The sequence below is a fragment of the Vicia villosa genome, linkage group LG4 (genome assembly GCF_029867415.1).
Source record: "Vicia villosa cultivar HV-30 ecotype Madison, WI linkage group LG4, Vvil1.0, whole genome shotgun sequence".
In the NCBI taxonomy this organism is placed as follows: Eukaryota; Viridiplantae; Streptophyta; class Magnoliopsida; order Fabales; family Fabaceae; genus Vicia; species Vicia villosa.
The window spans coordinates 180,246,680-180,533,767 of record NC_081183.1 but is presented as its reverse complement, the minus strand read 5'-3'; the positions used below and the strand labels follow the sequence as shown (position 1 = coordinate 180,533,767).

General features: G+C 33.5%; 27 protein-coding genes and 2 long non-coding RNA genes across 52 annotated transcripts; 7 read left to right on the top strand and 22 right to left on the bottom strand.

The window, feature by feature from the left end:
- Window positions 1-16,669: 16,669 nt before the first annotated feature.
- On the bottom strand, window positions 16,670-18,407 carry LOC131600448 (uncharacterized). The gene is made up of 5 exons (XM_058872610.1): window positions 18,275-18,407; window positions 17,762-17,884; window positions 17,165-17,235; window positions 16,999-17,085; window positions 16,670-16,906 (listed from the first exon to the last, which is right to left on the bottom strand). The coding sequence occupies exons 2-5, from the start codon at window positions 17,880-17,882 to the stop codon at window positions 16,670-16,672; spliced, it is 516 nt and encodes a 171-aa protein (XP_058728593.1). The 5' UTR covers window positions 17,883-17,884; window positions 18,275-18,407.
- Window positions 18,408-29,708: 11,301 nt separating this feature from the next.
- LOC131596222 (probable E3 ubiquitin-protein ligase RZFP34) lies at window positions 29,709-35,134 on the bottom strand. Of its 3 annotated transcripts, none has more exons than XM_058868827.1 (13): window positions 34,963-35,133; window positions 33,484-33,978; window positions 32,797-33,387; window positions 32,619-32,706; window positions 31,908-31,967; window positions 31,769-31,801; window positions 31,243-31,320; window positions 31,038-31,081; window positions 30,875-30,915; window positions 30,700-30,782; window positions 30,429-30,520; window positions 30,226-30,337; window positions 29,709-30,134 (listed from the first exon to the last, which is right to left on the bottom strand). In XM_058868827.1, exons 3-13 carry the CDS (start codon window positions 32,970-32,972, stop codon window positions 30,024-30,026), a joined length of 918 nt encoding a protein of 305 aa, XP_058724810.1. In that variant the 5' UTR covers window positions 32,973-33,387; window positions 33,484-33,978; window positions 34,963-35,133; the 3' UTR covers window positions 29,709-30,023. The 3 variants fall into 3 exon arrangements, with proteins under 3 accessions (XP_058724810.1, XP_058724811.1, XP_058724812.1); XM_058868828.1 differs by lacking the exon at window positions 34,963-35,133 and having other exon boundaries at window positions 32,797-33,036; window positions 33,117-33,387; window positions 33,484-34,843; XM_058868829.1 differs by lacking the exon at window positions 33,484-33,978 and having other exon boundaries at window positions 32,797-33,036; window positions 34,963-35,134.
- Window positions 35,135-41,409: 6,275 nt separating this feature from the next.
- On the top strand, window positions 41,410-43,465 carry LOC131600447 (uncharacterized). Of its 6 annotated transcripts, none has more exons than XR_009283143.1 (5): window positions 41,410-41,683; window positions 41,940-42,065; window positions 42,177-42,237; window positions 42,963-43,077; window positions 43,248-43,465. It is a non-coding gene; the product is annotated as an uncharacterized LOC131600447 (long non-coding RNA). The 6 variants fall into 6 exon arrangements; XR_009283147.1 differs by having other exon boundaries at window positions 41,940-42,087; XR_009283146.1 differs by having other exon boundaries at window positions 41,860-41,996.
- Window positions 43,466-44,265: 800 nt separating this feature from the next.
- Window positions 44,266-51,641, bottom strand: LOC131598437 (F-box protein PP2-B13-like). Its single transcript, XM_058871038.1, has 2 exons — window positions 51,499-51,641; window positions 44,266-44,731 (listed from the first exon to the last, which is right to left on the bottom strand). Exons 1-2 carry the CDS (start codon window positions 51,639-51,641, stop codon window positions 44,266-44,268), a joined length of 609 nt encoding a protein of 202 aa, XP_058727021.1.
- A 9,863-nt stretch (window positions 51,642-61,504) lies between these two features.
- Window positions 61,505-62,648, bottom strand: LOC131598436 (uncharacterized). Its single transcript, XM_058871037.1, has 5 exons — window positions 62,554-62,648; window positions 62,340-62,433; window positions 62,043-62,176; window positions 61,810-61,930; window positions 61,505-61,708 (listed from the first exon to the last, which is right to left on the bottom strand). Exons 1-5 carry the CDS (start codon window positions 62,646-62,648, stop codon window positions 61,505-61,507), a joined length of 648 nt encoding a protein of 215 aa, XP_058727020.1.
- An 18,658-nt stretch (window positions 62,649-81,306) lies between these two features.
- Window positions 81,307-83,760, bottom strand: LOC131600446 (uncharacterized). Its single transcript, XM_058872609.1, has 4 exons — window positions 83,411-83,760; window positions 82,709-82,805; window positions 81,905-81,967; window positions 81,307-81,659 (listed from the first exon to the last, which is right to left on the bottom strand). The coding sequence occupies exons 1-4, from the start codon at window positions 83,680-83,682 to the stop codon at window positions 81,570-81,572; spliced, it is 522 nt and encodes a 173-aa protein (XP_058728592.1). The 5' UTR covers window positions 83,683-83,760; the 3' UTR covers window positions 81,307-81,569.
- An 8,037-nt stretch (window positions 83,761-91,797) lies between these two features.
- Window positions 91,798-92,826, bottom strand: LOC131598435 (protein IQ-DOMAIN 28-like). Its single transcript, XM_058871035.1, has one exon. It carries the CDS (start codon window positions 92,824-92,826, stop codon window positions 91,798-91,800), a length of 1,029 nt encoding a protein of 342 aa, XP_058727018.1.
- Window positions 92,827-95,464: 2,638 nt separating this feature from the next.
- Window positions 95,465-99,683, bottom strand: LOC131596221 (small RNA degrading nuclease 1-like). 2 transcript variants are annotated; one of them, XM_058868826.1, is made up of 13 exons: window positions 98,992-99,683; window positions 98,833-98,896; window positions 98,513-98,695; window positions 98,363-98,446; window positions 97,975-98,043; window positions 97,377-97,517; window positions 97,147-97,263; window positions 96,997-97,066; window positions 96,793-96,893; window positions 96,488-96,625; window positions 96,294-96,401; window positions 96,097-96,201; window positions 95,465-95,966 (listed from the first exon to the last, which is right to left on the bottom strand). In XM_058868826.1, the coding sequence occupies exons 2-13, from the start codon at window positions 98,863-98,865 to the stop codon at window positions 95,802-95,804; spliced, it is 1,314 nt and encodes a 437-aa protein (XP_058724809.1). In that variant the 5' UTR covers window positions 98,866-98,896; window positions 98,992-99,683; the 3' UTR covers window positions 95,465-95,801. The 2 variants fall into 2 exon arrangements, with proteins under 2 accessions (XP_058724809.1, XP_058724808.1); XM_058868825.1 differs by having other exon boundaries at window positions 99,034-99,682.
- Window positions 99,684-100,587: 904 nt separating this feature from the next.
- On the bottom strand, window positions 100,588-101,250 carry LOC131598434 (uncharacterized). The gene has a single exon (XM_058871034.1). It carries the CDS (start codon window positions 101,248-101,250, stop codon window positions 100,588-100,590), a length of 663 nt encoding a protein of 220 aa, XP_058727017.1.
- Window positions 101,251-101,435: 185 nt separating this feature from the next.
- LOC131598433 (uncharacterized) lies at window positions 101,436-101,768 on the bottom strand. Its single transcript, XM_058871033.1, has one exon. It carries the CDS (start codon window positions 101,766-101,768, stop codon window positions 101,436-101,438), a length of 333 nt encoding a protein of 110 aa, XP_058727016.1.
- A 620-nt stretch (window positions 101,769-102,388) lies between these two features.
- LOC131596220 (pentatricopeptide repeat-containing protein At5g24830) lies at window positions 102,389-108,110 on the bottom strand. Its single transcript, XM_058868824.1, has 7 exons — window positions 107,689-108,110; window positions 107,370-107,585; window positions 106,482-106,643; window positions 104,804-106,391; window positions 103,510-103,796; window positions 103,002-103,150; window positions 102,389-102,758 (listed from the first exon to the last, which is right to left on the bottom strand). The coding sequence occupies exons 2-4, from the start codon at window positions 107,540-107,542 to the stop codon at window positions 104,954-104,956; spliced, it is 1,773 nt and encodes a 590-aa protein (XP_058724807.1). The 5' UTR covers window positions 107,543-107,585; window positions 107,689-108,110; the 3' UTR covers window positions 102,389-102,758; window positions 103,002-103,150; window positions 103,510-103,796; window positions 104,804-104,953.
- A 6,230-nt stretch (window positions 108,111-114,340) lies between these two features.
- Window positions 114,341-123,834, bottom strand: LOC131596219 (uncharacterized protein At2g24330-like). Its single transcript, XM_058868823.1, has 5 exons — window positions 123,285-123,834; window positions 122,385-122,529; window positions 121,380-121,489; window positions 120,517-120,943; window positions 114,341-114,795 (listed from the first exon to the last, which is right to left on the bottom strand). The coding sequence occupies exons 1-5, from the start codon at window positions 123,570-123,572 to the stop codon at window positions 114,530-114,532; spliced, it is 1,236 nt and encodes a 411-aa protein (XP_058724806.1). The 5' UTR covers window positions 123,573-123,834; the 3' UTR covers window positions 114,341-114,529.
- A 7,251-nt stretch (window positions 123,835-131,085) lies between these two features.
- Window positions 131,086-156,186, bottom strand: LOC131596218 (putative RNA methyltransferase At5g10620). 5 transcript variants are annotated; one of them, XM_058868820.1, is made up of 7 exons: window positions 156,029-156,186; window positions 155,896-155,933; window positions 155,634-155,776; window positions 155,454-155,520; window positions 154,529-154,606; window positions 131,630-131,775; window positions 131,086-131,240 (listed from the first exon to the last, which is right to left on the bottom strand). In XM_058868820.1, exons 1-7 carry the CDS (start codon window positions 156,093-156,095, stop codon window positions 131,201-131,203), a joined length of 579 nt encoding a protein of 192 aa, XP_058724803.1. In that variant the 5' UTR covers window positions 156,096-156,186; the 3' UTR covers window positions 131,086-131,200. The 5 variants fall into 5 exon arrangements, 3 of the variants coding, with proteins under 3 accessions (XP_058724803.1, XP_058724804.1, XP_058724805.1); XR_009282179.1 differs by lacking the exon at window positions 131,086-131,240 and adding an exon at window positions 153,826-153,966 and having other exon boundaries at window positions 131,643-131,775; XM_058868821.1 differs by lacking the exons at window positions 131,086-131,240; window positions 131,630-131,775 and adding an exon at window positions 150,404-153,985.
- Window positions 156,187-159,009: 2,823 nt separating this feature from the next.
- On the bottom strand, window positions 159,010-162,404 carry LOC131596217 (probable plastid-lipid-associated protein 8, chloroplastic). The gene is made up of 4 exons (XM_058868819.1): window positions 162,096-162,404; window positions 160,130-160,253; window positions 159,606-159,785; window positions 159,010-159,335 (listed from the first exon to the last, which is right to left on the bottom strand). The coding sequence occupies exons 1-4, from the start codon at window positions 162,288-162,290 to the stop codon at window positions 159,148-159,150; spliced, it is 687 nt and encodes a 228-aa protein (XP_058724802.1). The 5' UTR covers window positions 162,291-162,404; the 3' UTR covers window positions 159,010-159,147.
- A 6,554-nt stretch (window positions 162,405-168,958) lies between these two features.
- On the bottom strand, window positions 168,959-170,701 carry LOC131598431 (uncharacterized). The gene is made up of 3 exons (XM_058871032.1): window positions 170,612-170,701; window positions 169,658-170,521; window positions 168,959-169,536 (listed from the first exon to the last, which is right to left on the bottom strand). Exons 2-3 carry the CDS (start codon window positions 170,490-170,492, stop codon window positions 168,959-168,961), a joined length of 1,413 nt encoding a protein of 470 aa, XP_058727015.1. The 5' UTR covers window positions 170,493-170,521; window positions 170,612-170,701.
- Window positions 170,702-171,269: 568 nt separating this feature from the next.
- On the bottom strand, window positions 171,270-173,328 carry LOC131598430 (uncharacterized). Its single transcript, XM_058871031.1, has 4 exons — window positions 172,894-173,328; window positions 172,227-172,724; window positions 171,522-172,157; window positions 171,270-171,283 (listed from the first exon to the last, which is right to left on the bottom strand). The coding sequence occupies exons 1-4, from the start codon at window positions 173,288-173,290 to the stop codon at window positions 171,270-171,272; spliced, it is 1,545 nt and encodes a 514-aa protein (XP_058727014.1). The 5' UTR covers window positions 173,291-173,328.
- Window positions 173,329-180,152: 6,824 nt separating this feature from the next.
- LOC131598429 (uncharacterized) lies at window positions 180,153-181,758 on the bottom strand. The gene is made up of 6 exons (XM_058871030.1): window positions 181,618-181,758; window positions 181,191-181,458; window positions 180,821-181,078; window positions 180,649-180,739; window positions 180,433-180,559; window positions 180,153-180,260 (listed from the first exon to the last, which is right to left on the bottom strand). The coding sequence occupies exons 1-6, from the start codon at window positions 181,756-181,758 to the stop codon at window positions 180,153-180,155; spliced, it is 993 nt and encodes a 330-aa protein (XP_058727013.1).
- Window positions 181,759-182,735: 977 nt separating this feature from the next.
- Window positions 182,736-186,069, top strand: LOC131596216 (glycosyltransferase BC10-like). Of its 2 annotated transcripts, none has more exons than XM_058868817.1 (11): window positions 182,736-183,032; window positions 183,457-183,929; window positions 184,035-184,133; window positions 184,227-184,327; window positions 184,421-184,492; window positions 184,625-184,715; window positions 184,793-184,873; window positions 185,030-185,092; window positions 185,174-185,296; window positions 185,397-185,435; window positions 185,515-186,069. In XM_058868817.1, exons 2-11 carry the CDS (start codon window positions 183,525-183,527, stop codon window positions 185,635-185,637), a joined length of 1,197 nt encoding a protein of 398 aa, XP_058724800.1. In that variant the 5' UTR covers window positions 182,736-183,032; window positions 183,457-183,524; the 3' UTR covers window positions 185,638-186,069. The 2 variants fall into 2 exon arrangements, with proteins under 2 accessions (XP_058724800.1, XP_058724801.1); XM_058868818.1 differs by having other exon boundaries at window positions 183,453-183,929.
- Window positions 186,070-194,226: 8,157 nt separating this feature from the next.
- Window positions 194,227-204,319, top strand: LOC131596214 (ubiquitin carboxyl-terminal hydrolase 26-like). Of its 2 annotated transcripts, XM_058868815.1 has the most exons (15): window positions 194,227-194,245; window positions 194,385-194,422; window positions 195,079-195,182; window positions 195,290-195,886; window positions 196,524-196,779; window positions 197,489-198,225; window positions 198,408-198,516; window positions 199,924-200,102; window positions 200,864-201,148; window positions 201,228-201,426; window positions 201,734-201,805; window positions 201,919-202,149; window positions 202,726-202,986; window positions 203,728-203,875; window positions 203,955-204,319. In XM_058868815.1, exons 3-15 carry the CDS (start codon window positions 195,100-195,102, stop codon window positions 204,044-204,046), a joined length of 3,249 nt encoding a protein of 1,082 aa, XP_058724798.1. In that variant the 5' UTR covers window positions 194,227-194,245; window positions 194,385-194,422; window positions 195,079-195,099; the 3' UTR covers window positions 204,047-204,319. The 2 variants fall into 2 exon arrangements, with proteins under 2 accessions (XP_058724798.1, XP_058724797.1); XM_058868814.1 differs by lacking the exon at window positions 194,227-194,245 and having other exon boundaries at window positions 194,304-194,422.
- A 116-nt stretch (window positions 204,320-204,435) lies between these two features.
- Window positions 204,436-205,719, bottom strand: LOC131596215 (guanine nucleotide-binding protein subunit gamma 2-like). The gene is made up of 4 exons (XM_058868816.1): window positions 205,369-205,719; window positions 205,220-205,272; window positions 205,086-205,130; window positions 204,436-205,010 (listed from the first exon to the last, which is right to left on the bottom strand). The coding sequence occupies exons 1-4, from the start codon at window positions 205,579-205,581 to the stop codon at window positions 204,923-204,925; spliced, it is 399 nt and encodes a 132-aa protein (XP_058724799.1). The 5' UTR covers window positions 205,582-205,719; the 3' UTR covers window positions 204,436-204,922.
- A 7,706-nt stretch (window positions 205,720-213,425) lies between these two features.
- Window positions 213,426-216,677, top strand: LOC131596212 (uncharacterized). Its single transcript, XM_058868812.1, has 6 exons — window positions 213,426-213,836; window positions 214,107-214,349; window positions 214,562-214,630; window positions 215,115-215,307; window positions 215,428-216,461; window positions 216,592-216,677. The coding sequence occupies exons 1-5, from the start codon at window positions 213,486-213,488 to the stop codon at window positions 215,838-215,840; spliced, it is 1,269 nt and encodes a 422-aa protein (XP_058724795.1). The 5' UTR covers window positions 213,426-213,485; the 3' UTR covers window positions 215,841-216,461; window positions 216,592-216,677.
- LOC131596213 (uncharacterized) lies at window positions 216,319-218,824 on the top strand. Its single transcript, XM_058868813.1, has 8 exons — window positions 216,319-216,461; window positions 216,592-216,676; window positions 216,833-217,063; window positions 217,343-217,451; window positions 217,756-217,801; window positions 217,877-217,962; window positions 218,152-218,210; window positions 218,350-218,824. The coding sequence occupies exons 1-8, from the start codon at window positions 216,458-216,460 to the stop codon at window positions 218,477-218,479; spliced, it is 750 nt and encodes a 249-aa protein (XP_058724796.1). The 5' UTR covers window positions 216,319-216,457; the 3' UTR covers window positions 218,480-218,824.
- A 685-nt stretch (window positions 218,825-219,509) lies between these two features.
- LOC131596211 (uncharacterized) lies at window positions 219,510-223,775 on the bottom strand. Of its 2 annotated transcripts, none has more exons than XM_058868810.1 (3): window positions 223,612-223,775; window positions 223,015-223,377; window positions 219,510-222,213 (listed from the first exon to the last, which is right to left on the bottom strand). In XM_058868810.1, exons 2-3 carry the CDS (start codon window positions 223,350-223,352, stop codon window positions 219,879-219,881), a joined length of 2,673 nt encoding a protein of 890 aa, XP_058724793.1. In that variant the 5' UTR covers window positions 223,353-223,377; window positions 223,612-223,775; the 3' UTR covers window positions 219,510-219,878. The 2 variants fall into 2 exon arrangements, with proteins under 2 accessions (XP_058724793.1, XP_058724794.1); XM_058868811.1 differs by having other exon boundaries at window positions 223,015-223,353.
- Window positions 223,776-226,444: 2,669 nt separating this feature from the next.
- LOC131596209 (pentatricopeptide repeat-containing protein At5g55840) lies at window positions 226,445-233,013 on the top strand. 8 transcript variants are annotated; one of them, XM_058868802.1, is made up of 6 exons: window positions 226,445-229,962; window positions 230,054-230,091; window positions 230,195-230,514; window positions 230,606-231,046; window positions 231,134-231,766; window positions 231,854-233,013. In XM_058868802.1, exons 1-2 carry the CDS (start codon window positions 226,713-226,715, stop codon window positions 230,086-230,088), a joined length of 3,285 nt encoding a protein of 1,094 aa, XP_058724785.1. In that variant the 5' UTR covers window positions 226,445-226,712; the 3' UTR covers window positions 230,089-230,091; window positions 230,195-230,514; window positions 230,606-231,046; window positions 231,134-231,766; window positions 231,854-233,013. The 8 variants fall into 8 exon arrangements, with proteins under 8 accessions (XP_058724785.1, XP_058724787.1, XP_058724789.1 ...); XM_058868804.1 differs by having other exon boundaries at window positions 230,195-230,740; window positions 230,979-231,046; XM_058868806.1 differs by having other exon boundaries at window positions 230,979-231,046; window positions 231,854-233,012.
- Window positions 233,003-234,152, bottom strand: LOC131596210 (uncharacterized). Its single transcript, XM_058868809.1, has 4 exons — window positions 233,998-234,152; window positions 233,807-233,901; window positions 233,484-233,704; window positions 233,003-233,395 (listed from the first exon to the last, which is right to left on the bottom strand). The coding sequence occupies exons 2-4, from the start codon at window positions 233,894-233,896 to the stop codon at window positions 233,137-233,139; spliced, it is 570 nt and encodes a 189-aa protein (XP_058724792.1). The 5' UTR covers window positions 233,897-233,901; window positions 233,998-234,152; the 3' UTR covers window positions 233,003-233,136.
- A 4,174-nt stretch (window positions 234,153-238,326) lies between these two features.
- On the bottom strand, window positions 238,327-240,666 carry LOC131600445 (uncharacterized). Of its 2 annotated transcripts, XR_009283141.1 has the most exons (5): window positions 240,246-240,666; window positions 239,971-240,036; window positions 239,568-239,680; window positions 239,135-239,476; window positions 238,327-239,031 (listed from the first exon to the last, which is right to left on the bottom strand). It is a non-coding gene; the product is annotated as an uncharacterized LOC131600445 (long non-coding RNA). The 2 variants fall into 2 exon arrangements; XR_009283140.1 differs by having other exon boundaries at window positions 239,568-240,036.
- Window positions 240,667-241,352: 686 nt separating this feature from the next.
- LOC131598428 (uncharacterized) lies at window positions 241,353-242,537 on the top strand. The gene is made up of 4 exons (XM_058871029.1): window positions 241,353-241,387; window positions 241,487-241,615; window positions 241,757-241,841; window positions 242,065-242,537. The coding sequence occupies exons 1-4, from the start codon at window positions 241,353-241,355 to the stop codon at window positions 242,329-242,331; spliced, it is 516 nt and encodes a 171-aa protein (XP_058727012.1). The 3' UTR covers window positions 242,332-242,537.
- A 5,419-nt stretch (window positions 242,538-247,956) lies between these two features.
- On the bottom strand, window positions 247,957-253,417 carry LOC131598427 (uncharacterized). Its single transcript, XM_058871028.1, has 6 exons — window positions 252,177-253,417; window positions 251,177-252,093; window positions 249,858-251,078; window positions 249,572-249,778; window positions 248,616-249,473; window positions 247,957-248,534 (listed from the first exon to the last, which is right to left on the bottom strand). Exons 1-6 carry the CDS (start codon window positions 253,415-253,417, stop codon window positions 247,957-247,959), a joined length of 5,022 nt encoding a protein of 1,673 aa, XP_058727011.1.
- Window positions 253,418-254,705: 1,288 nt separating this feature from the next.
- LOC131598426 (uncharacterized) lies at window positions 254,706-257,019 on the bottom strand. Its single transcript, XM_058871027.1, has 11 exons — window positions 256,746-257,019; window positions 256,575-256,665; window positions 256,366-256,490; window positions 256,178-256,268; window positions 255,938-256,097; window positions 255,702-255,859; window positions 255,507-255,627; window positions 255,246-255,416; window positions 255,123-255,161; window positions 254,969-255,022; window positions 254,706-254,873 (listed from the first exon to the last, which is right to left on the bottom strand). Exons 1-11 carry the CDS (start codon window positions 257,017-257,019, stop codon window positions 254,706-254,708), a joined length of 1,452 nt encoding a protein of 483 aa, XP_058727010.1.
- Window positions 257,020-287,088: the final 30,069 nt, after the last annotated feature.

Genomic DNA, 287,088 nt, shown 5'->3' with positions numbered 1-287,088 from the left:
CACACTTCAATTCATTATTCTTTTTAATCGAATCAATCGATTGCGAGGGATAATGATACAAACTAATTATAAAAATTATTAAAAAAATACCTTAATTCATTATTAGTGATAATCGAATCAATCGATTAAAATTGGTAGTGATGTAATTTCAATCTTTTAACTATGGTGATCCAATCTATTGATCATTGCGGTTAATAGTACAAAATTAGGGTTGTACGCCCACATCCTAAAACACTTCTCAAAACCTTTCAAAACCACAATACTAAACTATGGATTTTCATCCTCATCAATTAGACAATTCAAAAACGCTTTTCAAAGCACAAACAATTTCAAACACCTTCAATTCAAATTCTAAGGGCGTACAACCCTTCCCCGAACTACGTAGACTCTGATCCTCCCTAAGGAGGTACGTAGGCACTTGGCAACAAGGCGAGTCCCCCTCTTCTAAACTCTAATCATGTTCAAATAATTAGCCTTTAACTCTATTTACTATCTGTCATCTTTCTTTATGTTTTGCCATAACCCTTATCTTTGCAATGTTAACCTTTAGGAAAGGGTTGAGGGTGCCTAACACCTTCCCTCGACCTGAATATAGTATCTTACCCTGATCTCTTAACTACGTGAGGTTTCCTATTCGCCTTGGTAGAATAGGTGGCGACTCTAAAATCAATATTTTTAGGGCAGGTTGCTACAGCTGGGGACAACTATAATGGTGAATACTATGCTCCTATAGGTTTTAGGTTTTTGCAGGGTTTAGGTTTTGGCGAACTATTTAAGTTTTTGGCAAAATTTTTAGGGTTTGACTAATTCGCCATTTTTATGGTTTGTGTTTCGTTTTATTTTTATTTATTTCTGCCTAAAATTATTTAATTATATATGTTTATATATTTGCATTTAATTGCATAAATGTTATATTATATGCACTGTTGTGTTATTATGTTGTGTTAAAACCCTAAGTGTGGGAGTTAACTTTGAGATCAATAGGGGAGTATGAATCGCCTACGAGTCTCATTGATAACTCCACTCGGAGTGGGTTGAGTATTCGGAAATGTCCAAAACGAGGCTTGACTTTGTTGAGGGCAGGACTGGATACTTGGCTGATCTCTCCGAGAACCTACCCCAAAAATTCGAACCTCATGGATAAAATGAGTTGTTCTAAAATCCGAAGAGACAAAAAGTCTCGGAGGCTACGAACGACCCCATGAGACCTTCTAGAACCCCCCTATAAAAAGGTTGGCTCCCAAGAGCCGCTACGTCGAACCTATGAACTTATATGATTATGTGCAATATGTATATATATGTGTTGATCATTATTTTTTTTATTTATTATTCCTTTTTCCATCCATCATACATCATGGGCATTCTTGCATCATATTTTATTCAAAAAGAAAGAAAAAAGGATATCATGCATATCATGCATGGCATACACATCATTTTCATGGCATTAAGAGAAGATTTCTCTTCTATCTCCAGAACAAGTGACCATTAGGAAGGATAACCTAACTTCCCGACCGTCTTATCAAACAAGATTTCAGTAAAAGAAATCAATGGATCAGCTAGAACAGAATCAAACTGCCCTTCGTGAAGACGTGGATCAACTGAAGGTTAGTATGGAAGAAGTTAAAGGAGGTATGACCCAGATGCTAGGATTCATGAAGGCCCTCCTGGATAAACAAGAAAAAGCAAAAGAGGTTCAGTCTAGGGATACCCTGGTTCAGGATGAGATCCCCAATGACGAAAACCCGCCGCTAGGATTTGTTTCAGGCTTTGGCCCGGCTAAGGACAGACCTCAGGCCCGCTCTGTTAGGAGAGCTATCCAATTCCAAGAGAAAGGAGAAACTTCCCAAGAAGGATTTGTCCCCACTCTACAAACGAAAGGGACAACCCACACAGTTCGCATTCCTGCTGACAATGTCCCTAAGGACGAAGGTTACCTGGACCTACAATACGGAGTACAAGAGGTGGACGATACAAACCAAGCACCTCATACACAACAGTCTATCCCTAACTCTGGGGAAGACTCCAAGGACAGTGAACAAATCAAGGTGGTTAGAAGAAGGATTTCTTAGATCATTAGTTGTGTTTTCATTCGCAATTTCTTTCCGTTTGTTTAAACATTAGTCTTATGACATATGTTATGTACTTTTCAAAAATCATTAATGCATTGCTTACGTTTGTCTTGATTTACTCCTAGTGTTCTCACTATATTTAAAACTGTGTTTTTACTCGGTTTTCTCATTTGTGATATTCAACTCTCGTTAAAAGTCGTACACCTTTAGAGGGAGAATGACGAAAACGATACCATAATTTCATACACTACGCTTTCGAACAGACCGTGTTGACGATGTACAGGCATTTGTTCAATTCCTAAATAATGGAGATATAAGGATGTTAATCCCTCATCAACCCCTTTGAGCCTAAAGAAGTAGGAGTTTTCCTTCATATAAAATAAAACCCTTCATATATAACCTGGGGTAGGGTAGCTGCTCAGTTAACTTAATCATTCCAAATTGTTCCTTTGAACATAATCGCTGATGGTTCTCCATCATCAATTAAGTTCGGCAGTCAATGTCCGCAAAGAAAAAGAAAGCAATACAAGGGCCTGCTAAGTCAAAACCTATTAAGGATACTTAGGCAAAATTGGGGCATCCCGCTGACTGTAGTTTTAAAACGAACAGTTCAGGCAAAGTTGAAAAGAGGTCACTACATACCCTCACCAAAGAAAAGAAAGGAGGATGACTGCCTTTGCAAAGTAAACTTCTGTTTTTTGAACCATCATAAATGTTAACGTCATAATTCCCAAATTCTTTTGGAGACTAAATCCATAGTTAACTGAGCATAGGACTGGAGAACATCACGAAGATGGGGATGGGTACAAATGAACTTTGAGCCTCTATCTTTTGTTTCTTTAAACCGTGAACCAGGCCACGTTACAACCCTTAAAAGTCCTAACTGAAACATGGTTAGTTCGAAAGCATGTCGTTACTAAAGGTATCCCGACTCCTTAAGGTCTACTATAACTCTTGAGTTGATATCACTTTCTTACAAAAAAAAAACTTTGTGTTACTCAAAAATGTTTTCAAACTTTCAAGACAGACGTATGCATTTGCATTTCATTATAAAGTACACTTGTCTATATAGATTTAAATGTTAACATCAGTGAGAAGTTGCATGGGGCATGGCTAATGGTTAAAAATCCTACTGACTGATGAAGTAGCTTTTAAAAGGCTTGTCAAAAAAAAAAAGAAACATCTCTTACGCATGACTAGGATGGCTAACGTGTACACATGGCATAACTCGTCATCATCCCATTTACATGGGGCAATCTATAATCAAGATCCATAGAATCTCTCAAAGATGCTGGATAGCCCATGGGGCAAGCCCATTATCTGGGGGCACGTTGCAAAGGTCACTCAGTATCAGATGGTGTTAATACCACTCTCACATCCTTTCCAGGAACCTTTATAGGATATTTCTCATTCTATCCATGCAGTCTTCTTTAAGACATGTTCAAATACTTTTTACCCTTTCTAGGAGCCTCGTTCAGACAGTCTTTTAAAGACCCGCCTTCTTATCCTTTCTATTTTCAAACCCTTTCAGACAGTCTTCTCTAAGACATATTCCTTTCTAAGAGCCTTTTCTAGGTAGTCTTATGTAAGACATCTTTTAACTTTTTCAGTTAGTCTTTTAAAGACATATTCAAACTTCTCTTACGCTTCCAAGAACCTTGTCAAACTTTGTTTAAAGTACAGAGTCTTTTCTAAGACAGTTCACCATTCTTTCTAGAGTGATCTTCTTCAAATCCATTCCAGAAACCTCTTCAGGTAGTCTTATGTAAGACGTTACTTCTTCTCTCCGCAAATACAATCAAATGATCAAGGTCAGAAAAGCATATGCTTTAGACAAGTATCCTGCCAGACAAATGGGTGGCATCTATAAGCCCATCTCCCACAGAGCTCTTTCCCTACGCAAGCAAATTTCAGGGCATTTCAGTGTCCAATCATCTTCTACCTCTTCAGGTTCAAGAAGATTGAACAGGGGCAGCTGTCATACCCCAAAATTTGCCCTCCATATTCCATTTACAATGATTCAAAGTTCAAGGTTCAGTTCCAAAGATTACTCACTCAAAAGTCCAGATGATCCACAGTCAACTGATTCAAACCTGAAGGTCAACTACAATCAAAGCATGATTCAAACCTATGATCATTGGTCAAACATCAAGCACAGAAGAATAACCATCATTTGATCAAGGATTGATCATGATTCCATTAATAGAAACTCAGAGATGAACAAATACAAAAAGGTTCAAATTAGGGTTTCTTAGGAGAAAGTCAACCCAACTTTGACTGGGCATAACTTTCACATGGAACATCAAAAATTCCCCACTCAAAGCCTATGTTGAAGGAAATTGGATTCCCTACAACGTTGTCTCTCACAAGCCAGGGCTAGAAATGGTTCATTTGAGAGATACAGTGCAAAAGATTACAGGTGATTTTCAGGCGTCCTCCAAAAGCAGTTTTTTCCCGAAGAGAATATGATCAAGATAAAAGCTCCAAATGAAAAATATATTCCAAAGTGGCTTATAGAGGACATCTTGAGGTTTCCAAAAAGTCTTAGAATTCCCTCATAGCTTAAAAATTGAGTGAGATATGTTTGATCAAAGTTGAGCAATTTTTTGAGGCAAAATGTGAAATAAAAGAGGTTTAAATTGGGTTTTCTTGCAAATGGGCCTAAATTTTAAAGTTCTAACCTTGGCCCACAAGTTATACAAGTTGCTAAAATCACTTACCATGAATTTTAGAGTTTTATTTGATTTTATATGATTTTTATTCATTTAAATGGTGATTAAAAGTCAAATAAATCAAGAGATAATCCAAGATATGATTTAAAGGCTTATTCCAATCAAATTTAATTAGCAATTACACCATATTTCCTATACAAATTCGTGCATGATGTAATTGGAAAGGTTTGGAGCAAATTTGATCAAAAAAGAAAGTTTCAATTCAAAGAATAAATTCAATTTTCACAAGATTGCAAGAAGGGATTCAAGGATCTTTTTGGTCCTCTCACTTGACCTAATTTGTTCCCCTATAAGTAGTAAATACAAGGTAAGGGACTAGGGGACGCAAAAACTCTGCAGAGAAGCATATTCAAGAACAAAAAAATTCACCAAGAACTTGATTTCAGTTTTGGGGAATTTGGAACTTTCAAGGAGATTTGAGGATTGCAAAGGGTTCGTGGGATCATTCTGAAGCTGTGTGGATCGTCCCTCTGCATCAATAACCCCAGAATTGTCTCAATTTTGCCAAAGTAAGTCGCTTTAAACATTGACTCGATTAGCATGTTATAGGTACTTTCATGAGGCTTTGATCATATATTCTGGCTTGTGTTGATGCACTGATTGTTTCTGGATTGATTGTGTGGAGTTTGCTTGCTTTAATCACGCGTCGCCATTAGAGGTCATTTTCAAGTTCTAGGGTTTCGAATTAGGGCTTTGCATTAAGCGTAAAATTAAGGTACAATGATAGCATGACTGAGTTCGTATGATTCATACGAGTAAAGGGAGGGTATCGCGAAATATTTATACGTATCTAGGTGGTAATCGCTATTTTTCAAGCATACATGCTACGAAATAATTCGCAGCAGATTCGTAGCAAAACTTCTTAGGAAGTTGCAGGTCCTCTTGGAACGATGATGATGTGTCATCATGGTGTTGGGTGGTTCAAACGCGCGCGCCTTTTTTCTGGATTAGCTGGCAGTTATCATATATGTATCTTATTATCCATGCTATGAACAACTAACCACGTTAGTTGAGTTGGTGGAGGCGCGTTGGTGTTTGCCCCAGGGTCCAGGGTTCGATCCCTGGCCCTTCCTATGTTTTTTTCACAAATTATCTCCTGGTTATCCCATGCGTACACAGTATGAGGGTGCTCCATACGCCCTCAGATCTAACCCTTAGCTCATTAGCCCTCTTTAATCCAACAGTTCAGACTTGATCCCCATGCCATGAGCCATCAAAACTGTCACACTAAATCAAAGCCCTGATAAACATTTAATTTTAATTAATATAATTGTTTTAATTAAATTATTTTAATATATTTATTAATAATAATAATTATTATTTTTATAAATAAATTATTATATGATATTTATATTAAATGTTCTAATTTGTTGTTCGTGCCGATTAAATCGATTAATCGCTATGGGCAATAATAATTTTAATTAAAATATTATTTAATTAAAATACAAATTAATTTCTATTCGGTTAAATGGTTTCGACTATCTTATTAGTCGCAATGATTGACCTTTCTATTTTCCACACTTCAATTCATTATTCTTTTTAATCGAATCAATCGATTGCGAGGGATAATGATACAAACTAATTATAAAAATTATTAAAAAAATACCTTAATTCATTATTAGTGATAATCGAATCAATCGATTAAAATTGGTAGTGATGCAATTTCAATCTTTTAACTATGGTGATCAAATTTATTGATCATTGCGGTTAATAGTACAAAATCAGGATTGTACGCCCACATCCTAAAACACTTCTCAAAACCTTTCAAAACCACAATACTAAACTATGGATTTCCATCCTCATCAATTAGACAATTCAAAAACGCTTTTCAAAGCACAAACAATTTCAAACACCTTCAATTCAAATTCTAAGGGCGTACAACCCTTCCCCGAACTACGTAGACTCTGATCCTCCCTAAGGAGGTACGTAGGCACTTGGCAACAAGGCGAGTCCCCCTCTTCTAAACTCTAATCATGTTCAAATAATTAGCCTTTAACTCTATTTACTATCTGTCATCTTTCTTTATGTTTTGCCATAACCCTTATCTTTGCAATGTTAACCTTTAGGAAAGGGTTGAGGGTGCCTAACACCTTCCCTCGACCTGAATATAGTATCTTACCCTGATCTCTTAACTACGTGAGGTTTCCTATTCGCCTTGGTAGAATAGGTGGCGACTCTAAAATCAATATTTTTAGGGCAGGTTGCTACAGCTGGGGACAACTATAATGGTGAATACTATGCTCCTATAGGTTTTAGGTTTTTGCACGGTTTAGGTTTTGGCGAACTATTTAAGTTTTTGGCAAACTTTTTAGGGTTTGACTAATTCGCCATTTTTATGGTTTGTGTTTCGTTTTATTTTTATTTATTTCTGCCTAAAATTATTTAATTATATATGTTTATATATTTGCATTTAATTGCATAAATGTTATATTATATGCACTGTTGTGTTATTATGTTGTGTTAAAACCCTAAGTGTGGGAGTTAACTTTGAGATCAATAGGGGAGTATGAATCGCCTACGAGTCTCATTGATAACTCCACTCGGAGTGGGTTGAGTATTCGGAAATGTCCAAAACGAGGTTTGACTTTGTTGAGGGTAGGACTGGATACTTGGCTGATCTCTCCGAGAACCTACCCCAAAAATTCGAACCTCATGGATAAAATGAGTTGTTCTAAAATCCGAAGAGACAAAAAGTCTCGGAGGCTACGAACGACCCCATGAGACCTTCTAGAACCCCCCTATAAAAAGGTTGGCTCCCAAGAGCCGCTACGTCGAACCTATGAACTTATATGATTATGTGCAATATGTATATATATGTGTTGATCATTATTTTTTTTATTTATTATTCCTTTTTCCATCCATCATACATCATGGGCATTCTTGCATCATATTTTATTCAAAAAGAAAGAAAAAAGGATATCATGCATATCATGCATGGCATACACATCATTTTCATGGCATTAAGAGAAGATTTCTCTTCTATCTCCAGAACAAGTGACCATTAGGAAGGATAACCTAACTTCCCGACCGTCTTATCAAACAAGATTTCAGTAAAAGAAATCAATGGATCAGCTAGAACAGAATCAAACTGCCCTTCGTGAAGACGTGGATCAACTGAAGGTTAGTATGGAAGAAGTTAAAGGAGGTATGACCCAGATGCTAGGATTCATGAAGGCCCTCCTGGATAAACAAGAAAAAGCAAAAGAGGTTCAGTCTAGGGATACCCTGGTTCAGGATGAGATCCCCAATGACGAAAACCCGCCGCTAGGATTTGTTTCAGGCTTTGGCCCGGCTAAGGACAGACCTCAGGCCCGCTCTGTTAGGAGAGCTATCCAATTCCAAGAGAAAGGAGAAACTTCCCAAGAAGGATTTGTCCCCACTCTACAAACGAAAGGGACAACCCACACAGTTCGCATTCCTGCTGACAATGTCCCTAAGGACGAAGGTTACCTGGACCTACAATACGGAGTACAAGAGGTGGACGATACAAACCAAGCACCTCATACACAACAGTCTATCCCTAACTCTGGGGAAGACTCCAAGGACAGTGAACAAATCAAGGTGGTTAGAAGAAGGATTTCTTAGATCATTAGTTGTGTTTTCATTCGCAATTTCTTTCCGTTTGTTTAAACATTAGTCTTATGACATATGTTATGTACTTTTCAAAAATCATTAATGCATTGCTTACGTTTGTCTTGATTTACTCCTAGTGTTCTCACTATATTTAAAACTGTGTTTTTACTCGGTTTTCTCATTTGTGATATTCAACTCTCGTTAAAAGTCGTACACCTTTAGAGGGAGAATGACGAAAACGATACCATAATTTCATACACTACGCTTTCGAACAGACCGTGTTGACGATGTACAGGCATTTGTTCAATTCCTAAATAATGGAGATATAAGGATGTTAATCCCTCATCAACCCCTTTGAGCCTAAAGAAGTAGGAGTTTTCCTTCATATAAAATAAAACCCTTCATATATAACCTGGGGTAGGGTAGCTGCTCAGTTAACTTAATCATTCCAAATTGTTCCTTTGAACATAATCGCTGATGGTTCTCCATCATCAATTAAGTTCGGCAGTCAATGTCCGCAAAGAAAAAGAAAGCAATACAAGGGCCTGCTAAGTCAAAACCTATTAAGGATACTTAGGCAAAATTGGGGCATCCCGCTGACTGTAGTTTTAAAACGAACAGTTCAGGCAAAGTTGAAAAGAGGTCACTACATACCCTCACCAAAGAAAAGAAAGGAGGATGACTGCCTTTGCAAAGTAAACTTCTGTTTTTTGAACCATCATAAATGTTAACGTCATAATTCCCAAATTCTTTTGGAGACTAAATCCATAGTTAACTGAGCATAGGACTGGAGAACATCACGAAGATGGGGATGGGTACAAATGAACTTTGAGCCTCTATCTTTTGTTTCTTTAAACCGTGAACCAGGCCACGTTACAACCCTTAAAAGTCCTAACTGAAACATGGTTAGTTCGAAAGCATGTCGTTACTAAAGGTATCCCGACTCCTTAAGGTCTACTATAACTCTTGAGTTGATATCACTTTCTTACAAAAAAAAACTTTGTGTTACTCAAAAATGTTTTCAAACTTTCAAGACAGACGTATGCATTTGCATTTCATTATAAAGTACACTTGTCTATATAGATTTAAATGTTAACATCAGTGAGAAGTTGCATGGGGCATGGCTAATGGTTAAAAATCCTACTGACTGATGAAGTAGCTTTTAAAAGGCTTGTCAAAAAAAAAAAGAAACATCTCTTACGCATGACTAGGATGGCTAACGTGTACACATGGCATAACTCGTCATCATCCCATTTACATGGGGCAATCTATAATCAAGATCCATAGAATCTCTCAAAGATGCTGGATAGCCCATGGGGCAAGCCCATTATCTGGGGGCACGTTGCAAAGGTCACTCAGTATCAGATGGTGTTAATACCACTCTCACATCCTTTCCAGGAACCTTTATAGGATATTTCTCATTCTATCCATGCAGTCTTCTTTAAGACATGTTCAAATACTTTTTACCCTTTCTAGGAGCCTCGTTCAGACAGTCTTTTAAAGACCCGCCTTCTTATCCTTTCTATTTTCAAACCCTTTCAGACAGTCTTCTCTAAGACATATTCCTTTCTAAGAGCCTTTTCTAGGTAGTCTTATGTAAGACATCTTTTAACTTTTTCAGTTAGTCTTTTAAAGACATATTCAAACTTCTCTTACGCTTCCAAGAACCTTGTCAAACTTTGTTTAAAGTACAGAGTCTTTTCTAAGACAGTTCACCATTCTTTCTAGAGTGATCTTCTTCAACATGTTTTTCCTAAGTTTTGTTTAAAACCCCACATTCCGTAAAACGGTCTTTATCCTTCATAGGAATATTTTGACCCTCTGCACAAACATATCCTTTGAGTTTTGTTTAAAGCACAGTCTTATTTAAGACAATTTCCCATTTCTTTCCAAGGACTTCTTCAGGTAATCTTATAAAAGACATCATCTCTGAGTACTCAGCAAATCACTATCCGGCAGGCGTGACCGAAGCGCATGACTCACTCAGAAAAGCAGCCGCTTCACATTCAAATCAATACTTACAATCAAGAATCCTATTGACTAGGGGCATTCTTTTTCAAGAATTCAAACACTGGGGCAATGCATATCAGGCAAGACGTGGTGGAACTCGAGTTCTCTCTAAAGGTTCCTCCTTCAAATTAAAGGGCATGTCTCTCAAAATTTCTGATATTCGGGAGGTCACACTGGCATCATACAAAGAGCATTGTTGCATAATTGATCTTCCCACGCTTGTACTATTTACATCCCGCAGTGTGGGATAGGCATACATGCATAATTCTCATTTATTTTGAGAATCTCATTACATGACACATGCATCATGACATTGCATAAAACTAACACTGCCTTTTCAGGTCACTTCATAACCAAGAGGATGTTATCATCACATTACAGAGTCATACGATCGTATCAACGATTCAATCTCAACATATACAAGTCTAATACCTCATTCCAAGTCTTTCTTCAAAGACAATCCAGAAACAACCAAAGAATTTCTTACCTCTCCAGGTAGTCTTGTCCAAGACAACTATCCTAATCTTTCCAAGTAGTCTTGTTTAAGACATATCACAACCTTTCTAGGCAGTTTTGTTTAAAATATTACACAGCCTTTATAGGAACCTTTCTAGGTAGTTTTGTTTAAAATGCTTCGTATCCTTTATAGGAACCTTTCTAGGTAGTTTTGTTTAAACATTCCACGCCCTCTATAGGAATCTTCCTAGATAGTTTTGTTTAAAACGTATTGTATCCTTTATAGGAATCTTTCTAGATAGTTTTGTTTAAAACATGTTGTGCCCTTTATAGGAACCTTTATAGGTAGTTTTGTTTAAAACATATCGTTCCCTTTATAGGAATCTTTCTAGATTAGTTTTGTTTAAAACGTATCGTGTCCTTTATAGTAATCTTTCTAGATAGTTTTGTTTAAAACATACTATGTCTTTTCTAGGAGCCTTTCCAGGTAAGTCTTGTTTAAGGTATCCTGTATCCTGTTTAAGAGCCTCTCCAGGTAAGTCTTGTCTAAGACATATCACATCCTTTCCAAGAATTTTTATAGGTTAGTCTTGTTTAAGACGTATCATACCTCTTTAGGTAATCTTTTCAAAAACATGTATCCAATCCCTCCTCATCCTCTCTAGGAGCCTTTCTAGGTCGGTCTTGTTTGAGACATATCTAAGTTAACCTTCTAGTCTTGTTTAAGGCACGTTATATCATTCCCAGTAACCTCTCTAGGATAGTCTTGTTTAAGACGTTTCATACCCTTTTTAGGAACCTTTCTAGGCAATCTTGTTTAAGACGTATCATAATCTTCCTAGGCAATCTTGTTTAAGACGTATCATAATCTTCCTAGGCAATCTTGTTTAAGACGTGTTATAACCTGTATAGGTAATCTTGTTCAAAACGTTTTCAAATCCTCTCTAAAAACCTCTTCAGGTAGTCTTCTTTAAGACATTCTTTTCCAAAAAAACCTCTTCAGGTAGTCTTCTTCAAGACATTCTTTTTCTGAGGACCTTTCTAGGTAGTCTTTTCTGAGACAAGCATCGTCATTTCCAAAAACCTTGCCAGGTGGTCTTCTTTAAGACAAATTTTCATATCCATTCCAGAAACCTCTTCAGGTAGTCTTATGTAAGACGTTACTTCTTCTCTCCGCAAATACAATCAAATGATCAAGGTCAGAAAAGCATATGCTTTAGACAAGTATCCTGCCAGACAAATGGGTGGCATCTATAAGCCCATCTCCCACAGAGCTCTTTCCCTACGCAAGCAAATTTCAGGGCATTTCAGTGTCCAATCATCTTCTACCTCTTCAGGTTCAAGAAGATTGAACAGGGGCAGCTGTCATACCCCAAAATTTGCCCTCCATATTCCATTTACAATGATTCAAAGTTCAAGGTTCAGTTCCAAAGATTACTCACTCAAAAGTCCAGATGATCCACAGTCAACTGATTCAAACCTGAAGGTCAACTACAATCAAAGCATGATTCAAACCTATGATCATTGGTCAAACATCAAGCACAGAAGAATAACCATCATTTGATCAAGGATTGATCATGATTCCATTAATAGAAACTCAGAGATGAACAAATACAAAAAGGTTCAAATTAGGGTTTCTTAGGAGAAAGTCAACCCAACTTTGACTGGGCATAACTTTCACATGGAACATCAAAAATTCCCCACTCAAAGCCTATGTTGAAGGAAATTGGATTCCCTACAACTTTGTCTCTCACAAGCCAGGGCTAGAAATGGTTCATTTGAGAGATACAGTGCAAAAGATTACAGGTGATTTTCAGGCGTCCTCCAAAAGCAGTTTTTTCCCGAAGAGAATATGATCAAGATAAAAGCTCCAAATGAAAAATATATTCCAAAGTGGATTATAGAGGACATCTTGAGGTTTCCAAAAAGTCTTAGAATTCCCTCATAGCTTAAAAATTGAGTGAGATATGTTTGATCAAAGTTGAGCAATTTTTTGAGGCAAAATGTGAAATAAAAGAGGTTTAAATTGGGTTTTCTTGCAAATGGGCCTAAATTTTAAAGTTCTAACCTTGGCCCACAAGTTATACAAGTTGCTAAAATCACTTACCATGAATTTTAGAGTTTTATTTGATTTTATATGATTTTTATTCATTTAAATGGTGATTAAAAGTCAAATAAATCAAGAGATAATCCAAGATATGATTTAAAGGCTTATTCCAATCAAATTTAATTAGCAATTACACCATATTTCCTATACAAATTCGTGCATGATGTAATTGGAAAGGTTTGGAGCAAATTTGATCAAAAAAGAAAGTTTCAATTCAAAGAATAAATTCAATTTTCACAAGATTGCAAGAAGGGATTCAAGGATCTTTTTGGGCCTCTCACTTGACCTAATTTGTTCCCCTATAAGTAGTAAATACAAGGTAAGGGACTAGGGGACGCAAAAACTCTGCAGAGAAGCATATTCAAGAACAAAAAAATTCACCAAGAACTTGATTTCAGTTTTGGGGAATTTGGAACTTTCAAGGAGATTTGAGGATTGCAAAGGGTTCGTGGGATCATTCTGAAGCTGTGTGGATCGTCCCTCTGCATCAATAACCCCAGAATTGTCTCAATTTTGCCAAAGTAAGTCGCTTTAAACATTGACTCGATTAGCATGTTATAGGTACTTTCATGAGGCTTTGATCATATATTCTGGCTTGTGTTGATGCACTGATTGTTTCTGGATTGATTGTGTGGAGTTTGCTTGCTTTAATCACGCGTCGCCATTAGAGGCCATTTTCAAGTTCTAGGGTTTCGAATTAGGGCTTTGCATTAAGCGTAAAATTAAGGTACAATGATAGCATGACTGAGTTCGTATGATTCATACGAGTAAAGGGAGGGTATCGCGAAATATTTATACGTATCTAGGTGGTAATCGCTATTTTTCAAGCATACATGCTACGAAATAATTCGCAGCAGATTCGTAGCAAAACTTCTTAGGAAGTTGCAGGTCCTCTTGGGACGATGATGATGTGTCATCATGGTGTTGGGTGGTTCAAACGCGCGCGCCTTTTTTCTGGATTAGCTGGCAGTTATCATATATGTATCTTATTATCCACGCTATGAACAACTAACCACGTTAGTTGAGTTGGTGGAGGCGCGTTGGTGTTTGCCCCAGGGTCCAGGGTTCGATCCCTGGCCCTTCCTATGTTTTTTTCACAAATTATCTCCTGGTTATCCCATGCGTACACAGTATGAGGGTGCTCCATACGCCCTCAGATCTAACCCTTAGCTCATTAGCCCTCTTTAATCCAACAGTTCAGACTTGATCCCCATGCCATGAGCCATCAAAACTGTCACACTAAATCAAAGCCCTGATAAACATTTAATTTTAATTAATATAATTGTTTTAATTAAATTATTTTAATATATTTATTAATAATAATAATTATTATTTTTATAAATAAATTATTATATGATATTTATATTAAAAGTTCTAATTTGTTGTTCGTGCCGATTAAATCGATTAATCGCTATGGGCAATAATAATTTTAATTAAAATATTATTTAATTAAAATACAAATTAATTTCTATTCGGTTAAATGGTTTCGACTATCTTATTAGTCGCAATGATTGACCTTTCTATTTTCCACACTTCAATTCATTATTCTTTTTAATCGAATCAATCGATTGCGAGGGATAATGATACAAACTAATTATAAAAATTATTAAAAAAATACCTTAATTCATTATTAGTGATAATCGAATCAATCGATTAAAATTGGTAGTGATGCAATTTCAATCTTTTAACTATGGTGATCAAATTTATTGATCATTGCGGTTAATAGTACAAAATCAGGATTGTACGCCCACATCCTAAAACACTTCTCAAAACCTTTCAAAACCACAATACTAAACTATGGATTTCCATCCTCATCAATTAGACAATTCAAAAACGCTTTTCAAAGCACAAACAATTTCAAACACCTTCAATTCAAATTCTAAGGGCGTACAACCCTTCCCCGAACTACGTAGACTCTGATCCTCCCTAAGGAGGTACGTAGGCACTTGGCAACAAGGCGAGTCCCCCTCTTCCAAACTCTAATCATGTTCAAATAATTAGCCTTTAACTCTATTTACTGTCTGTCATCTTTCTTTATGTTTTGCCATAACCCTTATCTTTGCAATGTTAACCTTTATGAAAGGGTTGAGGGTGCCTAACACCTTCCCTCGACCTGAATATAGTATCTTACCCTGATCTCTTAACTACGTGAGGTTTCCTATTCGCCTTGGTAGAATAGGTGGCGACTCTAAAATCAATATTTTTAGGGCAGGTTGCTACAGCTGGCATTCTGTTTCCTGCAGCTGATGAGGGAAAAGAATGCAAACTAGTGGGTTACACCGACTCAAGTTGTTGTAGTGATGCTGAGGATCGAAAATCCATAGCTGGTTATGTGTTTATGCTAGGTGGTGCACCAGTTGCTTGGAGTTCGAGAAAAGAACCAGTAGTGGCACTATCATCGTGCGAAGCAGAGTACATAGTTGCTTCTCTTTGTGCATGTCAAGCAACATGGATGGTGAACTTGGTCGAAGAGATAACGGGTAAAGATCATGGAGTAATTACCATGAAGATCGACAACATGTCAGCTATTAATCTGGCGAAGAACCCGATAGCACATGGTCGAAGCAAGCCCATCGAAATGAGGTTCCACTATCTTCGAGAGCAGGTAGCTAGAGGGAAGATGAATTTGAAACACAGCAGAACTGAGAATCAGATTGCAGATATCATGACAAAGGGAGTGCTGGTTGAAATATTCAGAAGACTAAGAGCTATGATGAATGTAGATAGCTTAGACACAATGAATTAGGTGGTGTGTTAATTTGTAATTCCTTGTGTCGAAGCAGGTTGTTGCTCGAACACAAGGTGTGTCGAAGTGTGTAACAGTTTGTTACACATAAGTTTGTTTTATTAAATCTAGATAGATTTGATTTAGATTTAAAATAGATTAGATTTGATTTAGCTCCAAAATAGGTATTTTGAGCTTTTATAGTTTTGAACTTTGGCTTAAGGAGAAAACTAACCTAAATCTATAAATAGGGAGTAAGCCTCATTATTTGTAATCAAGTCATTAACCTGTATTCACAGAAGTTGCAGTTGCAAATGAATAACAAAATTTCCACAATTTGTGGGCAGAGAGAAACTCTGCAGAAAATACTTTCTTCTTCTCTTTTAATTTCCTCAAACCCTAATCCTACTTTTATTCTTATTTTCTTCATTGTCATCTTTAATAATAAGGAATTACTCAAAGGTTTTAGAGTCTAATTCCAACAATATTTGTATAGTTGATTCAATGAAAAAAATGTGTTAACAAATGCTACTTGCAAAACAAAGATTTCTTGAATAAACCGAATCTCCATCTCCTTTCATGTGTCGGTTTATTAGTGTAATCTTTATATGTTGGGTATATAATGATGTCTTTGTGTGTTTTCTAGTTTGGGCTGGATAGATTGATCGACTCGTTTATGAACATTTAACTAACCCTAACACATAAACAATCAAATAAAATGAATACTTCAATTATGTAAAATGAAATGGAAAACAAATAACTGGAATCATAAAAATTATTCTACAATTTGATCAAAATTATTTTCACTTCTCCATATAAACATCTTCAAAATTGATTAACTTCCCATAAAGAAGTTGAACAGCATAAGAATGACATATTAATAAAAATCATACACATTGAATACCCTAAGAATAATGTCAGATTTATAAAAATCAGACACATGAATAAAAAAAACTGATTTCATTTTCTAAAACATTTCGTGCTTTTCACCACCACCCTACTTATCATGTTTCCCATTGCCTCCTTTTCCTTTCCCTATATTGGACATATTTTTACCTTTGTCATGACCTCTTGTGGGTGTTGACTTCAACAAATGCTTCACGTCAAGTATACCATTTCTAAAACGGCCTTCGCTTAACTTCAAACCCCTGTCCTCAGGCTTGTGTTTTCCAACTGGCTTTTTACTCTTGATACTACCACCAACCTTTCCCCCAAACCGTCCTAGAATCATACGCTACAAACCACAAATGGGACAAATATAAGGAATAATAAGGGAAGTAAGAGTTTTACAAACCAATAAAGATAGGAATGATAGAAATTAATTACCTCTTGGAGCATTTTTTCTTCTCTCTGCTTTTGTTTCTTCATCATTGGCCGTGCCACACTTAAAGGTAATCTCTGATTCTTGAGGGGCTGCATTGGGCATCCTGATATTATTACCATTTTTACCAAACATAGTATAGAAAATAGAGCATCAACAAATAGACCTCACCTTCCCACCAAGGGAAACAACCTTCCTATCTTCAATCTTTTTGCGCTCTTTCCATGTCATATGTGAGTTGCCTAAGATATATCGCAATAATTATCCATTATAACAAAGAAGGTAACAAACCAAGTGAATATGCTTACTTGCTTATCAAAATTTATTTACCTCAAAACACACCAATTTAAAATAATGAAAGGACAAGGTAAGTTTGGATTTTTAAGAACAAAGCGAAATGGGAAGAAGCCGAACCGAGCAGAATGGAATGTAATGGAACAGAGCGGACTACAGATTTCATTCCATTGTTTGGATATTTTAAAATGGTTGTAAGTGATGGAATGCATTCCATCATGTTCCGCTCCATTCCATGCTCTGCTCCACTCCATGCTCTTTTAAAGAGTCCAATGGATTTCATTCTGCTCCATTCCATCGTATTTCATCAATCCAAACACAGCCTAACGTTTTTCTTATCATTCAAAGATCCAAATCAAATTATTTCTTATAACAACACTTAAACACTTCAATGCAATCGAAAATAGAAAGCAGAATGAATGAGAAGATAGACAACATTGAATAAACTCAAAACACAAAAGGATGAGAATATACTGAAGGTTTCAACATCTTTCATAATCGTCCTTAAGTCCAATTTTAAGTCCATTCCGTTTTCCTGCTTATTGGAATGTTCCCTGGAAGGAACATGTTGTTTCTTCTTGTACATCTTTCCCATCCCTGCTTGAAGATTGAAAGAGAGAAGATTTAAGGAAAAAAGCTTCAAACTAAAACAAAATTTGAAACTACAAACACAATCAGAATAGAAAATAAAATAGTTCAAATGGATGATTTAAAAGTTGAACCTATTCACAGAAATACTGCCACAAAAAGGATAATAATGACAAAATAGAAATAAACAACTATAGATAGATAAAATCCAATCGCAGCCAATAGTGGCACGATCGTGGCCTCCGGACAGCACGCATCACTGTTGCGGCTGTCTCAGACATTTCAGGAGGAGGAGTGCATATGGAAAATTACGCCCCCTTTACACCTTCATTTAGCTCATAAATCAAATAAGAACCCAAATAAAACACAAAACTTAGAAAATCAAAAAGCTACTATTACCTTGCAAACAAAAGTGTGCAAAAGTGAGGAAAGTGAGTGGTTGTGGTGAGTGATGAACGATGGCGGCGTCGGTGATGGGTGATAAGAATTTGCTTGAAGGCGAGGAGAGAGTGAGTGGCGGTGGTGAGGGATGAATGGCTAGAGAGAACGTAGAGACAGAGAGGGAATGAGGGGCTTGCCTGGTATTACCCCTCAACCTAATGAAACGATAGCGTTTCAAATATTTATCACGGGCGAGTCTTGCTACCCGTGGTCCAATAACTTGTACCCGGTCCCCCACTTTAAACCATGTTAAACCGCAAAACATATCTGTTGAACCCGTTGGGCCGTTTGGACCCGCCCAATTCCTTTTCTGTCCTTCCAATTTTATGAAAATTATACCTTGTATCTCTATTATTATCCCTCTCCCTTAATTTTTTTAAATATTTTAATTTTATCTTTTTAATTTATAAAATAACTTTATTATTTAACATATATATATATATATATATATATTTTGTCAGTCACTCTCAATTAAAAATAATAAATAAAATAGAGAGGTAGAATTATGAAATTAGAATAAAAAATTCTAAATAATAGAAAGTAAAAAAATAAATTTTATATATTTCATTTAAGTTGTTATTCTTTTGCATATGAAATTTTGATTAAGTATTAAAGCAATTTATAAACTTATTTATTAACAAATGCATACATGGTCATCACATATGAAGAACTAGTGTCTTACCCGTGCGTTCGCACGGGTACCCGTCGTTTTCGCGCATTGTGATTGAGAAAAATAAAAGATATTAGTAAAAGATTAAGTTTTGGGTAAAATTGAAAAAGTTATAAAAATAGTAATATTTTATTTAACAAATTATAATGAAGGAAAAATTTTAAAATCGCAAATTCACGAATTATAATACAGAAATATTCAATCAAATTATATAATTCAATTAGTGATAACTATTAGCCCAATCTCAAACTATCAGCTAAGGAGAATCGATTATTTTTTTCTAGCTAAGGAGAAAATTAATTATTTTGGCTCAGTTATAACTACAAACTATCAGCCCATTCTCAAACTACCAGCTCTGTCTTGTAGGCCAATGAGAAACCACTACAAACTCCATTTATAATAATGATTCATTCAAAATGCATAATTAATAGAAAAATACTTTGACCAGTTACTTCATGTTCCCGTTAATATTCATTATTTTGATAAGTAACTTCGTATTCCCGTTAATATTTCAAATTTCTTCCCGTTAATTTTCAAAATTTTGATCAGTAACTTCATGTTCTTGTTAATATTCATTATTTTGATCAGTAACTCCTTGTTCCCGTTAATATTCATTATTTTGATCAATAAGTTCGTGTTCCCGTTAATATTCCAAATTCGTTTTCGTTAATATTCAAAAAAATTATCAGTAACTTAATGTTCCTGTTAATATTCAATATTTTGTCAATAACTCCGTGTTCCCGACTCCCGTCAACATTTATTAGTTTGATTAGTAACTTTGTGTTCCCTATAATATTTAAAATTTGTTCCTGTTAATTTTTAAAATTTGGATAGTAACTTAATGTTTTCGATAATATTCAAAATTTTGATCATTAACTTTGTGCTCCCGTTAATATTTAATATTTTAATCAATAACTTCGTGCTCCCGTTAATATTCAATATTTTGATCAGTAACTCCGTGTTCCCACTAATATTCAATATTTTGATCAATAAACTTCATTTCACATTAATATTCAATATTTTGACCAGTAACTTCATGTTCCCCTTAATATTTAATATTTTGATCAGTAACTTCGTGTTCTCGTTGATATTCAATATTTTGTTCAGTAACTTCATGTTCCCGTTAAAATTCAATATTTTGATCAATAACTTCAAGTTCCCATTAATATTCATTATTTTGATCACTAATTTCGTGTTTCTGTTATTGCTTCAAATTTGTTCCTGTTAATATTCAATAGTTTGATTAATAACGCCATGTTTCCGTTATTATTCAATATTTTTAGCAGTAACTCCATGTTTCCGTTAATATTATATACTTTGCTCTGTAATTTAATACTCACGTTAATATTCAATATTTTGATTACTAACTTCATGTTCTCGTTAATATTCAATATTTTGATTAATAACTTCATGTTCCCGTTAATATTCAATATAGTTTGATCAATAACTTTGTTTTCCCGTTAATATTCAATAGTTTGATCAATAACTTCGTGTTCTCGTTAATATTCAATATTTTGATCAGTAACTTTATGCTCTCGTTAACATGCCATTTTTTATCAGTAACTTCATGTTTCCGTTAATATTCAATACATTTAATATTTTGATCAGTAATTTAATATTATCTTTAATATTCAATATTTTGATTAGTAACTTCATGTACCCATTAATATTAAAAAAAATCTATTAATATTCAATATTTTGATTAATAACTACATGTTCCCGTTAATATTCAATTTTTTTATCAGTAACTTCATGTTTCTATTAATATTCAATATTTTGATGATATTTTTGATACAAAAATAAATTAATTTTTACATTGTTTAAAAATATTTGATGATAATTAAATTTTTTTATAATAACAAAAATCTTAAATTGACAAATTATAATGAAGAGATATTCTATCAAATTATATAATACAATTAATAATAAATATTTAATATAATTGATTAAACTCAATTTACAAATCAAATATATTATTCCATATATAAAATATTTGAATCAATAGTTAATTATTCCTATATATAAATATTTTTGTTTTGGAGTTATTTATAAAACTATTTAGGATTAATTGCAACTTTAATCCTCCTATTTTGTCTTTTTCTTGATTTTGATCCCTCTATTTTAAAAATCACTATTTTAGTCCCTTTTTTAAGTTTTCTGTGCAATTTTCGTCCCTCTATTTTGTTTTTTTCTGCAAAATTAGTCCCTATTCCTGTCTCTTTTTCATTAGAAAACTCAAAAAGGGACCAAAATCGTGGTTTTAAAAATGGGGGGACTAAAATTGAGAAAAAGACAAAATAGGGGGACCAAAGTTGCAATTAAGCCAACTATTTAAATCAATTGTAAACTTATTCTCGTTATTACATTTAATTAAATGTGTTAATATCAGTACCATATGTGCGTACCATATAATTACCCGTGTGTATCCGTAATATATTATTTTGTATTTGGATAGAATTGACCCATTAAAGTTTTAATGGTAATATTTCAATTATATTATATTATATATATATATAAATATATATATTAATTATTGATGAACTTGTTCAATTAAATTTTAAATTTTATAAATGACAAACAAATTGTATGATTAATAAAAAATATAATACAATTTTGATATTATTTACTCATATATTACTTATGTTTCATTCTATTACTACTTATTCATACATTACTTATGTTTCATTCTATTACTATTTATTCATACAATACTTATGTTTCATTCGATTACTTATGCTTATTAACACCCATAGTTATTTTTAAATATTTTTTTAAAAAAAAGTCAATAGATCTAATATATTTATTTTATTTAATAATCTCTAAAAAATTTCATTTATATATATATATATATATATATATATATATATATATATATATATATATATATATATATATATATAACTTTCATATTTTATATTTTAAATAATTTAGTAGTATTAGTAAGAAATCTTATTAAAGTGAAAATAGAAAATAGTAGTTAGTTTTTCTATACAGAGAATGACGATGACACATGTTGTATTTTAAATATTTTGAAAATATACTTTATTTTTATAATAATATCTATGAATTTTTTATCAAAAAAACTCCATACAATATATAAAAGCAATGATATGCCTAAAACATTTTATTAAAATATGTATCTAATAATATTTATCCTTTTGTTAAATGAGAGGTTAAAAATCTTCTAACCATATGAAATTTGGTTTCAAAATTATGTTGATCAATTCATTATTTTGGAAAGTTTCTATTAAATAATTTTGAAGGAAATCAAGTGAGATAAATTATATTTATTAATTTTTAATGATAGTATGATTCACTCAATTTTTGGTGATACAACATCAATATAATTGGAGTACTAAATATATTTGTAATGTATTTATTTTATACCAATTAAGATATTGGTAAGTAATTGATATGATTTTAATGTATTGATTCTATATCAATTAAATTATTCCAACGTACTGATTTTAAGGTATGGGTCGTTAAAAAGGCTTTTATATCTTACAAAGTTAGATAATTTTAGGTAAATCATACAAAAGTACAATATTTACTCAAAATTATATTATTTTTAGGTAAATCATACAATATTGTAAAAACAATATAATTTTGTAAGATATAAAAGTACAATATTTTCTCAAATCTAATAATTTAAATATACATATGGTAAGTACTAAAAGAATAAGAAATCAAAAGTTGCAATCGCATGCATTAAATCATAAATTAAAAGTTGCAATCAATTCATCAATGATCACTAAAGATAATTATGATATTTAACTTTTTTATAAGTAAATGATTTATGTCTTTTCATTCTAAACTCTTTATTTACCTAAAAAAATATACTGTTTTTTTCTTTATTCTTTGATTCTATTTTCTTATACATTTCAAAATTATGTATATGTTTTGAATTTGTAATATTTTATTATATTCTATATTTATTTATTTTTTCGACCTTAGAATATAAATATCAATAATATTTTATAAAACTAACTTTATAAATTATATATATATATATATATATATATATATATATATATATATATATATATATATTGATAAACTTAATTTTTTTAATTTGACCTAACTAAAATATTCTTTAGTTATATGAATTAATATACAATATTATGTTATTTATATATTATAATATCTATAATTTTTATAGCTACTAAGATTTAATATAAATATCACTCAAAGATAAAAACAATAGCACAATGAAATTTATTTATTAAAATTTGCAATAATATACCAATTATTTCTATATCAAGAAAATAGGTGTGCTGCTTCATTATTTCAATAAACCATTTTTTAAAATCACGTTCAAATCGACCATAATGCTTGGATTATTATGGATAAGAAGTTAAAAATTGTAATCACATTAAATCAAAAAATTAAAAATACTAAATCAAAAGTTGCAATCAGATTAAATCAAAAATTAAAGTTACAATCAAGTAAAATGATTATGATATTTAATTTTTTTATAGGTAAATGATTTATATCTTTTCATTTCAAAACTATTTATTTACCTAAACAAATATAATGTTTTTTTCTTTACTCTTTGATTCTATTTTTTTATAAATTTCAAAATTATGTATACATTTTTAATTTGTAATATTTTATCTTTATTTTTTGTTTTGTTCGATCTTATAATAAATAAATATCAATAATATTTTATAAAACTAACTTTGTTAATTTGACCTAACTAAAATATTCTTTAGTTCTATGAATTAATATAAAATATTATCTTATTTACATATTATAATATCTACAATTTCTATAATTACTAAGATTTAATATAAATATCACTCAAACATAAAATCAATCAATTAAGATTTATTTATTAATATTTGCACTTAAAATATAAAAAATTAAAGTTCATTCTATGAATTAATATAAAATATCATGTTATTTACATAGTATAATATCTACATTTTTGACAAAACTTGCGCAAGCATAACCAAGTAATTTCAAGCAGATTCTCCATTGTATATTGACACCAGCCAACTTGATTTCTACTTGCTCAAACTTTTGGGACAATCAAAGAAGAATATTTATTTCAAACGAATCGTATAGACGATGTTTTCTACTGTCTGCACCAGAAAAAAAATCCAAAACACATATTAGGACAATATTTAAATTGTTACTAAAAAAATAGAAAATAGGGATTGGAAACAACCCATGTAAAAAACGAATCATATACTATGGAGTGACACCAATTGGTACTTCAGAATGATACATTACATATTCAACCTGCAAATAACATGAAACGCCAATTAGTATTTCAGAATGATACACTACAAATTCAACCTGCAAATAACATGAAAGATATTTTCTATCAAGAAAAGAAAGAAAAAAATGTTAAATTCCGGTTTGTCCATGAATAGTAAATTCCGGTTTGTCCATGAATAGTCGTGGGAATGGCTGTAATTGCAAAAATAGTATAAACCAAAATTTTCCACATGAATAGTCGTGGGAATGACTGTAATTGCAAAAATAGTATAAACCAAAACCAAAATTTTCCACGATTAGGTTTGATGAACATGATAGATTGTGAAAGTATGATGGTTATATATAGTAATGATAAAAGTGTTTTGGAATGTGGAAGGTGGAGGGCTGAAAGGCAGTTGGGGCTTGGAAGGCAGAAGCATTATATGAGGTCATTAGTGCTGTAAGCAGTTGTGAATGTGAATGGCCAGAGAAAGTAAATAATTTGTAACTGCGAGATCATGAGAGGTTGGAGGTTTAAAGTTCAATCCTACAATGGGAAAGAAATGATGTGGAATTTTGTGAGAAGAGAGGCTGATGTGGCATAGCTAAGAGATGAGGAAATGGTAGACTTTTCTTATATGATAGATTGTTAATGAAAAAAAGATATCTTTGAATGGAAAATTAAAACTTTCAATTGAGTTCTGAAAAAAAAATCTCGGTTTCGTTAAAAAAAAAAATGGTGGACGAGTGAATATAAAATGAGTTACTGTGGCGGTTGATAGAGAGAAAATGAGAAAAATAAAATGAATAATGACGGTAAAATTTAATATTTATGTTTTCTTAACGATTAGCATTTTTCAATTTAATAATATTAAATTAATGTTGTACATATAACTTTTTTAACTCTTTTTATCGGAAAATTTGCTGTGGATTTTAATATTAGAAGCGAATACCAATTTTTTTTTTAACATTCAAGAGTTACTTTAAAACAAAAAAAAAAAACATGAAAATGAAAAACTAGATAATAAACTAAGCCTATTAAATTTACTTTTAAAAATTTGTAGGAATTTTTTTAAATTCATTTACTATAGTATAATTGCATTTTAATTTCTATTTTTAGTAAATTGAATTCTAATTAATAGTCAAGTAAGTAAAATCATTTTATAAAAATATTATTTGTACTTCGTTATATCCTAGCCGTGAAAAGAAAATAACATATCTTTCATCAAATGTCTAATGTTTTATAATATAATATTATTTGAATTTTCGACTATTATTTAAAGTAAAATAGATCAAAATTTTGAAAAATAAGCATAGTAGAAAAGTCATAGAATTTTGAAGTTAAAATATAAAATAAAATCCTAAAAAAAGATGATTAAAAATAAATTTTATAGAGTTCATTTTGACTCTGGATATAAAAAAATTGTAAATAAGAAATTTTATTTTTAATAATTTCCATTAATTATTTCTGATTAAAATAATAATTGTGCATGATAATGTATATTATATTAGATTAAAAATATTTTTTTAATTAAATTTTAAAGTTCATAATGAAATTACTAAGTTTTAAGATAATTTTAATCGGAAAAATAATATACTGTTAAAAAAAATAATAAAGTTGAAAAATAAAATGAGTTTGTACTAGTGTAGAGAGATAAAAAGAATTGAGAACGTTATAAAATTACTGTAGATACTATATATAATTATGAAATATTTAACTTAAGGCAAACTTAACCCCGTGGTCCTTTAAGTTATTTAATTGTAACACTTTGGTCCTTTATGTTGATTTCGCTACAACTAAATCCTTTAAGTTGACTAATGCCTTCAACGTTGCCCTTGTTCACATATTATGTTCCAAAAAACATGATGTGGCACAAACGGTGCTTAGGTGTCACTTAACTTTGCTGACTGTGTTTGTTAACTCACTTAAACGGAAAGATAAATGGTTGCGGCTTACAATTAGAGGATCAAAACGTGAAACCCCAAATTCAAGAACCCTAATTTTGAAATTCATCATCAATGGCTCAATACAGTGGCAGTGGAACAAATGTGAGAGCTGAGAACTCGTTTTCGCTAATTTCGAGTGGATCCCAATCAAGAATCGAATCAACATGCATGTGTGGATCCATAGATGTGATACGTTCAGTTAAGAAGAAAGGAAGGAACTTAGGTAAGCTTTTTTGGGGCTGCAGATACTTTAAGGTACGTACGTATGTTCTTGCATCTTTTGTTCAATTTCCTTCGTATTCTTGAGTTGGGTCAGTTAAGAAGTTTAATGGGAGTTGACATCATATCCTGATGTTCTTCCACCCCCAACAAGAAGAGCACCTGGAAGGCCAAAGAAAAGAAGGAACAAAGATGCTGATGAAAAAAGGAAAGACATAACAAATGTATCCGAAAAAGGGTTGCCAAAAAATGTTCGGTTTGTGGCATTTCCGGCCATAACAAGTCATCATGTCCTTCTGCACCAAGACAATCAACAACAACTCAGGCCCAAACAAGCCAAGCCCAAACACCTACCACTGCAGTCCCAACTGTTCAATCTCAGTCAATCTAGAGGGTTTAGACCAGGCAGTCTCAAGATTCCAACAATCAAACTTAACCATCTCAGAGGGTTCAGACTAGGCAATCTCAAAATGTCACTAGCAGTTCCAAACCAACTCAGAGGGTTCAGACAAGACAATCAGCACAAAGTGCAAACACCTCATTCCATCACAGTTTCTCAGCTGCTTGCCATGAGAAGGGCTACACAAAGACCAACAGCAGCATTTCAGCTACCAACATCTCAGAGACCAAAGATGCCTTATAAGAGAAAGTCCACATAGAAAGTTTGCAAGAATTCTATTTTTTTTTGAACTACTGATCATGTACTTTGGGATATGATGTATCTATGCTTATTTTGAATCTTTGGGAGTATTATGTATTTTGGAGCTATATTTTGTAGCTATAACAATATTGTTGTGAATTCAATGGCAAAAACAAAGTATAAACCAAGGAAGAATAAAGGACAAGGAAGAAGAAGAAGAACACAAGAATTGGTTATAACTGCTATTTTTTTACTTTCTCTTAAAACAAGATTACAAGTTTACAAGAATAACAAATAACCTCTCTCACCCTAAATTAGGATTTGCAGCTTAACAATGATGAGAGACTAGTATGCTATTTATAATAAAACCTAACATACTAACTAATGGGCTTTTTCAGCAAGGCCCATTACACAAGCCAACTAAATACACAAGCTAACTTAACAAATTAGGGTTTAAACACTAAAACTTAATTTAACATGCTAACAACCCTAGCATCTTCGACATCTGCATGCTAGACCCATCTTCGACTACAACATGCACACTTCGACACCAGCATGTGAACAACCTTCGACTTCATGCTTAACTCTGTCGAACTAAGAAGCTACCCTTCGACCATACTAGAGTTCGATCCAATATCTCACAAATCTCCACCTTGGACCTAACTCTACAACGTCAAGGGAACAAACTAGCTTTCTTCATGCAGCTTTATCAACTGCATACAGTGGAAAAACTTGCAACTTGGCAATGTCTTCTCCGCTGCCGCCAATTCTGCATTCATGGCTGCCTCTTCCTTCAACGCTTCCAAGCAACCTTGCTGAACCAGTAGGGCTTTCATCTTCAAGCGCCACAGACCAAAATCATTCACTCCGGTGAACTTTTTAATCTCATACTTTGTTGAAGGCATCTTCTCCACGCTCACCGCACCAATTTGTTGTGAATTCAATGCCAAAAACAAAGTATAAACCAAGGAAGAATAAAGGACAAGGAAGAAGAAGAAGAACACAAGAATTGGTTATAACTGCTATTCTTTTACTTTCTCTTAAAACAAGATTACAAGTTTACAAGAATAAGAAATAACCTCTCTCACCCTAAATTAGGATTTGCAGCTTAACAATGATGAGAGACTAGTATGCTATTTATAATAAAACCTAACATACTAACTAATGGGCTTTTTCAGCAAGGCCCATTACACAAGTCAACTAAATACACAAGCTAACTTAACAAATTAGGGTTTAAACATTAAAACCTAATTTAACATGCTAACAACCCTAGCATCTTCGACATCTGCATGCTAGACCCATCTTCGACTACAGCATGCACACTTCGACACCAGCATGTGAACAACCTTCGACTTCATGCTTAACTCTGTCGAACTAAGAAGCTACCCTTCGACCATACTAGAGTTCGATCCAATATCTCACAAATATTTTGGATGCTATATTCTGAATGTTGTACTACTAATGCTATATTCTGCTGTTAAACCAGAAATTTGAATGTTATACTATTAATGTTATATTTTGTTGCTATCTTATAACATGTAGGTCCTCCTTCATTTTAGCTTGAATCAACCAGGACCTATTTCTTATTAAAATGTATCAAAGTTGTCCTTAACCTATTTATTAATTGCATATGGTATTAAATTATAGAAACAAAACTAGAAGGCAGATATATCCAAAAGTAACCAAAACTGATATTAATCTGCAATTGTCATCAAAAGATTACATCAAAGTACCATATTCCATGTCTTACAACTTTAACCTTAACATAAACTAAGATTACCTATTTTTAAACAACATACAAATCAACACTACAATAATCAGAATTAAACATATCATGACATAAAAAAGCATCTTCAACATCTTCAAGACATTCTTTATCATCTGCTTATTGTATGGGTCATCCTTCATAAACATCTTAATTTGTACCTCCTTTTCATCACATTTGGAACACCTTAAGAATGCATTTGGTGGTGTCTCTGGTTTGATTTCATCACTTTGTTGGTTTTCATACCACATAAAGAAATTGCATCCAACTTTCTCATGTTCATTCTGCAACCAAAATCATTAAACTTCTTAACTGACCCAACTCAGGAATACGAAGGAGAATTGACCCAAATATGCAAGAACATACGTACGTATCTTAAAGTATCTGCAACCTTAAAAAAGCTTACCCAAGGTCCTTCCTTTCTTTTTAACTGAACGTATCACAGCTATGGATCCACACATGCATGTTGGTTCGATTCTTGATTGGAATCCACTCGAAATTAGCGAAAACGAGTTCTCAGCTCTCACATTTGTTCCACTGCCACTGTATTAAGCCATTGATGATGAATTTCAAAATTAGAGTTCTTGAATTTAGGGTTTCACGTTTTGATCCTTTAATTACAAGCCTCAGCCATTTATCTTTCTCTTTAAGTGAGTTAACAGACACAGTCAGCAAAGTTAAGTGACACCTAAGCACCGTTTGTGCCACATCACATTTTTTGGAGCAGAATCTGTGAACAAGGGCAACGTTGAAGGCGTTAGTAAAACTTAAAGGATTTAGTTGTAGCGAAACCAACATAAGGGACCAAAGTATTACAATTAAATAACTTAAAAGACCACGGGGTAATTTTGCCTTAATTTAATCTCAAGTTTTAGAGGAAAAAAAAATAAGAGTCATTGTATGATGGCATAGAAAATAAATATATAGAAGTATATATAAATAGTGGAAATAAAGGAATACCCCCATTAGTACCTCATTTTATTAAAGAAAGCTAGCTCACATAGTTAAATAATAAAAAAAATTACACATTAATACAAGAATGAAACAACTACGCGTCCCAAAGTCTCCATGAAACAACAAATTAATACAATGAGAACGAAGAATCATTCATTATTCCAATATTGAAATTTCCACAAGTGTATATCATCCTTTGTAAAGAGACGACAGCATTGAGAGCCACTGCCTTCAAAATAAATCAATTGAAATGAAATGGAAACTTTCATTTCATTATGAATAAACTAATCCATAATTGAATGCCATTTGCTCAACCTCTCGTCTGTCGCGTATTGTATGACTTGCAGTTGAGGCATTTTTGAGCCACAAAATGGAACTTAACATGACAAGTTTTTCCGCAGTCATTGCACAGAATCCAAACCTGCATGTTAAGGGTAATGCGATTAGTCCTCGCCAATTAAACAAACCATAATTCTCTGCTTCTCAATACTGAAGGAGCAATGAAAACTGACCATTTTATTTTGATATGACTCTGGCATTGCCGTGGCAGCAATCTCCATGTCCAATTTCTCCCAAACTTTTGACATATCACAGACAGACTTTGAACAGAGAGGGCATGCATACCTGATATGATACAGAATCAAATACAAGAATAAGGGCAATATTAAAAGAGATATGGAGAAGTAAGGAGACCACAAGCTCTGTGAGCACTTACTGGTAATGTTCTCTCATTTCATTCAGACAGCTTTTATGGATTGTATGTCCACACGGCATAACAATGACATCATTTCTTGAATCAAACAAATACTGCAGTCATCAATTTTGGCATGCATGAATCAGCCTCCAGCAATCTTAAAAGTAATTATAATGATATTTGAGATCCAATTTAAATTCAATGATATATTAATCATTACTTAGAAAGTTAAAAAATTCATAATTATTACAAGTTTAAACTGGTTCTAAACCATGAAAGTTGTAAATGTCACCTCAAAACAAACAGGGCAATCATGATGCATTGCTCCTTCCACACAGGGGTGACTGTTTTTCAGCAGAGTTGAGTAGCAACAACCTATGCAAACAAGTAGTAGTACATTTTAAAATTTTGGCACTGTTACATAATATACTAAGCAAAAAGCAAAGGGAAAAACATGATATACTTACCACACTTATTACAATGGAAGAAATTCTCATGTCCACCAGTTCTGTGCAACAATATATCAAAATCAATCAGTTTGAGTTTTGACACAAAGCCAAGGTAATAAATAAGAAAATTACAGTGCCTAAAGCTTCAAGATGGACTATGAAACCAAATATCAATTCACACCTGCAAATTCCACAGCCATTACAATGGTACTGCTGCTTAGATATCTGCATCATATAAAAGAAATAAGATAGTATACTATTAATTAAAAATTATATTTATGGATCCCAGCCTATTCTAACAAGCAATCGTTTATAATACAAAATAAAAACATGCGTACAACATAAATAGAAAAAAGAATCACATCATTTCTAGGATTAATACTCACATCATCGTCAAAGAGCTTGCATGTCTGACAGAAGTACTTGCCCATACAAACACCACAATTAGTACAGTTTTGCTGAACCTGAAAGTAGTAAAATAAGCACAATAAAATAACTTAGCTTCCGGCGTTCAAAGCAGATTGTATATGATAAATTTTAGATGTCATAAATGATTATTCATTGACTTATTGAACAAACAAATATTGGAGTTATCAAAAAGTTTCAAGCAGCATATAGTCTGGTGCTCTAGACAATATCTTAACCGACGACATTCACAAATCAACTTTTTCCGCAAAACATTTGGAAGAATACATGTATTTTATGCATGTGCAGAATACAATGTTTCCACCTTTTAATTTTGTTATGCATGTGCTTAAATGTATATAATCATATGCAGAGAGATCTTCTTTCTTAATTATAGATAACAAAGATTCAACTTATCTCAAACTAATATTTACATCCTCCTTTATATATTCTATATCACTATATCACTAATAAAATATTTAAAATATAGAAGAAATTCTAACTCACCTCTTGTTCAGTGCCACAAAGTGAACATATCACCTGAATATGTCAAAATTGTTTTGTTAGCATTAAGGACCACCTTTGGCAATGAAATAACATGAAAATATGGATATTAAAATTGAGGACGTCCAATAAATAAGAATACCTGTTTAACTTGGTGTCGGGGCATGTCATGTCTATGCTTCAAATCTATGTTGATATCATTCTGTAAAAAAACATGATAATAAAAGTAAGTTCCCCCAAAAAAAAATTAATACTGCAACCCAAGAATTGATCATCATAGTAGATTCTAAAGTCATAAAACATAAGTGATGAAACTAATTTGCATAGACCGCTAAGGCCCATTTAAGAGTTGAGCCATTAAACAGAAGTAAGGCAGAATACATATTTCTGAAGTGAAAACTCAAGTTGAAAGTGACAAGATCACATCACGATAAAAAATGGAGGACTGTCATACTAATAAGATCAGGAGAAATAGAAGGCAACTATAATTAAAATTAGACTGTAACTAATATGGTGGTCAGTGGTCATCAGTGTTGTTAAATAATGGTGGAATTTGATCACACCTTTATTTTTCAGCAATACATTTTTTAGTTCAAAATATTATCAAATAGTGGCACTAAAGCAATGTTGCATAGAGGAATTTGAACAACCCACTATTTTCGCAATCCACAATTGACAACACCAGTGATCTCCTCCATGCTGTCTATGCGACATGAAACCAAAGAATGCCAGTGGCATTTAGGGAAAGGACTAGCTAGAAATATGAAATAAAATGGAAACATATCATTTAAGCAACAATCATACGCTAAATATATGAAACATATTATAACAAAATATATTAGCATTTACTCACTTTTGCCTCATTGTGACAATGGCGGCAATCAAAAATCTCATTGCAACCGGGGGCCCTGATTCGACATCTTCTCCTGTAGTGTTGGCATCTGCAAATGAAGTATAACTTTATATATAAAACGAGAGCAAGAAATTCAATAATTTGAAGAGTAGAAATGAGCATGTAAGCAAGAAATTACCCATGTTCCATATATCCTTTATCTTGTAAATCATTTGTGTTTATAGATTGACTTGATTCTTCTCCGGGCAAGGATTCTGGATTTGAATTTGGAGGATAGACATCTTCTGTCATAGGTTTGGTGTCATTGCATTCAAAGTGCAAAGGCTCAGAGTGCAACACTGCCACCTCACCCATGATACAAGCTCTCCTCAAATAAGAGTATCAACTATATCTAGAAATAGGCAGTAAGCTTAATGACCTGCAAGTAGGAACAGATTTAGAACTAATCCTAAAACTTCTAAAGGCATATTTAGTCACCCCATCAAGCCAGGTAAACACCAAATGCATTGTTGATTTCTTGTAAACTTCTGCAGACCAATTGTAATCAGCAACACAAAATTGTATTATGTAGCTCCAATCACCACTACTCCAAGAGAGGAACACATCAAAAAAGTGTATACAAAAGAATTCCATATATTTCGAGGTAGCACTGGGGTTCTTCACAGCTTCTAGCAATAACTACAATTAGCATTGAACGATCACTTGATTCCTTGAAGAACTCACATAACCAAATCCAAATATAGTGGAGCCAACCAATAGAAACTTCGACCTATTTTGAAAGCAATAAATCACTCAATCAAATGCATCTAAGATAATAAAATATAGTATTTGTGTTGATTTTGTTATCTACAAAGGGCTGACCTACCTTAAAATGATGTTCAACATTGATTCCTCCAAAACCGAAACTTACCAAAACCAAATATATAATTTCCTCCATATCATGTGCATCATGATAAATTCCTTGGGGACACTTATAACACTTTTCTTATTAATAACTAAGTCACTTGAAAGCGAACTATGTTCACTAACAAATTGAACATTCATACTACTTAGGTTAAAATATCCTTATCTCATAGAAGGTTTGCAGCAGGGTAGGTTTGCAGCAGGGTTGTTTTCCAACGTAGACAAAAAGACGGTTGCTAATACAAGAGAGTGATTGTATGCAAGCCAAACTAGCTTCAAAGCCATTCTTTTTGGTTCATCAAAATTCTGCCACCATTAGAACTCAAACCTTCTCTTCTTTGAACATTCACTTATACAGTCAACAACTTTCTCTCATCCAACACAGTTGGACAGAGTGGACTAACCATAAATTAAAAATTGTCTTTACATTTGAAATGGTGTGAAGTAGACTGAAAATCTAATAAATAGACAGAAAAAGTTATTACAACAAAAGTATATGAGCTACAAAGAAAGAACTCAACATAGCAACCAAACAAACTCAAATATCTCTTATTAAAAGCAAAAAGCTTGATACATAACATGGAGTTGATCATAACATTAATAACTAATAATGATCATATTATTTTAATTAACACTTAAATATTAGAACTTAAACTCATTCAATTTTGGCTCTTAGAGTTTGAGTCTCTAGAAGCATAGTACTTAGCTATAAACTCAGAAGCCTTCCTATCTATATCAGGATCTCCAATCCAAGTACCTTTGTCTTCATCACTAATAAAAACCCTATTTTCTCTTCCACTTTCTTCCAACTTATCATAAGTGGTTCTACTAGAAAAACACCACTTAAACAATGTTGTAACTGAATTTGAAGGTGATTTCTTAGCTCCCCCCATGTTTAGTGTGGACTCTTGGTATTAGTTACTAACTAAACACTCTATTTAAGCTCTCTTATAAGCTATAATGCTCACAACAAACTCTATTTAAGCTCTCTTTAATGCATTAAACACTCTACTTAAGCTCTATTTATAGTTTTCATTTACTAAACACAAATAGCAAGCAAAGTGATATGTAGACATTTTAGTTGAAACATTTAAAAAGAAAATAAGCCAAAACAAGGCAATTAAACATCCATATTTTAAAATAGATTTTCATTTCTCAAAATGGAGTGATTTTGATTATGAAGATTTTAGTTGAATGAAAAGCAAAAACAGCAAAAACAGCAAATAAGCATATTAAACTAGAATAGGATACTATACATTGTATGTGAAACTTGCAAAAGTTGCACAATCAATGTATAATCAACCTAAACCTAAAAGACAAATATACTTGATCTAAATAACTTGTTCTGTGTCTGTGTATTCTACCATTCTTTGCCCAGAGAACAGAATTAATGAGTCAAACAAACTGACAATCAATCACATGAAAGAATATATCCTCATACCTTTATTTTATTTCAGAACTTCTCACAACCGACTGACCGGTCACGATGCTGCATCCGTAGATTCCGACCGCCGCTGCTCCATTGCACGATTTCAATCGGAGAAGAGAATGCATTTTACAACTACTGAAAAAGGCAGAGAAATAATCGATTGAAGAAGGAGAAGAGGTCTGTGTTTTCTCTCTCTTTGTGTCAATGCTATTTTATTTTATTTTTTATGTTATAATTAAACCTGCCACGTGTCATTAATCAATTGGTTGAGCCTGAATGTTGAAAAGTCAAACAAGTTACAATTGTTTCTTTTATTTTTGTCATGATGCTGATGGTGCAAAACGGGCTGCGCCCCATTTGAGGTATTTCTATGACTTCTTCTTTATTATTACACCCCACGTGTGCTGATACTACCCGCATGTGATTTAATCTTTGGGCCAGATTGTTGTTGGGCCTTTATTTTTCAGATTTAACCCCATGTTTTTCAGTGCACTAATGGTTTCATTTGTTTGATTACACAAAAAAGGAAAACATCAAATGTTTTTACTATTTAGATTTATCAGATTTCTTCTCATATTAATATATAAAAATCCAAAAATATGGTTATTTGTTTAGTTTAATGTTTATTCTCTTTTTAAAATTTGGTTTTGTCTTTATTCAAATTTCTTCTTTTATTCAAGTTTTTATCAATAATTATTTATAACTTTACTATTTTCTCGTATGTTATTACTAACATTTTTATTTTGATTGCGAGGTACCACTTCATACTAAGGACTCTCGCACTTTATGGACATTTATAATTTGTAATTTTAATTAATTTAGGTCTGTAATAGTTAATTAGGTAAATTTACTTTTTCGCACCTCCTATTATGTAACTACCCCAAAGCCCTGTAATAGCGTAGGAACCTTTACTTTTCCGCAATTTATTTTCTGTAAATATATTAACTGCTAGTAATTAGGATTGTATGGCAAAACTAATAAATCAAACGCTAGCTCACTAACTTCAAGATAATTCAAATATTTTGATTCCAAAATGATATACGAGAAAATAATCTACTATTGATCTAAATATTTTTATATACGAAATTTACTATCGCTCCAAATATTTTTGTAAATATTTGCCTAAACAAAACTGAGGTCTGTATTTGGGAAAAAATCTATTATTGATCTATATATTTTTATATACGAGAAATAGTATTTATGATCAAATATTTTTGTAAATATTTTCCTAAACAAAAATGAGGTTTGTATACGGGAAAAAATCTATTATTGATCTAAATATTTTTATATACGAGAAATAGTATTTATGATCAAATATTTTTGATCCAAAAATGGTATACGAGGAAAAATCTATTATTCATCTAAATATTTTATATACGAAAATTTAATATTGATCCAAATATTTTTGTAAATGATACATAAATAAAAATAATATTTGTATTATTACTTACGAAAATATTGTTTATGATCCAAATATTTTTTATTAAAAAATGGTATACGGAAAAAAAATCTACTATTGATGTAAATATTTTTATATACGAAATTATTATGGATCCAAATATTTTTTAAAATGATACCTAAACAAAAATGAAGTCACTATACGGGAAAAATATATTATTGACCTAAATATTTTTATATACGAGAAATGGTATTTATGATCAAATATTTCTGAACTAAAAATCGTATACGGGAAAAACTATTGTATTTTGATCTAAATATTTTATGATACGAAAATTTAATATTGATCCAAATAATTTTGTAAATGATACCTAAACAAAAATAATATTTGTATACGAAAAAAATCTATTATTTACGAAAAATAGTATATATGACCCAAATATCTTTTATTCAAAAATGATATACGGGGAAAAAATTATTATTGAGTAAATATTTTTATATACGAAATTTACTATTGATATAAATATTTTTGTAAATGTTACCTAAACAAAAATGAAGTGTGTATACGGAAAAAAAATCTATTACTGATCTAAATATTTTCACATACGAGAAATGGTATTTATGGTTAAATATTTTTAATCCAAAAATGGTATACGGGAAAAAACCTATTATTGATCTAAATATTTTTATATACGAAATAATCTGAAGTTACTGATTAAAATATTTTTTATTAACAAGAACATGAAGTTACGTATCACAATATTGAATATTAACGGAACATGAAGTTACTTATCATAATATTGAATATGAAGTTACTAATCACAATATTGATTATTGACAGGAACATGAAGCTACTGATTAAAATATTTTTTATTAACGGGGACATTAAGTTACTGATCACAATATTGAATATTACGGGAACATGAAGTTACTGATTAAAATATTTTTTATTAACGGGGACATGAAGTTACTGATCACAATATTGAATATTAACGGAAACGTGAAGTTACTGATTAAAATATTGAATATTAACGGGAACATGAAGTTACTGATCACATTATTGAATATTAATGGGAACCTAAAGTTACTGATTAAAATATTGAATATTAAGGGAACATGAAAGTTTCTGATCAAAATAGTGAATATTAACGAGAACATGAAGTTATTAATCACAATATTGAATATTAACGAGAACCTGAAGTTACTGATTAAAATATTGAATATTAACGGGAACATGAAGTTATTTATCTCAATATTGAATATTAACGGGAACATGAAGTTACTGGTCACAATATTGAATATTAACGGAAACTTGAAGTTACTAACTAAAATATTTAATATTAATATGAACACGAAGTTACTGATCAAAATATTGAATATTAACGGAAACATGAAGTTACCGATCAAAATATTTTGAAATTAATGGGAACGGATTTACTGAGCAAAATATTAAATATTAACGGGAACATGAAGTTACTGATCAAAATATTGATTATTAACAGAAATGTGAAGTTACAAAAGGCTATTTAGACACAATTTAATTTTGGTGATTTCAATTTGGTTTCTGATTTTTTTTAGACACAACTTAATATTAATTATTCTTATTTTTTTCACAAAATGTTAATTACTTTTAATATAATTTTTTCTATTAAAAATTATATATCTGAAACAAATGTGCGTCCCGTACCAGAACCCGTGCGAACGCACAGGTTTGTTACTAGTAATTTAGTATGATAATGATATATGGTTGCAAAAGCGTTTCAATTAATTAAATTATAAATTAATTCTATTAAAAACGTATAAAAATTGAAAATTCGGGAATTATAATCCATATATGCAAAAGTGTTTCATATAATTAAATTAAAAATGTCTAAAAATTGAATAGACAACGATTATAATACATATATACAATACTCTCTATGACCATTATTATAAACAAATATTTTCTTTTTAAGTTCATTGAATAATTAATGTATCTGTTCTTTTATAAAGACTAGATACATTCATTATTTAATGAACTTAAAAAAGAAATATTTGCTTATACTTCAGGCCAGAGGGAGTAATATATTATGTATTTAATATATCTATCATATATGAAAATAAGGTGTTCTTTAAAAACCTAAAATACCCTTCTTGCTCCATATTATGTAAAGTGGATGCCTCTAACTTCAAGCAGTTAAATAAGATTAATAATAAATTAATAATTAACAATAATAATAATAGTAATAATAATAATAATAATTACTAATTAATTTTCCCCACAAATTTTCCCCACTTACAAAAACCACCTTTAAATCCACTACTTCATTAACTTCTTCCATCATCCATAAACCGCCTTTTTTTTTGGAAATGATAATACTTTATTTCAAAACCAAAAACAGTACAAGCAAGGCGATCAAACGATCCAGCCGCAAACTAACCCCTAAGGTAACATAAGCCTGGCAACATAAGGTCTCAAGTTTGACTTCATCCAGCATCTACTAATAACAGTTTCCACTATCTTATCCTCTATGCTAGGACTACTATTTATTTCCCCAAAGCAAACACCATTTCGAAACTTCCACAGTTCATACACAGTTTCCGTAAAAGCTGTCTTAAGGAGAATAGCTTTATTACCCTGACCTTAATTGCAATTAACGATCCAATTTAACTCCTCGCTCCAATCTTGCGGTTGATGATCACAATGCAGCCACTGCAACACAGAACGCCAAATCCTAGCAAGTTTCATACACTTGAAAAAAAGATGTTGTGACATTTCTTGTTCTCTACAGAAGCAGCAAGTCTCGTTGCCAATCATCAAGAATCTGTGAAGCCTCTCTTTTGTTGCAAGGCTATTGTGGCAGGCCATCCATACCGTAAATTTCGCTCGCGGACGAGCAAAATTGTTAAAGAACAAGCTTTTCCAACTGACATTGGGGCGACAATTCTGCAGCGCTAGGTAGATAGTTTTAGGCTTGAATTTACCATTCAGCATCATAGTATTCCAATCTTGTAATCCATCTGCCACCTGCCGACTCAACAGAATAGTTTTGAGGATCCTGGAACAGTTAGTTTTAACCGGCACATTCATGATAGATTCATGCTTCGTATAATAGGCGTGAATCCATTTCACCCACAAACTATCCTCTTTCATGTTAATTTTCCACAAAAGTTTAAGGATACTAACCATTCTCCAAGTCTCCAAACAGATAATGTTCAAACCACCTTGATTCTTGGGCTTGCAAATTTTATCCCAAGCAATCGGAGACTTGCGCGTAATCTTATCCACACCAGACCACAGAAAGGAGCGACACACTGCTTCCACCTTATGAATCACCAATTTAGGGAGCGGTATGCACTGAAGTCAGGAGTTTGCAATCGGAAACAAGGTACTTTTCACAAGCTGAAGCCTCCCCGCAAGACTAAGAAGCCTAGAACTCCAATGGCGAATTCTATGAACAAGCTTGTCAACCAAAATGCTGCACTGTGCAACTGATAACTTTTTGCTAGTTAGCGATATACCAAGATATCGGAACGGAAGAACACCTTTTTGGAAGGAAGTAATTTTCTGAATTTCTTCTCTATCTTGATGGGGCACATTACCAAAGTAAATCTTGCATTTCAAGGGGTTTGCACTGAGACCAGTGGACATCACAAACTTATTGAATACCTGCATCAAAAGCTCAACAGATCTAGGGTCACCTCTAGAAAACAAGAGCAAATTGACAGCGAAACTAAGATTAATGATTCCCAATTTATCACTCTTCGCATGAAATTTAAAATCAGGAGCATCCTACAGTCTTTGGAGGATACGGTGCAAATACTCCCTTACAAGCACAAAGATCATGGGAGAGAGCGGGTCTCCTTGCCTGAGACCCCTCTTAGCCACTAATAGGTTCGTGTATTCTCCATTAACATTATACCGGTAAGCTATTTAATAGCGTTTTTTTGTTTTTGATAGCGCTATTAACCGCACCGCTATTGTAAACATTTTTATTTTAATAGCACTTTTAAAGTGCTATTAAAGTACCTGTTTTTAATAGCGTGTTTCCTTAAGTGCTATCGAAGTTGGCATTTTGCATGTTTTTTTATTTGATTTTGATAGCACTTTCAAATTAAGCGCTATTATAGGGCACATGTTTGATAGCACTTTCAAAGAAAGCGCTAATATATGGCACATGTTTGATAGCATTTTTAAAGAAAGTGCTAATATATGACACATGTTTGATAGCGCTCTCTATTAAAAGTGTTATTATGATGTTTCAATAATAGCACTTTCTACTAAATGCTATTGTTGTATACGTTATTTTTTTTTACACAATTATTTTTTTGGTGTGCAAATATAAAAAACAAGATACATTTAATTCAATATCAAATAACGCTTTAAGTTACTCATTTCATACATACTATGATCTATAAATACACAATAACATTTTAAACCAAATCCCCTTGTTTACAAATATCATACCATATATAGAGGGCATTTGCATAGCCAAATTTGAAGATGCATGCATTCCAATTTAGAGTACTTCAATCCAAATCTCAAAGTAAACAATTATATTGTCTAAACAAAACACCTAAAAAACAAGAAAAGACAACAAAACAACACCGAGTATAGTAACCACACTTCACGAACCAAAAGCGCCGAACCACAAATACAATCACTTAGCTAGGCAAAATAATTGCTTCTTGTTTTCCTGTATCATAAAATAAATATTGATTATGTATTGTACAATAAATATCAATTCAAGATATATAGAGTAATCAAACATTCACTACAATCAAACCAAAAAAAGAAAACAACATGTATAAAAACTGATTAAACTTGTATCACGATGCAAGATGATGCCACTAGGGGTGGACAGGTATCGAACACCTGGTCCGACCCAGAAAAAACCGAAATAAATAATGTAAATGGGCGGGTTCAAATGGTCCAACGGGTCTAACGGGTGAGAGCTGCGGGTTAAGTTGGTTTTAGATGGGCGAGCCGGGTAGCATTTCCTAGACCGCGGGTACCCTGACCCGCCCGAAGCCTATACGCCAAAACGTCGTCGTCTTCACTATTAGGGGTAATACTCAGCGCAATGCTCTCATTTCCCTCTTTCCATATGCCAAACTTTCTCTCTCTCTCTCTCTCTCTCACTAATGAAATGAAACCCTAGCAGATGGAGTTTCCTCTTTGCCGTTTCTATTCTCCTCTCATCAATCACCACCGGTCACCATCACCGCCATAACTACTCCACAACGACGAAACTCTTGTCCACCATCGCTGACGCTTACTCACCTTCACCACCACTACTCGAACACGAAGAACATCATCTCCTTTTCTCACCGACCTTGACGAACACTATTTAAGGTTGTGATCCTTGTTCTACCATTTTTCTACTTTCTTTGCAAGGTTATTAGTTTTGAACAGTTTTAGTGTTTCGTTTTGTTAGATTTTGCTATTTAGGATTTTGAACTGAGTTTTGTTTTATTAGATTTTGCTATTTAGGATTTTGAACTGAGTTTTGTTTTTGTTAGATTTTGCAGGGATTGTTGCGACAAACCTATCTGTGATTCTTTGAGATTTGTGGTTTTTATTTGCTGATATGTTGTTTTGATATGGACAGAGGGGTCAAGGTGAAAGTGGTATGGAAAGAGTCATATAGAGCATGGGCGGTGTAAGTGTAAGAAACTTCTGAATTGTTGCAAGAAACCCTATTCAAATTGTTTTAAGCATTCTCAAGAATAACAAAGTGAGAGAGCTTAATTAAAAATGTTAGACAAATGAAGTTTATGAGTAATATTTAGTTTTTTCGGTAATATTGTCTAAAAAAATATTTGGTTTTTTCCATAATATTGTTAAGGTTGATTGCTGTTGCCATGGCGTTCGTTCACCGTCGGTGTACTAATTATGTTCGAATTCAGGTATGATCATATGCTTTACCATATTATTATTTGATTGTTACAGTTTTTGGTTGATGTTGAATTGATAAAAGTTAGAGAATTAAATTGAGTCAACTTCATACCAGCAAGAGAGTAAAGGGGTGTGGGGCTTGCATCATAGGGATATCACATGGTGCTCATTCCTTGATCACTTCTCTGTGCTTGAATTGGTGGATCTTAACTTGTCAGGCATTTGCTTTATGGGGCTTTCACATGGTGCTTCGGCATACCATGGTACTAAAACACGGGGTTTAGTTGGTTTATAAGAGATTTGAAGCCATTGGACTATGTTGAACACTTCTTGTCCATAATGGCTTAGGTTACAATTGATGCACCTCGAGGGATAGTGCAAATAGTGCAAACAGAACAAAGTGTAAGTAGTTGAGTTAGAGCACAACTTTTTGGTTTTGTGTGCTATGTGGTAATCAATACACGATATAAATAAGTATTGAGAAGGAAATAAAGGATTTAAAAGAGAACCATTAAGAAGTTCATTTTTTATTTTTGGAGGATGGTATGGTTTGATGAATAACATATTTTAAGGCATTTTTCTATGCTTTAGAGTTTATTTTGTTTTCCATGACTGTTTCTAACAGTATTTGGAATTTTTTGTACTTTTAAGTTCTTATGCTTTTTCTAAATGAATTTATTTGTGTTTGGTATAAACTTTACATTTGTTTTGTTTCTTGTGTCCTTTCAAACTTTAGGCAAGACAAGCCAAAGGCTGTGGAGATATTAAGTGGTGATTTAGATGTGTTCCCCCACCTTCAATTAGGAGTTATACAAAGAAATCACCCAGATGTTAATTCTTAATGATTTAAGGTAATATCTATAATAAATAATTTAATGTTTGTTTCTATCTGTTGGGTACATGAGAATGTGCATCTGAATCACTACTCAGATTGCTGGGAAATTGTGAATTTGAGTTTATTATGCATGAATTGATATATAGCTTAAGTACTTACTACTTCATTGTTACATGAACATGACAGACAAAATGATTCAAGTCAAATGATTCAAGTATGGGGCAATGTGGACCTAGTGGGGATAGAGATGCAAGTCCTACCAATGTTGTTGATGGGAATAGCAGAGGAAATGTTGAAGCAGGATAGATTTTGTTTGTCCAAGTTAATGTTAGGTTCATTATTGAATTTGAAAATTTTATAATGTAAAAATTGTAACAAGTTTTGTGAAAAAGTTAGAAATTTTATTTGGGACTTTAAATATTAGCAGCTCAATAAACCGATCAACCCGTCCATTTTAACCCGCAACCCGCTCGGACCCAAACCGCATAAACCGATGTTAAAATTGGGCGGAAATGAGCCATATTAATGAATCTGCGGGTTGGGATGGGTGTTGCTTTTGGGCCCGAACCCGCCCAACCCGGCCCGTTGTCCAGCCCTAGATGCCACACTGCCAAAATACCATGACACGTGCAATTGATAAAGAATATAGGGGACACACAGATAATACTTACTTTTGTACAAAGAATTTCGTAGGCACTTTCCAAATCAACAACTCCCTAAATTTGACAATCAACGCAATTTCGCAGAACCTGTAGCAATGAAAGGAAACCCCAAACCAATCAACAAATATAAGAATGGCAAATAGAGATGGATGGGCGGAAATTTCAACTGTGAATGTTAGATAAAAAATAAAAAATAAAGAAACTATGCATGATTTCCTTTTCGCACCTAACTCGGCTCAATATGTAATGCCGGCGGCCTCACTGGACAGCAGGTATGTACCTTTTGAATTCCATCATTAACGTGACAATCATAAAAACAATACATTAATTGGTGGATTTTCTTTCAATACTAAATATGTGTTCATGTTTTTATCTAATATTATTATTTTTCAATTTAAATTTACTATAATAAAATAACACAAAAGTTAAAAGACTAATTTAATGAAATATTCTTTTAGTTATCATATTCTTTTTAATATATACGAAACTATCAAACATACACAATATTATTTTCCCCTTCTAAACTATACACACATTCAATATTATGCATGTTTAGGCCTCACTTCAATGCCTTCAGGAATAAGTCCTCCCTTCAACTGATGACCAACTTCAGCAACACTCGTTTCAATCTCTTCTTCATCACCTTCACCACTCAAAAATTCACTTATCTCAATTTCCATCCACCCATCTTCTCTTTTACATGGCACTCCAACATTCTCTCCATCTTCTTGTCCTTGAACCATTCTGTTTCTTCTATTTCCATAAAACAATGTCTCCAAATTAGACTTATTCTCATCTTTAGTACACAGATATGCTTTCCCTCTCTTTACCTTCTTTCCTTTCCTAATTGATATTTCTGAAGGATCAGAGTCAAGTCCATAAGCTCGATGAGAAACTTTCATTACTAAATATGCTCCATATAACTTGTTTGGAGTTAGAATATTCGTTCTGATTCTGCCTTGTATTTCTAACCAGTTCATTGTTCTCAACTCAGCAACCACCGAAAATCTACAAAATAATTTATATATGCAGTAGCTTTTCTTAAAGAAAGTGTGGATCCTCAAATTCTCAATCGGACGGAATAGTTTGATTGGTTCAATTGTGAACCGGACCTGGTTCTGGTACAAACAGCCTTACGAAAATTAGGAAAACCAGCTCTATCCAGAAATCGGAGAACCGGTTTCAGTTTATTCCACCTAAGACAACACTAACGAAGAACAATATTTCCCTCGGGATGTTTAAGATTATAATCAATTAGGCATTTCAACAAACAAGTGATGTGCACATTCCAAATAAAAAATAAAACAAGTAAAAATTTAGCTTACGCATGAATTTGAGACAAAATTGTCAACAATACTCTTTTGCAGATCAAGTTTGAGCTTTCAAAGAACTGACAGTATCCTACAAAATATTAAAAGCATATAATCAACTTTTCAATGAACTAACTTCAGCCAATCAAAACAAATACAAAGTTGTAAGTATACAACACAACCATTACACCTTCATTCTAAATTTTCACATAACACAAATTGTATCACTCATAACCATCAATTCCACAACAAATACAAAATAAAAATCAAAAGGTGGAAAGCAAAAGAAAAAGCAAATCGGAGCAGAGGATCGAAATTGCCGATACTGACGCAAACGAAACACGCACGTACATATCGAAGAAATCTCAGTTCAAAATCCCTATGTTTCTAATCTTCTGGTTCAAACAAAAGAAATAAGTGAAAAAAACTCAAAATAATAAAGAATTTGTATACCTACCTTCAAAGATTCCGACGAAGACTTGAACTTCGGTACAGTCTCAGGTAGTTTCCTCTTTTTGGTGATGAATCTGGGTTCGTTCTTTATTTCTGGTGGAGAATCGATGACTGACGAGGAAAAATCAAAGGCTAACGAGAGAGAATCGACGATACAATGGTGTATCGATGGGTGACGGTGGTGAATCAATGGTGGGGTTACCGGAACTGTGCGCCTATTGATGGGTGACGGTGGTGTATCGATGGCAGACGGTGGTGTATCGATGGGTGATGGCAAAGATGAAGAAGAGTCCGTCAGTTTTTGCGATGAATGACCAAAATTGAAGTGGAAGATTAGGGGTTTTTGGTGGTGAATGACCAAAATGAAAAGTATCCGCCAAAGTGTTTTTGTTTTCTTTAATTTAATTAATTATTTTAATATTTTATTAATTATCATACATCTATCATATAAGAAAATTGTATGTTCTGGAAAATACCTCAATACCCTTCTGTTTTCTTAAGCTTCCACGTGGCATGTTTTTTAACACTTCCTTCCTTTAATGTTTGACACTCAACATAACAATTTCAAAATTCTAACTATTATTTAATTAATTTATTTCCTTTCCCCTTCTTACTATTTTTCTTTTTGAAATCAAAGAGAAACAACTCTGACATCAGATCTGAATTTTTTTTGTATTCTTTTGTGCAAAAACAAAATCTGGAAATGACTATGAGATGTTGATTCCACATACTAAAGTGGTTATTGTTGAAAGCCCCAAATCTATGGAAGGTACTTTGTTTTTTTCCAGTTTTTGAATCATGCATTTTGAATATTTATTTTTCATGTTTAGAGTTCAGTTTTTATTTTATTTATTTTATGGGTTGGATGAATAATCATTGAAGTTGTTCAAGATGTCAACTTTTTATTAAAGTTCTCTTTAGTAAAAAAATGTTCATTTTTTAGGGTTGTGTTGTGATGTTTATAGTTCTTAATATTTTTGATGTGATTTACATGTAAAATGTGTTTGTTTTTTTTTTAATTTAAAAAGTATATTCCTCTTGTGATGTAACTTAGGAACTCTTTTGATGTCTTCATATATTTTGCATTTAAATTTTTTTAGTTAAATCATTTATATTTTTCTATTTATTTTATTAAATGTTCTTATTATTTATTTTATTTTATTAATTGCTTATTCAAATTTTATTATTGAGAGAACACATATTTGTTGTCTTATTGTTTTTTCATAGTAGATGATATAAATTGTTCATGTGTTACAGGAATTTATTAAATATATGTGTTCTTTAGGTTAATCATGAAGTTTATCTCATCTACTTTTTCCATCTAAAAAAGAAATAACATATATTTGTATCTATTAAATAAAAATAAAAATAAAAATTGATAATAATAAAAATTTGTATCTATAAGTATAATTAAATATGTGACACATATTTATTACTATTATATAAAAATAAAATTTGATATAATATAACAAATATATATATATATATATTGTACTATTTTAAAATTGATAACAATTTTAAATTTAACTCAAAAAAATTACATGGGATTGGTTGATTTTGGATATATAAGTTTAACTTCTTTTTTTTCAAGTTTCATAATTTTTTTATATGATATTTGTTTTTTTTTCAAGTTTCTGTGTTTTCATATTTCTCGTATTGAAATACATTTTTAATGTTTAATGTGATATTAGTTATTTATTATTATTATTATTATGTATTTTTTTTATCTATTTTATGATTTGTATTTTAAACTGCATTAAATTATTGCAGGTGAGAGTTTATGAGCAAGATGCAAGAAGAGGAGAAGTGAGAGGATTGTGTTGTTGTGTTTTAGTATTGTAATGTTTTGAACATTTATTATACCTTAACTGCAATATATTTCTTTTACTAGCGCATTTAATAGTTAATAAAATTTTAAAAATTTCATTATCCCATTGTAATTATGTCTTGAGCCAAACAATTTTTTATGTCACATCTAATAGACAACTTTTATATTTGTTACCTATTCTTTAATTATAGTGTTGATAGTTTTTTTTTTTCATAACATTGCATTTATTTTTATTGTAAATAAATATTTGATCTAATTAAAAAGTAATTATTAAATTATCTATTAATTTTAGTAAAATATTTTTAATCCAATCTCTTAAATAGTTATATTTTTTTTTTCCGGGAGATTTGAAATATGCCAAAATAGGTTGGCGTTTACAACAGTTGCTAGGTTTGTTACGGAAAAAATCTATTATTCATCTAAATAATTTTATATACTAAAATTTACTATGGATCCAGATATTTTTTATAATGATATCTAAACAAAAAATAATATTTGTATACGGGAACTTGTAATTATTTATCAAAATATTGATTATTAACGGGACATGAAGTTATTGATCAATTTTTTTTTATTAATTATACATTCAATTATTATTTTTTCACGAATAACCAGATATTTTTCTATTAAAAAATATATATCTGAAATAAATGCGCGTCCCGTGCCAGAACCCGTGCGAACGCACGGGTTTGTTACTAGTACATAATAATAAAGCAAAATGAATTTATTGGCAATTTTGACAAGTGGCACATTTCTAGACTCCTTACTATTTTAATTGTTTCTACTTAAAAAAATATTTCTATATTTGTTAATTAATTATTTATTATTTAAATAATTCAATTTTTTTTCAAATTATTATTGATTCCCTATTCCCTATATTCTTGGACGTTGTTTTATGACTACACAATTCCCATTATCCTTTCCCAAAATATTATTGTTAATTTATTAATTAAATTATTCAATTTTATTTTTTAATTTATACCTATTCTCTTGGATAACACCCTTTTAGTTGGTTTATGACCAGACATCTCCCATTAGCTTTTCCCTACTCTTTTCTTTTTGTTATTGTTTTAAATTTATTATTTATTAATTATAATTAATTAAATTAAGCATTGAAAACAAACAAAAATTCTCCCGTTTCACTTTTTTTTTTTTGGTATCTCAAAAAATAGGTGCTTCATTTGGTTTCTCAATACAAACCCTTTAAATTTAATTTCTCTTCTCCCAATTCCCAATCATCAATGTCATTTCTTCAATTTTCCAAAAAAATTATTTCGATTTCTGTTGATTTTTCTTATATAAATAAAAACAATTTCTTCTCCCATTGATGAAATAGTGGTGAAAGAGGAGAAGAACAGAGGGAATTAGGTGAAACAACGATGTCAAGAGTTGTTAGAAACTTTGATGTTGAAACAAAATTAGGGCCTAGAGTTGTTTGTAACTTCGATTTGAATGAGTCCCCAACCAATCATGTGCTAATGAAATCATTCACCATGGATGTTTATGTTGAAAGAGAATGAATTATATTCTACTTCTGATGATTATAAATTTTCATCTTTTGAATTTGTGTTAATCTTGTTTGTGTGAAACTATATATGGATTATTTGCATTAAAGTAGGGTGGAGTTGAGAGTTTGAATTGATGGAAGAATGTCTACCAGTGAGTTTACCACTTTACTGTCAAAGACTATCTTTTCTTATGTAATTAAATAAAATGAATGTATATGATTTGATCTTATCTTGATTAGTTTTGTTTGACACTTTCAATGGTGGACTTTATCATATATTCTCTTTCTACTTGTGTTATTCTTCATTGTTAACGTGGTGTTATTCTGCATTGTTTTTGAGATTGTGGGATTTAAGGAATCTTTGCATATAGCTGACAGAAAAACAAATTTAAAACTTTGTATAAAATTGATTTTATTAAACCAGACACTTAACCAAGTGTCATATTTTATTGGATTTATTTTACTCTATATTGGCTCACTCCATTGTTGTGCACCACAGATCATAAAAGTAGATTCATTCAAATATTATGTTTTACGGTGAGATAGATTATTGGTTACTACAAGAAATGGCAAGGAGAAAGTGTTTGAGTTGGAGAGGCTCTATCTAGAGATAGTCATTCAAGCTAGAAAGCGCACATTTGAAGTTTTGTTAGATATAAATCCAATGACAAAACATAAAAGGCATGTTTTACATGATCTTTGAATAAAATGTGTTCAAAATGTCAATGCAGGATTTTGTAATCCAATTATTATATATAGAACCTCTCTTTATCCTCCTGTTTTATTTCTACTCATCATAATAACCAAACAAGCCCTCTCTTCGTCGTTTTAGATTCTTTGGACACTATTCCTTTTACTCATACTAATGGATACTTTCAAAACTTGTGCTTCCTGCAAACAAAAGTGTTGAAAGTACTCTATGAAAGAATCTTTGAGACAACCTTTTAGGACAATTGTTTTTTATGTTGCCAAGATGTAGGCTACACATGAAGGATGGGAGGCTTTGGAGAATGCAATATTAATTAACTAATATTAGGCTTACATTACATTATTTGTCTATACTGATTTTAATAATATAACTTTCAAATACTTTTTCATATATATTTTTTAATTTTAGATAATAAGGGTGAATTAAAGATTTAACAAAGAATATTGAAATTCCCTCTCTCTCTCTTCTATACTTCAAGTTCAAAATATTTAAATTTAGTTTAGAATTTATAAAATCTTTTAAAATTTTGTATAATTAATCTCACAAAATTTTAATTTTCTTTATTTATTTGATGTCACAAATATGATTTCTTAAGATTTTATGCCTTTAATAGTATTTATAACGTGATTAAAGTTAAAACCGATTTTATAAATTTTCATACTTATTTAATAATAATAATGATAATGTAACTTCCAAATACTTTTTTAATTTTATATAATAAAAATGAATTAATTTTTTTATGCACTTCCATATTTACTTAATAATAATAATAGTAACAATAGTAATAGAAATAGTAATAGTAATTGTAATAATAATAATAGTAATAATAATAATAATAATAATAATAATAATAATAATAATTATATTAATAATAATTATATTAATAATATAAATTTTAAATAATTTTTCATGTATTTTTTTAATTTTATATAATAAAAATGGATTAAAGATTCTAATCGAGAATATAAAAATCCCCTTTTTTCTAATAATTAAATTTTTATATAGTTTTTCATGTATTTTTTTGTTTGTTTTATATAATATGAATGAAGAGGTTGTTTTGTATATTCCAACAATATGTATCAATTCAACTCTTAACATGTCTTTTGAGTTATCTATGCATAGAGTAGAATGAAAAATTGAATTTTTATTAAAAATTGAAAGTGTCTATTCATTTTTTTATGGAGAACGTGAATCGGTTTTAATTGGTATAATAAAGAGAAATGTAAGTAATAATTATTAGATTAGTTTAACAATAAAAAAATATATAATAGAAAATAGCAAACTTGCTAAAGAATTACTTTTGCTTTAGTATATTTAATAATTTTATTATATTTAATAATGATAATTTTAAGAAATAATTATAAATTATTATTTTTACATAAATTTTTTTATCCCGTGCCACGTACGGGTAGACAGACTAGTATATTATATAAACAATAGAGATTTCATCAAATGCTAACATTGAAACGTGTTTTGTTTTTTTAATTTTATTAGTTATATATTTATAAAATCGATAGCGCTTTTCGTATAAACGCTAATATAGGCTAGTGTAATATTAGCGCCTCCTAAAAGTGCTATCTTATTAAATAAAAGTAATAGCGATTTTTCAAAAAGTGCTATCTTATTGGATAATATTAATAGCGTTTTGAGAAAAGCGCTATCTTACTGAAGTATAATAATAGTGTTTTTCCATAAAATGCTATTAAAATCACATTGATCGTATTTTATAATAGCGTCTGATTATAAAGTGTTATTATAAATGTGTTTTTTCCTTTTTAATAGCATTTTCTATAAAAGTGCTATTAAATTAGGCGATACGAAATATCAATTTTGGCGTAGTCAGTATTGATGGTTAGCATGATCCAGCGAATAAACTTATGCGGAAAATTCATCTCTCGTAAGATGTTCTCCATAGCACCCCACTCTACCGAGTCATACGCCTTCTGAAGATCCATCTGGATCATACACCTTGGAGGGCCGCTGTTACGACTGTAATCTCTAATAAGCTCGTACCCCAACAACACATGGTCCTGCATATGTTTCCCAAGTACAAAAGTCGTTTGGCTACTGCGAACCACCTGGCCAATTACCTTGCCAAGCCTGTTAGCCATAATTTTGGAAATTATTTTATAGACTATGGTGCAGCAAGATATGGTGGCTAGCTATATATTAACTTTCTTTGATGTTGTTTTAAATGTTTACTTGAATTTGGATTGAAGGTTTTGTGATTAAGAAGAGAATCAACATATTAAGGATAAAGGATTTGCAAATAAAATTAAGGTATTTTTCATTATTGAATTATTTTATTTTACCATTTATTACATTATTTATAACTATTTAATCCTAAAAAATTATAATAAATAATAACAACTAAAATTAAATAAATACAAATATTTAATTGAGGTTCTATTTCTAATAAGTTGCATTTCTACACAAAACATGTCAAATTGAGGTAAAACGAGGAAATAACAAAAATTGAAAGAAAACGCAATCTTCTTCAAATTTGAGAATCATTTTGCATTTCTAGTTCAGATTAAAGAGAAAAAACAATAGTGGCCAACTATAAAAAAAAAAAAATTAACATTTAACTCTACTAATTTTTTTTATAGTTTTGTTCGTTTCTTCTTTCTGTTATGATATATTATCTCTTTTTTTCTTTATTTTTATTTACTCATAAGTTATTTATATGTTGAATGTTGAAGAAATAATTTTTATTATTTGTTATTATTTATATGTTGAATGGTGAAGAAATTGCTTCCTCATGTGTAGCAATATAAATAAGAATTTACATAAAGAAGAAGAGATTTCTTTGTAGGTTTTATTATCTCAATTTTCGTCTTCTATTTAATATTTATTTGTAATTAAATCATTTATTATTGGTTTATAATAAATCATCTATTATCTTAATATGTTATCATGCAATCTATAACAATAGAGAAAAAATTTCAATGCCACAATTAATATAGCAAATAATTAATAATAACATATTGAAAATTATTTTTAACTGAACAGATTTATATTGAAAATATAGAAAAGAAAATCATACACTATTATTTAAGTAGTATGATTTGTAGTTAAATCTCACTACCTCTTATTCTTCTTCTTCTTTCTTCCTCTATTTCTTTGTATTTTATATTCTTCTTCGTAATGGTTATCGTAGACGGGGTTTTGTTGTGATTTAGGTTTTATTTTTTTGTGTTTTAATTAAAGTTTTATATTCTTTCCGTTGGTATATTTATTTTTAAGTTGAGAGTTAGAGTTTGTTACTAATTTTTATAGTTATTATTTGTTACTCATAAGTTATTTATATGTTGAATGTTGAAGAAATAATTTTTATTATTTATAAGAAGAGATTTCTTTGTAGGTTTTATTATCTCAATTTCGGTCTTCTATTTAATATTTATTTGTAATTAAATCATTTATTATTGGTTTATAATAAATCATCTATTATCTTAGAAAGTTATCATGCAATCTATAACAATAGAGAAAAAATTCCAATGTCGCAATTAATATAGTAAATAATTAATAATAAAATATTGAAAATTATTTTTAATTGAGCACATTTATATTGAAAATATAGAAAAGAAAATCATACGCTATTATTTAAGTAGTATGATTTGTAGTTAAATCTCAATACCTCTTAGTATTCTTTTTCTTTCTTCCTCTTTTTTTTTTGTGTTTTATATTCTTCTTCGTAATGGTTACCGTAGACGGGGTTTTGTTGTGATTTAGGTTTTTTTTTTTGTGTTTTAATTAAAGTTTTATATTCTTTCCATTGGTATATTTACTTTTAAGTTGAGAGTTAGAGTTTGTTATTAATTTTCATAGTTATAAACGTTTACATGAACCGTGCCGAGGATGATGCAACGTTTTCTGGTGACGGTGAATGTGACTATCTAAAGGGGTTTCGCGTTTCTGGATGACATATGATTTTGGCGATGTGAAAGGCATGGGTTAATCAGTTGTGCACGGTAAGAAAATATTTAGTTTCTAATAACATAAACTTAGGCAAAAAGTGAAACAAGGAAATAACTAATGATGCTTTTGTTGAATTTTATAATAATAAATACTTTATAAATTAAAAAATTACATGAATGGAAATACAAATAATAATATTTATAAACGGGAAAATAATTTTTTGATCCAAATATTTGTATATTTGAAAATATTATATTTATGCTTCAAATATAAATAAAAATATGTTTTACTTTTAAAAATATTAAACTTTCTTAGTTAAATAATTTTGTCTTTTAGTTTTTTCATTCATATTACATTTAAGAAACATATAAGAAACATATGCGCGTATTACACCAGTACCCATACGAATGCACGGGTATCCATATCAGAATTGTATGAATCTGACCACGAGTAAAATGTATTTATTTATGGTACTAATATTTATTTATATAATTAAAATAATATTTTTAAATATTATGTTGTTATTTATTTATACAATTAAATGGTTGACCCAAATATTTTGATATATGGAAAAACTATATTTATGCTCCAAATATATTTAGTTTTTTAAGGCATATTTATATTATTGTTTATATACTTAAAACAATATACGAGTTCAAATATAGAAAAAAGTGTGTTTTTTTTAATTATTAATGTTACTAATATTTTTAATTTAAGATACAATATTTTTTAAAAAACTAATATACGTGAAAATACAAAAATGTGTGTTAGCTATCACTAATTTTAATTTATACATTCAAAACATTATTATCAAGTTTTCTATCCGACCCTAACATCTAGGGATGGCAATTGGACTCATCCCAAATGAGCACCCGTAAAAATTACCATTAACGAGTAGGGTAAAAACCCGTAAAATGGGTACAGATAATTACCCACTAAAATAAACGAGTATGGGTGCAGGCACGGGTACCTTAGGTCTCACCCCGCCTCATACCTGCATAATGTACATTTATATATTTAGTATTATTATATATACATATATGCTTATCAATTTTATTAAATACATCACTATTAGATATACATGCATTTTAATACAAACGTTTGTTAATTTCTTAACTCAACAATAACATCTTTAATTTTTTTATGAATGTTGTTAAAAAAAAAGGGTTAAATAAGTTTTTGGTCCCTATAAATATTCCAGTTTTCATTTTTAGTCCCTCACTGCCTTTAGGCAACAGTTTTTACAAGAAAATCGTTGCCAAAACCAACTAAAACCGTTGCCTAAAGGTAGGGAGGGACTAAAAAGGAAACTGCAATATTTATAGGGACCAAAAACTTATTTAACCCTAAAAAAACTTAAAATCACATGATAAATTATAATTGATCATGAGTTTTTAATAGAAATGCGGGTAAATAGAAATGCGGGTAAATGGGTATGGGTACTTAGGTACCCATATGGCATGGGAACAAGCTCAAATGTTTTGGGAACGAGTACTATAGTACCTTATCCATACCCTACCAATTGTTATCCCTACTAGCCCTTTTATTAAATAAAATATTTAAATCTTTTCAATGTATTAAATATAACCAAAAATAAATCACAATTTATATTATTAATAAATTAAATATAACATCAGACGACTACTACTATCTATCAGCAACATAAATGTGTTTTTTTATTATTTATATTGTTAATAAATACAGAGGTTTTTCACTGATTTATAATAATTAATAATAACACGAACATCAATATACTGAACAATATTTTTGTAAATAATGCAAAACAAAAATTATGTTTATATTAAAAAAAAAATATTCATTTAAAAATTTATTTATACAAAAAATATAAGCACCAATTTATTATTTTTTAAAAATAAAATAAAATTTGTTGGTTAAATTAATTTGACTTTCTTTTATTACATTTTGAAAACAAATATGAGTACCGTACCAATACCCGTGCGAACGCACGGGTATCCCGCTAGTTCACCATTAAAATAAAATAATAAACTAGTGTGTATACCCGTGCGTGGCACGGGAAACTGTAACACCCCAAATCTACCCTGCAATCAACAGGAATATCAGAGTACAAAATTTCAAGCGAATAGAACATAACAATTTGGAGCGTCACATTTTAAACAACAAAATCACATACGTATATCATGCTCAATTACTTAGATACATAACATGTAACAGCCCGAATTTTATTATTTGGCTAATTAAATTAAATAAGGATTTATTTACTTAATTTGGACGGAGTTTGATAATTAATTGGATCGACGGTGTTATTGAGAAACGTGTTCAAATTATTAAGTGAAGTTAGAATTTATTCGGTTAATCGAAGAATTAATAAAGTGGAGTATGTAGAGAAATAATATTAGAAATAATATTATTATTGAATTTTACTTATTTGAGATAAAGTCGGATTTAATTGGATTAATTGGAAAAAGGAACACATGAAATCACCAATACACTTATTGGATAGAAAAAGGATGATGCTATTAGCCATTGACCCAATTAAAACGTGAACCACATCTTAATTATGAATGGAAAGTGCTACCACTATTAGCTATTTATTCAATTTAAAAGAAAGAAAGGAAAACTACAAATGTTTGGTGCTCACGATTGAAATGTGTTTAGTCCATTCCCCTTTAATTCAATTGCTACTGTAGCTACTTCCTTGACCAATTAAAAGGCACAATGAGCATGTGAATCTTTGCCTAGGTTGATAGAACACACACTATAACATCTAATTTAATTAGGAACCGTGGAATCACCAATATATTTATAAGATGGGACATATCACTGTTACTAAATATTGCACAGAGAAGGAAACGTGAACCACTTAATTTTCTTATGGATAGAACACATTCATTGCTGACTAGCTTTTGGCCAAAAAGGAAAATATGCTTGCTTCATTTAATTGTCCCCTTTATTCATTGGGCTGATGATGCTAGCTTGCTGAACATCAACACGTGAAACCCTACGTTGATTTATTAAATGAAGTAACAATTAAATAATAGCCACCATAAGTGTAATTAAATATGAAACAAACCGTGTTGTTCCTGCTGCCATAGCTTTTGACGACGGTATCACATGTGAAGGAGAAAAGGGAGCCGTACGGTAACCTCCCTTTGTAGTACATAGGTCCCATTTTAATATGTTTATGTATATTATGTGTGTGGTTGTAATACATATCATGTTGCATTTATTCATTGGCTACTACTTGTTCAACTTTTGTCAATGAAAACAGGAGATAATATTTACTTGATTACTAGAAATATATAATTGATAGATTTTATAGGTTAATTAGTAAATAATTATAGTTTGGTGAAATTAATTGCTATATTAAAACAGTAGACCCCTAATAGAAATGAAACATGAATATGGTTCTATTATTGTCCTAATGTAGAATCTTTTATGAATAATTAAGTAGCATAAATCCTAATGGCTTATTGGTTTAATATGAAGGTGAGTAAATTCTATATAATTGACAAGTTGTGAATTAGCATGTGATAGTGTTAATTACTAGTGTTAATTGGAATGCGGATTGGAATTGTGTGTTGATTATTATATGAGAATAATGCTTATATGATGAGAATGTGGTGTACAATATTGTGGGTAATTCATAGAATGGATTATTGTGATATGGTAAATATTAAGATGGTAGAGATGATCTTAATTGTATATGTTTGTTAACATTGTACATACATTCATATCATGGTGTGCCTTGAAACAAAGGTGGTTTGCTTTGAAACAAAAGCGAGGCTTAGATTCTAGAGTGAATCGGAAGCGGTAAACTATATGTTTACATTTTGGTGGGCTTTGGTCTTGTCCGGATCGGAAGCGTGGCTTGGAATCTAGATATTGAATCGGAAAATGGTGAAACCTTGGGTTCATAATTCGGTACCACATGCATAGCATCACATATCTTGCATTGAGTCACATTAAAATTATGCGATAATTGAGTAGGTGAAGTTGAGGTAGTTGTGATATGTGTATGAGTTTGATAATTGAATCGAGTGAAGTTTGAATACTTATTTGATTTAATGTGTGGATATGTGAGAATTATGATTGTGCACTTAATTGAGAATATAATGGTAGAATTGAAATATTATACTCTTTAAGCTTGTTGTATACTTGATAACATGTGAAATATGAGTTGATTACTATTATCTACATGGTTATACATAGTATGATTAATTACTTGAAGTGTTGATTTAGCCATTGTTTTCCGTTATACTTTCTTCATAATGGTTCGTATTCTCACCCTTCTGTTTTAATGTTGCCCTCGTTTGGCGACATGCAGGTTTGACGATTAGTAGCTTGCGTGTGACCTAGTCGGAGTTTATTCTGAGTTTGCTTGGTAATTAAGTAGCGAGTCAATGCTCTGGTCATGTAACACTGGGTAGCTTAGACGTTGAACTCATGTTCTAATTGTTTATGGATTTTGTTATAACTTGTGAACCTGTTTAATTGGATACTTGTTGTTGAGAGGCTTTAAGCCAAATATTATGATTATGGTTATCTTATGAGTTGTTTATGGAGATATGATCATGGTATGGGACATGTATCATTTATATGAAACACATGAGTATTACTTTCCGCTGTTAATGCATATTCTGGATGAATTATGATTATATGCCAGGTGTTATTTGAAATGACCAGGTGTATTGTATTTTGTGGATAAATGTTGTCGGTTTTTAAAAGCTTTTAGTTTTTGAAAACGTAGATGTGACGCCCTTTCTAATTATATGCATGCTTATTCTCTGATTATATGCGTAGTATTTATGGGTTAAAAAGGGGTGTTACATAACACACGTTTAGGGGAACAATATCGAAATCGTTAATCATTGTCAGCCAATCAAGTACTTGCATCGTAGCGGAAAATCATATGTCAACAACAATACAACTCATAATATCACGGCCAAACACGGCACGATACATCTAAAAAGTCTCAGCATAATATAAGGACAAAGTTTAACAAGGATAAACACAAGAAGCCAAAACGTAAACAAGTAATCCATTGTTCCCCGAGTGCTACGTATCAGAGCATCAACACACACCGACTCGAGCTATAGGTACACGACTACTCCGCGTCATTACCTGCACGTTACCAACGGAGGATAACATTCAAAACAGAAGGGGTGAGATATCATTCATTATAAAGAAGTGTATGATAATATTCAAAGCGGAGAAATAATCATACATCGGTCATCACTTCTCAACGTATATCACTTACTACTATTCACATCATTCAACACCTTACCGACAACAATAATATCAATCTCAATTAAGGCATACCTAGTCAATTATCACATATGATCAACGAAACAACCATCAAATCGACACAAGATAACATTCATGTTATGTACACACAAATATTCAAATACGACTCATCATACAACTTTACTTATGCAACTCAAACAATGCAAATGCATGTGGTACCATTGGAGTAAAACTCCCGTCTCAAACAATTGTCATTGGGCCGTCTCATACATCCGCCACGGGGGCCGTCTCAAACATTTGCCACAAGGGCCGTCTCAAACAATGCAATGAATGTGACTCAATGATGCACATTCACAATCACACTTAACGACATAATCAACTTGAACAACATAATCTACGTAAACGACATGATCAACTTAAACGACATAATCAATTCCGGATCTCCAAAGTCAATAAAATCCAAATAAAGTTAGATTCCAAGAGTATTAAAAGTTATACTAAGCATATTCAATGGAAAGACATCAATTAGGGCTTCATGTAGGTCCAAACGGCACTTGAAAAGAAGTTACGGTTCAAAAGTTACATCATTTCAAAGTTTGGAAAAAGTTTTGTAAAACAGGGTTCGCGGCGCTAACAAAGTTTGCGGCGCGAACTGAGTGAATCAATTATTTCTGAGTTTCTGCCAAGCAATTCGCGACGCCAATAAAGTTCGCGGCGCGAACCGAATGAATCTGATTATTCCTAAGTTTCTGCCAAGCAGTTCGCGGCGCTAAGAATGTTCGCGGCGCAAACTGGCGATTTTCAGAAAATCCCAAACACAGAAAACAGCATACGAATCTCATCTCAAATCCCCTAAACTCGACCCAATCAAGTTGGAAAACACCAACCATCACGAACAACAATAGAATACATGTTATAAACACAAATATAACACCTATTATGGATCTTCTAACATCATAACATCATCAAACATCGATTAAAACACATTTCAAATCATAAATTCATGCATTTGTTCATAAACCCTAACATCTCTACACACAACTTCCATGGATACAAACATACAATCAAATTCCACCCAAAACATCATCATACATCCCTTTAGCATGAAAGAATCCCACCCTTACCTTAGGTTTGGATTGAAGACAACTCTAGCTTCAATATTGAGATTCCCCTCTTTCTATCCACTCTACTCTTCTCTTCTTTCACAACTTTGTCAAAATGAGCTTCTAAGTCTAAAATCCATAAAACCCTTGTTTTGTTTAACTTACTATCTTTCTCATTACTAATGGGCCTTAAATCACACCCTATACTTACTAATGCTACCTTAAGCCCAATAACTCTCCTAATTTATTAACTTATATTATTTACGATAAAACCCCACAATAATGCCAATATCGCACAAGCACTTAATTAACACATAATTTAGTAAAACAAAACACACATCATAACACGACATAATTAAATAAAACATGCAAACTAAAAACGGGCGTTACAGAAACAATTGCTTACGCATAAAAAACTATTTTATAACTATTAACGGTTTATAAAGGAAATAATAAATTTTCACCAGCATAGCAAAATAATAAAATAGCCGAATTTTATATCAGAACTTAATAAAGAAAGTTTCTTCATAAGTATGACATGTTATTAGTATTACAACAAAAACACCAAACGTAAAACCAACCATGAAGAGTTTTTTTTTCATAAATCCTTGCAAAGGCACAAAAGAGAGCACATGACTTGATTCATAGATCAGCGTGAAAACTAATGGTACAGAGGTTTCTAGAGTACACAAGATGCATTCCAACATACTACAAAATGAAGTTCATTCAAGTCTTACAGCCATTCAAGGTTGATGCTTCAACCATCATATATGTGATTGCATCTCTATCCATTTCCCTCAATTATGTCAATCTTTCTGCATAAGATATTCATGACAAAACAACATCATCAGCATCATTATAATTTAAAATTTAATTAAAACATTCAACAATTCATAAGTGCATAGCAAATAATCAATTTGCCACGATTTCTAAAAGATTAAGTATTGTATCCAATTCAACATAATCATGATACTATTGTTGCATAAACACTTTAACCACCGGCATAAACACCTAATTCAATTAACACTAATTTTTTTCATTCAATTTTCTTCAAAAACCATGTTTAAATAACAATGGAACCTAACAGTAGTAAAAATCGGAACACACATTTGACCTTTGTCATAAACAGAGCTGTGCTTTTTTCACAGGTTTTTAATAAGGATTCAAAAGTAAAATTAATCATAAATAATAACCAACATCAAAAATCCATTACTCAAAATGAAATTAATCCAAACAAAACATATGAGAGTAGCAACGTAAACATAAACCAATTCTAAAAACTCAAAGTTGGGCGAAACACATGACCCAAAAATCCAAAATAGAAAACGTTTAGGCCACGGAAGGTGCCTTCCATTTTAATAAAATAAAAACAAAGCAACAAACAAAATACTAGTGAAATTTACGAAGCACGTCCATCATTCCTTCTTAATCTTTATGTTTTTCAGAATTCTTGAATTGGTTCCATCACTTTCATCAGCAGATTCCACAAAACTTCCTTTAACAGGAGTGCAATCTTCATCTTCAACTTTAACAGGTTTGGACAATGACCAATTATCTTCATATTTCTCCTCAGCGACAACATTTTAAATTTTTGAATTCAAATCCTGAATGACAACAAAAGCCGTCTCACTCTAAATAACACCATCAGCCAAATCATCCTCAAAATTTGCAGAATTCTAAACAACGTAAACAAACATAAACATACATGTCAGTATACAACAAAAAAATCAGCGTCGAAGATGTAAGAGATTATAAAACTCCTTCACAACAGATTTGAACTTAGTGACAATATCTTTCTCGGCACAAGCTTTTCTATCGCGAAATGAATGGTCAAATGTTGAATTCACATCATTCTTTACATATATCTTAAATGGAATAGTTTGTTTAACTAAATCACCAATAACTCTAGGCACACTAGTTGGCTCAAGTTCCTAATCCACGCATTTATTTAACAAAGTTTCTGTCAGAAATGAAATCAATTTTAATAAAACAAAAAAATTATTTAACAAATGAATATAATAAAATTACTCACATGATGCATTTCCTTAAACAAATCAGGACATGTCTTCTTTGTTAGCAAACAACAATCACGATCAAAAAGCACGAAAGTAGCAAAGTCATTTTCATCAATCACTCTAAATTTGACACGGTACCTATATAATTAAGAAAGTAATCAAATTAGATAAAACTATGCAGCAAATTATACATTTGCTCATGAACAATAGAATAATTTTAGGACAATTACCTTGGCACAATGGTCCAAACATGCTTATTACAGTTAGAGTAGAACAACCTTTTGGAATCTGCAACAACCCCTTGTTGCATACCCATGCAGCATACCACCAATCATTCCCGCCAATAACATGTTTGATTATGCCTAAAACAACACAAACCATTTCCTACACACACAGAAAAGTAATAATTATGTTAAATAAACAATATATATATATATATATATATATATATATATATATATATATATATATATATATATATATATATATATATATATAAAGCATGTGTTGTAAAATAAGTATGAAATAGAAATATAATTAAGATTACATTTTGACAGTCTTTTAGTTCCTCAATTATTTTGCATTGACTCAGATTTAAGAACTCTTCTTCTAAACTCAAATCAGAAGAATCCTTCATATAACTGAATGGTTGAGTGGGTGATCCAATGTTATTATTGATAAGCAAGAAATAAAAGTAATCATCAATAATGAATGAAAAAAGTCACATATCAAAATTGATCAAATTATTAGTAACTACTTACTTGAGTTTGAAACTATTTGCCTTAGGAATTTCTGGGTTGAATAATAGCTTGGTACAATTCATTGCATTTTGCAACTGAATTTTTCCATTATACATTTTGACTTTCAAATATTGTGCAAGCACAACAACATTTCCCGTGTTGCCCGATTAGAGGTATGCATCAAGGTCAGCAGCATATGGCTTAAAAAATGTGCATTCAAGCTTCATACTAAGTGTCAGAAAAAAAATGAAATCAATTATTATAAGATTTTTAAGTTACATAGAAATGACATATGAAATTAAAAATGTTATAACAGATAAAATAGTTTACCCATTAGACTCTAACTCAATAACTTTATACTTAGTAGTTACACGATTTCTCTCATAGACCCTTTCATGTCCAACCTAGAATTCCCACAACATCTATTACTAAATAAAGCCACCAAGCAAAAATAAAAATATCAGAATATACAAAATTTTAATACATCGCCGAAATTTAAACAAAAATGAGATTTAAATGATTTTACCAATCAAGTAGTCCATGTCTATTTTCCCAACAACCTTTGGGAAAGATACAAGTTAGTAAGGGGACATTGTTATCTGTCTAGTTCCAACATCTGTAACCAACGTGCCATTCTGCAAATTCAACTTGAATTGATGTTTTGTGGTCCTAGATCCTCCCGTATTAGCGGCGACCCCAAAAAACAAATAAAACTATACAATGTTCCCTCACGTATCTTATTTTCAAATAGATCCTCCCGTATTAGCGGCGACCCCAAAAAAATTAAAACTATACAATGTTCCCTCACGTATCTTATTTTCAAATCGAGACAGCAGAGCTTTTCTAACTGAAGCTTGAATTTTGTCACCCTATAAATTTATAGATAAAACGAATTAGAATAAAACTATATAATATAATCGACAGAGAATACGAAAAAGGAAACAATAGTAACAACTACAACCTTCTCATCCATTAGAACCATCTCCATCGGGAAAAAAAACTTTCAAATTCATATCTGGTACAAACCATAAGCGAGACATTGTCCCATGATTCCTTGGAGGGATTGATTTACTTAACAAAATAGCTTTTAACGGCAGCCATTGCAACAACCTGATACAGAGTCGAGATATCAAAAGAATAAAATATGCAGGAGGAGTGTGATTGAGAATCAATGAAATTGTTCCTATTTATATGCTTAAGCAAAAGAAATTGATATTGAGTACTTGGAAAATTGTAGCGACAATTCCATGTTACAAAATGAATTGGGAGAAAAAATTTATGATGAAATAATTAGGTACATGAAAAGAGAATTACATTAGAAAGAGAGATAGGGTTTAGGATTTCAAGCGGCGCCGAATAGTTGTATTAGAATGGGCTTGTTATTTTCTGATAAAGTTTGGAACCCCAATGTGTAAAATACATATATATATATATATATATATATATATATATATATATATATATATATATATATATATATATATATATATATATATATATATATATATATATATATATATATATATATATATATTTTGAAAGGTTTTGAATAACTATTTATTTGGTTATTTAGATTTAGATTTATGAGAAACAATATTGACTATAGTTTTATGAAAGCCTATAAATGTATAAAAATTAATCAATATCTTTTGAAATATTAATGATTAATTACTGAGTGATTAAGAAATAACAAATTTTAAAATTTTAAAAATATACAAAAATAATTTTAGTAAATATACTATTAATAAAAAATATAAAAATAAGAAGACTTCTAAGAACATGACAAGTGACAAACTTCGCAAAACACTCATTTATTATATTATATGATAACTGATCTTACCGAGCAGATCAGATGGCCAGCAACAATGAAGGCTTGAAGTTCGGGATGATGGATATGAGAAAAATGGGTTGTACCTGCAAGGCACTCCGATGCCAAAGTAAGTATGTATTCCACAAGGTACAACAAAGTGATAGGATTTTGGGGTAAGAAAAGATTACCTTGCCCTCTGTATATAGAGGGCTATTTATATGTTGTTTTTGAGCGGATTAGACTCCTCCTTCTGGGGCAGATATCTAGGAGATGCGTAAGCTGGTTGTTTGCCGGGCACGAGGGGCCCTCATGGTCAATTACTTGGCAAGTTTGCTCGGTCTGGTCGGACGGAAACAACCACGTGTGATTGATCAGTGGTTTTTACAAGTTTGATCAGTGGTTTTTACACGTTTATTTACCGTTGATTTTAGTCGTCTTTGCTTTATATTGTCAGTTGTTTTACTTTATTCTCCTATATTTTATGCTTTGGTTGTGTATTTTACTGTTTGCAGGCTCAAAGGAATAAATCGAGACAAATCAATGCGATAAAGTACAAAAAGGGGAGTTTCGAAGGAAGTGAGAAATCAAGCTACATGAGGTCTAACACGACCACCAGTGCAACCTGAAACTGGTCGTGTTAGGATGAAGCGTGGCCAAGAAAATTAAAAAAGAGATAAAAGTCACGGGGCTGACACGACTCGTGTTAGCAAGTGTGAGATTAAGAAATTTTCAGCATGTTTCTCATCGTGACAGGCATGTAGTATTTTGATCATAACTAGAGCTTCGTAACTCGGAATGACGCGGTTCCGGTGGCAAAATTTTGCTAACGAAAAGGGCTACAACTTTGCTGAAGAACTCAAAGACAAATTCTGAAGTTAAGGGCTAACACGGGCACCCGTGTCAACAGTGCTAGGAGTGATTTTGAAAATTTAAGTTCAGAGGGCCAACACGGCCACCCGTGTTGCCTGACACGGGCAGTGTTGGCTAAAACGCTGATTTTTCTGTATTTTTATGATTTTTATTAAGTGTTGACCCAAGGGGGTATTTTGGGTACTTCCAACCAACCTAAGTGAGTTTGCACTATTTAGAGGAGTTTTAACGATGAATTAGAGGATTTTTGGCAAGGAGAAGACACGATTGAAGATTGGAGAAAACAAGGGTTTGGGAGAGAAGAAGGTCTTCATGAACGGAAGCGATTGAAGATCAACTTTCATCTCAATTCTTGTAATGTATCTATTTTATATTTTGTTTTCTTTGAACAATATGAGTAACTAAACCCTAATGCTAGGGGGTGTCCCTGATTTGATTCTGTAATGATTTTGAATTCCTGAGTTCATCAATAGATTTGTTTTCTTATTTAATTTAATCGTACAAGGTTTTTATGCTTTCTTTGTCGTACCAACAAGATTGATTTACGGTTAACAACCAGCTGGACAGCGGTTGTTAAGGTTTTTGTACGATTAGACTATAGTAGATATCACCTAGGATTAGGGATACCCTATAGTTACCAATAAACTCTTGATAACATAAAGGCTTGATTTCATCATAATTCTCTAAGGACTTAGGATTTAGGATAAATGTTCAAAGGTTTTCCTACTAAGGACTTAGGGAAAAATAATCTAAAGGGCGGTAATTAAAGGTTATGAACTTGTTGAAGAGATCTAAATCCAAGGTTATTACAGGAACAATCACACACTTTACCCTAGCATAATACTCATATTTTTCAAAAAGCAAAATTACTTTTCTGCTTATTTTAATTATTTTTAGTCACAATTTGCAAACAAAACTCCAAATATAGTTTTTGTTTAATTGAACCATTATTTAAACTCGATATTAACGTGCAGTCCTTGAGATCGACATTCGGGGAATTTCCCTATTATTACTACAGTGGCAAAATAGTACACTTGCTATTTTACCGATCAGTGATTTTGACGCCCATTGGGTCGAAGGCGGGATTGGCCCAATTCACTAGATTGAACCGGTCCAGAACAGGAGCCCCCCAAGTCGTTGCTTCCGGTCAGAGGAGTGACGACTTATAGGAATTCGATCCATGGGTCTTTCCGGGGTCTGAGCCTAAGATATCCGAGGGAGGTAGGTCGTGTGTTTTCGGGGAGAAGAAGGGTCAGGTCGGGAGTAGGGAAGTGTGTTCTTTTAGAAAAGTTGGTAGGGGGCATGTCGCATTTAATGCGAAATGATGGCTAATTTATTCCCTAGGTTGTAGGGTTAATGATGGTCATTCTTGTGTACAGTACGACACATGCGGCACGTGTGGTGCCTTTGGTAGCCTAAAAATAGAAGAACCCCTCATTTTTCCAAACTTTTCAAATTTAGTTGCTTCGTTCTTCTTCCTCCTCCGTCGGCCGTTCTCTCTTGCAGTGGTGTTTGTTACAGATTCTTCAACCTTTCATCAAAACCGTACCTATAAGTCAACCTTTGATCCTTATTTTTTGTATTTCATGCTTAGATCGTTGTTTAAAACTGATTGCATGAGGTTAGGGTAGGTTTTTAGGAAGACTTTGATGAAAATAGGTGATGAATGTGGTGGCATATGGCGGAGATAGGAGGTTTCTCCGCCGTCCACGACTGCGTCTTGTTGAGTTTATCTTTAGATTCTAGCTTTTTGTATCATTGATAGTCGTTTGACTATGCTTTTGGTGTTTCTCTTTGTATGTGTGCGTTGTAGTTAGAAGTTTTGCGTTTTTGCTCTTTTCCCGGGCGCGAACTTTGTCTAGCTCGGAATTTGTGATTATGGAAGGGGGCAAGGACGTGGTTCATCTGGTCTATGGGCCGTTGACGTGCCCTTTCACTTTGGACGATGGTGGAAGGGTGGATTTGATTTAATTGTCGAATTCACTATTCTCTCCTTTGTTTCAAGTGAAAAATGAACGATGAAATTCGTCCGATGGCGTCGGACTCGTCGTCCTCTACCACTCTAAACCGTCAAGAGGCGCCTCAGCTGGCCTGGGTGCATCAGGAAGCACTAGACATAGAGAGTTATTTTGTGGAGGATGACTCTGATATTTTTACCGAGGTGGGAGAAGGGTGGTCGGTTCTGATTCCAGACGAAGATGACCGAATTTGTGATGTGTACTCCCCGGATTTAATTCCCATGTATGAAGTGGTGTTTCGGGATATGGGTTTTCGTACCCCTTTCACTGAGTTTCAAGTGGCGGTGCTCAACCATTTGGAGGTGGCTCCTGGGCAGCTTCACCCAAACTCAATCGCTTTTATCCGGGCCTTTGAGTTGGTCTGTACGCATTTAAAGATAGGGGCAACGATCTCTCTGTTCTTTTATATCTTCTGTGTTCAGCGTACGGTGAAGGACGACTGTTATGGATGGGTGTCTTTAAAGCAGTCCAAGAAAATTTTTAAGTCTTATTCTGACTCTTTGAAGGGTTATAAGCCTCGCTTCTTCCTCATTCGTCCTCATTCTCGGGAAGCTCGGGAGAGTGTCTTTGATCGCGTGTCGACTTTGGATGTCCATGGTCGTCCGGTTCTCACTGAGATTGGGGAGCCTGTCACCTCCCGTCGGTATAAGTTTAGGTTTTTCTGGTCGCGGGACCACTTCAGGTATGGGACCGATCAATATATCACCAGGCTTTCGGATTTGTACGATGATGCTCGAGGGGATTATGCTGCTCTCCAGCGGTTCGTGCAGGGTCTTCCCGTCGTTGCCAAAGCTGATCGCTCGTGGATACCTATCCTTGGCGATGAAGGGGATCCGATCAGGGACCCTGGGGTGATTAATATTAAGGAGCTTCTAGCCGAGGGAACCGATGAGAGGGCGTTTGCCTATTTGGGTATCTGCTCCTTCTTTTTCTTCTCGTCTTTTATTTTGGCCTTGCTGTTTTAATAGCTTTCTTTCTTAGTGGTTTTATGAGGGGTCGATTTCTCACGTTTTTCTTTTCCTTTTGTAGAGTCGATGGATCGTGTCCATCATGACCGGATGCTTAGCCAGGCCAGCAAGTTAAAAGGGGTTGTTAAGAAGAGCGTTGGTCCTCGATTGGTTGTTACGCAAAGATCCTCCGGTGCCTCCTACTCCGGTGCTGCTACTGCTATTGGTTCCCCCTTGAGGAACTGTGATCAAGACGAGTCTTTGAGGCCAGTTACGGTGCTCCCTTCTCCTCTTCGCCCACAGCTCGATCCGGAAGCCTTGGTCCGCCGCAAGCGCCAGAGAACCGAAGCCGTGGACCTCACTCAAGAGGAGGAGGCTGCTGACATTTTCACCCTCCCTTCGTGCTTTCTTCAGCCCAGATTCTTCGAAGGTGGGCCTTCCTTGACCATTCCGCGTGCTGAATCTCTGCACATTGAGGGTTTGGAGCCTTCTGTTCGTCAAAGGTTCCTTGTGCAGGATGCTTCGGCCATGCTTCGGCTCCTGGAGATGGCCACTCTCTATGCTCGCTCGACGCCTTTGTCAGCGGAGGCAGCGAGGTTGCTTCAGGAGCAGGTCAAGATGAAGGCCTCTGCCTAGAAAGAACAGGGCGAGGAACTGGACACTATGAAGGCTCGGCTGAACAAAAAGGAGGCTGCTCTGGTGGACATGCAAGGTCAATACACCTTGCTCTCCTGGACTTTGTATGGAACAATGTTTTCTTCCTCGGTTAGGGAGGCCTCTCTTCGTCGTTCTCAGGCTCCTGCTGAGGATGAGTCGGAAGAGGAGAAGGCTCTTTTAACCCGGACAGACTTGATTCAATATATCAGAGTCTTGGGGAGCGACTGTGTGGCGGCTGCCGAGGATACCTATCATTCCACTGTGGCCCAGCTCAAATTGAAGAATCCGGGGGTGGAGTTGGTGATCGAAGGTACCGGGTCTTACCATCGTATGGAGGGATACCAGATTGTCTCTCCGGCCTTCGGGGAGGAGCCTGTGACGCAGGAAGCCGAGGAGGTCCCAGTCGAGGAAGGTGTTTGAAGATTTTCTGTTTATGTTTCCAAGTGTGGGGCCTGTGCGCCTGTATTTTGTAATGCTGTTTTCTGGGGGGTATGTCCCCTATTTTGATTTTGTATGCACATTCACCAGCTCGGTCTAGATGGCCGCAGTTGGGCACATATTCGGGTTTTTTGCCCGTTTTTATTTAAACTTACTTAGTTTTTAATATTTATGTTAGTTTCTTTGGAACTTGTGCGCGTGCGTTATGCGTTTTTGGGAGATGTGTTATCGGTTCCCAACGTATTTACTTCTTAATTGCTTTTTTTGTTTCCCTATGTTGTTGTTCCCCCTTCTTTCTCTATAAAGGGAGGTCTTATGGACCTCTATTTCTTTATTTCTCGCGGGGATGGGTGGAGCTAACATGAAGAAGGTGTCTTCAACCTCGTGTTCACGTGGAGTGAAAAAGGTGAAGGAGAAGAAAAAGGCTTTGACCGGCTCTGCTTCTCGTTCTCATGGCTCTCTTAGTTCAAATGCTCGTTCTTGGGAGACTGGTGTGAGAGTCGTGGTTGACACGAATGGTTCTGAGACCGAGTGGGATGAAGATTGGTATCAGTATATTCACTCGGAGGAATTTTCCAATCGGGAGGAGTGAAGCGTTTTCCTTTCAATTGATGTTTGATTTGTAATTTTTATGAATAATAAAGTAATCTTGTTGTGTTTTGTGGTTTATTTTTCATTTTTTGGGAGTTTTTTGCTCGACTATAAGGTGTTGATCGTCAAGTGTGTGGAACTGTGGTTGATTACCGGGGACATGTGCCCGGCCTATGGTGAGTCTCGGATTTCGTTGTATTGAGCTCCGGGGCTCATGGCGTGAACGGTCCCTTCGCGAGCGGGGCGCTCTGCCATCATGGTACGTGTTTAGGACGGGGATACTCTGTATTTAGGGCTCCTCGAAGAACAAGGAGTCTGCTCGATTAAAAGAGCGGACTCCCGTTGTTTTGTTTTAGTCAGAGGTGCTCGGCGCGTACCAGGCCGCACCTGTGTTTTTAACTGTAATATTGCTTAAGTTTTTCAGCGTTCCAAGGTCGAGCGAGTTCTTCTCCTTGCAAATTCTCTAGGTAGTATGCCCCATTTTCTGTCCTCGCTCGGACACGATAGGGGCCTTCCCAATTCGCGGCCAGTTTGCCTTCTCGGGAATCTTTGTGGTTTCTTTTGAGCACTAAGTTGTCCACTTTAAATTCTCGTTTAATGACTTTCGTGTCGTGTCTTAGGGCGATCTTTTGCTTGAGTGAGGCTTCGCGGAGGGCAACTCCTGTTCGTATTTCTTCGACGAGGTCGAGCTCCTCTCTAATCGCCTCATCGTTGCCCTCTGTTTCGATTGGTTCTTCGACGCGCCTCGAGCACGTGTATCTCGACGGGGATCACGGCCTCTTTTCCGTATGTTAGTCGGAAAGGAGTCTCTCCTGTTGTTGAGTGTGGTGTGGTGCGGTAGGCCCATAAGACGCTGTGTAGCTCTTTGACCCACCCCCTTTTTATTTCGTCCAGTCTTCTTTTGAGGCCTCTCAGAATTACTTTGTTGGCAGCTTCTGCTTGCCCGTTCGTTTGTAGGTGCTCGACTGACGCGAAATGTTGCTTCGTTTCTAGTTTCGTGACGAACTCTTGGAAGCGCCCGTCAATGAATTGGGTACCGCTGTCGATGATGATAGCCAATGGTACCCCGAACCGAGCGAGGATGTTTCTTTTGTAGAAGCGGAGGACATTCAAGGACGTGATTTTGGACAGTGGCTCGGCCTCGATCCACTTGGTGAAATAGTCGACCGCAATTATAAGGTACTTGTTCTGATTGCTTTCGGTCTCGAACGGACCGAGGAGATCCATCCCCCACCACGCGAACGGCCAGGGAGATGATAAGGACTTGAGTTCGTTGGGAGGTGCGAGGTGCATGTCCCCGAAACGTTGGCATTTGTCGCATTTCTTCACGTATTCTTTGGCGACGTCTTGCATCGTCGGCCAGTAGTAGCCTGCTCGGAGGGCTTTCCGAGTGAGTGATCTTCCTCCTAGATGTTGGGAGTTGATTCCTTCGTGTATCTCTCGTAGTATGTGGCAAATTGTACCCTCGTCTATACATTTGAGGAGGGGTATGGAAAATCCTCGCCGGTAGAGGCGATTTTCGACTAAGACGTACGAGCAGGCTCTCCTTCGGATGGTGGAGGACTCTTTCGGATCAGTGGGCAGGATGTCACTTGTTAGGTAATTGTATACGGGGGTCATCCAACCGAACGTGTCCCCAATTGCGCTTACAGGTGATAGTGAAGAGGGGGTCTCGGTACTGGGTTTTGGCAATATTTCCTGGATTACGGATTTGTTACCTCCCTTCTTTCTCGTGCTCGCCAATTTTGATAGGACGTCTGCCCGAGAGTTCTGTTCCCTTGGGATGTGTTTTACTTTGGCGCTCCTGAATCAGGCTAGTCTTTCTTTCACGAGGGTCAAGTATTTTGCGAGGGATTCGCTTTTGAACTGATATTCGCCTGAGATGTGGGATGCGACCAGTTGAGAGTCGGTGAACACCTCAATATCTTCGACTTCTAAGTCGTTTGTGAGGCGTAGTCCGACAAGCAGGGCCTTATATTCGGCTTGGTTGTTGGACGTTGGGAATGATAGTGAGAGGGATACCTCTATGAGGGTTCCTTCTTCATTTTCAAGAATGATCCCTGCTCCGCTGCCAGTTGAGCTTGAAGCACCGTCCACGTATAAGGTCCATCTTCGGGCGTTGTTGTTTGTTGTTTCGGGGAAGGCCATTTTGGCCACGAAATCTACTAAGACCTGTGTTTTAAGGGATTTTCTTCCTTCGTATTTGATGTCGAACTCCGCAAGTTCCAACGACCACCGGAGCATCCTTCCGGCCATGTCAGGGCGTGCGAGCAATTGTTTCACGGGTTGCTCGGTTCGCACGACTATGGTATGTGCTAGGAAGTAGTGTCTGAGTCTTCGGGCCGCAGTTATTAACGCAAGTTCGACCTTTTAGATCTGTTGATATCTGATCTTGGGGCCTTGGAGTGCTTTGCTTGTGAAGTAAATGGGTTTATGGGCTTTCGGGATTTCTCGTATCAAGGCCATGCTGACGGCCTCGGTGGATACGGCGAGATAGAGGTATAAGATTTCTCCGGCTTCTGGCCTAGATAAAACTGGTGGGCTGGATAGTGCCTGCTTGAGGTAGGAGAGGGCGCGTTCGCACTCTTCCGTCCATTCGAAGGCGGTCTCTTTACGCAAGAGTTTGAATAGTGGCAGAGCATGCTGGGCGGACTTGGCCACGAACCTGGATAGTGACATGAGCATGCCGTTCAAGGTTTGGATTGACTTCTTCGAATTTGGAATGGGCAAGTCCGAGAAGGCTCTGCATTTATCCGGGTTGGCTTTGATTCCTCTTTCTGTTATGTAAAAGCCGAGGAATTTCCCCGCGTGGACGCCGAATGTGCATTTTTCCAGATTGAATCTCATTTTACACTTTCGGGCTTGCTCGAAAACCTTTTTAAGATGGGCGGCGTGATCGGTTTCCTTTTGAGATTTGACGATCATATCGTCCATATAGACTTCGAGCATATCGCTTATTTCTGCTCGGAATACTTTGTTCATCATGCACTGGTATGTCGCGCCAGCGTTCTTCAGACCGAAGGGCATTACGTTGTAGTAATAATTGCCTGATTCGGTCATGAAGGCCGTGTATTTCTTGTCAGTTTTAGCCATGGGTATTTGATTGTACCCGGAATACGCGTCCATAAAGGAAAGTAATTTAAAACCGGCGGAATTAGCCATGGGTATATGTATATCAATCACTAGTTACAACCACGACATCATAACAGATAAAACATTCACCAATGTACCTGTACGCATAAACCATCACAACCAAATAAAATCGAGTGTTTTAAAATAAAATCAAGTCACTACTCAAAACACCATTTTATTAAATAAAACACTTAATTAGCTTCGTCGTGCTCGAAACGGCACTAAAATCTGACTTACAGTTTAAAAGATATGGGTTTTAGAAAATAAAACAATTTTTCAAAATGCATCAGTGGTAACCGGTTACTGAAACCAGGGTAATCAATTACTGACTCACAAAAATAACCCTCACGCTGTTTTTAGTATGGATAATCGGTTACTGCCCTTTCGATAACCGATTACCGACTTACAAAATGTCATTTTTGCTATTTTTACTACGAGTAATCGATTACCCACCCTATGGTAACCGATTACTTCGAGTCTGCAACCCAAAACCACCATTTTTACAGCACCTGCATCACTTCCAATCCATACCAGAACGTACCACAACGTATTGTAACATCAAACACCATCAACAAACACAATTTGGCATATTTATAACACATTTCAAACATCCAATTACTACCATAGATGATCAATACAACAATTCAACAATTCTCCCAACCCTAACATCCTAAAACCTAAACATAACCCAATTGATACAAACAACATGCTCAATCTATCCTACTATCTATAATCCCATAATAGAAGTTAAACGGAAGAGTCCCCCCTTACCTGAAGGTTGATTCTTCGTTCTTTCTCTCTTCGCACTTTCTCGCTTCTCTGCTCTTTCACGTTCAGACTTCTCTTCTCTTTTGGTTCTATCAATTATACCTCAATTGATGCAAGGTGAGTTCCATTAAATAGAAACCTTGGGTAGGATTTGGGGAAAATGCATGTCAAGGGTTTAGATTGAGATAAACATATTGCATGCTTGATTGAATGATAGAAATATGTTTCCATGATGATAATGTATGTCTTGGATCATTTTAATATGTTGGAATTTTGATTGAGATGCTATAAAATGTTTGGTGTTGCTTAGAAATGAATTGGAATGGATTTAGAAGCTTTAAAATACAGAATTTTGGGTTCTGTCAGTGAACTGTAACACCCCATAGATATACAAGAATAATATGTAGCGATGCTAAAATGATAAAAAAAAACATACATAAGCGGAAAAATGACAAGAATTAAAAATCATATATGATACGATTGCATTCTTGAACATAATGTATACAATTAGCTTGTCAATAATAATAGACAACGGAAAGATAAGATATGATGAGGTCATGTACTCATGTAACCTACCCAATAGCGTATAAAAATCCACACCAGTATCCTATAGCCACGACCGACAATAACTGGACAGTCCCTACTAAGGTCCTCACTCCTCAAGGTATTCCAACCACACTCCTTAGGATGCTAAAACCTAAGATTGTCACATGTTTAAGATTTACTCCCTCTAATTGCAACAAGCTAGATCTCACTTGATAAGAATCACATTCGATTTCCCATGCTAATGATGTACTCGATCACCCAAGGCACACTCGAAAGACTCCCAAAGATAACTCTCACCATATAGTAATACCATGGTTACAACAACAATCACTTACTGCGGCCAGCCCGACAATGATGTAGATAACCACTAGTTTATTTCTCCTAAGTACCCAACACCTAATGTAGTTCTACGGCATCACTTGGGACTAGATGAATCACAACTAGCAAGGAACATGGATTACTATACTATGCACATCCATCCATTCATTTCCCACCTAGCGTAGTTCTATGACTCACGCATGTCAGAATAACAAGGAGATGCAGTAGTTCCTTTCACCAATTTAGGTGTCCCAGATTTCCCAAATGGAGATCACCACTTCCACTCGTTCTACCAACTCTTCACCTCAAGGTGCACCAGAACGAGCTGGAGTGTAACACCTTGTCCGTCCGAGTACTGCCCAGGCCAGAATAATTAGAAAGATCCAATATCTTTGTCCAACCCCCTAAAAGTCGTCCATCTTATCGGTTCTATAGCCTTATTATCCAATGGTACCATGATCGCGTAGCGAAACCATAACTGCTTTAAACTTATCTCTATCGCAAAACTCCCTTACTACATTCCTACTCAGGCGCTTCGTGAATTTCCTCCATTACTACAAGGATCCCAAGACGGTCCACTCCGTCCAATCGAATCTTGCAGCTTCCAGTCGTCTTAGAACATACCACGACAATTGGGTTGTCAACTATTCCATGACAATTTCTTCTCTTACTCGTGACATCCCCAACATCCTCCTAACTTAACCGACGTCGACCACTTCAACTCGAGTCGCTTCGGATCTTACGCATCCTCGTGATGTCTCCGCCGTGATCCTGTCTATCACATACATAGTTAATGAGGTGATCAGGCTCAATAACTGCGTATTATGATAGTAGAATTCAGGCTAGCAACACACGCATGTGAGGGAGAAGAGAATTGCTAACGATGTTTCATGGCAGGGACAAGAATCGATATGCTCTGATACCAACTGTAACACCCCGTACATATACGTCTAGAATAATATGTAGCGATGCTAAAATGGTAAAAGAAACATACATAAGCGGGAAAATGACAAGAATTAAAAATCATATACGATTGCATTCTTGAACATAATGTATACAATTAGCTTGTCAACAATCAATTAGCATTACTCTTAAATTTAGATAATTTATTATATGTATTTATAGATTTTGATGATCTCAAATGAGAACAATGTAATTTATCCTAAACATCATCAAAGAATGAAGAAAGAATAACTTAAATAAAAAAAGTTTATAATGATTAGCTAAAAAGATCAATTACAATCTAATCATAGTAAATTGCTAAAAGTTCACAATCTAATCATGTGTTCAAGTTGTCTTATTCTTTTAGGATCAAGTGTGCAATATAAGTGTAATACGGTGAACTGACTTTATTGAAATGTTGCGGATAGCAAGAGTCGCCACCGACTTTTATTTTATCCAAATAAATAGAAAGGCTAAAAGAACAGAAAAAAAACCTTTTAAATAAAAAAACTGAGTTCGGGGGGTAATTTATGCAAAGGGAAGGTGTAAGGCACCCTTTGCATCCATGATTATTCATGGGCTCTTAATTGCTTTGCTCTTTGCTTTCAGAAATGTAGAAGAAAAAGGATATGGACTTTAGCTCGTAAATGAGCGTAGCCATTTTGAAGAGTTATGAGAAAGAATATAAAAAAATTTTAGAGCAAGGCAAAGCAACTAGGGGCAATTACCTTATAATTTGAAAAAGAGGTTCTTTTAGCCTTTCAGGGTGAAACGGTCTATCCTTGCCATAAGAGGGCAGGAAGCCTTTCATTTGGAGGTTGAAGGGTCGTCGAGTCATCGTTCGCCACAAGACTGACCCATGCCATAGAGTGGCAGGTAGTCTAAGGGAAGGATCAGAATAGCCTTTTCATAGGCAACCAGAGGATACCTCATCCTTTTTCGTAGGCAGCTTCCGAGGGTCAAGGTCATATTAGTGTATCGAAGGCAGCATCATTAGGGTCGTATGACCTTTGTACTTATCGAGGTAGCATGGCTGAGGTATCCTCGTATTCGAGGGACATGGCTATTCTGCAAAAAAACACAAGGCAGCAAGGCAACAGGCAACAAGGCAACAGGCAACTGAGAGGTTACCCCAAAAGTGTGTGTGGGTGCAACAATCACGTGATTATATTCAGATATTTATCTTATAGTTAGGTGATTCTAATCGAATTAACAAGTTGCACTCCCTAAGGTTACTAACCATAACAATTAATATTAACAATTATGGGAAAGGGAAAATGAAACCAGCGGAGGAGAGGGGAATTGAAACCAGCGGGATAATAACATTATAGATTTAACACAAGTAATAATCAATATCAGGGTTTAGGGTTATCGATGTTCGTAGCTTTGGCAATTTGACAAACCCTGAAAAGGTGGGAAAAATAAACAAGAATAGGGTGAGTGCATTTATTGGTTCGGAGTCAAACAAAGCTAACCCTAAAAAAATAAAAAAAAATAAAGAAATTAAAAATAGATAAAATAAATAAATAGGCACTTAGCTTTGAATTTGATCTGACATGGTTGGCGGTCGGAGGAAGCCTCGGGGTTAACCCTGAAAATGGCAAATGCAAGGCAGAACGGTAGGAGTGAGTGTATGCACAGTTCAAAAAAGTATAAAGGGGTAAACCCTAAAAAGGGAACAAAATAGACTAAAAAACAATAACAATGAAGCTGAATACGTAGCTTCGTAATAGGCGTGGCGCATAGTTGGAAGATGTCTGATAATGATTCTGAAAAGAAATGCACAAAGAAAATATTTTTCAGTGTATGGATAATTCTCGTAAATCCTGAATCGGGCATAAATTAAATAAAATTGGATATAATTAATTATTGGTTTTCAACCTAATTAATTAAATCAATCAAAAATAAAATTTCGATTTTTTAAAATGCCAAGATTTATTTTTAATCAATTAATCAAAATTAATTCGCTATTTAAAACAATTTAAACAAAATAAACTATTTTACAAGCAATTAAAATAAAATCGAATAATCGATGATTGAAATTAAATAAAAAAAATTATTAAGATAAAAAAGTTTTTAAAGTTTTGTAGAAAAATGGAACTTTTTATATGAAATTTATATATATAAATAACATTTAAATAAATAAAAAGGATTTTATGTAATTAAAAAGAAAAAAAATTTAGAAAAACTTATCTTGTGATTCAGTGTGGTGAGGCTGCAAAGGCCTATGATACGCCAGCGTCCTGTGATGCGTTGGATCAACTGGGAAAGAGATCTGAGGGTTTGTAACGTAGAGGCACATGGTATACGTCATCCAGAGAAGCATCGGATCTTGGGTCCATCAGATTCCCTTCGCGCGCCAAAAACATTTGAAAGCAACCAATCAGCGAGCGACACATCCTCGTCTTCTTCGCCAAACAGCCTGCAGAATTAGCTATGGTTTTGCTGCGAATTGTGTTCGTAGCCTATTCACCTGCAAATAACGAATGCATCCTAGAGTGCAAATAAATTTTTCGCGGTGCCTTGGTTACCATCGTCCAAGCATCACGAACCTGATAGTACCTATTAATAACTTTAATTTTGCCTAAACAGAAAAACCCCAATTGGAGCTCTTTAACCCTAGCAATGGCATATCACTTAAATCAACATATAAATGCAATACACTTTCCAGAATTCATCAAAACGACAAACTAAACACATATATGCAATTAAAATCCATGGATGATGCGTATAATGGTAGAATCGGGTTTGAAAAATATGGAACAAACCGCGAGTTATGGAGGATGATCCTTGATGTTCAAAGCCTCGAATTCGATTGGAAAAGCTTCCTTGAGGTTCCTGGAACGTGCTGCAATCAACGAAACCACTTGAATCGACCTGCAATTCAGAATTGGAATTTGGATTTTCCTTTATTTTGAAGGCTCGGATTAGGGTTCTTCTTGCAGAAAATTTGTCACCCTTGCACCTTGGACTTGTTCAAATACTTATAGAGAGGAGATTAGGTCAACAAAGTTGAAAGAAATCTCCTTGAATCAATGATTTGCAATCTTTGGAAATTTGATTGAGAGTTTTATTAAAACTTGCTAAAATTGGCCAATATTTGATTTTTTGTACCTTCAATCATGTGAACGAAATTTGGTTGTCTTAATGAGAAAATTTGATTGGTACTTGGCTTAGAATCAAAGCAATAACCATATCTATTACCAATTTATTATTTTATATAACTAAATCATGATTTAAATGTATAAAAATCATAAAATAATTAATAAAAATAATATAAAATTAAGAGATATAATTTTGGGTCGTTTATGGGCTTAATGTGAAGATTGGATTAATAGAACATAGGCCCATTTGGAAAATTTTGGATTTTGGGACCTTTTCTTTTCACATTTTCCCTTAAAATTGCTCATCTTTGACAAGGCCTAGATCTCTCAAGTTTTGAGATATGGAAGTGTTCTAGGACTTTTTAGAAACCTTAGAGAGTCCTCTAACCAGTGTCTTTGGTCTCATATCAAAATGATTTTCCATGCTCCTTTTATGTCCTTTTGAAAAAAGTGTTTTTGTTGACTTTTGAAAAGGACCAATAATGTTTTGGTCCATATCTCTCAAATGAAGCATTTTTAGACTTGGCATGTGGGACACAATTTTGTAGAGAATCAAATTTACTTTAAAATGAGCTTTGTATGGAAAATTTCTGATGTTCCATGTGAGAGTTATGGCTGGTCAAAATTCAGTTGACTTTTCCTATAAGAAACCCTAATTTAGAAATCTTTTGATTTGTTGATTTTTTTTATCTTTCCTTGATGAACCATGATCAATTCTTGATTAAATGGTGAATGATACTTCAATATGAGGATCTTGACAAAAAATCAGGAGTTTTGACTTTACTTTGACCACAGTTGACTTCTAGGTTAACTTAGTCGACTATTGACTTTCTGAACAAGTGAGTGACCAATCCTTTGAATTGAGACTTGACATTTGTCATAGAGATAATGTGAGATATATTGAGCCATATAGGATGCCTTGGAGCCATTGATTCATTGAGTTTCCTTTGAATAAGCCAAACCCTAATTTATGAGCCTTGTATAGGAGAGTATGCCTAGGAGCTTTGTGTATTGCTTTGAATTTGTGTGAGAGAAATAGTGTGGGCAAATTTTGGGGTATGACAATAAGTATGATATTTTTTAGGCCTAAATTCTTGTAAGTTAGCGAATTTATTAACTTGGTCCATATATCTTTTTCTTTGTCTGAGTCCTTATATCTTATTTTTTGTTGGCATTGATCTCTGACGTTAAAATTCTATTACAAAATGCTAACATGACAAACGGAGTTGATGTGGCAGCCATTTTTTTTATTTTCTATTTTTTTATCTCTAAAATTCCACGCCTTTTTTGGTTTTTTCTTTCTTTTTGATCTTAAATATGCAAACTTCCAAACTTATTTTTTTCAAACTCTTTAGAAAAAAATCCAAACCTCAGAGGTGTGTGAATTATGATTTTCAAATTTTAAAAATCGGTTTATAAAAACACTTAATTAAAAATTAAGTAAGTTAGAAAACATAGGTTAAATGCAGAAATAATAAAAAAGAATAGACATTGAAATAAATAGCAAAATAAAAATAAATAGTTGAAAATAAAAGAGATCAGGATAGCAATATCACAAAAGAGAATTATCATGATTCGTCGTAAACTATTTTGTATACTCCAGTCTCCAAGAGTTTTTTCTTAAAATTTCAACTATAATAACCTTGAGTTTTCTGTACAAGATCAATTTAAAAACCTTCCACAAGTAAACTGAGCTCTAACTCGACTCAATATTAATAACAATCAAATATGTTATACATGATTAGCTCAATATACATAAGAATGAGAGCATTTACATAAATTTATATCAATAACCTCAAACAACTAGTATTTTTCCAGAGGTTCGGCTCAATAACAGTTGTCTAAATTTTTTAGAGGTTTAGCTTTTAACCTGAGATCACAAGAGAACTGCATTCTTTAATAAACAATTTTAGCACAACTTTAATATAACACAACTTTCAGATGAAAATTTTCACTCTCTTGTTATTAAGAAAACGCTAATAAAAAATGATATAAGAGAATGACAAAAATAAGAATAGTAGAAAATTTATATTCTTAAATTCATAAAATTGCTATATTTTGAAATAAGGAGAAATATCATTTATGTAAGAAAATAATTGGCTCAAAGAAAAAATTCATAGGTTTTTGAAAAATTGCAATCAATTAGTTTCACCATAAAAGAAAATTTTGTATTATGATATTACTTAATGGTTAAAGGCTTTCTTAATCAATTAGGATATATCATTGATTTTTAATCGATTAAAAGCAACGCGTAATCAATTAAAAAACATATTTTGCCTTTCTAATTGATTAAACAAACTTCTCAATTGTTTAAGCACTAGTTTGATTTGGTTTTAATAAGTTTTATCAAAAGTATAAGAGACTTGGAATTATTTGTGTGTGTATATTGTGTTAGTACCTAAAGACTTAAGGCAACTACAACAATGATGTAAGAGCTTGCAAAAAGAAAGAGTAAACACAAATGAGCATATGCAAAAGACCGTGGGAGATAACTATGATCATAATAGATCAAAATATGTTGGTAAAGAGATTCTGAGGGAATACTCGTTGGCTGGACATTCACAATCTGATTCTCATTGCCTGGAATAGTCATATTTACCATATACTTACTTTCTCAACCAGTGAGACAAACGTTGAAGTGACAAAATAATAAAATCAGTATTGCTAATAAGTACGTGATGTGCAGGTTTCTAATCCCAAAAAAGTTGAATTCTTTTAACCATATAGTTGAGGCGAATTACCCCCAACACTCAAAAAGAACAAAATATTCATGGAACCATTGGAAATTGTAGACATAAGCAATAGAAAATTACAAAAATAATATTCAGGAATTTAATCTGAATATGCAATTCGACCTGAATATGAATCCCTAAAACCTGAATATGAAACAACTAGATCAGCTATCATTAGATAACTCCTCAATGATATCAGAGACGACCTTGTCCATGTCAAGATCTTTCATGGGCTTAAATGGCCGTTTCATGTCCTACAGTTAAGAATACATTTAAAAATAGCATCAGTTGAGCAGATTGAAATTTTGATACATAGTGGAGTCCAAAAAATCTTAATTCAACGAGTAGCAGCAAAAATTACTTAATACATATCCAAAATAATAAACAACTTTATAATATAGCACATGAACAGAAGGATATATATTAAAACTTAGTAGCAGGTAAAGACATAAAGTAACATAAGAACATGAAGTGTACGTAACTGAAATGTAAGACTTACCAAAAGGCTGATGAAAGTTTTGTCTCCATCTTCCAAACGGATTTCAAAACAGCCTCTCCTTGGCTGTTAATTGAAAGATAACAAATGAAAAACTGTTATAAATAATACTTACACAACAAATAAAAACATATGCATATCATATCATATGAATCCAATAATTATTAAGTCACGGTTAAGGGCATGAGTAAGAATCATCATCATCAACAAGCAATCATTGAGAATAACGCATTAAAAAGAACAGTAGTTGGCTTCTGAGTTAGAGGGTGAGGATAGGATGTAGGGTGATAAACATGGTAGAGGAAGTGTGTGGAAGAAGATAGAGTGGGAATTCAGCAGATGTAACCTGAAGTGCAGCAGATATCATATATGATTACATTCATGAAACATATGAAATTAATTTGTCAATCTACTCTTCATAATAACTTGTGAAAATTGTCAATGAAAAACTGAAACCACTAGTTCACAAATTTGTAAATAAATCCTTACTTTACATGTTCAAATCTATTTTCACCCATTGAATACAAGATAAAGAGACTGTACTGCATATTCTTCCATTTTCTAGGTTCTACTTCTATACTAAGCACAATATCAGATCAAAAGACATCACATGGCATTTCCACATTAGAACCAAAACAATCATTACAGGATTGGCTAATCTTTTCATTCAAACACATTTACACATATAATGTAAGGTTGTAAAAAAGTCCATGGCAGAACAAACAATAAAAAAAAAATTAACACAGTGGATAAGAAGTCGTAATAAAAACAGCTAAGTAAGCAAAATGAAAAAAACATAAACAATACCTTCTCAGGATTCAGCTTCACAACAACATCAAGATCACTACTCTCCAATCCATCCTTCACCTGAGTAGCTCTCGTCTTGAACGAGTTGCACTGCTTGCTGAAACAAATTAAGCAAAACACAGGCACAAAATCTTTCAGAATAATAATAATAATAATTAACAACACTATCTATTAATCTCTAAAGTCTTTCCATTATCAAGAATCTAGGTTGAAAATTTCCTTGTTTATAAAAAATCTTTTAAAAAAGCCAAAGTAGCATATAAATTGTCAAGATTTTTTATTGATCAACTAAGATTTTTTATAAATAATCAACCTATTTTCCAATTTTCCAATTATTACACGATGCTCAATAACAACAAATAGCATAACAAAGATTCAACACCAAAACAGAACCTGTCAATATGCAATCCAGAATACGGTATTCTAGTTTGATTTCCTGAAAGCTAGGGTTTCATCTCATATTCCTAAAAATTAGGGTTTCATGTCACATAAAAAAAGCTTCATCTCGAAAGAAACTAAACGCTATAGCCATAAAAAGCTTCAGATCAAATATAAATAAAAACTACTTTACCCATAAAAACAAACAGATAGAGATAAACGAGTGCATTCATCAAGGAAAAACCGCATATCATTCTCTTCTTCATTTCTAAGCACTATAACGAAAGCAAGAAACTGATAAAACGGTAAAAAAGAGTGAAATACCAATGCTCAACCACAACGACAGTCTTGGCGGCATCTCCATTAACAGCTCCAGAGCCTTCACCTTCTTCTTTCACTTTACCTTTCCCCTTCCCTTTAACCTCAGCTTTCTTCGCCTTCGCCGGCGATTTCCTAGTCGTGTTTGGTAACTCGATAAAGTTAGCGACGGAAGAACTCCTGGCACCGGAACGAGTGAGTCTCGTGGCGGAGCGAGTGACTCTTCCCGACTTCGCCGCCGGTTCGGCAGCTTTCTCGGCCTTGCGTTTTGGTGCCATTTCTTCGGAATGCTCTCTGTGTTTTTTTCTCTTGATGATTTCTTTCTCTCTCTCAATGCGTGCGTGTTGTTTTCGCTTCTGTGTTTTTTCTTTTTATTACAACGTTTTGGATTTTCCCGCGCTTTTGGATTCGAATGAACGGTTTAGATTGTTTGTGAGATGGATGGATCGACGGTCGTTTGTTTGCGTTGAAAGTAAGCGGAAAAAGGCTCGAAATTCTAGAACTTCCCAAACGGATGGAGTGATGAGGAATAGTGAGAGTTTAATAGAAAAAGACAAAAAAACGCATCAATTCTGAAATAGTGTGATACAGAGTAGTTTATCTTAAATTATTTTGATAACATTTCTACTATCAATTCAATTTTGTAATAAAGTGAGCTAATTAATTCCAATACACCTATTAATTGAAATTTAAATGATTTTTTCACTAGTACCGAGTCTACAAAATTTTACAAAATTATTGGGATGTGTGTGAATAGTATTAAAAATGGCAATAAAAATTAGATTTGTACGTTGAAAGGGAATTTTTTTTAAATAGTCAGTATTTCAAAAAAAAAAATTCAAAAAAAATTATACTAATAGTCTATTTTTGGGGTGTCTTAAGTTTAAGCGTCATCTCAAATATGTATATTTTTTATATGTACAGGGCTACACGCCACCCAGTCTATGTATGAGAGATGTAGGATTAGTCATATGAGAAGTTTCCTTAGTGTATTTTTTGGTTTTTTTTTGAAATAATAATAAATATTTCATATAATAAAAAAATCACCACATATGTTTGTCTGGTTCGGTTCACCGTAACAGTCTGGCTTCCGCACTTAGGCGCTCTCCTAACTCATTAAACTCTTTTTCTTTGAGATTTGTGTTGTATTTGGCTAGATGGCCCTTGTAATAAATATCTTTCCAGTGCGCTCATCGTCAATATAATTCGCCAGGTTACCAAATTATCTAGAATACCCGCTAGCAACAAGTCAGTTGCACATGCCGTCAAAGTTTTGTCATGGTGAGGGTGGTTGGGGATCGATGGTTGGTTGGTAGCACTGGACACTTGAATCGGCTTGGAAAAAAGACAATGTTTCTTGTTGCAATAGGGTTGGTATCCTCCTTGGAGTTTCTAGTGAAGGAGTGTTCTTGGATTGTAATGCATTCTTAGGATTCTTGTTGTGATATCCATGTGGGAAACCATGTCTGAAATAACAAGTTTCAACTGTGTGATTTGTTTTATTGCAGTTCGTGCAAAACGTTGTATTCTTGGAAGTAGGTTATCTTTACCATGGTTGTTGGTGTTAACATAGAGGATAATGGCTTTAGGTGCAAAAATAGATAAGAGAATGACTTGATGTCGAGCAATCAAAGAGTAAACGCGACTGGTGCTAGGAATGGATCAAGATGCAATATGTGTGTGTTGATATTGTGATAGTTATCATTCAACCACTTCAGAAAACATATGACATACTCCATGTGTTTGTAATTTCGCACAGCTTTGGCCAAATCACACGTACAAGGAGTAAGGCAAGAACAAGATGGGGTTGGCCATAAGTTTTCTAACTCATCCCAAAGGATGGTCGGTGAAATAGGTGGACAAAGATCGATCAATTTGTTGGATATAATGCAGTTAAAGGAGAAGATCGTAATAATGAAAGTGATTACCTTTGGTAAATCGTTCGCGGAGATCTTCCCATAGATTAAATGAAGAATCGAAACAAATGTTACTTTGTATGATGTGAGGTGAAAGTGTGCGGTTGATCCAAGATATAACCATGTTGTTCGCGTGATCACAAAGCTCAAAGTTAGGGTCAGAGAAAGAAGGTTTTAGAAGACCGTCATTGATGAAAGAGAGCTTGTACTTGTATGTTAAAGTGCGACACATTGACTTTCTCCATTTTTTATAATTGTTATCATCAAGAGAGAGTGCAACAATGGTGGCACCGAGATTCTTACCAAGATGAAGGTAATAAGGGTTTCTTTTGGGTTTAATGTTGGATTTGTGGAAGGGTCATTGCTAATGGTTGTGTTCTTGGGGCTTTCGTAGTTTGTGAATTTATCCTTTGAATCATCGTTAGAAGCCAGGAAAATAAGATGAAAAAAGGTTATGCAGGGGAAGATGTTGAAGTGGGATGGATGGATTTATTCACTAAAACCATATTACACAAATGTGAAAATGAAGAAGATGGCCATTGGCGCCAAGATTCAATACGAAAAATCAAAATGGAAAATTATTGTTGTTGTTATCTCATAAACAAGTTGGACCAATATATATATACAACCATCATGGGTCAGCCACTATACAAAAGGAGATAGGTCCAATACAAAACAAAGAAAGTCCAAAAGAGAACATTCTTATACTATATAAAACACCTCTTTAATCTTGGGGTATATGGAATGTAAGTCAAGCTTAGAAATTTTGGAAGAAAAAGGTTTGAAGTCTAAAAGTTTGGTGAAAACATCTGCAAGCTAATGCGAAGAAGGCATATGAAAAAATGAAAAAGATGTTTTTGGAGCTTCTCACGCACAAGGTGACATTCCAATTCTTGGGGTATATGGAATGTAAGTCAAGCTTAGAAATTTTGGAAGAAAAAGGTTTGAAGTCTAAAAGTTTGGTGAAAACATCTGCAAGCTAATGCGAAGAAGGCATATGAAAAAATGAAAAAGATGTTTTTGGAGCTTCTCACGCACAAGGTGACATTCCAATTCAACGTGCTTAGTGTGTTCATGGAATGACGAGTTATTAGCGATGTCCAGTGGCGGAGCCAAGAAAATAAAAATGGGATGGCCGCTAAAATAAAATAAAATTTATGAATAAAAATATATATCATATTTTATATAAAAATTTAAAATTAAAATAAAATAAAATTGATTATCAAAAAATTAATGATAAACTCATAACTAACACTTGCACAAATCTCACTTAAATATAAATTGTCATACTATCTCAGAAAAAATTACTATAAATTACTAGTCAGAGACCCGTGCTGTCGCACGGGTGCATTATTTATGGTGTAGTATTTTTTGAATGATATGAAAAAAATATGAAATAAAAAGTTTGACCAAATTGTATATATAAAATAAAAATTAACTATTAAAAAAATTTATAAATAAGATTTTCATAGTCAATTTCACAATGCTTTGCAATTTCAACAACATATATTTTGAGGATTGGTAATTTAATTATGATATTGTGTAAATAACTAAAAAAAATGTAGTAATTTAGAATCTTCAAATAATAATCATGAATATATTTGGGGGCGACCGTTGTTGAAATGTCGCAAATTTCTTTTAAGGGCAGTTGGGTCTACAACCGTCGTAAAATATTTCAGATTTTTAAAAAATTATGTCCTAAAACTTTTTTTTCTTGTAGTGTGAGATGGAGAAAAAATTAATATTTAAAAATAAAGATTTTGTCTCTTGAATTAAAATAATGATTGATTAACTAAAATAAATATTGTCTTGTTAGTGACCCGTGAGATAAATACATTTTTCATCATGCTAATTAAATTAAAAAAATACATTATACAAATAAATCTAAAATGAATTATTTAATTATTAAATGATTATACAAAGAAAAATTGATCCATGAGACGGAAAGAGAATAAAAAGAATTTTAACATTTGAAAAAATAAATAAAATATGTATTATGTTGATAGTGACCTGTAAACTACAACATAATATCATGTAAATTTATTTAATATTGTATCATATATATTTACAAACATGTAAATTTAAAATGAATGATTCAATTATAAATTAATAATAATCATAAATATGCAACTATATTATATTTTCAATTGAAATTGTACTTTATAAAGAGAAAGAGAATGAGGTAGTGTCTTATGTTTTTAAAATTAAAAAAATACATTATACAAATAAATTTAAAATAAATTACTTAATTATTAAATAATTAAGCAAAGAAAAAAATTAATCCATGAGACGGAAAAAAAAAAGAATTTTAACATTTGAAAAAATAAATAAAATTGCTTTGGTTGTCTTTACAAATCTAAATTTAGTATAAACTTGCAAGACATGGCTAAAATTAAAACATAAAATTTCAATAATACTTTGTCCCACAAAGAAAAAAGAACTTTAACAAAATGCTTCACCAACAGAAAGCAAATTATATTCTGAATTTTTTTCTTCTTTAATCCTCTCAGATGCTGCTTCATAAACAGGTTACCGAAAGAAAATTGCAACTAAATTCTAATCTTATTTCTTTGCATTTCCTTCCTGAAAGAAAACATAATTTTGTTTCATATCACTATTTAAAAATCACAAAATCACAAAATGCACAATCTACCAAATATTTAACTACACAAATCTACCAGCATCACTAAAATCCTAAGAACTTTAGTCAATCTTAAACTTTTAGGAAGAAGAAGAAGAAAACCCTAAAATCGGAAAATACATAAAGGAAGAAAAACAAGTTACCGAACATGAAGATCGCAAAATCTAAAGATAGAGAACTCAAGGTTCCGGTAGTAACTATTGCGGCCACGAAGAAAAATTCTGATTCTATAGAAAGAGAGCATTTGTTTTTTTAGAGAGAGAAGAACATGAGGCTAAATCAAAAAAATGAAATGGTTGAAGAATGAAATACAACACAAATTTTGATCATATATGAAGGACAATTTAGTATTTTCCATATATAAATTAATAAAAAATAATAATTAAAGGGGTGGCCATGGCCTTCCCCTGTCCCCCCCTTGCCTCCGCCACTGGCGATGTCTATAGCAGAGGAATTTTCAAAATAAAGCAGAGCTGATGTCTTGAAATGGATGAGAAGTTCGTTGAGGATGTTAGCCAACCATTGAAGTTTACAAACCGTGAAAGCCATGGATTGATACTTTGCTTCAGTGGATCTTCTGGACAAATTATGCTGCTTCTTAGGTTTCCACGGAATTAAAGAGTCTCCAAGATAAATGCAATAGCCTGTGACTGACTTGCGAGTTTCAAGACATGTGGCCCAGTTGTAGTCTGAGAATGCCTTGATTTACATAGCTGAATTGCTTGGAAAAAGAAGACCTTAAGCATGTGAAGATTTAAGGTAACACAACACTCATAAGGCGACATTATAATGAAGATCAACAGGATTACTCATATGTTAACTTAGTTGTTGCACTGAGTATGACATATTTGGCCTGATGTTTAGCAGATAAATAAGCTGGCCTACTAATCCTCTGTATTTGGTAGGATCTTGTAAGGGTGTTCCATCAATAAATTACAGTCTAATATCACGAGCCATTTGAGTGGAGGAAGGCTTGAAACCGAGTAAGGTTGATCCGTCAGCATATGCACAACTGGAATAAATGGTACTTTGAGCAATGTAAGGTGAAAGTGTGTGGTTGATCCAAGATAGAACCATATTGTTTGTCTTATCTCAAAGCTCAAATTTAGGGTCAGAGAAAGAATGTTTTAGAAGATCGTTATTGATGAAAGATAGTTTGTTCTTTGATGTTAAAGTGTGACAGATTAATTTGCTCCAGTTGTGATAATTGTTATCATCAAGAGGGTGCAACAATGGTGGCACCAGGATTCTCTCCAAAATGAAGGTAGTAAATATTTCTTGGGTTCAAGATTGGATTTGTGAAAGGGTCATAGATAATGGTAGTGTTCTTGGCGTTTATGTTGTTGGTGGATTTATCCTCTAGATTGTCGTCAGAAGCCATGACAAGAAGATGAAAAAGGTTATGCAAAGGAAGATGTTGAAGTGAAATGATGGATATATTCACTTACAACATATTACACAAATGTAAACATGAAGATGGCCATTGGCGCCAAGTTTCAATATGAAAATGAAAATGAAAATTTTGTTTATCTCATAAATAAGTTGGACCAAGATACATATACAACCATCATGGGCCAGCCACTATACAAAAGGAGATAGGCCTAATACAAAATAAAGAAAGTCCAAAGGAGAACAATCTAATATTTGAGTGAGAATCTCTTAATGCACCCTTATGCGTTTTTAGAGGACCTTGGCGAAAACTCCAAAATACCCCCAGATTTTAGATATGCATTTTCGAATTCACTTTAGAGGAGATTTCGGATATGCATAACCGAAACAACATTTTTTCCAAAATCAGGGGGATTTCGGATATGCATCTCCGAATTCACCTCATAATTTAAGTTCAGGGTTTCTTATGGAGACGGGACGAAGAGCAGGGAAATATTCTCCGAACATTCTCTGCCCCGTTGACATCCCTACATGCCACTGATGTCTTGTTGATTTGTCAGTGCATACAGTAGCATGGGCAAGAAGCTTTGGAGTTAGGCGTGATTGAGAGAGTCGGTCCTGAAGTGGTGGCCATAATAGAAAGGATGCTTAGAGTGTTATCGAGTGCTGCAGGATAGAGGAGGTAGAGGAGGGATCAGGGGGTCAGGATACAACATACGCAATAGGCTATCTGTCTTTCATTTTTTATTTGCCGATGTATTGATATTATATTCCGTACTTCATGAACAACATTTGTATTTTATTTTGATGTATCAGAATAATATTACTGATCTTCATTGTGTTTGTTTTATTATTATTTTTATTTGTGTGTTTATTCACGGTTTAACCAAATTACGGCAAACTGACATTGTTCATTTTTAAAGAATGTCAAAATCAATTATAAGCATGTTTGAATTAGCTTTTGAAATGGCCAAAAGCAATTCTATATGCGTAGAATTGATTCTGGGTGATATTGAGATGTTTGGTTTATCAAGAGTTGAACTGATTCTACTCGAAGCTAGAATTTGTAGCTTCTACCTCCAGAAGTGATTCTGGATAATTTTTACAATGAAATATTTTTCAAATCACTTTTACATAAATGTATTCAAACATAAAACAATTATGCTAAATTCAATTATATTATAATCAATTTTACCAAATTCAATTCTGCTAGAATCAATTATTTTCACCGCTAATCCAAACACATCCTATATTTCAGTCAATTATTCTGTCTAACCATATTTTCAGATATTTATTTTCAAAATGTCTCTAGATTTTTTCGATTAACCATATCCGAACTTTTTAATTTTTTTTTTTGTGATTTGTTTCAAGATGCCTATAAAAAAATAATTTAAATTTTTCATAGGTGTTTTTTCCTCCCTATCCTTATGTTACATTAAAAAGTTCTCTATTTGAGTTTGTATCCAAAGTCCAAACAAGGTATTACATGTCCGTCCAAAGTCTTTAACCCTCCTTTGCAATAATTTGAAATTACATGTCCGTCTAAGTTTGTCACCTTAAATTTCTTGTAGAAACATTTTGTCCGATATGGTTTGAATAGTTGCACCATATTATTCTAAAAAGAGACTTCTCTTTATCGGGACTCATTTTTCATAAATAGAAACTTCATTGAATAGTCAAATCAAATCTTGTTTTTGTTCCATTAAGATCTTTAACTTTTAAAACTCAAATAAGTAACCAATAACCTATCCATGAAATAAAAAAGAAGTACAAAATGCAGGGTGCTATAAATACAAGTTGGTAATACTAGGATTTATTGTCAAGTCTTTGTCTTGAACAACTTGAATTAAGACGACTTCAGAAATAATCCCAGACACAGCATCACAGTGTAATGCTGAAGCAGTTATTCATCGGGAGAGGTATTGTCAAATTCAACTGTAGCATATGCATTGTCAACAATATATGTCACATTTCCATTATATATTTCGTCCTCCCGGTCACTTGGCTATATGGTAGTACATTGAGTTTACCTTGTGAATTCCTATTGAATTTTAACATCATGCGTACTCCATCTAACGCTAACAATGAAGCAGTTATGTATACAGTATACACAGCTTATCAGTTCGTTTGTGCATCCTAAAAGCTACCACAAAATCAAATGTGATCAACAGCAACCAACCATGAAAATCAATTATAGCTCAAGTGAAAGAAATCCATAAGATGAAACACAATACAAGTATAAAATATACCCTGATTCTTCTAAGATGATAGTTAATCACTAACAAAACACTAGTAGCAAAAAAGAGAAACTAAATGTAGTTAAAGATTAAAGTCAGAATGTTCCATCTTTTCCAATCTAACAACAAAATGCAGCCAAGAATTCTAAACATTGATGGAACATAACATTGCATACTTCTAGAATCAGTTACTTCATTAGAGTTTTCAATCTAAGGCTTCAAATTGGCGTCCTTCCTAAAATCTTCCATTTTCTCTTCCAATACCCCCAAAGCAGGCCTAGCTTCATTCCCAGCCCCTTCGTTTTCAAACAAAGTTTCTACAACGTTCTGGAATGTTTCTTTTTCAGCAGCAAAAGCTTCTGGAACGCTCTTTGAGGCTCCTGCTTCCACTTTCTCACTTTCAGCCATAGAAGTTTCTGGAACTTTACTAGAGGTTTCTTTTTCAGCAGAAAAACCTTCCGGAACGTACTTAGATTCTTCTCCTACGGTTTTCTCAGTTTCAGTCGTAATAGCTTCTGGAAAGGTCTTAGATGTTTCTTTTTCAGCAGCAGAAGCTTCTGGAACGTTATTAGATGCATCTCCTTCCGCTTTCTCAACTTCGGACGCAGAAGCTTCTGGAATGTTCTTGGAGGTTTCTCCTTCCGCATTCACTTCTTCAGACGCAGAAAATTCCAGAACGTTCTTGGAGGTTTCCCCTTCAGGTTGATCACCTTTCACGATTTCTACTTCCGATTTCATTTCTTCAACCGCAGAAGCTTCTGGAACATTCTTCGAAGTTCCTCCTTCTGCATTTTCACCTTCAGCCGTAGAAACTTCTGGATCTTCTTTGAATGATTCCGCTTCCGCTTTCACTCCTTCAATAGCAGAAGGTTCTTGAACGCTCTTGGAAGTTTCTCCTTCCGCTTTCTCACCTTCAGACATAGAACCTTCTGGATCGTTCTTGGAAATTCCTCCTTCTGCTTTCTCACCTTCAGCCGGAGAAGGTTCTGGAACGATCTTGGAAGTTTCTCCTTTCGCTTTCTCACCTTCAGCCGCAGAAGCTTCATTACCTTCAGCTCTTTTCACCTTCTTCTTCTTCTTCGTCTTACTCGATGACTTTCTCAGATCTGGTAACTCAACTAAATTGGATCGTGATCGCTTCGCCGACGAACGAGTTTTTCTCGTCGCCGAGCGAGTTACTCTTCCCGGCGTCATCGTAGCCGCTGCAGTTTCCTCAGCCTTGCGTTTTCTTGGTGCCATTGTTGAAAAATGCTCTCAAATGTTCTCTCTCAAAATTCTCTCTATGAGAAATGCATGCAAATTACTTTCTCTGTGTGCTCTCTTCATACTCTAGCGTTTCATGTTTTCCCGCGCTTTGCGATTTGAACGGACGGCTTAGATTAGTTTTGGCATAAATTGACTGTTGATTACCTAACCCCTCAATTAATTTACACTTTTTTTTTTGTTGAGAATTCTTGGTTTCTCAACTAAAAAGAATTGAATTGAATACGAGCAATAAATATAAATGAATACTTTTTAACCAGGAATTATTTTTATTGTATTAAATTAAATATTTAATAGTGTGTTGAATTCGACCTATAATAGGTGTCACATTTAGAAAAAAGATTTGTCTTTATTCTATATTATTAATATATTTTTATATTTAATCGTCAAATTGTACACTCTTATCTCTAATAAATACTAAGAGTGTGTTTGAATGAGGTAATTGAAATTTTTTAAGGAATTCAAAATTCAAAGTAATTCAAATGGAATTTATTAGTTTGAATGAAGTATTAATATGATTCATTGTTAAATTTATAGAGTCATTTTCATAAATTTTAAAATTTTTTGGGCCAAATTTAAAATATGAAAAAAATCAATTTGAAAATTTCAAGGGAGCAATTTGTAAAATTTGAAAATTATTTAGGGACTTATTTGCAATTTTTTGAAAATTTTGGGAATAAATTTATAATTTTCATAAAATATAAGGACCATTTTTTAAATTTTGAAAAATTAATAATAAACAATTTACCATTCAAATTATGGAGTAATTTCAAACTCTTTACTTTTTTGTGCCATTTGAAATTTCTTAAATTTGATTGAATAAAATACTTTATAAATTTATATCATTTTAATAATTCTTCATTTTTTTAATCCAAACAACGGATTTTAGTCAAGTCATTTTAGATTTCCTCAAAAATTTACATTCCCTCATTAAAATTCTTCTTCCAAACACACTCTTAGTAAAATCATTATTATCTATCTTTCATTTATTACTGTTTCTTAATTTATGCGAAATGATAAAAAATGTAACAAATGATATGGGATGGAGGGAGTATTATTTAATATCATATTAATTTTTAATATAATTTTATTTTAAAATAAATTAAAAAATTTAAACTAATTTTCATTGAAGACCCTAATACTTACTAAAAATTAAAAAATATATTAATGTCTTAGCTTCAAATAAAAATTAAAAATATCATATTCAACTCTGTTAATTATTATTACTAGTAAAATATTTGTGTTATCGCACGTGTTCTGTTAGGTTGATGTACTGAATGTCATGGTGTAAGTTTGTAATATCTAATTTTTCAGCTGAAAAAATGTACTTGTTCCGTGCTAGAAAAAGAAATATATGTAGTCACCAAAGTTGTGATGGTGGAGAGCTTATGATGCGATAGAGCGGGAGGTATACATGTAAAGTTAACACTCTAACGCTCAAGTCAGTATGTGAATGAGAGAGAAAGTATTCAAACTGTGTTTGTCCTCCAAGATCTTTGATATATTTGGGGGTTTGTACAAGACTCTCAAAAGCGGATTGTGGTAAAGTAAAAGCTTTGGAGTTAGGGGAATCCAAAGGAGTTGTGCGAGAACGGCGAATAAAATTGGAAGTTCTTGGGTTTAATAGTCACTATTAATCGTACACGAAAACTTTAGAGTTAGGAGAACCCAAAGGAGTACCTAAGATTCGATAAATCAATTGAAAGCTATTTTGTCTTGGTCTTTCTAAAGATCAAATAAAGAGAAAGGGTTGAATCAACAACAAACAGTTAAGGGTTTGTGGGATTGCTCTTGGAACACTTCTATTGTAATACTTTTTGCAAAGTAAGAAGTGATTTCTCAATTTCATTTGAAATTGAGGGCAAGCGTAGCCACTAGCGAGGACGAAGTGATGAACTGCCTTAACAAATTCTATAATACACTGCATTCCTCTCTCATTTAATAAACACAACATATCAAAGACGTGTATTTTATAGTATTTAATACTATATAAAAGATAAAATTGAATTTTTAGTATGTTCACCCTTATTCTAGGAGTGGATAAAACAATCCCTTAATAGAACAAATTATACTGAAAATAATTTTGGTTATCCAAGTTTTATGTTTGTTTTGATTGGGTTTTTTTTCTAAATTCTAGTTAGAGTTGGAGTCCCTCTCCATCTCTTTCTTTGCTTAGAAAATAAAATAAAAATAAGATGGTTATATAATTAATTTAGATTTAATAAAATATATATTTTCTCTATCATGTTTACTATTCAAAATAAGTTGTTAATTTAGTAAAAAATTGGTTAAAAAATATATAGTTGTTATCATAATTATTTTAATCTAAATTGTTATATTATTAAACAATGTATTCCAAAAACAAACAGCAGTTGGAATGATGAAAAAAATAATTGAAAGTAAATAATTTGTTTGATAAGTACAATTAATTTGAATGATTTATTTTCACTGAGAGTGTAAAATAGTTTTACACGTCATCCAATAGAAAGCTATCAATTAGCCATATTATTACATTATTTTTTAAATAAAAGACTGATTTAATTGGATACATGATGGTGATTGGTTGACGTGCAAAAATCAGTGCATCACACCTTTTCTCTTGTATTAATCCATTACTTACACAAATTATAATCCATTACTTACACAAATTAGTGTTCTAACGAATATAAAAGAATTTAAGTGAAATATTTTATTTTATTTTATTTTTAGTAGAACTAAGAATACATACATATACATATTATATAATTTGGGCATATTTATTTAAAAATAAATATTGGTGGAATTCTATATGATTAAACTTGAATTTATGGAAAACATATATCATTTTATGCATACCTCTTCAAAAAAGAAAAAATATGAAAAACGTGAAACAAATTTCAAGTGGTGCTTCAATCTCTCCTTCAAGTGGGCCTTCTTCTTCTTTTCAATTTCATGTTTCAGTTGTAAATCTTTCATAACAATTTGAATTTCTTGTTCTTGTTAGTGGCAAGTGTATCATCTTCTGGCAGCAATTTTTTGCGGTGATTATCAATTCTCATTTTCCGAACAAATACACAGACATTTATACCCGTACTCAGCTGACATGTTACACGTTTCTGTTGAAGCCCATTTGAATCCTAACAATAATAAATTTATTATAAGAATTTTCATATAATGTATATCCATTTTGTTGAACAGACATTTAGAAAGAGATTTACATAACATTTAAGCATTTATATTAGAAAAAATGAATAGTACTATATGTACCTCTCTTTGCATGCCTTGCACATTTTCATATGCCTCATGTGCTTCTCGTTGACTCTTAAAGATAGCTAAGGCAGAATACTTGTCTGCGGCACCACTCCGGGTAGACTGCAGCAAATTTTACCATGGATCAGAACTAAAACAAGGAAAACAGTCTGGTGATTCAATTTCAACTGATAAGGCATACTAATATACTATACCTTTTCTTCTATTGTGAAGTCTCCAGGAACAATTTCGTGTAGCGTTTCACAGGTCACAGTGGTTGGTATTCTGTGAATAAGCAGCTTCGACATCTCACTTTCTGAAACCTAAAATGTGTTAAAAATAGTAACTAACTAACCACCGTGAGTATAATAACAACACCTCTGAAAATGTATACAATACGATGACTTACAAGCTCTTGAACCGTTAACGGAAATGGCTTATCAATATCATGTTTGATCTTTGCAAGAACAAGTTTCATTGTTGCACATGCATCATCTTGACAATCATGTGAAGCACCCTTTTTCCGAACTTCGTGGCCTAACACAGCCTGTCACAACAAACTATGATAAGTCGTTAATCCTAGATTAATATTTGCGGCATTTCTTTTTCATTAATCTTCATTCAAAACACCAAAGTCTTACGGAAATTCTTCCAAAGGAGTAAATATGGACACAACTCGTAATAATATTTCATAACATAGATGGTGTTACTTGCCTGACACAAACTATTTAATGAAGGTCTCCTGTGAGTAGCTCCATCCATGGGTTGGAAAATGTATGCAGTGTCGATCACTCTATCATAATATAGCTTCAGCACTGCAAATGACTGCATTTAGTAAAATGATGCAGCACTTCATATACATAGAAACTAGGAGTAGGTCATTCAAGGACACAGATAAATAAAATGTACATCACTTACCGCGTAGATCATTATGCAAACTGTGTCCAACTAATATGGCTCCACTGGATAACCACTTCTTCATCAATTTCTATGAAAGCACAACACGTTTCTTCATTAAGCATTTGAAAGGACGATAAAGGAAAACCACAAAATGAACCATAAAATTACTTGTATATCAGCTAAGGAGCGAGTCACGGTCTCTAGATCTTTAGAAGAGACGCCGGTAATCTCTGTTCTGTAGTCTTTGATTGCTTTCTCCGGTTTAACAAGTTCGCGTAGTTTGACCTGAAAAGTTCTAAAATTATTAATCTTACAGAAGCTCAATCTTTGGGTAGGTAGGGAAGAAGGGGACTGACGAGAGTGACCAAGTAAAAGGAGGAACTGGCACAAATTATCACCTCTAAATTGTGATCTACAACACAAACTTCGACTAATGCTTCAGTCCCATCTTCGCAAAGAACCATTTCACAATCAACAGCAAGCATTGCAGTAGATTTTATCCCCTTGGACTTCTCTTTAATGTTTATCACTAACCATCCCTTCATTTTCCACAAAAAAGCCAACATAGATAATGAATAACTGCCTTGTTTGACTAAAATCTAACATAACCCATATGTTTATAAATTGTAGAAGACCATTGCTGAATAAACTAAACTAAAGCAAATGGTAAAAAGGTGTAAGGATGATAAAAAAAAAAACTCAATTCTAAACATGATCAATTGATAAAACAAGGACAACGACCGTAGCATATTGCAAAGTAAAATTAAGCATTGCCTTGCACACACGGACCTTAATAAACTACGCACTTTGTTCCATATTTATTTATATTTAAGGGGACACACAGATCAAGAAATAATGAATTGTAAATCTTTGGACTCAAATTTCCTTATTTCGTTTCCTATTTTCCCTAATATTTGTTGTTAATTGCATTCTAGATTAGCATTTCGAATTGCGTGAATTGACCAGAAATTTCAAGAACAGATAATCATAACAGACCTTGTCAGTGGATGGCAATGAATAATCCTTTGCGTGCCGAGGGTGCTGGCGAGTTGCTTGGACTAGACTCTGCACTCCAACGTTTAAGGTTAGAAAAACATAGAAGAATCATGAATAAAAAAAAGACTAATTACTATTTGACTTTGAAATTGAAAATCATGTAAATCCAATCATCTGTCACAAAACACAATCAGACAATGTCATTGCTAAGTTTAAGAGATTATATGCATCAGGCAATTATCAGTTGTGGTCTCTTGAACTTTAGATTTTGCGTTCAAATTCGGTTACAGCAACAAGACAAATTCAACTTGAAAGTCAATGTTTAAATGGGAAGAAAGCAACAATGTATAAAAGCTATCCTGATCTTGTGCAAAGTGAATGAACATACCTGCTCAGGGAAATCATGAGATCTATCTTTCAGTCGCTCTATCGTGCGTTGATTTGAAGGATAGCGCATGATGTTATCAAAAAACTGAGCACAAGAAGAACGGTAAGATTCATGATATGGGCTATTAACTTTATTTTAGGAAAAGATTACCTTTAAATCCTCTTGAGTTGAGAATGTCTTGAGAAATTGAGCCAAAAGCTGATGGGACCTCTTTGATGGATCACTCAAAGATGCCCCAAATTTCTTATCATGACTGTTCAAGAATTCTTTCCAGCCTCCCATTTTACCCTTCATGCCTTTTTGTTGTACCAATTTTACAATATCAACCAGCAGCTACAGACATGAAAGAATGAACTCGCCGGATTGAGAAGAAAGAAAGACGGAAAGATTCTCTTGATTGAATTTCAAAAACAAGACAAAAAGTTTCAATGCAGAACATTCATTGATTGCTGATCATTTAAAAAAGTTACCTTCTTTTCTGCTGTGTCTATCTTGGCATCCATTGGGAGTTAAGGAATAGTTGCTCAACAAAACCTGATTATCATATAAGTAAAGCAGTTAATAGTAGAAACGAGATTGGCGTCAAACCACTCATCACCAGTGTAAGTAGAAACGAGATTGGTTGTTACCAAAAAAAAAAAAAAAAAAAGAAACGAGATTGGTGTGCTGACTCGGTGTTAAACTCGGAAGGCAAAAATCAGTAAAATCGTCCGTTCCAATTTATGGGCGCTTCAGTTTTTAAGGGTTTTTTTCTTTAAAGAACCCTAATTATGTGAAAACGGGCCTGGGTCGAGTCATTAAATAGTACTTATTTCCACAAACAACTGAGAAGCAGAAAATAGCGCTGAGCGCGAGGATCTTGAGGAACTGTTTCTTGGAATGGATTTGCTGAAACGGAACGATTAATGGCAGCGCAGGATAGCATGTGGAGCATTGTGAGAAAAATGGGGTAACGGTAACCGTAGAAGCTGAGAAGAAGAACACCCGGTGTTGGAGAAGTACAGTGAGGCGATTATGAAACATGTTGTTAGAAAATTGTTGGATTCGATTACGTTGTTGTTGTTTCTTTGATCACTTGGTGGTGTTGATGGAATGTCTAGAAGTTGATCGTTTGAGTCTAGTGATAGTAATCTTGGATTGCTCATTCTTCTTGTCGTCCATGTTTGTGTCTCCATCATTGCCAATGAAGATGTTCATGTTGTTGTTTGGATGTTGTTGTTGTAATTGGATAACAATAACATGGAGATGGATTTGTTTTGCTTTGATTTTTGTGAGGAGGAGCATTAGTCGATTAGAGCACCCACATCTTCCTATTCATGTATGTAGACTGATTTATTTAGAATAAAATAATGTTATAATAAGAATGATTTATTTTAATTTTTAATATATTTTTTACAATTCTATCTTTTAATTGAGATAAATTTCTTCATTCCCAATATAAAACAAGGGTATTATTGTAAAAACAACATTCTCTCTTATCTTTATATCTTTTTCTTCATCTTATGTGAAATAGTGTGTTGAGTCACTCATTGTAAAATGGAGAGAAACAGAGAGATGGAGAAAAACAGTAAGATAAATGGATCTCGTCTAATATACTTCACACTTTTCAATTATTTAAACTACGTAATTATATTTTCTAAATATTTATACTACTCATTTAAAACTTTAACATGTTACACAAAATTTACATTATATTTTAAATTTATATTTTATATTAATATATATAGTAATATATAATTAAAATAAATTAAATCCATTATATCAAAATTTATAAATGTATATCTATATATAATAAAAATATTCAAAAAGTAAATAATTAAAAAATTAAAAAATATATTAAATAACATATTACATGACACATAAGTTATGCAAAAATAAAAAATAAAATAAAATCATAAATATTAAAATAAACTATTAGCATAACATATAATAAATGTTTAAAATAACTTCTAATTCTAGTTATTCTCATGTCCAAAATATTCCCATATATGTTCTATTAAGTCCCGTTGAAGGTGTCGATGAATTTGCTTATCGCGAACATTATGTCTTCTACGTAAGAACTCTTAAAAATCATTATTAGAATCGTTTGGTGGTGTAGTCGGGTCATTGCCCAAATGATCATAAGAATAATCAAAATTGTCATCATGTGTGGCACGTTCATCTTCAACAATCATGTTGTGCTATATGATGCACGTGTTCATTATACGTTTAAGTGCATCCAAGTGTCAAGGTCGAGTTGGGTTACGTATGATCGCAAAACAAGATTTTAGAACTCCGAATGCTCGTTCGATATCCTTTCTTGCACCTTCTTCATGTTTAGCAAACAATTTTCTCTTATCCCCTTGTGGCATTGGGATGCTTTTCACAAATGTAATCCATTCAGGATAAATGTCATTTGATAGATAATAACCCATGTCGTATTCGTGTCGATTTATTGAATAATGGACCTCAGGAGTTCTCCCTTGCATAACATTGTTGAAGACATTCGATTGGTTCAGCACATTGATATCATTGTTTGAACCTGCTACCCCAAAGAAAGCATGCCAAATCCATAAGTCTTGTGAAGCAACTGCTTCAAGCATAACCGTGGGTTTACCATGATCACCTCGAACATACTGCCCTTTCAATGCAACTAGGCAATTTTTCCATACCCAATGCATACAATCAATACTCCCTAACATACCTGGAAAACCGCGTGTCTCCCCCATCTGTAGCAAGCATTCAATGTCTTCAATTATTTGCTTTCGCAAATACTGTGGCCCAAATAAACTAATCACACCCCTTGTAAACTTATCAACACATTTTAGTGTCGTGGTTTCACCGATTCTTAAATAGTCACCCACCCTATCAACAGATGTTCCATATGTTCCAATGAACCTCCAAGCCATTTGGATTCATCTGTAAATCATTTCTATGCACTCTGAAATGTGAACTTTTCATGTCCGTCTTGGTAATAAATATCGCATGCCGCAGAAATGATGTCACTCTCAGAGCTACCGCTTCTCTTTACAGCGACAACTTATTTGTAGCACCCAGCAAACTTTTGTACAAAAGGATTAATTTTTTTATGCCATCAACCTTTTAATGCCGACGAATTCCTCTCTGGAAAATTCTTGTGGCGGTGGTTGTTATAAGCTTTACCAATCCTCTTCCAGAAACTATCTCCCTTTTGATCAATCCCAACAATTGGATCCCTTGAAATGTTGAGCCATGATTGAATGAGAAGTTCATTCTCCTTTGGTTGAAATCTTATTTTTGACATATTCATAACCGATATAGTTTTGACTTCTTCCCCAAGGTTTATTGTTTCCAACTCATCTTGAGCTTGAGTGCAAAATTGTGGTGTTTCGGGCTCTTGATTATTTACTTCCTCATGACTATAATCCATTTGAACACCATGAAACATAGTAGGACTAGTTGATTGAGATGGAAAGTGTTGATAATAATATGGGTAATTTCTAAAGTGTGGATTATTTTGTTGATTTGAGATAAAAGTGGAATTTTGAAAATTTGAGTTATGATGTGGGTTCGGATTATTGAATGCATTTTGTTGATTTTTGATAAATGATAGAATGCCAAAATTTTGCATGAAATTGGACCAAGAATTAGGGTGGTTGAGGTTTATTAGCAAATAAAATGTGTAGAAAAAAAAGATGAAAGAAATGATTTAAATTTAGACTAAATATAGATGAAAAATTGTGATAGATTGAAATGGTTGATCACTTATTTATCTTCAAACTACTTTTTAATAACAAATTAAAAATTGTAAAAAAAAATTAAATATGAAATGCAACGGTAAAAAGAATGAGAGGATTTTTGGCTTTGGATGTAGAAGAAAAACAATGAGAGTAGAAGAAAAACAATGAGAGGATTTTTGGCTTTGGATGTCAGATACGACTTACTCAAAGGCATTCAACCTGAGAGGGGCGTGTTGTTGTCTTGTTGAGGTCAAAAGAAAGCAATGAAAGTACCAAATTGATAGATTTAAGATCCTGTATTCGAGGTCAAGGCTCATACCTCCGGAAATTAAATGAAGAAAATAGTTTGTGATTAAGGGTCTGCCTTTTTCAGGTACGAAAGGTACACACCATATGTAGCAATATACACTTAACATACTAATCATACTCAGTAAATGGCAACATGACAACACATACATGTAAATAACATAATTAATAAAAGATAACATATTCCTTCGGTGGACATAGTGGTCCCATCCCAGTGTCCTTGAAACGTTTCTTTTGGGCTTCCCGTGTGTTGGTTGCTAGGCCCAATTGGTTCTTTGATTGGCAATGTAAAGTTGCTATCAGCTAGAGTGTGGTGTAGCATACTTCATCTAAATTATATTGTTTTCACCTGAATTGTGCTGTTGAGTAACAATTATTTGCAATCCGGCTACCTAAAAGGAACCAATGGTATGCATGAGTAACAAACAAAGTAAATAAAAAAGTAGAGAACATAACACACCAAAAACTGTATCCTAACTCTTCGATTAATAAAAACTACAAATAGATATGCATGCTTACAAATACGTGCAACTGCAAACAACAAAAAATTTAGAACCATGCAAATTTGCAAAATGGGTCATTCAACATAATGCAGTTAAAAAAATTATGTTTTCGTGCATCAGTTTTGTAATTACCTCTTAGTAACAAATAGCCTTTTTCTTCAATCGGCTTTTTGTTACGTCAAATTGGCCAACGCCTGGCAGTGGTACATATGATAGTTTACTGTCATTTCTTACATTATCTCCATGTAGTAGTGAAGCATCACTTTTTCCAATTGCTCCTTCTAAACAATATAAAATGGTTATGACTACTGGGATTAATGCAAATATGAATAAATTAAATGTTTTCTTAGACAGAAACGAAGCATGGAGCATGAAGCACAAACAAATCCATAACTTCCATTCCTCATTAAGTTGAGAGAATAAGAAAAAACAAGATACAACAAAATGATAGCTTTGAAAATTGAATTAGCAAATTCCATTATGTTTCTTAAAAAAATAATAATTCAAAGTAGGTACTACTCTACATTCCAACGGGACTAACTGTCATTGTTGAGGCGGTGCCTGACAAATGAAGTGAAAGCTAACCTAACATAATGATGGTTTGATGTTAAAGGTTTAAGTAAAAGAAAGATAAACTTACATATTTGGGTGCATGGTTAATGCACTTCTTTCTATTCCTCTTTTAAGGAATAAGCACACTTTGCCCCAAAAACTTGATTTTGCATAGGATTAAGCTTATGAGAGTGTCCTCTCTGCTGTTTTGCTCATGGTTGCTTCAATGATGTTACCTCCCCTGTTCTGACATGCGTAGACGTGCCAGCCTGGCGGTATTTTGAACATTTCATGTTTCTTGTCGTATATGAATGGGAAGGTTGCTAGTCTCCGTCCAAATTGTATTCCCTCTCCATACACTAAAAAGTTCTTTTTCTGTAAAAGTAAAATAAAAATTTATGAACATTTCATTAGAAATCATTCTATATTCTAACACATTTTCACGAGGTCAAACATCAAATATTTCAGGGACAGCCAAAACCTTTTAATTCATCAGCATATGGTATATATATGTTTCTGTTTGGGAAATTGCTCCAGAATCGGAAAACTCAGAAATAATTGAACAGGTAGGTTCATCTTAGTTTGTTTTACCGTGCGGCGCTCATATGTGTATTTAGAGTGAAGCTTACCAAAATTGTATTTGAAGTTCTATATGGTTAGGTTCAGTATCAATTATCAAATAAGCCATTCATTCTAAAGGTTGATCAAAGCATTCTCATCAATAGTTTTGCCTCTTCTAAAGTGAACAATTCACTTTATAGAGTAAAGTGAGTGATTTCAAACTATTGAAGAGCAAACTAATGGTTGATATTATATGCACATACATATCAAATCATGGGTAGCTCTGATTTTCTCACTTTACCAACTATTCACTATAGAGGAGTAAAATCTCCCATTAATACTAATACTATACTCCTATATACACTGCATGTAATTTGTCACTATAGATCAACTTTAGAAATAAAATAAAATTGGTTGCATTTGCTCCTGGCCAAACTCGGCCTACATTCCCATGAGACAGAAGTACAAAGTTCATACTTGGCATAAAGAAATTTCCGAAACCAAAAAAGACACGATGACAGATGAAGGAAGATTAGAAAAGATGAAAACTAAAGCTTGAAGCTTATAATACTACTAGTTTGAGTTATCTATGGTTCCTTTATCAATTAGACGGTTGTTAAACCTTCCTAAATGCAATTTATCCAGAATCAAAGAACTAATAAATTCAATAGTGCTAAACATAATACACAAATCTAGAAAAATGTTTTCAACCAAAAATCCGCTTCATTAAGTTTTAGGGTACATATTTATCAAGTAGACTGAGACAGATGCAATCATCTCAATGAAAATAAATGAAGGTCTGATAAAATATCAACACTGACCTGGAGAGTTCATTAGCCATAAGTGCCACAATCTGAGAACATCCGGCATTTGAATGAAAAGTCGGAATTTTAGAAAAATAGCGACTTTCAGGGAAACATGGACGTCTTTCCCAGAACATCAAACTCAAAGTCATAAGCCTGATAGGGGCTTTAGCCACAATTACTATCTTGTTTACTTTCCAGCCAGTCTTGATAAAAGTTAAATGCCTTGATTGGTTCCCCCAATTTGCAGTACATATTAAAAAGAATCTGAACTGGAACATGATCACTCAATAAACCAGATTTCAGTATTCTAGCATAAAGCTCTTCTGCATCTTTAGTGTTACCTCTAATACAAAACCCCCTAATAAATTCAGTATAAGTTATTAAATCTGGTTCACAGCCCTTCTCCAACATCTCATCATATAGTTGACGAGCTAAATCGATATCTCCTATATCACAAGCACCACCAATCAACAAGTTATATGTAACCACATCAGGACGAAGACCTTTTGCAGGCATCTCTTCCTTCAGATATCGAGCATCATGGATATTTCCACTCTTCAACTGTGCAAGAATTAAAGCATTATAAGTAAATACATTAGGGAGAACACCAAAAGCCAACATCAGATCTCTTGTAAAAAAAGCATTTCTAAGATCTTCGCATCTTCCATAAAAGTCAATTATTAGGTTCCATACAATAGGCTTGGGCACCATAAAATTATTTAACATACACAAAAGCAAGTCTTTTGCTCTCACAATGTCTCCATTCAAACAAAGGCCTTGAATCATAATCCTGTATGAAATTTGATCAGGCATAATTCCCATTTTAGACATAACTCCAAGAATATAGCCAGCTTCACTAATTTTTCCCTCTTTGGATAGAGCACCAATAAGAATATTATAAGTAAAAACATCAGGAGTGAAACCATTCTTAAGCATCTCACATGCATACCCATATGCATGATTCACCTGCTGATTCAGGCAGAGTCCATTGAGAAGAACATTATAAGCAACAACATCTACTCTTGTACACTTTTGAATCATTTCATTCCAAAGACCAAGAGCCCGATTACTTTCCCCATTCTTAAAGTACTTATCCATAAATATAGTTGAGGCAACTAAATCAGGAATAACTTTGCCATTATCATCACTTAGTATTTCTTCAAGCATCTTTCTAGCTTTTGTCAGAAGACCTTTCTCACACAACGCATGTACAAGAATGTTACAAGTAACCTTGTTTGGCTGAATACCAGTATTGGACATAGTTGTGAACAGATCCAATGCTTTTTTTATACTATTTACAGCACAATAGCCCTTCATTAAAGTGTTGTAAGTGGCACAGCTGGGACGAGGACCAGATTCAGACATCTCTCTAACAAGCCAACCTGCCTTCTCCATAAGACCAAATTTGCATAGCCCATTTACAATATGGTTGTGGGTATACACATCAGGGAGAATACCTGTTTGAGCCATACTTCTCCGAAGCCTTAGGGCAGCTACCAATTTCCCTTCCAAGCACAAAAACCTAATGGTGGCTGCATTTTTAGCATTGTTACATTCACATGCATATCCCTGTAGACCTATCTTTACCAAAGATATATTTTCCCTGCAATATTCATGTAATAACCAAAAGTGTCATTCGGTTCAGAATCTGTAACATCTTTCTTCTGAAAATGCGGATGACATCAAAGCTAACCTCATAATCTTCAGACGCTCTAGACTAGATATTAGCATAGTATCCAACACATTGAAAACAGCATGTTGGCCCTTCTTCTCACCACCAAAACTCTTGTCATTCTGCGAACAATCTTGAGCGTTTAGTTGGCATTTTCTCTCAAAACCGTCTTCACGTAAAATCCTACAACCAACCATTAAGAAGCCCAAAATCAACAACCACGACAAAAATCAAATCTAAGGTCGAACCTCAGAAAGGTGTGCCTGGAGTCACGGTAAAATATGATAGAATTGACTACTTCAAATCAAAATTAACTTCCATTCCAAAGTAAGACTAAATGTGATAAAATTAGCTTCTGAATTAAGTTGAAAAACCTACACCAATTTCAAGTCCAACTTACTTCTGGAATAAAAAAGTCTAAACATAAGGTTATAACGAAATGATTCGTACAAAATAAACTAGATTGATCACATTTGTCGAATGATCAAACCAATTACCAACCACAGACACTTACGCCCTATTTGAATAAAGTAAACAACTTAATTAAACATTTATATCATAAACGCTCATCACATAAGTGCTCATGTATAAGCTATTTCTATAACAAAAGATAAAAAATTCAAATTGCTTTCAATATATATAAACTGTTTTCATAAGCTATTGCAACGAGCTTATGGAACTGGTCTGAAAACAAGTTAAGGAAATGTCATAAGCTGTTTTGTTAAGCTCAACCAAACAGTCTGAGAACTGTTTATGCCACTATATAGACTATAAGTCAATCCTAACCGATCCTTTAAGTAATACAACTTACATTAAGAGTACATAACATAACTAGGAACAAGATATATAGCTACAAGTTCAAACTCAATTATACACAAATCAAGTTCATATGTGAATTGAAGAAACTACCTGACATGTTTGGCATCTTCGTCCTGGGAGCAGAAAATGTGAGCAAATCGTTGGTTGATAGACTGAATAGTCCGATTCAAATATCTTAGAAAAGAGATATGCGTCGTCATTAGCGTCGTCGGCAACAAATGCTGTTCCCCACAAGCAACAAATAAAATTGCACTCGTTGCCATTCACTCTCAAAGTATTACTCTCTCATATAGAATTTGAAATCACCTGAAAACAAAATAACAAGAATAATGATAACGATACGAACATTAGATTGGTACATTTATGGTGCATATTGAAAAGAAGAGAGAATGAAGAAAGGCGAAGAAACCTATTTGAGAGCATGCATTGGTTGATTGGAAGCGCGCGAGATGATGTTGTGGGAATTGGATTGTGGTAGGTGGCTAGGGTTTCTGCAGCACTTGATTGGTTTTGGATTGAACTTTGCTTTGGGTCAGTTTGGTTTTGTTTTGGATCGATCCCAGTGAGAGTAGCGTAGTAAGGAGATTCCGATGAGGTTTGAATCAATCTTCGGTGCGGCGTTAGTAAAGAGTGTAGCAGAGTGGTGTAACAAAACAGGCTTTCTCTGGGCCTTTTATTTGAGCTTCTGTTTTATAATTTTGGGATGCTGTTTACACCCCTCGTTTGATTAATTAGATTGAATAACATGAAAAGCACTAGCATTATGTTTGACTGAAACAATTATGCTCGCAAGAACTCAAAATAAGAGGAAGATTTGAAGGAACAAAACACAACAAAAGGCAAGGGAGATTGCTACAAAACTATGATGTTGTGGGTGGTATGCTAAATGGTGAAAGGATGGAATTGACATGTCGGTTTGGAAAAAGTCCAAAAAAAAAAAAAAAAAGTAGCGGAATTGACATAGTTAAGGGTACAACGTAAAACATAGACCAACTCGGCAAAAACAAAGTGACGGTAGATGAAGAAAGTTTGCGGGCGTTGCATTTTTTAAGCCTAAAAATGAAAACAAAATTATGTTAATGTATGCACCCGTAAATGCTTGCAAATAAATGTGGCAAGACAAGGTGGACACATTAGAGGGCACTAACCTAAACATTTGGCATGCTCCGCATCTAAATTGTGGGTAAAACGACATGTCAAACGGGTCGGGACTGTTTTACCATCCTTAGTTAGAATAAGAAAAGAATGAGGTCGTATAAGAATAAAATTCTAGACTTTGTTTTGAAACTTTGGAAGTAAAAGAAGACAAAGCTTAAAGAAGGGGTGATAAATGAATACATATTATTGACTTTTTAGAGGTTGTCTAATTCCTCCCATGCCCCTCGTCCCCACCCCAACTCAACCCCTGTTTAATATAACTTTTTAATTCTCTGGACTATAGGGATTTTGTGTTATGAAATAAAATAACCCCGTTAAAGACACCGCCTCTTAAATTCTTCAATTATTTCCACTTGATCTCTTCTTTTTTCAAAGTTTTCACTTACATTATTCTCCAAATTCTCTGACAAAGTCTTATGGAGTAATGGAGTGAAATAGAGAATGCATGTTTTCTCTAATGTTGAGGAAGGTGGCCGATTGAAAATCAAGGATTGGGTAATTGGCAACTATGAATGCCCCAATTTTTTTTCATTGTGTGAATATGAAGACAAAATAACTTATGGTCATGAAAAAAATATGTGATTGTGAAGTTACTAAAGAATAGAATCAAATGTGTTGGAGATCTAATTCAAGAATATTTAAGTGAGGAGGTGAGTGATTAACATAACTTAATTAAGAAATGATTATTTTCTTCTCAGTTTTTCTCACGAAGATGATTAATATGACACAATTATAAATGAAATTTCATTCACGTTGGATTATTATTTGAGGGTGAAGGAATGAAGTACTATTTTTCATTTAACAACAAATATTATTAAGAAATTTATTGTGTGTGTGAAAATTTCAAAATTGTCGATTGAGGATTATGTGCTAACTCAAGTTTAGTGGTGATATAATTGGTAAAAGAGTCAAGGTGGATATATCCATCTTATACTTGTTGAGTGTGTAATCCCTTGTGTCGAAGTAGCATGTTGCTCGACAGAACAAGGGTGCATCAAACTAGTCTAATTGTTTGTCGAAATTGTAGTCGAGTTGTATAGTGTGTTGAAGTGTCGAAACAGGTAGTTTCACACAGGATTTCGACTTAGATCTAAATAGTTATTTTGAGCTTTTATAGTTTTGGGCTTTGGCTTGTGGAGCAAGCTAGCTCGTTATAAATAGAGGGAGTAACCCCTATTTTTGTAATCAACTTGTATTCACATGATTTGCAGTTGCAAGTGAATAAGATTTTTCACAGTTTGTGGACAGAGAGAAACTCTGCAGAAATCATCTTCTTCATCCCCAATTTTGTCAAACCGTGATTCTTTCTTTTATTCAAATTGTGTATCAATAGTAATCTTGATCATCAAGATTGATAGAAATTCACCATAGTTTTTGGTGGATTTCTAACATCTGGTATCAATAGCACTGGCTGAGCTATTCATGGGAAGAAAATCACGACGATAATGAGTCATTCGAATGGGCATTTTCTAGCAAGTCTTTTAGTTATGAAAGTTTATAGCTATGAGAATTGGTGTAAGTAGATGAAGATTGTATTTTGTTGTCAAGATCTTTGGGATCTTGTGAAATAAGGGATATAATGCTTGAAGAAGACACAACAGAAGAAGAAAAGGTTGAACACAAAGAATTTAAGAAGAAGAAGAAGAATTATAAAGCTCTATTTATAATTCATCAATATTTGAGTCCAAACAATTTCAAAAAGGTGAGTGATGTATAATCTGCGAAAGAAGCCTTGGATATTCTAGAAATATCCTTTGGAGATGCATAAAAGGTGAAAGAGGCGAGGTTACAAACTCATAAAAGAACGTATAAATTGCTTCAGATGGAAGAAAGTGAATGCATAATTGATTTCTTCACTAAGGTTACAAAACCGGTGAATTAAATCAAGGTATATGGAGAATTGTTGACATCACAATCAGTTGTGGCAAAGATCTTGAGGCCATTAGCTCCAAAATTCGACCACGTGGTGGTAGCCATAGAAGAGTCGAAAGATTTGTTGAGATTGACAAAGGAAGAGCTTCTAGGGACGCTTGAATCTCATGAACAAAGACTGGTAAAAAGAGCTGCAGGCAAGTCGAAGAGTGATTTGGCTTTGCAAGCGCAATCAACAAATGAAAAGAAAGGCAAAGGAAAGTGGTTCGACAATAGAGGTAGAGGAAGCTAAAACAATTTAACTGGTAGAGAAAACTACCAGGAAAGAATTGTGTCGAATTAGAGAAGACCCCGTATCAAGGCAACCAAAGAGGTGGTGCTGACATGAAGAAGAATAGATGATGTTGATGGTCACAACAAGAGATGAAGAGAGATTCAAGGACCAATGGTACTTTGATTCAGGATGCTCATCACACATTTCTAGAAGGAAAGATTGGTTTGTCAACATAAAACCCTCAATGAAGAATATGGTGAAATTTGCAAATGACAATACTTTTGCAGCTGAAGGTATTATTGATGTACTGATTATGAGGAAAGATGGCAAGAGATCATTAATTTCCAGTGTGTTATACATAACAAGTATAAAAATCAATTTGCTCAGTATAGAGCAGTTGGTTGAAAAGAATTATAAAGTGTCGATCGAAGACAAGAGGGTGAGCATTGTCGATGCAAGAGGAAGATTAATCTTGAAGGCCCCTATGTCTCAGAATAAAACCTTTAAGATCGAATTAAATGTGATGGAGCACAAGTGCATTACAGCTGTAACTAGCAGGGATGAGTGGATATGGAATTATCGACTTGGTCGTCTCAACTTCAAAGACATCTGAGATTTGAAGAGAAGAAATATGGTTTCAGGATTACCAAAAATTGACATTCCCAATGAAATGTGTGAGAAATATGTGCAGACAAAGTAGCATAAGAATGACTTCAGCAAGGATGCAGGAAGTAAGTCGAAGGTTATTCTTGAAATCATATACTCTGATGTATGTGGTCTAATCCAGGTGGATTCGAATGGAGGTAACAAATACTTTGTCACATTCACAAATGATTTTAGTAAAAAAATTATGGACTTACTTGCAAAGTTTAAATTTATGGTCGAAAGACAAAGTGTTCAAAAGATCAAGATTCTAAGGACTGATGGTGGTTGTGAATATGTGTCGAAAGACTTGGACATGTTATATGAAAAATAAGGGACTGTACATGAGGTGGTTCCACCATACACTCCACAGTAGAATGGAACTGCAGAAAAGAAGAATAGGACCATCATGAATATGGTGAGAAGTATGTTGAATGGCAAGCATTTACCCAAAGAGATGTGGGGGGAAGTTGTGTCGACTGCAACATACATTTTGAACAGATGTCTGACGAAGAAGATAGAAGGAATCACACCAGAAGAATGTTGGTCTAGGATTAAACCTAGCTTGAGTCATTTGAATGTGTTTAGATCTAAAGCACATAGGCATGTGCCATATTAGTTGAGAAGAAAACTTGATGAGATATCGAGTCAGATGATAGTAGTATGATATCGTTCGACTGGAGGTTACAAGTTGTTCGACCTAGTGAGCAAGCAAGTAGTGATCAGCAGAGACATGATCTTGGATGAGCTTAAGGAATGGGATTGGACTAAAATTGTCAAGAAAGATTTAGTGAGAATCTTTTGTGAAGAACCAACAAGTGGTGTCAAAAGATACGTTTGAAAAAAAGAAGTGAGAGGTCAAGAAGGCCCAAGCAGGCCTCAAAGAATAAGACACGTGCCTGCAAGATTACAAGAATGTGTGATTGCATGAGATGATGTGGTCGATGATGAAGGTGAGCTGGTACACTATGTTTTCTACGCAGTTGTCGAACCGATCAGTGCAGCTAAGGCATTGAAGGATTAGAAGTGGATGTAAGCAATGAATGAAGAAGTAAAGTCCATCGAATACAACAAAACCTGGACACTTGTCGAGTTGTCTTAAGGCAAGAAGGAAATCAATGTGAAGTGGGTATACAAGGTGAGGTTGAATCCCAAAGGGGAAGTAACTCAAAACAAGGCAAAACTTGTGGCTAAAGGTTTTCTTCAGAAAGAAGGAATCGACCTTGATGAAGTTTTTGCACCTGAAGTGAACAAGTGAACATGGAGTGTATGTAAGAAAAAGCAATAATGAATTGCTTATAATATATCTATATGTCAATGACTTTTTGATAATAGGTAGCTGCAAGAAAGAGATCGAAGACTTCAAAGGATATCTTAGCAAGAAATTCAAAATGTATGATATGAGCAACATTTTATACTTCCTTGACATCAAATTCCACAAGAGTAGTAGAGATTTAATGATGCATCAAAGAAGATATGCATTGGAAATTCTCAAGAGATTTGAGATGGAAGATTGCAATTCGACTTCGACACCTATTGAACCAAGAGTGCAATTGTCGAAAGATTCAAATAAGGATGATGTCGATTCAACCCAATATAAAAGACTTATTGGCACTAATAACTCTTTACCACACGAGGCCTGACTTAGCATATAGTATGGGTATGGTAAGTAAATTCATGCAGAAGCCAAAGGTATCCCATCTAGCAGCAACGAAAAGGATACTAAGGTATTTTAAAGGAACTTTCGACTATGGCAGTCTATTTTCTGCAATTGATAAAGGAAAGTAATGCAAGTTAGTGGGATACATCGACTCAATTTGGTGTAGTGATGTTGAGGATATAAAATCCAAAACTGGCTACGTGTTTATGCTAGGTAGTGCACCGGTTTCTTGGAGTTCGATAAAGAACCAGTAGTGGCATTATCGTCATGTGAACCAAAATACATAGTTACTTCTCTTTGTACATGTCAAGCAACATGGATGGTGAATCTGGTGGAAGAAATTACAGGGAAAAATCATAGAGTAATTACCACGAAGATCGATAACATGTCAGCTATCAATCTGGCGAAGAATCTGCTAGCACATGGTCGAAGAAAGCACATCGAAATGAGGTCTCATTATCTTCGAGAGCAGGTAGCTAAAGGGAAGCTAAATTTGGAACACTACAAAATTGAGAACTAAATTGCATATATCATGATGAAGGGTGTGCAGGTCGAAGGGTTTAGAAGACTAAGAGCTATGATGAATGTAGATAGCTTAGCCACAATGAATTAGGTGGTGTGTTGAGTGTGTAATCCCTTGTGTCAAAGAAGCAAGTTGCTCGACAGAACAAGGGTGTGTCAAACCAGTCTTATTATTTTTCGAAATTGTAGTCGATTTGTATAGTGTGTCGAACTGTCGAAGTAGGTAGCTTCACACAGGATTTCGACTTAGGTCTAAATAGTTATCTTGGGCTTTTATAGTTTTGAATTTTGACTTATGGAACAAGCTAACTCATTATAAATAGAGGGAGTAACCCTTATTTTGTAATCAACTTGTATTCACAAAATTTAGAGTTGCAAGTGAATAAGATTTTCCACAGTTTGTGGGCAGGAAGAAACTCTGCAAAAATCATCTTCTTTTTCCCCAATTTTGTCAAACCCTAATTCTTTCTTTCATTGCTATTGTGTATCGATAGTAATCTTGTTCATCAAGATTGATTTGAAATTCTTCATAAATTTAATTGGATTTCTAACCATACTTATGATGAATAAAGGTTGGTGATAAAAATCCAAATAACCTTTCTAGGTAAATGAGTTTGATAAAACTTAATTATATTTGGAGCAAAACCAATGTTTGTGATTTCAATATTGTATTACTTACTCTGCATTGTAGACTCGTATTTTAGAGAGATTAGTGCAAACATCAAATATGATCAAGTTTTGAAGGCTCACTTTAATATGGATTATAGTGCCTTTTAGTTTTTGCAAATTTTTTTATTTTTTTAAATCAAAATCATCTCTTTAAAATCTCAATCTTATATATACTTTAAAATTATTTTATTTTCAAAACTATGAGAATACGTTACATTTACTTCAACTCTTAAGCTAAGATTGTCACAACCAAAAAAATACATATATGTGAAAAGAAAAATCAACTCAGAAAATTTGCGTTGGGTCACAAGCAAGATATATCTACAACAAGCAAGATATATCTACGAGATACAAAAACAACTGCAAAGTTGATCCTTATAGTTAAGTCAGTTTCATGAAACAAGGAGATATGTATTCAAACAGCCCGACCTTGAATGAAGCTTTTTTTTATCGCTAGCTTTCTTCATTACCTCCTAAATCAACCTCTTCAGATGTGTGCTCGATCTCATGGGTAGCATTTATTGGTGTGACCAAACTGTCAGAAGCACAAATATTATCATTTTTAGCTGCCTCTGCCTCTCCATCATCTGTTTTAGGGGACCTGGTGTTTGTCGAATTAATAGCAGATATGGGCTCAGCTGAATGCTTTGGTTTGTTCAGGGCGTGGCAGTGTGGGCAGTAGTAAGTGATAAATGGGAAATCCTCTCTGCGAGCAAGACCTGAAGAGAAATAAGCAGATAAAGAACACTTTCTCTACCAATCTATTCAAAGACACAGACTTGCTATATATGTATGTCTCTATGCATGTATCAAGTAAGAAAGGTATTGAGTGGAAGGATTAAATATTGATCATTAGACCTTATCATGGTCAAAATCTATTGCTATTAGTAGTGTATTAAAATCCTTCTCGCTAGATGTGGAAAGAAATGAATATTAGGGAAATGCTTGAGTTACAAAGCACTCAAGTGATCTGATTATATACAATCAAGAGAGTAATTACATGATTAAGATTGAAGCTATTTCCTAGGTACACGTATGTAATTTACAAGGCATAGATTCCTAGACCCCTAGATACATGAATAGGCACTTAAATTATATTTCCAATAATTCCAATAATTGGAATAATTCCACTAATTCCAACACTCCCCCTCAAGTTGGTGAATGGATATCAATCATTCCCAACTTGCAAGTCAATTGATTGAAACGATCAGGTGGCAAGCCCTTTGTCAACACATCTGCTAGTTGATGTCCAGAAGGAATATAGGATGTAGCTATTAAACCACTATCTAGTTTTTCCTTAATGAAATGGCGGTCAATTTCTATATGTTTTGTCCTGTCATGCTGAACAGGATTATGAGCAATACTGATTGCTGACTTGTTATCACATAACAACTTCATAGGCCCTTCACATTGTATTTTCAGATCATTTAGAATGATCTTTATCCAGAGTAATTCACAGATTCCTTGTGCCAAAGCCCGAAATTCTGCTTCAGCACTTGATCGAGCCACTACATTTTGTTTCTTACTTCTCCATGTGACAAGATTTCCACACAAGAGGGTGCAAAATCCCGAAGTGGATCTTCTATCACTTATCGATCCTGCATAGTCAGCATCGGTGTAGGCTTCTATAGTTAAGTTTCCGCCTCTTTTGAACAATAGTCCTCTTCCCGGAGTAGTTTTGAGGTATTGTAAAATGCGATCAACCGCTTGTAAGTGTCGCATCCTCGGGTCATGCATAAATTGGCTCACCACACTGACTGCATACGCCAAGTCAGGTCTAGTGTGTGCCAGGTAAATCAACTTCCCAACCAATCTTTGATATTGGATTTTGTCAACTTTGGCACTCTCTTCTTCAAGGCTCAACTTGTGGTTTTGCTCTATAGGAACACTTGAAGGTTTGCATCCTAATTTCCCTGTTTCCTGCAAGAGATCGAGTACATACTTCCTCTGAGAAATGAAAATGCCTTGTTTCGAGTAGGCAACCTCAATTCCCAAGAAGTATTTGAGTTGTCCAAGGTCCTTCATTTCAAATTCTACCGATAGTTTTTCCTGTAGCAATTGTCTCTCTATCAAGTCATCTCCTGTAATAATAATATCATCAACATAGACAAGGAGGATAGTTAATTTTCCTTTTTGTGAGTGCTTGAAAAAAAGAGTGTGATCTCCTTGGCTCTGCTTGTAACCTAAGTATACCATTGCTTTTGTGAATCGTCCAAACCATGCCCTAGGAGACTGTTTTAGTCCATATAAGGCTTTCCTTAATCGACACACCTTATTGGATCCACATGTAGGGCCAAACCCAGGTGGGATCTCCATGTATACTTCTTCTTCTAAGTCTCCATGCAAGAATGCATTTTTGACATCAAATTGATGCAATTCCCATCCGGAGTGAGCAGCAAGAGATAATAATATCCGAACAGTGTTCATTTTTGCAACTGGAGCGAAGGTTTCTTCATAATCTATGCCATAAGTCTGTGTGTATCCTTTGGCCACTAGTCTATCCACTTGCAGCCAACTGGTTTCTTGTCTTTGTGTCTCTCAACAATCTCCCAAGTTCCATTTCTTTCAAGGGCCTTCATCTCCTCATTCATAGCTTGGACCCAATTTTGATCTTTCAATGCCTCTTGAACAGACGATGGAATAATCACAGAGTCAACTGCAGAAATAAAACTCTGATGCTGCAAAGAAAGATTTTTTGTGGAGACAAACTGGGAAATAGGATACTTAGCACAAGATCTTTTCTCTTTTCTTAAAGCAATAGGCAAATCATCTTTATCAGTGTTACAATTTTCAGAACTTTTAAACTCAATAATAGGTGGGTTAATTTCAGTACTTACCTCTGGTTCAAGTGATTGAGGTTGTTTCTGGAATAGGTCGAGTTTACTTCTTCTCTGGTACACCAAGGTTGGTTCGCCAGCCTTAGCTTTTCTGGGAAGGGTTGAAGGTGATGATTCTTCCAAAGAAGGAGGATCCGAACCAGAAGTGGATGACTCTAAGGTAGGAACTAAGGGCTCGGACTCTGATGAGGGTATAGAATTAGGACTCGGAGTGGGAGACTCTTGTAGATCTAGAAACACAGACTCGGACTCAGATTCCAAATCACTAGAATTCCCCCCCTGAAGCTGAGGGTGAGTGAAGTAAGACACATTTTCATGAAACGTGACATCTTTGGAGACAAAGTGCCTCCGACTAGGAGGATGGTAGCATTTGTATCCTTGTTTGTTGGGAGCGTAACCAACAAAGACACATCTGACTGCACGAGGGTCCAACTTACTTCGATTTTGTTTGTGAATATGGACAAATGTTACACAGCCAAACACTCGTGGTTCAAGTTTTGAAATATGAACCGAGGGAAACTGATCAGACAGAAACTGAACAGGACTGATATTACCTAACAGACGAGATGGGACTCGATTAATCAAGTAGGCAGCAGTCAATACTGCTTCCCCCCAATAGGATTTGGGAACAGACATTTGAAAGAGAAGAGCTCGAGTAACTTCAAGTAAGTGACGATTTTTTCTTTCTGCGACTCCATTTTGTTGAGGTGTGTCAACACATGTAAATTCTTGGAGTATTCCATGTTCACTCGAAAATTTTGACAAGACATGATTTGTATATTCTGTGCCATTATCAGAGCGAAGTCTCTTAATGCTTCGTCCAAACTGGGTGTGCACCATATGATAAAATTTAATAAACAGTTGTGGGACTTCAGATTTGTCCTTCATCAAAAAAATCCAAGTGACTCTAGTACAATCATCAATAAACGTAATAAACCATTTTGCACCAGTAACATTAGAATTGGGTGCGGGTCCCCAAACATCAGAGTGAATAAGATTAAAAGGTTCAGTACTTTTATTGCAACTAGGAAGAAAAGAAACCCGATGATGTTTAGCAAACTGACATATATCACAGTTAAATGATTCGACTGCATGATATAAAAATAAAGTTGGAAACATAGACTTAATTAACGAAAATGGGGGGTGTCCAAGACGTTTGTGGAGAAGCCAAATTTGTGCGGCAGATTGGGAAGACTCAGACTTTAAGCAAGAGGACAACACCTTCGGACCATCAGTTTTTCCAGAGATGTAGTACAACCCTTCCTTTTCCTCACATGCCCCAATCACCCGATCCGTTGGAAGATCCTGAAAGACACCATAAGAGGAAAAAAGAGTTACTTTACAGTTATGATCACGGGCAAGTTTATGAGCAGATATAAGATTGTGAGAGAGTTTTGGAACATGCAGCACATTTTTCAATTCAAGAAATGGCTGCAATTGAACATTGCCAGAACCCTCAATGCGAGCAAATGAACCATTAGCAACTGTAATACATCTATTGCTTGTAGAGGGAGTATAAGAAGAGAATAGTGTGGAGTCGGGTGTCATATGGTCAGTGGCACCAGAATCAAGAAGCCAAGCATCTTTGGGAATAGTACCATAGATGCTAAAAGAACGAGAGCATAAACCCTTACCAGTCATTACTAGAGAACAAGATCCAGAGGGCTTACTGAGAGATTCAAGTAGGGACTTCAACCGATTCAAATCATCCGTACTGATAAGAGAGTCATTTTCCACTGTTTTGGAGTTTCCTGTGTCGGGAGACATTGTGGCAGCATGGGCTTGGCTTTGACGTATACCTTTGAAGCCTCCAGAGCGGTTGAGAACTTGATTTTTCCCATGTAACTTGAAGCACCAGTCCTTTGTATGACCTGTCCTTTTGCAATGGTCGCAATAACGATCATCTCTACCAGTCTTACTGGCTGGTTGCTTTCCTGCTATGTTGGCAACAAGGGCAGTACCTTCAGAAGGTTTGTTACCAAGCATGACGTCACGACGACTTTCTTCTCCCCGCACAATGGAGAAAACCTCAGCAAGTGGAGGAAGACGATCCTTGCCTAAAATTTGCACTCTAATGGGGTCATAATCAGAATTCAATCCAGCCAAGAACTCAAAGATTCGATCGGTTTCAATACAAGTATTCAAAGCAATCGTGTCATTGGCGGTTTCCATCTTGAGAGTTTGGTATTGATCCAACTCAATCCAATAACCTTTCATAGTGGCAAAATACTCGGAGACAGTCATGGTTCCTTGTTTAGTATTGAAGATCTTGTTCTTTAGATCAAAGCGGGCAGAGAGGTCCTGTTTCTTAGAGTATGTTTGCATCAGATTCTCCCAAATATCTCGTGCAGTAGGAAGAAACATATACTGACTACTAATTTCTGGAATCATACTATTCCACATCCATGACATGATGAGTGAGTCTTCATTGTCCCAAAGAGTGAAGCCGGGATCGGTGGCAGGGAGTGGGTCACCTTCAATGTGGTTCAATTTTCCCCGACCTTTCAAATTTGCACGCATGAACTGGGCCCAACTGAAATAATTCTTCCCATTGAGTCGATGACTTTGATGCAGAGTTGGTAGCGAGTTAGCCGTCATGAGGTTTGATGATTCAACAAGAGGTGGTGGGGGTGGTGGAGGATTTTGGACACCACCATTATCATTCTCTACCTCCATCTCAATAAGTCAAATTGCTGTAAGTTGGAAAGAAAAAAAAAAAAGACAGCAACAGTATCGCACAAACAAGCCAAAGAGAACTCAAAAAATAAAGATTCGGAAATCAGAGAATAGAACTCTAAAACAGATCGAGAGAAGGCCAATCAACAATTTGTAACAAAGGAGGGTGGCGAAAAAAGGTCGTAGGGAGGCGTGTGGACCACAAGTGTTGGGACGGAAAGAAAAAGGTGGCGGCAAGTGGCGGCGAGTGGGGCAGCGGACGGTGGTGAGATTTTAAAGGGTGGGTCGGAATGTTGTGGTGAGTTTGATGGTGTGGGTGGTGCAACGTAGAGAGATGGATAAGATAATTTCTAGAAAGGGGAAAGAGAAGAGAAAAAAAACGTTGCAATGAAGGCAACAGGGAAAAAAAAGAGAAAAAATAAAAATTAGGGCTGCAATGAAGGCAGCAGTTAACCTGCTCTTGATACCATGTGGAAAGAAATGAATATTAGGGAAATGCTTGAGTTACAAAGCACTCAAGTGATCTGATTATATACAATCAAGAGAGTAATTACATGATTAAGATTGAAGCTATTTCCTAGGTACACGTATGTAATTTACAAGGCATAGATTCCTAGACCCCTAGATACATGAATAGGCACTTAAATTATATTTCCAATAATTCCAATAATTGGAATAATTCCACTAATTCCAACACTAGATATATTACCATATATATACAGAGGAGGCGCATATCAAGTAAAGAGCACAGAAGGTGAAAGAAGCTGGTATTGACTGAAAGATAAATGGGACGGTCAAGATTGGTTATGCTTAAGTTTAACCACCCATGCATAATTTTATGATAAAGATTAATTTCTCTTACCCTTTCATTTTCTGCAATAGATGCAAGAGAACAAAAGCTTGTAAGATTAAACCTATTCCACTTACCATTATGCATATAGCAGTTACCACATATGAGTGCATAAGACTGCTTTGGATCCTCACCAACAAGCAATGCTGCAATTTGAGCAATCCATCCTCCATCATACTTCGTTGAGCTTTGAGGTTGGTGATGCTCAACAACTACAACCTGTTTCTGAATGCGGGTCTGAGTTTGATCAGTTCCCCTAGAAGCAACTAATTGTTGATCGGGAGGATTTGCAGTGGTTGTTCCCAGAGTAGTGGATTGAGCTTGCCCTTGTCTGCGATTCCTAAGTCCACTAGACTGCACAGGTTCAATATTGTTGGTCTTTCCTGTCGGAGCACCAGATTTAGATTCATCTGCCATGTGCAATTTCAAACCTGATTCTGCACCCAACTTGGATGCCAAAACAGTTGCAGCAGCCGCCTTTGCTGCTGGGTCTGTATCATATTTCTACAATCACAAGTAAAATCAAGCACGGTTAGATTAAGAATACAAAGCATAAGAAATCTCATTGAAATCAGGCACGAGTTTAAAAATATATATGGTATACGGGTCTTTTTTTAAAAGGTCCTCTGTAGTAAGTTGAATCTAGTACTTATAATGAGGTGGCGGCTGCGGACTGGTGGCATTCCCAGTGAGTGGGCTTCATATTAGCTCAAGGGAAATATTTTCCCTTATTGGGTGGTATCAAGTGATGGGGAGGGAATGTTAGAGGGTCAAAATGTTTGACTTGATTCGTTGATTATAATATGAAATGCCATCATATATTGTTATACTTAAGAACATGAACAGATCAATACAACCCCAAACAAATATTAACTGCTCCAAACAACGAGAAAAACGTGATATTGAAAGCCATGTAACAAGTATCACATCAAACAAACACCTGAATGAGTTGTTGAGTAATGTAATAGTTTGTCTTCTCTTTGAGGTCGTCAATTTTTTCCTTCCTTTCAGCTCTCAGCCTATCGAGAGTTTTCTGGTCCCTGCGATCACCTATTAAAATAACACCTTCATATTAAAAATTCAACCAATATTATTTGCACTTGGCATATCAAACTCTAAATATGGGCTTCCAGTCCAAAAAATTGCACCCATTAAATTGAAAGCTAATGTTGCAAAGTCATCTTTAGAGTTAGGAATTATAGCTTATTACATTGCATAACTGGTGGTACCAAGTTTTTTCGTTCAAATACTGCTCCTTCAAGCACAAATTTATTTACACAGAAGCTTCATTTTAGGTATTTGTCCTAAAGTGCATCATTTTTAGGAGCTTCTAATAAATGTACTAATGACACATAAAGATTCGTCATATATCAACACTATGACAAACCTACACCAAGGCAATCAGTAGTCTTATTACATTGCATAACTGGTGGTACCAAGTTTTTTCGTTCAAATACTGCTCCTTCAAGCACAAATTTATTTACACAGAAGCTTCATTTTAGGTATTTGTCCTAAAGTGCATCATTTTTAGGAGCTTCTAATAAATGTACTAATGATACATAAAGATACGTCATATATCAACACTATGCCAAACCTACACCAAGGCAATCAGTATAATGCATAGAGAAAGAAGTTCGTTTTAAATTCTTGGCAGGAACTTCACTTAAAGCACAAATAACCACGGAAGCTTTACAGAAAATGACGAAGTCAGAAGTATTTCCGAACAGTAAAATACGTCATATATCAACACTATGCCAAACCTCAAATTTAAAAATAACATGGGAAATACAAAATTAATGGTTTTATTGACCTGGATGTCAGACTGCAAATTCTGTAAAACAGTCAACATGATAAATAACTAGTAATCTGATTTATAAAAATAAAAATAAAATTAAACTAACATCTGCAAGATATGTGTATTAATTAGAAATTTCGTGACACATACACATCCTTATGAAGCTTACAAATGTTGAATATGCAGCAGATGAAAATGCAGGCAAAAGAAACATCGGCAAAACTCGAATTGCCCTCATTTTCCAATTCATATCCACAGTTCTTGTTGTCATAATAGCATAAGCTACGGCAATGACCTGAAAATGTTGAAAATGTTTTAAGCAAAAAATATTTTTCCAGCAATCCTAAAAAATAAAACCCTCGGTATAAAAATAATAATGTTATCGTCAAATTTATTTCTGATTTGAAATTTATCTCCTCCTATTACTCTGCCTTGAAAGATAAAAAAAAGGTAAAAAATGACTTACGAGTTGCAAACTCATTGTTGGGTGTCTAGCTACAGATACTTAGAGTCCAAATATACCTTCTCATTTTTGCATATTTTCAAATGTAAATCAAACACAAACTAAAAGATGGCAACAACTCGAATTATTACCATACTAATCAACCACCAAAATCTTACAAAAACCAAAGAGATGAAATGTAAGTATTTTCAGAAGAAAACAAGAGGAGTTTCGTCTTGAATACTCACTATAGTGATATGATCTCATTATTAATCATAATAAGCAGTCGACAATACACCCCTTATCTTATAACTCAATTTTATAAAGGTGAACTAAACACAGCCTAAACTCCAAATATTATTCCAAGATCATATCAGAGTCTAAAAACCTATCAATAAACACGGAATTGCGGCCAACGGCCAACCGAAAGCATTGATAGCTGGCACAAAATTGGCATGCTACAACACTTTTACCATAGAATTTAACTATAATCTATCTATAGCGAATTTTTTGGACTGGTGCAAGAATAATGAATAAATAACTAACAAACACTGAAAACAATTAATAATAATTAATAGCTAGAGTAAAAATCGGAATGAAAAATATACCTCAAACAAAACCGAAAAAATAATAATATGGCGAGAAGCTCGCCTCCACGAACGGGATCTCTTGTTCATCCTACTCATAACCGAAGATTCTTCCTTAGAAATACTCTGAAGCCTTTTCTCCAAATTATCTCTATTAGACCTAAACACAAAATTCCAAATTCGAGAAAATAAACCTTTACGCTTCTTCTTTCCGTCTTCACGAGTAGAAGAATCAACAGTGTCACTCGTCTTCTCTTTCTTCTCACCACCACCACCGCCGCCGCTAGTAACCGCCTTCTCTTCCGCCATTACCGCCGTCGTTCTCGAAACGCGGCGTTAGATTCGTGAATAACGGAATCGAAGAGAGAAAAGTAAGTTGAAAATGAAAGCGCGTTGAATTGGATCGCGGAGAGGAAGTGAAGTTCGATCTGAGAAGGTTCGAGAAGGTTAGGTTTCGTCACGCGCGAGTGTGTGACCGAGTTGACAAATTACGAAGGTGTAGTGAAAAAATGGGACGAGGGAAGAAACCATGAAGCGTAACCATCTGGATTCGGATTTAATTGGGGTTTTCGTTAACTTTTCAAGGTTTTTTATTTTTATTTTTTTTATATCTTAGTATTCTATTATTATTTGTTATTTTTATTTGTCTTTAACCCTTTAAGAAAATCTCTTCTTGAGTTCTTGGTCAACATGTTAAAAAAATTAGAATATTATAAGCATATAAACCTGACTACTATAGTTTATTTTAGTCTTAAAGTTAAAGTTTTCAGCTGCATATATTTGATTAATTTAAATCACTTTCCAATTCAAATCAATGGAATCAGCTTGAATTAATTTAATTCGAGCAGAAGAAACAGATCAATTTGTCTTCACAGGGTAGTTTTCCATTCCATACTAAAATGTTTAATTAGGTGTGAATTTTTAAACGATTTTGACATTTTTATTAGATATTAAGTGTACCGTGTCACGATAAATTATTTAACAAAAAATGTTAATTAAATCATTCTTTTATATGAGCTCACGTCCAAAAACTTATATGTTCACATTTTTATATTTATAAAATAAGAGTAGGTGTTATATATATATATATATATATATATATATATATATATATATATATATATATATATATATATATATATATATATATATATATATAATCAAGGCTTAAATAATCCGTTGATCTAGGTAAGCTAGCGTGTTTTTTATTTTCATTCGTGTATTTTTTTTTTTTGGAAATGATCCCTCATTGTTAAGACTTTTTGGTTTTATTCCTTAAAGTTAAAATTCGAAGAAAAGTTTGTAGAAAATATGCAAATTTTTCGACGGATTTTAATTTAAGGGACTAAATAAAAAAATCAATATTTAAAGATTTTATTCAAAAAAAAAATACATGATCGAAAATCAAAAACACGGTAACTTACAGGGACCATATGACTATTTAAATATATAATAAAGTGAAGACTCATTTTGGTCCCTCACAAAAATTACCCAACCCAATTTAGTCCTTCACAAAAAAAAGGACCTGATTTAATCTCTTATAAAATTTAACCGGATCATATTAGTCCTTCTGTTAATATTTTTTTCAAACCAGTTTTTTTCATACTTTTAAACCGTAACCTGACTGCCATGTTGGCGTTTAATTTTTATTTTTCATTTTTTAAATACAAAATTAATTTTTAATTATAATTTCATTTTTAAACAATTCTGATTTAATAATATCAAAAAAGTCAAAATTATTTCTTATAAGTGATCGAACCCAAGACTTATAAACAATATATTAAGTCTTTACCACTAGGCCAATATGCATTCATGACAAATAATTTCCAACATTTTTAATAATATTAAATAATTATAAATTTAAAATAAAAATTACAAAATTTATACAATTAAATAGTGATCAATTGGTTTAATAGTAATTCAATTAAATATTAATTTATTTATTTTTATTTGGTTGATTATATTTAGGATTTATATTTTATAAATTTTATTTTTAAATTTTTTATTATTTAAAATTAATAAATATTTATTGATTTGTTATTTGAAATAAGTAAATGTTTGTTCCGAATAATTAATTTAAGTATTCATTATTAATAAGAATATTAACGATAGAAATTGATTTGTCCATTTGTGGAATGATTATAATTTAACTTGAATGAATTTGGGTTTGAGAATTGAGACCCCATTGATACAAATTTTAACTTTTTTGTTTTAAATTCAAAATTATTTAATATTACTAAAAATCATAGTAATTATTTGTCATGAATGTACATTAGACTAGTGGTAAAGACTTAAGAAATTGGTTAAAGGTCTTGGGTTCAATTCCATATAAAAAATAATTTTGGCTTTTTTTGATATTATTAATTCAGAATTGTTTAAAAATAAAATTAAAATTAAAAATCAATTTAGTATTTAAAAAAAAAAACAACTTGATCGTCTAGTCACGGTTAAAAAGTATGGAAAAAAATCAATTTTAAAAAAATATTAACAGAAGGACCAAAATAGATCATCCCTCTATATAATAAAGGGGCAAAAGCCCTCGAAACAATAATATATATATATCTATCTTTCCTCTTCCTATCACTCCATTTTCAAATCTATCAAACAATAATAAATCATTTTATTTTCTTTTTACTTTCATTCTTTTAACATTCATTCTTCTTACTTTTTCTATTTTTATGTTGTTTTCTCACCCCCAAATAAAGCATAAATGAATGTGTCAAATGTCATATTTAATACGAGATCAAGACTTGTTACCAAAAAAAGAAGAGATCAAGACACATGAACTAATCTACAATTAATAACACTTTATAGTTTCATAAATCACTTTAAGACATATTGTACTACATAAGGAAGATGATTAAGCTGACAAGGTCATGATTAAATATATAGTCGTTGTCACCTTGATTTGTTGAAGTGATAAAAGTGTTATGAGTTAATTTGCCACCGCGAAAATAACAACACATCAAAAGAAAAAATTGAGAGAGTTGATTTTTTTGTTACAAGGAGTTGGTTATGTTATGCTACGGTGTTGTCAATGTCAATGTAATGGCGTTGAATTTGACTTGATAGTTGATACTACTTAAATGCAAAATAGATCTATGACGAAAACCATGTGAGGTGGTTTACCGAACTATCCGAATTCTAATAAATGAAGATGTAAATAATTGGAAAGTGGATCAAAAATCTTGATCGTATAATAAGATATTAAAAGTAAAATCTATAATTATTTATATAAAAAGAATATGGATTTTGGACTGGCTTAATTTTTTTCACTGTTACCTTAAATAACCACCCAATTTTTTTTATTAATTAAAAAATATAAATTAAAAAAAAATAAAACTAAAAAAATAGACGAGAAATTGATAGTCAAAAGTTTAGTATGGATACCGAGCAAATTGATTTATTTATTTTTGCTTCCTACAAAATATCCATAATTTTTTTTTTACTTTTCTCTCAATTTTCAATATATTTGTTAAGGAAATGTACGCAGTGTCTTTAGGACACTCTTTAAGAGATTAAAGTGATAAATTTTTTTAAAAAATATGTGTATTGAATATATTTAGAGTGTGTTTGGATGAAGCATTTTAATGAGGGAAAATAATTTTTTAAGGGAATTGAAAATGATTTGACCAAAATCTATTGTTTGGATGAAAAATATAGAGAATTGTTAAAATGATGTAAATTTATGAAGTATTTTATTCAAGTTAAATTAAAAAATTTCAAATGACACCAAAAAGTAAAGAATTTAAAATTGCTTCATAACTTGAGTGTTAAATTGTTTATTATTAATTTTTCTAAATTTGCAAAATGGTCCAATATTTTATTAAAAGTATAAATTTATTCCAAAAAAATTTATAAAATTGCAAATAAGTCCCTGATAATTTTCCAAATTTACAAAATGGTCTCTTAAATTTTTCAAAAATTGCAAATTAGTCTCTATTTTTCATATTTTAAATTTGACTCAAAAGTTTTAAAATTGATGAAAATGACCAAAAATTTAACAATGAATCATTTTAATACTTCATCCAAACAAAAGAATTTAAAATTGAATGAATTTCAATTGAATCATTTGAATTGCTTAGAATTTTAAATTCCTTGAAAATTCTTAATTGCCTCATCCAAACACACTCTTAAAGTTGTTTTTATTTGGATACGTAGGTAATAACTTGAAATGGATTCACAAAATGTTGATAATGAAATTGTAGATGAAGTGAATGTGAATGTGGTTGATTTGGAGAATGAAACTATTGGTGAAAACGAATTAAGAAAAATCGAAGATGATATTTTACCTAAGTCTAAGAAGGCCAAAACTTCAAGTGCCGATTGTTGGAAAATGTTTACTAAAGTTGGGGTGGATAAAGATGGGAATCCATTGGCTAAGTGCAACGGTTGTTCAAACATTTTGAAGGGTGGCGATAGGAATTATGGTACCACGTCTTTGAATCGTCATATGAAGAAGTGCACTAAACTCAAATATGCGAATGTAGGTCAAGTAAAGATCGACTTGCAAGGTAGACTCAAGAATCTTACAATATATTAAAAGGTTTATAGATCAATGGGTGATGTCTCAATCATTGCACATGACTTGCCATATAAATATATGGAGTTTCAAAAAATTAGGGATTGGATGAAATATTTGTACCCTGAATTTTCTCCTATTTCAAGAAATACCGCTAAGGTTGATGTTGTTGAAAATTTCAAGACAGAGAAATAAGCTCTTAAGAAAGAGTTAGCTAATATTTTCACTAGCATTTCATAATTTCTGATATGTGGACAACTTGTACAAGTGAAGGTTATATTTGCTTGACTGCACATGATGTTGATTCTAACTGGAATTTGAAGAGTAGGATTCTAAACTTTTTTTCATATGCCTCCTCCACATACGTGAATAAAGATGTCAAAAAAGGTTCTTGAATTTTATCGGATTGGGGAATTGAGAAGAAGATTTTTTTTCAGTCACATTAGATAATGCTTATGCTAATGATGTGATGCAAGCTCACTTGAAAAGACAACTTGTCTTGCAAAACTAGTTATTATCTAAGGGAGAGCTCTTTCATGTTCGTTGCTCAGCACATGTTTTAAATTTGATTGTGCAAGATGGCTTGGAAGTACTTGGTGACGCATTGAAAAAGATTAGGGAAAGTGTAAAATATGTGAAGGGCTCTAAGGAAAGAATGAAAAATTTAAGGAATGCATTGAACTCATTGGTGGTGTTGAAACATCGGTCGGTTTGTCTTACAATGTTTTCAAAGTGCACAAAATTACCAGCGTGTATTTGCAAGTCTTATTTTTCATGATGATAATTATAAGGTTTGCCCTTCAGGAGAAGATTGAAAAAGAGGAGATAAGATATGCACATTCTTGTTGCCATTCTATGAGACCATAAACTTGATTTTCGAAACATATCCTACTTCCAATTTGTATTTTTTGCAAATTTGGAAAATTCAAAGTGTTTTAATGGCAAGCATTAAAGATGAAGACACTCTTATTAGAGACATGGTTGAAAGAATGATGATTAGGTTTGAGAAGTATTGGAGTGATTATAATGTGGTTCTTGCTCTAGGAGTGGTTCTTGACGCGATGATCAAGCTTACCTTTTTGGAATATATGTATGAAAAAGTTGATCCCCTTACCTCAAAGCTTAAAACAGATGAAATTAAGCAGAAGTTGTACACTCTTTTGAGATGTATCATCGCCTTCATACTTCGTCGTCCACAACCTCTCAAGCTCCATCTTTCATCACTAGAGAATCAAGTTCACACGCATTAACTAAGAGTTTGTTCAATGTAAGAATGTTGCTCTAAAATGTTATAAAATGCTTTAATAACTTGCTGTAAAATTGATGTAAATTGGTGTAATTTGATATAAAATGCTAAGTAACTTGCTATAAAATGATGTTACTTAATGTAAATTGTTGCAAAATGCTTTAATAAGTTTGTTGTAAATTGCTATAGTTTGTTATAAAATGTTGTAATAACTTGCTGTAAGATGTTGTGACTTACTGTAAAATGTTGTAAAGTATTGTTAATTGCTATAAAATAATGTAATAACTTGTAAAATGATGTAAATTGTTGTTAAATGTTATAAATTATTTTAATAACTTGCTATAAAATGTCGTAAATTGTTGTAACGTATTATAAACATGTTCTATTATTTTCCTTGCTAGGATTTGAAAGTACACAAACAACTTGCAACAAAAACCAAAAAGTCTCAACTTGATGTTTATTTGGAGGAGGCAAGTGTGGATTTAAGTTATCAAAATTTTGATGACTTGAATGTTCTTCAATGGTGGAAGGAGAATTGGAATAGGGTTAAAGAGTTGTCTTTATTGACTCGTAATTTGTTAGGCATCCTTATTACTATTGTTGCATCTGAATTTGCTTTTAGTATTGGTTCAATCATTCTAAACAAATATAGAAGTCACTTGTTGTCGAAGAATGTAGAGACATTGATTTGCACTCACAATTGACTTCACGATTTTAACATTTTTAGTACATAATCCAATATTAATTTTTTTAATGCTTTATGATTTTTTTTTCTAATATTGTTAATTTAGTTATTTACACTTTAGTTGTTTTATAGATGTAGTGGGTGACGATGAAGACAATGATGACAAAAGCTTGGCGAAAAGTATTGCAATAGGAGTATCATTTGTTTATGATGTCGATGAATTTGGAGACTTTGGTGTTATATTGATTAGTCTATCTATAGAGCTGTCAAATAAGCCCTATATTTAAAATCCCCACTTATTTAGCCCCATCAAAGCCCTAATATATTAAGCCCCTGTTTATTGGAGATTTATTTTAGGCCCTAAAATGTTAGGCCCTTTGAATAATGCAATTTTTTTTGGCCCCATTAAAACGGCCCTATTTTATTTCAAAAACTTGCACAAGATTCTATTTGCACCAAGATTATATTTCTATGTCGATAAAATCATTATACACATAAAACTATATATAGCCTGAATCGATAAAATATCTATAAGATCCAGTTCTCTTGATTCGTTGTTTTCTGTTATAGCTTAATGAAGTGCTTATTGTTTAAGCTATTTTAATAAGTGTAAGTTTGAATCATATGTTTATATGTTTTCATGGCTAGCTTAATACATGGGAATATGTTATGACTCAACGAGTATTTTAAAAATAGTTTTCCTGCAAAATACATGCATTCTGAACAGTAGAAAAATGTCAAACTGTTATTACATGGAAGCAAAGTAGAGTATTAGAAAAGTACATCAACATTTGACTAGAAATTTAAAAAAAGAAAATTATAATCTCTTTGGCCTCGTGGTTCTATATAACATGCTAGACACAATCTCATGCTACTAGTTGTTTTACGGGACACAACACAACATCAAATCCCTTTTTGTGAAATCCCTTTTTTTAATTTTATTTAGGCCTTATGGCCCCCTTTTAAATTTTAGGGCCTTCAATCTTTAGGCCCTATGTATTTGAGGACTTACTATTATTAAACTTTTTTAGGCCCTATGTATTTGAGGGCTTACTATTATTAAACTTTTTTATGCCCTATGTATTTGAGGGCTTACTATTATTAAACTTTTTTAGGCCCACTTAATATTGGGGTTGGGGCCCAAATTAATTGGCCCCTTAAATTGACACCTCAATCTATCTATTACACTAGGTATGTTATTTCTTCACCTAATTATCAATTCTTAATACATTATCAAGTCAAATAATTGACAATGAGATATTTACATCATCTTATATTTTAATTAACTTTCTTACAATGTGACGTTTTATATCCAATTTAAAGTTTTTTATTATAGAAATGTAAACATATTTTAAATTAAAAAAAAAAAAAAAACAAACAATGACTCACTATAGAGAAATATCATTGGTGTCACATATGACATAATATGACATAACTCACGCGTGGTTAAACACACAAAAGATAAACAAAACCGGATCGAGTATCTAATGATGGTACTTTTGTCCCCTTAAAATTGTCCATGACCTACAAATCAAGATTGAAGAGTGTGTTATTAGCCATTCAAATAAACTAAAATACAGTCTAGGGAACATGAACAAACACCAATTCTTGGAGATAATTACGAGTTTACAAGTTGTTAGTAAAGTTTTAGGATACATAAAATCTTAGATCAAGAGAGAAGCAATATTTTAAAGTGGCATTAGTACAGCAAGAATATTTCTTTTGAAGAAAGTAAAACATCAGGTTCTCAAAAAGCCTGAAAAGTTAGCTGTGTTTTATTCTTTGTTGTAAACCAAAAGTTATATTTTTTTTTTAAAATGGCATTTAGTTGTCCCAACTTTTTTTCTCAGTAAAATGAAGCAATCAAGGCAATAACAGGTAAAGCAGAATTGGATAGGTGGTTGGTTTGTTACCTGTAAATCTGTTCCACAAGCACAAGCAATGCTATTTGATGATTTAAAACCATTGAAGATAACTTGATTGATAAGTTAGCGCGTTCCCTTATTTTTCTTCCATGACCATAGGGTCCGCCAATACAGAAAGATATACGCGAAGCACCCTATGAGAAAGCATAAATCAATGTATCATTTAACAAAAAACATTATTCAAAAGTAGCATACGCTGCATTAAAAGAACACAACTGGGATATAGTATATACACACAAATAAAGAAACATAAAATGACTTCAGCTAAAAAACAATGTAGAAAATATATAAGTAAAATTTCTCTTTTATGTCCCCAAAAATAATGTTGAGTGATTATAGTTCCCCTGATTATTTTTGCTCAAGTTCAACCAATTTTTTTACCCAACTGCTAAATGTTGGATGCTGACATAGTTAGTGGAATGCTCTGTACATAGGTATGGATGATTGATGATTGCTTGCTTTTAGGGTTAACTAGTTAATAACATTTTAAACCTAAAAACCCATAATTTGTGCTTGGGTTTTTGTGATCATAGCTATCTCAAGTAAAAATCCTTCACTCTTTTTCCTTTGTCCTAGATTTTATTCATGGTGAGGGAAAAACTATGGAGCTTTCAACAGCACATTTTCACCATTCTTAAGAACCCCCCAAGACAAGCACAACAACAATCAACCTATATTAAGGGTATATTTTGATATTTGATATGGGTTAGGGTTTCCCATGTTAGTGGTTTTTCATGTGTAAATTAGTAATGGTTTAGGTTGACTGCAATATAATTTGGCTTATATCATTTGTAGGCCAAGAGAGGTTGTTGAGATGAAATTATGCACATACCATGGGAGTATGTTTGTTGGTCAAGTAAGCCTTACATAGGTAAATTTGAAAGAAACCAATTAAGGATGGTATATAGACTATATTTCTCATATTGAACTGAACAAACTGGTAAAAAGACTTGAATATGCCTCCTTCAATTGTATATGGTATAGGCGTTTCTAACTTCTTTACGGAAGCAACATATGACTATTGAACAGTGGTTGTGGTAAGCTGATGCACGCAAAAGATGTATAAGGTTTTGAGATATCTACTGTCTAATCGTAAGATTTTATAAATGTTTGTGTTTGATGAATAATGAAGGGCCGGCTCATAAGGCTGACAGTGAGACGAAAGAAGTGAAGTGTATGATTGATGGCTTGGAAGGAAGCCGAAAGAGTGAAGATCTTGACACAAATGTTGAAAGTAAGGGTAAACAAGGAACCGGAGGACAGAACTCAGGTCGTGAGGGTTGTAATGAAGAAGTATTTAAGGATCAATATGAAAACTCAGATGATTAAAATGATAAGAATACACTACAAACCTATAGGATGAGGAGAACAGTAGTAGCAACATTTCACTGAATTACAGTAATTTTGATGAGAGTAACGTTCGGGTCGAATAACTGTATTTCCACCTAAGACACCTAATCCAAATGGAAATGGCATACCTGAACTGTTTATACTGGAGTAAATGACAGCATGACACTTGTGATGGGACTAATATTAGAGCTGCAGGTTCTTGAAGAGATCCAGATCTGACTACAGTTGCTAATTTTGATAATGAAGATGGTACTTCTGATGACTTGGAAGTTGGAATTCCACCCGAGTGATGATGAAGACCAATCATGAATGAAGACTCCCAAGTTTAAGATGCCAGAAGATAGTGGTAGGGAGTGATTTGAAGTGAAATTAACTTTAATTCCAAAGTAATTGTAAAAGGAGGAAATGAACGAGTATGCAAATAAGGAAAATTTGTATGTGGCAAAGAATGACAAGAAAAAGGGATGTTACTAAATACATGAATAGCTGCTCCTTATATATCTTCAAGTTGGCAGTCTCAATGGCACTATCAAATGTCATAGAAACAATGCCAAAGCATACCTCCGACATGAAGACAAAAGGTCTAATAGCAGAAGCAATGGAAAAAACAGGGGTTTAGGTTGTCTAAAAGGCCTATATGGCCAAAAGAAGAGCACTTGATCTGATTCTGGAGGCAAGTAGTAAGGAGAACTTGCACTTAAGGACCTATGCATAAGAACAGAGAAGAAGTTCCTAGAGTGCACTACTAATCAACTGTGATATATGAGACACAATATTAATATTAATATTAATCAAATGTGATGCACGAGACAGGCGGGAGAGGCCGGTTCAGATATGTATATAGTCATCTCCATAGCTCTATCTAAAAATCTTTGACCTCCCTCATCGAGGACGCATCTGCCTACAGCTGGTTCCTCTCTGGCACTGCAGCATCTCTTCCTTCTACCCACTTTTGCAGTCAATAGAGAATTCGATATTCAGAGGTATATTTCACAACAAAGGAAGTAGTAGATGAAGTGGGTTGGAAAAACAGCTTCACTGGAGGGGAAGAGATTCACAAAGGATTCCAAAAGCTTCTAGAGTGTGCACTGCTACAACCTGACACCTAGGTTGTTTGCTTGTTGCAGGTAATCAGCATGCTTGCATGGAAAGGGTGCTTCATGTTGGTGATTGTAGAGGTGTGTTTCAGAAGAAACTGTTGATGTGAACATCTGACCCAATTAACTCTGTCTCGCTATCTAACAAAACTATCTCCTCTCTTGATTACATCTGCCATGACTGGGTGTAGGTAGAGAAGAAGAAAGGCTGAAAGGGATTTGGAGTTCGTAGATAGCCTGAACAATTTTGTATCTACTTTCCGAAGACAATCACAATACATGCAAAGTATTAGGGTCCGTTTGGTTCAACGGAGGGGAGGAGAGGGGAGGAAATTTAATCGAGGGGAGGGGAGTGGAGGGGAAGGGAGGGGAGGGAATTTAACTAAATATATGTTTGGTTCAAAGAAGGGGAGGGGAGGGAAGGGGAGGGATTTTTAACAACAAGTATGTTTGGTTCACAAGGGGAGGGGAGGGATTTTAAAATCAATTTACCTTTTTATCCTTATAAATATTATTATTTGTGCTTAGTAAAAATAATTCTTAATAAAAACTTGTTCATTCATAAACCATAATATAACCGTAAACAACAACACACATTAGTTAAAAATAATCTGAACTTATGATTCATCAAACCCAATAAAACAATTCCTATAATTAAAAATAAATAAAATAAGGTTAGAATACTAAAAAAAATTAAATAAATAATATTAGAGTTAAAAATTTTATTTATAACATAAATATATTATATTTACATATATTGTATAATGTTATTATTATTATTAATAGTATAATAAAAAAAGTCTTATTACTATCATATATAAGAACCGATATAAGTATAAGTATGTTTTTATTATAAAAATAATAATATAATATCAAAAAGGGAACTTCATCAAAATAAAAAGAAAAAAATTCACCTGAGAGGAATAACGCACCAATAGCAACCACACAATAGAAAAAAATAAACGTGAAATAATACAGAGAAAAAATCTAGTCTTTAATAATTTAATAAGGACAATCTTGGAATTAAAAAAATAATTGAGGTTATAATGGGGAAAATAATATAATTATAATTAGTAAATCTTCCCTCCCCTCCGAATCCCTCCAATTTGGAGGGGAGCAAGAAGTGAGTCTAGGAGGGATTTTGCTCCCCTCCCCTCCCCTTATAAAAAATGAACCAAACACGTATTTTTATAAATATCCCCTCCCCTCCATCTACTCCCAACCAAACGGACCCTTAGTTAAAACCTTTTTGTATATTTTCAAAATTATTACAGTAAATATTGTGAATAAGGATTTGTTATTAGAATAAGGGTTTGTTCCTAGAATAAGGGAAACAAATCAGAAATTGATTTGTTTTGGTTAAATGTAATTATTTAATGTAATTACCTGTATAGCCCTGTAATCTCTATATATACCAGAAATAATAATGAGAAAGACATCAAGCCAAGAATTCTTGACATGGTATCAGGTGTTCGATCCAACCTATGAAACCTAATTATCTTGGCTGAACAACGACACCCCACTGGGTCGCTCTCAAAATCGTGTGCTTCTCTTTCGTGTTCGTTTCGAAACCTCTCAAGTGTTCGTTTCGAAACCTCTTTCGTGTTCGTTTTGACACCGTTTTCCGGTAATCAAAACCTCGTGGTTGCTTGCTATTCTGAGTTCTTGGTCGTCATCTCGTGATTTCGTCTTTATGATTTTGTGTTTATCGAAATCACTTCTTGTTCGGATTGTTCGGTAATTGCTGATTGTTGTTCGGCAATTGCTTTTCAGCACTGATTGCTTCTCGGCGATTCTTGTTCGGTGAAATTTGTTATTCTGCGATCTTGCAATCTTGTTCGGTGGTTTGTTTTAGGGCTTTGTCTCAGGTTGCATACAGTAGTCCAATTGCAAGTCATTAAAAAAAAAATAATAATAATAATAATAATATATATATTGAGAAGAGTTACTGTACGGTGAAGTTGTACCTGTGGATTCATAACTTATTTGGTGCACAGTGATTTTTTAGCTGTTCTTTAGAGGAAAAGAGTTACGGTAACATGGCCATGGAAACTGAAAAGAATTTTTGTGTCCGTTTTACCGGTAAGAATTATTCTGCATGGGAATTTCAATTCAAAATGTATGTTAAAAGAAAGGGATTATGGAGTCACCTAGATGATGTTTCTAAGGCACCGACGGAGAAAACGGCTTTAGATGCTTGGGAAACTAAAGATGCTCAAATCATCACTTGGATTCTCAATAGTATTGATCCTCAGATGATCAATAATTTGCGCTCCTTTTCAACTGCTCAAGAAATGTGGAATTATTTGAAGCGCATTTACAATCAGGACAATTCGGCAAAACGTTTTCAGTTGGAGCAAGACATAGCCAACTACAAACAAGGTGATTTGTCTATTCAAGAATACTATTCTGGTTTTCTAAATCTCTGGACAGAACACTCTGCTATTATACATGCTAAGGTTCCCAAGACCTCCCTCGCGGCTGTTCAAGAAGTTTACAACACCAGTGGGCGAGATCAATTTCTCATGAAACTTCGTCCCGAATTTGAGGTTGTCAGAGGTGCTTTACTAAATAGGAATCCCGTTCCTTCTTTGGATACTTGTGTTGGTGAACTTCTCAGAGAAGAACAACGTCTACTTACTCAAGGAACTATGTTTCATGATGCTGTCAGTTCCGAACCTGTGGCAATTGCATATGCTGCTCAGAGGAGAGGAAAGGGTCGTGATATGCGACAAGTCCAATGTTTTTCTTGCAAACAATTTGGACATATTGCTCGCAACTGCAGTAAGAAGTTTTGCAACTATTGCAAACAACAAGGTCATATCATCTCTGATTGTCCAACGCGTCCTCCCCGACCAGCACAACGACCAGCCCAGGCATTCCATGCCACTACCAACTTTGTCGTTGGTTCTCTCAGTGCTGGTGCATCTAATGGTGGTGTTCTACAACCTGAAATAGTTCAACAAATGGTACTTTCTGCTCTTTCTGCCCTTTCTGCCTTGGGAATTCAGGGTAAGTCTTCTAATGTTTCTCAGCCATGGTTTCTTGATTCTGGTGCATCCGATCACATGACCGGTTCCTCTGAATACTTGCACAATTTACATTCTTATAATGGTAATCGGCAAATTCAAATTGCTGATGGTAATAAACTTTCTATCACTGAAGTTGGTGACATAAACTCGAAATTTCGTGATGCGCTTGTATCACCCGGACTTGCTTCCAACTTATTGTCAGTCGGTCAATTGGTGGATAACAATTGTAATGTTAACTTCTCTCGTGTTGGTTGTGTTGTGCAGGAGCAGGTGTCGGGGAAGGTGATCGCGAAGGGGTCTAAAGTGGGAAGATTGTTTCCGCTCCAATTTAGTTCTAGTCATTTATCTTTTGCTTGTAATAATGTTTTGAACTCGTATGAGGATTGGCATAGAAAATTGGGCCATCCGAATTATGTTGTTTTGTCTCATTTATTTAAAACTGGTTTGTTGGGAAATAAAGGTATTTGTACGACTTCTATTTCATGTTCTGTTTGCAAATTGGCTAAAAGTAAAACACTTCCTTTTCCGTCAGGTGCTCATCGTGCCTCCACATGTTTTGAGATGATTCATAGTGATGTGTGGGGAATGTCTCCTGCCGCATCTCATGCTCACTATAAATATTTGTCACATTTATTGATGATTACAGTCGTTTTACTTGGATATATTTTCTTAGATCTAAGTCTGAAGTGTTTTCTATGTTTTAAAAGTTTTTGACCTATGTTGAAACTCAATTTCAAAGAAGTGTTAAAATTTTTCGATTTGACTCTGGAGGTGAGTATATGTCTCATGCGTTTCAAGAGTACCTTCAACAAAAAGGAATAGTGTCTCAACGATCTTGTCCAAATACTCCCCAACAAAATGGGATTGCGGAGCGAAAGAATCGTCATTTGCTAGATGTGACGCGTACCTTACTTCTTCAAGCTTCTGTGCCATCCCGATTTTGGGTAAAGGCTCTTCCCACTGTCGTATTCTTGATCAATCGTCTTCCTTCTACGGTTATTGCTTTTGATTCTCCTTTCTTTCGTCTTTTTAAAACTCAGCCTGATTATAGTGATTTACATACTTTTGGCTGTGTGTGTTTTGTTCACTTACCTCCGTTTGAACGAAATAAACTTGGAGCATAGTCTGTTCAATGTGCATTTATGGGGTATAGCAACTCTCATAAGGGTTTTGTGTGTTATGATGTCTCTAATCACCGCTTTCGAGTTTCTAGGAATGTTACATTTTTTGATAATCAATATATGTTTTCTTCTCTTTCTCCTGCCACAAATGATATTGCTATTCTTCCTAATTTTTCTATTATGCCTCAATCTACAGAACGTTACAAACCAGGAATTACATATGTCAGACAACGCAAAAAACATGTTCCCACGGCCCCTCCCGATACTGATCCGCCACCTGATCCTGAACCAGTCGACCGACGATGGCCTGGTCGAATATCTAAAGCACCAGATAGATATTCACCAGACAGGTATGATTCCTCACATACTTCTCTGACTGCCTCATTATCTAGCATATCTATTCCTACTTGTTATGCACAGGCTATTAAAGATGTGCGTTGGATAAAAGCAATGAATGAGGAACTTCAGGCTCTTCAAGATAATTTTACATGGGATACTGTCTCTTGTCCCCCTGATATCAAACCCATAGGCTGCAAATGGATGTATTCTGTGAAACTGAATTCCGATGGATCTCTCAATCGTTTCAAGGCTCGATTGGTTGCCTTAGGAAATAAGCAGGAATATGGTGACCTGATGGAAGATATTTAAATGACCCCTCGTCAAGGTTTATTCTCGTCAACTAAGTGTGTGTGCAAGCTCAAACGCTCATTATACGGCTTGAAACAAGCGCCTCGAGCATGGTATGAAAAATTCCGCTCCACCCTACTTGGATTCTCCTTTACTCAGAGTCAGTATGATTCCTCTCTATTTATTCATAGAACATCTACTGGAATTGTCTTACTTCTTCTGTATGTTGATGATATGATTATTACTGGTTCTGATAATGCTTCCATTCAAAGCCTTAAACAGCAGTTACAAGCATCGTTTCATATGAAAGATCTTGGTAATTTGCATTATTTTCTTGGTCTAGAGGTTCATTCTACATCCAAGGGCATCTTCCTCCATCAACACAAATATGCCACAGATTTAATTTCTATGGCTGGTCTCCAATCGGCTAATCCAGTGGATACTCCTCTTGAGGTTAATGTTAAATATCATCGTGATGATGGTGATCTCTTGCCTGATCCTTTATTGTATCGTCAACTTGTGGGTAGCCTGAATTACTTGACTATTACTCGCCCTGACATATCTTTTGTTGTTCAACAAGTAAGTCAATTCATGCACTCTCCTCGCCATCTTCACTTGGCAGCAGTTCGTCGCATAATTCGCTACATGAAGGGAAGCTCTCACCGTGGTTTATTCTTTCCCACTGGAATTGCTCCAAAATTGAGTGCTTATAGTGATGCTGATTGGGCAGGGTGTCCTGATACTCGGCGATCCGTCACTGGCTAGTGCATGTTTCTTGGCTCTTCGTTGATCTCATGGAAGAGTAAGAAACAAGAGAGAGTCTCTAAATCTTCTACTGAATTTGAGTATCATGCCATGTCTGCTGCTTGTTCAGATATAATTTGGCTTCGTGCTCTTCTGACTGAACTTGGATTTCCTCAAATAGAGTCAACCTCACTTTATGCTGACAATACAAGTGCCATCCAGATTGTTGCGAATCCTGTTTTTCATGAACGCACCAAACATATCGAAGTTGATTGTCATTCAATCCGTGACGTGTATTGATCGGTCACCATTTCTAGTAAGTTTTCGCACCTTTTTCCGACAAGAATTCATGGTTTTGGTAACACTAAGTGGCATTTGCATGTGTTTTAAAGTAAGTTTTCGTATTTTCAATTGTGTGATTTTGATGCATATTAATGCTTTATTAGTATTACAAAAGTGTCTTTTTTGAACATTCAACCTGGCCACAACACAATCAACCGGCGCATAAAAAGACACTTTTGTAATACTAATAAAGCATTAATATGCATCAAAATCACACAATTGAAAATACGAAAACTTACTTTAAAACACATGCAAATGCCACTTAGTGTTACCAAAACCATGAATTCTTGTCGGAAAAAGGTGCGAAAACTTACTAGAAATGGTGACCGATCACAACCCCACACTTATCTCATTGCTTGTCCTCAAGTGATGTATTGAGACGAAACAAAGGTCACCGACGAGATTCCTTTCTCCACAACACAATCAGGTTATCGCGAAATACCTTCACTTAGCAATCGAGTCTATGGCATCCTTCGTCAATCTATCGACCGCATTATCACTTCCGAGCACTTTTGCACCTGCAAGCTTTTTACACTCTCATAAAACTCTCCGGGTTAAAGTGTTTACACTCACAGTACCAAGGCATGCATATTACTTTTAACTTTGAATACCTTCTCGAATCACTACACACACAGATTACACACACTTCATGAGGTCTTCGGACTGTAACGTGGCTTGGGTTCAGTGGGGTAAACAAGGAACGGGATAACAAAAGGTTTTGGTGCTCGCATTCATGTTGGGTTCACATTTCTACTTTTAGTGGTTTGAATCATAAGAATGGGGTTAAGACCTTCGACTCTTGTTTTTAGCTTTTTAGAGTCATTCATGTAGTCTTTCGGGCAAGTGTTACGGGCTTTTCCTTTGTTTTGTTTTTCAAAATTTTTTTTTGGATTTTCACAAGTTCAACATTCATTTCCCTTGTTATTTTCTTATTCTATTTTTTTTTCTTGCCCCTTTTTCGATGGTTCACTACCCCACACTTAGATTCTTTTATGTCTTTCAAGAGGAAAACATTAATGTCGAGCGATAACATGAATGGTGCATATGTGGGTGGTAACATGAATAACAACAATGAACAAAACAAACATTACGGCTCAAAGGGGGTTGACTATGGATATAATGCATACAGAATGGCTAGAAAGGCTCGGGGCTACAGAAAAACTTGCCTCAGTGTGCGTTTTCGTAGTGTGCTTGTGTTACGAGAACATACGCAAAATCAAAGTGAATAACGTCATACCTGACTGAACTCTCATGTGATATTATGAATTTGGCTCTGTAATCTCACCGGGTGGGTTAAGCTTACATGCTCCGAGGTGCTCTTGGTGTCATGCGGTTTCCTTTCAACTGAAACATACCATACCACTCTCTTGGTTCAGTGTTGATGTTTTGCGTCCTACCTTCTCCTCTTGATTGTGTCAACTTCCGTGGTGCCTGCGGAGATAAGTATGGGGTGTGTTGTTCAACCACTAGCTATTAGTTTGCTCCCCTCCGACTTCTATCAATCACCTGGTAACACCATGACAGCACTGCACCATACAAACTTGAAAGAAACACACTTTAAAACAAAAGTAAAACACAAGTAACACAAACAAACTAAACTATGAATTCAAAAACATAAAGCAAAGCAATAAAATAAAATAGAACCTCCCCCACACCTGAACGAATTATTGGCCTCAATGTTTTAATTCATGTGTGACGGAGACTACCTGGTTTACTGAAACGGCGGTGGAGGAGGAGGATCCTGTGGAAAGTGCAGCATAAGACGTCGCATCATATCTTGGACATCGTCCACCACAGTTCCTTGTCGAAACAACTCAACACCTTGTCTTGTTTGCTCGGTACGGAGAGCACCAATCTCTGTTTGTACCCACCCCCATTGGTCTGGAGTCATGGAGGACGACCCAGCATTTTGTTGGTTGAACTGCTGAGGAGGCGGGACAGGGTGATCCCGAGCTGGACTATCATCCTCCATTTCGTCACTTGAAAAATTATGATCTTGTGGAGGGCTCTCTCCTAGATCTGTACCTGTAGCTACATATAACCAGTTAGCACGATTTGCAATAGAGATACAATTGGGTGCGGGTAGTGCCATAATATGTTGCCCATGAATAATCAGGGAGTATTACCCTGGCTGTACCACAATCATTCGCTGATTGACAAGAGTTGTCAAGTCAATCTTTTTACCCGGTATCGAGGGTTCCTCTATCAAGAGCTGACTATAGTTCAAGTGATCAGCCAGTTGAGAGATCATCCCACCTACCGAGATCTCTCCAGAAGAAGCATGTCCAACTTGTTTCAGGTGGTTAGCAGCAAAAGCCGCTATATTCACTCGTCCTACATCAATCATATTATGTAACAGAAAAAGCTCTCTCTTCGCACATACCCCTGTGCTATCTCCCCGCCCAAATAAAGTAAAGGCCAGGCCTTTCTGGGCATATCTGAAACAAGGATTATGAATCCCCGAGGCCTTGGCCCTACTAGGGTTGTACCCAGCGGATCCTGTGATGGCTTCCCAAAATTCAGCAGTAGGAAATGTCTCGGGTGGGGCTCCCGGTCCAACGGATGGTAGTTTAAGGGCCGCCCCAACCTCTTCCACAGACAATGTATGCTTATTACCAAACATTAAAAATTCCAGATCACCATAATACTCCATTTCGGAGTCATTCCACTTGTGTCGCAATTTAAATTCAACGGTGCTAAAAAATTCAAGAGTTAGGCCTTCATAAGCGGGTGCCTCAAATAGCATAAATGGCAACATCCCGATGTTGTGAAACATACGGTATACTTCATCTTTTAGGCCTAACTTAACAAGTGTGTCATCACAGATATAGCGGGTTGGGAGTAATTTATGCTGAACTAAAACATCATACCTCGCTTTGTGCTCAGGTTTAGCAAATATAATGCCATGGGCATTCGCATCCTGATTCCTACTTCGACCGGGTGCGCGACTAGGGGCGCGACGGACTCTCTGCCTTGGTTGGGATGGTTCCGCGAAATCATCCGTCCTATTGGGGCGCAGGATTGCTTTTCTAGGAGGCATGATCAGGTCCCTGCAAAAAAAGTGAAAACAAAACACAAACACCACCACAATAGAAAAATTCGAAAATTAAAATTGCACAAAATTAAAATTTAAAACGGTGAAAGTGTAGAGGATGGAGAGTAGAGCAACTTTAATGAAAGCACAAGGGTGTTTGAGTGAGTGGGTGATGGTGAAAAAGTGAGTTTTTTGAAGGTGGAGGCTAGGTTTTCATGGAGGAAGAGAGTGAGAAGTGGGAGAGTGACGTGAATGAGGGAGAAGAAGTGTTATAATGCAGGTGGGGACCACACAAGTGACAAAATAAAATTTGAAATCTGGCCCCGCACTCGTCACACGGTCCGTGTGCCTACACACGGGTGCCCGTGTTAAAATTCTATTCTTGCGTTTGGGGGGAGATTGAAAACAACACGGGCCGTGTTCCCACACACGGGCACCCGTGTTGATACCTCTGTAACTTCAATTTTATTTTCTATATTTTTCTTTTCTTTCACACGACACGGGCCGTGTGTGATGACACGGGCACCCGTGTTGATGCTCCTGTAGGCACCAATAGCGAGTTATCTTAGTGCTTTTTGCCTCAGGTTGCTCCTACCGATCCAAACCTCTGACCACCTACAATGAAATAAGATAGAACAAAATAAAAGAAAATGCGTTAGAAGAACACGAGCGTGGGTTGCCTCCCATGAAGCGCTTCGTTTAACGTCGCATGGCTCGACGGTCTACACCTCATCCGGTGAGACGCAAATGATCGATCACTCCTGCTCCTACTCTAGTATAGTAGGGCTTCAACCTTTGTCCATTCACTTTGAATACATCCCCATTGTTTGGATTTTTAATTTCTACCGCGTCGTGAGGAAATACCGTCTATACTACAAACGGACCAGACCACCGGGATTTCAATTTCCCAGAAAAAAGTTTAAGCCTGGAGTTGAATAGAAGCACTAACTGGCCTTCCCAAAATACTTTCTGTTTTATTCTCTGATCATGCCATCTTCGGGTCTGCTCTTTATAGACTTTAGCATTCTCATAGGCTTGATCACGGAATTCTTCTAACTCATGGAGTTGAAGAATCCGTAGCTCACCTGCTTTTCCCAGATCATAATTCAAGTATTTGGTAGCCCAGAATGCTTTGTGCTCAAGTTCAAGAGGAAGATGGCACGCCTTACCATAAACCAGTTGATACGGGGACATACCAATGGGGGTTTTGAATGCTGTTCTGTATGCCCATAGTGCATCTTCAAGTTTCAGAGACCAATCCTTTCTCGAAGCGCTAACAGTTTTTTCGAGAATCTGTTTGATTTGCCTGTTCGAAACCTCCACTTGACCACTGGTTTGAGGATGATATGCAGTTGCAAAAGCAAGGACCAACCCAATTTCAATCTCCAGCTCAGTCACAACAATATAGACCTCCTCAACAACAACTTCCATACCAGCAGCAATTTCAACACCACTCGCAACAGCTCCAATCTCAAGCACCTCAACAATTTCAACAGCAGGCACCGAAGAAGGCAGAATGGGAGATAGCTATTGAAAAAATGGCAGCTCAAAACTCTCAATTTCAGGAAGAAACTAGGAGCAGCCTGAGGAACACAGGGGCATCAATCAAAAATCTGGAAATTCAAATGAGTCAGATTGCACAGCAAATGACTAACTCTCAACAACAGGGTGCTTTACCCAGTGCTACAGTTACGAATCCTAGAGACAATAATCATGTGAACGATGTGACAACCAGAAGCAAGAAGTCCAATTACACCCCTGAGAAGAATCATGATGAAGAAGATATGTTGATTTAAGTGGATGTAGAGATTAAAGAAAATGAGGTTGCAAGTCAAGAGGTCATGGGTGATGAAAGGGTGGTAAAAGAAAAAGTAGTTACACCTAAACCGGCGGTTAAACTCCCTTTCCCCACAAGAAATAAGAAGAAAGAACAACATGAGAAAAATTTTGAGAAGTTCTTGGAGATGTTCAAGAAACTTGAGCTGAACATTCCCTTCTTAGAGGCACTTGAGCAAATGCCAACCTATGCAAAGTTCATGAAAGATATTATCTCAAAGAAGCGGACCATCGAGAGTGATCCGATTATTCTAACTGAAACTTGTAGTGCTATTTTGCAGGGCATGAAGATTCCGGTTAAAAAGAAAGATCGAGGTTCAGTAACTATTCCATGCACCATCGGTGATAGGTCTTTCAAGAAAGCTCTTATTGATTTGGGAGCAAGTGTAAGTCTTATGCCATTATCCATCTACAAAAGATTGGGGATAGGTAAAGTACAAGATACACGAATGACTCTTCAGTTTGCCGACCAATCGGTGAAAAGACCGTACGGAGTGGTAGAAGACGTGTTGGTGAAAATCGACAAGTTTGTATTCCCTGTAGATTTTGTTATTCTAGAAATGCCCGAAGATGAAGAGATACCGATCATTTTGGGAAGACCATTTTTAGAGACCGGGAGATGCTTGATCGACATAGAGGAAGGTACAATGACCTTGAAAGTTTATGATGAATAACTAAAAATTGATGTGCGAAACACCATGAAGTACAAAGATGACATTGCCACAAGTCAACACATTGAGGTAATTGATCAAATTTGTGATGAAGGAAATTCTGTGACAACACAACAGTTACCGTTGGAGAGAGTTTTGAGTTTATCAATCTTTAGAGAAGAGGAGGTAGTTGATGAAAAAGATAGTGAAGTTTTAGCCATGATGGAAACAACATCATTTGTCAAAAATCCTCGCCACAACCGATGGGAGGAGCTAAGGCAACCGTTAGTGGAGGGAAGTAAAGATGAACCAAAAAAGGGGGCTGAACTAAAACAATTACCGGAGAACCTCAAATATGTCTTTTTAGACACTGAGAGTAAATGCCCGGCCATCATAAGTTCTCACCTTGAATTCCTTCAAGATAAACTTGTCAAAGTTCTTAAAAAGCATAAAAGCGCTCTTGGATGGTCCATTGAAGAGTTGAAAGGAATAAGTCCAACAATTTGCATGCACAAAATCCTAATGGAGGATGATCACAAACTGGTTGTCCAACCTCAACGACGACTCAATCCAGCGATGAAGGAAGTGGTTAAAAAGGAGGTGGTAAAACTTTTGGATGCAGGGATGATCTATCCAATATCTGACAGTTCATGGGTGAGTCCAGTTCATGTGGTGCCAAAGAAAGGTGGAACTACCGCTGTTAAGAATGAAAAAAATGAGTTGATTCCCACGAGGACAGTTACAGGGTGGAGAGTCTGTATTGACTACCGAAGACTAAATCTGGCGACAAGAAAAGATCACTTCCCGTTGCCTTTCATCGACCAGATGTTAGAAAGGTTAGCGGGTCATGACTATTATTGTTTCCTCGATGGCTACTCGGGGTACAATCAGATAGCTGTTGCACCTGAAGACCAAGAGAAAACCGCATTTACATGCCCTTTTGGTATTTTTGCTTACAGAAGAATGACATTCGGGTTATGTAATGCCCCGGCCACATTTCAAAGATGCATGCAATCTATTTTTTCCGATATGCTTGAGAAGCATATGGAAGTATTCATGGATGACTTCTCGGTTTTTGGTAAGTCTTTTGATAATTGCTTAACTAACCTTGCTCTTGTTTTAGAAAGATGCCAACAGACCAACTTAATCCTCAACTGGGAGAAGTGTCACTTCATGGTACGTGAAGGTATAGTGTTGGGCCACAAAATTTCTCATAAGGGAATAGAAGTTGACCAAGCCAAGATAGAAGTCATAGCAAAATTGCCTCCTCCCATGAATGAAAAAGGTATCCAAAGTTTCTTAGGGCATGCGGGTTTTTACCGTAGGTTCATAAGAGATTTCTCAAAAATAGCAAAACCTTTAACTACACTTTTAGTTAAGGACAAAGTTTTTATTGTCGATAAAGAGTGTGTCGTAGCATTTGATACAATAAAGCAAAAATTAGTGTCGGCACCAATTGTTGTAGCCCCGGATTGGTCTCTACCTTTTGAGATCATGTGTGATGCAAGTGATATTGCAGTAGGGGCGGTTCTAGGACAGCGTAGAGAAAAATTGTTACATGTTATTTACTACGCTAGTCATGTGTTGAACCCTGCACAGATGAACTATGCAACTACTGAAAAGGAGTTGTTAGCGGTTGTTTACGCCTTTGATAAATTCAGGCAATATCTGTCGGGTTCTAGAGTCATTGTTTATACTGACCATGCTGCCTTGAAGTATCTTTTTGCAAAACAGGATTCTAAGCCAAGACTGCTAAGAGGATCTTACTCCTTCAAGAGTTTGATGTGAAAATTCGTGACAAGAAAGGGTCTAAAAACACTGTGGCCGATCACTTGTCTCGAATGTCACCTATTGAGGAGACAGAAGACACGCGCCCAATAAAAGACGAGTTCGCAGATGAACATATCCTCGCTGTTATTGGTGTGCCTTGGTTCGCCGACTATGCGAACTATTTGGTAGGTGGTATTATCCCAGATGATTTTGACTATAACCGTAGAAAAAAGTTTTTACATGATTGCAGGTTCTACTTGTGGGATGATCCGTTCTTATACAAGAAGGGCCTCGATGGTTTGATCAGAAGATGTGTACTCGAGGAGGAACAACGAGATGTGCTAAAAGCATGCCATGACTCAGATTATGGAGGACATTTCAGTGGTGATAGAACGGCTGCAAAGGTCCTACAATCTGGTTTGTATTGGCCCACGTTATTCAAAGACGCTCAAGGCATTGTGAAAGAATGTGACAGGTGTCAAAGAACGGGGAATATCTCAAAAAGAAACCAGATGCCTCAGAAGGGTATACTTGAAGTGGAATTGTTTGATGTGCGGGGGATCGATTTCCTGGGGCCTTTTCCACCCTCTTTTGGAAAGAACTACATCCTTGTAGCTGTTGACTACGTCTCTAAGTGGGTGGAAGCAGTCGCTCTACCTACAAATGATGCTAGGGTGGTAGTGAACTTCCTCAAAAACAATATTTTCTCAAGATTTGGGGTTCCCAGAGCACTCATAAGCGATGAAGGCACCCATTTCTTAAATAAGTTGATGGAGAATCTGTTGAAAAAATACAATGTGAAGCACAAGATTGCAACTGCATATCATCCTCAAACCAGTGGTCAAGTGGAGGTTTCGAACAGGCAAATCAAGCAGATTCTCGAAAAAACTGTTAGCGCTTCGAGAAAGGATTGGTCTCTAAAACTTGAAGATGCACTATGGGCATACAGAACAGCATTCAAAACCCCCATTGGTATGTCCCCGTATCAACTGGTTTATGGTAAGGCGTGCCATCTTCCTCTTGAACTTGAGCACAAAGCATTCTGGGCTACCAAATACTTGAATTATGATCTGGGAAAAGCAGGTGAGCTACGGATTCTTCAACTCCATGAGTTAGAAGAATTCCGTGATCAAGCCTATGAGAATGCTAAAGTCTATAAAGAGCAGACCCGAAGATGGCATGATCAGAGAATAAAACAGAAAGTATTTTGGGAAGGCCAGTTAGTGCTTCTATTCAACTCCAGGCTTAAACTTTTTTCTGGGAAATTGAAATCCCGATGGTCTGGTCCGTTTGTAGTATAGACGGTATTTCCTCACGACGCGGTAGAAATTAAAAATCCAAACAATGGGGATGTATTCAAAGTGAATGGACAAAGGTTGAAGCCCTACTATACTGGAGTAGGAGCAGGAGTGATCGATCATTTGCGTCTCACCGGATGAGGTGTAGACCGTCGAGCCATGCGACGTTAAACGAAGCGCTTCATGGGAGGCAACCCACGCTCGTGTTCTTCTAACGCATTTTCTTTTATTTTGTTCTATCTTATTTCATTGTAGGTGGTCAGAGGTTTGGATCGGTAGGAGCAACCTGAGGCAAAAAGCACTAAGATAACTCGCTATTGGTGCCTACAGGAGCATCAACACGGGTGCCCGTGTCATCACACACGGCCCGTGTCGTGTGAAAGAAAAGAAAAATATAGAAAATAAAATTGAAGTTACAGAGGTATCAACACGGGTGCCCGTGTGTGGGAACACGGCCCGTGTTGTTTTAAATCTCCCCCCAAACGCAAGAATAGAATTTTAACACGGGCACCCGTGTGTAGGCACACGGACCGTGTGACGAGTGCGGGGCCAGATTTCAAATTTTATTTTGTCACTTGTGTGGTCCCCACCTGCATTATAACACTTCTTCTCCCTCATTCACGTCACTCTCCCACTTCTCACTCTCTTCCTCCATGAAAACCTAGCCTCCACCTTCAAAAAACTCACTTTTTCACCATCACCCACTCACTCAAACACCCTTGTGCTTTCATTAAAGTTGCTCTACTCTCCATCCTCTACACTTTCACCGTTTTAAATTTTAATTTTGTGCAATTTTAATTTTCGAATTTTTCTATTGTGGTGGTGTTTGTGTTTTGTTTTCACTTTTTTTGCAGGGACCTGATCATGCCTCCTAGAAAAGCAATCCTGCGCCCCAATAGGACGGATGATTTCGCGGAACCATCCCAACCAAGGCAGAGAGTCCGTCGCGCCCCTAGTCGCGCACCCGGTCGAAGTAGGAATCAGGATGCGAATGCCCATGGCATTATATTTGCTAAACCTGAGCACAAAGCGAGGTATGATGTTTTAGTTCAGCATAAATTACTCCCAACCCGCTATATCTGTGATGACACACTTGTTAAGTTAGGCCTAAAAGATGAAGTATACCGTATGTTTCACAACATCGGGATGTTGCCATTTATGCTATTTGAGGCACCCGCTTATGAAGGCCTAACTCTTGAATTTTTTAGCACCGTTGAATTTAAATTGCGACACAAGTGGAATGACTCCGAAATGGAGTATTATGGTGATCTGGAATTTTTAATGTTTGGTAATAAGCATACATTGTCTGTGGAAGAGGTTGGGGCGGCCCTTAAACTACCATCCGTTGGACCGGGAGCCCCACCCGAGACATTTCCTACTGCTGAATTTTGGGAAGCCATCACAGGATCCGCTGGGTACAACCCTAGTAGGGCCAAGGCCTCGGGGATTCATAATCCTTGTTTCAGATATGCCCAGAAAGGCCTGGCCTTTACTTTATTTGGGCGGGGAGATAGCACAGGGGTATGTGCGAAGAGAGAGCTTTTTCTGTTACATAATATGATTGATGTAGGACGAGTGAATATAGCGGCTTTTGCTGCTAACCACCTGAAACAAGTTGGACATGCTTCTTCTGGGGAGATCTCGGTAGGTGGGATGATCTCTCAACTGGCTGATCACTTGAACTATAGTCAGCTCTTGATAGAGGAACCCTCGATACCGGGTAAAAAGATTGACTTGACAACTCTTGTCAATCAGCGAATGATTGTGGTACAGCCAGGGTAATACTCCCTGATTATTCATGGGCAACATATTATGGCACTACCCGCACCCAATTGTATCTCTATTGCAAATCGTGCTAACTGGTTATATGTAGCTACAGGTACAGATCTAGGAGAGAGCCCTCCACAAGATCATAATTTTTCAGGTGACGAAATGGAGGATGACAGTCCAGCTCGGGATCACCCTGTCCCGCCTCATCAGCAGTTCAACCAACAAAATGTTGGGTCGTCCTCCATGACTCCAGACCAATGGGGGTGGGTACAAACAGAGATTGGTGCTCTCCGTACCGAGCAAACAAGACAAGGTGTTGAGTTGTTTCGACAAGGAACTGTGGTGGACGATGTCCAAGATATGATGCGACGTCTTATGTTGCACTTTCCACCGGATCCTCCTCCTCCACCGCCGTTTCAGTAAACCAGGTAGTCTCCGTCACACTTGAATTAAAACATTGAGGCCAATGTTTCGTTCAGGTGTGGGGGAGGTTCTATTTTATTTTATTGCTTTGCTTTATGTTTTTGAATTCATAGTTTAGTTTGTTTGGTTTGTTTGTGTTACTTGTGTTTTACTTTTGTTTTAAAGTGTGTTTCTTTCAAGTTTGTATGGTGCAGTGCTGTCATGGTGTTACCAGGTGATTGATAGAAGTCGGAGGGGAGCAAACTAATGTTTCGTTCAGGTGTGGGGGAGGTTCTATTTTATTTTATTGCTTTGCTTTATGTTTTTGAATTCATAGTTTAGTTTGTTTGGTTTGTTTGTGTTACTTGTGTTTTACTTTTGTTTTAAAGTGTGTTTCTTTCAAGTTTGTATGGTGCAGTGCTGTCATGGTGTTACCAGGTGATTGATAGAAGTCGGAGGGGAGCAAACTAATAGCTAGTGGTTGAACAACACACCCCATACTTGATCTCCGCAGGCACCACGGAAGTTGACACAATCAAGAGGAGAAGGTAGGACGCAAAGCATCAACACTGAACCAAAAGAGTGGTATGGTATGTTTCAGTTGAAAGGAAACCGCATTACACCAAGAGCACCTCGGAGCATGTAAGCTTAACCCACCCGGTGAGATTACAGAGCCAAATTCATAATATCACATGAGAGTTCAGTCAGGTATGACGTTATTCACTTTGATTTTGCGTATGTTCTCGTAACACAAGCACACTACGAAAACACACACTGAGGCAAGTTTTTCTGTAGCCCCGAGCCTTTCTAGCCATCCTATATGCATTATATCCATAGTCAACCCCCTTTGAGCCGTAATGTTTGTTTTGTTCATTGTTGTTATTCGTGTTACCACCCACATATGCACCATTCATGTTATCGCTCAGCGTTAATGTTTTCCTCTTGAAAGACATAAAAGAATCTAAGTGTGGGGGTAGTGAACCATCGAAAAAGGGGCAAAAAAAAAAAGAATAAGAAAAAAAAAGGGAAATGAATGTTGAACTTGTGAAAATCCAAAGAAAAATTTTGAAAAACAAAACAAAGGAAAAGTTCGTAACACTTGCCCGAAAGACTACATGAATGACTCTAAAAAGCTAAAAACAAGAGTCGAAGGTCTTAACCCCATTCTTATGATTCAAACCACTAAAAGTAGAAATGTGAACCCAACATGAATGCCGAGCACCAAAACCTTTTGTTATCCCGTTCCTTGTTTACCCCACCGAACCCAAGCCACGTTACAGCCCGAAGACCTCATGAAGTGTGTGTAATCTGTGTGTGTAGTGATTCAAGAAGGTATTCAAAGTTAAAAGTAATATGCATGCCTTGGTACTGTGAGTGTAAACACTTTAACCCGGAGAGATTTTGTGAGAGTGTAAAAAGCTTGCAGGTGCAAAAGTGCTCGGAAGTGATAATGCGGTCGATAGATTGACGAAGGATGCCATAGACTTGATTGCTAAGTGAAGGTATTTCGCGAATAACCTGATTGTGTTGTGGAGAAAGGAATCTCGTCGGTGACCTTTGTTTCGTCTCAATACACCACTTGAGGACAAGCAATGAGATAAGTGTGGGGTTGTGATCGGTCACCATTTCTAGTAAGTTTTCACACCTTTTTCCGACAAGAATTCATGGTTTTGGTAACACTAAGTGGCATTTGCATGTGTTTTAAAGTAAGTTTTCGTATTTTCAATTGTGTGATTTTGATGCATATTAATGCTTTATTAGTATTACAAAAGTGTCTTTTTATGCGCCGGTTGATTGTGTTGTGGCCAGGTTGATGCATGGGAAAAATAGGAACTTGTGGCGCGCACGAGTGGATGAAAAGAAGCCGGAAAAGCTGAGTTTAGAGGTCAACACGGACCCTCGTGTGGAGCAACACAGCCCGTGTTGAAATGTGGCTGGAAATGTATTTTTGGACCTAAGACAGAGAATCTACACGGGCACCCGTGTTCACAGACACGGTCCGTGTGAGAAAGTGCTTGGAAATGTGTTTTTGGTCCAAGGTACAGAAGAACAACACGGGCGCCCGTGTGCAGCAACACGGCCCGTGTTGATGAGCGCGTGCTGATTATATTTTTATGTGTTTCCTCACTCAAAGGGGATCATTAAGGGTATTTTTGGTATTTGGTTTCAACCCGAATGGAAGATAGATTATAAAACAACTTTAGGACAAGAAAGAAGACACTTTTTGGAGATCATAAGATAGAATTCCAGAGAAGAGAAAGATAGCTTCATCAAGGTTTTGGAAGACGAAGAGATTCAACGGTGGACACCATTGAAGATCAGAGTTCTCCTAAATCTTTGTAATGTCTAAACTTTTCAATTTTGGTTTCTTGAATATTATGAGAGGCTAAACCCCCAATGTCAGGCGGTGTCCCTGATTTGAATTGTAATGACTATGATCTTCGTATTTCTTTAATCAAGTTTTCGTATTTTGCAATTTGATTGTTTAATGTTTTTATGCTTTCTTTGTCGGCAAAACAATGATTGATCTGCGGTTAACAATCTGTAGGACTACGGTTGTTAAGGTTTTTAAACAATTAAATCTTATAGTTATCACTTAGGACTATGGATACCGTAAGGTTATTTGAATATTCTTGATTATTTACATCTTTGGTTTACAAACCTATGTTTCTAAGGACTTAGGCATTAGGATTGCAAACCAAAAGGTTTTCACTAAGACTTAGGAAAACACCCTTAAGAACAAATAGTTGCATCATATGAACTTGTTAAAGAGATCTTTTTACAGAGTCATTATAAGGCTGATCATACACCTACCTTGGGATTACTCTAAATTTCTATACAAAAGCTCAACTTTACTTTCAGCTTCTATTTAATCTTTTTAGTCTATTTCTTCAATCTTTTAAAACAACACCCCCATGATCTTTTGTTTAATTGACTTCGTATAATAACTTCTATTTCCTACGCAATCCTCGTGATCGATACTTGGGATAAAACCCATTATAACTACACCGGTGAAAATAGTACACTTGCTATTTTACCGATCATGTATGATGACCGACTAATATCACTTCCTCATGTCAGTACTCAGTTGCAAGTTGCAAATATTCTTACCAAGGTTGTTCCGCGTAGTACTCAGTTGCAAGTTGCAGATATTCTTACCAAGGTTGTTCCGCGTCCACGTCATCAGTTTCTTGTTAGCAAATTGATGCTCATTGACCAGCCACATCAAATGTAATTATTTAGTGTAATTACCTGTATAACCATGTAATCTCTACATATACCAGAAATAATAATGAGAAAGGCATCAAGCCAAGAATTCTTGACAAATATGAAACATCAGTATCATTTATTTTGGTTTAATAGCCTAATGGCCAGAACTTCACCCTTTAAAAGTGATAAGTGGGACGTCAAGGGTTCGAACTCACGCTAGTGCAATCAGATGTCTCTGCACACCTACCAACTGAGTTGGCTTAACAGGACAATATCATTTCTTTTAATGTGGCAAAATATAATGGTGCATGGCGAATCAAAACTCAATAGATCCATGCTAAAATGATCCATGGAAGAGATCATTTAGAATATCTGATAACAGAAGCACTACTTTATATTCTGTTAACATGAAAATACAACCTTAGTCTTTATATAGACCCAAAGATTTCTGCTATTCTAGGAAATTAAAGCAAATAGATACTATTAATAGGCCACTATCTCTTGGCCTTCCTTCCAACTATAATAGACTCTTTGTCTTTCCACTAACTTATTAATAGAAACCACTTAATATAACATTAAAGTTTATTCAACAATATCTACTTACAGTATTTCCTGCATCAGCCATCAACTCTGCCATTTGCTCAGACCGTACATCTTGCCCATGTTCATCCAACATCACAACCTATAAGTGCAAGTACATGACAGACAAAACTTAGTTAATAAGGAAGAAACGGCCAATTCTGGCCAATAAGACAGATCTAAAAACTTGTGACTGTTATGCGATATCTGGAAAAGTATAAGTTGCGAATAAGCAACGACTTCAAGTGCTAGACACCATAGCAGTGAATTATACAAGTGCAGCAAAATCTTTGCAAATTGAAACTGTCAACCATAGTAATTGTAATTAAAACATTTTAAGACATATAGGTCTTCAATTCAAATATAGAACGATAGTGTGGACTGCATTAAAAGTGGGTGCAGTCCATATGGAAGAAAGTATTCCAACCAAGAAAATAAACCTTATTTCAGCTCCAAAACCATCCATTAGCAATTGGCATTTGGCATTTGGCAACCAAAACATAATATACAATTGAGTCTAACAGCTTCTTGGGCTTAATTTGATTTCATTGTGTCATCGTCAGCCAGAGATACCAAGTTAAAGGAGTATATAAACACCTTCAGTTACATTACAGGACTATTCTTGAGTAGCAACAAGGTATAGACTTTAGATTCATGCAACTATATAAAAGTCGGGTAAGAAAGAAAAACAACAAATAAAACTCAGGTAATATTATTATTAATAAGAAAGAAAAACGACAAACAATAAAGAGAAATCTCAGAGTTAAGCAGCAAAACAAATGGAAGTTTTGTTAGGAACCAATAAGCAGTATTTGTTCTGAACACCGAAATTTTACCATCCATTTCATCTCCAAGACCAAATAGAACTCACTTACAAGCTACAAGTCCACATAAGGAGCACAAAATTATTTGTTATTGTAATTTAAATTCATGCATGTTCAAGACTATACCCAATCATCAGACCTTATAATATTCATCACTGCCATGTCTTCGTCATCAACTTGCGCCCTGGGATCACTACAACAAATACAAAAGTTGGGTAATGTAGCCAAATAATTGATTTTTATTGGATGACAGTGTATAATCCCTGGTGCTTGAAAACTCAGCAAAATGAAGCAAGTAAAACAAACCGTGCATTTCTAGGATTTGGCCGAATTTGAACATCCTCAACACTGCAATAATATTTAATCTTTTCGACATACTCGTCGACCATGAGTTGCAGTCCTTGTGATCGTTTTTTTCCCACGGATAATATCCGTATAGGAAGTGCTCTCTGCAAAAACCCAAAAAATTAGTATTACTTTTTATATGAAAAAAATGGCAAAACCCAAACAATTAGTATTATTTAAAAAATATATATACACACACAAACAATTATATATTGTTACTTACCACAGATTGAGGGGAGAACTTGCAATTGGTAGTAGTAGCTGAAAATATGGGAGATAAATGGATGGTTTAAAGTGAATGAGTTTGGGAAATGTGATGAAGAAATGAAATAGAGTGTGTTGAAATTGAAACAAACCTTGAGCGTGAAGATGATTGGAAGCGTTAAAGTTGAAGCCGACGCAAAGCTGGAATAGGGAACCCATATGGAAGAGAAACCTGCTTCCAACTTCTGAGCTAGTGACAATAGATTAAAGAATTTGGAAGTTTTGTTTCAATTTTAAAAATCGATTCTTAATAAAATGGAGCATAAAGAATTAAAAATGAGTCATCTTTTTTTAATTTATATAAATATTTATAAATAAAGATTATGTATAAATGGAGTAGAGATCAACTCCATTTCCTAAAAAGAAATGGAGGTCCATTACTATAATTTTAGGTACATAAAATTAAATAAATAATAAATATATGTCACATGTTTTAGAAATATCTGTAATATACACATAAAACTATAATAATGGACCCTCCATTTTTTTTAGGAAATGAAATGGATCTCTACTCGTATAAATGGGAGAGTAACAAGAGTGTCATTATTCTTTTTGAATTATAAAATTAATCTTCTTAAAAGTAACGTCTATAGTTCTTGGGAATACATACTCCCTCCGTCCCAAAATATAAGAGAAAAAAATGCATTTTTCTTGTCCCAAAATATAAGAGAAGAAATCATCTTTCATTTCTTTCAAGGTAAAATTAAATGCAAATTGCATTTAACTTACATTTTCTCTCATCATATCTATAACCAACAACCAATTAGAATTTTTTTTACATTTTTCAAAACACTTTATTTCAAGAAAACCATAAATTAAATGATTGTGTTTTTATTTTTCTTAATAAACGTGATTTTGTTTTTTTCTCTTATAATTTGGGACGGAGGGAGTACTCTTTTTAAAAGATCTATTGCCTCTGAGTTCTTAGAAAGCAAAATGTATCAACATGAAAATATGTTTGATTGTTCTTAGAAAGCAAAAAGTATCAATATGAAAATATGTTTGATTGTCGCAACATGTTTTACTATTTTACGAGTCTTGCTAATTAGTGTTCTCAGTGCACTCTTTAAGCATATTAAATAAAGAAAATATTATTTATGAAAATCAACATTTCAATTTTCAATACATTAAATACACGTATTTTAATAAAAACTTATCACTTTAATCCTTTAAAAAGTGTCCCAAAGACACTGGTTAGCATTTTCTTTATTTTATTCGTATCGATTTTGAGTATTGTCATTTCATTATAAAATCTTTAGTCTTCAATATCATATCGGAGAAATTTCAGTCAAATCTAACACATATTTGTTTTTTTTTCCTTCTCACTCGTATATCAAAACAACCATTGGTTAGTCTAAGTCAAAATCTTCTATTGATCGGTCAAAAAATTTACGTGACCTCCTTTTTTATTGAGAACAACTGTAAGGAAGAACTCCCACATTGGTTAAAATAGGAAAGAATGAACACTTTATAAGTGAGAGAACTCACACACCTATGAGAGAACTCACACACCTATCACCTTAAGATTTTAGGTGGAGATGTGGTGTGTCTCACAAAGGTGTGTCAAAAGTAAAATGCTCCCTCGTTGACCCCCTCGAGTTGCCTCCAACATTTTTATTATATATTTAGTCACGATATTGCTAACTTTAAAATAAATTTTTACAATATATCTGGTGTGGTGTGTCCTAAATAAAATGCTCTCCCATTGACCCCTCGAGTTGCCTCCAACATTTTTATTATATATTTAGTCACGATAACTTAATTAAAAATAATATCTATCTTGCTAACTTTAAAATAAATTTTTGCAATATATCTTTTTGTAATCAAAAGAAAAGTAATGGATCAATGAACAAATGATAACTAGTTCCTGTTACTTTTTAAAATTTTGAAAACTCTTTAATTATCCTTAAAATTTTAATTTTTGAATAATTTTTTTCAAACGTGTTTAGAATATTATAAAATATTTCTTTATCAAATTATAAAAAAAATTAAAAATAAGAAGAATTAAATATGAATTCTTTAAATTTTTAAAAGATAATAATAAAAATAATGCAAAGAAATTAAATTTTAAGTTTTTTATAGGAACTTTTGACAACATTCTAAACATGTCTATAAAATAATCATTCAAAAATACACATCGGATTAATAATAAAGACTATAACTACGTGCATAATAATTTTGTAGGGACCAAAATATTTCATTTTTTTAATAAGGACTAAAAATAAAATTTGAGATATTTATAGGGACCAAAAATATATTTAACCCTTAAAATATTTAATAATGACTTATCAATAATCTAAAATTTTATAAAAAATAAACTAAAAAGATTGTAGGATTATGTTGAATAACCATCAAGAATAAACCTTGATTTGATGATTCATTATGAATTTCCATAGATTATATATAAAAAAAAAATCATTTTATAAATACAAAGTTGGTTGAAATAGTGGCACATATATCCTTCCTTTTGTGCATGTATTCAAATCCTTGTAATATTTGTAAAATAGAAAAAAAATGCATACAAATTATTTTGGTGCATATATTCAAATCCTTATGATTTTTGTGTCCTTTTGGTGCATATATTCAAATTCTTGTGACTTTTTGCTTATAAATTGTCAAGGAGAATTTTCCTTAGTTGATAATCCCTATAGTCATAATAAACGTAGGTTTTAATCATAATAATCCTATGTTGATACTTTTTTTTATAAATAAGATCGGATCGAATAAAATTTATTTCAAAATAACTCTCATTTTCACTTTTCAATGTAGACTTTTTTTCGATTATGTCATTTAATCATTACTCTTTACACTATTTCTAATGTATTAATAGGGCTAATTTAATAAAAATGTAATATTTTGTGACAATATTATTTTATTTTTTAATCTGTGTGTAAAAATATTAAAATCATTTTAAAACAAAAGTTGTACATCACATTTATAAACATTATTTTCAGGAAAAAATATAAATAAATTCAAAGATTGTCTCAATGGAAAGCTGATTTCACTACACTGTATATAATACCTTAGTGATTTTGAGTCAAACTCTGCAGCCACAGCCAAGAAGAGGTGATACTGTCTAGGAAAGTTTCTTTTTTCTTTTTAAGTTATAACAAAATATACACTCAATCATATTATACATGAACTTTAGCAAAGTGCCAAGGTACAAACTTGCCAGAATTTTCTTGAAGAGAATTTTGATTTCAATTCAACTTCATATTCTTTGAAAAACAAATAGGGAACCTCTTGATCCCAATCCTAACCTGATTTTTTCATCTACATAAGTAATTCGGAGTTTAACTTCACTCTGACCTCCATATTGTGCTTTCCATGATCCTAACTTCAATTCAGGTGCTTCAAATACAACTTGAATCCATTCACTATCTAAAGCCTTGAGTTTTCCTGTTTCACATTTGCACAATACTTTTTGACAGTGATTATTAAAAAAAAAAAAATAGAACTACAAACAAGACGCCAGACAAACAGATACCAACAAGTTAATCTCTAAAATTAAATATTTGCCAAAAACACTCATCCAAGTTAGTCTCATCCACAAACCATATCTCAACAGGCATAAGCAGATATTGCTAGGTTAGACATCATCACAAGGGTTCGAACTCTAGTGGTTATTATCACTTCGTCTATAAACCCAAAAAAAAAAGACATACATACCTTTTAGAGAAACTTCACCATTTAAAAATCCTAAAGCAGTAAATGAGATCTTGTTTCTCACAATATCAGGAGCTTCAACAACCTGAACCATTTCCTTTGTTTTGAAGAAAACTCGGCCAATTGCACTCCTATACCCACCTCCAGGTGACGTTGGCTGCGAACAGTACACCACATCCCAATCTGTAAAGCATTTTTTGTCAGTAATGAATAAAACAGAAGTAAAAGCAAGAATTGGATCATTCTCATACCACTGATTTTGATACTGTAAAAAAGTGTATATAAAGACTGACATAAGTTCATAGTGGGTTTTTCAGAAAAGATGAAAATAGTTCATGATATGATACAGGGCAAGTGTGGAGTTTCCCTAACTTCATTTTTTAATTGTAAAGAACATATGTATAAATGCTTGGAATAAGCACTTCTTAAGTTGTTTATCCAAACACTACTAATATCTGATGCACTAAGCAGCCTTTAGAAGATTCAGCAAATGAATTGGTATGATTTAATTGCAAATGTGTATTGACCTCCAAATATTAAAGGGCATTTTACTGGCTCTTTCACACAATACTTCTGCAATTCCTGGACAACTTCAGCCACCTCTTTATGTTCTTCCTTTTGCAGTAAAACTCCTCCATCGGTTTGCACCACCTGATTAAAAATAAAATTTTAATTTTCAGTATCGCAATAAATATAATAAAGTACAGTAAAATGTACTGAAATAGAATAAATTAAGAAGTATTTAATTCAACCTATCTTAAGAGTTTTAGTGCTGAAAAATGAAAACAACAATCACAGGTCAGAAGCCTTATATAAAATCTATTATAATAAACAAAAAAGCTCATTTATTTGTAGACATTACAATTTGTAACTTTTGCACCAAGAAAACTTAAGTCACATTTTAGCAAGATTATTTCTTCCATTTTGTCCTGTATGGAAAATTGAGACATCCCGTCTTTATATGGAAAATCATAACTATATTTACAGCCCATTCTTCTGCTCTGCTTCAAAATTTTTTTAGCTAAAGAAAAATCATAACTATATTTACAGCCCATTCTTCTGCTCTACTTCAAAATTTTTTTAGCAACATTTATTAGGAAATAAATTTTGAAATTCCAATTTATTTCATAACCACCGTTTACTTATCTCAAAACTGAGTATCCAAACAATGCCCAAGAAATTAAAAATATTTATATAATTAAGGCTTAATTACAGTTTTGGTCCCCTATTTTCTCTGATTCACGAAATTGGTCCCTCTATTTTAAATTTAAACAGTATTGGTCCCCTTATTTTAGATTTAAACCGTTTTTGTTTCCTTTCAAACTTTTGCACTTAAAATTAGCAATATTTTCACTTCTTAAATGACAAATTACCTGTAAAATATGACAAATCATTGTATATAAACCTATTATTGAACTTTGTAGATAAAAATATAAGTTAAAAAAAAAATATCTCATCGATTTTCTTTGAAAAAACCTGAGAGGGGACTAAAACTGTTTGAATTTAAAATAGAGGGACCAAAACTATTTGAATTTAAAATAGGGGGACTAATTTCGGGAATCAAACAAAATAGGGGGACCAAAACTATAATTTATCCTATAATTAATTGTTAACTCAGTCCATAGTCCATATATTCTGGTCATAGTCCTCAAGCATGCTTTTGATTTTTTTAAATAGATCATTAAATTAGTTCTGACAATGTCTCATTCCACCCATTCGGGTTTCTCACGTGCGTTTTCAAAAATATTCCCCGCTTTCGGAGGTGTATCTCCGGAAGCAACTTTTTTTTTATTTAACATTGATTTGTTCCGTATTTAACGTTGTTTAAATGGTTCCGTAGATGTACCTACGGAACAATTCAACGTTAAATAAATAAATAAATTGCTTCTGGATACACACTCCCGGAAGAGGGGGGTAAAAATGAAATTTTGCCAGGTGGGTACGAATATTATGAGATAGATTGAGATATTGTCTTAGTTCTGATGATACCTATTTTGACAACTAATTTAATTTATGAAATGAAGGCGTCTTTATCATACAAACGGCACATCATCAAAGACTTTTTAGCATAATTTTCTTAATCTTCTGTGCCCATACATTATCAGCTTAAAATAAATTTGGTTGTTCAGTTACTATCATGGCGTTGAACTTTTATTAATTACAACTCAGATGATAAATTATTGTATGAAGATTCCATACAACACGAATTTGAACCTGTAATTATTTACTTTTGAGTGTCTGAAATTATCAGCTAGACTCTATAGAAATAGAATGTGGAAGAAAAAAAAAAGACATTAATTATTAGTAATTAGTAAATAAAATAAACATGCAACTTGATCATCAATGGTTGACATCAAAGTTTCCCCGTAAAATAAATTAATTAAATAAGTCAGATTAAATTAAACCTCACATGATGACATCATTGAAATTTAGATAAATGTATAGTCTAATTAAGAATTAATAAAAAATGAGTGAAATAAAGAAATTGAATACCTTTGAAAGAAGGGAAGCAACGAGATCATTAGGGTTTGTTCGGACATTAGTGTTAGAGATGGAAACGCATAGGGTCGTGTGACGGCGAGGGAACCGGAGGTTGAATGAATTGGGGGTTGGGTGATAGTTTTTATGGGTTTTGGATTGGAAGGAAGAAGGTAGTAAGCGAAACGCAGAAGCGGAAGCTGCAGCCATGGCGGTGTGCTAAGCCACCCAAAACAATGAATAAGCTCTTTCTATGTCTGACTCATCTGCTATTGGTTATACGATGCCACGTCGGATGAGAATCTTGTTATTGGGTTTTTGTGATTCCACGTCCATAGAAACACTTGTTTGCCTTATCTTTTCCCGGTTTAAGCTTGTTAGGTTACTGTTGATTTGAATTTCAATTTAAGGGGTCTCGCCGATAGTTTTTTGAATTTTTATGATACATCACATAAAATATAATATTATTTAAACATAATTATTAGAATTAAAAGTAAAATTAGTATTCAATTATAATACGCGTTAGTATTCTAATATCTTCTTCTCTTTTTTAATGTTCATTTATGTGAATTGAAGGAGAAGGAGTGTAAAAATGTGCTAACACGTGTTTTTTATGATGTTTTTCGCATTTATCTTTCAAAAAATTTGGACACAATTATTAAAAATAGAAGTAAGAATATAAATATTCACTTTAAATATGTTTTAGTAAATTATTATCGAAGTCAGAGTAATCAACATTAAAGAAAAAGTATTTTTAAGACCAAAAAATTTATGAAACATATAATAACTCTAATTTACTAAAGGCTAAATGTCAAAGGCTAAAAAAAGTCCTCTCTCATTGAAATTCTTCATATAAAACTCAACCCAAAAACACATAACCTCTTCATACTTAGGTATTGATATAGATGCATATAAAAAATTGTATTGTAAATGAAAAATCCAATAATCTTCAACAGCATTTGTTATTTTTGACAAACAAAAAATGAATATTAAACTTCAAAGTAATACAACGAAAAGTAAATTTGACAATCAATTAAATTTATGATTAAAAACTGTGTTTGCCCTCCATCATTCCATAATGAAGTAACTTTTATCGGTTGAAACCCTTTCGCAAACAGATCCTCCTGAATTTCCTTACGACTCTTTCTTATACACTTACCAAACTTTGGGTCAAATTCTGCAACATTGTTTGTCATAACAACCATCTAAGGTCAGACAAAAAACTCATCTTCAGTAGCATTCCCATTAAGTGACTTAATAATATCATCAACATTCATATCAAGCGACTTATTTTCAAAAACTTTAGAGTTAAGATACTTTACAAGGGCAGAATGCTTAGCAATTTCTTTCACAGTCTCTCCATGCACGTCAACAGCAATCCCCGAAGCATGTCTCAAAAGGTAAGTCAAAGAATAATAATCCTTGTTGAAACAGAACAGACACCAAAATGTTAAGTCAAAGATCTAATAACAACCATTGAATTTATATTTAATGGTTATGATTAAAAGATATTTTTTAAGTTTATTAATGATTTCTCTTTTCTATTAATGGCACATGATTTAATAAAACAACAATTTAATCTCAACATTTCCTTTATAAATCTAATGGTTCTAATGTTTCGGACTGTCCCAATGATTAAACATGGCCCAATCTACTTATACATCCATGACAACCCAATAGTCGTGGCCCAACCAGCTGAGAGCAGAGGGAGGCCTCTTCCCTCCTGCCCTTATGTCGAGGATACATCTTCGTCTAACCCGAGGACAACAAATCATCGCTATCCCCGACCAGACCTCCATTTGTGCCAGCAGCAAGACACCCATTGTGCTCCTCAGTCGGGAACAAGTGACCTTCTACTCGCTGGGCACCTCTGCCACCCAGAAGTACGTCTATACTCGACCAACAATTAGTTTCGGGCAGTCTCCCAATATTCCTAAACATACTCTTAGAATCATGTCAGTCACGTGTTTTGGGCCTAGACCAACGATCTAACCCAAAACACATGGACCAATGGCCAAGCGCCGGGGGCAATATAAAACCCCCTCATTTGAGAGGCCCAGATAACACAATTTCAAACCCTAGAAATATTGAAACATATTTGTGCTCCTACTTAGTTGATCGTCATAGTACCTTGTACGTATACCTTCCTCCTCGTCACCAACATTGTGCATACGTTCCTGGTTCACTTCTGGTTTTGATTAACCGGCAAACGGGCCATTAGTTCAAAACATAGTAAAACATCTTTCTTTGATGTAACACAAATACATTACAAATCATCTTCCATTAATTCAAAACATAACTAAAACCTACTATATGTCACATAATCCTATAACAAAGAACAACCAACTACAAATAATTACAACTATCAGAAAACTCATCTTCTTCCTTAAGCATCCAACCTTATTCTTCAATACCTCCATCTTTCTCGCAATTTCTTTGTCCATTTGCTTCAAAAGCTCCAACACTTCTCCATTTATATTTGTTTCTCTTTCACAAAAAAACGCATCATGCCAAAGAAATAATTCACAATCATCTTCTTTACCCCAAAACTTACACTTCCAAAACCTCATACCAGGATTTGCAACTGGTTTTGAAAGAAACAACTTCATGGGGAGATTATGACCGTATTTACGAGTTCTTCTGCCGTTTGAATCTATATTGGACATGCTTGACTGTGAACAACCAGACGTTTTTATTGATCTTGAGTGAAACCGACGAACAAGGAAGACGAAATACATATGGTCACCGATAGAACGCGTGAAAACGGGTGAGAAGGAGAAATGGATTAGGGATTCCATCCAACACATGTGAGCTTTATGAAGCTGTTTTGTTTTTAATCTAAGGGTATAATTGTCCAAGTAAAAGTGATTAAACACAGGTGGAAATAAAAAATAATGGAAAAATCTGAAAAACATTAACACATCAACATTTTTGATGACTTGGCCTGCAAAAAGTTTTAAGAGAGACTTTTTTCAAATGTTGGGAAAATCCATTTGACTTTTTTTTATGAGGTTTTTTCGAAAAGGCTCGATATGACAGAGGGTAAATATGTATTAACCCTTAAATTAAATCATGTGTGTGTAATTAAAACATAACTTAAGTGAGTCGTGTGCTAATCACATGCTCAATAAAAGACTATGTGTTTATTATGAAATAGAAAGAGAATGAGAGTTAAAAGTGAGCATGTGAGTAGCAATATTATTTAATCTAATAGTCAATTTTTATTCTCACCATTCTTATAAAAAGAAGACATTCTTATATTATTTGTCATATATAACTTATTATTTAAATAATTTTTCTTAAAGAAAATAATGTACTTTTTTATATTTTTTAAGAATAATTTTAATCTTGTATATCCTAGTTTCAATGAATTGATGAATTATTATTATGTAGTTTTTTTTTGGTAAACATGTAGTTTTCACAATATTTATATTATATTTTAAAATTTTAATTTACATTTTTATAAACAAATTACTAATTTATTTGCATATCATATCCCGTTTGTCTTTAAGTCGTCTCAAATTCAAAATAATAATTTTAATTAGAGAAATAAGATACAATGAATTTAAGAATTAATTTATTATATCTTTATCTCTCATCAAATATTTTATCAACACGAGATATGATATATTTGTTCAACTTGTCTTTTATTTTATTTATTTTATCATTTTTGTTTAAATAATAATAATTAAGTTTTTATATATTTTTTTAGTGATGACAAAGGACATGGTTTGGATAGGGTACCATGATATCCGTTCCATATCTGCTGTTTGAAAAATATTCATACCTGAGTTCATACTCGCGTGAACACTAATGTTCACACTCGTATTCAATGGCTAGTTTATTTGCGTTTGTAGTAAAATAAAATTAATTAATTACAAAATATCATATAATTTTAAGTTTTTTCAAAAATATTAAAAAATTATGAATTTTCTTGTTAAATCAAGAAATAAATAAATACTTTTATTAAAATGTGTAATAATTTAATAATGATATTTTTTTTAGAATTGATAAACATTTATTTGTATATAATAATATAAATGATATTTTATAAATATGTATTGCGGAAATGATGAATAATAAAATATTCATATTCATTCATACTCATTTATTTTAATATGTAATTAAATGTGTTCGTAACTATTGTGTATATTTTTTAAGGATATTTATAGAATATGAGTCAAATTACTATCTTATTTTTTTCTCATATAAAATAATTTAAACTCTTGACTTTTTCTGCCAAAAGTATAGACACATAAAGTAACAAATAATAAATATTAATTGTAAAATTGATTTGTATCAATATTTAGAGGTTACATTTAAACAGGGTTTATACACATGGTATGCTACAATAAGATAAAGAGAATTAGAGCATGTTTGGTTTCCCATTTGAAAAGTTCAAAAGTAATTTTTAAAGAGTAGAATTGATTTTGGATTAGTTTAAGATGTTTTGTTAGATAAAAGTAGAATTAATTTTATCTTTAAAATTAATTTTATTTAAAATTAGAATTAAAATTGATTTTAGATAATTTTTACACTGTAATTTATTATTCAAATCAGTGTCCAAACATAAATTAATTATAAAAACTCAATTCTCATAAAATTAATTTTACTAAACTCAACTAGTCAGAGACCCGTGCTTCCGCACGGGTGATTTTTTTTCTGGTGTAGTATTTTTGTAATGATATGAATAATATAAATAAAAGGAATTATAAGCAATATGCATAATTAAAAGGAATTGTTTTACTTGAATAGAGTTAGAGTTTTATTGATTGCTCTGTTATACTCCCAATTCTTTGAAAACCGAATATCCATAGGAATCGTTTTGAAATTTGAAAATAAATACTTTAGTTTTCAAATAAAAGTCATTATTGTTTAAAATAAAATAGGCATTGTATTGAAAGTGGCCCTTAAGATTAAACATTATTATCGTATTCATGTGCTAATTTTGTGTGTAATAAAGAACCATATAAAAAAGGACATGTGAGTTGGAGAAAAAAAATAAAATTTTAACAAATGCAAATGTAAAATTTTAAATATAAATGAAAAATATGAAATAATTTACTTAATTGTAAATTTAACAATAATTATATAGAAAACAATGATCCACAAAAAAATGTTTAAGATAGGTTAAGAACACAATAGCAAAATTGGGTCAGGTAATTTAATAATTGACGGTCCAACAACAATTAAAAGAAAATGATATAGATCACTATGGTTTAATTATAAATGAAAAATGATCATATAAATTCAATTATATTAAATAATCATATAAAAAATACAATAAGATGGAGATAATAAAATGAAATATTAATATTTAAAAATAAAAATTATCTCTCAATTAATAGTAATTGTTGATTAAAATAAAATAGCTACTATGTTGATAATGACCCGTGAAATAAAAAAATAATTTGATGCGATATAAAATATATTTAAAAACAAATGTAAAATAAACAATAATCATAGAAATTTAATTGTATTAAATAATGATAAAAAACCGTGAGATGGAGAAAAAAATAAAAATAAAGATATTATCTCTCAAATAAAGACAATGATTGATTAAAATAAAATAGACATTATGTTGATAGTGACCCGTGAGATAATAAATAAATAAATAAATAAATAAATAGAGAAAAAAATTAAAATGAAAGTAAGAAAGTGTGAAAAAATGTGAGAGAAATTTGAAATTTTAATTAAGATAGAGAAAATGTGTAATGATCGATTAAAAAAAATTAAAAGCTTTTCATTGATAGTGGCCCGTGAAATAATTAAATATTTTTGGGAATAATAATTAAATGATCGATTATTAATATTTTTTGTGATAATAGATAAATGTTGAAAAATTAAAATGAAAGTATGGAAAAATGAAATGCGAAAGAAATTTGAAATTTTTAGTAAGATTAAAATTTAAAAATATATTATTAATATTTTTTGTGATAATAAATAAATTAAGAAAAATTAAAATGAAAGTAAGAAAGTGTGGGAAAATGAAATGTAAAAGAAATTTAAATATGACTTCCATCATTCATGGCTTACATGTGATGTCATCATTCATGCAATAAAGTTGTAGGGAAAATGTTATTTAATTCAGACCAATGAAAAGCTAACACTTGGTGCATCCATTCAATAAAGTTGAAAGAGTGAATACTTAATTTGTTAATTACAAAAATGACCTTTTATTAGTGCAAATAAATTTTGGTGAAAGGGTAATTTAGGCAATTTGGTCAATCTATTATTAATGAATAGATTGGTGAATTGGTGAAAGGGTAATTTAGGCAATTTGGTCAATCTATTATTAATGAATAGATAGTAGATAGATAGTAGATTATATTAAAATCAACTAGTAACAAACCCGTGCTGTCGCACGGGTAATATTATTAAGATATGCCAACTTATCAAAAAAAAAACCATTGAACAATAACTTTATTATCTCAAAACCATAATTCCAATATGCGATATTTAGTTTTTACAATGTCATAAAACATGAAAGAGCTATAATCTCAAAAAACTATTTAGCATGTTTGATTGAAATAAAAATATGGCTGCAGCATGAATCTCAAAAATGGAGTGAATGTTTGGACCTGAAATAGTTTGAAAACGAATAATAAGTTAGAATGTGCATCTAAACAACAACAAATATTTAGCAAATGTTGAAAATGGCATGATAAGGTCATATGTATAAAAATTGGACCTTTTATGGAACGGTTGTTTGAAAACAACATTGGCTGCATCATGAATCTCAAAAATGAAGTGAAAGTTTGGACCTGAAATATTGTGAAAACGAATAATAAGTTAGCATTTGCATGTAAAGAACAACACATATTTATCAAATGTTGTTAATGGCATGATAAGAGAATATTTATAAAAATTGGACCTTTTCAAATGTTATGGAACACTTCTTTGAATACAACATTGGTGGTAGAGCTCATAGATTGTTTATCTTTGTCATGAATAAGAATCCTTAAACCCTTTTTTGATTTGACTCTTGAGATAGCCACATATAATTGCCCATGACTAAAAACTTCTTTAGGCAAATACAACCCAACATTATCAAGTGATTGCCCTTGAGATTTGTTAATAGTCATGGCAAAGGAAACAATAATTGGAAACTGGCGTCTTACCAATTTAAACGGCCATGGCGATTGTGAGGGAGATAGAGACATTCTAGGAATATAAAATAAGTTACCAATATTTTTTCCAGAAATGATCTTAGCTTCAATGACATGATTAGCAAGTCTGGTTACAGTTAGCCTTGTACCATTGCACAATCCTTCAGACTGATCTAAATTGCGCATTAACATAATAGTGGCACCAACTTTCAACTTGATTGAATGGTTAGGCAGTCCCGAAGTTTTGAGAGCATTTAGGAACTCAGGTGTCACATGCTCATATGCATCAAAGCTAGTGACATCAGATTTATCAATAGAATCACTACTAAAGTATTCTTTCTCTTCTCCTACAACAATTTCCAAAGACCTATATTTAGTTACAGTGAATGGGCACCATAATTTTGCAAAACATATAAAAAGGTGTTAACAATTAACTTAAACAAAATGAACTAAGTTTGATTTATATACCTGGAATAAGATCTGTGATATATTGGTTGATATCATCAACAACTTCAATTGTTGAAGCTAAGATCGCACGACTTTGAAGATAATTGGAATCAAGATAATTATGAATGAGATCAGGGTATGTATCTTCAACAATTGCCTTTATTGGATCAGAAAAGCTAGAAATCAAGAACTCATCTGGAATACAAATATCAACATAACCATCATTTGGCTCACACATGGTCCCAACTCCAATTTTTAAAATCCACTCAGAAAAGCTCCTTATGTCATCATCTGTAGAAGCAGCATTATCACCATTTTGCAAGCGCATGTTCTTTGTAAGCCTCAAGACCTTACAATGATCCCAAATATAAGAAGCATTTATTGTTGCATGGATAATGTCTAATCTAGTTCCTCTTGGTATAACAGGGAGTATTTGTCGGAAGTCGCCACCAAACACAACAACCTTACCACCAAAAACTTTCCTAGATGCATGTGGGATTCCACTCATAATATCTCTTAAGGATTTGTCGAGAGATTCAAAGCAAAATTTATTGGCCATAGGAGCCTCATCCCATATAATTAAATCTGTCATCTTTAGAAGCCCAGCAAGATCATCTTGTTTTTCAATGTTGCAAATAGAATTTTCTAAAGTCGGAACAGGAATCCTAAATCTAGAATGAGCTGTTATTCCACCTGGTAACAACAAACTTGCAATTCCACTTGAGGCAACAGGCAAGACAATTTTTTTCTTAGACCTAAGTGCTGCTGATAAAGTTTTCCACATAAAGGTCTTACCAGTTCCACCATAGCCATACAGAAAAAAAACACCTCCTTGTTGCTTCTCTACAGCATCCATGATTTCCTCAAAAATTCCTCTTTGTTCATCTATGTATAAGAGATGTTTCCAAACAGATTTGTTAATATAATTCAAGAGTTGAACTATTCTAAATTGTTGTAATAAGAGAGTCATATTACCTGTAAGAGAAGCAGACAAATGTTCAAAAATTTGATGTTGTTCAACAACATCATATTGACGTTCATCATAAAGCAATCTGTTTCCTGTAAAGAAAACGACATCCTCTTTTGGAACTGGCATTGGTTTGAAGTCCTTTAAGCTACGATTATTATTTTGCAATAGTGTTTCAATAGCCATCAGTGTCCGTTCCTTTAATTCGGCATCGCTCATTGTCAAACCTTAGATTAAAAAGGTAAGTAAATTATATTTATGAACACTATTCAAAAGAATGGAAACATTATGAATTATAACTGTTGAGTTCATACTGCACATTTAGAACCTTTTGGCTTATAACTATTAATATCGTGTCGGTGTTGAAATATAAAAGAATGATATGTAAACAAAACCTAAAATGTATAAAGTCAGTACCTAAATGAAACAATTCCAGCATTCTAATTTCGTGGGACTTAGCATATATTATTGGAAAAAGACAAAAAATTCTATCACATCACAAAGTTGTAACAGCGCCTTGTACATAAGCTTTATATATCATTGACGGCATTGAAAATGGAACCGTTAGCCCATTATAGCTGTTGCTGAATCGTCAAAAACCGTGAGTTCCAAAACAGAACTGGATAACATCCATACCTTCTAGTACAATGTTCATCATAAAACGGTTCATGCTCTCAGAACTGTATTGAATTAATGTAAACTATACTAAATAATGTAATGAATTAAATAAACAAATAAAATTATGTAATAAATTAAGTAATGAATTTTCTAATGTGATTGTATATGTCAATTCAGAACTGGATTCGCATCCCAAAATATGGACAAAATTCCTACTACTAACTACGGAAATTCTTGGCATCATTTGTAAATGAAAGGCAAATAAAGAAAAAATATCACAAATATAGTAAGATTGCATACCTTGATTTCTTGCCAATAACCGTTGATCATAGAGAATGCCATCCGATAAATATCTCCAAGTCTTTCTCCAAACATGCTCAGGTCTATTCATGGATCCCGAAAGTAACATTGTCACAAAGAGTTTGCGCAAAAAAGGACCCGAACCCCAAAGATGCGCCTCTTTTATTGCCTCGACAAATTCACGATCATCTTGTAAAAAACCCATCGCAAAACACGCATCTCTAAAAGTGTTGCACTTCTTACCATCAACCGTTTTGATATCTTGATAGCATAACGGACCTTTCTTGACGGTAAGCATCATTCTTAAATAAAACAACTCGTCGGTGGAATGCGGAACCCAAATCAGTCGACCTATGGTATACCCTCGCTTTCTTGGTTTCCAACTTCGACTTCGTTTATGATAGACAAATTTAGAAACAAAGTCACCATAAGTTAGTAATCTTGCTTCCTCATAAGTCTTGTTAGCCTCAAACCAAGCCGTAAACATGGACTCTGTTACACTTGGTTTGAGCAACACATCACCAACCTGCTCGTAATCTTTGTAGTACACGGAATTTTCACCTTCCATGTGAAAAAACAATCTTTCTACGGCTGGTTTTCTGCCATGAATGGAATAAGAAAATATCCGCCAACATGCTTCACTTGGGGAGATGTATCGACAATCCAAATATTGTTTGATCTCATCAACGTTGTTTTTGTCTTGGCCTTGTATGATTGCTGAAATTCTATCAGAGCCTTTGTTAATATATTTGAAAAGGTATTTGATAGAAGTATTTTGATTGCACCATTCCATGTTGATGTGGGCTTCGTACTTCAACAACAAACTTGGATTGTGAGGAACAACATGACCACTATGAAAGATGATGTCGTTCTTTTGAATGGTGTGTCCGTTGTTTCTTCTCCTATAAACCGGGTATCCTTCTTGGTCCACTATAGTTGTACTTTGGAATTTCGTAGGGTAAAACTTTGTGCATCTCCCATCTTTCATACAAAGTGATTTTTGATTTGCCAAACCACAAGGACCATGAACCATGTGAGATTTGACCAAATTGTACAGCCGAGGTTGTGTTTCGGGATCGGGTACTTCAGCACTAATGATCTTGTCAATGTCTTCCGGTCTTGGATATTTGTTTGAAGGATGCAAGAAGATCAATATATGGGCATGAGGCAATCCTCTTTTTTGAAATTCAATGGTGTACATATCTACCAATGAAAGATGTTGGAAAAGTTAAAATTGCTATTAGAAATAGTATAAACAATTCATAGTATAATATAAAGCAGAATTGTTGGGGTACTCCTATGTAAAAAAAACTTGGTATTGCACTTAGATATAGTATAATAAAAACAAAGTATATGGGGAAAAATAACTTACAAGCAAGGACTTTGCCAAGAACACCTTTTTTGGTCAAATCTGCCAGCAATTGATCAAACTTGATTTTGAAAATCCTAGAAATGATATCCGGTCGATCTTGAGGCTTCTGATGAAGAGGACCAAGCACCCTTTGAATCTCAGGCCAATTGGGGTTACATGTAAAGGTTATAAACAAATCTGGAAATCCAACTTTACTGCATATAGCCATTCCATCGTAGTACAATTGATCCATAAACCTACGACCACCAACAAAGGACGAAGGCAACACCACTCGTTTACCCATGGTTATACCTGAAGCTTGACTTTGGTCGCCCTCTTCTTGTAAAGAGTTGTACTTGGACACCCGAAGCTTCGGTTGATTTTTGCGCAGCCATTCTAGTTTCTCGGACTCTAACATAGTGTAACCATCGACCAGAAATTGCTGGAACAGCCTTCTAGAAGATAACAGAGTTTTAGCTTCCTTTGATCTGGTTTGAATGCGGAAGGCCAGCCATTCGCGAATCGTGAGCCTATTTCTGATGCTGTTTTCGTTGACAGGTAGGTCCCTATGTGCTACATCAGGTCTATAGCCATCCTCACCATACGGAAAAATCAACGGATACTGGTAAGCCATGTAAGCGGCATGGAGCTCGTTGATTCTTTGAAGTCCTCCTCCTCTAGTTTGCATTATTATATCCCTCATCTCTGCCGTGTCAATATCTCCAACAACCAAGGCTGCAACTTCACTAACAGTTGGCTGATTATACACTCTGCCATCGGTGGACCGATTCGAGATTAGCCTTAGTTTGAGGTTTTGAGGCTCCCCGCTATTCAACCAGTGTCTTGCCATTTGAAAGATCTTAGCATGAGGATTGAATTCATACAACATGCTGGACAATTGATTGACAACCAAAGGATCAATGTTCTCTTTGTTCCTTCACATGAGAAAAAAACAGTCTTAAACCCCAATACAGGATATTCATGCAATAGAACTACTCAGTACCTAGTAGCCTACTATTTTAAAACCAAGAAAGTGAAATTTGCAAGGATATTACCTTAGATGATGCATTCTGTTTTCCACCTCATTTTCGGTGTCATAAATATATAACTGAGCGAACTTTGGTTTTTGACCTTGAGGAGGCAACATACTTCCAATGCGATGACACGTTTGACCTTGTATCCTTAGTATTGGAGGGCCACGTCCGTTGTTAAAACGATTGTCCAACCTTGCTCCCGGTGATGTGAATGCAAACATCATATTGTATAGTCGGATATGTTGTTGAAACTTTCGACTAACACTATTTTCGTGATCAAACAAAAGTGTTGCAAGTGGTTCCGGAGGCTGTCTCAGCAGTGGAAGTTCAACTTTTCCGTTCCTACAACACATCATAAACTTTGGGTTAGCAGAGTGGGTACTTTTGTGCATCCTCTCTTGATACCACATCATTGCTTTACAATAACGACATTCGATAAGAGGTGAACCGATATCATAATATTCTACAATAAAACAATCAATGTAAAAATCATTGATATGAAAATTATAATGGTTTACTATCTTTAAGTATGTACCTGTTATAATGGATTAAGAATGTACCCGACTCAGTTCCGGTTGCATAGCCATGGATTGTAAAAGGTGCTTCATGCTCGTCTGTCTCTGAACAAATTTCATCTTCGGAATGATATGCTATTAATAAAATACAGAGGTTTTTAGGCAAAAGTGAGATGAGGTGTCCAGCTCTGTTATGTAAATGTGAATTGAAATATAGCATTTAGTGATAGAACAAAGAATTAGACATACCTGCAAAAGGGTCGTAGTCGCTATCATTGTCGGAGTCGCTATTAAAATCCATATTGATCGTAGGTGTAAAAATCGGACATGTTGGCTCCGAGCTGCGATGGTGTTTCTGTGTGGACTGTGTTACTGGCGGAACCTCACGACAGACTGGTTGGTTTCTAACACTGGGTATTTGGACACATTTTTCCAACGGTGTATTTAGAATCCTGATGGGAAAAAATAACTAAACAGTAAATATGTGCTCACATTAATGGAAAAATAATGAGAACTATCATGTTTGGTACCTTGAGTGATGTTGTCCATTTGTAACAGAAGACGCCATACCAATGCCTTGGAAGGTGAACTGGCTATTCAAATTCGACGGCGGACACGGAAGTTCAGCCAATTGTTTTCTTGGCCTGCCCCTACCTCGTTTGAGGATGGTAGTATTTCTGCTTATGGAACTCCAAGTGAATAACATCTATATTAGTTGCTTTTACACTATATATCAAAACTTAACAAAAATTTGAGAGGGATAATATATGGCCATTAAAGTTTTGTTAAGTGATAATATGTGGTTAACTGTGGAGTGTTGTACCACTCGTTAGCAGTTGCAACCATGAAGGTATTGTGTTTGAACTATACCGTGGTTTGCTTCCGGAAGACGATGCGTTGTTTAAATTAGACGGTTTTTGAACTGGCTGAGTTGGAAGAACAAAATTAACATTAGCAGTCGTGCCATTATGTGTGTCCATAGCTGGATTGCTGTCATGAGCAAATGAAGTTTATTAAACTTTGATTAACCTCTATGAATGCAGTGTTGATAAAATTTATGTGCATATAATTAAATTAAAACTATATTATCAAACAGATGGACAATATGTACAGCAAGGTATGTATGTACCTGAATTGTTCATTTCCCTCGAGAGTAGAGGCCGGCGTAGCGGTGTTTGTACTTCCGTGTACTATAGGAAACTTCCTGGTCAAGTTCCTAGCAATATTTGGAACCCCACAGACATTTTTAGGCCTGCCCCGACCTGGTTTCGAACTTGCTGGGCACCTGGTGAGATTGCAAATCATGAATTCCATTATAAGCCACATACATTGTATTGCTGGACATGTTAAAATGATGTGAAAATGGAAAGGCAGTATACTAACGTGTGTAAATTAGAAGAGCTTCCAGTTCCAAGGACTTCCCTTTCCCTCGCCGGTGAACGTTCATCTAAATTAACGAATGATGAAGGAGTAAAGGATTCGTTCTCCTTTGCCGCCGAGAATCCTGCAAATTGTGAGAATAGATTTGTTCGCAGACCACCTATTTGGCACGTGCTAAAATTTGTCCTAAAAGCGTGTCTCGACATGCTAGGTTCTGAACCGGCATAACTGTTTTGGAGTGATGGAGTCAATTCTTGCAAAGGTTGCCTAGGAGCCCTTGACATTGGAGTATCCACCAATGTATGTCCATGTAATTCTTGTGGACTACTATATCTTTGACGCTTGGAACGGAAGTTTTTTAAGAGCAACGATCTTCTTGCTCTTGCCCTTTTGGCCGAACCAATTGGGTCAATAGGGTCCATAAATGGCTGTAATAAGAAATCTACAACAGTCAACAAAAAATATGTTGTCATTTAGTTATTGATCAGGCAGATAATAAAAAACTTTCATAGCAATTGTGTTAAAATCCCATTAGATTAGTTAAACTATCAACATTGGCCAAGTCTATTTGAGGGCATAAGTGAAACAGATTGTCATTGGTAGTATCTTATTTTCTGCTGCTATTGACAAAAGCACAAATTAAGCATTTAATGAACCAATGGGAGATACTTCTAATTGTAATGTTATAACCTATAGTTGAAAAAATTAATAGATACATAGTGACATGCAATAAATATTGAGTTGTTGTTCAACCATAAATGTGTTCAACCACCATTATTAATTGTAGGGTAGTACATTACTTACCTCAGTATATAATGAACACTATGAGATGTTTGTTTTCCATGTTTCAATATCTAACTTCCCAGCATTCTTACCATCTGTTAAGACCAAATCCTATGCTCATATTCAATCTAAGGTAATTTACTAAAGAAATATAATGTATTTTCTATAATCTGGGTAATTTTAATCTGCATTATTGAGAATGGTCCTCAAATAACATCCTATTTTGCCTTTACAACTATCAGGTTATTCACATATTGATAATGGAAGAATAGCTGCCCATAAAAGTCATATCTTTAGAGGTGCCTCCACAAACAGACCTAGGTACCTTACATTGTTGATATATTTCATTTTTTTCAAGTTTACATAAATTGTTTAGATTAGTTTAGGCATGAACAAAAGAGTTTACCTGTGGCAGCTATTGCAATCAGATACTCAGTAATGGAGCTGTATCAACACTTGCAAGACAAGCATCCCATAGTCTTCATCGTTCCATGCTCATGTCAAGTTCATTTTTTTTAGTCTTATTATTACCATTGTTACCTGCAGTTGAAATTTTTATTTACAGCAATTAGACAACTAAACCTCCACATCTAGGTCCTTAATCTAATCATTCTTTCTAAATGATGTCTTTACATAACAATCATGCCTTTACATGATAGGTCCAAATAGATGTTTTAAATTGAATCCATTAATTTTTATTATAAGTATATAGTAGTAGACTTGTCCATTAGGTAAGTAAAAGTTAAATAACTATGGTTAATGAAGCATACAAATGAGGCATAGTATGTATCCCATGTAAAGTAAATCTGACTTCTAATTAAACATGGAGAAGGAAAAAGCTATTGTGTATGAACTATGTAATGACTTAGCTTGTATTTAGGCCCCAAGCATTTAATGCAGAGGTGACAGCACAGTGCTATAATATCTCCAAAATGCAGGAAAAAGTACTTTCATGCTGCTGCAATGGGAGGGATAAACCTAAATCCATATCAAAGTATTATGTTTCCAATGGAAAATAAAGTATATTTGCCAAAAAGCATATATATACCTACGAAAAAGAAATGAGGATAGGTAAAGTACAACTGAAGTTGGTTGAAATTGGCCATGGAAAAAATAATAGACAATGGTTCCCCCATGCCTACTACCGTGTCTAGCTGCTAACAGCATTTAATGCTGAGCTGACACATTTCTCTATGCATTTCCCAAAACATATGGAGGTTGTATTTGAAACGGCTGAGTTGTCCCATGAAAGGATGCAGCAGTGTACTACTCTGTGCTGCTTTCAATGAAGAAATCAGGATCATAATGACTGTGACAGCATGGTTTTACCAAAGATAAAGCCATAAATTAAAAAACTGGAAAAAGCCTATTGCCTCCAAATGCTTTATTTTAAAACCTTGGCTATAAGAGGATCTCCCGGCAGCACAGAAAAACTATGTTGCTATTATATTTACAATCACGTGGTATTTCCAGACAATATATTTGGAAACATGACAATAGAACTAAGTGGTATCATTTTAATAAAGCACAAATAAATCAATTGCTTTTTAAAGGCTCATGTACTTACCTGCATATTTCTCTTTTGTAAGAAACCTTATACCAAATCCCTCCACTTCGGATATATTGTTCCCACTAAATTATTAAGTTGCAATATCCTTGGATCTATTACAAAAAGCAAAGTGAGTATTAGCACGTGTCGACAACCTATAGTAAGTCTAATAGCACAAAGTCACCCAAATGAACTATGCTTGACCAGTCTTGGCAAGCTTTGTATTGAAGAGAGGTTATAAAGAACATTAAAATTTTTGCTTATTGTATGTGTAGAAACAACTCTATCTATCGGTTGTTAGAAGTAGGAAAAACTGAAATACTAATTTTCTCCAATGGAATGTTTTGCCAACATTGAGAAACATAAATTAGATAAACTCAATGTATGCTAAACAAAAAATGTCTGCAGGTATAGTGCATGTTGTGTCCTGATTACATTGTTTCTAATGGTTCCATGTTTATCTTGCACAAAATGTATGCTAACAACAACTCTAGCCAAATCAAATAACAGTTAATGGAATTTGAAACTAATAAACAAAAACAATGCCAACACAATAAACTACCCACATAACTGATTGGAAACACATTTATAACTAATTAACTAACTAACTCATTGGAACCAAATGCTAACTAACTAATTAAGTAACTAACATAATAGGTAACCAAACCCTATCTAACTTAAAAACATACTTCAGTTATTAAATATATCATAATTGAGCTATTTCCTATACTAACAGGATTTAGTTAGTATATCTAACAGAATTCAATCAAACAAATATATTAAGACATTGTTCCTATTTCTCTAAGCATGCTATGATCAGTGCAAGAGTTAATGTAAATTGCAGCAAAGATATAGCCTTCGATTTCCATTGAATGGTAGGTGATGCATATTTTAGCATCATTAAGGTTCATTACAAAACATATTAAATAAACAGAATAGGTCCCTAAGTACTTGAGTAATGCCAACTTCAAAGTCATAAGACAATGGCCAACAAAATAAGGTTTTAAAAGTTGGATTCTATCCTTACAAATAGTTAAATGCCATGGTAAGCATCAAAAAATGGGACAATCTGTTGCAACCAACCAACCAAAGTTACTCCTTCTTGATATGCTTGGTCTTCTTTCCGGGCTTGGCCTTAGTGGCTGATTGCTTGGGAGTCAGCTCCTCAGACTGGATGGCTTCGTTCACTGAGGTCGACGTGGCAATCCTTTTGGCAGATGTACTGCTGCAGCTGGCAGTAGGACTCCCCGAATGGTTAGCGGCATGAAGTGGTTGAGCACCGATTGATTGTTCAGAACTTTGAGTGACCTACGTATGGAAAATATAAAGGAGTTACCATTTTGTATACAGAATGGAATCAATATAAGATGAATGTATTTTTTACAGTAATTTATAATTATGAACTCACTTGGTTTGGAGTAAGATTTGGAGAAGTGGTGTCCATTTCCACAACTTCATCATTAGTTGCATCCTGAAATAATATGAATGTTGTTAGGTAAATGTTAATGTTCCACCATGAAAAGGTACATAAAATAGTGTAAAAGAGTTGCCGATTACCTCATCCGGTGTGAGGTAGTTGTGAAACTTATCATAAAGGCCGTCTTCGTTAAGTATCTTCACGATAGAGAATCGTTGGTATTGTGATTGATACTTGATACGAAAGACAAATTTTCTATTCAATAGAACATCAAGGTGAGTGGGCCAAATCTTAGGATTATCCTCTCCAGCCTACATCAAGTCATTCAAAGTGTTAAGTGGTTACCTTTATTTATTTCTGATGAAATGTACGTAATATAAAAGGTAATGTCGCACTTACAGCTTTCATAACTTCTCGCAGTTCCTTAGCAGTCAATTTAGTATAAGGTATGCAATCCTTATCCCAAAAAACAAAGATTCCCTTGTGGTTATCATACTCCACTTCAACCTCCAGTTTGAATCTAGAAAGGAAAGTGACAAATAACATTAAAGCATGCCATAAGAAAAAGATTCCAGATTGAATATAAGGGAGAGCTCAAGTGTTTACTTGGTAACGGTTTCAGCCTCTGTGTTTCCAGTCGATTCAAAATACCATCCAAACTTTGAGGCATTAAAACCTATGGTCGTCCCAATAGTTGTTGCATAGCAGTCCTGAGGCAAAAAGTTACATGGAAATCATAATTGCAATTAGAAGAAAACATAGTGGTAAGCTCAACAAACCAGAAATGTTATTTAAAGAGGTTGGATTCAAAACTAATGTTATTCTAATTGCAATGTAATAGATCCATCATACAAACAAAGTAATATAAAGTATTAGTAACACCTTTCCAAATTCAGATATTGCACGAACACTTTTGACCTCACTCAGTTTAGTCCAAAAATTGTTGCTAGATTGAACGGATGAATCGCAAGTCATTGATTGGGAAGGGGCAGGCATGTTGTCTCCAAAGCTGTTACATCAAAATAAGTAGTCAAAACATCAAATAAGAAATAGGAATGCATGATGTATTTCACTAATTGATCCCTAAGAACTTCTTACCTTGCTTTGTATTTAACAACTTGTGGATGATCCAAGTTAAAGTAAAGCCTAGAGTCGTTCCATGCATTGGAAAGAGACGGTAAACCCGAAACTGAAATGTAACGTGTAACGCTCGTTTAGTTAGAAAATCCAACAGCATGAAAAGAACACGAAACCGATTTGTTAATCAAACCTGTATTTGGCTTGCACCATGCATGTGTCAGGACTATTAAAGTAGGACCAGAAAAGTTGTTAGGGGTAGTGTAGTTCACAAACTGCTTAGCATAATCATCCCATAGTACCAGCTCAATGACATTCCCATGTACATCACGTAAATTGACATTGACGCAAGACTTTCTTCCCCCACCTCCCATCTGGGTCTTTAAAACATCCTGTAACACCCCAATCACATCTGCAGGGTATGATAATCTTAGTGGCATCATCAAAATATCTAAAATGGTATGAACACAAAAATAACATCCTTGATAACCATGCATTCGAGTGAAAAGTGGAAAAATAGTATGAACACAGACTTAACAGAGGCAATGGTTAGTACAGCTTACCATACAACATGCCATGTTTGTAGTCACCTTTGAGGAACTTCTCAATAGGGAAGAAACTGAAACTATGAGCTGGTATTTCAGGTATAGCCACTTTGGTCATGGTGGTGCCTCCATTGAAGATGAGCTTGAGTGGGTTACAACACACCTTCAGTGGAACATCGTTTTCAACTGGCTCTCTGTTATTTATATTATAGGTCTCATGCTCCTTGAGAACTTCAACCCAATCTTGGAAGTCCCTGCTCTGAGTTATCACATGAATCTTATCACCCTGTGAAATGCATAAACAACAACCAAAAAGTTGGATTGTACATTAAGTTCATGTGAACATAAAGAACTTTGAAGATGCTCAAATGAAAACAAACTAACCAAAAGACCTCAAAGTTTATAAAAAATGTTTAGAGTTATTTAGAGTTAGAAAAAACTATACCTGTCCATCTTGAATAACGGCTTCCATGTGTTTATGCCCATTTTTTTCAATAACAACCCACAAATCAACTACTCTAATGAGCATTTTCCACACTTGGTTCCCCTTGACCAGATCTTTGATTAGAATGGGCTGCCTTGACATCGTTCCTGTGGTAAAAATGAGTTTGGATTAGGAAGCATAAACAACAACAACAAAGAAAGATCAATAGCAACGACAAACACACAAATACCATTTGTTTGCAAACTATGTTAGATCCAAACAAAGGCATTAGAAGGCAGAGTAAAAGGAAACAAACAACACTTTGCAAGTATAAACAACAACAAAGAAAGATAAATAGCAAGAGCAAACACACGAATACCACATGTTGGCAAAACATGTTAGATCCAAACACAGGTAATAGAAGACAGAGTTGCTTGAAACACACAAATATGACGGTGACCCAAAGTTTTGCAACACGAAAGTGTTGAAAGATAGGCATTAGAAGTCAGAGTAAAAGGAAAGAAACAACACTTTGCAAGCATAAACAACAACAAAGAAAGATAAATAGCAACAGCAAACACAAAAATAACATTTGTTGGCAAAACACGTTATGTCCAAACAAAGGTAATAGAAGAAAGAGTTGCTTGAAACAAACAAAAACGACGGTCACCCAAGGTTTTGCAAGACGAAAGTGTTGAAAGATGGAATTTTTTAGTTGAACCGTTCAAATAAATGAAATTGCGTGAGGAATCCCAGTGAGTTCAAACATGGTGGTGTTGATTTCTGGAGAAAGTAGCTCTCCGGGCGGTGGTAGATATCTCCGGTTGCGCAAAGCTGAGAGAAGAAATGTTGGTGATGTTTGCGGAGAGAGTTTTGGTTATTGTATAGCTTGCCAAGTGATTATATTTGTTGGAGGGAAACGAAATGATCTGAAAAGTAGATTGGGAAAGTACAAAATGAGAACATTGACCAATAGCATCATACCAAATGGCATGGATGAATATTTATTTTGTTAATTACAGGAAAGACCTTTTGGTAGTGTAAAATATTTTGAGTGAAAGGGATATTTGGTAATTTTGGGCTACATTTTAGTATTGGGTAGATAGTTGATTTCTACGACGTCAAGCATAGTGTCCAAGAGTAAGACATCAGAAGCTGAACTTAGCACAAGAAAACAGCGACCGGTGAAGAGAGAGACATACAAAAAAATCAAAACCCAAACACATCCACAAACGCAAACACATTGTTAAACTTAAAATATTCAACAACACCGGAATCAACGCTCTCCATTTGTCATAACAAATCTAAACCACCGATCCAATCCAATCTAACCACGACACAACCCCAATTAAACACCAACGTTGACATTGTCTACCACTCTTCCGTTTCCAATTTTTTTTGCAGGGTTCTTCCTCAGATCCCTGCATCAATCTCAGGTATTGGATTTTCATTTCGAATATTTTTGTTGTTTTTCGAAAGATCTAGATACATATACTCAACTATGTACCACTAGGGTTCATATTAAGAGATATCTTTTCTGTTTGTTCTCTTCGTAGATCTTGTTTGTTTCATTCTAACATTTTGCTACTTTATTGATTTATTCGTAATTAGCTTTTAGATATGCTTTTCTTTTTCATTTTTCAAATTAGGGTAGGACCATGTTTATAATCTAGCTTATGTTCAAATTATAATTGTGTTATTTATTTATTTGTTTATTTATGTTTCTTGTCTTGCATACTTAAAAACATGGTCCTATGTTTTCTATGTACATGTTTGATTTTATCTATACGCTAGAGTTGAATGGTAGTTGAAGTACTTATTATGATTTTTTGTGTGTTTGTGTTTGTGTGTGTGAGACAGGGTTGAATGTAAATGAATGTTGGTGGATTACCGATAACGGGGAAGGTGAAGGAATGTCTTGAACTTAAATGAAGAAAGAACTTGCATGGCCGCAATTCATAAGAAATCATTTGATCATGGTTGGATCAAGACCCCGGTCACACTTAAAGAGGCCTAATTGGATTATTGTTTTAGTCTTCATAGTGTGTTTTTTTCTGATTGCTGCTTATATTTATCCGCTGCGGACTCCTTCCTCGACTTGTTCTTTCTTTAACGCTCAAGGTTGTAGTTTTGTTGGTGGTCGTGGTAGTACGTATAGTCGGCCACCGCCTGTACAGGCACGGCAATTAACGGATGCAGAGGTTGAATCTCGGGTTGTTATTAATGAGATTCTTAAGTATTATTCTGTTCAAACCAAGGTCCCTAAAGTTGCTTTTATGTTTTTGACTCCGGGTTCTTTACCGTTCGAGAAACTCTGGCACATGTTCTTCCAGGTATATGGCATTCCGATTCCATGAACCACATTCTTAGATTTCATGTCTTCTTACATAAGATATGTTATTTTTTATTTATTTGTATTTTACTTATAACTAATGCAGGGCCATGAAGGCAAATTCACTGTCTATGTACATGCATCAAAGGAAAAACCGGTACATGTCAGCTCCTATTTTGTTGGTCGAGACATCCACAGTGAACCGGTATGGGGTATATCTCATGATTTGAATTTTAACCAGCTCTTTGTATGACATTTTCTTAGGAGCAAGTGCCGACTGATTTTCGATTTCTTTCAGGTAACTTGGGGAAAAGTTTCAATGGTTGAAGCTGAAAGGAGACTTTTGGCAAATGCGCTTTTAGACCCTGATAACCAACATTTCGTCTTGTTGTCTGATAGGTAATTTTGTTTACTTGTTCTTCTTTCTGATGCTAAAATTTGGTTGGTTTTTGAGATTTGATCTGATCAATTGTATGCTTATTTCTGCTTCAGTTGTATTCCGGTGCGCCGCTTTGATTTTGTGTACAACTACTTGTTATTAACAAGTGTCAGCTTTATTGATAGGTAAGAAATTATGTTAAAAAACGTACAAATTAGTTGATAAAATTCTTTCAATTTTTTCGTTCATTGATGATTCTACATATTTTTTGGATGGAAATTTGAACTAATCTGTCTTCTATTTTATATAATAAAAAGCTATGTGGATCTTGGTCCTCATGGAAATGGCAGGTATGTAGAACGAATGTTGCCTGAAGTAGAAAAGAAAGATTTTCGAAAGGGTTCACAGGTATATATTTTAGAAATAACAAAACCCTAAATCATCCATTTACGTTAAGATTTTGATCTTCATTTTTTGTTTTGCAGTGGTTCTCCATGAAACGACAGCATGCTATAATAACTATGGCAGACAGCCTATATTTTACAAAATTCAAACATCATTGCAGGGTACGATGTTACTAATACTCACTTGTGTTTTTCTTGCTGACCAAGTTATTATAGTCAGTTATAGCATCACAAATAACGGGTCATTTGATTATCAGCCGAATGTGCAAGGATAGTGTCACTGACCAATTTCTACTATTCGTGTTTTAAATTTATCAGCCGAATATGGAGGGAAACCGCAACTGCTACTCCGATGAGCATTACTTGCCAACCTTTTTTAATGTAAGTGAACCAATCTGTTCTCTATTAAAGTAATATGGTAGCTATCTCTCTCCTTGCTAACTTGTTCGGTTGTATGTTTAGATGGTTGATCCAGGCGGAATTGCGAATTGGTCGGTAACATATGTTGACTGGTCTGAAAGAAAATGGCATCCTAGGTCATTCAGGGCTCATGATATTACTTATCAACTTATGAAAAAAATAGCAGTATGTGTATTTTCCCTTGCCTTTTCATTGTTAATTTCCATCATTCCAAAACATCTTTCATTTTCAAGTCTATTTATCGTTACATTTCTATTCGCTGCAGTACATTGATGAAAGTCCACATTATACAAGTGATGCAAAGGTGTGTAACATATTCCATTTTCTGTAGTAGATGATCTATTCCCTCTAATTTAAGTTAACGAGTCCGTCAATGCTTGCAGAGAACTGTGACACCTTGTGAACTAAATGGCTCAAAACGATCGTGTTATCTATTCGCCCGGAAGTTTTATCCAGAAACTCAAGATAGATTGATTAAACTTTTCTCAAACTCTACAACATTCTAAAGCATTTGTGACACTTTATCATTCTTTGGTGAGTCAACACCATGTCGTCCCCGGTACCATCTTTTGCACATATATATCTTGTTTTGAGAAGTTCCAGAGGCAGATGGATATATTTATTAGGAAGATGAATAGATCAAAATTTGCTTTTCTGGGTCTTGATGGAACTGCTGAGCTTGTCTGGTTGGAAAAATTCTTGTTCCTATTTTACAATTTTTTTGGTGTATTTGTATTTGAAACATCATAGATTCTCGGAAAGATTGAAAAATCGTAGATTATCGAAAAGGATGAAAAGTTTTGGTTTTCTTGATAGGCTAAAGAGGGAGGGATAAGGTCTGGTCTTGATTCGACTCTAGAAGCTAACTGTTATTTATAAATGCACAAATATTTGGTTTTGTATGAAGATTCATTTATAAAAATCATTGTTTTGAGCGCTGTTTTGTGTGAAAGTAAAATCGAAGATGAGAAATGTATTTGTCAGTTTGGTTCAATAGAGGAGGGACTGGAACAACTGGTTAGACTCAAGTTTCAACTAAGGTTGAATCAATTTGGAGTATTAGAGTTCAATATTTGATTGGAACTCTTAAAGACGGTAAAGATATATGTGAATTTGCAGTAAAATCTTATTCATGGATTTTCATTTCTCATTACCACAATTTTCCAACTTATATACCTAAATACCATTTTTTACACACTATATACCCTACTATCATGTTTTCAAACAATTTTGTTTTATACAAAGCATCGGCTCTATGCTTTGGAGGGAGTATTGAAAATTATAAAGGGCACGTCCATTGCAATGTATGGTGCCTTAAATTTTTTGGGAAATAGTCATCCAACTCGATAGGGTGTGTTCCACACTTTTGAAAACTCGAAAATACTGTGTCTGGATATGCATCTCTGGATGCATTTAAAATCACACCAGTCTTAACATTTCTGTAAGTCATCCTGTTTTTTTCTTCAAAATCTCTTTTGGATATATATCATTTGAGGTGTATTTGGAGATGTATCTTCCTAACATCCTTTGTACTCATTTCATTTATGATGTTTTTATTAACTTAGCTCGTTTATTTAACAACTTTGACGATTTCGGAGATGCATATTCAAAAATGTCAAGGGGAAAATTGGATAAAATACCATCTTGCATGTTCTTCTCCCTGGTTATAAAGGGCACGTCCATTGCAATGTATGGTGCCTTAAATTTTTTGGGAAATAGTCATCCAACTCGATAGGGTGGGTTCCACACTTTTGAAAACTCGAAAATACTGTGTCTGGATATGCATCTCTGGATGCATTTAAAATCACACCAGTCTTAACATTTCTGTAAGTCATCCTGTTTTTTTCTTCAAAATCTCTTTTGGATATATATCATTTGAGGTGTATTTGGAGATGTATCTTCCTAACATCCTTTGTACTCATTTCATTTATGATGTTTTTATTAACTTAGCTCGTTTATTTAACAACTTTGACGATTTCGGAGATGCATATTCAAAAATGTCAAGGGGAAAATTGGATAAAATACCATCTTGCATGTTCTTCTCCCTGGTGATCAAAGGGAGCTTCACCTTTAAAACCTTGAAAAAAAGTTCTTCCATTCTCAATCAACTTTTAAACACCAAAAGACCATTCAAGTATTTTATCACATCAATGGAATAGTTCTAATGTTGTTTTTGGTGAAGTTAAGCTAAAAGTAGAGATGTGATTTATTAAATTGAAGGTTTTTAAGAATATCATGAAACCCTCGTCTTACAGAGGAAATTAAGTGGGAAAAAATGACAAAGTAAGGGCTATGGGCATATTTTGTGTTGAGGAATGTTATGGGTTGCTTTCTACTCATCGAATAGTAAATAGTAATAGTTGCATTTTTTAGATTAAAACACTCAATCTAGAATATACATGTTATAAAGTGTTTAGGAACAAGACAACTAGTAGAGGTTGGGTTGCAAATAAATTGAAGCAAATGTTGATGATCAGTGGCGGATCTAGAAATTTTTGTTGGTGAGGGCAAAAAATAGTGTAAGTATTTTGACTAAAAAAAATATTACAAATTTTATAATAATTATAATAACATATAAATTCAAATTATATAAAAATTTATATAAATTATATTTATTTTTTATGGATTTCTTTGTTCTAAAAAAATTTAATGACTTTTTATTATTAATACTATCAAGTATGACACTATAAATATATTCTTGAGTTTTGAAGCCTACTATACCTCCGATGAGTTTTCGAAAATGACACTTTATTATACATAAAATTATATAACCGTTCAATCGTTTATCCTTCATATACGAATGCATATTTTATTCTCTTTAAAATTTATGGTGGAAAAAAAAAATATTTTCTAACAAAAATAACTACACATCTAACACTTTTTAAATAAAATATCAAATTAAAGACAAACTATTTCTATAAAGTAAAAGAATTTATAATAAGAATTTAAAAAACAACAATTGAAATAGTTAAACAATTGAAATAGTTAAAGTTAAAAGATAAAATTATAACTTGTAGTTAAGGGTAAATTAATGGAATGTGACTACTTAAATTTTATTATGGGTACTTAAATTTTATGGGGGCTCTATGAAATATATATAGGTTAATGTCATTAAAGAAAAAAATTGTCCTTGTGGGGGCTTAAGCCCCCAAAGCTAGTAACGTGCATCCGCCCCTGTTGATGATACAATTTGACCTTGGAATGAGTCAAGCATGTGAGATGATAAATGACAAAGGAGGAATATTTTGTCCACATCAATAAAAAGAAGTTATCTAGGACACTGAAAAAGCAAGATTGATACTAGAAGGTTATGAGAAGGAACAATATGGACAAATTTGAGATTAGACCAAGTTATTGAGAAGCAACCTCAGATCAACGACAAAGATGGAAATGTTGTCTAGATTGAAATCCCCTCTGTTATTTTTGAGATTATAGGTTCTCTTGAATACTTGCAAGAATGGCTTTAAATCCACATGTATTCCATTAATAGGTCTTGATGGGTGTTTTTTGAAAGGATGTCATGAGGGTAACTCCTATCAATTGTTGCTCAAGATGCAAATAATTAGTTTTATGTTATTACATATGTTGTGGTTGATGTTGAGATAAATGATAACTAATAATGATTTCCAATTGTTCACGCTGATTTCTGGCGAACAATCTCTAACCTCTTAATTAAAGGTTACTTGCAGGATCGACTATAGGAATCTTAGACTTTAGTGTTAAGTTTGTTATGACTTTTGGTATTTGAAATGGTAAAAAACATAAATGTAAACTGGACAAGTAAATTAAAAACAATTCGTGATGCAAATTGAACAAACTGAAAAAAAGAACTTAAAGTAAATTGCTTTGAGTTAAAGATGGACGCAATGCATACATTTCAAATTATGACCCGTTTCTCTATAGACGTGTGTACTTTGAGCGTTTTGTTGAATGTTTTACAAATGCGAGCTCAATTTCTAAATACAAACCTTGCTTAAATAGGCAAATAAAATAACTGCTATCGACGGTTACCACTCTTTCATGCTTGGAGAATGTGACAGAAACTGCTCATAACCAACTCCCATGTTGTGCTGTTAACAATAAACAAAACTACCTACAATGTCTCATGACGTTTCGTTCGACTGACCTTTCTTATTCGTCGACGTGACTTCACTTTGATTTGTTGTCGTGGCTTCAAGAGCTACCATGAGTTTTAGCTGTATCCAATACTTCTTCACAACATGTTGACTCCCATGTTGACGCCTATCTCTTGGCTGGTATCCAGTAGAAGATTTTACTGGATTAGGTTCCATGATTTTTATTCTCTCGCCTCGAGGGAAATTTTTACGTTAAAAATTTAGTGTTTTTGCTACTTTCTTTTCCTGTTATTATTTTGCTTTAAAATTGATTATGCTGGCTGTCTATATAGATTGCACAACTTTGAAAAATTATTCCGCTTGAAAAATATCCTAATTATTTGATTATTGCTATACAGACTTTAGCCTCAGTTTGGCTGAAGCTAATATATTTTGTTGACTTTAGCTTCGGTTAAGCAGGAGCACCCATATTTTGTTGACTTTTCAATTTTGACTCCATAACCCAGACTTTGATACCGCTATGTAACACCATAAACCCCGAAACATATATAAAAATATTTATTCGACAATTTAAAGTATCATTACGTCAACCATCCAAAAACTTTCAAAATATTTGACAACACACAACGGAAAATCAACATATAATAACTTCAATTCAATACTTCTCAAATAAAGTTAAACTTTAAGCCACATAAAACAACGATCAACTCAAAACATAGTAAAATGCCCTGTTCCTGGTGTTACAAGATCAGAGCACCAAAACCACTAAAATGCAATAACAATAAAATAAAAAAGAATAACTCTAACAAGTCACTTTCCACACGTATCAACAATCCTACTCGTGATTATCTGCAAGATATTCATGGTGGACAATTATAATACACAAAGGGTGAGAAATTCTGGCCGAAGCTAATATATTTTGTTGACTTTTAGAGTTTTAATTTAGCCTCGTATAAGTCGAAGTTCCCTGATTTTGTTGAATTTTCAAGCTTGGCTTTGGCCTTGGTTTGGCCGAAGTTATTTTATATATATATATATATATATATATATATATATAATTTTTTTTTTACTTTTGGAGTTTAACTTTAGCATCAGTAAGTCGAAGATAACAAATTTCGTTGACTTTTAAAATTTGACTTTAGCTTCGGCCTGACCCATGCTATTCAATTTTCGTAGATTTTTGTAATTTGTTTTTTAGCGTTGGCTTCAGGTTTTGTCTTGGTGTAAAGTCGACCTAATTGAGGCTACTATAGACACAAGGATCTCAACTACCCTCAATTAGTGGGGATTCTCCGTTTGGGGCCTCAAAGACGGGGAACTTTCCCCCCCGAGGACGGGATGGGGAACAAAGTCTCGCCGAAGGCACTTCGGGGACGGGGATGGCGTAAGTATCCCCCGCCCTGTGGAGTCCCCGCTCGCCTAAAATAATATAATGTCCTTAATTCATATATAATTTTAAATTATTATGTAAGTTTATTTGTCATTTCATATGATTAATCTTATACACAAATTTAAAATATATATGTTAGTAAAAGAGTGAGAACTAAATGATTATTTCAATTTCTAATTATTTTTGAAATTTTGGTGGTTATGACATTCAATCTTATAGATTAAATATTGTTAAAACAATATATTTATCATAAAGGAATAATTTCTAAATTTCTTGTTAGTTTTTGAAACTTTTACTATTAATTTGGTTTAAAATAATAAATTAAAAAAACCATGTTTATGGATCTCCGCATAAACCTTGGGGATCTGTGGGGACCCGCGGAGATCCGCCGGGACGAGGATGGGGGACAAAATCCCCCCGTAGCGGGGATCCGAAGTGAAGATGGGGAATAGATTCGAGGGCGGGAATTGTGATGAGAATGTATCTCCCGTCCCCGCCCCGCCCATTGACATCCCTATATAGACACGACTCCTTTTAGCCGACGCTAAAATGTAGCTTCTAACGTTTTAGCCTGCCCAAACATCGACGCTAATCCTTATTTAGCCTCAATTTTGTAACTTATAGCGTTGAAAAACGACCGATGCTAAGTACTATTGTTCTAATAGTGCGGGTCTGAATTTTTTTAATCAAGTTTATACATGATTATTTAAATTTAATATTAGAAATAACAACACGAAATCTAATTAAGGAATATAATCGAATAATATATTTTATCATTTTTAAATAATATACTTTTTGTTTATTTATAATTTTAAGAAGTGATTCTTTGAGTAGAGAAAAAAATTGAATTGCTTTTTGAAAATTACTAAATATGCCATGTATTCATTGATCTTGTAAAAATATTTTTAAATGTATTTTTTATTAAATTAAATAATGTATGATAAATATTTATAAGCTAATTTATAAAATCAACATTTTTATAATGTAATTAAATGTATGTTTGATTTATCTTTTTTAAAGAGGCAGAAGCAAATTTGAAAATGTATAATTGATTATGGGATCATTTTGAGATGTTTGATTGTTCAAAGTATAATTGTTTATATATTTAAAATTGATTTTATTTGAAATTATAATTTGTAGTTTTGTGTTTAAAACACGATTTTTACATTGAAATTTATAAATGAATCCAATCATAAATCACTTTTCGTACTACTCGCTTCTATTATATTATATATAATAAAATAAACTCCCAATATATCTGTCCCATAAAATTATTTTTGCTACGATAAAGCCTTTCTGTCACATCACTCGTAATCCTCTTTTTTTTGAAATAAAAGATGAATTTTAAATTTATCTTCAGTTTGCAATAATTTTTTAATTATAAAATAAAAAAAATTTAACAACATATTAACCTAATAACTATTTTTATATTCTCATAAAAACTTATATTACAATATTTTTATTTTCTTTACAATTATTTTTTAATTAATAAAATTAAAATAATTTTTTTCACATATCTTTTCCATATACAATGTCTAGAATTATTTTATTTATTTTTAATAAAATATTATACTACAGTTCTTTCATACTATTTACAACAAATAATACTCTTATGATAAAGACAATTGTTAATTTTTGCATTTGATATTAAAATTACTTAGTAAAAATTCAAATACAATATGTACATATATTATTTTATTATATATCAATAACATAATTCAACTCATTACAACATTTTATTCTTATTCTTGTTATAAATATTTTGAAAGATATAAATTTAAAATTCATTTTAAAATAAAAATTCCAACAACACAAGAATCACTCCAATTAAATATACTTAGTTAACTGAGTATATTTTCTAAAATTTACCACTTTTCGAAAGACAAAATCATGTATTAAATTTTTATTTGAGGTCACAAGTTCAAATCCTAGCAAAAGTATATTATTTCAATTATATTTTTTTAACGTTAGACTAATAAATTTAAAATTTAGTAGTCATATATTATTTATATAAAATAAATTTACTTTTTTTAAGAGACAACTCAATTCTGCACAAATAAAGTCCTAATTAATAATTCATTTTAATTATTTCAATTACATAAAATATGAAAAATAAATTAAACACATCTGCACAACGCGTAGGTCATATTCTAGTTTAACTAAAATCGATTCTATAAAAGAAATTCAATGTTTTTGAATTGACGTTTGACAAAATTGAGTTTGGTATTGTAGACATGAATCCTTTTTGCCGACGCTAAAATGTTAACTTCTAGTGTTTTAGCCTGCCTCGACAACGACACTAATCCTGATTTAGCATCGATTGTTTAACTTATAGCGTTGACAAATGATCAAGGCTAAATATTATTTTTCTAGTAGTGTGAGTCTCTATTTTTTATCAAGTTTATACATAATTATTTAAATTTAATATTATAGACAACAACATTAAAAAAATGTAATTGAATAATATATTTTATTGTTTTAAAAAATATATTTTTTGTTTATTTATAACTAAAAAAAAGTGATTCTTTGACTAAAAAAAAGTGTTGAATTTCTTTATGAAAATTAATAAATATGCCATGTAATTATTAATCTTTTTTGAAAATATTTTTAAATGTATTTTGTAATAAATTAAATTTTGCCGTATAAAAATTTATAAAAACTTATGAATTAATATATAAAAATAATATTTTTATATAATTTATTTAAATGTATGTTTGATTTATATTTTAAAATAAGTAAAAGTAAATTTTAAAAAAGTAGAATTGGTTCTAGAATGATTTCGAGAGGACTGATTCTTCTAAATTAGAATTGATTTTATACCCACTTTTAATCGAAACCAATTCTTCAAAATCAATTTAATATGTGTTTGGATTGACGATTGACAAAATCGAGTATGGTAGAATTGATTTATATTTGGATATAATTATATAAAAGTGAATTGAATAACAAATTTTAATATAAAAATAAAATTTAAAATTAAAAGTTACAAATTTTAGTTTCAAATAGAATCAATTAAAGAGGTTGAACCATTTCTACTTTATAAAAATCAAACATTTCAAAATCACTTAAAATTAATTTTACACCACTATAATTATTTTTAACTTTGTCTCTCCCAAAAGACAAACCAAATATGCCATGCCATGTGTTAAAAAAATTATACTTAAAATTAAAAAAAAACTTAAGCTTTACAAATTTCATAGTTATTTACATTATAATATAACATAAAATATTGATAAAAATATAATATAATTAAATAATATATTTTGATGATGGACATTTTCTTATTTTTTATTAATACTTTTTATAAAATGAACTTGGTCAATTCAACACAACTTTAAATTAAAAAAAGTAGAATATTAAAAAAAGTAAATACTAAATTATTAAAGAAGTAAATAGATTTATATTGTGCTATTCCTAATTTCAATATATTTATTAATCAATTAATAATAAAGTATTCTTTAAAATTGACCAATTTCTAAAATAATTATAGAAATAAAATATTATATATCACATTATTTTTTTACCTCATCCTTGACCATTTTTTTCATCCTAATCTTATTTCTTTCAAACCTATCCCTTTCTCTCTGACTGACTCATCACATTCTTCCCTCCATTCTTTTCCCAAAAATTCCCTTTCCCTCTAAAAAGGTAATTTTTTATTTTTTATCTTTAAAAATAATATTATTATATCATATAGGAGTATTAATAATAAATCCATTATTTATTTGTGTTATTTTCGCTTCTATTATTCTTCTCTCCGAATCCATACTCATTCTTCATCTTGCAGTGTTCAAAGCAGCTTTTCTATTTTCCCTCCTTTCCCTGGTAATGTCGTTGCTACCTTTTTTCTTTCATCTCAATATCATTGTTTCAATCATGTAACTTTTCTTCTGCAATTCATTTTGTTGTTGTTGAAAATTTTCCAATTCTCGTTAATCTTTATTCGTTTTTTTTTCTGTCAAAAATTGGTTGATTGGAATTTCTAGGGTTTTTTCAGCTTCGGCTTTGTTACAATGAGTAATCATAACCAAAGACTGAACCTGTGCTAACGTGTTTGCATATATATTAATTTTCTGTGAAAATTTGCGTATTGTTTGTTTTCAAGTGAATACTTTACCCTGCAATTACTCATCAAAATGTATGTTATTGATAGCATTTTCCATTGACATTGTAATGTGCTTTTCGGTTATACTGTTTCACTATTTGTTGCTATGTAGCACGACACCTCTGAGAAAAGGTGTGTCAGTGTCTCTGAGAAAAGACACTCCCGATTAATTCATTCATTCATTTTTTTTATATTATTATCGATGTCGATGTGTTGGTGTCGTGTTTTTAGTGTTTGTGTTTCAAATTATTATCTTTCATAAAATGAAATCAGATGTAGCTTAGTTAATTTGTTGTGTTTTGTCTGGATATGGAGTGTTGACGTTTGATTCTTTTTCTTAATTTTTTTCTCAATGGAGTTTTTGTTTTTTCATCAGAGTTAGGTTTTGTGTTATACAATGAGCAGAGCAGCAACTCGGAGTAAAAATAAAAGAAAGAGACAAGGTGATGATGATGATGCTGGAATTTCTGAAATATGGAGGTACTTCTAGCTGCTGATAATGATTTATTTTTGGTTTTTAACTTATGAAATGGAATTATAACTTATTTTACTTTCTGTATTTTTGGTTTATTATCCTCTTTGTGTAGGAAAATACACAGAACAGGTGAGGTAAATGAAGATGAGATGAACCAATTGTATATGATTATGAAGCCAGTTTGTTCAGGTTGTCGTGTCAATACTAAAGACAACCCGAATTGCTTTTGTGCATTGGTTCCGGCCCCAAATGGAACCCGAAAGTCTGGCATATGGCAGAAAGAATCTGATTTTGTTGAGAGTCTTGGCTTTGACCCAAACACGGAACTTCGTGTATCTGTTGATTCACCTGCAGGACTCACAAATCTTGGAGCAACGTGTTATGCTAATAGCATACTTCAATGCTTGTATATGAATAAACATTTCCGAGAAGGATTATTTTCTGTAGAACCAGATGTTTTACAGCAACAACCGGTGTTAGATCAACTGGCTCGCCTTTTTGCACAGTTACAGTTAAGTAAAAAGGCTTTCATAGATTCTTCTCCATTTGTAAAAACGCTGGAGTTAGACAATGAAGTTCAGCAGGATAGCCATGAGTTCATGACATTGCTTCTTTCATTGCTTGAACGTTGCCTTAGCTGTTCCAAAATTTCCAAGGCAAGAACAATAGTTCAAGATCTTTTCCGAGGAAGTGTGTCTCATGTGACAACGTAAGAACTATTTTCTGTTAGAAATTTATTGACTTGTGCAGCACCATTCTTTCCTGTTACTTTATTGTATTATATATTGTTTTATTTTAAATTTTGACCCTTCTGTTGCCCTCTCACAACATACTCATGTATAAGAGAAAAAGATGAGAGCTCCTTCAGAAAATGTATGTGTTTGTAACATGTAAAACATAATATAACACCGGTGGTTTGTTTGGCGTCCTTGAAATAGTTTTTTGGAAAAGAATGCTTTTGATATTGCCAAATGATGTTTTAATTATAGTTTTGTGCTAAGTTGGATGTTGCATCATCTTTGAGGGCTGTTTGGTATTGATAATGTAATTACTCTTACTAGTTGTTCATACTCATTTTCTCATTATTGGTCAAAAGCTAAGAAGCATGATAAGAAGTCTCATTGTGTTGTGTCTAATCAAAGTGTCTGACATTTTCCCAACACAACCCTTTCTTGAAGTGTTTCATGCTCAAATGTTCCTCATATATGAATTGGCTTTTGTGTTTTATGCTCAAATGTTCTCAAATATATTTCTTATATTTTCTACACAGATTTATGTTTCTCCAGCATTTGTCATGTTTATGACAGACTACTAGACATTTATAATTTCCTCAATTTATTTTGAAGGTGTTCACAATGTGGAAGAGACTCTGAAGCTTCTTCCAAAATGGAAGACTTCTATGAGTTGGAGTTGAATGTCAAGGGATTGAAAAGTTTAGATAAGAGCTTAGATGATTACTTCACCGTTGAAGAGCTTAATGGAGACAATCAATATTTTTGTGAGTCATGTAAAACAAGGGTTGATGCTACTCGCAGCATCAAGCTGCGGACATTACCCGATGTGCTTAATTTTCAGCTGAAGCGCTATGTCTTCCTTCCAAAGGTACTGTGTAAAGTTTGAATTTTACTTTCATTGTGTTGCTGTAAGCATTAAACAACTAAATTCCTTGTGTTTTTCATTGTTTACTTTTTTTGGTTTGGTTGTATATTTTTTTGGGTATAAGGGATCAATTAATATAACGAGAATTTTTGGAACATACTTGAGTACATACTTACCGAGACATAATTTTTTTAATTCTTCATATGATGTTGATTCTTCTATCTAGTTCCCTATCAATGATTTTGGACTCAATTAGATTTCTTCTTTGCGCATCTGCACCATAGTCCTGAACCCTGTGTGTTTGCAAGTTTTCCTATCCATTCAAAGGCCCCTAATCGAATTTTTAAAAGAATACTACTATTACTGTTCAAATCAAACACCCTGGTCTAAAACTTATTTCAGAATGAACAACAAACAAACCTTGATTTGTTTTTCACACATGGCTTCTGCGAACTTTGCTTTAATTTTTATATGATCAAAGAGAAATAATTTTTAAGGGTTATACAGAAAGACCGTTTCTTTAGAGAGAAACTTAGTAGCTACATGTTTTTCTTTCTTTGGGCAAGCTTCAGGCAAATGTGATTTTATTTTTATATATCAATATTTTTGGCACTCTACGTTTTCTTCTTTCTATCTAGTATATCTTGATTATCTGTATCACCATACCATTTTCTGATGTTGTCTTTTTTGTTCTTTTTTGTATCTCTGACAGACAACAACGAAGAAGAAAATTACTTCTTCATTTTCATTTCCTGCTGAACTTAGTATGCACCACAGGCTGTCTGAGCCATCTCAGTCTGAATTGATATATGACTTGTCAGCTGTACTGATACACAAGGGAACTGCAGCTAATAGTGGTCATTACATTGCTCACATCAAGGATGAAAATACTGGGCAATGGTGGGAATTTGACGATGAGCTTGTTACTAGCTTGGGTGGTTGCCCATTTGCTGAAGAGGCTTCATGCTCTGCCTCTAAATCTGTTAAGAATGATGTAGATCATTCTAATTTCTCTGAAGCAAGGGTAGATGACAGTAATGGAAATGGTTTAGCTGTCAAAGTTTCACAATCTTCACCTATGGAGACATTTTCATCTAGTGATGCATATATGTTGATGTACCATCTTAAGAATACCAAACGGTTTAGCGAGAATGGGGGAATGGTTAGTAGTGCTAACCATACTGAAAGAGATGCTGATTCAGTTATTGCTCAAGTAAATGACTGTCTTCCTTCTCATTTTTGCGAAGAGATTCAAGATTCAAATGCCTCGTTTATCGATGCTTGCCAGCAGTACAACCACAGGAAAGAGGTAGAATTAAGTTGTATCAATGAAAGGAGAGAAGAAGTTCCTTCTGTTTTAGCTGAAGCTCCTGTTCAACCACTGGAGGAACCGTTTTTTTGGATTTATAGTAACTGGCTTCGCCAATGGGCTGAAAATATTACTCCAATGTTAGTGCACATGCTTTATGTATTCTTGGGATTGAGCATATCAATATCAATAGTTATATTTTATTTGTGTGTGGTTAATTTCTTTCCCTGCCCCAGCTTACGGCACTTTTATTCTATCATTTACTAGGGTAGAGTTACTTCACCTAACTTTATGGGATACTTGCTTTTTAATGTTAATGCAGGGCTATTGACAACAAGCCTATACAATGTTCACATGGTAAAGTTCCAGTTTCAAAGGTAACCTCAATGAAGCGACTGTCTTCTAAAGCATGGAATAGGTTATTGTCTAAGGTAAAATGTATTTAGCTTTTATGATGCCATTCTTTTAATCTTTGAGCTCTTTTTAAAACAATATGAAAAATGTTCGTTGGTATTTGTTATAAATGGTAAAGTGGCTTGGGAAGGGATGGATTGAAAAATGATTTCACCTTTTTCTTTCTATTCTACTTATAATGATGACTAATACCGGCAAGATAGATGTTTTTATTTATTTTAATCAGAGTGAGCACGAGAGATGATAATGGATAAGTTTTGGTAGAGTATTATAGTACTCATCTTGATGTCCGTGTTTTAAAAAACTATCCATGTCCAAAACCATACCCGTGCGAGAAATAACTTTAATACCTGTACGTATTATCGTCACTCTAATAACTATGTAGAATCATTAAACAAAAAAATAACATTGATTAAAAAGTACATTTGTAACTCAACAGGGAAACAATTCAAAGATCTTTCAAATCTAATCATAAGTTTATTAAATACAACATACTATAATGTTTGAGCATTGAATAAATGTTACAAATGACTTTTTGAACAATAAATACATAAATTTTCAAGTCTAGACCAATATTTGGTTTAGATTTTTTTATTAAATTGACACTAATGACTATTTTTTCTGGGTATCTATTAGGTCTACTAGTATTACTCACTGCCATCCCTAGATACAGGAAAGAGGGGTGGTAAGAACTAAAAAGTCATTCAGTTTAACGTTTAGGAAAGATAAGTAGAGGGATATTGTGTGTGAATATAATCAAAACGAATAGATGGCGGTATTCTGGAGATTGGATAGTTGTGAAGAGGAGAGATCCTTTGTGGAGAAACCCTTTAGGGAGAATTCCATGCTATATTTTCTGGGTTCTTGGCAACCTCAACAGAGGAAATTCAGTATCCTATAGGTGAGTTACCGAAGATAACCATGCATTGTAACAGAGCTCCTTATACAAAATGGAACTGAAAACATGGAAGAAAACAAAATGACTAACCGGCTGGAGAAGGAACCCTTTTGCTTCTCACCCAGAGTCGGCCAACCCAATTTTTTCTGAAATTCTTGCTTACCTTTTTATCTTCCTCTCACTATTTAGTATTTATAACCCTCAATCCCTCACATATCCCCATTCTAACTAACCCGCCATGTGGCTTGTTTTGTTACAACCATAATACTCTCATAGCCATGACAAAAGATCTACGACATTTGGAAAATGATAGTCTTTATGATGTAGGTTAGTTTTTGTTTGTTCTAATGTGAGGAGAATGCAACACACGTTGCTGAATGAATTGCACTGTACATTAAAATAATATAAAGATTAAGCTTCTACTGAGGGATTTATGAGCTGCTGAATTATTCGTTGTTATCTCCTATTTTGCCATTGTTGTTATTAGTATGTCTAACATATTTTCTTTATTCCATACATTATTCAGTATGGCGGGGGACCAACGCTTTCTCACGATGACCGCTGTTGGGATTGTCTGATTGATGGGGCTCGGAATGTCGTGTCAGCTGACACTTATCGGGATCGAAGAGAATCATTTAAGCAACTTGCACGGGACATTCTTGATGGAAAAAAAGAAGATGGAGTTAACTACGTGTCTAGGTCATGGTATGATTGGAAATCTTTTCTGCTGTTATTTAAGTTCTATCTTGTTATGGAAATTGTTTGCTTTAAGGGGCCAGTATTAACTTAAGGACAAATAATATATTAACTTAAGGAAATACGCATAGATTTTTTTTATCAGACAATATATTAACTGAACGACCAGAAATGCTTGAAAAGTGTAAATTTTGGTAGTACAGTAGACTCTAATAACAAAAGAAAGGAGAAATACATATGGATAAACATGGAATTGCATGTGAATTGAATACTTAAAATTGTGATTATTATTTTATTGTGGTGAGTGAACACTTGTATTAATAGGCTGTGTGTTCTAACAACCTACTGATTATGTTTTGGCTGAGCTGGGATGACAGCTGTACATTCTGACTAATTAACACTAAGCTAGCTGATAATAACTAACTAAACGAATGCCCTATACAGCTGTAAATCACGTGTGAGCATAGACACTAATACTCACCCATATAATTTTTAAACTGGCGTGAGTCCTGCATTGCATAGCGATAGTGCTTATAAGGGGTGGACATTTCTCATTTTACAAAATGTTTTATGGAGTTGAGATGGACCAAACCAAAAACCTAACTGGTATCATAAGGAAGTGTGTTGGGAGTCCAACATTGGATACTGATATGACCTGAATAGTGGTTATAACTGGTGGACATTTCTGTCTTTACAAGTTGGTTTTGTAAGGATGATTTAGGGTGGTAGCAACTTTGCTAAAGCCTTTTGAGCTGAATTTATTTTTGTAGGTTGCAGCAATGGTGGAAGAGAAAAATTGCCGATGCTCCATCTGAAGCTGATGCTGGACCAACAGCGGCTATTAGTTGTCCACATGAACAACTCCTGCCTGAGCAAGCAACTGGTGCTAAGCGGGTGCTTGTTCCTGAGGATTTTTGGCTATTCTTGTACGAAGATGCCATTTCTGTACAAGACAACGATCTTTTGTTCTGCCCTACTTTTCCTTTAGACTCCGGAGAGTGCTCCGAATGCAGTAATGAATTATCTGAAGTGGCTTGCATGGAGGACTCTATGAGGTTATTTTGTTTGTACATTGCTATTGATATATAGCTTATGTAGACAGATTTTAAATTAAATTTTGTATTCTTGGTGCAGGTTATTCAAACAAAGGCAGCGCCAGAGTCATGAGAAACTTTTCAGTGGGAAAAGTATGCCACTCTCTTTAGAATGCAAGTACTTCTTAGTTCCTTCCTCTTGGATTTCAAAATGGAGAAATTACATCAGCCCAGCTGTCAAGAATTCTGATAAACCTGAAACCTTAGATGTGGTGGTTGGTTCACTGATTTGTGAAAAGGTACACTCTTGCTTCATTTTCTCTTTAGTCATGTTTTGCATAGTTACATGGTATAATTGACTTCCTTCTGATTCAATTTAGTATACTAGTAGTATTTGGTTAAGTTTGAACTTGCTTTTTAGGTATGCACTTATTTGAAAGTTATTCTTTGCAATTTGATAGGGATTTTAGGTGTGGATGTAGATTCTTAACTCTTCAAGTGCCATGCCATTTTTCCTATGCCTGGTCTTCACATATATGACATCAAATTTAATCTATAGCAATTTCATGACAGATTTTGAAATTTTCCCTCTTGTTTCTTTCTCAGCATTCACTACTCATTGAAAGGCCTCCTGAACTGGTTTTCAGACGCGGTACTATAATTCAAAAAGAGTCTTCTGTAAGTTGAGAGAAAATACTTGCACTCCCTTCATTTTGCATATCAATGTGACTGTTAGTGTGTTCTTTCTCCCTGTCTCCAAGTCTTACTTCTGTTCACTTTGTGGGTTCTAGGCAGGTGAGTTAACCCTCATATCTGAGAATGATTGGAAATATTTCTGCAAAGAATGGGGTGCTACAGAGATCAAAGGAATATCTGTAAAGATCGAGAGTATTAATGATTCTATGAATGCTATACCTGGATCTTGTAAAGAGACGGCGATATGTGAGGACCAGTTGTCCAATTGGGATAAGGTGAATAATGAAAGTGGGAGTGCTCAAGTTATGATCAAGACTTGTCCGGAGGTAATCTAAAACTCTATCAACATTCTTTGAATATGCTATTTCATGCCCTGCTTTTGATTATCTCGTGCCTAAGATTTTTGGAAGCCAAATCTTTCAGAAATCAGAATTACATATATTCTTTTTTGATGAACTTAGCTTCGATATATTAGACAACTAGTTGTATATGGTAATATGATATGTTATTTTAAGTTATATGATGCAAAATGTTTATACTATGTTCTAGCTATACCTGCAAAATTATGTCCTTGTTTATTCAAATTTTCTTATTTGCTATTTTCATCATGTGCATAGTAAATAACTTTTGAAAAAACAGTAATACTGTATTGCATATTTACAAACAAAAGTGGTCATGCCTTCAAAAAGCTGCTTCAAATAGTTGTATGTTTGTAGCTTATTCTTCCGAGTCTACACTGTTATACACTCATTTATAATCTCCCACACAAATTCCATAACCAACTTATATCAATTGTTTTTAAAACTTATTCTAAATCTTGGTTAATTTTGAACTAAATTTACTGGAAATATTACTCTCTCTATTGGATGATATATTCAATTTCCTCCCTTCTGAACATGCAGGTTTGTGAAAGTTGCATTGGGGAAAAGGAAAGCTGTGAGTTAATGCATAAGCTTAATTATTGCAATGAGGAAATATTTGCAGTTCTTGTTCGTGGAAAGGAGGTCCCTAGATCAATCTTGGAGGCATCAAAAGTTGTTGAAACAGATCGAAGAGTTTCTAAGCGCTCCCGAAAGACTAAAAACGGGACTTCAATTAGTCTTACAGTTTCTGCTTCAACATCAATTTACCAGCTAAAAATGATGATATGGGAATCCTTTGGGGTAAGCCAAGTCTGTTCTGTATTGATATTATTTTGTAGTTTAAATGTTGGCTGGCTAAGTTCACACGGTTGAATTGGTTACTTAGGAGTTTGTCAATCATTTAGGCATAAAAAAAAATGCTAGAGTGCAAGATATTTTTTTTACCAAAGCAACATGCTTCATCCATTTTGATTCTTGGATGGGGGAGTAGCCTCTACTGCTGTTTAAGGGCATTTTGAGCCCCTATTTGCTTAAATCTACAAATAGCACGGGGTAAATGCTTCGCGTCCTATAGTTGAAGTTTCAGCTTCATGTCATCATATAGCATAAAAGGGCAGATTGTTGGGTAGCTCACCTTAACATGTAGTCCAAGCTGGACCACATTCTAAAACTCTTATGTTAAGCAAACTTACAAGATCTTGGTATGTTTTTTCCAATACCATATTGCCCCGCTCTCCCATAACTAGCCCTCCTCTCTTCACTCTATTATTCACTTTGGTACCTCCACAGCCACTGCTTCACAGATCCTCCTCCCTCTGTATTATTATGTGTTTGTGTGAAAGCATCACATCACAATGATCCTAAACTGACTTGTAGTAGACGAAAATTAGGGGTAATTACTTGGTAAACTGAAAATAGAGTTGTTTGAGAAAATTTTGTTCTATTTTTAAAACCGCCATGGATTACTTTGTGCATTGCTGCAATCAATTCAGTGATTTATAATGTCTTACTTTTAATTCCCTCATCTGGTAATTGTTCCAGGTGGTCAAAGAAAACCAGATACTACAAAAAGGAGATACAACAATTGATAACAATGACGAAAATGCTACGCTTGTGGATGTTAACATATTTGCTGGAGATCAGATTATTGTGAGGGACTCAGAGATCCATGAAAATCGAGATATTGCCGGTAACCTATTTGATACTTGTACTTCATCACTTTCTCTTTTTTTTCTCTTCCTTTTATATACTAAAATCTACTTTTGCAGATGAGCTGTGTACTGACAAAAAGAATACACAAAATACCGAGGAAGGCTTTCGTGGAACACTTTTGAGTTCAAATCTTTCATCTTTTGTTTAGGAATCACAATTTTCATTGGGATAATTTTATGACATTGATTATATGCATATATATTCTTCAGGAAATAGAACAATTGAGTGAGAAAAGAAATGGTTTTGTAAAGTACAACCATGTATGTAAATCCTCGTGCCTGGGGCATACCTAGTCGGTGTGTTTTGGTCTTACGCCATAGTAATGGCAAATTTTGGAAATATACTTCTTTATGTTCTGTTTTTATGATCAAAACCATTAGTAAATCTAACTAAGGTTTTAATAAATGGGTTCAATTTCAAATTGGCTGAACGTGACCATTTTTTTTTCAATGCAAGGATCACTTCCATCATGAATCTGCCATCAATGTCTTCTCTTACAACTTAGTGTTCATATCTATATGTTTACTTTAACTTTAACTTTTATTATTCTTTCAGAATAAAATGTAGTTGAATTATTGCAAATTATATTTAATAGTTTCTTGATATATTTTACAAACTTAAGGCTATAAATGTTCACCAACCATTTAGCATGTGATGTAGCTTTGTGGATAATGCATAAACTTTTTAGAATTAGAATATCCAACTATATCCTAATTCCTTGAATATGTCTCACAACTTAAGTCACTGTTGTTAATATCAATAACTCACAAGCACAATATGGAATGAGAACTAATCTAGAGAAGAACTATCAAGTAGAATGATCCAATAATAAAGAGGGGGGTTTTGATTCTTCTATGGTAGAAATATTTTGACAAGGAAAACTTGGCATAGAAAACTTTTACTAAATTATCATGTAGTACATTATAATTTCCCTCGTGTGTTTTATTTCTTTTGAGGTAACTATTAAATTATGAATGATTTCATATATCACTCGAAAGAGAAAAAATAACTATAAACAATAATTTTAAATCCAACGTTTATGATTTCGAGAGTTGTGAGCTCCTCCGAACCATCGATCCCAACCAGTACCAGCATCAACTGAACCTTGAATCCTGCAACCATGTTACATGTCATTAAGAATACACAACAACAATGAGCATCAAGAGTGAAGATGATCTTAATCTTACCATGGAAGCATAGGATCTGGATTAGATTCAACGCTTGAAATGACCCTGCAAATTAATCAAAAGCACAATGAATGAACCACTCAATGATGAAAATAATAGTAACAAAGTATTTGTTTTAGTTTTGCTTTGCTTACTCTTTGCATATGATGGAAGATTCACCAACTGTTTCAAGCTTTTCCAACTCTTCCTGCATAATCATGTTCCAATGATTCAATAACAATTTCTTCTAGTAAATTATACATATACAAAAATATAAATAAGAGAAAATGAGATTAGAGTTGACCTGCAAAATATTGATTTGGTTATTGAGGTTAGTTATGGAAGCTTGCAACCTATGTTTACCATAGAAGCCAGGGAAAGAAACAGTTCCAACTTGTGTAAAGGGATGATGATGAGGAGGAGGAGGAGGAACTTTTTCTTTCTTTTCTATGAATTCTTCTGATTCTCTTCCATTTTCTGCATCTGATAGTACTTCTATTGATTGTTGCCTATCCATGACTTCAAGTCTTCAACCCCCCAAATACTAAGTAATTATTGTTATTATTATTATTATGAAATCAAAACTAGATAAAGCAATTGAGGAGAGGGTTATAACTTATAATAATATGGTCAAAAAAGGAGGGTGGAAAATGACTTCAAGTGGGAGAATGAACCAAAAGATATTAAATAAAAAAGGAGGTTGAGAGGAAGAGGACAAGGAGGTGTGGCATACCAGGTTTTGTTTGTTGTGAAAATTAACTAGTATACATCAATTTATTTATTTTAAGGGAAATACTACTATTTTGGTATTAAATTATTAAATGTATAAAGTCAAATGTATTTTTCTTCAAATTTGTATCATATGCATTTGATTTTTGTTTGTTTATTTGATATTCAATTTATTTGTTTTTATGTGTTGTTTAATGAAATTTTTATGAATATTAAAACAATCAATAAATTTTATTATATTATTTTATTTATTTTCTAAAAGCAAAAGCAGTCATAAAATGAGAGACTATGTATTTTAAAAAATAGATAATATCAATTATATTAAGATTTAATTCTTGTTTTGGTTAAAAGTATTTGTTTCGTATTGGAATCAAATTTGTGATTGGTTTGCGTTGATGAACTTCTGACATGGCGATGTTGATCTTTGATGTGGCAACTGGCAACACAAAGGTGAGCCAACAAAATTAGTACTTTGATATCCAAGTCAGTTACTTAATTTAAGATAAGTGAAGTGAAATTATGCAATTAGAAAAAATACTTCAAGTTTCACGTGTGTTAGTTATATACACTGGATAATTTTGCTTGGGCTTTGCATTGTTGGGTTGTATATTTAGATCTTACTTGTATTGCACTTTTGGTCGGCTCAAAATAGTTTCCCCAATGCTTGTCAGATGGAAAGGGCATGAGGCATTTGCAAAAGTAGCGAGGAACAAGCATATAAAATGTCTTTCCCATCATTGAGACGTTTAACTTATTTTTAAGCACGTGACCTTAAGCTTGAAGGTTAAGGTGTGACACTCATCTCTAAGGCATTTAAGTGCACTTGAATTGACTTATGCTTCTAAGGTGAAATATGACAATTGATTTATAACATATTTCTTTGGATCTAACCTGCTTTTTTCTTCCTCTATATAAGGGTTTCTTGTTTCTTTGGATGAATTTTTTGACATTCCTAAAAGTCCTAGTGCTTGCGTCTTGATGAGGGTGTTCCAACTATGGGTTGACTAGCGGCTTTAGAAACCTTTCTACCGACTATTTTTCCATCTCTTTGATGTGGTGCATATTTCAGTGAATAATATCAGAAGTCAGGGATTCATCTCACTGTGTTAGAATGTTTCCTAGTTTAGCACTTACGCTGAGAGCTGGGATGAACTCCGTGATAACTTTGTGTTGATAAAACCTCGTACCTTGGGAGCTCACTCTTCTTGCAGGTTTCCACGACTTACCTCAAAGTAAATGTATGAATATGTTTCAAAAGTATTAGGCTTAGGTTCACTTTCAACACGAGACTCACAAGTATGTCGTTCCCTTGGATTCTATTACTCCTAAAAAGAATAAGATGAAGGAAGACCTTTAAGTCTTCTATGAGGGTCTCGACTATAAACAAGGATTGGCCCTTCCGAGGTGACGCCCGTCTAGTAGAGAAAGTGGTTGATCGACACCTGTGCCATTGTGGAAATAACCAATAGTCTAGAAAGAAAAAAATCTTTTGGGTAAGGATAAATTCATCCCCTCATTGCCCTTTTTTTTATGTAATTTGTTTTTGTATTTGCAAATAAGATGGTTATTTTGAATAAGGTTTTTAATCTTACCAAAAAATGAGAGACTAAAGTCGAAGATTCCTTCAAACTGGGTATGGATTCTCTGTTGTTACTAAGATTCCTTCGGTCTCTTATAGTTGTGATCAACCTTATGCTAGGATTGTTGTTTTTACAAGGGTCGAAGATCGGGCTCTGTCTCATTCGTCAATGATAAGAGAGATCTAGATCAAGATCAAAGTCTTCCTTAAGAGGATTTTTTTTCAAATTTGCTCGACTATCTAGGAGGCCTTTGTTGGGCTTGTTGTAGCCAATTCTTGGTAATTTTCTCCTCTTCTCAAATTATCGACTATTCTACTATCCCGGATCTCTCGTACATCTCAAGAGGTACTTTCTTCCCTTTCCGTGGCGCAGAAGGTGAAACTTTTTCATATGCAATTTTTTAGGCTTACCGGACGACTTCTCTATTTTCCATGGTTGCTTATGTCCGGGGTGATGTTCTAGCCATGGGTAACCCCTATAGGGAAAAGGGTTGAGATCGAGAGATCCCAACTCCAAAATATGGTGATGACTCTTCAGAAAAAGGTAGATTGAGAGAAAACAAAGGTTTATGAGTCTCCTTCTTCTCTGCCTATCAAGAATGCGAAGCTTCAATCTTCTCTTGAGGAAGAGAAGAAGTCTCACTAAGAGGTTACCACTATTGCTGCAAGGATGACATCCCACCCTAACAAGGATGTGGAGGCTCTTGAATATGAGAATGAGTTTCCAGAAAAAGAATGAGAGGAAGTTTTCCAACTTGAGGAAGAAGGTCAACGAGATACTCAACCACACCCTAAAAAAAGTGTACGACGCCTTTGACCAAGAGGCTGGCCAACCAGAGGCGCTTTAACCGGGTGTTCAATTTCTATGCTTGCAACTTGACCCATATAAGGTGGTACACGATGAAGCTCTGGTGGAGGATGACGATGCTCAGCCCCAAGACGATCATGCATGCTTTTATTTTTCTGTATAACTTGTATTAGGAATTGCGCCCTTATGTTTCCCTGTAACATGTATGAACAATAATATCTATTTACCTATCTATATATGATATATTAATGATCACCGTATTTTGTTTAATATCCTTCATAGTATTACTGCTATACTAGCGAGGTTATTCTCGGCTCTGTCACTTAGCATTGAGTAAATTTGTGCTTTATGGTCTTGCTATGCTTTGATTTATTTGATTCTTTTAATTTAGATTTGCACCATTGATGTTGTTTTTCCTTTGGGGAAGAACAAGTATGGTCTTTGGAACTTGTGGTCACTCATCCCTTTGATGAGTGTTGGTGTAACCATCAAGCTTTGTTACTACCCGTCTCATTTATTAAGAACTGGTGTAACCACTAATATTTGTCGTTGCGTGCCCTAGTTGGAAGGTGTTGGCATAACACTAAGATCTGATGTTACATGTCCCATTCGAGGGGAGATGAAGTAAGTCTTCATCGTCACTAGGAACCGTTCTTGTCTATTGGTTGGGTTCCCATTCGTGATCCCAAGTTTTTATCCTGGTTTGAGGTGGACGTTTCATGGGTTCCACCATGTACACTCTTGAAGTGTGTGCCAACTTTGATTTAGCACGTAGTGGAATCTTGTTTCACAAAGAGAATCTATGCCATATTGTTGAGGATTATAATTTTATTCGTGCAAAAAGTATTTGGTTAAACAATTTGTTTATTTAATTTTCAAAGATTCTCAGGGAATATTTATCTTATTGTGTGTGCTATGAGGATGCACGTATTCTTTAGATGGTCAAATCCTGGTGTCTGCTTGTGATCCTTCGATAATTAGCTTTATTTCATTTCTCCCTCTGATGAAGTTTGTGGAAGTGGACGTTAGACGTTTGGTCCCTAAAACAGCCTAAACAACCACCATACATGGCTACTCGCGACCGTGAGCTAGTCTTCACTCCAAACGTGTAATATACCTACTAGGGCAACTAAGTTCCCTTGTCCTTACATGTGGGACACACACACACACCTGTACTTTTTTGGACAACACAATGGCGTCCACCGTGGGGCTCAATATAACTAACCTGGGCCACATCTCCAACTCCTTCCGTTCAATCTTTCTTTCTCAGGTTTTATGTTATATATCTGATAAAGATATGATACAAAACTAAACCACACACAATATCATGGTAGTGATACTATTCTAAAAAAAGTTGATTGCATTAACATAATCAAAGGTGCATGCTCCATGGGAGAAGCACTCATAGGTGTTGCTCCACCCCTTCGACTCACTTTTTTATGCAATAAACCCTAACTAGAAACACCAGAAACCATAAATTATATCAATAGAACACGAAAAACCAATATACAAATCAAGATTAAGAATTCCCATATCCAAATTGAGTTTTTTAGGTTCAAATTATCGGAAAAACTAAAAACTAGAGATATACTAATGAAATATAAAAATCAAGAAATGGAACAAGGTTGAAGAAGCCGATTGAAATCGTACCTATTGAAAACAACCGACTTGAAATTGATATTCAAATTTGAGATATTTGGTACCTAATATTCTTCCTTCTTATAAAAGAGAGATAGGTTTGAAGGTTTACGAAAAAAAAGTGGGTTTGGAGATTAGTGTTTGAGAAAACTCTGGGAAATAGTAAGAGTTTTAGAATTTTGGGGAAAACGTGTTTTGTAGCAAGAGTCTACTGAAACTAAGAAAGACAGAATAGAAATTGCAAGGAGTGTACCTAATTACTTTCATAAACATGACGACACATAGAAAAAAGGGTCGCGACAACCGCTGCAATAATGGATCAAAGAAGGTTATGAGCATACAGTCGCAAAGCTTTTGTCGCAGATTGGGAAATTACTTGTAGTGAAAGTAAGATTCTTATTACATTGAGACTTATTGGCATAAAAGCACAAAACACTTCCATTTAACCATAATTGTTTGTGTTCAGTATTACTAATACAAAAAACATAAGTTACCTAAACAATAATACAAAAAGAATAACAACCATAATATCACAATGAAGTTTGTTCTAGTTGAGTTGATGCAAGCTGACTCGGTGCACTCTGATTGGTGCAGGCTGACTTGATGCAGACTGAGTTGTTTGACTTGGTTCAGGATGAGTTGTTTGACTTGGTGTAGGAATTTTTCACGTAGATTTGTTGTTCCCAATCATGTGGCACCTATTGCACTTGATTCGAAAGTTAGTTCGCTTTAGTTGTGTCTCACCTCTCATATTTTCTGCTGCATCCCTAGTCCTCTTCTTCTTTGGCCTTCTTGTTTGTCTTTTGATTGGTGGTGGCTATAAATCAACATACTTTGTTTTCTGCCAAAGAGTTTCCCCATTCACTGGACATATAACAGGTGCATTACATGCCTTATAACATGCTCTTTTGTAGCAATCAAGCACAACATTTTTAGTCTCTAATTGTTGAGCTTCCATGTAGGATATTGTATGGCAACATGACAACCCTATTAGCATCCATCTCCCATAAAGCACTCCTTTTTGGACAGACTCACAATATACTTTTCTATGTTATATGAGATATGCCTAACCATATTATCGTATTCACTTGAACGCCTGTATTAAATATAACAACAATTCATCTTCATAACGAAATGTAAAATGCAAAACAAAGTCAACATTCATTAACCCACTATCCAATTGTTGGTTTTTTCTGATTCCTTTGTTATCATTCTCTTGATATTTGGTAGAATATCACCTTCATATTTGGAAATCTTCTTCCTGTTTGACTTCCACCTCAGCATGAGATACACTCTGATTTCTTCAATCATTGTGATAATTGGTTTGGCCCTAGTTGTGACAAAAACATATTTGAATTCCACTGACATGTTGTTCACCAAACTATCACAGATTGTAGTGGGGATAAACCTAGATTTACTCCAAAACCTTGATGAAATCTTTATCAAGTGCTTGAATGTCTCCTCATTTACATCCTTCATTTCAAGCATGGCCATTTACCATGCATTGACATAACTGGCCGTAGCATCTTTCCACATCAGTTCTTTAAGCTTAATGCTTAGATATTTCTTCCTAAACTTGTTGTATAGATGCCTTGAAATGTACAAACACCAGAGTTAAAGGACAATAGTAAAACCATATAAAAATCTAGGGGACTAAAATGATACAATATACCTGATACAAAATCTTTGGTCCACTTCAAGAAGTAATTCATCAAGAGCTAGTAACACTCCCTGCATTGAACAAAAATTACATTCAACTCAGAAAATAACATTTAACTTTAAAAAAAAAAAACTATGTCATGATATACTACCTTTTGTTGATTACTGATGAATGTCTAAGTCTTGCATACTCTTGCACCTCCTAGGTCACTTATCAATAAATCTAGCAACCAACTCCATGAATCCTTGGTTTCACGTCCCACAATAGAGAATGCAATTGACAACATTTGGTCATTTGGGTCCCTTCCAATTGTTGCATGTATTTTTCCACCATAATAACCTTTCAAGAAGCATGCATACAAACCTATTATGGGTCCGCACTTGAAAAAAATGTCTCTACAGGCCTTAAAACATATATACGTCCCTTGGAAGTGTGGGCTCAATTGTCTCTCAGGATGCTCAATGTTGTCCTCTCTACCTTAAAATGGTTGACTTGTCACTTTCATAGTTGAACCTAGAATTGACCTCAATAATTCATGGGCTTAATTATGAATTCTTTTATACTGCTCCTTAAAAGACCCATCCACAATATCAATCGCCATTGTCTTTTCTCTGTATGCAAGAGTTTTGTTGATCCCTGCATTCAATTTTTATTGGGTTTTCTCCATGATATCAGGCAGTTTTAAATTAGAATTCTCCCTCATATTAGTTTGTATCTTACTACTCAACCACTTGGATGTGAGGAAATTGACCTTGTAATCTCTACTACATGTATGGTTATCAATAATTTTTCTGAGCTGCCATGTATCTTCATGTTTAATTTTTGCACAATATGCCTCTCAAAGATAACCTTTCTTATAGATCACTTTCATCCTTGTGTTGTCATTTTTCTTGAATTTCAAGTTCCTCCCATAGTGTATGACATATGTCCTCATACTATCTTTAAAATCCTATTTAGTAGCAAAGTATGTCCCTATTTGTCCTCATACCATCTTTGTGATTAAGGAATATAAATGGATTGTCCCAGTCAACATTGGATTTTTTTCATCCTCCTAGTTCCCTTGTCATCTTTTAACAGACCCCTGTTATTAAACTTCATTTGATCGTAATACCAAAGACTATCTACAATTGAACAACCTAAATCTTTTAACCCATTAAAAACTTCAAAATAACTCCAAAAATCAAGATCATCATCCCAAATTTCCTCTAACCCTTTATAACCTGATTTAGTAAACTTAGAAAACTCACCCCTATGATGCACAATACACTGAAAACGACTATCTACGACCTAAACAAGCTATATAAATAAGAAATAGTAGTAAGGAAAATAGCTAAGCCAAAAAAGTTCACATATTTAGTAAATCAGATTTCAGTATTCGTACCTTATGGTTTCTTCTTCGAGCGTGAGTTAGATGAATGCAATCCGTCTTTGAATTCTGGTGAAAACACTTCACTTCTCCTCCAATGTACTCCCTCTGGTCTCATTTATAAGCAAAAATTTAATTTTTAGATTCATTCAACAATCAATGTATTTAGTCTATTATTAGACTAAATACATTGATTGTTGAATGAATCTAAAAATTAAATGTTTGCTTATAATTGAGACCGGAGGGAGTAGTTCGTTTCGTCTTATACGAAAGTTTCGTTTCAGCTCAACTAAGGTTTCATGTGCATTCTCAATAAAAATAAAATATGAAATAAAACAATTATGATATCATTTAATCTAGCACCCGCTAGAGTGTTACACATACACAAGTTAATAAAATTTGACAAAATTTAATAAACAAAATTAATGTCACTAACAAAATGACATAATAACAAGTCAAGAGACTTAGAACAAACATTTATTAAATAAGAGATTAAAATAAAATATTACTACTATTAAATAAGAGATTAAAATAAAATATGAAATTAAATTAAGTGACCAAAGAAACTTCCTAGATAAAAACAAATAGTATTACTAGTACTACCTCAGAGCGAGTTAGGTCTGAAGCAAAGAACACAAAAAATGGCAACGGTTTCAAAGATATCGTCACTCTTATCACTATCCAAACCTAAACTCATTCACCACACCAATTCCTTTCTTTTCCCCTCTTCAATTCTCAGAACCCTCAGCAGCAGCAGCAGCAACATCGCCACGAGAATCACAAAGAAGAAGACAGAAGCAGCACTTGCCAAGGAAAAGAGACGAACGCGTTCCGACAAAGAACTCGACAAGGACACAATTATTGAGCTTTACAACAACAACTCTCATCTTCATATTCCTGTTATGCTTTCTGAAGTCTTGGATGTCTTCTCAAATTGCACCTTAAACTCTTTCGTTGATTGTACTCTTGGTGCTGCTGGCCACTCCACCAATGTTAGTATCAAATTCATCAATCTCTCCAATTTATTTACAAATTACCACGACACTGACACTGAGACATCGATATCAGACACTGACACTGACATGTTGATACCAGACACAGACACATACATATCTTTTTTCAGAGGTGTCAGTGTTACATAGGTCTCAACTCACAATTAACCATATACTCAATGTAGCAAATATAATTTGATATATTTTATCTTGGGTGATTTTTCTTTTTTTTCTTTCTATTGTTATTGAATGAATGAATGAATGGAATAGGTGATTAGAGGGCATCCAGAGTTGAAGTATTTTGTTGGGATTGATGTGGATCCTGTAGCAAGTGATGTAGCTCAATCGCGGATCAGTTCAGTTTTGGACGAAAGTGAGTCTAATGTGAAAGTGTTTACTATGTTAAAGAATTTTAGACACATCAAATCTGTGCTTAGAGGAACAGGCGAGGAACAATTGGGGGTTGCGTCTATTGATGGCATCTTGATGGACCTCGGAATGTCATCTATGCAGGTTCATTTTTCGACTTTACATAGGCTACATTGATTGCTTTCTTGTGTTTGTTGTGACACATTTGTGATTTTAAATTGCGGTTATGTTTGTTGTTTGAAGATGTATTGCATTGTTAAGTTTTGTGGTTGTAGAATGTAATTCAAAACCATGGTGCTGGAATAGTGGTCGAGTGTTTTGAATCATTGATGAAGTGATGTTTTCTTATTGTTTAGGTGGATGATCCTCAAAGAGGATTCAGCGTGCTTGGTGATGGACCCCTTGATATGCGTATGGATCCTCAGGTATAGTTTAATGCATTTCAGAGTTCAATGTAAGATTTATGCTCTTTGGAGAGACAGAGTGGATATGATTGTAAAGTGTTGTTTGCTTGTAGAATAGGTGCAATTTGCTCATTGATTTGTAGCAGGGAAAAATGGTTCCATGATGTGAATGTTGTTTAGTGTTGAATTTTGCTTTACTTTGTAGTCTCTTTCATTAATTTGGATGGTCTTACGCCAACCCAATACCTGTATCGCTATTTCTCATACTTTTTTTTTGTGTGCGTGGATATACGGCCTGACTTTTGTATCTATATAAATTCTAAGCTACGCTGGAAGTTTCTTTTGATGGCTTTCTTCTATCTTTCTCGCTAATGAAACATGTGTATTTCCTTTTACACATCATTGCCATAAACTTTTATGCGGAATCTTATTTTTTTAGCCTGTTTACCGCAGAGTAATACATGATTTTTGTTTCCTATTAAACTGATGGACAGGCCTATGACAGGCAAGCCTCAAAGCAGAAGACATACTAAATTCTTGGCCAGATACTGAAGTGGGACGTATCCTAAGGGACTATGGGGAAGAAAGTAACTGGCGCACTCTGGTGAAGAAAATTGTCCAGACCCGTTTAGAAGGTGGATTACATTCCACTACTGACTTGCTGGATCTTATTAAGCACGTGACTCCTCCTATGAAAAGTAGGTCTTCCTTCTCCAACTTTCTATTGCAGCTCTATCTTTTTTTAGGACTATAAGCCTCATTTTTCATGCATATGTCATTTCTGATCGAACTACAATTCGATTCCACTGCAACAACAGATGGAAGGCAAGGTTGGATAAAGACAGCAACCCGAGTATTTCAAGCATTGAGAATCGCGGTCAATGATGAACTGAAGACTCTTGAGGATTCTCTCTATTCTTGTTTTGACTGCCTTGCACCTGGGGGCAGGCTTGCTGTCATATCCTTTCACAGCTTGGAGGACAGAATTGTGAAGCAAACATTTCTTAATATAATTAAAGGGAACGAAGACACGGTCGAAGGGGAAAGCTGCAATAGTGATCTGAGGAAGATGATTGACGAAATCAAAGAAAAAGAAGCATGGATAAAACAAGTAATGCATGGATCAAATGGTATAGTTCTCACTAAAAGACCAATCACGCCATCAGAAGAAGAGGAGGAATTGAACCGCCGAAGTAGAAGTGCAAAGCTAAGGGTTATTCAGAAGCTTTGAAAATAAAGTTTGAGATTACTATTTTGGAGCTCTTAGAAATATCTGTATTCATAAATTTGTCTGTACCTTTGATGTCCTATATATTCATAAATTTAGAATTGTACTCAACTTTTCATTAGTAGGGAAAAAAGGTTTAATTGTGTGAATTACCTATTTTTAGTTTTTGGGTTAAATATATTTTAATTTCAATCAAATTACCAAAGTTTACTTTCTGTTGAAGACTTTTACTAATATTTTAAATGTTAGGAAAATATAATTAAAAGTATATATATTTTTAAACTAAATATATACTGAGTTAATAGCTTTAACTAAAAGTTTTGTAAGTTAATTTTAAAGAAACTAAAAAGTACTATTTTTTTTATGAAGACCAATTTTGTTGTTGATAATTTTATAACTAAAAATATATTTAATTATAACTTCTTTTTGGGCTTTCACAAAATTCCTTAACCTTGTTACAGACTCACAGGGTGGTGCAAAGAGTAATGTTTGATATTATATTGTTTGTTATCACAAGTGAGAATAGAATATCCTTTTCAGTGGCATTTATTTCAACCAATTTCCTTTCCTGTTCTTTTCTTCCAACTACCAACTTCTTTACCAGACAGATTCATTAATAAATGGGTAAAAAAATGCTTTCTTTTCTTTTCACTTCTTCTCTCTGCAACCAAATTTTCAAGATTTTTTTTTTTTCATTTTGAGTTGCTTAATTATTGTTTCCTTTACATTAGTAGCTGATACTTTCTTTTTGCAGCAAAATCAATTCTTCTGTGCAACAAATGGTATGGAAATGGACAATACTTCTGGGCCACACATTCCTTCCACAATTTCACCCAAAGGTTTGTACAAAGAAATATCTTATTATTAATATAGATAAGATGATTGAATTGTTTTTTTTGTTTATTTTTTTCTGATGGAATTTAAGTCTCAGTTCTTATGAATTTTGATAATTTCTGAGAGTTGTTACTTTTTTGTTCATAAATTTGATTTTTTAGGAAGAAAATAGAGATCAAGGTTAAGGCTGCGACTTCCTCGGATTCAAATGTAAAGAAAGCAAATTTGTTTGCTACTAAAAAGGAAAGAGTTAATCTGCCGGCATACGATGATGTTGTTGGAAGTAAAAAATATCACATCAGTGAATTTTTAAGCCAGCCTAGTGGAATTGCAGCAGTTTTGAACACAAAGGCCTTACAATCATTTCAATCCCTTGATGCTAACACATACAGGTATATCATATCTTTGATTCTTTTTATTAGTTTGATTCGGAGAATGCAAATAGGTTCATTCATCTAAGGATTGAAGTTGAATTAGGCTCTGTTTGGTAAAAATAGCTTATAGGTGATAAGTTAGCTGGTAGCTTACAACTTAAAGGCAAGTTTAGGACCAGTTTACAATTGATTGTCGGGGTTGAGTAGCTCAACTGATTTGAGTTAAGGTTCAAGCTTTGGTGAAGGAGAAAATACTAACGTAACTACTATAGTAACATATACCTAATTCTTTTGTAGGTGTGAGCTTCCTAGACTTAGACTTTTGAACTTTGAAGCTTCTCCTTTCATAGATCTGCGGGTTACCTCAACAGATGAAGATTGCTTGGTTGAAATGATTTCTTGTAAGGTGTTTCCTTTAAAGGATTTTGCACCTTCATTTTTTAGGTAGATTGAACAATAGACGGAACACACACACACACACAAACACTCGCGTGTGGACCTGCACAACAGGATGCATAACCATCAGTGAAAATCAAAATCAACATTACTTGTGAGATTGCTTGATAGAAATGGTATTGATTGAAGATAAATATGAACCTTAATTTTGACAAGCATGATATGAACCTTAGTTTTATTGAACATGCATCTTTTCAACATTCTTAGTCACTTACTACATTTCATTTTTCGATATTTCACTATATTTTTCCCAGTTCGAGGGTTCAGAAATTGTTGAAGAGCAAAACGACCACTTTTCAGGTATCTGTATTATATCCCTTGTAATTTCTCTCCGTGTCACAGCAATGCTTATTAATCATTTCTGTGAATTCGTAGCGTTCATGAAAAATCACATGACATGGAGTAATGCTGATGCTGAATCATTTTTGGAAGTTGATGTGAAGTTGAATCTCACACTTGAGGTTGGTTGTTCTTATACTCAAACTAAAAAAAATAGCACATACTGTCACATTCATATTTGATTCCTCCTTAATCCTTAATACTTCAATATAAAGTAAGCATTTTTAATAAAAGACATTACTACGGTTCAGTATGATATTACTGTACTTTTGCATTTTCCTTTCATCGTAAAAAAATGTTTGGTTTTGCAGATCTATACGCGCCCATTTACTATGATGCCTATTTCAGCTGTTGAAGGTCCTGGAAATATGTGAGTGATTTAATTCATAATCTTACAACTATCTCAATGTAACAATTCTACCTAATTTTCAATGTAATTTTTTATCCTTGTGGTATTATGTGAATCTTGTTTATTCAGAAATTCTAATATAGAAGTGTGGTTGTTGCAGAATGATGCAAGCTTTGGTGGACAAGCTGGTGCCACTGCTTCTTGATCAGATGCTACAAGATTATGATGAATGGGTTCAAAAGCAATTGTATTGTCTAAATCAGTCTTCTAATTTGGAAAAATTTGTTTAAGCTTATTTATATAGTAGGGACAAGAGGGGGAGGGAGAAATTTTTGTATGTTTTGCTATGGAGCACAACACTTTGGAAAAAATGTGTCCATGTTAGTGTTGGTGTCCGAAACCGAAGCCGACACTGTGATTATGTTAAAATTATTCATTTTTTAAAAAAATTATTACCGGTGTCAATATGTCACTGTCGTATTTCTGGTGTCTGTGGTTAAACGAAGTTTTAAGTGAAGTTTGTCGTATTTTAGGTGTCCGTGGTTAAACGAAGTTTTAAGTGAAGTTTTAAGGATGAGGTTTGGTAGATGTATGTTTTGGTTCTTCTATAGACATAATCAACTAGCTTGTTTGAATCTTCTTGACATTGTTCTGGCTTTTCCTCAAGTAGTCAATGAGAAAAATATTATACCTATAGATGACTTTTGTTTATATCTAAGACTATTGAAAAAAAATCGTTGTTTATATTTGAAACCAGCAATATATTATTAAACAATTTGATGTCTGATACGTTGTTAACCAACTGGCTTAATTTCAAATGGATAATAACAAAAATAAATTGATACAAGTTGTTTTTCTTCATCTAACTCACCCGTCACATTCAAGTATTTCTTCAATATTTCTTAAATCAGCAGTGTAGTTGAAAGAATTTCAATTGCAAATCAAAGTAAGACTAAGAATGATGAAAAAAACTGTTTTCACATTCAAATTTTTATTTAACCAGAATTTCAATTCAATCCCCAAGCTGAAATCTCTTAACAAAACAAATGGAATTTCAAACAAAGTAACCATTAGTTTTTAGTATTCTATATTTGAACCAAGTAGACAACCATTAGGTTTGTATTTCATTTTCTGCAGAAGAGAGCTAGGTTCATCCCACCACAATTATATTTGATTCACTTAGAATTTCTGCAAAACAGATACTCAACAACAATGGCCCCAAGATGATTCAAACTACCATAACACAATAGTTGAACATATCTACTATTGTTATGAAATTTATGAACATTTTCCGGTGGCCTTGCCTGACTTTCCATCACATTAACCACAACGTCTATACTTTCTTTCATGAAAATAACAGGTTCAGTATACCACTCTTGCAAATATTCATTACACTCTTAAGAGGAAGAAGACACAAAACTGACAAGTCAACTTGGAATCTAGGCAAACATGAATAATAGTTCAAACACATTAAAAAAAATTACAAGCTTTTAAACAGCAGAAATGTAAGAAGACAACAAAAAAGACTCACGTCCACATTCAAAGGTGAAGTACTACATCAGCATTCTAAAACCTTGGATTACGGTGTTTGGTTTTCATGCTCTCCCTTGAACTAAATACATTGAATTTGGTTTTCTGGGAGTAATTCACATGGATATCCCTCTTATAAACTTCATTTTCCTGCTTAAACTACTCCCTTCTGTGTTTTCTTTCTCCATCATCATCATCCCTCCTATAATGCCTTCTTTCTTCATCATCAGCGTCCCTTCTATAATGCCTTCTTTCTCCATGCACATTGTCATCATCATCATCCCTTCTGCGCTTTCTTTCTCCATAATCATCTTCATTCCTTATGGTCTTTCTTTCCGTACGATCATCCTCAATCCTTCTGATTTTTGTTTCTCTATGATCATCCCCATCCCTAGAGCTCTTCTTCTCTCCACGGCCATCCTCATCCCTTGAGTTCTTTCTTTCTCCAATGCCACCACTCCTATCCCTTTTGTTTGGTGCTTCTCTATGACGACCATCATCCCTTAATTTCTTTCTTTCTTCATAATCATTCCCATCCTTCAAGGTCTTTCTTCCTGCACGTTCATCCTCAATCCCTCTATTATTTGTTTTGATGTGATCATCCTCATCCCTCAAGTGCTTTCTTCCTGTAGGAAAATCTTCATCCTTTCCGTGTTTTCTCTCTCCACGACCATCTTCATCATCTCTTAAGCTCTTATTCTCTCGGTCAACTTCCCTGCCTCTCTTATGTTTTCCATCTCTTGAATCATCTTCATCATCTCTTAAGCTCTTCCTTCCTGCACGTTCATCCTCAATCCCTCTAATATTTGTTTTGACATGATCATCCTCATCCCTCAAGTGCTTTCTTCCTGTAGGAAAATCTTCATCCTTTCCGTGTTTTCTCTCTCCACGAGCATCTTCATCATCTCTTAAGCTCTTATTCTCTCGGTCAACTTCCCTGCCTCTCTTATGTTTTCCATCTCTTGAATCATCTTCATCATCTCTTAAGCTCTTATTCTCTCGGTGAACTTCCCTGCCTCTCTTATGTTTTCCATCTCTTGAAACATCCTCATCCCTTAAGTGCTTTCTTTCAGTGCGCTCATCTTCATTTCTTCCATGTCTTTTTTCTCCATGGTCATCCAGATTCCTTTTATAATCATTATCATGTTTTCCCTTCCTTCTTGTTTCATAATCATCCTTATACCGATCAATTCGTCCAACAGATTGTGATTCAACATCCTTGTTATAATTTCTGCCTCTTTGCTCATAAGTTTCAATATCATTGCCTCTGAGCCTAGCTGACTTAGAATAGCCCTCTTTTTCTTGACTATCATTTTGATAAATTCGAGATTTTGACTCAGACTTCCTACCCTCTCCATCATGCTTAGCCAATTTGATAGTCTCCCTATCTCTATCTTCATCAATCTTGTCACCCTTTGCCATTGCTTGACTTCTAGAATTTGGACCCTCTTTAAAATCTCTCCCATATGATTTTCTTAAAGAATCCAATCCATCAGCATTAGCACTACTTTTCCCTTTTTCAGCAGCAATACCTCTGTCATTTATTTCCTCCTTTGGCCCACCTCTCTTTGCTGCAAACCCACCTTTTTTAGTTTTTTCATACCTGTGATCACTATCACTGCTGCCTGAATCACTGTCACTGCTACTATCATCAGAGGAAGAGTATGACCGCCTTTTAACATGTTTGTCTTGTCTTGAATGCCTAACACCGACTCTACCAGAATCCTCATTAGTAGAACCATACCTCTTCATTTTCTGCTTATCCAGTCTACCATGTTTCTCTGCCTCAATATCAGAATCAGATTCCTCTTCAGAGTCATGACGTTTGCTGATCTTTGTATGTCCCTTCACTTCTTTAGTCCTATGTCTATGCAAGCCTTCATGATGATCAGAATCACTACCGGAATCATGTTTCTTACTTGTTTTTTCTGGTTTTTTATCACCTTTTCTTGCACTGTTGCTGTCATCAGTATCAGAAGTAAAATCAGTGTCATCACTGTCCTCCACCCTGCCTTTCTTGTGGTGCAATGATGTCTTCTGCTTCTTTTTAGCTTTGACCTTCCTCTGAGCATCACTATCAGAATCAGATTCATCACCACTGTCGTTTTTCACTCTACTGTGCTTCCTTCTTCTACCTGTCTTCTCGTCATCCGTACTGCTGTCTGAATCAGATGAATCATCCTTGAACTTTTTCTTGAGAGTCCCACCCTTCCCGTGGTGCCTTATGTCTTTGACACTTTTTTTCTTAATATTTTCTTCTTTTAGAACTTCTTCCGGTTGTTTCTTCCGACTGAAATTTCTGTCCAAAAAGGAATGTTCAGAAATATGTTTTGTGTCCGGAACAGATACACCCCTTTCATTTCCAGCCTCCTCATCATTCCCGTCAGCAATCAATTCACCATCTTCAGGTGAAGCTATGCCAAGAGCAGCTTTCAATGTTTCCATCTGTTTTTCCTTTCTGGCAGCAATTTGGTGAGTCTGTGTATCAGAAATCCTGAAATTTCACAAAAGATTTTATTTAAGTGATACGTAGGTATTAACTTTGCAAACACAATTCACAAAAATAAGGATGAGTGTACGCCTATGTGTAACTGCATTTGTATAGGGCAGTGAGAATCTGTATATTTCAGCTTTTTTTTTCATGAATAAAAAGGTGCTTCTAAAATAATTCTGTGTATAGGGAATCTAAATATTTCAAAAAAAAAATCATGAATAAAAAGACGTTCTATAATTATTTCTGTGTACAAGTACCAAGAATAAATTGGAATCTGAAAGAAAAAAAACGATTACGTGATTTTGGAAAACTATTTTGAGTTGATTCTTACAAAAAATGGGTAGTAACCAAACAAAAGGAAAAACATAAGCTTTACACAAATCCCTACAAAATAAATCATGATTTTAACATAAATCACATTTTCAAGCTTAAGCAAATGGGCACTTAACATTATCTTGGATCTGTTTAAATTGCACCCAGTTCCAAGTCGCCCACTACGACCATTCTTGAAAATACAAATTGAAATAGACATGATTCTCAACATGCAAATGTTTTATCAACAAATTTTATCAACAGATTTTATCAACAGAGTGCTGTCCATTTAGCTGTAATTCATTTATGCAAAAGTCATAAACTATCCAAAACATAAATACTAACCACAAGGTTATTTCAAACCAGGAGACAAAAACAATATCATCGTAATTCGTAACCAACCATTCACAGAGAACAGAGACAATTCAACAAATAGCGTAAAGATCAAATCATTAGTCTAACAGAAACATCAAAATCCTAAACACTTACTTATCCAAATTGGACGATCCATCATTGTCATCAGCAGCAGCTTCCAAATTAATCCGAGCCTCCTCAAGTTTGTCGGCAATCTCAGACTCAGTATAACCCTGATCAATCAGCTTGTCTTCAAGGATAACAAGCTTGAGCTGAATCTGACGCTTGCGGTCATGCTCGAGAATCTCTTTGTTGGCCTTTCTGGTAACCCCAGCAGTACCCTGATCTGCTTCAAACCCCTTCATGTTCTCAGCAACCTTAGAAGTTCTAGGTTTCACGAAAAACTTGTTGCTCTGAATGTACCCATTGGTACCTGAACCTCTTGGGGTTTGTAAACCTATTCCGTTATACATACTGTTCACAACAACAAATCAAACACTGCAATTGAAAACACAAAAAAAAATTAAAAACCCTAATTTCAATGAGAATTTTGCGATCTTAAATATATCTGACGCAATTAACAAATTGAACACCGCATGAACAAAATTAATCAAAATTAAGCATGTTCTATGTGATTAATCATCTTCAAATTTAACTAGCATTAACCTATGGTTTTTTTGGAGGAAAAAAAAAAGAGAAAAAAAAAATGAAAAGATGAAAATAAAAATATACCTGGAAGGTTGAAGTTGGAAGAAGATGGCGGAAGGAAGATGCGAGAGGCTGAGGAAGGGGCTGCGCGACTGCGATAATTTAGGGTTTTCCGAGATTGGGTTTTGGGATGGAGCTTGAGAGGGAGGGGAGTGAATACGGAATGAGAAGTTTGATGTCGTTTTGAATTAAAAATTTGTCGGAAACTTTCTCTATGAATATAATTTATTTATTAATTTTTTTTTTTTTTGGTGTTAACGAATATAATTTATTTTAATATAATCTAATTTGATTCCATTATTAAGTATTTAAATTGTAAATATTAATATTAGTGATAGTAAAAGCAACTAGGCTTGTTTTTAAGTTGTAAATATTAATATTAGGATTGTAAATTATATGTTGTATTGATAATTGCTTTAGATCATTTGATTGATTTTTAAGTTGTAATATGTAGGTTGCATCCGCATTGAAATTTGAATTTTATCACACTTAATTTGGGATATACATAATCATAATTTGTATAGTTTGTGTTATAAGTTAGTCGATCATCTTATTACATGTTGTATGAATTTTGAAAAGAAAATTTTTATCGTTGACATCATATTGAACATGGTTTAGCCCAAAAACATATTGTTGACTTTGAAAAAGAAAATTCCTAAAAGTGTCACAAATATTTGGCTAATGTACAATATTTGCACTTGAAATAACAAGGTGATAGTAGGGACTCCCTCTTTAACAAATTATAAACAAATTTGATTTTTTAAATTTATTGAATAATTGATGTATTCGATCTATATATAAATCAAATATACTAATTATTCAATGAATCATATAGATCAGATATATCAATTATTTAATGAATTTAAAAAGTAAAATTTGTTTATAATTTATTAGGGAAGGAGTATATATCTAGTTACTGAGTTGTATTTATCATGAAACTAAGCGAGCATAGAAATTGGGTTAAGATAACTCAAAGTATGGTTGTACACATAGGAGGACATATAGTTTTCAATGTGCTTGTTTAATTTTCAAAAGGATGAAATTTGATACCTTCATACATATGAATGAGGTTTATTTACACTAAAAAAGATTCTGGTTTGATGATGATGGTGTGGTGAAGGAGAGTAAGTCAAATATACCTATCATGACATAACAAGAGGTCATTAAAGATGGATTTTTGAAAGTTGATGGTAACATGAAACTTCACATAAAAAAGTAACCGAGTAAGATTTCTTATCTAGAAACAACAGATTTCAAACCACTTGCGGAACCAGTAAAAATAAAGGGTATTATTAAGAAGGTCAAACTAACACCCAGTGATAATTCAACTAAACAGTCTTCATCCTATTTCGAACATGTCGACACACTTTTTTTAGAGTCTCCAATTTTATAATCATAAAGAAGTTATATCAAAGATGCTTATATCAATAAACCACCGCCTTCACCCCCTTTACCACTTTCACCACCTATATAAAAAATGATACACATTACAGAGATACTGGTTTATGATATTTTAAACATTTTATTACATTATATATTTTTTCAATTTTATTTATTTCTAAAATTCTGGTTCCCAAACAGAACATCGTAAAAAAAATTATCACATATTAATTACATTATATATTTTTCAATTTTATTTATTTCTAAAATTAATCCTATAAATTAAATATATAAATTAAATATATGTTTAATCAAATTATACTTTTTAACTCTTATGAACAGGTCATTGAACTTATAATACTTTTTTAAATAAAGGCTAATATATATGGAATTAAAAGAGATTACAACGGACTGAGGGGATATAAACTAAAACTCAGTCAATCAACAAAAACAACCCGAAAGGGTCTACAAATATATCAAAACAAACTAAAGTAAAAATGCACACATGACCGAATACTATCCAACGAATCCGCTTACGGGCACGAAACCGAATAGCAAAAGAAAGTGTCGAGTGTGAACATTCACTTTTCAACATGGTGTATGAACCAACCACCAACACGTCCTAATTCACGAACCAACAGCTCCTGTTAAAAAACTAGCAAGTAAAACGACTCTTTCGAGTCTTACAATCCACTTCAAAATGAATGAAACGGAAATAAAACCAAATCCACATCAATGACGAAGACTGATGCGGATAAAAGATTGTGTCGGCGCAGAGAGACAAACCTAAAATTTTAAAACCTGCAGATCTCAACAGATCTGGAATAATTAGAGAATCAAAAAATTAGAAAACAAACTCTGCACCAAAAACACAAACCTACAAAGGATCCATCAGAGAAGAAGCTTCCGCAAAAGTTTCGGAGAGAACACAACCGGAAACCACCAAAACCGAAGGAAACACCACAACTCCAGATCCGAAGATCCGCCCATAGAGAACGACGCCAGAACCAAACCGGAACAACTAAGAACCAAAACCGGTCAACCTAAAGGAGGACAACCGGAATACAACCAGAGGACCAACTGTCACCAGAAAACACTGGAAAAAAGTCGAAGAAACCACAACAGACAGCCCAAAGGTGAAAAGGTGGAGTAGAGGAGAGACCTCAACACACCACCCAGTAGCTACGCTACATGATTTCAATGGAGAAATTGGATTTTAGAGAGAAAAGAGGAGTTGAGTTACTGAAATTTGATTAGAGAGAAGAGAGCGTGAAATTTTTTTTCCCACGTCGGGTCTAATGATATTCTTGTTTAGAATCAAGTAAAATCATCTTATAATACTTTATTAACTATCTAAATAATTTTTTTATAAATATTATTTATTTGTTTTTTCTCTTAAATTTAATTAAATATCTAAAGCAATAGAGAAATTGTTACTAATTACCAAAAGAAATTGTAAATTTACTTGAGTAGTGTAAACATGGACTTTGAAGTGAGGAAAGAAACAGACACCAATGAATTAAGAATTCTCAGTTGGCAGTACTAGACAGAAAACCATAATAAGCAGACAGACGCTAAAATTTTCGGTACGTGTCCCTCTAGTACAAATGATTCATCTTTCAATTTTTCATCATTCAAGGTAACCCTCTTCTCTTCCCTCTATAAACCCACCTTTTCTCCATTTTGTTTCTCATTTTCAGTATAAAGTTTGTACCTTTACAATCAATATTTGTTTTTCTTTTGACATGGACAAGAGTATTTATACATTCTTAACTATACACCGTTGGGAGTCCCTTAATCGTATGAATTATAGATTAGGTTCTCTTAGACCTGTTCATGGAATGTTAGCTTTGAAATTCCTCAATTGGGTCATCAAACAACCTAATTTGGAGTTGAATCACTTGACTCATATCATTTCCACTACCACCCATATACTTGTTAGAGCTAGAATGTATAGTTTTGCCAAAACAACATTGAAACATATGTTGCATATGCCTATTGGTTTCAACAATGTTTTTAGTGCTTTGATGGAGACATACCCTTTTTGTCATTCAAATCCTGCTGTTTTTGACCTGCTCATTAGGGTTTGTTTAAGGGAGAACATGGTTGGAGATGCTGTTCAGACTTTTCACTTAATGGGTTCTCGAGGGTTCAACCCGTCTGTGTACACTTGTAACATGGTGCTAGGTTCATTGGTGAAGGAGAAGGACCAGAAAGTTGATTTCTTTTGGTCATTTTTCAAAGAAATGCTTGCCAACGGGGTTTCTCCTAATGTTGCCACTTTCAATATATTGTTGAATGCTTTGTGTGGACGTAGCAAGTTTAAAAGCGCTGCATTTCTCTTGAGGAAAATGGAAGAAACCGGTCATTTTCCAACTGCGGTCACTTACAATACTTTGCTTAATTGGTATTGTAAGAAAGGAAGGTATAAGGAAGCTTCCGAGCTTATTGACTCCATGGTATCTAAGGGTATTTCGGCTGATGTTTGTACATATAATATGTTGATAGATAGTTTGTGTAGAAAAGGTAGGAGTGCAAAAGGTTATTTGATATTGAAAAGGATGAGGAAGAGTATGGTGTACCCTAATGTGGTCACATATAATACCCTTATTAATGGGTTTGTTAAGGAGGGGAAGATTGGAGTTGCTACAAAAGTTTTTGAGGAGATGTCGTCATGTAACTTGTCACCAAACAATATTACTTACAATACTTTGCTTTTCGGTTACTGTAGCAACGGCAACATTGAGGAAGCCTTGAGACTTTTTGATGTGATGGTTTCACATGGTTTGAGACCTGATGAAGTGACATATGGGGCTCTTTTAAATGGGATATCCAAGCATGGTGAATTTGGATTGGTTTCCAGTATTCTTGAGAGAATGAGGATGAATGGTGTTGTAGTTAGTCATATTAGTTATACAGCAATGATCGATGGATTGTGTAAGAACGGTCTGCTTGAAGAAGCTGTACAGTTGCTGGAGGATATGCTAAAAGTTTCTGTCAGTCCTGATGTTGTTACATTTTCGGCACTCATTAATGGATTTCTTAAGGCGGGGAAGATAAATAACGCAAAGGAGATAATGTGTAAAATGTACAAAGCGGGACTTGCGCCAAACAGCACTTTGTATTCAACATTGATCTACAACTACTGCAAGATGGGAAACCTAAACGAGGCGTTAAATGCTTATGCAGTTATGAACCACAGTGGTCATGTTTCAGATCACTTTACATGTAATGTGTTGGTTGCCACTTTTTGTAGATCCAAAAGACTTGAAGAAGCCGAGTATTTTGTGGACCACATGAGAAGGATGGGTCTCGATCCCGACTCTGTTACTTTTGATTGCATTATAGATAGTTATGGAAATTCTGGTGACGCATTAAAAGCGTTCGCTATGTTTGATAAAATGAATAGTCTAGGCCATTTACCAAGTCAGTCCACGTATGAGGGTCTATTGAAGGGACTTCTTATTGGCGGACATATTAACGAAGCCAAAATATATCTGCGTGGACTTAGTAACATTCCTTATGCCATTGGTAATCTTTTCTACAACACGATGCTTACTTTGACATCAAGATCAGGAAATTTATCGGATGCAGTTACCCTTCTGGATGAGATGGTTATGAATAATTTTGTGCCTGACAGCTTTACGTACACCAGTCTTATTGCAGGACTATGCAGGAAGGGTAAAATGGTCCCTGCACTTCTTTTGTCAGGAAGGGCAATTGAAAAAGGATTATTATCTCCAAACCATGCAATGTACACTAGTTTAGTTGATGGTCTTCTTAAGGAAGGACATTCAAAAGTTGCTTTATATATTTTTGAAGATATGTTGAACAAAGGTGTTCTCCCTGATACTATTGCATTCAATGTTCTCTTGGATCGATACTCACGGAAGGGAGAAATGTCGAAGGTAAATGATGTCCTTTCAACAATGAGGAGTAGAAGTTTAAGCTTCAACTTGGCTACTTACAACATTCTCTTGCATGGATATTCAAAGAGGCATGACATGGCAAGATGTTCTCAGTTATACAATAAGATGATCAGGCATGGTTGTGCGCCTGATAGGTTAACATGGCATTCTCTTATTCTTGGATTTTCGAAATCTGGATCATTAGATGTCGCTGTAAAACTTCTAAGAAAGATAACAGTTGAAGGTATCAAAGCTGATTGTTTTACATTAAACATGCTTGTTAGTAGGTTCTGTGAACGGAATGAGATAAAAACGGCTTTCGATCTGGTAAAACGAATGAGTATGTTAGGAGTTACTCCTAATGTTGATACATACAATGCCCTTTTTAATGGATTTATTAGAATTTGTGCTTTTGATGAAGCTCATTGTATTTTGCATGCCTTGTTGGAAAATAGTTATGCTCCTACATGTAAACAATTTACCTCGTTAATTAAGGGCATGTGTAGAATGGGAAATATAAAAGGAGCAATGGAGCTGACACATGAAATGGAAACACTCGGGGTCGGCTCCCAAGGTGTTGCTATGAGCGCTATTATTAGAGGGCTTGCACGTTCAAGGAAAACTGACAATGCTGTTAACGTTCTTGATATCATGCTTGAGATGCGAATCATTCCAACTGTTGCTACTTTCACGACATTAATGCACACCTATTTCAAAGAAGCTAATGTTGCCAAGGCATTGGAATTGAGGAGTGTAATGGAACAGTGTCATGTGAAGCTTGATGTTGCTGCATACAACGTTCTTATATCTGGCCTTTGTGCCAATGGTGATGTTCAAGCTGCTTTTAAACTTTATGAAGAGATGAAACTAAGAGATCTCTGGCCTAATACTTCTATATACATAGTTCTTATTGATTCATTTTGTGCCGGAAATTATCACGTTGAAAGCGAAGAGCTATTGAGGGATTTACAGACCAGGGAATTGATGTCTTTAGATTTGTGTGGAGGCACTGAAAGACTGAAAGAACTGTTGATGATTGCAAGGAAAGAATTAATTCGTGCGAGGTACAAAACAAGAAGAAAATACGGTTAGTCACAACAAGATACTTTATCTTTTTCTAGAATTTGAGTTGGCATGAAGGATGTTAAAAATAAGAACTCCGATGGCACCATTCACAGGAAGAACACCGGTCGTATCTCCAGAGGGAAACTAGATGGTAGGTTTATTGCATATTCCTACTAGATTCTTGTTGTAGAATGTCTTCAATAGTTTTCAGGATCTGATTCATTTTGCTTTTGGTTTGTTATTCCCATTTGCAGCGACAAATACTACATCAAATTGAAAAAGGAGACACAAAACCGATGGTGTGACGTGACATACTCTAACCTGCCCTGGTTCTGAAAATTTCAAATAAGGGTGCAAATCTGGGAGCTAGCAAACAAGTTACTGTGGCACGGAGTGGTGAATCCTAGTCATCAGATTTATGTCCTAGATCTAATGTATGTGCATGGATTCTGAAAATAATTCATCTCAGTTCTCAAATGGTAAGGGTTGGTTTGCAAGAACAAATAGGGTGAAGTTGCGTAACCTTCTTGCAGCAGCCGAAAGTGCGGATATTTTGAAAGTCCCTCAGTTGAAGGTGATTGAAGAATAGTAAATGTGTGTTTTGGTCATACTATCCAGGGCATCAAGATAAATCAGATTTCAACTATTTATTTTCCATTTTTCAGGCACATGATTACGTTTTCAAAGGCATTGGCTAATATGCATAAGGATTTTCCTTATGCACCATGCATAAGTCAATCTAAGCCATTGGATCATGTTTTTAATACCAATATTGAGTATTGAGTAATGAGTATTGAGTGGTGAGTATTGAGTTTTGAGTAGTGAGTGTTGAGTATTGAGTAATAACAATTGATCTTTAGAATTTGATCTAATGATCAAGGGTCCATAATAATCTATGCACGGTGCATAGATTTTTATCTATGCACGGTAACTGCACCCGTTTTCAAAGGAGCAAAATGCACGACCGGTCTTGTTGTTCAACTTTGAGTATATCAGGTTCTGTCAAGAAAAGTCATTGATGCAATTATTGGTTTGCAGGAGATGTTGAGAAAATGCACTTCACTTGTTTAGTAGACATAGGAGAGATTCAAGTTCATGGATTAATGGTATGTGCTTTCCTTTTTAGTATGTTTCTTTTGTGTATTTCTGCTACAAAGAGTTTGTGTTGATCTTATTGCTGCATATTCTGCTAGGTGAGGCATAAATCATGCTTCTACTACCTGCCTGATTCCTTTCCTATAAACAATATTTTCCCAAGGATGAGAAAAATACGGTTTCTTCATGTCGAAGTAAGGCCTTTAAAATGTTTGCAAGTTCCATGTTTATCCCGTGATGCGGCCATTGTTTTAAAACAATGGGACTTAACGACTTATAACTGTGAAAATAAAACAAGATAGATGCAACAGTGAAGAAAAGAGAGAATTTTCTACTACTTTTCCTTCCAATTTTATGTAGCACTTTTTTGTTTTCATGTGAAACCCTAAATCCATTGTTCTTTATGTTTTGTTATAATGATTATTCTTCAATTAGGAAGTATGCTTTACATTGAGCCATTTGAGCTTCCTGTGTATCCTATAACCAGTGGCACAATAATGAACCCTGTACCATTAAATTTCGCTGACACAATGATGTCTACTAATGGCTCCTATTCTTCTCAGGATATGATAATATATAGGCAAGATAGATCTTGTGAGCCTGCTGCTCTTATGGCTGTTAACCCTAATTCAAAGTCTGTTTCACAGTCAAATGTCAATGACTGCACTAAGGAATCCAATCATTTGAATTTAAACTCAGAGGCATTCAGGAGGATTATTTCTTATCAGATGGTAGTGCTATATCTGTTCTCTGCTTTGATAGTTAGCTTGACATTCGTGTTGCTTATTTTGATGATTGTGTCTTGTTTCTTGTTTTAGTCGGGAGGAGAATGTTTTTGGCTTTATGAGGATAAAAAGGGTATGAAACGTGGGCCGCATTCCATTTCAGAATTGATTTCCTGGCTCCACCATGGAACCATATGTGGATCAGATTCCAAAAGCAATGGAGTCGGTGACGTGATGAACTTAAACTGTGAAATATCTGAAGACCTTTCTTGCCAATAACAGGAAAAACAACTCTTAATCGAATCGCAATCGAAGTCCATCAAGCTAAAACCAGGCAAAGATTCTAGTAACAGCTCTATTGTTCGGAGATATCCACGGGTATGCTGAGAATGCTTCAGAGCATGCACACTGCACACTGATGATATGAGACAGAAAACCAGAACAAAAAAAAACTAGACCAGGAGTAGCTATCCTCCATTAAAGCATAACAGCGGATCTCAACCAGTCTTTGAAGGCTCAACTATGATTTTGTATATACTTTGAAATGAACCATGTCCCCGCAATTGTTTTGATGACCTGCACTACTTTTTACTTCCTCGCTTATGAAGATCTTTGAGTTTCTTGTGTTCCAAATACACCAAACCGTGACCAATCAGATTAATGATTTTGATTTTTTGTGGTTCTATCCATTGAAATTTCTAGCGAAACTGGTAAGATGATCTTCATCGTTGATGCACGGGATTTCTCCTGACTTCGACCACTATTTTTAGTGAAGTGACATTGAAAAAATAGATGTTGGATGATTTCCGGGGTAGAACAAAAAACGCAACTATAATCCAGTTTCTCTCAAAACCCATTCTGCTCATCATATAAATAACAAACAAAATGCAACTATAATCCAGTTTCTCTCAAAACCCATTCTGCTCATCATATAAATCAAATAATCTCAATCCACGCAATCGCAAACTTTTTCATATCGACTTTAAAGAGTAGACACTTATCCTTTCTCCGCTTTGCCAAGTCTGCGATTTCATTTTTCAATATCGACTTTAAAGAGTAGACACTTATCCTTTCTCCGCTTTGCCAAGTCTGTGATTTCATTTTGTTCTACCACACCATGCTTGTTTCTGTAGCATCTTGCATTTCTTCCTACATTTTATAGGCTCTCTCAAAGGTTTTACTCCACTACTATTTCGTTTTGTTTCTGATTTAATTTGCGCATGTACATTCAATATGAGAAAATAACCATTAAAAATATATTTACATTCATATTTTCACAGAATTGCTCAACACCATTTAAAATAAATTACACAAGTAATTAATGAATGATACAAGATGCAACATATTGATTCTCTTAATACAGAAACAAACTTGAATCAAGCGCTTACATCAGCTTCAAACTCCCTTTTGTTTCCTTCTTGTTCAAAATAATCCTCGCGAGCATTCCCAGCTAGCATAAGTGCAACCAACCAAAGAAGAGACGAATCAAGAGATAAAAACGCACCACCTCCAAGTAGACCCGTTTTAGCCGTAGGACATTCGTAGTTAACATCGTGATGCACATTGCGAGTCAAGTGAATGTGTTCGGTGATCGTTGGCCATAATATGAACATTGCAGCTAATCCAGCAGTAAACCTAACGTAAATAGAAACCATTTCACGAAATATAAGAATTAAGAACGAAATGTAACAACTTCGATTAGGCACGAGGAAATAGTACTTACAATGAGATGTTGAAGAATATTGTGAAAGGAGTATGTTTTAATAAAGTTCCTTGTGGAACAAGCTTTCCATTGTAAGGGTAAAATAGAGAGATATACCCAACCACGGTGGATGCGATAAGAAAGGCCGCAGAAAGAAACCCTAAAACAACCGTTGGATCATATGGATATTGGCACGTAACGGAAACACCATCATCGTTAAGTACTGGTTTTCCAGCTGCAGGCTGTAACAATACAAAAAAAAAAAAAATTATACATGCACATGCAGAATGCATGTATTTGGATACAAATATGTAACAATATGTTTGTTTTGGATGTTATGTTACCTTCTTGTTTTCTCCAATAACCCCTAAAAGGAATGACACGACGCCAAAGGCTAACACAATGAAAGACATTTGGTTAACCGTGGCTACCATGATGCCTGATTTCAAAATTCAAATAACTAATGATTAATAACATATATAAGCAACATTCAAACAAATGAAATTCATAATATATGTATGACTAGGTTCCTTACGTAATTGCAATGCTTAGAGCGAGAGAAGGGAGAGAGGTTGTTGTTGTGGAAATGTTTGTTTACCTCTTTCTTTCTCGCTAGTTTTGTTATGGAGGAAGGGAATATGCATAAATGGATGATTAGAGGAGTTAGGAATTCTGTTGCATTAACTTTGTTTAGATTGCAAGCAACGATGATCTCTATTTATGTATATATAGACCAATAAGTCATGATGTTTGTCTTGATTTTAATTCCAATGTTTCTTGCCAGATATTTGATACAACAAAATTTAACAACAAATTAGTATTTGATCTCAATAATTTTTTTTAAAAAACCGAACTAACCGAATCAACCCAAACCTAATTGGTTTGATTTGGTTTTATTTTTAAAAGTCAATCGAACCAAACCGAACTGCGGATTTTTTTCTCTTGCGTTTCGGATGATTTTTTTTATGTAAAAACCGTTCAAACCACACCACGAACAAATTTCAATTATTATTATTTTTTAAATTAATATAATTTTTCTCTCTATTACTTGTTTCTAAAAATAAGGATATAGATGTATTACTGTACAAATATTTCCTTTATTAAACTCCCTCACATTGTTTTTATTTGCAACAAAATAACCAATAATTTTTTTATGAAATACTAATACCTATTAAACATTCACCGGCATAATTGTATGGTTCCATGTCGAATATGGTATTCAATAGAGTTTAATTTTAGAGAAAATAACCACTGAATATATATATATATATATATATATATATATATATATATATATATATATATATATATATATATATATATATATATATATATATATATATATATATATATATATATATATATATACTAGCGGGATACCCGTGCTATCGCACGGGGCCGTTTGGGTTTAATATTACGTGGATAAGATCTATTTTATAAAGTTAAGAGCTAATAATACATCCAAATTTTAGCTCTTTGACAAAAACAATAATTACACGTCGCAATAGGTCATTTGTCAGTTTTTAAATTTGTTTTACGGGTTATAAACATTCACATAATCACAAATATAAACAAAAAATATGTAGCAACCTTTATGCATTGATTAAAGTAATATAACAACACTGTACTTATTTGATCCAATATAAAAATACTTAGAACCCGTTTATAAAAACACTTATTTAATCCAACGCTGGGTAAAATAATTTTATAAAAATAATTAGTAGATTTTACTTGTTTATTAAAATATTTGTAACTTGTTTTTGTTTATAAAAATAATTGTATCACCAATATACTTTTTCGCATTTATAAAAATATTTTTAACTTATTCACGTTTATAAATATAATTGTATTAATAGTAGACTTTTCCCGTCTATAAAAAAAATTGTATCAACAATAGACTATTTTTATTTATAAAAATATTTGTAACTTATTCCCGTTTATTACATCAATTGTATTTATAGTTGACTATTCCCTTTTATGCAAATATTTATAATTTATTCTGGTTTATAAAATCAACTGTATCAACATTATTTTAATTTGTGAATACATTTATCTATTGAGGTGATACATTATTTTAATTTGTGAATACATTTATCTATTGAGTTTTAAAAATATTTGTATAAACAATAATTTTTTCAATTTTAATCAACTGTATTAAATAATAATTTTAATAATACATTCGGCTTTGCTTTAATATAAATTTATTATAAATAATAAAAAATTACATTATTAAATAATAGTATAATATTTATTATTGTAGATATCAGTACGAAAAAATAAAAAAAATAGATATAAGAATGTCAAAAAAACAAATTATAATATTAAATAATAATTTAACATTTATTATTGTAGATATTAGTAGAAAAATCACAAAGAAGATCTAAAAATATCGAAAGAGAAAACGAAAGAAAGGAGAGAGTCAAATCGTTTTTATTGATTACTAAGTTTTTATTCTTAATAATATTTTATTATTTCTTCTTTATTTAATTTATTTAATTTGACAATTTATTTGTAGTGTAACTTAGAATGACTCAACTAAATAGTGACTCAATTTCTCACATTGATTGTAGTGTAATTTAGAATGGCTCAATTAAATGGTGGCTCAATAAATGTCAAGAATAATTTGAATTTGAAAAAGAAAATTAAATGGTGGCTCAATAAATGCCAATAAATTGTTACAATAAAAAGTCAATAAATTTAAATTTAAACCAAATATATAATAAAGATTGAAGATATTCAATAGAAGATATTAGGATTCTAAAGGATAAAAATAAAAAGGCAATTAAAAGCCAATTATTAAAAATAATTTGCATTATGATGCAACATTTATGCCATGAATTCTATAAAAAAAATTCAATGCGTGGAAACAAATATTAAATAGCATAATATCCCTACTGAATTTAATTAGGATAATGAATATAAATTATGAGAATATAATATCTTTTGTACAATTTTGCCAAAAGTTTTTTTTTGCTTGAAAGAGAGGTAAAACAAAAATTGTAAAATCTTTTTCATGTAAATCACTTCAAAACTGAATCCTCCATTTTCCACTATTACATGACCACTTTCAGAGAATCTTAAAAATCACATTTCTGTTGGAGCTGACTGAGATTAAGTATAAATCAAACTTTATATACATGAAAAAAATTCTAACTTAACACCCACTAATTTTGTAATACAATTAATAATTCTGAATCATCCAATAGAAACAAAAGTATAAAAATTATTATTGTTTATAAAAATAATTGTAACTTATTATTGTTTATAAAAATTATTATAACTTATTTCTGTTTAGACAAATAATATATTTTTTCCCGTTTATAAGTGCTTTGAACTCGTGTGACCATTTATAAAAATGTTTTTAAAAACAATTGCATGGTTGAATTTTTATATAACAATACTTGTAACTTATTTCGACTTGAAAAATAATTGTAAAACTAAATATTTGTCCTATCATCTTAAATTTATTTATTCAATAGTGATAAATATATGTCTCATATTTAATTATTTTTATAAATATTAAATTTATTATATATAAATAACTATCGCCTATCAACGATAAATATTACAACAAATATTCTAACTAATTAAAATAAGGGTTACGCTAACATGGGCACATGTTAAGGATACTACAATTAAAAAAAATTAAATATAATTAAATATAATTAAATCACATTTAAAATTTCAACACATTGAATGCTCGTATTTTAAAATAGTATTTCTATAAATAGTTTATTAACTTATGTCCCATATAAATATTATATAGAAAAAAAGACAAATTTAGTCACTTATATTTTTCAAGTAAATTTTTCTTAATAAAATGTAACAATAAATTTTTTATATATTTATTTATTTAAGTCATACCATTTTTTAAATTATTCATTTTTAGTTTTTACGTTAGTATGTGTTTTTAGAATATAGTATTTGAATATTTCAATTATTTATTTTTAATTTATTATAAAATAATTTTCTTATAATAAAATGGTATTTCTATAAATAGTTTATTAACTTATGTCCCATATAAATATTATATAGAAAAAAAGACAAATTTAGTCCCTTATATTTTTCAAGTAAATTTTTCTTAATAAAATGTAACAATAAATTTTTATATATTTATTTATTTAAGTCATACCATTTTTTAAATTATTCATTTTAATTTTTACGTTAGTATGTGTTTTTAGAATATAGTATTTGAATATTTCAATTATTTATTTTTAATTTATTATAAAATGATTTTTTAATTCTAAATTATAAAATCAATTTGACTTTTCTTGTATATTTTGGTTATTTTTTGAATTGAGAAACATTTTTCAAATTTTAATCACTTATTATTTTAATTTGTGAATAGATTTATCTATTGAGAATAATAATTTGAGAATAATAGTTTTAATAATATATTCAGTTTTGCTTTAATATAATATTTATTATTGTAGATATAAGTAGGGAAAGAAATAAAATATTAGGTCTAAGAATATCGAAAAATCAATTATAATATTAAATAATAATTTAGCATTTATTATTGTAGATATTAGTGGCTCATTTAAATGGTGGCTTAATAAATGTCAGAATAGTTGAATTTAATAAATAAATTAAATGGTGACTCAATAAATATCAGAATAATTTAAATTTGAATAAATAAATTAAATGGTGGCTCAATGAATGTCAATAAATTTAAATTTAAATCAAATATAAAATAAAGGTAATTACTATTTTTAGTTAATTAGTATTTTTAGTAATAATAAATAAATAAATTTAAATATTAATATTATTTTAAAATTTGGTTATTTTTAGTATTATTATTTTTATATTATAAAGTATTTTAGTTATTATTAGAAAAGTTATTATTATAAGGTGGTTCTTTTAATTATTTAATATAATTTTGATTGTAGTAGCATTACCATTGATATCATTATTTACAATAGCTTTTATTATTTAAAAAAAAAAGCCAAACCATATCCTTCCTCTTCTTCACGTATAAATAAGTATGCTAAAACTTCCAAAATCAATTTTCAATCTTCATGAAAGAAGACTTAACGAAAAGAGGATTAATCCAAAATTAATGCCATTGTTATAAAATTTTCAATCTTCCTAAAACAAAGATGAACCAAAATTAACACTAAAAGTCATTGTTATAAAATTTTCAATCTTCGTAAAAGAACCCTAAACCCAAATTAACACTAAACCAATTTAAAATGCAGTTTCACATTGCATAAACATCATACACAATTCATCTAATTCAATCCCAACAATTCAGAAAATTTAATCAATGGTAACAAATGTTATCAAAGACTTCACGCGGAGCTTTTGAAAACTCAGAAAACTTCAACAAATTTTAGTGCAGCTTCTAAATGAATTTCACACCCTTTTCACACATAAATTTTCAATCCATCTCCCTATATAAGTAACTGCATCAGTGCCAAGAAAGGGGAGGTAAAATTGAAGTTATGCTGCCATATTAATTTTAAAGGTTCCTCCAATTCATATAAAAACCTTCATCCAATTTACCTTCACCAAATCATAATATCACAACAAATCCTTTAGCACTTCATACAATCATCATCTCCAATCCCTGTAAATATAAACCAACACACAACACATCTCAACACATTGTATCGCAAACTGCACAATCGGTGACAGCACACCGTAATAAATTTGCAAACTTTGCAACTGACCTTAACGGACGTGTAACAATTCCGCAACATCGATCTTCATCATCACAACATCACATCTTCATCATCATCGTTCGCACAATCATATGCAACAATTCTGACCTCATCACTTCACAAACCTATAAATCGCACATCACCGATCCCACAACGATCTGCGACCTCCACCTTCAGCCAAGAAATAACTTAGCCTCAAGCTTTGATCACCAAAACAGAATCATCTCCATCACGATCAATTCCTTAACAACATACACATCTTCAACAGTGCGCATCATCTTCATCGAATCACCACAATTTGTAATAAACATCAATGCAACTCGTACATCCAAAATCCGAGATATCTTCAATCTTTTTCCCGAACATACAAATTAAAATTAAGTGACAGAAAAATCGATTTATTCAGATTTAAGAACAAAAGATAACAACAGCTGAAGCATACCTGTTGACGACAACATCAACAATGACCTAAATTGGGTTCTGATCAGTGAGAAAATTGATAATCTCCATAGCATGCTTGATGATACCAACATGAGCTTCTTCTCATTGTTCCTCCTGTGCATTATGAGTGAGTTTGTCAGTCTCTCAACAATAGGACACTGGGATTTCCTAAACCTCTTCATAGAGTATCTCCCAGCAGTGAAGAATTTTGGTTGCTGCAACTCCAATATAGTCACTCAACAAAACATCAGTGAGCTAACACACCAAAAACAACATAGTAATTTGAAGTTCATCTTTGGTTCATACAATTCAACAAACACTTTGTGGACAAACTAACAAAATAATCAATTTCAAAACAATTGTTTCTCTCTGTAACAAAAACAAATACACGAAAAAGATAAAACCTGTGTTAAACTCGTTTCAAAGACATAATGAATGTACGACGCCTTCAAGGTCTCTCTTTTATCAGCCTGTAAAAACAGTGAGTTAAGGGTAGTGTTATATGAAAGATAATACTCTACCAAAGCAGATAAACAACTTCAGCACCCATAGATATATCTTCACCTAGGCAAACACTAATAAATGGTTTCAAAATCATTTGATAGCTACAAAATCAAATTTCAATTGAAAGTCAACCCTTCAATTAGAAAATGCTAGGAAATAGATGATGAAAACAAACCTGGGATTTGGAGGGTTAAGGAGTAGCTCCGACACCGGCAGAAACACAATATCCCTTAAAAAGTATCTTCTTTTCCCTTTTCTACAGTAAAATATCCTTGCATCCAGATCTGCATCATGATCTCAGTCAGAATCACCGCCGCAGATTAAATCCCAACCGCACCTCTCATAAACTTCGAAGCCACCAAGAGCTTCTACCAAATCGCGACACCCTTCATATTTGGATCAAACCGCGATTGATCCCCTCCAACACCAGCCACCGTGATCCTTGTTTCAACCATGTAAGCCACACAGACTGATGTTTGGATGAACAACAAATTTAGGGTTTGGAATGTATGTAACCATCTTAATATTCTTCAACAGTAATCTTGGGAAAGGATGCTTTGGGTTGAAAATCGTGAAACGTGTTTGCAGTATCAATGTATTTGTTGGCTGCTCATATTTCAAAGCTAGTTTTAATGTGATAAATTTTTATCGTGATAATAAATATAATTAAAGTTTAGAGGGATAATTGTGCAGATCTTTGTAGTGATGTCATGTCACCAAATTTGAAATTACAATCAACCATATTGCAGTATTTAACAAAAAGTCTTAATTGCCCTTAATTATTAGATTAGTTTAAGTTTAACACAATTAGGGTATACGTGGAATTTCCAGGTACTTTAATCTTTATATATTGTTAACTAGTCGGAAACCCGTGCGTACGCACGGGTTCTGGTATTTTCTACGAAATTGATGTACATATAGAAGTTGAAATGCAAAAAAGTTTTAATCAATTTATTATTGTTATAACATGAAATTGGACAATTAGATGGATTTCCCAACAAATAATATAAACTTTTGCCTTTAGAATATGTATGCCCAAAGAAGTCTAATTAAATAGAGAAAATCTGGGCCATATAGTAGAAAACCAAAATTGGTAAAAAAACGCAGGCCCAGTCCTTTATTTGAAGTAGGCCCATAGTAAAATTTTAAAACAACCACAAAATGTCATCTGAAACGTTTCAACCGCACATATTTCATTTATCTGGTCTGTTGTTCCCTAAAAAGTTTTTCCAGCATTTAAGAAGGGTTTTCTGTGTTCTTGAAACTAAGCATTTGCAAATCAATGGCAAGTCATCGGGGAAAGTTATTATCATCTGGGTAAGTTATATTCTTTTGTATAACTTTATTAGTTATGATGTATAAAGGAAAAACTTTTATAAGTCAGTTAAACCCTTTGCATGCGTTATTTGGTTTCAGATCATCAGTTGTTATTGGAAGAGGGAAGCAAGCCGTTGGAATAGGAGACAGAATGAGCGCTGATCCGAAGGAAAAAACAGGATCGACGGTTCGAATGTGTCAGAAAGGGTCGTCTTCTCATCGCACCAGGTATGCCATATATTTGAAAATGGGTCTGTCTTGAAGAAATTTAAATGGTATTCTTATAACTATGATATGGAAGATAAATGTCAGGTTTTTTGTTGTAAATCGTGATGTGCAGTATATTTAGTCATTGTTTGATTTTGTCAGGTCGGATCCTGAAGAACCAGAAATTATTGAACACAGATGGGTCAAGGAGATAGGTTTTGGTTACATTTCCAAAAAAAATGTCATGGTATGATAAATTTGTTTTTATTTATAGTTGATGTTAAAGTGTTTTTTCTAAAACTCAGTTGTTGTCCATGAAATGAGTTCATGTTGTGTTTTTAGAGATTGACAGTGTTCTGGTTTTGTTAAGTGTTGTCTGTTTATGATCCGTGTGTATATGTCATTCTTATTATTAGATATTTGGTTTTCATAGTTTCCATTTCTGAACCATGTGTGTTGGGTTTGTGTAGCATTTTCCCAGTTATGTCTCAAGAAAGTGGTTGAAGGTCAACCAGAGGTCAATTGTTTTTGTTGATGAAGATACAGGGGAGTCTTGGAATGCCAGAATAAAGTGTGCTAAGAGGAAAGGAAAGATTATGAAGTGGGAGAAACATATTGGTCCTGTTTGGTATGAATATGCGAAGAAGAAGAATATCAGAAGGCGTGACATGGTGCGGTTTAGGATTACACCAACTGCTGACCGTCTTTACGTGAAGTTGTATAAGAATTCTTCTTAGTGTATGGGTGTTGTTGTTGATGTAGTAACATCTTTTGGACATGTTTAATTGAATTGGTTTTTAGAATGAGAAAATGCAAGGTAGTAATTTGTTTTGGGAAATTCTGGAAATCTGTAATGTGAATCCATGCTAAAGATGGTATGTAGCCGACCAAGTTATTTATGTTAAAGATTGGACGTAGTTTATTATGTTATAATGGTTTAATGTATGAATATGAGTAATTTAAAGAAATTTTGTATGGATGTTATGCATATCATTTGAAGTTTGATATTTAGCAGAAGGAAGAGAAAAAGTTACAAATAAATAGTAGTTTGGAAATAATACTTGTTATAAGTTTAGATAAGGTGTATGTTAAACTATTTTCAGTTAACTGAAAAACATATGGGTACAACATTCAGGTAAATGTTTTGAATCCACCTCATTAGGTAAAATATAATTACAACATTCAGTAAATGTTTTTTATTTGGAGTATATAAAAAATGTTAGAATAATTGGGTGCAATATTCAAAACATGAAACAAAAAAAAAAGGGATAATGTTTTAAGTTGGAGTATATTAAAAATAGGAAAATTGATATATATATGTATATATATAGTAGTCCACTAAGTACAACAGAAAAGTTAAAATGTGACCCAAAAAGAATGTAGAATAAGTCCAAAACATAAAAATATACTGAGCTGACAATAGATAGAGTTGGCCAAAAAAGCATTCACAAAATGACAAATTATCCATCAAACTAATGTACTTGCCATCTTTTTTTTTTCTAAAAAGGACAAAGGAAGTGCAATAGAAAAAGGGCCCAACGAAATCCACTTTAGGTAAAAAAATAGCATTAGTTGGCCCAACATAGAAACATCTGAATCTGACTGTACGTATAGAAACATCCGAATCTGAATGTATGTATTAATGTTAGTTTTCTAAGTTAAAAGGCATTATTTCCAAATACCAAGTTAGGGTTTTCCATTCGGCGGTAAGGAACAGCTTTGCGACACTGCAAGAAACACAATATCAGAGCAATGGCGTCTTCTTCGCGCTTCGATATTCCAGACCGGTAAGTTGCATGTTTCATTCTTTTATCAGTTGCATGTTCGCTGTTCTTGTTAATAAGTATAATTTGTCGTCTTTGCAAAATCAGAAACGAAGAGCAACTTGCGAGGGAAAATAACTGGGAAAGACTGAGTAGGGAGGCCGAGATTCGGCGAGTGCTGGAGTTGTTTAACGTTGTTGAGAAATGGAGGAGTGGTTGGGAAAGACCCAACCGTAGAAAATGGAGGGGATGCATGTGGAAACGTTCAGCACATTTTGGGGTGATTATGGGTGCTCTTGAGAAAAGACGATCTGCAGTTAAATGGAAGGCCGCTTGGCAAGCTCTCAATTCCGGGGTGGGCGGATATCGATCTGGAAATACCGAAGGGCATGCGGAACGACGAACTGTTATTGAACTATCTTCAGACTCAGAGAGGTATAATGTAGAAATGTTTTGTGTTATTAACTTCTTGGTTTCCTTGTCTGTTATCATATAAAAGGTAAAAATGTAGACATGTTTTGATGCATGTAACCTATAGTTGTTAATCTGTAGGCTTTAGATTTTTGCATAAGTTATGTGAAATTACTTAAAATGTTTATAAGACAGATGGAATAAAGATTTTCACCAAAAACATTTTCACAGATTTATTAAAAACATACTCTCATAAATGCTAATTAGATACTCTCAGTTGATAAGAAGCTGTGACATGGAATTACAGTCGTTTTAACTCCTGTTACTGATGTTGTAACTATTATATTAAGCTTGATACATGTTCTAAGGCTGTTCCTCGGGATGCAGGGATGACAACCTCGGCAATGAAAGTGATGATCGCAAGAAGCTCCGAAAGATTCAGAAAGGACAAAGTTCAGGTGTTAAAGGAAGGTAAAACTTGGTATTTGGTAGTTAGAAAAATTTATGATTCATCTTTGCGACAGACCATAACAATTACATAACAAATAATGGCAATGATTTAGTCATTAAAGTTGAAAAAATATTTACAAAGTTTTATTGTTGGTTTTCTGGATGCAGGGAGGAGGTCGATGGAAAAGAAAGGAGTTCCGATTGGAAGGGAAAAGCAATTATGGTAGAGGATACAGCTGAAGAAGGGTAAATATATTAATTTATGTTCTATATATAGAAGAGAAATCATAAAAAATTGTTCAATATTAATAGAAGTGTCATTTTTTTAGTAGTATATTCTGGTATAGTTTTATAGATTGAAGTGTTTATTTGTTTAACAGGAGAGCTGATGAGGTTGTTGTCATCGAAAAAGAAAAAACCTGGATAAAGGTGGTTTCAAAACCAAGGGCAATGGGCAGACAAGTTCTTGTAAGTTATTCAGTAAGCCTGTCCCATTTTCATGGATTTAAATCAAGATACTTAATGAATGCTTTTTGTTAACTCGAGTAATTTATATTAAATTTGTAGCAAATTCCTTCTGATGTAATTACTGGATGTGAACTGGAAGGCAGGACTGCCATCGGCCTATATGACACCGATCAATGCAAGGGCTACAAATGCGTTCTTAAGAAGAGAGATAATGTGAACGAAATGTTTCTTTGCAGCGGGTGGTATGAATATGGGAAAAGCAGGATCTTCAAGAAAGGTGATATTCTGCGTTTCACCATTAGGTACCCCCCTGTCGAAGAAATATTGGTCAGTGTTGATCGTGGGAATGAATGAAGAATTTGATGTTTGTTATGTGTCTTTTGGTTTAGAATGGTGTGACTTTTGTGGATGTCTAAGTAAGTTTTATTAAATTTTGTTGTAAAACATGTATGGACAACGTAAGTTGATATTATCTGCACTTTGGCACTGGTAATTATAGTAGTTTAATTATATCAATGGGTGTTTGTGATATATATATTAATATTTTTGATATAGCACTGGAGTGCTAGTTGAATGCTGTGGGATTTTTTTTGGTATATATACATTGCCATAAGTTGGATATTACACTTTTCGTATGATTATACCGTAAAATAATTTTCTGCCTAGGATATGTGTGTTGTTGGTAATGTATTAATTTATTTTTGTGAAGTTTACATACATAGAAATAACAATTATTTTTAAAATAAGTACATGTTAAAATTTTTAGAAGTAACAATTATTTTGAAAATAAGTGTTAAATATTTAGAAGTAAGAAGTTATTTTGGCTGATAAGTACATGTTCCTGGAATGAAATTGTAGTTCATAAGGTTGCATATAAAACAACAATAGATGGAAATAACAATGATTTTGAAAATAACTGTTAAATGGCTAAATAAAGGAGGATAGCGATAGTTGGAAATAACAATGATTTTGAAAATAAGTGTTAAATGGTTAAATATAGGAGGATAACTGGAGAAGTTTGTTTAGTTTTCTAATTAGAAATGGTAATCTATGTTTTCAACATTGAATTAAATAATGGTTTTGAAGGTGTAACAAATAAGTTTAGTTTGTATTCATAGAATTGGGCCAAGGCCCAATGTAGCCAAAAAAGATGAAACAAACTTAGCATATTTGTTAGATTATATTGATTATAGATTTCGGGAAAAGGCCAATGAACACATCAAAGATGAAAATACAATATCTGAAAATAATTTAAAAATAAAAAAATATTAACCAAGCATGCTAATAGATGATAAATATTAACCAAGATTTCGGGAAAAGGCCAATGAACACATCAAAGATAAAAATACAGAATGAGAATTAAATGATAAATTACAAAATTAAAAACTTAGCAACAGAACTGGCTAATGTAGAAATCGTGGGCCAGAGGCCCAATTTAACGGTGTACTACAAGTTGAGGGGAAAAGTTTCACATCTCTGTGTATAAAGTAGGTAGAGCTGCTGTTAGATTTGCCACAGATTTACCAAGCTCCTTACGCAACATCAAGTCACATCCTACTGTGTAGTTTGCAGAAATGTCAAGCAAGACTCCATTGAATTCGTTTGCGTTTCCAGTTGAAAGGAAAGAAATAGTTTTTCCTTTTCATAATCTGTTTCTTAAATGTAATTTCCTTAAGTATTGCTTTGACGAACAAATCTATAATGTTGTTGGTTTGTTTTTTCAGAACTCTGCAAGAATTGCAAGCGGAAACAGCATGGAGACGTATGTCAATAGAGAAGGCAATTCGGGCAGACATGGAAGAGCGTCGGCTAGCTATGGAGGCAAAGGAGATTGCTGTTATGAATGCCAGCAAAGAAAGAGAGGTTTCATCCGCCGTTGACGGTGGTACTGTTCAACAGAATGATTGTGGTTTGGAAGAAGCTGAGAAAGCTCAAGGACCTAGAGATGTGAAGGGAAAAAATATTGATCTGGGTGAAAGTTCTGAAAAAGTCGATGCAGGTGTTGTTAATGGGGTGCTGCATGCAAGGTATTGTGTTATGTAGTGTTTATGAAATGTGGATTATGTAGTGTTTATGAAATGTGGATGGTGAAGATGTTTAGATTTATTAAAATAAACGGTTTAAAGTTTGTTATACGGTAAAATGGAATTTCAGTTCGGATGATGATTCAAGTGAAGAAGAAATTCGTGACACGGCAACGTATTTCGTATGGAAGAAGAAAATTAAATCTGGAAAGACTGTTAGAAAGAATGTGTTTGTAAGTAATAAAAATATTCGAAATATAAATCTGTTATATGTACCTATGTGTTAATAATTTTTTATTGTGCAGCAAATTCCGCAGAATGTTATACGTAGGTGCCAATTGATCGAAAGGCCTATTGTGTTGGTTGATGCAAAAACAGGACAAAACTATGAGTGTGAAATCCATGTTGCTGAAAGAAAATACTGTGTTGAGAAGTATATAGGGCATGGTTGGTATGAGTTTGCCCGGGAGAAACAACTGAAAAGGGCTGATAGACTGTCCTTTAAGCTGCGTGATCCTCCAGCTACAAGATTGGTTGTCACCTTGTTGAATCGCTGAATCCAGGCTTAAGATCTTAAGAAGTTTGTAGTACGTTTAATAGTGTGTAAGATATTTATTATGAAGACATATTTTGAGTTGGTTGGGTAAAAAAGTTGAGGCAGTGTTTTTTGTAATAGTTATCACTGTCATGTAATGGAACTATGTAAGTTATAGTAAGTGGTTAATTAAGTAGGTTGGTTGGCAATAGAAGTCATGAAAAAGACTGGGATTTTGTATTGAAGCAGCGGTGAATATTAAGAAATGGTTGTTATTATTCTTATTGAATGGTATCTCAATAGTTATTATATAGTAAAGTTTCTATTGACAACATTTTGAGGTGGCATTGTGTGGCATAACTTTTATTGTGATTAAGGTTAAAAAGGCATTATTGACCTCATATTGTAAAGATGAAACATATATCAAAGATAAAAACATATATGTAACAATAAAAGTTATAAAATTGTCATATGAGGAGTTAAATATAATTACAACATATGTAACAAAAGAGTACTGCATTTCCAATTTGAACATATGTAACAAAAGTGCTAAATTGAAGTATAGCTAAGATGATAGGTTACTTGTGTTCAACATTCATAACCTGAAACAGAATGTAGAAGTTGAATTATAAATCTTATAATTGAGTCAACTTATTGAATTGAATGTAACAATGTAGACACCCATAGAAAGTTAAATGATGTATTTACCATTTAAACGTTTGCGAAGACTTCTTTGTAGACAACATTTGTTGTTGTAGACCTTGGTTTTTTATCATCATCATGCACCAAAATTTTGATCCCTTTTTTGGTTGTTACCCTTGAAATGGCCACATATAGTTGGCCATGGCTAAAAAGATCCTTTGGTATATAAAGTCCTACCCAATCGAGTGATTGTCCTTGCGATTTATTGATGGTCATTGCATAGGAAACAATGATTGGAAATTGTCTTCTATTCAATTTGAAAGGCCAAGGTGACTGTGATGGAGACATATCCATTCTTGGTATATAGGTTATTTTCCCATGGCCTTTACCACCCATAATTTTTGCTTCCAAAACATGGTTTGCCATTTTTGTGACTATCAATCTAGTCCCATTACACAAACCCTCCGATTGATCAATATTTCTCATAAGCATTATCGGGGTTCCAACCTTTAATGTTATGATATGACTGGGCAATCCAGATGTTCGTAGGGAACTCAAAAACTCAGGCGTAAGAACTGCCATAATGCCGTTATCATGAATTTCGGAACGATCAACAGAATTAGAACTGTAATATTCTTTGGATTCCCCTATAGAGAAAATAGAACATAAATATATAACTATAGTCAGTTGAAATGTAGAAATTAATTACGTAAGGATTAAAATAATACCTGGCATCATGTTTAGAACATGATTATTAACTTGTTCAACAACTTCAATTGTTGATGCTAATATAGCCCGACTTTTCAAGTAATCGAAAGATCTAAAGTTATCCAAGAAAGCAGGGTATGTACTGTCAACAATGGCAACAATGGGATCATCAAACTGTTCTATCAAGATTTCACGCGGAATATCAATTTCAGCATCGCCATCGTTAGGCTCAGAAAGTCGGCCTTCTCCCAATTTTAAAAGCCATTTCGAAAATTGATCAATTTCCTTCTTTTCTTCATCAGTTCTGCCTCCCTTCAATCGCATGTTTTTGGTTAAAGTCAAAACCTGACATGAGTGCCATATATACGACGCATTTATAGTAGCATGAACAATATCGGATCTACTACCCCTGGGAATAACAGGCAAGATTTGTCTGAAATCTCCACCAAATACCACCACCTTTCCACCAAAAATTAGTGTAGAATTGCTACCGGTACTCATAACATCCTTTAAGGTTTTGTCAAGTGCTTCAAAACAAAATTTGCTTGCCATGGGGGCTTCATCCCAAATGATCAAATCGGTTTCTCGAAGTAATTGTCCGTACTCATCATTATATTCAATTTTGCACGTCGAGTTTTCCAATGTGGGCACAGGCAATTTAAACTTAGAATGAGCTGTTCTGCCCCCAGGCAACAACAATGATGCTATTCCACTTGAAGCTACTGTTAAAACAATCCGATGTTTAGAACGCAATGCAGTCGCAAGTGTTCTCCACATGTATGTTTTACCGGTGCCTCCGTAACCATGCAAGAAAAATACACCCCCCTTTTGTTTGTTAACAGCAAACATTATCTTGTCAAAAATATTCCTTTGCTCATCTTGAAGAATATAAGATTGAATTAGGTAGCCGTAGGTATATCTTAAATTTATTTAAAATGTAATGTTAAATTATAATCGAAAATACCTGTTAGAGCACTGAAAAGTTGATCGAATTCAGACTTCATAAGATCGACGTCATAATTTCTTTCTTCGTAGATCAATCGATTTCCCAATTGTTGCAGTACATACTCGTCTGGATATGGGATAGGCTTGAAATCTTTAAGACTCCTGCGATTTGCTTGCAGCAATTTTTCGATTTCAATTAATGTCAAAGTCTTTGTTTGTTCCGCTGTCAGCACCAAAGCTGCTTAAAAGAACCATTCATTAATATATTGTAAGCAGTTTTTATTGAATAACAGTTTTGAGAAACTTATATCATGCACCTTTGTTTGATGCCAAAATTCTTTGGGCGTGCAAGATTCCATCCGATAGGAGTTCCCATGTTTTGTTCCACACATATGCGGGCCTGTTTACAGTCCCAGAAAGAAGCATAACAATAAATAATTTGCGCAAGAAATGTCCAGATCCCCATTGGCTGGCCTCTTTAATAGCACCTATATATTCTCGATCATCTTCCAGAAATCCCATTGCAAAGCATGCGTCCCTAAATGAGTCGTATTGTTTCTCTCCGATCTTGCGAATGTCTTCATAAGTTTTTGGTCCTCTCACAACGGTTAGCATCATCCTCAGATAATAGAGTTCCCCGGTGGTTGGTGGAACCCAAATGAGCCTTCCAATTGTAAAACCTTTTTTCCTTGGTTTCCATGAGCGTGTTTTTTTCACATATACAAACTTAGAAACAAATTGGCCATATGTCAACTGTGCTGCATCTTCAAACTGAGCATTTGCAAGTAACCACGAAGTAAACATGGATTCTGTTATACTTGCTTTTTCTAAAACATTTTCCATTCTTTCAAAATCAGTGTAGTACAACGGCTTTTCACCGATTAGATGATAGAACATACGCTCAACAGCGGGTTTCCTTCCATGAATCTTGTAAGAAAAAAGCCGCCAACATGCTTCAGCTGGTGATACGTATCTACAATCAAGGTATTCTTTAATTTCATCAATTACCTTCTCACCATTATTGGATGAAGTTCGTGATCGCGAAACAGATGCTGTGATACGATCGTATCCCTTGTGTATATACTTGAACAGGTATTTGATTGAGGTGCTCTGGTTACACCACTCCATGTTGATGTGAGCTTGATATTTAAGGAGTAACCTGGTATTATACGGAACGACGGACCTGTTGTCCAAGGTTATACCATTTTTAACAACAGTAAAAGTTTGTGAACTTCTCCTGTAAACTGGATAACCTTCATGATCAACAATGGTAGTTTCATTGAACTTTTTAGGGAAAAACTTAGAACATTTTCCATGTTTCATGCATGGACATTTTGGTCGTGCAAGACCACATGGTCCATGCATCATTTGTGTCTTAACTAAATGGTACAACCTAGGATGCAGTTGTGGATCGGGGATTTCCGCTGAAATTATGTTGTCAATATCTGGTGGAGTGGGATACTTGCTTAGTGGATGTAAAAATAGGAGAATATGAGCATGTGGCAATCCCCTTTTTTGGAATTCTATAGTGTAGATGTCTGAAAATTAATAAAGCAGTTGAATATTAGATTAATGTTTATACATTGCGAAGTTGTATTCTATAAAAAAAAGATATCAGATGGATTAAAAAACTTACAGGCCAGGACTTTTCCAAGAACATGCCGCTTTGTTAAATCAACCATTAGCTCGTCAAACTTCATCTTGAAGACCTTTGAAACTATGTCGGGGCGATCAGTTGGGGTTAAATTCCTCATGGATAGGTGACGTGTAATCTCAGGCCATTTAGGATTGCAGGTAAAAGTTAAAAATAAATCAGGGAAGCCAATAGCACTGGAAATAGCCATTCCATCGAAATACAATTGATCCATGTATCTCTTGCTGCCTACAAATGAGGATGGTAAGACAATTCTTCTTCCAGTTTTAGAATGTGGTTGTTGTGTGGTGCTTTCAGATTGTTCACTAAGCTTGGTATATTTCCCAACTCTTAGCTTGGATTGATTTTTTCTCAGCCAGTTAAGTCGTTCTGATTCCATCATTGTATATCCATCGACTAAAAACTGTTGAAATAGTCTCCTTGAATGAAGTAGTGTCCTTGCCTCATTTTTGCGTTCATGCAATCGGAAACATAACCAATCTTTGATTGTTTGACGATTTTGCTTTGTCACTTCTTTTTCATGTTTATACTTGTGCAGTATATTATCCCTGTATCCATCTTCTCCATATGCGAATATCATTGGATATTGATAGGCTAGATAGGCTGAATGAAACTCATCTATCCTTTGTAGATGACCGTCACGGTGTTGAACAATAATGTCTCTCTTAGATGCGGTGTCGACATCACCCACAATAAGAGCAGCAACCTCCGATACGGTTGGATGGTTATAGACACGACCATCTGAAGATCGTTCTGAAATAAGTTTCAGTTTGATATCTTGGAAACCTGTCTGTTTAATCATATCCCTTGCCATTCTAAAAGCTTTGGCATGAGGATTATATTCATCTAACATCAACTTCAACTTAGTAACAATAGACCTGTCAACATTCTTGCTGTCCCTATCATGATAAATATAGGATGTTAATCTCTAAAAAGAAAGTGCAATGCAAAGAAAAATAATGAGAGAAGCGAATGGACAAACTTGAAACATTTGATTCTGTTGTCAATTTCATTGTCCGTATCAAATATATACAGTTGAGCATATTTTGGTATTTCTCCTTGTTCAGGAAGCAAGCTGCCGATTCGGTGGCAAGTTTGTCCATGCAATCTTAATGTTGGAGGACCTCCGCCTTCATTGATAGAAGTGTCAAACTTCATTCCAGGGGATGTAAATGAAAACATTGCGTTGTAGGTTCGTATGTTGTTTTGGAAATTGTTTGCATCTTTCATATTGGGATCAAAGAGAAGAGTGTTAAGAAGTGGTGGTGGTGTTACCAATAATGGGACAACAATCTTGCCTCCCTTACAGCATAAACTGAAATTTGGGATTGTTGTATGTCTTGACTTCCCTTTACGTTCCTGATACCACATATAGGCATCACAGTGTTTGCACTCCCATACAGGATCTCCAATATCAGAGTATACTATATTTGTCAAATAGGGTAACTTGTTAATAAAAACTGGCAGATTATACAAATTAAGATGAACAATATAAGGATAGGTGTTAAAAAAAAAAGGACCTTCATCATGGCAATTTACTAAAGGAACCGCGGGTTGATCTTGATCTCCATCTGAATCAGAATTGGCATCCATAGCATTGTCCTCCTCAGATTGGCTGGAAGAATCTTCGCTTGAGTAATCAGCAGCAGCCAATGTTGTATAAAACTGAGAATGTGCGGCACGGGGCTGCATTATTTGCGGTGTTGTGTGGAGATTGGTATTGGCATTTACAGTAGCTTTATGAGTAGGAGTGGTTTTATTGAAGCTGTTTATAAGATTTTGTCTAAGTGGAAGAGTAAAGAATGGTGTCTTTGCATTGTTTCTGTTTTTCAAGTGACGGCTAGAAGAAGCTGTATGAGCGAATTTCGATCCATTTGTGTGTAAAGGTGCATGTTCCGTGGATGACATCGTTGGAATGGGAGTAGTTGATTGAAATTGCCTGAAATATGGGGATACATTTTCCTTATTGGCATAGTCAAATGGAAGGATGTTTGCTATGTGAGGGGTAGTTGAAACAGGAAATTGGTGTTGGGTTGAGGTAGTTGGTGTAGTGTTAATATTTTGGTACGTTAGCAAATTTGGAAGGGGTGTGAGATGTTGATGAGACGATTGAGAGGAACTAACAATGCCAGATATGTTTTTCTTTGTGTTCAAGGTGAGTCTTCTTCTTTTCCTAGCCAGGAAAGCTGGGGTTTGTTCATTGGTAAAATGTGGAGGTTCCATTTAATCCCAGAAAGCTATTTGTTTCTTTTGCATAGATTGTTTCCAACTGGCAATGAAAATCGGCAGAAGATATTTGTTTCTATTGCATAGTTGTTGACATAGTTGAAGCCAAGGTGTTGTTTAAGTTGGATTGATGAAAGATGAAAATATTTCAGTTTGTGTGTTGTTTTGTGTTTTGGCGGTTTATTGAAAGAATGAAAGATGAAATTTAAATTTTTGAAAACAAAGTTATTTGGTTTGTGGGGTAGAGAGGCGGGCAAACCAAAAAGAAATGATACAGTTGACATTTTAAAGGTGGCATTTGGAATAAGGAAAAAGTGTGACAACAAAATTTGGAAAAAGATAAAAAAGGTACAAACTCTCTGCATAAAAGAAGTTGTAATAATGCAATAGAGTATTGTGGGGCCAGGTTCTATTAGTTAGAAGTGGCTATATGACTAAAGAAAGCTGCATTGGGAACACAAAGAGTACATGCACTCATGAGCTTTGGTATATGCAGCACCGATTAGGGTGAGAAGTACGGTTTTTTGGTGAGGGGCCGGGTGCACAGGCTGTAGAGTTGCATTTCCTGACGTGTACCTTTGGAAAAGTAATAAAAAAATGATTATCTACATTGTAGTGTGATATACAAAATCTTGGGTATCCAGATTTCTAATCATATATTTATTATCAAATGGTATAGTTTAATTGAAAAAGAGTATTACTATTGACTTATTAGACTGAAGTGTGTAAGACGAGAAAAAGAGAAGTGGAAAGAAAATGCTAAATTGTGGGGATCAACATAAAAAAGGATATATATATTATCAGATTTTATTGTTTAGCGGAAAAAGAGTATTACTATTGGGTTATTAGATTAAAGTGTGTAACACCAGGAAAAGAGAAGTGGAATTACTTTGCTTATTTTATTCAGATTAAAAGTAATGTTATTGACTTATTAGATGAAGTTGAAAAAATTCGATGATATAGTTATTCTAACTTCTTGAGAACCTTGATGAAATTAGATTTATATTATAATCAGCAACATTTGGGTTTTGTAAAAACAATAATTCATTATAAGTGAAATTAAATGGACATTATAAAGAGCAGAATGAGATAGGAGCTGGTTATAGGGACATGGTAATAAAGATTAGAAATTAGCTCAACAACAATAAGCAAAATGTATAATATTTAAAAACCATTGTCTAGACTGAAAAGTAGTCATGTGTTTTGTGGTAACTGAAAACATCAGAAGAGGTTACTTAGTCATATTACAAAAGAAGTTCAATTCAAAATATTCATGGAAAGCAATCTAATTCTCCAGCTTGATATGTTTTTTCATTTTTGTTGAAGACTGTTGTCCTTCAGATGTCTGAGATGAAAGAGTAATAATATCTTGTGATTCATGAGGAGCAATCCGTTTGGCTGCTGAAGTGGGTGTAAGCGGTTCCGGCAATGTATTAGACGTAATATCGGTTTCCTGATAAGAAGAATTTTTCACACAAATGTATACATATTAAAGAACGGACTCTTATAAATATTACGTAAACAAAACATCTTTGGAATGGTTAATACCGGAATGATGTCCCAATCGTCCAATTGGGAAGCTTCAGCAACACTCTCATTGTTCTTAAATAAGATAAAAGAAAAAATCAGTGTAGTATTCAAACAAATAAGAATTAAACATAAGTGAGAAATCTATAATATAAAAAGGCTATGTTAAACACACCTGTGTTAGAGTAGGAGTGGTCATCATCTGTGAATCAGGCTAATAAAGAAAAGTCAAATGCTAGAAGTGTATACATTTACAATGTTTATATTTGAATCTTATAAAGCAGCATAACACACGTACCAATTCCTGGCCAAATGAACGTAGTATATCCCGTTTAACAATGTCATCCTCAAGTATAGACATAACAGATCCATTTTCCCAGTCAGGTTGCCATTTGACTTTGAAAACCATGGTCTTTCCAACTAATGCATCAAGTGCCACAGGGAAATCAAGAGGGTCGGTAACACCAGCCTTTGATAACAAATAAATAAGTGAATAAAGAGTTTCAGAAAGATAGGCTGAATGAATAAAAAATTGGCATATAAAATGGTATGATAAAACCTCAATCAAGTCAGTGCGCATCTGAGCAGCAGTGACCTTCAACAGTTGAAAAGCTTCACGGTCCCATATCACAAAGGTAGCTTTTGTTCCAGCATTAAAAACCTCAATTAAAATTTTATACCTGTTTTACATTGAGATGGTGAGTATACAGTCCTGGAAGAAAATGAAGAAGTCATAGAAGCAGTATCATGTCACCTGTAAATTGCAGTCTCAGTTTTGTGGCCAAGTGGACATTCATAAGGTGGTAGCAATCCTTTGGCTGTCCTAGGACACTCATGACATGCTTGGTAATACCATCCACCTTGAGCAGCTTTTAGTTTGGTGATCGTTGCCACCGTCACGCATTGAGCCAGCTGAAATTGAAAGGATAGTTACAGAAACAACTTTGGTGATGTAAAAGGAATATTAATGAGCTACAAAGTAGTCGATACCTCCTTGAGTTTTACAATATCAGCCAAAGTATGTACAGTTGCCTTATACATAAGCTTGTCATAAGGAGTGTGCTGAGAAGAACTTGAGTATTGTGACATAGTTTGGGACTGCAAACTCAAAGCCTGGCTTGAAGAACCTGATTCAGTGTACTTGGGAAGGCTAAAAAAAAGATAATAAGAAATCAAGCATACAGGCTTTTGATGAAAATCATACTGGAGAAATGGGAGATAAAAAGAAACCTTCCAATAAAATCTTTAATCTCAGGTAAGTCAGCATTGAGATGCAACTTTGTAACGTTGAAAGTGTTTGAAACAGACAATGGATACAATCCTAATGTTGAAATGGAAGAATAAAGTTAGTTAGATGATTGTAAATATACAAATAAATAGTATGGTAAATATGTTGTAAATGTATAAGAAAGTGAGACCTTCTTCCTTGACCTTTGCATATTGCAAAACAATTATGATTGGAGTAGTATCCTTTCTTGTCTTACTAAAATCATGGAATTGCACTGCATATCCTTCCCACAAAGTGCAATTCAAATTGTTGTCCCTAAAAACAAAGACAAGCATATTAGAATGTTGGTATGACAAATTTGAAAAGATTAGTAGGAAGTAGAATAATAGGCCTATTTACGACAAATCTTTCAAACATAGATTGATCTGTTGTTTCTTCCCCCCTTGTTGAAGTTGTGTATAACCAATTTCTGTGACCATTCCAATGACATCTGGGAAAAAAAATAACAAAATACAATAATATAAGAAATATGTTGAGCACATAAAGTAAATGAAGTTTAGCTGTTCATACCTATTAGGACATCCTTTTTCCAATTCCCAGAGATGAGATCAGTAAAAGAAGTGAATTTAAGTGGCTTTGCAGGAATATCATGTTTATTCTTGTCTGTAACAGATGTACCACCAGTAAATGTCAACATAAACTTGTGATCTGAAGGCTTGAAAAGTAAATCATTCAGAGAGACTTGGAAGTTCGAAATGGTGTAGGTGTTGTCAACGGTTAACAGTGCATCATAAGTTTGTTTAAAAGGATGTGGAACTTTGACATGGATGTCACAACCCTGCATGATAGACGAACAACCAAACATTTTAAGAGCAATATTTAATGAATTGTGGAAACACATATGATGAAAGATGTTAGTTGAAGATAGTTACAACAATAAACCACAAGAGGATGTAAAATAGGGTTAGCAGAAACAACAAAAATAACAGAAATTATGTTGTATACAAATGGCTAACCGTACAGTCATATGAACCCAACAACTCAAAGCAGTGATTAAAATAAAATGGAGGTTAAAAAAAAGGATGTATACGAAGAGAGGAAAAACGGGAAAACGAAGAAACTCAACAACTTGATAACCAGTTAGACATAGGTAGAACTTCATCGTCAACGGCTAAAAAGAGAAGGATAGAAAGAGATGCTTACATCTTTGTCAACGACAACCAACTCAAAGTGTTCTTTGTTCTTATTAACAACCGTCCATCTGTGATGGATACGGACAGCAAGTTTCCAAAGCTCCTTCGTATCATCAATGTTCTTCACCAGCTCAAACGGTCTAGCCATGAAAATCTACAAAACCAAAAAATCGATTTGGAAGTGAAGACCGAAAGGAAGAACAAAGTAAAAGAAGGGGAAAGAAAGATTGATACCTGTTCTAGGTTTTGTGTGTTGGGTTTGCTCCGGAGAGAGGAGGGAGAAGTGAAATGTGAAGAAAGAGAAGAGGAAAGAAAGAAAGACAAGGAAAGAAAGAAAGAGAACCTGCAAACAGTGCATCTCATTGGGAAGACCATGAGGGAGCAGTTGTTTTGCAGAGAGAACTTGCTCCATTTTTCTGGTTCGTCTTCAACTGGAACGTTGCAGAAAAATATAAAATAATGTGAGCAGCCAATGAATGAGTACCAAAGTACCAATTAAGTAACTAATACCATCTAATTGTCTGACAAATGGTTACTTTGGACCTAAAATGCCCCCATAAGTGAGATTTGTCACCCAATTAAGCAAGGGTAATGGTGTATTAACCAGAACAATTTTCTTTCTTATATTATAGATAGATATATATGGACGGACCTGCGTTAACGTGTCTGTGGGCTGGTGCCCCACAAAATTTTGAATAAAGCTTCATTAATGTTACATACTCCCATATACATATTATTAATATATTATGGGTACAAAACATTATTAACCTTCCATAAATATATACAGTAAATAACGGAATATATATATTTGAATGTGTGCTTATAATTTTGATAAAATTGAATATTATAGTAACAATATAATAAATAGGGTTAATGAACTTTTTGGTCCCTCTAAATACTGCAGATTTCGTTTTTAGTCCCTCCAAAATTTTCCTTTAAGAAATCGTCCCTTCAAAATTTTTTGCCTAAACTATTGGTCCCTAACGTCACATTTGCTAGAGATTAGCTACGACTTTAGCCACCGATTAACTACGAAATTTGACGTGAGGGACCAATAGTTCGGAAGAAAAATTTTGAAGGGACGATTTCTTGAAGGAAAATTTTGGAGGGACTAAAAACAAAATTTGAAATATTTAAAGGGACGAAAAAGTTCATTAACCCTAATAAATATTTATAAATTAAAATAATTATTTATAATTGTTTTCTTATACCATTTAACAAATTGTTTGAAAAAATATTTGATTGCCCCCACTATACAACTTTTCTGGGTCCATCCCTTTATATAAATAAATATATATATATATATATATATATATATATATATATATATATATATATATATATATATATATATATATATATATATATATATATATATATATATATATATATATATATATATTTGTGTGTGGGTTATTTTTGTGACACCACTACTTGTTTTTTGAAAGAGTATCTTAACAAGCTTTCAATAGAAAATTGGTAAACTCTTAGGGAAATGTTACCTAAACACTCCTTTTAAAAATAAGTGGGTGTAAGTTAGTATCTCTTATAAGCGTTTGTAAAATACACATATTTATTTTTTAAAAGAAGTATAATAGCAAATAATAACTAAAAATTCATTAAATACACTCTAAGATGCATATGGCTAAACCAGAAATTCATAAAATCAAGTGGGTGTATTTTAGAAAGACACATATATATATATATATATATATATATATATATATATATATATATATATATATATATATATATATATATATATATATATATATATATATATATATATATATATATATATATATATATATATATATATATATATATATATATATATAAAGAATATATTGTAATTAATCATTATAATATTTAAATGATAGTTAAAGGTTACGTTATGAAATGAAACAAATTAAAAAACTTAATCTGTTAAACTAATAAACAATATTGAAATAAATTAAATATCAACTAAGTTAATACAACATATCATATCAATTTAAATAATAAAATTCTAAAATAAACATGCATTTTATGTTGGTTTTTGTCTAGTTTGGAAAACTCGATTCAAGGTTCGAATTCATCCGAATTTTTTTCACAAAATGACATTTAAATATTTTTTATAATACTCAATTTTTGTGATTTTTCATTTTTCTATCGAATAATAGTTTTTAATGACAACAATAATTATTATTTAGGATTCATTGAATTTTTGAATTTATTTTTAATATTTAAAAAATTCTTTAATTTCTCGTTTTTTGGCTTAAAATTATATGAGTGTTGTAACACCCCGTACATATATGTCTAAAATAATATGCGGTGATGCTATAAATGGTACATGAAACATACATAAGCGATAAAGACAAGAAATTAAAATCATATACAATTCAAATATCCAACTGAAAACGTATATGGTTGGCTTGTCTTCAACAATGCACAACGGAAAAATAACGTTTGACTAGGTCTTCCTGCCAATTACTTGTCCACGGTCTTCAAGGCAGTCCATCAAGCAATCCATCTACTTCTAACCTGTTCCTGAAAATATTAAGAGGATTGGGATGAGATTACTAAATCTCAGTGAGTTTCCCTATCTTACAGGTTCGCTCGGTTCTACAAGGTGCATGCAAACAAACAGACTCACCGAGAATCCAGGTTTCCTCACGGTCAGGTACAAGTACAAACAAGGATACACCACCATTGGAAGTCCCTTAACTATCCAATGAGGCGTTCAATTAAAGAACAATTCACAATATGCAAACTCACATCCTTATGTGAGGAATCAAGGAGTTATACCCATCTGACTAGGCTACCTCTGCCACGTACCCTCGGTGAGTATCCAAGTACATATGGTATTCCTATATGGAAACATAATTAACTCACATGTGACGAGTATGTACAAATGACATGATATAGGAATGACCCGAATTCATCGTGCGGTGTGCTTGTGCAAGTCTTTCGACATATATGTACTTGGATACTCACCGAGGGTACGTGGCAGAGGTAGCCTAGTCAGATGGGTATAACTCCTTGATTCCTCACATAAGGATGTGAGTTTGCATATTGTGAATTGTTGTTTAATTGAACGCCTCATTGGATAGTTAAGGGACTTCCAATGGTGGTGTATCCTTGTTTGTACTTGTACCCGACCGTGAGGAAACCTGGATTCTCGGTGAGTCTGTTTGTTTGCATGCACCTTGTAGAACCGAGCGAACCTGTAAGATAGGGGAACTCACTGAGATTTAGTAATCTCACCCCAATCCTCTTAATATTTTCAGGAACAGGTTAGAAGTAGATGGATTGCTTGATGGACTGCCTTGAAGACCGTGGACAAGTAATTGGCAGGAAGACCTAGTCAAACGTTATTTTTCCGCTGTGCATTGTTGAAGACAAGCCAACCATATACGTTTTCAGTTGGATATTTGAATTGTGTATGATTTTAATTTCTTGTCTTTATCGCTTATGTATGTTTCTTGTACCATTTATAGCATCACCGCATATTATTCTAGACATATATGTACGGGGTGTTACAGTTGGTATCATAGCAGGTCGATTCTTGTCCGTGCCATGAGACATCACTAGCAATTCTCTTCTCCCTCACATGTGTGTGTTGCTCGCCCGATTCTTACTATCGTAGTATCCACTCATTGAGCCTGGCCAGCTCACTGGCTGTATATGCGATAGATGATATCGTGGTGGAGCCACCACGAGGACGCGTAAGATCCTAAGCGACTTGAGCCGAAGTAGTTGACGACCTTGTCATGGTAGGGATCTAAGACGTCGGGAGTTTCTGAGATCCGATGGGACGAAGTGAGACCTCATCTGGATCCAGATAGTATTGGAGTAAATTTCGTGAAGAACTTGAGTAGGATTATAATTAGGAATTCTGAGATGGAATGAAGTCTGGGGCTATTAGAAATTTGTTTTCCGATCGCGATGCTAGTGGCAGATATGTTTTGAGAACCTGTCAGATGTAAGACTTTTGGGAATTTTAGCAAAGTAGTCCAAATCTCCTGGTTACTGTAATGTGGGCAGTACTTGGATGAACGCGATGTTTCACTCCAAGTCATTTCGGTAAGCCGTAAGTTGTGTGTGAATTACCCAGTAAAGAATTGTTGGAAGAGTAAAGATTCCAGTCTCTAATTGGGAAAAAGTTGGATACCCGATTAGGGGAAGAGCTACTATACTCCCGTTTTTGCTAACCTGTGAATGAGTCCTAGAACTACGCTAGGCGACAGTTGAAGCAAGTGAAACTGAGATGTGTTGTAGCCTAAGGTTCGTACTAGTTATGATTCGTCTAACCTCGAGAGATACCACATAACTACGCTTGGTGTTGGGTATTTAGATGAATGGGAACTAGTGTCATTCCGAAGTATTCGTAGGATGATTGAAGTCGTATTGACTGTTTGAACCTTGGTATTCCTATGCGAAGAGCTATTCATAGAATTTCTTATGCATGCACTGTGCAAGTGAGTACGCGCATGACATAACAATTCGAAACGAAATCTTATCCATTCTGATCTAGCTTATTGTTCCTAGTAAGTGAACCCGGAGCGTGAAGCACTCCTAGGTTTTAGCTTTCTGAGGAGTGTGGTTGAAAGGCTTTGAGTAACGATGACCTTAACAGATCCATGTCCAAACATTATCGACCGTGACTATAGGATATGAGTGAAAATCGTTATACGCTGTAGAGTAGGTTGCGTGACTACATGGCTCCGGAGTGGGACCACCATGATTAGTACTACCAGACAGGTATAACGCCACAGTATTGCTATCGTACATGAGATCTGACAGATGTAGGACAGTGTTGACCCAGAGCTTAAGGCAAGTTTCTGATTGGTATTCGTAAGACGCGAACTCGAATTCTCTTAAGGTAGGCATTACGAGGACCCATGTGTCGTACTAGGTAGTAGTTAACTATCAGGCAATAGTGGGACAGACCAAGTTGTAGTACTATGCTTATTGGGGTGCTAAGTGTTCATAACCGCGTGGATGATGTCAGATGATCCCTTGTAGATGTTCTTGTTTCTTAAAGTGGCAAGTGGCGAGGGTGCATGAATTCCAATGGTGGGACTTATGTGAAGTTGTTATCTCTTGGCCGACGTATTGTTTGGATAGCATCTACCATTGGTGAACAATGTTGGAATAGATAGAGTGTATTCTGAGTTAGCCAATATGTGAAGAGTCTAGGAGAGTATCTGTAGACTCTCAGAGGCAAGCAATGTCAGTATCAATAAGCAGAAGCGCGGAGTATGATTTATTGTATCATGGTCAAACTCAAGACATTAGAAACGTTGCATTTGGGAGCGCAATTCAGATAGTTTATTGGAGAGCAGCTTCAGAAAAAGTGAAGCACGACTATGAGGCAGCGTTGATCTGAAACTCGAGGTAGGATCCTGATTTGGCGCTCATGAGACACGAACCTGAAACTCTCATAAGGTTGGTGAGATAAGGATTCATATGTTGCGCTCGATGATTCAGGGTTATGCGAGCGGGTGACCATGAGATGGATTAGATTCTAAATCTACGCCTATGAGGAGACCTTGGGTAGTCTTGGTCACGTTAGAATTTTAGGTTCCTGCATTGTGGATGTTTTAAATCTATCAGATTGGTAAACTTTTGTGCGTGAGTGTCCGAGATATGAGATATGTGTGAATAGAGTATCCTGGACAACACAATGTGTGGTTATTATATAACCTTGGTGAACAATGTTGGAGTGGATAAAGCGTATTTTTGGATTAGCTCAATGTGGGATATACCTAGAGGAGTATTAGTAGGTCCTCAGTAACGTAGAAATGCCGAACTTGGAAAAGTAGAGGCACATAAGTTTTGGGAGTGTCGTGGAATTTCAAAGGGAGATGTCCAAGGCACAGAGTATGATCTCTTGTTTTGTAACTACACCTTAGCAGTTAGAAATGTTGCATTATGGAACAAAACCAAAGAAGTCATCTTTGTGTCAGATTCAGAGAAGAAAGGCATTAGAGGACTACGTGATTGAAGTACGACTAAGAAAGGATTATTACATTAGTCAAGTCGCGTGGGTTATTATAAGTATTGTCACACCAACGGTATAAGGTCATATGGTTAGGGAGAGTCATCGTGGAAGTTGTAAGATGTGGAAGTCGGTAAGATAAGGCAAACTCGTAATCAGAGAAAGTATTTGGCTTTAGGAGCTCTTGAACCAAAACATATGGACCAAGTTGTTTTCAAGTGGACTTAATCCAGAGTGATGAAAAAGTTAGTGACTTGATTTTGGGGATTACTCAACCTCGGAGAGTAGTGGGCGATGAGTGTGTTTAAGGTTCTGGCACGTGTTGTATTTGGACGAATGCCGATAAGGAATTGTTTCTACTGAAAGACTAAGTATGGTGTAGTAATGGAACTAAGTGGACCATGGACGAAGTGTGATTCAGAGGATTCCAAGGAGTGTGTGACCGATAGAAATCAGAGTAGCGCAACGAATAGGCAGAACCAGATAAGTATGTAGTGGGGTGGACGGACTACTTGTAGGATTCTACGTTGGAATGTGGATATCTTCCCAAGAGAACTCGCTACCGCAATGTTTCGTTTGTTCCTATCTCCCAGTGATCCACCATAATCTCGAGAGGTATTGTTAATGTAACGGCTTAGAGGAGGATTCACGATTGATGCATGATCAGATGTCCCCCCTGGTCGACGGTCAAGCTTGTGAATATAGTGACCATGGGAATGATGAAGTCAAGTAAAAGATGTTGCTTGACGAAGAGTCGTCGTGGATATGTCTTGTGCACTTATAAGCGTGCGTGAAAGCTTGGGCGATGGTTGTAGGACTGTTGATAGAGTTCACCCTTTATCAATGGAGCCTTGAGTAATTTGTGACGTATCAAGACAATCGTTTCAGAATTGTACACCCTTGTGGCTTGCAGTTACAGTTATGTCGTCTAAAGCTGAATCAAGGATATATGCATGAAGTTTGGTGATACGGAGAAGGTAGGAGTTGAACAAGTCAATTTGAGCATCTAGGAAGTTAGGGGTCAAGACCAAGGGATTTAGCGAGCCGGTATGCGACATGATAAGTATCTGTTTGGGAGTGAATCTGGAGTATCATCATTAAAGGAAGTCGTGGTAAGATTTGTTGGAATGGCAGTGTTTCCAGAAACCAAGGACAAAAGTGGAGGATCTAGAGCTTATGTTGAGTAAGGATAAGTTTGGTATACATGAGGGACGAGAAATATCCAACTAGGTATGGATTGCCATCAGTTCCGAAGCTACATAGACTCAGTGCGGAACAGTAAAGATTGGAAACCTCAGAAGGATCGTTTTCTAGGTACGTCAAGACAGACTACCAGGAAAGGTGTGCTATGTGAGACCTAAGGTTTTCAATCGAGGATAGTAGAGCACAAGTTTATTAGCAGATTGTATTTTCTTAGATGGAACGAAACTAAGACAAAATCGTAAGTTTTATCCAAAGAAGGAATGTAAAGGACATTACATCCCCCTCGTTGGAGGAAGATGCCTGGAGCTTGTTTTCATGATGATAGTAAAGAATTCGAGGGCAAATTCTATTTAAGGAGGGGAGAATGTAACATCCCTATTTCTAGAAGCATGAGAACTAAACTATAAGACCTATTAATATTGAGAATGGTTAAGAGGAATGGATAGAAGTATGACATTAAGAGAAGATTAGTTAGAATCAAAGGATTTGGTTAGAAATGAACCAAGTGGCATCTTAGTAAATATTTCATAGTTGAAGGGTAGTATGGTCACTTCACTCTCAAGCATGGGACTTAAGGACTTGTTTGGTTGCAATATTTCATTATTGTATTTCAAAAATCAGAATTAGTGGGAGAGCTAGAGAGAGAGGACGTGAGGCAAGAGGGAGAAGGAAATTGTCAACTCAAGTTCATCCTCCATTGATGCATGCATGAGGTTTTGATGATTTAGGATGAAGAGCCATGATCAAGTGTAAAGAACAAGGTTGTAATCATCTCTATTCTTCCATCATCAAGTCAAAATCTTCTTCACATCTTCATCAAGTTCAGATTATTGAGGTGAGTTCCATTAGTTAATACCGTGGGTAGAGTTTGGGAATAATGCATGATTTGGGAAATAAGGTTTAAGGTTGTGATAAATCCTTTGCATGTTGATTAAATGCTGAAAATCATGCTCCTATACTGATAAATTGTGCCTGGGGTTGTTTTATATGTTGAGGTTTGGATTGGGATTGATTAGGATGTGTTGGACCTGGTATATTGCAAGAAAAATGTGATTTTTGCTTCTGGTTCAGTAAGCAATCGATTGCAGGGGTCAAGCAATCGATTGCACTGTGAAAAATTGACATTCTGCGCTTCTGGTTCAGCGAGCACTGGTGCAAATCGATTGCAATCCCCTTTGTTAAACCCAGCTTCTTTGCATGCAGCATTACAATCCTTAAAGTATTGACATGGACCAAGACAATAATTATTTTCTGCGAGAACTTCATCTTCAGCTTTGCCCATACCTAAAGAGAAGACTAAAATTAGCTTACATAATATGGATAAAAAAATATATTAAATGAAGGAATAATGAATTGTCTACATACCTAAAGAAAAGAGAAGAAGCACACACATTGCCACCAATACAAAACGATGTTTGTATTCATCATTTTTTTTTTCTTTTTCCTTGTACCTTCGTTCTTCCGCTCTATGAAGATATTTATTTTTAAAACAAATTATACCGAATGTTAAAAGAATATATAGATGAACATATGGTTAGTTCATGTCGAAGGTCTTCAAAACAAATATCTTGTTACCTACTATACTAAGTAGTATTTGTGGTAAAAAAATTATTTATAGTATCAAATCATTTCGTTATATGAATTGAGAGATTCAATCGCGACAACTTCATGGTTTTTTTTTTTAATTTTCTATTATAGTATAATAGTTTGAATACATTATATATATATATATATATATATATATATATATATATATATATATATATATATATATATATATATATATATATATATATATATATATATATATATATATATATATATATATATATATATATATATATATATATATTGTGGGTTATTTTTGTGACACCCCTACTAGTTTTATGAAAGAGTATTTTAACAAGCTTTCAATAGAAAATTGGTAAATGTACTCTTAGAAAAATGTTACCTAAACACTCCTTCGAAAAATAAGTGGGTGTAAGTTAGTATCTCTTATAGGCGTTTGTAAAATACACATTTATTTTTTAAAAGAGGTATAATAGCAAATAATACCTAAGAATTCATTAAATACACTCTAAGATGCATGTGGCTAAACCAGAAATTCATAAAATCAAGTGGGTGTATTTTAGAAAGACATATATATATATATATATATATATATATATATATATATATATATATATATATATATATATATATATATATATATATATATATATATATATATATATATATATATATATATATATATATATATATATATAAAGAATATATTGTAATCATTATAATATTTAAATGACTGTTAAAGGTTACGTTATCAAATGAAACAAATTAAAAAACTTAATTTGTTAAACTAATAAACAATATTGAAATAAATTAAATATCAACTAAGTTAATACAACATATCATATCAATATAAATAATAAAATTCTAAAATAAACATGCATTTTATGTTGGTTTTTGTCTAGTTTGGAAAACTCGATTCAAGTTTCGAATTCATCCGAAAAAATTTCACAAAATGACATTTAAATATTTTTTATAATACTCAATTTTATGTGATTTTTCATTTTTCAATCAAATAATAGTTTTTAATGACAACAATAATTATTATTTAGGATTCATTGAATTTTTGAGTTTATTTTTAATATTTAAAAAATTCTTTAATTTCTCGTTTTTTTGCTTAAAATTATATGAGTGTGTATGTAAAATTTTAAAGTGTTACAATATTTACAAGGAATTATATAATTTAATTAATTAATTATGCACAAATAGAAAATCAATTAATGTAATTTATTTTAAACTCTTTGATCTTTATATTCTATCTTAAGTTAATCAGTTTGAAATCGAGAAAGAGTTTAATTTTCATAATTAACAGAGTACTAAGAAGGAAAAAACTCAACATGTGATAAATAAAATTTATAATTTTGATGATGAATATAATATTTTTATTTTCTAGTAATGAAGTTTACATAATTACTATCGAATTACTACAACAACAACTCGTAAATGAAGGTGGGTTGCAATCCCCTTTGTTAAACCCAGCTTTTTTGCATGCAGCATTACAATCCATAAAGTATTGACATGGACCAAGACAATGATTATTTTCTGCGAGAACTTCATCTTCAGCTTTGCCCATACCTAAAGAGAAGATTAAAATTAGCTTACATAATATGGATATAAAAATATATTAAATGAAGGAATAATGAATTGTCTACATACCTAAAGAAAATAGAAGAATCACACACATTGCCACCAGTATAAAACGATGTTTGTATTCATCACTCATATTTTGTTCGTTTTCCTTGTATCTTCGTTCTTCCGCTCTATGAAGATATTTATTTTTAAAACAAATTATACCGAATGTTAAAAGAATATATAGATGAACATATGGTTAGTTCATGTCAAAGGGCTTGAAAACAAATATCTTGTTACCTACTATACTTAGTAGTATTTGTGGTAAAAAAATTATTTATAGTATCAAATCATTTCGTTATATGAATTGAGAGATTCATTCGCGACAGCTTCATGATTTTTTTTTTAATTTTCTATTATAGTATTATAGCTTGGATACATTTTATATATATATATATATATATATATATATATATATATATATATATATATATATATATATATATATATATATATATTTGTGTGTTGGTTATTATTGTGACACCCTTACTTGTTTTATGAAAGAGTATTTTAACAAGTTTTCAATAGAAAATTGATAAATGTACTCTTAGGGAAATGTTACCTAAACACTCCTAAAAATAAGTGGGTGTAAGTTAGTATCTCTTATAGTTATAGGCGTTTGTAAAAGACACATATTTATTTTTTAAAAGAAGTATAATAGCAAATAATAAATAAAAATTCATTAAATACACTCTAAGATGCATGTGGCTAAACCAGAAATTCATAAAATCAAGTGGGTGTATTTTAGAAAGATATATATATATATATATATATATATATATATATATATATATATATATATATATATATATATATATATATAAAGAATATATTGTAATCATTATAATATTTAAATGACAGTTAAAGGTTACGTTATCAAATGAAACAAATTAAAAAACTTAATCTGTTAAACTAATAAACAATATTGAAATAAATTAAATATCAACTAAGTTAATACAACATATCATATCAATTTAAATAATAAATTTTAAAATAAACATGCATTTTATGTTGGTTTTTGTTTAGTTTGGAAAACTCGATTCAAGGTTCGAATTCATCCGAAATTTTTTCACAAAATGACATTTAAATATTTTTTATAATACTCAATTTTATGTGATTTCTCATTTTTCTATCGAATAATAGTTTTTAATGACAACAATAAATTTTATTTAGGATTCATTGAATTTTTGAATTTATTTTTAATATTTAAAAAATTTTTTAATTTCTCGTTTTTTGGCTTAAAATTATATGAGTGTGTATGTAAAATTTTAAAGTGTTACAATATTTACAAGGAATTATATAATTTAATTAATTAATTAATTATGCACAAATAGAAAATCAATTAATGTAATTTATTTTAAAATCTTTGATCTTTATATTCTATTTTAAGTTGATCAGTTTGAAATCGAGAAAGAGTTTAATTTTCATAATTAACAAAGTACTAAGAAGGAAAAAACTCAACATGTGATATATAAAATTTATAATTTTGATGATGAATATAATATTTTTATTTTCTAGTAATGAAGTTTACATAATTACTATCGAATTACTACAACAACAACTCGTAAATGAAGGTGGGTTGCAATCCCCTTTGTTAAACCCAGCTTCTTTTCATGCAGCATTACAATCCTTAAAGTATTGACATGGACCAAGACAATGATTATTTTTTGCGAGAACTTCATCTTCAGCTTTGCCCATACCTAAAGAGAAGATTAAAATTAGCTTACATAATATGGATATAAAAATATATTAAATGAAGGAATAATGAATTGTCTACATACCTAAAGAAAATAGAAGAAGCACACATATTGCCACCAGTACAAAACGATGTTTGTATTCATCACTCATTTTTCGTTTGTTTTCCTTGTATCTTCGTTCTTCTGCTCTTTGAAGATATTTATTTTTAAAACAAATTATACCGAATGTTAAAAGAATATATAGATGAACATATGGTTAGTTCATGTCGAAGGGTTTGAAAACAAATATCTTGTTACCTACTATACTTAGTAGTATTTGTGGTAAAAAAATTATTTATAGTATCAAATCATTTCGTTATATGAATTGAGAGATTCACTCGCGACACCTTCATGATTTTTTTTTTAATTTTCTATTATAGTATAATAGTTTGGATACATTATATATATATATATATATATATATATATATATATATATATATATATATATATATATTTGTGTGTGGGTTATTTTTGTGACACCCCTACTTGTTTTATGAAAGAGTGTTTTAACAAGCTTTCAATAGAAATCCTTCTTAAAATAAGTGGGTGTAAGTTAGTATCTCTTATAGGCGTTTGTAAAATACACATATTTATTTTTTAAAAGAGGTATAATAGCAAATAATAACTAAAAATTCATTAAATATACTCTAAGATGCATGTGGCTAAATCAGAAATTCATAAAATCAAGTGGGTGTATTTTAGAAAGACATATCTATATATATATATATATATATATATATATATATATATATATATATATATATATATATATATATATATATATATATATATATATATATATATATATATATATATATATATATATATATATATATATATCTATATATATATATATATATAAATATATATCTATATATATATATATATATATAAAGAATATATATATATATATATATATATAAAGAATATATTGTAATCATTATAATATTTAAATGACAGTTAAAGGTTACGTTATCAAATGAAAAAAATTAAAAAACTTAATCTGTTAAACTAATAAACAATATTGAAATAAATTAAATATCAACTAAGTTAGGGCAACATATCATATCAATATAAATAATAAAATTCTAAAAGAAACATGCATTTTATGTTGGTTTTTGTCTAGTTTAGAAAACTCGATTTAAGGTTCGAATTCATCCGAAATTTTTTCACAAAATGACATTTAAATATTTTTTATAATACTCAATTTTATGTGATTTTTTATTTTTCTATCGAATAATAGTTTTTAATGACAACAATAATTATTATTTAGGATTCATTGAATTTTTGAATTTATTTTTAATATTTAAAAAATTCTTTAATTTCTCGTTTTTTGGCTTAAAATTATATGAGTGTTGTAACACCCCGTACATATATGTCTAAAATAATATGCGGTGATGCTATAAATGGTACATGAAACATACATAAGCGATAAAGACAAGAAATTAAAATCATATACAATTCAAATATCCAACTGAAAACGTATATGGTTGGCTTGTCTTCAACAATGCACAACGGAAAAATAACGTTTGACTAGGTCTTCCTGCCAATTACTTGTCCACGGTCTTCAAGGCAGTCCATCAAGCAATCCATCTACTTCTAACCTGTTCCTGAAAATATTAAGAGGATTGGGATGAGATTACTAAATCTCAGTGAGTTTCCCTATCTTACAGGTTCGCTCGGTTCTACAAGGTGCATGCAAACAAACAGACTCACCGAGAATCCAGGTTTCCTCACGGTCAGGTACAAGTACAAACAAGGATACACCACCATTGGAAGTCCCTTAACTATCCAATGAGGCGTTCAATTAAAGAACAATTCACAATATGCAAACTCACATCCTTATGTGAGGAATCAAGGAGTTATACCCATCTGACTAGGCTACCTCTGCCACGTACCCTCGGTGAGTATCCAAGTACATATGGTATTCCTATATGGAAACATAATTAACTCACATGTGACGAGTATGTACAAATGACATGATATAGGAATGACCCGAATTCATCGTGCGGTGTGCTTGTGCAAGTCTTTCGACATATATGTACTTGGATACTCACCGAGGGTACGTGGCAGAGGTAGCCTAGTCAGATGGGTATAACTCCTTGATTCCTCACATAAGGATGTGAGTTTGCATATTGTGAATTGTTGTTTAATTGAACGCCTCATTGGATAGTTAAGGGACTTCCAATGGTGGTGTATCCTTGTTTGTACTTGTACCCGACCGTGAGGAAACCTGGATTCTCGGTGAGTCTGTTTGTTTGCATGCACCTTGTAGAACCGAGCGAACCTGTAAGATAGGGGAACTCACTGAGATTTAGTAATCTCACCCCAATCCTCTTAATATTTTCAGGAACAGGTTAGAAGTAGATGGATTGCTTGATGGACTGCCTTGAAGACCGTGGACAAGTAATTGGCAGGAAGACCTAGTCAAACGTTATTTTTCCGCTGTGCATTGTTGAAGACAAGCCAACCATATACGTTTTCAGTTGGATATTTGAATTGTGTATGATTTTAATTTCTTGTCTTTATCGCTTATGTATGTTTCTTGTACCATTTATAGCATCACCGCATATTATTCTAGACATATATGTACGGGGTGTTACAGTTGGTATCATAGCAGGTCGATTCTTGTCCGTGCCATGAGACATCACTAGCAATTCTCTTCTCCCTCACATGTGTGTGTTGCTCGCCCGATTCTTACTATCGTAGTATCCACTCATTGAGCCTGGCCAGCTCACTGGCTGTATATGCGATAGATGATATCGTGGTGGAGCCACCACGAGGACGCGTAAGATCCTAAGCGACTTGAGCCGAAGTAGTTGACGACCTTGTCATGGTAGGGATCTAAGACGTCGGGAGTTTCTGAGATCCGATGGGACGAAGTGAGACCTCATCTGGATCCAGATAGTATTGGAGTAAATTTCGTGAAGAACTTGAGTAGGATTATAATTAGGAATTCTGAGATGGAATGAAGTCTGGGGCTATTAGAAATTTGTTTTCCGATCGCGATGCTAGTGGCAGATATGTTTTGAGAACCTGTCAGATGTAAGACTTTTGGGAATTTTAGCAAAGTAGTCCAAATCTCCTGGTTACTGTAATGTGGGCAGTACTTGGATGAACGCGATGTTTCACTCCAAGTCATTTCGGTAAGCCGTAAGTTGTGTGTGAATTACCCAGTAAAGAATTGTTGGAAGAGTAAAGATTCCAGTCTCTAATTGGGAAAAAGTTGGATACCCGATTAGGGGAAGAGCTACTATACTCCCGTTTTTGCTAACCTGTGAATGAGTCCTAGAACTACGCTAGGCGACAGTTGAAGCAAGTGAAACTGAGATGTGTTGTAGCCTAAGGTTCGTACTAGTTATGATTCGTCTAACCTCGAGAGATACCACATAACTACGCTTGGTGTTGGGTATTTAGATGAATGGGAACTAGTGTCATTCCGAAGTATTCGTAGGATGATTGAAGTCGTATTGACTGTTTGAACCTTGGTATTCCTATGCGAAGAGCTATTCATAGAATTTCTTATGCATGCACTGTGCAAGTGAGTACGCGCATGACATAACAATTCGAAACGAAATCTTATCCATTCTGATCTAGCTTATTGTTCCTAGTAAGTGAACCCGGAGCGTGAAGCACTCCTAGGTTTTAGCTTTCTGAGGAGTGTGGTTGAAAGGCTTTGAGTAACGATGACCTTAACAGATCCATGTCCAAACATTATCGACCGTGACTATAGGATATGAGTGAAAATCGTTATACGCTGTAGAGTAGGTTGCGTGACTACATGGCTCCGGAGTGGGACCACCATGATTAGTACTACCAGACAGGTATAACGCCACAGTATTGCTATCGTACATGAGATCTGACAGATGTAGGACAGTGTTGACCCAGAGCTTAAGGCAAGTTTCTGATTGGTATTCGTAAGACGCGAACTCGAATTCTCTTAAGGTAGGCATTACGAGGACCCATGTGTCGTACTAGGTAGTAGTTAACTATCAGGCAATAGTGGGACAGACCAAGTTGTAGTACTATGCTTATTGGGGTGCTAAGTGTTCATAACCGCGTGGATGATGTCAGATGATCCCTTGTAGATGTTCTTGTTTCTTAAAGTGGCAAGTGGCGAGGGTGCATGAATTCCAATGGTGGGACTTATGTGAAGTTGTTATCTCTTGGCCGACGTATTGTTTGGATAGCATCTACCATTGGTGAGCAATGTTGGAATAGATAGAGTGTATTCTGAGTTAGCCAATATGTGAAGAGTCTAGGAGAGTATCTGTAGACTCTCAGAGGCAAGCAATGTCAGTATCAATAAGCAGAAGCGCGGAGTATGATTTATTGTATCATGGTCAAACTCAAGACATTAGAAACGTTGCATTTGGGAGCGCAATTCAGATAGTTTATTGGAGAGCAGCTTCAGAAAAAGTGAAGCACGACTATGAGGCAGCGTTGATCTGAAACTCGAGGTAGGATCCTGATTTGGCGCTCATGAGACACGAACCTGAAACTCTCATAAGGTTGGTGAGATAAGGATTCATATGTTGCGCTCGATGATTCAGGGTTATGCGAGCGGGTGACCATGAGATGGATTAGATTCTAAATCTACGCCTATGAGGAGACCTTGGGTAGTCTTGGTCACGTTAGAATTTTAGGTTCCTGCATTGTGGATGTTTTAAATCTATCAGATTGGTAAACTTTTGTGCGTGAGTGTCCGAGATATGAGATATGTGTGAATAGAGTATCCTGGACAACACAATGTGTGGTTATTATATAACCTTGGTGAACAATGTTGGAGTGGATAAAGCGTATTTTTGGATTAGCTCAATGTGGGATATACCTAGAGGAGTATTAGTAGGTCCTCAGTAACGTAGAAATGTCGAACTTGGAAAAGTAGAGGCACATAAGTTTTGGGAGTGTCGTGGAATTTCAAAGGGAGATGTCCAAGGCACAGAGTATGATCTCTTGTTTTGTAACTACACCTTAGCAGTTAGAAATGTTGCATTATGGAACAAAACCAAAGAAGTCATCTTTGTGTCAGATTCAGAGAAGAAAGGCATTAGAGGACTACGTGATTGAAGTACGACTAAGAAAGGATTATTACATTAGTCAAGTCGCGTGGGTTATTATAAGTATTGTCACACCAACGGTATAAGGTCATATGGTTAGGGAGAGTCATCGTGGAAGTTGTAAGATGTGGAAGTCGGTAAGATAAGGCAAACTCGTAATCAGAGAAAGTATTTGGCTTTAGGAGCTCTTGAACCAAAACATATGGACCAAGTTGTTTTCAAGTGGACTTAATCCAGAGTGATGAAAAAGTTAGTGACTTGATTTTGGGGATTACTCAACCTCGGAGAGTAGTGGGCGATGAGTGTGTTTAAGGTTCTGGCACGTGTTGTATTTGGACGAATGCCGATAAGGAATTGTTTCTACTGAAAGACTAAGTATGGTGTAGTAATGGAACTAAGTGGACCATGGACGAAGTGTGATTCAGAGGATTCCAAGGAGTGTGTGACCGATAGAAATCAGAGTAGCGCAACGAATAGGCAGAACCAGATAAGTATGTAGTGGGGTGGACGGACTACTTGTAGGATTCTACGTTGGAATGTGGATATCTTCCCAAGAGAACTCGCTACCGCAATGTTTCGTTTGTTCCTATCTCCCAGTGATCCACCATAATCTCGAGAGGTATTGTTAATGTAACGGCTTAGAGGAGGATTCACGATTGATGCATGATCAGATGTCCCCCCTGGTCGACGGTCAAGCTTGTGAATATAGTGACCATGGGAATGATGAAGTCAAGTAAAAGATGTTGCTTGACGAAGAGTCGTCGTGGATATGTCTTGTGCACTTATAAGCGTGCGTGAAAGCTTGGGCGATGGTTGTAGGACTGTTGATAGAGTTCACCCTTTATCAATGGAGCCTTGAGTAATTTGTGACGTATCAAGACAATCGTTTCAGAATTGTACACCCTTGTGGCTTGCAGTTACAGTTATGTCGTCTAAAGCTGAATCAAGGATATATGCATGAAGTTTGGTGATACGGAGAAGGTAGGAGTTGAACAAGTCAATTTGAGCATCTAGGAAGTTAGGGGTCAAGACCAAGGGATTTAGCGAGCCGGTATGCGACATGATAAGTATCTGTTTGGGAGTGAATCTGGAGTATCATCATTAAAGGAAGTCGTGGTAAGATTTGTTGGAATGGCAGTGTTTCCAGAAACCAAGGACAAAAGTGGAGGATCTAGAGCTTATGTTGAGTAAGGATAAGTTTGGTATACATGAGGGACGAGAAATATCCAACTAGGTATGGATTGCCATCAGTTCCGAAGCTACATAGACTCAGTGCGGAACAGTAAAGATTGGAAACCTCAGAAGGATCGTTTTCTAGGTACGTCAAGACAGACTACCAGGAAAGGTGTGCTATGTGAGACCTAAGGTTTTCAATCGAGGATAGTAGAGCACAAGTTTATTAGCAGATTGTATTTTCTTAGATGGAACGAAACTAAGACAAAATCGTAAGTTTTATCCAAAGAAGGAATGTAAAGGACATTACATCCCCCTCGTTGGAGGAAGATGCCTGGAGCTTGTTTTCATGATGATAGTAAAGAATTCGAGGGCAAATTCTATTTAAGGAGGGGAGAATGTAACATCCCTATTTCTAGAAGCATGAGAACTAAACTATAAGACCTATTAATATTGAGAATGGTTAAGAGGAATGGATAGAAGTATGACATTAAGAGAAGATTAGTTAGAATCAAAGGATTTGGTTAGAAATGAACCAAGTGGCATCTTAGTAAATATTTCATAGTTGAAGGGTAGTATGGTCACTTCACTCTCAAGCATGGGACTTAAGGACTTGTTTGGTTGCAATATTTCATTATTGTATTTCAAAAATCAGAATTAGTGGGAGAGCTAGAGAGAGAGGACGTGAGGCAAGAGGGAGAAGGAAATTGTCAACTCAAGTTCATCCTCCATTGATGCATGCATGAGGTTTTGATGATTTAGGATGAAGAGCCATGATCAAGTGTAAAGAACAAGGTTGTAATCATCTCTATTCTTCCATCATCAAGTCAAAATCTTCTTCACATCTTCATCAAGTTCAGATTATTGAGGTGAGTTCCATTAGTTAATACCGTGGGTAGAGTTTGGGAATAATGCATGATTTGGGAAATAAGGTTTAAGGTTGTGATAAATCCTTTGCATGTTGATTAAATGCTGAAAATCATGCTCCTATACTGATAAATTGTGCCTGGGGTTGTTTTATATGTTGAGGTTTGGATTGGGATTGATTAGGATGTGTTGGACCTGGTATATTGCAAGAAAAATGTGATTTTTGCTTCTGGTTCAGTAAGCAATCGATTGCAGGGGTCAAGCAATCGATTGCACTGTGAAAAATTGACATTCTGCGCTTCTGGTTCAGCGAGCACTGGTGCAAATCGATTGCAATCCCCTTTGTTAAACCCAGCTTCTTTGCATGCAGCATTACAATCCTTAAAGTATTGACATGGACCAAGACAATAATTATTTTCTGCGAGAACTTCATCTTCAGCTTTGCCCATACCTAAAGAGAAGACTAAAATTAGCTTACATAATATGGATAAAAAAATATATTAAATGAAGGAATAATGAATTGTCTACATACCTAAAGAAAAGAGAAGAAGCACACACATTGCCACCAATACAAAACGATGTTTGTATTCATCATTTTTTTTTTCTTTTTCCTTGTACCTTCGTTCTTCCGCTCTATGAAGATATTTATTTTTAAAACAAATTATACCGAATGTTAAAAGAATATATAGATGAACATATGGTTAGTTCATGTCGAAGGTCTTCAAAACAAATATCTTGTTACCTACTATACTAAGTAGTATTTGTGGTAAAAAAATTATTTATAGTATCAAATCATTTCGTTATATGAATTGAGAGATTCAATCGCGACAACTTCATGGTTTTTTTTTTTAATTTTCTATTATAGTATAATAGTTTGAATACATTATATATATATATATATATATATATATATATATATATATATATATATATATATTATATATATATATATATTGTGGGTTATTTTTGTGACACCCCTACTAGTTTTATGAAAGAGTATTTTAACAAGCTTTCAATAGAAAATTGGTAAATGTACTCTTAGAAAAATGTTACCTAAACACTCCTTCGAAAAATAAGTGGGTGTAAGTTAGTATCTCTTATAGGCGTTTGTAAAATACACATTTATTTTTTAAAAGAGGTATAATAGCAAATAATACCTAAGAATTCATTAAATACACTCTAAGATGCATGTGGCTAAACCAGAAATTCATAAAATCAAGTGGGTGTATTTTAGAAAGACATATATATATATATATATATATATATATATATATATATATATATATATATATATATATAAAGAATATATTGTAATCATTATAATATTTAAATGACTGTTAAAGGTTACGTTATCAAATGAAACAAATTAAAAAACTTAATTTGTTAAACTAATAAACAATATTGAAATAAATTAAATATCAACTAAGTTAATACAACATATCATATCAATATAAATAATAAAATTCTAAAATAAACATGCATTTTATGTTGGTTTTTGTCTAGTTTGGAAAACTCGATTCAAGTTTCGAATTCATCCGAAAAAATTTCACAAAATGACATTTAAATATTTTTTATAATACTCAATTTTATGTGATTTTTCATTTTTCAATCAAATAATAGTTTTTAATGACAACAATAATTATTATTTAGGAGTCATTGAATTTTTGAGTTTATTTTTAATATTTAAAAAATTCTTTAATTTCTCGTTTTTTTGCTTAAAATTATATGAGTGTGTATGTAAAATTTTAAAGTGTTACAATATTTACAAGGAATTATATAATTTAATTAATTAATTATGCACAAATAGAAAATCAATTAATGTAATTTATTTTAAACTCTTTGATCTTTATATTCTATCTTAAGTTAATCAGTTTGAAATCGAGAAAGAGTTTAATTTTCATAATTAACAGAGTACTAAGAAGGAAAAAACTCAACATGTGATAAATAAAATTTATAATTTTGATGATGAATATAATATTTTTATTTTCTAGTAATGAAGTTTACATAATTACTATCGAATTACTACAACAACAACTCGTAAATGAAGGTGGGTTGCAATCCCCTTTGTTAAACCCAGCTTTTTTGCATGCAGCATTACAATCCATAAAGTATTGACATGGACCAAGACAATGATTATTTTCTGCGAGAACTTCATCTTCAGCTTTGCCCATACCTAAAGAGAAGATTAAAATTAGCTTACATAATATGGATATAAAAATATATTAAATGAAGGAATAATGAATTGTCTACATACCTAAAGAAAATAGAAGAAGCACACACATTGCCACCAGTATAAAACGATGTTTGTATTCATCACTCATATTTTGTTCGTTTTCCTTGTATCTTCGTTCTTCCGCTCTATGAAGATATTTATTTTTAAAACAAATTATACCGAATGTTAAAAGAATATATAGATGAACATATGGTTAGTTCATGTCAAAGGGCTTGAAAACAAATATCTTGTTACCTACTATACTTAGTAGTATTTGTGGTAAAAAAATTATTTATAGTATCAAATCATTTCGTTATATGAATTGAGAGATTCATTCGCGACAGCTTCATGATTTTTTTTTTTAATTTTCTATTATAGTATTATAGCTTGGATACATTTTATATATATATATATATATATATATATATATATATATATATATATATATATATATATATATATATATATATATATATATATATATATTTGTGTGTTGGTTATTATTGTGACACCCTTACTTGTTTTATGAAAGAGTATTTTAACAAGTTTTCAATAGAAAATTGATAAATGTACTCTTAGGGAAATGTTACCTAAACACTCCTAAAAATAAGTGGGTGTAAGTTAGTATCTCTTATAGTTATAGGCGTTTGTAAAAGACACATATTTATTTTTTAAAAGAAGTATAATAGCAAATAATAAATAAAAATTCATTAAATACACTCTAAGATGCATGTGGCTAAACCAGAAATTCATAAAATCAAGTGGGTGTATTTTAGAAAGATATATATATATATATATATATATATATATATATATATATATATATATATATATATATATATATATATATATATATATATATATATATATATAAGAATATATTGTAATCATTATAATATTTAAATGACAGTTAAAGGTTACGTTATCAAATGAAACAAATTAAAAAACTTAATCTGTTAAACTAATAAACAATATTGAAATAAATTAAATATCAACTAAGTTAATACAACATATCATATCAATTTAAATAATAAATTTTAAAATAAACATGCATTTTATGTTGGTTTTTGTTTAGTTTGGAAAACTCGATTCAAGGTTCGAATTCATCCGAAATTTTTTCACAAAATGACATTTAAATATTTTTTATAATACTCAATTTTATGTGATTTCTCATTTTTCTATCGAATAATAGTTTTTAATGACAACAATAAATTTTATTTAGGATTCATTGAATTTTTGAATTTATTTTTAATATTTAAAAAATTCTTTAATTTCTCGTTTTTTGGCTTAAAATTATATGAGTGTGTATGTAAAATTTTAAAGTGTTACAATATTTACAAGGAATTATATAATTTAATTAATTAATTAATTATGCACAAATAGAAAATCAATTAATGTAATTTATTTTAAAATCTTTGATCTTTATATTCTATTTTAAGTTGATCAGTTTGAAATCGAGAAAGAGTTTAATTTTCATAATTAACAAAGTACTAAGAAGGAAAAAACTCAACATGTGATATATAAAATTTATAATTTTGATGATGAATATAATATTTTTATTTTCTAGTAATGAAGTTTACATAATTACTATCGAATTACTACAACAACAACTCGTAAATGAAGGTGGGTTGCAATCCCCTTTGTTAAACCCAGCTTCTTTTCATGCAGCATTACAATCCTTAAAGTATTGACATGGACCAAGACAATGATTATTTTTTGCGAGAACTTCATCTTCAGCTTTGCCCATACCTAAAGAGAAGATTAAAATTAGCTTACATAATATGGATATAAAAATATATTAAATGAAGGAATAATGAATTGTCTACATACCTAAAGAAAATAGAAGAAGCACACATATTGCCACCAGTACAAAACGATGTTTGTATTCATCACTCATTTTTCGTTTGTTTTCCTTGTATCTTCGTTCTTCTGCTCTTTGAAGATATTTATTTTTAAAACAAATTATACCGAATGTTAAAAGAATATATAGATGAACATATGGTTAGTTCATGTCGAAGGGTTTGAAAACAAATATCTTGTTACCTACTATACTTAGTAGTATTTGTGGTAAAAAAATTATTTATAGTATCAAATCATTTCGTTATATGAATTGAGAGATTCACTCGCGACACCTTCATGATTTTTTTTTTAATTTTCTATTATAGTATAATAGTTTGGATACATTATATATATATATATATATATATATATATATATATATATATATATATATATATATATATATATATATATATATATTTGTGTGTGGGTTATTTTTGTGACACCCCTACTTGTTTTATGAAAGAGTGTTTTAACAAGCTTTCAATAGAAATCCTTCTTAAAATAAGTGGGTGTAAGTTAGTATCTCTTATAGGCGTTTGTAAAATACACATATTTATTTTTTAAAAGAGGTATAATAGCAAATAATAACTAAAAATTCATTAAATATACTCTAAGATGCATGTGGCTAAATCAGAAATTCATAAAATCAAGTGGGTGTATTTTAGAAAGACATATCTATATATATATATATATATATATATATATATATATATATATATATATATATATATATATATATATATATATATATATAAAATATATATATATATATATATATATATATATATATATATATATATAAAGAATATATTGTAATCATTATAATATTTAAATGACAGTTAAAGGTTACGTTATCAAATGAAAAAAATTAAAAAACTTAATCTGTTAAACTAATAAACAATATTGAAATAAATTAAATATCAACTAAGTTAGGGCAACATATCATATCAATATAAATAATAAAATTCTAAAAGAAACATGCATTTTATGTTGGTTTTTGTCTAGTTTAGAAAACTCGATTTAAGGTTCGAATTCATCCGAAATTTTTTCACAAAATGACATTTAAATATTTTTTATAATACTCAATTTTATGTGATTTTTTATTTTTCTATCGAATAATAGTTTTTAATGACAACAATAATTATTATTTTGGATTCATTGAGTTTTTGAATTTATTTTTAATATTTAAAAAATTCTTTAATTTCTCGTTTTTTTGCTTAAAATTATATGAGTGTGTATGTAAAATTTTGAAGTGTTACAATATTTACAAGGAATTATATAATTTATTTAATTAATTTATTATGCACAAATAGAAAATCAATTAATGTAATTTATTTTAAACTCTTTGATCTTTATATTCTATCTTAAGTTAATCAGTTTGAAATCGAGAAAGAGTTTAATTTTCATAATTAACAGAGTACTAAGAATGAAAAAACTCAACATGTGATATATAAAATTTATAATTTTGATGATGAATATAATATTTTTATTTTCTAGTAATGAAGTTTACATAATTACTATCGAATTACTACAACAACAACTCGTAAATGAAGGTGGGTTGCAATCCCCTTTGTTAAACCCAGCTTCTTTGCATGCAGCATTACAATCCTTAAAGTTTGGACATGGACCAAGACAATGATTATTTTCTGCGAGAACTTCATCTTCAGCTTTGCCCATACCTAAAGAGAAGATTAAAATTAGCTTACATAATATGAATATAAAAATATATTAAATGAAGGAGTAATGAATCGTCTACATACCTAAAGAAAATAGAAGAAGCACACACATTGCCACCAGTACAAAACGATGTTTGTATTCATCACTCATTTTTTGTTTGTATTCCTTGTATCTTCGTTCTTCCGCTCTATGAAGATATTTATTTTTAAAACAAATTATACCGAATGTTAAAAGAATATATAGATGAACATATGGTTAGTTCATGTCGAAGGGCTTAAAAACAAATATCTTGTTACCTACTATACTTAGTAGTATTTGTGGTAAAAAAATTATTTATAGTATCAAACCATTTCGTTATATGAATTGAGAGATTCATTCGCGACAGCTTCATGATTTTTTTTAAATTTTTTATTATAGTATAATAGTTTGGATACATTATATATATATATATATATATATATATATATATATATATATATATATATATATATATATTTCTGTGTGGGTTATTTTTGTGACACCCCTACTAGTTTTATGAAAGAGTATTTTAACAAGCTTTCAATGGAAATATGGTAAATGTACTCTTAGGGAAATGTTACCTAAACACTCCTTCTAAAAATAAGTGGGTGTAAGTTAGTATCTCTTATAGGCGTTTGTAAAATACACATATTTATTTTTTAAAAGAGGTATAATAGCAAATAATAACTAAAAATTCATTAAATACACTCTAAGTTGCATTTGGCTAAACCAGAAATTCATAAAATCAAGTGGGTGTATTTTAGATATATATATATATATATATATATATATATATATATATATATATATATATATATATATATATATATATATATATATATATATATATATATATATCATTATAATATTTAAATGACAGTTAAAGGTTACGTTATCAAATGAAACAAATTAAAAAACTTATTCTGTTAAACTAATAAACAATATTGAAATAAATTAAATATCAACTAAGTTAAGGCAACATATCATATCAATATTAATAATAAAATTCTAAAATAAACATGCATTTTATGTTGGTTTTTGTCTAGTTTAGAAAACTCGATTCAAGGTTCGAATTCATCCGAAATTTTTTCACAAAATGAAATTTAAATATTTTTTATAATACTCAATTTTATGTGATTTTTTATTTTTCTATCGAATAATAGTTCTTAATGACAACAATAATTATTATTTTGGATTCATTGAGTTTTTGAATTTATTTTTAATATTTAAAAAATTCTTTAATTTCTCGTTTTTTTGCTTAAAATTATATGAGTGTGTATGTATAATTTTGAAGTGTTACAATATTTACAAGGAATTATATAATTTATTTAATTAATTAATTATGCACAAATAGAAAATCAATTAATGTAATTTATTTTAAATTCTTTGATCTTTATATTCTATCTTAAGTTAATCAGTTTGAAATCGAGAAAGAGTTTAATTTTCATAATTAACAGAGTACTAAGAATGAAAAAACTCAACATGTGATATATAAAATTTATAATTTTGATGATGAATATAATATTTTTATTTTCTAGTAATGAAGTTTACATAATTACTATCGAATTACTACAACAACAACTCGTAGATGAAGGTGGGTTGCAATCCCCTTTGTTAAACCCAGCTTCTTTGCATGCAGCATTACAATCCTTAAAGTTTTGACATGGACCAAGACAATGATTATTTTCTGCGAGAACTTCATCTTCAGCTTTGCCCATACCTAAAGAGAAGATTAAAATTAGCTTACATAATATGAATATAAAAATATATTAAATGAAGGAGTAATGAATCGTCTACATACCTAAAGAAAATAGAAGAAGCACACACATTGCCACCAGTACAAAACGATGTTTGTATTCATCACTCATTTTTTGTTTGTTTTCCTTGTATCTTCGTTCTTCCGCTCTATGAAGATATTTATTTTTAAAACAAATTATACCGAATGTTAAAAGAATATATAGATGAACATATGGTTAGTTCATGTCGAAGGGCTTTAAAACAAATACCTTGTTACCTACTATACTTAGTAGTATTTGTGGTAAAAAAATTATTTATAGTATCAAACCATTTCGTTATATAAATTGAGAGATTCATTCGCGACAGCTTCATGATTTCTTTTTTTAATTTTCTATTATAGTATAATAGTTTGGATACATTATATATATATATATATATATATATATATATATATATATATATATATATATATATATATATATATATATATATATATATATTTCTGTGTGGGTTATTTTTGTGACACCCCTACTAGTTTTATGAAAGAGTATTTTAACAAGCTTTCAATGGAAATATGGTAAATGTACTCTTAGGGAAATGTTACCTAAACACTCCTTCTAAAAATAAGTGGGTGTAAGTTAGTATCTCTTATAGGCGTTTGTAAAATACACATATTTATTTTTTAAAAGAGGTATAATAGCAAATAATAACTAAAAATTCATTAAATACACTCTAAGTTGCATTTGGCTAAACCAGAAATTCATAAAATCAAGTGGGTGTATTTTATATATATATATATATATATATATATATATATATATATATATATATATTGTAATCATTATAATATTTAAATGACAGTTAAAGGTTACGTTATCAAATGAAACAAATTAAAAAACTTAATCTGTTAAACTAATAAACAATATTGAAATAAATTAAATATCAACTAAGTTAAGGCAACATATCATATCAATATAAATAATAAAATTCTAAAATAAACATGCATTTTATGTTGGTTTTTGTCTAGTTTAGAAAACTCGATTCAAGGTTCGAATTCATCCGAAATTTTTTCACAAAATGAAATTTAAATATTTTTTATAATACTCAATTTTATGTGATTTTTTATTTTTCTATCGAATAATAGTTCTTAATGACAACAATAATTATTATTTTGGATTCATTGAGTTTTTGAATTTATTTTTAATATTTAAAAAATTCTTTAATTTCTCGTTTTTTTGCTTAAAATTATATGAGTGTGTATGTATAATTTTGAAGTGTTACAATATTTACAAGGAATTATATAATTTATTTAATTAATTAATTATGCACAAATTGAAAATCAATTAATGTAATTTATTTTAAATTCTTTGATCTTTATATTCTATCTTAAGTTAATCAGTTTGAAATCAAGAAAGAGTTTAATTTTCATAATTAACAGAGTACTAAGAATGAAAAAACTCAACATGTGATATATAAAATTTATAATTTTGATGATGAATATAATATTTTTATTTTCTAGTAATGAAGTTTACATAATTACTATCGAATTACTACAACAACAACTCGTAGATGAAGGTGGGTTGCAATCCCCTTTGTTAAACCCAGCTTCTTTGCATGCAGCATTACAATCCTTAAAGTTTTGACATGGACCAAGACAATGATTATTTTCTGCGAGAACTTCATCTTCAGCTTTGCCCATACCTAAAGAGAAGATTAAAATTAGCTTACATAATATGAATATAAAAATATATTAAATGAAGGAGTAATGAATCGTCTACATACCTAAAGAAAATAGAAGAAGCACACACATTGCCACCAGTACAAAACGATGTTTGTATTCATCACTCATTTTTTGTTTGTTTTCCTTGTATCTTCGTTCTTCCGCTCTATGAAGATATTTATTTTTAAAACAAATTATACCGAATGTTAAAAGAATATATAGATGAACATATGGTTAGTTCATGTCGAAGGGCTTTAAAACAAATACCTTGTTACCTACTATACTTAGTAGTATTTGTGGTAAAAAAATTATTTATAGTATCAAACCATTTCGTTATATGAATTGAGAGATTCATTCGCGACAGCTTCATGATTTCTTTTTTTAATTTTCTATTATAGTATAATAGTTTGGATACATTATATATATATATATATATATATATATATATATATATATATATATATATATATATATATATATATATATATATTTCTGTGTGGGTTATTTTTGTGACACCCCTACTAGTTTTATGAAAGAGTATTTTAACAAGCTTTCAATGGAAATATGGTAAATGTACTCTTAGGGAAATGTTACCTAAACACTCCTTCTAAAAATAAGTGGGTGTAAGTTAGTATCTCTTATAGGCGTTTGTAAAATACACATATTTATTTTTTAAAAGAGGTATAATAGCAAATAATAACTAAAAATTCATTAAATACACTCTAAGATGCATGTGGCTAAACCAGAAATTCATAAAATCAAGTGGGTGTATTTTAGAGAGACATATATATATATATATATATATATATATAAAGAATATATTGTAATCATTATAATATTTAAATGACAGTTAAAGGTTACGTTATCAAATGAAACAAATTAAAAAACTTAATTTGTTAAACTAATAAACAATATTGAAATAAATTAAATATCAACTAAGTTAATGCAACATATCATATCAATTTAAATAATAAAATTCTAAAATAAACATGCATTTTACGTTGGTTTTTGTCTAGTTTAGAAAACTCGATTCAAGGTTCGAATTCATCCGAAAAAATTTCACAAAATGACATTTAAATATTTTTTTTAATACTCAATTTTATGTGATTTTTCATTTTTCTATCGAATAATAGTTTTTAATGACAACAATAATTATTATTTAGGATTCATTGAATTTTTGAATTTATTTTTAATATTTAAAAAATTCCTTAATTTCTCGTTTTTTTTCTTCTTAAAACTATATGAGTGTGTTTGTAAAATTTTAAATTGTTACAATATTTACAAGGAATTATATA

Excerpts from the sequence above, each read along its gene's own strand:
- LOC131600448 (XM_058872610.1), bottom strand. The coding sequence starts at position 17,882 with ATGGGAAAGATGTACAAGAAGAAACAACATGTTCCTTCCAGGGAACAT. Across the intron at positions 17,086-17,164 it reads TTGTTTCCCTTGGTGGGAAG|CCCCTCAAGAATCAGAGATT; the intron begins GTGAGGTCTATT and ends TGCCCAATGCAG. Across the intron at positions 16,907-16,998 it reads AAGAAAAAATGCTCCAAGAG|CGTATGATTCTAGGACGGTT; the intron begins GTAATTAATTTC and ends TGTGGTTTGTAG.
- LOC131596222 (XM_058868829.1), bottom strand. The coding sequence starts at position 32,972 with ATGGGTGAGGTGGCAGTGTTGCACTCTGAGCCTTTGCACTTTGAATGC. Across the intron at positions 31,968-32,618 it reads ATTGTCACAATGAGGCAAAA|AATGATATCAACATAGATTT; the intron begins GTGAGTAAATGC and ends GTTTTTTTACAG. Across the intron at positions 31,082-31,242 it reads GCAAGCTCTTTGACGATGAT|ATATCTAAGCAGCAGTACCA; the intron begins GTGAGTATTAAT and ends TATATGATGCAG.
- LOC131598437 (XM_058871038.1), bottom strand. The coding sequence starts at position 51,641 with ATGGCTAACAGGCTTGGCAAGGTAATTGGCCAGGTGGTTCGCAGTAGC. Across the intron at positions 44,732-51,498 it reads CGTAACAGCGGCCCTCCAAG|ATTTTCGGTGGTTGCTGAGT; the intron begins GTGTATGATCCA and ends ATTATTTTGTAG.
- LOC131598436 (XM_058871037.1), bottom strand. The coding sequence starts at position 62,648 with ATGTATAATGGAAAAATTCAGTTGCAAAATGCAATGAATTGTACCAAG. Across the intron at positions 62,177-62,339 it reads AACTAAAAGACTGTCAAAAT|GAAATGGTTTGTGTTGTTTT; the intron begins GTAATCTTAATT and ends CTGTGTGTGTAG. Across the intron at positions 61,709-61,809 it reads TGTTTAAGGAAATGCATCAT|GAACTTGAGCCAACTAGTGT; the intron begins GTGAGTAATTTT and ends TGCGTGGATTAG.
- LOC131600446 (XM_058872609.1), bottom strand. The coding sequence starts at position 83,682 with ATGGCACCAAAACGCAAGGCCGAGAAAGCTGCCGAACCGGCGGCGAAG. Across the intron at positions 82,806-83,410 it reads GTCGTTGTGGTTGAGCATTG|CAAGCAGTGCAACTCGTTCA; the intron begins GTATTTCACTCT and ends AATTTGTTTCAG. Across the intron at positions 81,660-81,904 it reads AAACTTTCATCAGCCTTTTG|GACATGAAACGGCCATTTAA; the intron begins GTAAGTCTTACA and ends TCTTAACTGTAG.
- LOC131598435 (XM_058871035.1), bottom strand. The coding sequence starts at position 92,826 with ATGGCACCAAGAAAACGCAAGGCTGAGGAAACTGCAGCGGCTACGATG.
- LOC131596221 (XM_058868826.1), bottom strand. The coding sequence starts at position 98,865 with ATGGATGCCAAGATAGACACAGCAGAAAAGAAG. Across the intron at positions 97,067-97,146 it reads GCTCCTTAGCTGATATACAA|AAATTGATGAAGAAGTGGTT; the intron begins GTAATTTTATGG and ends GTGCTTTCATAG. Across the intron at positions 96,626-96,792 it reads CATTAAATAGTTTGTGTCAG|GCTGTGTTAGGCCACGAAGT; the intron begins GCAAGTAACACC and ends TTGTTGTGACAG.
- LOC131598434 (XM_058871034.1), bottom strand. The coding sequence starts at position 101,250 with ATGGCTTGGAGGTTCATTGGAACATATGGAACATCTGTTGATAGGGTG.
- LOC131598433 (XM_058871033.1), bottom strand. The coding sequence starts at position 101,768 with ATGTTTCATGGTGTTCAAATGGATTATAGTCATGAGGAAGTAAATAAT.
- LOC131596220 (XM_058868824.1), bottom strand. The coding sequence starts at position 107,542 with ATGGCAACGAGTGCAATTTTATTTGTTGCTTGTGGGGAACAGCATTTG. Across the intron at positions 106,644-107,369 it reads GAAGATGCCAAACATGTCAG|GATTTTACGTGAAGACGGTT; the intron begins GTAGTTTCTTCA and ends GGTTGGTTGTAG. Across the intron at positions 106,392-106,481 it reads GAGCGTCTGAAGATTATGAG|GGAAAATATATCTTTGGTAA; the intron begins GTTAGCTTTGAT and ends TGAATATTGCAG.
- LOC131596219 (XM_058868823.1), bottom strand. The coding sequence starts at position 123,572 with ATGGCGGAAGAGAAGGCGGTTACTAGCGGCGGCGGTGGTGGTGGTGAG. Across the intron at positions 121,490-122,384 it reads TGTAAGCTTCATAAGGATGT|GTGATCGCAGGGACCAGAAA; the intron begins GTATGTGTCACG and ends TTATTTTAATAG. Across the intron at positions 120,944-121,379 it reads TTACTCAACAACTCATTCAG|AAATATGATACAGACCCAGC; the intron begins GTGTTTGTTTGA and ends TTGTGATTGTAG.
- LOC131596218 (XM_058868820.1), bottom strand. The coding sequence starts at position 156,095 with ATGGGTTCCCTATTCCAGCTTTGCGTCGGCTTCAACTTTAACGCTTCC. Across the intron at positions 155,934-156,028 it reads CAATCATCTTCACGCTCAAG|CTACTACTACCAATTGCAAG; the intron begins GTTTGTTTCAAT and ends CCATATTTTCAG. Across the intron at positions 154,607-155,453 it reads TTATAAGGTCTGATGATTGG|GTTGTGATGTTGGATGAACA; the intron begins GTATAGTCTTGA and ends TTGCACTTATAG.
- LOC131596217 (XM_058868819.1), bottom strand. The coding sequence starts at position 162,290 with ATGGCTGCAGCTTCCGCTTCTGCGTTTCGCTTACTACCTTCTTCCTTC. Across the intron at positions 160,254-162,095 it reads TTGCTTCCCTTCTTTCAAAG|GTGGTGCAAACCGATGGAGG; the intron begins GTATTCAATTTC and ends ATTTTTAATCAG. Across the intron at positions 159,336-159,605 it reads TGGTGAAGTTTCTCTAAAAG|GAAAACTCAAGGCTTTAGAT; the intron begins GTATGTATGTCT and ends AATGTGAAACAG.
- LOC131598431 (XM_058871032.1), bottom strand. The coding sequence starts at position 170,492 with ATGGATGCTGTAGAGAAGCAACAAGGAGGTGTTTTTTTTCTGTATGGC. Across the intron at positions 169,537-169,657 it reads TATCACAGATCTTATTCCAG|GAGAAGAGAAAGAATACTTT; the intron begins GTATATAAATCA and ends AAATTGTTGTAG.
- LOC131598430 (XM_058871031.1), bottom strand. The coding sequence starts at position 173,290 with ATGTTAGAGTCCGAGAAACTAGAATGGCTGCGCAAAAATCAACCGAAG. Across the intron at positions 172,725-172,893 it reads TCTTGGCAAAGTCCTTGCTT|ATATGTACACCATTGAATTT; the intron begins GTAAGTTATTTT and ends TTTCATTGGTAG. Across the intron at positions 172,158-172,226 it reads AATTTCAGCAATCATACAAG|CATGTTGGCGGATATTTTCT; the intron begins GCCAAGACAAAA and ends CCCCAAGTGAAG.
- LOC131598429 (XM_058871030.1), bottom strand. The coding sequence starts at position 181,758 with ATGTCAAGGCAGCCCATTCTAATCAAAGATCTGGTCAAGGGGAACCAA. Across the intron at positions 181,459-181,617 it reads CCGTTATTCAAGATGGACAG|GGTGATAAGATTCATGTGAT; the intron begins GTATAGTTTTTT and ends TGCATTTCACAG. Across the intron at positions 180,560-180,648 it reads GTTGTTAAATACAAAGCAAG|CTTTGGAGACAACATGCCTG; the intron begins GTAAGAAGTTCT and ends TTGATGTAACAG.
- LOC131596216 (XM_058868817.1), top strand. The coding sequence starts at position 183,525 with ATGAAGAAAGAACTTGCATGGCCGCAATTCATAAGAAATCATTTGATC. Across the intron at positions 184,716-184,792 it reads ATTTTCGAAAGGGTTCACAG|TGGTTCTCCATGAAACGACA; the intron begins GTATATATTTTA and ends TTTGTTTTGCAG. Across the intron at positions 185,297-185,396 it reads AACTTATGAAAAAAATAGCA|TACATTGATGAAAGTCCACA; the intron begins GTATGTGTATTT and ends TATTCGCTGCAG.
- LOC131596214 (XM_058868815.1), top strand. The coding sequence starts at position 195,100 with ATGAGCAGAGCAGCAACTCGGAGTAAAAATAAAAGAAAGAGACAAGGT. Across the intron at positions 196,780-197,488 it reads GCTATGTCTTCCTTCCAAAG|ACAACAACGAAGAAGAAAAT; the intron begins GTACTGTGTAAA and ends TATCTCTGACAG. Across the intron at positions 203,876-203,954 it reads TGAAAATCGAGATATTGCCG|ATGAGCTGTGTACTGACAAA; the intron begins GTAACCTATTTG and ends CTACTTTTGCAG.
- LOC131596215 (XM_058868816.1), bottom strand. The coding sequence starts at position 205,581 with ATGGATAGGCAACAATCAATAGAAGTACTATCAGATGCAGAAAATGGA. Across the intron at positions 205,273-205,368 it reads ACCAAATCAATATTTTGCAG|GAAGAGTTGGAAAAGCTTGA; the intron begins GTCAACTCTAAT and ends ATGATTATGCAG. Across the intron at positions 205,131-205,219 it reads TCTTCCATCATATGCAAAGA|GGTCATTTCAAGCGTTGAAT; the intron begins GTAAGCAAAGCA and ends ATTAATTTGCAG.
- LOC131596212 (XM_058868812.1), top strand. The coding sequence starts at position 213,486 with ATGGCAACGGTTTCAAAGATATCGTCACTCTTATCACTATCCAAACCT. Across the intron at positions 214,350-214,561 it reads TCGGAATGTCATCTATGCAG|GTGGATGATCCTCAAAGAGG; the intron begins GTTCATTTTTCG and ends CTTATTGTTTAG. Across the intron at positions 214,631-215,114 it reads ATATGCGTATGGATCCTCAG|GCAAGCCTCAAAGCAGAAGA; the intron begins GTATAGTTTAAT and ends GGCCTATGACAG.
- LOC131596213 (XM_058868813.1), top strand. Across the intron at positions 216,677-216,832 it reads TTCCACAATTTCACCCAAAG|GAAGAAAATAGAGATCAAGG; the intron begins GTTTGTACAAAG and ends TTGATTTTTTAG. Across the intron at positions 218,211-218,349 it reads GTTGAAGGTCCTGGAAATAT|AATGATGCAAGCTTTGGTGG; the intron begins GTGAGTGATTTA and ends TGGTTGTTGCAG.
- LOC131596211 (XM_058868810.1), bottom strand. The coding sequence starts at position 223,352 with ATGTATAACGGAATAGGTTTACAAACCCCAAGAGGTTCAGGTACCAAT. Across the intron at positions 222,214-223,014 it reads GGATCGTCCAATTTGGATAA|GATTTCTGATACACAGACTC; the intron begins GTAAGTGTTTAG and ends GTGAAATTTCAG.
- LOC131596209 (XM_058868802.1), top strand. The coding sequence starts at position 226,713 with ATGGACAAGAGTATTTATACATTCTTAACTATACACCGTTGGGAGTCC. Across the intron at positions 229,963-230,053 it reads CAAAACAAGAAGAAAATACG|GAAGAACACCGGTCGTATCT; the intron begins GTTAGTCACAAC and ends CACCATTCACAG.
- LOC131596210 (XM_058868809.1), bottom strand. The coding sequence starts at position 233,896 with ATGGTAGCCACGGTTAACCAAATGTCTTTCATTGTGTTAGCCTTTGGC. Across the intron at positions 233,705-233,806 it reads TTATTGGAGAAAACAAGAAG|CCTGCAGCTGGAAAACCAGT; the intron begins GTAACATAACAT and ends GTATTGTTACAG. Across the intron at positions 233,396-233,483 it reads ATATTCTTCAACATCTCATT|GTTTACTGCTGGATTAGCTG; the intron begins GTAAGTACTATT and ends TATTTACGTTAG.
- LOC131598428 (XM_058871029.1), top strand. The coding sequence starts at position 241,353 with ATGGCAAGTCATCGGGGAAAGTTATTATCATCTGG. Across the intron at positions 241,388-241,486 it reads GGAAAGTTATTATCATCTGG|ATCATCAGTTGTTATTGGAA; the intron begins GTAAGTTATATT and ends ATTTGGTTTCAG. Across the intron at positions 241,842-242,064 it reads TTTCCAAAAAAAATGTCATG|CATTTTCCCAGTTATGTCTC; the intron begins GTATGATAAATT and ends GGGTTTGTGTAG.
- LOC131598427 (XM_058871028.1), bottom strand. The coding sequence starts at position 253,417 with ATGGAACCTCCACATTTTACCAATGAACAAACCCCAGCTTTCCTGGCT. Across the intron at positions 252,094-252,176 it reads AACAGAATCAAATGTTTCAA|GGACAGCAAGAATGTTGACA; the intron begins GTTTGTCCATTC and ends TTATCATGATAG. Across the intron at positions 249,474-249,571 it reads TGAATTCGATCAACTTTTCA|ATGAGCAAAGGAATATTTTT; the intron begins GTGCTCTAACAG and ends ATATTCTTCAAG.
- LOC131598426 (XM_058871027.1), bottom strand. The coding sequence starts at position 257,019 with ATGCAGGGTTGTGACATCCATGTCAAAGTTCCACATCCTTTTAAACAA. Across the intron at positions 256,666-256,745 it reads GAAAAAGGATGTCCTAATAG|ATGTCATTGGAATGGTCACA; the intron begins GTATGAACAGCT and ends TTTTTTTCCCAG. Across the intron at positions 255,162-255,245 it reads GTTCATTTGGCCAGGAATTG|CCTGATTCACAGATGATGAC; the intron begins GTACGTGTGTTA and ends TTTCTTTATTAG.